The 246,024-nt window shown below is 33.1% G+C and overlaps 8 protein-coding genes and 1 long non-coding RNA gene across 10 annotated transcripts; 6 read left to right on the top strand and 3 right to left on the bottom strand.

Annotated features, from left to right (window-relative positions):
• Positions 1-2,863: 2,863 nt before the first annotated feature.
• Positions 2,864-20,552, top strand: ppk13 (pickpocket 13). Its single transcript, XM_088232513.1, has 9 exons — positions 2,864-2,964; positions 8,159-8,353; positions 10,278-10,562; positions 12,521-12,611; positions 13,759-13,844; positions 16,003-16,202; positions 17,636-17,801; positions 18,295-18,392; positions 18,478-20,552. The coding sequence occupies exons 1-9, from the start codon at positions 2,864-2,866 to the stop codon at positions 18,711-18,713; spliced, it is 1,458 nt and encodes a 485-aa protein (XP_088088639.1). The 3' UTR covers positions 18,714-20,552.
• On the bottom strand, positions 18,879-20,096 carry LOC148277715 (uncharacterized). The gene has a single exon (XM_088232541.1). The coding sequence runs from the start codon at positions 20,094-20,096 to the stop codon at positions 18,879-18,881; it is 1,218 nt and encodes a 405-aa protein (XP_088088667.1).
• On the top strand, positions 20,467-23,162 carry LOC148277713 (uncharacterized). Its single transcript, XM_088232539.1, has 2 exons — positions 20,467-20,941; positions 22,078-23,162. Exons 1-2 carry the CDS (start codon positions 20,611-20,613, stop codon positions 23,007-23,009), a joined length of 1,263 nt encoding a protein of 420 aa, XP_088088665.1. The 5' UTR covers positions 20,467-20,610; the 3' UTR covers positions 23,010-23,162.
• Positions 23,163-23,390: 228 nt separating this feature from the next.
• Positions 23,391-26,921, top strand: LOC148277712 (uncharacterized). The gene is made up of 2 exons (XM_088232540.1): positions 23,391-23,855; positions 23,937-26,921. Exons 1-2 carry the CDS (start codon positions 23,528-23,530, stop codon positions 24,863-24,865), a joined length of 1,257 nt encoding a protein of 418 aa, XP_088088666.1. The 5' UTR covers positions 23,391-23,527; the 3' UTR covers positions 24,866-26,921.
• l(2)05287 (WD repeat-containing protein l(2)05287) lies at positions 25,489-76,996 on the bottom strand. Its single transcript, XM_088232538.1, has 13 exons — positions 76,725-76,996; positions 75,852-76,059; positions 74,731-75,020; positions 72,932-73,119; positions 71,524-71,670; positions 69,083-69,303; positions 67,193-67,258; positions 66,255-66,504; positions 63,441-63,664; positions 61,970-62,111; positions 60,899-61,047; positions 60,391-60,582; positions 25,489-27,990 (listed from the first exon to the last, which is right to left on the bottom strand). Exons 1-13 carry the CDS (start codon positions 76,850-76,852, stop codon positions 27,730-27,732), a joined length of 2,466 nt encoding a protein of 821 aa, XP_088088664.1. The 5' UTR covers positions 76,853-76,996; the 3' UTR covers positions 25,489-27,729.
• LOC148277711 (uncharacterized) lies at positions 42,972-49,504 on the top strand. The gene is made up of 2 exons (XM_088232517.1): positions 42,972-43,160; positions 48,455-49,504. Exons 1-2 carry the CDS (start codon positions 43,080-43,082, stop codon positions 48,560-48,562), a joined length of 189 nt encoding a protein of 62 aa, XP_088088643.1. The 5' UTR covers positions 42,972-43,079; the 3' UTR covers positions 48,563-49,504.
• Positions 76,997-77,231: 235 nt separating the features above from the next.
• LOC148277709 (ribosome biogenesis protein WDR12 homolog) lies at positions 77,232-88,615 on the top strand. The gene is made up of 8 exons (XM_088232537.1): positions 77,232-77,416; positions 79,543-79,842; positions 80,605-80,745; positions 83,862-84,037; positions 85,077-85,138; positions 85,869-86,118; positions 87,187-87,316; positions 88,331-88,615. Exons 1-8 carry the CDS (start codon positions 77,358-77,360, stop codon positions 88,467-88,469), a joined length of 1,257 nt encoding a protein of 418 aa, XP_088088663.1. The 5' UTR covers positions 77,232-77,357; the 3' UTR covers positions 88,470-88,615.
• An 824-nt stretch (positions 88,616-89,439) lies between these two features.
• Positions 89,440-211,825, bottom strand: shep (RNA binding motif single stranded interacting protein alan shepard). The gene is made up of 12 exons (XM_088232511.1): positions 211,810-211,825; positions 210,762-211,117; positions 119,554-119,697; positions 119,214-119,410; positions 114,003-114,061; positions 110,471-110,595; positions 104,326-104,520; positions 101,627-101,770; positions 99,723-99,896; positions 97,078-97,209; positions 94,082-94,194; positions 89,440-92,648 (listed from the first exon to the last, which is right to left on the bottom strand). The coding sequence occupies exons 1-12, from the start codon at positions 211,823-211,825 to the stop codon at positions 92,510-92,512; spliced, it is 1,794 nt and encodes a 597-aa protein (XP_088088637.1). The 3' UTR covers positions 89,440-92,509.
• On the top strand, positions 168,162-173,401 carry LOC148277708 (uncharacterized). Of its 2 annotated transcripts, none has more exons than XR_015823384.1 (2): positions 168,162-168,332; positions 173,025-173,401. It is a non-coding gene; the product is annotated as an uncharacterized LOC148277708 (long non-coding RNA). The 2 variants fall into 2 exon arrangements; XR_015823385.1 differs by lacking the exon at positions 168,162-168,332 and adding an exon at positions 170,692-171,182.
• Positions 211,826-246,024: the final 34,199 nt, after the last annotated feature.

Genomic DNA, 246,024 nt, shown 5'->3' with positions numbered 1-246,024 from the left:
TAAGACATTTAATTGCAGAAAAATCCACTTTTTGAAATATAAACCTTGTATAGTATAAGCAAGGTAAATAATAAAGCAACTCCCATATGAGAAAAGAAAAAAAAAAACACGTGATTATATGACCACGCGTTGTGTCCCGGTCCCGCGTTTTCACGTGATTTACCAGCTGTTTAAAAAAGTGCATTTTATTGACATCTAGTGACTTTTATTAGTGCTTTTTCGCTGCTGGTAAACTACGTGAAAACACGGGACCGGGACACAACGCGTGGTTATTATAATCACGTGTTTACACGGCTCCGGGATACAAAGCACAAAAAAAGGAGTGAGGCCCTGTATATGTGCGAACATTCCAATGTAGTTCTCCATAAAGTCCAATGTTGTCAAAACTATCATACAAAAATGACTTACTAAAATTGTTTCAAATAAATGTGCGAAGTTAAAATTGATTTAACCCAGTATTTTCATAATGAGGAAGTTCAGTGGTTTCAATTTTTTTATTTGTTAAAAGACTGTTAAACTAAGTCAAAAATTATTTTTTTAAATTTTTATATATCGTATTATCGGCGCTACGATTTTTCAAAGTTTTGTATTTCTGAAATAACTCCGCGTGTAACGTCAGAGGTTCATTTCCGCTTATTCTCATTCAGTTCTTCCCATTGGTCCAGAAGCGACAAGCAGACCGGAAATCTTCCATAGCTCTCAGATCATAGGCTGATTCACATAAACCAGTGACGTCATTTAAAGTAGTGCGTTTTTATCAAAATATTTTTTATTATTTTTTCTCTACATTTTCAAGAAACTTTGCAGTACAATTTAATGCTCTAATTTTTACCCCGCGTAAGAAAACATTTTTTGTATCAAATTTCCCGTAGGGCTGAAGTTCCTCATTATGAAATGTTTTAGAAACCCTTGTGAAGGGTGCATAAAGCATGAAATTTTACAAAAATGGGCCGGGCACAGGATAAATTCTATGTGTATTCGGCCGGTGCTCAAATTATTTTTAATCGATTTGAAAAAGTACCTTGTTATTTTTTGTTACAAAATATAGTCTTATTCAAAGTTGGCGTGAAGTACAAGTCAAGTACAAAGTATGGCTATGCATCGATAATGAGTGTCTCTTGTTACGTGTATCAGGTTCAGGTTATGCTCCACGCAATAATTAAATGGCTCTGTACTAATGACGTAATATATCAAATATTTATGAATTATGCAATGTAGACGTGACGTATTTGTCTGTAACCACAGATTACGCTTTAGATGACACTACACTAATAAAATATTGTGAAATGAAATAAATTAAATAACTATGTGTTCTTATTTGTCACCTGTATTGTTATATCGTTCTTGGTGGTGCAAAGACGTTAGTTAAATCTACCAAATATCTCTTTTTACATCATCATTCCATGTCCGCTCTCTAGTCGGAGCATATGGGATCCACAAAGAAATTTCCGTGCATCTTTGCGTCCCCAAGTCAGGTTTTTGTCCCGAAGTTCTGACATAAACTGCCGACGAACAGTCAGCAGTGAACGTCGAGAACCTGGGCCCCGATTACATGGGAAGTTAATATTTATCTTTAATTTTGTCCATAAAGTTAAATTAAGTTTTCTGAATGAAAAGCAGAATATGCATGCATTTTTTTCTTTTAAACATGTTCAATAATAGGTTACCGGCGAAGATATTTTAAATGTTCATGCAAATATACTCATTTTCACACAAAAATAACGAGTTTCTTTATAGGCAGTCGAAGATAACTCAGTTAACTTCCCATTGTAATCGGGGCCCTGATGCCTTGTAAAGTAGGCATGCGTGGGTATGGCTCTCAGTATCGTTATTACTCCCTGGCGTTTATGTTTATTTTTTATTTTAATAGTTAAATTTATCATGAATATAAGATTATGTTTGTCAATATTTTGATTATTTTGTTGTAATTTTTCTAGTTATTAAGTTCTATCTTCCTTCTAATATTTTACTGTAAGTTTCTCTTTTCTGTTAAATAGGCGCTATCAGGTTTTGGTGGGTTTTTCTGTGTGTGCCTATTTCAATTTATGTTGAAATTTTGTTAGTTTACTTATATGTTTATTATTACAGTTAATATTTTGATGTTATTCTTGTACTTATATTTTTGTTGTCTGTTGTTTGTATCTATATTGTTATTCATTTCTGTTTGTGTTGTTCTTGTGTTTATTGTAAATTGTTGTAACTTGTTTTTGGCCGATGTTATCATGTTTTCGTAGAAGGCCCTAATAAAGAAAAAAAACAGTTCTCTTTTCCTCTTTCTTTATTCTGTTTTCCCATTGAAAATCAATGTGGACGTTTAATTTATATAAACGTGTTCCATGTTGTAATTTTTTTTTTACGTATGTTGGAAGAAATTGCCATTAAAATAAATCAAATAAGCAATTAGGTCAGTTGCATTTCTCTGATCATGAATTTAGTTAAATTCAATTAAGTTTAATAAGAGAAGTAAGTTATCATAATTTATTTTATACCTAGGGTGCCATATTTTATGCAAAAATATGTAAACATGAACACAGAAGCAGAATTACCCGATGACGTTTAGTTAAATAAACACGTAATAGATCGCATTTCAATTCGTAGGAAGCTACCTTCCTTTCATCTCTTTCTCACGTAGATATCTTCTTATGTACTGTGATTTGCTATTTTTTTTTCTCAAATTATTGAGGGCAAAGCAATATTTTTAAAACTGAGATGCATTTATTGCGGAAATAACATATCACTGTGCATGCGTCTATGGTGTCACCCTAGTAAAATAAACATACCTAGATTGCCAATGTGCAATGCGCATAAAATATTATAATTTATGACTCTTTGGCGTCAAATAAGACACACTGTCATTTTCACAATGCGGCTAGGTCCTAAAACTGTCTTCAAAGACTATTTGCTCAATTCTTCATTTCATGGACTGCGGTTTATAGCGGACGATAAATTGCATTGGACAGAGAGGTTAGTACAGACAATAACAATAGAGATGGCTTAGTTAATTTATTTTAATCATCATCATTCTCTTGATCACATTCGGTGGTGCATATGGCACTACATTGGTACTCCATTTGTAGCGTGTCCGCGATCGGTTGTAAAAAACGTTAGGGTAAAATAATCAGTCGTACGCATCAGGGGACTATAATATCGTCGCCGTTCAGGCACAAATCACTAACCCTAAAAATGATTGTGACCAACTGAAGTTTCGGTTTCGATTTCAGCCAGTTTCTGGCAGTAAAATTCGTTTTGGCAGCGGTTTTAGTTTCGGCCGAAACTTCAGGTCAGCCTGCGGTCGAGATATGTCGGGTTCCGTTCAGCTGTACTCGGGTGTAATTAGAGATACTGGCTTGTTGTACATTGAAATAATAAGTTATCGTATGCACAGTCATTGTCTTGAGTAAAAAATAAAAACTAGACTGATTTTGTGATTTGTCGACTTTAATTAGAAGTTACAAGATTTTTCATTTTTATTGTTTTGTAATTCTTTTATCATCATTCCCTTTCCGCACCTAATGGTGATAGGGCACTGCATTGGTTCACCAATCGCAGCGTATCGCGATCACATATATGTTTTATGACCTGCAGGTAAGATGGCCAGTCTTACGCTTCATGTACCGGTCCTGGGACTATGAAATGTTCTAGTGTAAAAACCCCTTTTAAAGTAAATATTTTACGTCAACCATGTTTAGTGTCTCCACCGTACGCTGCTTTTATTTCCTCGATTGAAAATGCTGACTTTCGTCTACAAGTAGACAAGTAGTATGTAGTAGTAAGAAGTATGTATGTATAGTACAAGTAATATGTCAAGACATTATTTTTCAAAAGCTTGTGATCAAATAAATAATATTTGTTACGTAAAAGCAAACACTAGCAAAGTGAATTTTACTATAACCTTTCCCTATTTTATTGTGTATGCAGACAATTGGTAGAATTCCATATTTAATTTGGTAATGTATCCAAAATAAAACAAGTTTATTAGATTGTAATTCTACTTTATTTTTTATAAAATATACAAAGGGTATATTGTGACGCGTTTCGTCTTGTTAGGACATTTTCAAACAAACTAACTTAAATATTTACAAAGTTTCTTTATATACTAAAAATAATTGCTATTTTATGTTTGTGGATTTCTATACAAACCAAAATAAGTAGAGTAATTAAAATTCAATTAGGGTATACTGAGTATATTAGAGGAATATTTTGGTTATATTGGGGAAAAACCTTCCATTATTTAAAAACCTCTGTAAGGGTATGACTTTAAAATTAATGTAATAATTATAAAAATATTGATTTCATTTATACAGGTTTATTTTGAAAATTATTGTTAAAATTCTACATTGGTGTTTTACACAGGTTTCATTCATGTTTAAAGTTAGTTTGTTTGAAAATGTCCTAACAAGACGAAACGCGTCACAATATACCCTTTGTATATTTTATAAAAAATAGAGTAGAATTACAATCCAATAAACTTGTTTTATTTTGGATACATTACCAAAATAAAATAACCTTTCCCATTAATTTGTTTACTTTTGGTGCTCATTTTTTAATTTGTGAAAAAATGGCCATGTGGGGTCATAGTCCATAATCGATGACACACAGATGCTTCACCTGAAATAGTGCGATGACTGAAGAAAGCAATGTCATCATTTTTTTATTTGATGTATTTTTTCCAATACAACATATATGCAACTCTTGCACATAAATCGGGAGCATCGTTCTGCAGAACATTCACATCGTCCCTACCATGAAGAAATGAATTACAAAGGAACGCGGCCTATAAAGAGATCTCAGGGCGTGGTAACACCCAGCAGTTGAGTTCAGTCGACCAGTCAACGTCTTTTTTTCCAAAAAATTTGGGCGTGTTTTTACGATTCTAATGATATAACTATTAATATATAAAAACATATAATGTATTAAGTGAAAATAATGGGATGATGACGATTTTAAATTTATACATGAATATAAAAGAAATATTGGAATTTCCTAAAAATGTATTTCGTAAGTTGAAAATAATTTGATAAGGAGTAAAAGTTCATAAAAAGTATTCATAAATAATTTACTAAGAACTTACAATAAACTTTCTGACCAGGGCCCAGAACCCCGATTGCAATGGAAATTTAACAGTTATATCAAATTGTCTAGAAAGTAAAATCGATTTTTCTATTCGAGAATGTGTGTTTATTAGTTTTTGTTTAAAACGTGTTCTATTAAATAGATGTTACTGACGAAGGAACTTCAAATTTTTAAACAAATATTCTCATTTTTTATTAAAAATATCGATTACACTTTACACAATATTGAATATAACAAACTAGGTTGACTTCTCATTATAGGGATCCCAGGAGCTCAATCACAAATGTTTATTTATTTCACAACATTATTTTTGGTACGTGTACTTGTACAAATCTGGATTTTCTCCCAAGGGGGAGTAGGTATATATTTTTATTTATATCCCTACAGAGATGAATGTTACCGGTGTGGATATTCGCTAATAAGCGGAATGGGGAATGTTGTAGTACTTAAAGTGGCCACTTAACCCAGCCAATGACAGGTCATAAGCCCTGTAAACGCTCGAATATCCATAATCCTGAATTTGAGAAAAATTCTACCTCATCTCTGTAGGGATATAAATAAAAAAAGTTTATTTATTTATTTATTTTTATTTTTATTTTTATTTATTTACGATTTAATAAAAAGTTTTACAAAGTTTAAAAAAAAAACAATAATAACAAAGGTAGGCAAAAAAAAACCGTAAGCATATAAACAAAAAATGCAAATATATAAGCTTATGAAATTAATTATGTAAAGCAAACACAGTAAATAAAGTGTTACGGTAAGCAAGAAAGACAAATTTAAGTTAAATCAATAAACAAGCAAGCATATATTATCGCGAAAAAAGAAGAAATAAAAATATGTATATATGAAATGCGTATTTGCCAATACTACAATGCAATTTGATATAATAGTAAAAAATAAAAAACAAGTATAAGGTAATAAAAATAAACAAGTAAGTATTTTTTTAATTTATGGAGTTGAATTGTCAATAATAGTTTGACGAGCAGCTACAAATAAACTTGATATTGTGGACTTATAAGATAGTAAAGAACTGGACAGAATGTCTGCAGCCGTTCCATAAGTGTTACCTAATCCATGCAACAGTAAGTGTTACCTAACCTATGCGACGTCGATCAAAAGTCCTTATCAACTTGACCGATCACAGTGGATCTGGACAACGATAATAAACTCGTGCAAGCGCGTTGGAAAGATTGGTTTATCGTGGTCATGTAGCCATATATTAAAAAAAGGAATCGCTAAAATGATAAACAATCGTGGCGTGAAATATTTATCGCGTCAATTATTATTACCGACAATAGCGCCGGTTCGATCCGATTACAATGAGATAAAAGTCTATGAAATTAAACCGATTTTTCTTTACGAAAATTTGTATAAAAGTTTGCTTCCTCAGTAACCCGGTACCTAATATAGTTCCTCTCGGCAACTTTAGTTAAAAATAAAAAAATATGATTTTAATTGTTAACATTGAGTAACATTGAGTTAAGTCGCTAAGGTGGAAGTGTGGACATGCTATAAACAAAGAGTGAGAAGAAAGATAATTCATTTAAAGCATTGTTTTATACACGTTATTATATTCAACGCTTTGTTCTAACCAAAATATATTTAAACGCTACAAACTCGTGATTTTATAACTGTGCTTCTGTTAAAACTGTTTAAAAATGTGTTTATTTGTGAAGATCAAGTGCCGAAATTTAACAATTTATTATTAAACCATTTCTGTATAATATAGTGCTACCTATCTACGTTGATTAAAAAATACAAATGACACCTTTTTTTCCTGTATCACGTAAAATTACTCAAATATCAAAAGTAATACACAAGTTTATTTGACATTTTAATCAGAGTAAAATAATCATTTTAAATAATGGAAGGTTTTTCCCCAATATAACCAAAATATTCCTCTAATATACTCAGTATACCCTAATTGAATTTTAATTACTCTACTTATTTTGGCTTGTATAGAAATCCACAAACATAAAATAGCAATTATTTTTAGTATATAAAGAAACTTTGTAAATATTTAAGTTAGTTTGTTTGAAAATGTCCTAACAAGACGAAACGCGTCACAATATACACTTTGTATATTTTATACAAAATAAAGTAGAATTATAATCCAATAAACTTGTTTTATTTTGGATACATTACAAAATTAAAATAATAATAATCAGAAAATTTTAACGGGAAACATGCGTCTAATAATAACAAACAAAATTGACAAGAAGCAGATAGATCCCTTGGTACCTACACTCCGCACCTATTATCATCTACGAGAGAACAGCTAAATGTGAACCAAATGTTTTTACAGTTATTTACTAGGAAAAGGACAATAGATCCTGTAAACTGCATACCAAAATAAAACAAGGACCCTCGAGTTCGAGTATCGTCTATCATCTTGTTAACCTTAATAATAAGTTGAGGAATGCTATCTTTGTTAAGTTTTTTATATTTTACTTTTTTTGCTGTTACAATATTGCCATACTTACTAGTTCTTTGCTCGATGTATTATTATTCTGTTTTTTTATATTTTTTTTATTGTTAACTTTTTAAAATCATTCTTATGTTGTTGAAATTCCACTCGTCGATGTGTTTTGTAGCTGCAAGACTTTTTGTGATGCTAGCTATCATATTATATTTATCATATTATGTAAATGTAATCAACTCTAAAATTTCTAAATTTAGTAAATGGGGTCTAAAATTTCATCCGTCCATTCGCTCAGTAACTGCAAGACTTGTTGTTATCTAACTTCTATTTTTATAAATTTGCTTTTTATTTCGTTTTTTTTAATATAATTTAAACTCTAAACTTCATTATCAAATAAAAAAAGTAATATAATAATTGAATAGGGGCTAGATTTCTTACTGTCCATGCGCTCTGTAGCTGCAAGACGTGCTGTAATCTAGCTCCTATATATCATAATTGGAGATGAGGAACTAAAATCCCAACCGTCCATATGACCTGTAGCTGCAAGGCGTGCTGGGATATTTATTTATTGTACAGCGCCCTTTGAGGTAATTTTTACAAAAATGGCGCTGTATAAATTATCCAAACATAAATAAATAAATGAATATTTTGTAACTTTAGGTTGTTCTGGTTAGTATGTGTGCTACTGTCGTGGTACAGCTCCATCATGTTGATAGCCGCTTCGTGGGATGCCTTTCAGAACAACGCCATCTCCTTTGTAATGGAAACAGCCTACAAGGATTGGGACACAAACTTCCCCGCCATCGCCATATGTGAGAATGATAATCTCGACAGAGTGTACAATGCCTCCGACACGTAAGTCTGTAACTCTAAAGTCATTTATGTATTACTTCACAAAACCCTACGATTTATAAAGGCATACTAAAATTCAAACATCACATATATCATATAACTTGTAAGTCACCTCAGTTACTAATATTCCTTAAAAGAGTAACCAAACCTCTGAAAAAACCGTACACTCATATTATGGCTGTGTACTCTACTAACAAACTTGAATAAATATGAGTTTGGTTCGTACTAATCTTGAGCATGCCTCGTGCCATCACGCGTATGGAGTCCACGATATAAACCACAAAAACTCTATAGAACCGTTCAAAAAAGTTTTTAAAGTACCTTGCATTAAGTCCCAAATTTCTTACCCGCATTCAAATTACGAGCGACTTCTAATTTTTATTCATTTTAATTTCCCGACAAAACGCTGCAGTGTTGTTTCATTGAGTACAACAGCAGGCTTATTCTGTTACAATTTCGTTTCGTAAGTTCGTTCGTTCGTCTCTCTCGAAAGGAATCTCATACGATACGAATGAATTTACGAAACGAATTAGTTACAGAAGAAGGCCATAGGGTCTCCGTTGAGTAGGATAACTACTATTATAAAAATGCACACCTCAATACGGCATACGCGTTTGGGGCCCCACTTTCCAAACTCATCTGATTAAAATAGCATTATCCGTAAGGCAAAACAGATGGGCGAAAATTCTTATTTAAAATAAGACGTTCGCCTACCACGCTTAAGGTTCAAGGTTCTATTCCTGTCCGGATGCTAGTGAAATATTGTTTTTAAAGTTGGTTCCAGGAGCGTAACACTGATCACCTTACCTATATGTAACAGGTGATTTAGATACTCTGCATTTGATGTATAGGGAAATTGTGATGATGATGACACAAAGAGGAAGTTCAGTGCTATATTTTATATTTTATTTGTTAATTTATTATTAAACAGAGCCAAAAAATTTTAATTTATATTTTTATTTACCGTATTATCATCGCTATGACCTTTTGAAGTTTAGTAATTTTGGAATTACTCCACCCGTGATGTCACTAGTTGTTGTTGGTGAATTGTCCCGACTGGTGAGTTGGCTTCCAGGAAACCGGATAGTACAACACATAACAGCGCTGTAGTTGATTGGTTGATTGGCAAGAACTCGTGACAATAATGTTAATCAAAGTAGTCCGTTTTCATTAGTCATTTTTATAAAACTTTTCATACATTTCTGAGAAATGAAACCTAAAATATAAGAATCCCCTGGAAACGGAAGCTGTTTATAAACTAAATTGCCAAGGATGTGAAAAAGTATACATAGGACAAACAGGGCGCACAGCAAAGAAAAGGATTGACGAACACAAAATAACGTGTAAACTTGGGCACCCTGACAAATCTGCAATAGCGAAACTATTTTAAGACACCGGACATTTTTTCGCTTTCGAGCCAAAATTTTAACATAAATCCAGTCATTACAGTGCACGAATAATAACAGAGGCAATTGAAATACACAGCCACCCAAATAACATAAACAAAGACGATAGGCTTAAATTAAACTCAACATGGTTCCCAGCACTAGATACAAAGACAAATAGAAATGTGCCTACTGCCGACTGCGACACGGGACAAAAATTACTATTACATAAACACATACTTTTTTCGACAAAACACATAGTTTACCCTGAAGATGGCTCCTGCAATGGTAGCCGAAACGTCGGAACAAATCCAATGCACACGGTATCACCCAAAAAAAATCATATTAATCAAAGTGATCGTGAAAACCTTCGCATTTATTTCTGAAAAACTTGGCAATACAATTAAATGCCGCATGTAAGAAAACATTTTTGTATCCAATTTCCCGTAGCACTGAACTTCCTCATAACATCTCAGATTATTACGTTTTGCAGGACAAAATGTAAGTGAAAAAGCATTGTAATATCCAAAAATATTTTCTAGGATTTGGACCCCAGATCATGCCGTCGATCTTGAAGAAGTGTTGAAAGAATTGGCTTACTTCAAGGGTCTGTCCTACTATACCCTGCAGTTCTGCAACCGGGACAATGTTGATCCTCTCTGCCCTATGGCCAACTTTACTTTCTACTCTGATGCTGTCAGGAGTAACTGCAAACAGTCCATCATGAACTGCGAGTACAACGGAAGGCCTTTCGACTGTTGCAAACATTTTGAGCCGATAGAAACAGACATAGGTGGCTGCTTTATAATCAATTCTATACAATCAAAGTGAGTTCATATCCTCTCTAATTATGATCAAAATTTGACAAAATGTATGGCCCATTTCATGCGATGATAAAAATCCACACGGAACAACAAAATTACATAGGGTAAATTGATATCTTTTGTATTTTAAGGATTTTTACCGTAGCGTAGCTGGTTGCGAATTATGTGGGTATGCATTGGTCAAGTATTGTCACAACTCTTACATCTATTGTACCCACAATCACTGTTCACTTCCTACACCAGTAACTTTTGACCATATGCCACATTAAGACCCCATGTCGTACAGCATGCATTTATTTTGTTGAACGTGTGCTGCATCTTAAACTTTGTTTCCACCAACCACCAGTGTTGAGCTCCAGATTGGTGCCTTCCTTCGTGTTCGTGCCGCTCGCAAGTGACCAGTCAGACCACAGCAATTCCATCAAGGACGATGATAAGGTTAGTGGCCTCCATTCCTAATTCATCTCATTTGTTGGGGTTGTGACCGATTGACACTGCATACCGCATATCGATAATAATTCATTAAAATTAAATACAGTCCACTCCGCTAAATATCGTAGAAGCCTTAGGGCTTCACCCCCCCGCTATTTCTCGCCCGCGTGCGCGTGGGAATTCGTTTTCCCTAGCCCTAGTACCCACTAAATAAATGAAAATAACATTAAAGCATTTTGAGTGTTTCCAAATTTCAGTAGACAGAGCTGGATTTCAGTCCTTAGGGAATAATTAAGATTGAAATTCATTGCAGCAGAGAGAAAAAACTTTTCAGAAGTGAATATGGAAATCTAGGTATTTACTGGGCTCGTGACCTGTCTTTGGCTGGAAAACATAGCAGAATGGTAAATATTATACAGTGTCTAATGTGGCCGCAAAATCCAGCATTGTCTCTAAATATTTGGACATACTCAAACTATTGTTGATTAAACTAACATAATTAATATTAGTCTAAAAATTGAACAGCATTTTCAGGTGTACAAAAAGTATTATTTTTAATAAACAAGTTATTACATAATTTCAAATAAATAACAGAAATTTAATATTTTTTAGGTTATGATTTTTTTTAATTATGCTCAAAGGACTTCCAGTTTTCTGAAACTTGATTTTTAAAAATGATTTCTAAAAAAAAACAAATTCTGATGTCATTTTGATTTGCAAGTACAGATAGCAGTTCTGTGAATGTGTGCCAGCGGAGAGTGGTGGGTGAAGTTTGTCTTATTGTACTCGCACTGGAGCATGTGTTGGAGTCTGGTGGTCCTTGTGGGTACACAAAAGTTTATCAGGGACAGTTATTTTGGGAAATCTATTAGGGTGCATATCATTTTGTGCATTAGAGTGAGGTCAGCAATTGTCTTTCTTGGTGGAGAGCAATCAATGGTAACCTCAACTCCGACATCAAAGTTCAGTAGCAAATTTCATCTACAGGTTTACACTTTTTGAAATGTATGTAGTGTAAAAACGTCCACTGAACTCTTTCTAAGTTAAAAGAGTTGCAGTTGTATAAAAGGCTCCAGACTGACAATGCATATTCCAGTTGTGATCGGACCTGAGCGCAATACAGAGATTGTATTAAAAGCCCAGCATCGACATTGCCTTATTAGCAATTGTCATTCTATGGTGTGTAAAGGTTAGCTTATCATCAAAAGTTACCTCGAGATCTCTGCTTTGTGGATAGAGTGTTGTGAATAGAGTATGATGATGGAATGAAATTTTGTGAACGTGAACGACAAAAAGACATGTGAAAACATTTGTTCACATATAATGATGCGACAATGCTCATTTTTAGAACGTAATTTGAACCTATCGCTCTATGAAACATCATCTCTATTGAATTATACCTCAGCGCTGGTGAGAGGGTTTTGTAACATTTTAAGCAAAGTCCTGTAGACTCGTATAATGGATTGTTTTTTTTCCATTTAAATGAATATGTACATAGCTTTTCCACCGATGCTTTGTATTTTTTCCAGGAAGAACAAAAGAAAAGAACAACTGCCAATGATACTTAATAGGAGAAATGGTCTAGGATTGTTATCGATTCATGTTTTGATTCCAGCTACGGTAAGTAATGTATTTTGTCTGTACCGTACTCGGTTGTACCCTAATGGGTTGCCAGTTACTTTAGCTTCTTTTTGCTTATTTTACAAGGCTTGTGAAGATTATTTTCAGCAATGGATAAATTTATTGGAGTTATCAAATGTTTGAGTGGATGACTGTGCTAAAAGGAAACAAAAACCCAAAAATATGTCGACTTAGTTCCGTGTATTGAGTCCTCGAGCGTCAGAGGAAAAGAGATTGACTATGTAAAACTACATGATCAATTTTGTAACTTGATTTAATTTCTTAAATTGAAATCAGATTGTAATCCTGATGACAAATATTATGATTCGAAGTTACTTCGAAACTGAACGAGTTTTCTCGCTAATTAATAGAAATAGAGCAAAAAAAGGAAAAGACTTAGTGTGGAGTCAGGAAAGTGTTGATTCTTACACAATATCATTTTAAAAACATGTCATCTGAAGACTTTCATAATTATTTATTTAAAAACACCAAGAACTACCTGCAAAAAGTGGTAGTTTGAGTTTTTCAAAGAAAATCTTGCTTTTTAAACCCATCGCCCCTCTGTTTTCAAATTATCACCTGGCAACCCATGTCCAGGGCAAACTGGTCAAATAAAGAATACAGTTCTGTGTGCGAAATACAACCTGAATCCTGGACAGGTGTTTTCCACTCGATGGTTACTCTCAGATAAAAATCCTGAGAGGGGAAATTGAGTGAAGATGTCCATCTTTTGTATTGTAGTGGTTGATGTGTTTTCATACTAAGCTTGAAGTCCCGAGTTTGATTCCTAATAATGCAAAGAAAATCTAGTTAAAAAGTCATAGTAAAAATAACTGAAAAATTTAAAATAAACAAATTCACTTTTTACTTATGTACAGTTCTCTGCAAACCCTACAAATTCTAATTGTTACATATTTTTTTGATTAAAGTGTATTTTTTGCACATTCAGCCAAGAAGCCTTATCACAGTTGTGAAACACAGTAAAAATACTCTGGCTTGAGAAAAATAATATTTAAATAATGCAATCTCACGAGGAAATGAACTCGGAACCCACTGCTATGACGCATGATTGCTTTTATACTACTGGGGCCACCATTTTTTATTATAATACCGTATTTGTGAACAAATAAATCATAATTATTTACAGATTTACACTTTGGCAGAAGAAGAAGTTCCTACGTTAACAACATTACAGTCAGAATATTTTGCTGTTGGCGAAGGCGTTGGTTATCGGTAGGAGATATTATTATTTATTATTCTGCTAATCAATTTCTTAAAATTATCCATTAGCCGAAATATAAATATATGACCAATGTACCTGCGTATATTTATCAAGTATTTTTGATGCAAGTAGACTATAAAATACAAGGCAGATTTGCTAACATTTGAGATAAATTTGAAAACTAAAATATTTACCTATAAACTAATTACTGAACTCCCATCACAAAAATTGGTCATATAAATAAAAATAAAAATAATTTTGAATTAAACATTATGGGTAACATTTTAATGTACCTATTATATATCTCTGTGTCCATAATGATGATGAATAGAGTGGCCTCATAGAGTTAGGGATATGTTATTTTTTTGTAATATCCATCTTAATTCATATGAATAAATAAATAATGAAATACAGTTTGTGTGCGAAATAAAACCAGAACCCTAGATGCGTGTTTTTGACTCAATGGCTGTTGTCAGTTAAAAATCCCAAATAAGGAAATCGAGTGGAGACAAGTCCGCCTCGTGATTGGTGCGTTCGCCTATCATTCTTGAGGTCCTGAGTTCGATTCCTGGCAGGGTACATGTGAAATATTGGTTGTTTAAACTCCAATATTTTATTGTTCCTGAACTGGCACATAAAGTGTAGGACATAAAGGTATCATGAACATAAAGCAAAAAGTGGCCAATCCGAATTTGGTGATTTTTTTACCAAGGTTTAATGCTGGATAGTATTTTTTACTGAATAAAAAACAGGTTCACTAAAAGGTATCTAAAATATTTGCACAAAATTGATAATTGTATATTGATAGTCAGTCTATGAACACATCAGCTACAGGAAATATTGACAAAATCAAAACACTTTCAAACTAACAAAATAACTAGCTAACGCATTTTACTATGTAAAGAAACTTAAAACCTAAAGCATACTAAATAGCAAAGCTACGAGTGTTCGTATCTATGCAAAAACTATAATCTTGATTTGCCAACAAACAAGAGTTCTGATTGGCCAGTTTTCATTGTATGCAAATGATATGCATCCTTTTAACTTGTATTTGGCAATAGGGTTTCATATATTTCAATTCAATTCATTTATTTAAAATAATACATATATTACAAACTAAAATTAAGACGTACATATTATAAAAAGACAAAAAATACATTAAGAGACTCTTTTCAAAATGGTAGTAGAATCCTGCTCCGGTAAACTTCTTTAGATTCATGGAACAGATCAACATCCAGAGCAATCTTGTTCAGCATAGCGGTAGCCCTTCCAACGGGCATAACCATCGGCAGGTTGATCCTGTATATCGGAATTTGAAACAATCTATGCTGACGCTGTCTTAGGTAATTATCAGGATCACACAAACCAAAGCTCATTATAATCTCAGAATTATCGATCATAGCGCGCAACAATCCATAATAGTGTGTAGTCAAATACACATTCCTTCTAGTCTCTAAACTGTTGTAGCCAAGCATACCGTGGAGAAACTCGGTCGGGTAGGGCCAAGGATAATTTATTTATCTAATAAATGCCCAGAGGGCTCTTAAAATATACAGTCAAAAGTAGATTAAGTATTATAGAAAATTACAATAATATAAGTAATTTATTCTAAAAAAAGAAAAAGGGAAAAAATAAAGTGCAGATGAATAGAAAAAAAGGGAGAATTGAGGAGATGGCCATTTGATGGATACCATAGCTAATTTGATAGCAGCAGGAGTGGTGTGGAGCAAGTCCAACAGCTCAGCATAATTATTAGCTGTTCTGTGGATGCTCACTAGGGGAGGGGAGAATGGTGGGTAAAGTTTGACCTATTGTACTCACACTGGAACATGTGTCGAAGTCTGGTGGTCCTTGTGGGTACACGAAAGTTTATCAGGGACAGTAATTTTGGGCAATCTATTATGGTGCACATCACGTTGTGCATTAGAGTGAGGTCAGCAAGTGTCCTTCTGGTGGAGAGCAGTTTTAACCTCAACATTAAAGTTTGGTAGCAAATTTCATTTAGAGGTTTATATAATAATATTAATATAATATAATAATACGATTTTAGTATCTCATTTCAATTCAAGCAAACTTTCGGTAAATATTACATTGTCCACCCGAGAATAACAGCTATAAAATAAATGACTTTTACTTACATTTCACTTACAATTGATTGCAATTGTTTAGGCGTCACATATCCATCAGGAACATCGAGAATGACCCAAACGCTCGAGAGACTACGCCGGCCCAGCGCAACTGTCGCTACGTGGATGAGAACTGGCTGAAGGTGTACCCCTTCTACTCCCGCAGCGCGTGCACCGTACAGTGCAGAAAACAAGCAGAAATAAGCCTTTGCAATTGTACCGATCACTTCATGCCCAACACCAGTAAGTCCATTTAGAATTCTAATCTAGTGGTTAACCCATGTGTGGCTATGATGCCACGTGAGTTTACATAGAATACAAGACTTATATATCTTTTTTTTTTAACAATGAAGTCATATTTTGCTTTAATAGGCCTAAATTAAATTATTATATTTATAAATGGTGAAAAATAGATTATTGAGCAAAACATCGTCATTGCGCCGGTAATATCCATTAGGTAACATTATAAAAATTGTTCAGATTAATATAACAATGCACCGTTTGGTGATGTATTTTTTTTAATATATTTTTTATTGATAATAAAAATAAATAAAAACTTAATATTATTTTGAAATAATATTTAAGTTCAGTCGAACTTGGTTATTACAAGGAAGACGGAACCTACTGAAATTGATCGTTATAATCATTACTTGTTATACCAGATAAAGGTTTTTTAAATCCAAACGCCATTGCATATTGTCACTATTGAAAATTATAATAAATGCTTACAAACATACCACTTTCTAAATTTCAAGTTCAGATAAATAAACATTCGTATTTTTTCACTAAGTGTTTAGTCGTTTGATATTTAATCATCAGTGAGGCCATATATGAAGCAAAGTGTAGTCGCATGGAAAAAATAAAAATCCACAATTTCTTCTTCATTTCCTTCCCACGCGTTATGGTGCACAGGGCACTGCATTGCTACACCAATCGCAGCATAACTTGATTTTAAATAAATATTTCCCATCAAACATGCCGGGAAGCGAACTCGAGACCTCTTGCATGGCAGGCAAACGCGCTGACCGCTACGCCACGAGGCCGATAGAATTAATCACTCTCTACCCTCGCAAGAAGATTCAGAATGGCACCCCAGATGGATTTTTTAGCAGTCTTTCAAATGTTAAAAAAAATGGTATGCTGTTCCTGAACATGGACAACAGCAGAAGTGACGTAACACACAAAAAAGATAAAATCGGACTTAAACCATTAGATGAAAAATTAGATGTGGTTGAATTCACATTTTACCATTTATTAATAGAATTTTCAATTTGAATTCAATTTATTTGAATTCGATTTATTTCAAATTATTTATTTTATAAACGTTTATGTACATTACAAAATATTTCAATGCATACATAAAACGAAAAAATTAATACTAAAATTTAAATATACAAAAATGGTAAAATAAAAATACCCAGCGATTATAGAGAAAGAATGCTATCCTCTCTGAACTTTTTTTCACTAATATGAAAGATGTCACTATCCGAAGAGATACTGTTGAGTAGACATTGCTCTTCCTGCTGGCATTACTATTACAATGAGGGCAGTGCTCACACCATTACCAGTTTAAACATCCTATAGCTAAAGTGTTACATCTCAGTAAACATTAATAGTTTAAGGTTTTTATTTTTAAACTTTACATTATGGGTTTACCATTCCGGTTGAAATTCCAGGAGAGCACGAGAAATGTAATATGGAAGGTTTGGTCTGTCTCAACAAGCACTACAGTGAGCTATCTGTCCTCAGGCCCGCTTGGGCAAAGCGAAGAGGCCTGGTGTGTGACTGTCCACCATCTTGTACAGAATCAGAAATAAGCGTAATCACAGATTATAAAACAATGTAAATGTGTTTTAATTTACTTTTCTCAAATATTTAATACAAAATTATTTAACAGTATTTTGAGTATGTCAAAAGCTTTGTATTAGCTTTACCTTCAAAGGAATTTTAACAGAGATGCACAGATTTACTGGACGTGTGACTTATACTTACAAAAATCCAATATATACATGACAGTAGAAACTCAAAGCTTTTTATCAAACCTATCTAGGCAGAATGGTGTACGATTTAGGTAAAACTATAAATAAAATTACCAATAAAACTTCGTTTAGTTGGTCAAAATCAAATAAAAGTAAAACTAAACCAAGAAATTTTATCAAGAAATGTCTACAAAAAACATCAATAGAATGATGTATGTATGACAGTGTGTAAAATGATTACTTATATAGCCAATGACAGTTCGTAAGACTCTAAAGTTAATAATATCTCTCGACCAAACAAAATTATTTTGTTGATAAGTTTTTTTGTCCGTTAAATAAAATTATTGTTTTTATAGAAGACAAGACATGATTTCACTTGTAGAAGTCCAAGTAGAATATTTACCATCGGAGAGATTCAAACGGAACGTTGTCAGAAGTCGAATGGACTTAGTCGGCAAGTATAAATTTATGGTCAGCATTTTAATAGTTAAATTATTTCTCAGTGTTTACATATAAGTGTTTATTTGTTACCATTTCAGTATCTACTGGAGGAACTACAGGTCTCTTCGTAGGAGCAAGCCTTCTCAGTTTTATTGAACTTATTTATTATTTAACTATAAGGTATTATGGAACCGTTTATACTCAAAGACAAAAGAAGATTAATAAAACGGAGCCAAAGAAGAATCAGCAAGTACAAATGTTTCCTGAAAACAACAAATTTGCAATTGTCAACATTAAAAGAACACGGAAAGATTTTTATGATGTGAAAATATGATGCCACAAAAACACACACAAAATAAATAAATGAGTAGGTAACTAAGGTGCACAAACATATTTATATAATTAGCTGACAAAACAAAATAAGAAACAAATTGTAGTATTCTAGATTAATTTTAAGCCCAAATGTTTGTTTGCAATTGTGGATCTGTTCCACATATCATTAAGTAGATAACTGTAGAAGTTCTTCAATAAGGTCTGTCATTTGATTCCTAAAAAAGTCATCCTCTTCGTAAGAGCGTTTCAAAAGAGATGTACGATCACCAATAGCAATCTCCATACACCTTGCGGGGTCACTAACAATCTCAGCGGCTAATTTCCCAGGTACCCAAATTATAGTACCATAGCAGCACGCTTCTACTAAAGCCAATTGTTTGTATTTAGCGCATCCTTTTTCAAAATCTAATAAAGGCAAAATTTCTTCGCAATTCAATCCCGCTCGTTTTAAAACATCACGCAGTCTCGCGTAGTAGACATTCCTTATTAAATCTGGCAAGTGACTCTCTCTCATCTTCCTGGAGGATATGAGGTGAAGGCAACACATTACATCAAGAGCGCACGGTGCATATCTGGCAAGTTGATAGTCCACAATAACGCAATGTTGGATATTATTATGCTCATCGTATTTGAACATAAAGTTATTCCCCCACAAATCTCCGTGCGAAAGAACATTACACCACTCGACGGATGGTCCAATATTTGAAATGGAGTTTAGAAATATACCGGGAAGTAAATGACTTTTCTCTGCATGTCCGATTTTACTGCACAAGTACACACAACCAGCGGTGACAGATTTTAACCACTTATTTCGCACATGTCCTTCTTCCAGTATATAACACACTTCTTTTACAGCTTCTGGAAACATTTGATCGATTTTGTTTGCACGCTTATGTTCGTAAATAATAGAAGCCGCATGAAAATCTGCTAAAGTACGAAGAACTGCGACGCAATGTTCAAGGTCAAATAATCCAGTTTGTATCGCCAGTTGGTAGTTTTGTTCAGACAAGTCATCGAAAAGCAGAAGGTTATCTTTAGCAATATGACACAATGGAGCCCAAGCATGTTCGAGGAAGGCTGTTTCCTTCAAAAGTTCTGGGATAACGGAGTCAAATAGAATAACTTCTTTTTTGAAAGCTCCTATGCTTTCGACATATTCTGCATTAAGATCTATTTGTGGTGTGGTCTTCACGAAGAACCTTTTGGTTCTGATTTCTTTATCACCATCTTCAAATTCTAAATTAAGCAGCAAATGATTTCCTAGAAAACCAATTGGGACGTCTCCGAGAGGGCTTATTGAATAAGAAACTACATTGGTATTTTTACCTTTGGAGTTTCTTAATAACAAAGAAATGTCTACATCAGAGAGGGAGATTTCGGCCATTTTCACACTTCACACACGAGATTATTGTGCAAAACTAGTGTCAGAAATTTTAAAATAAAAGATAATGTAATAATAAGATTTCAGAGATAACGTTTATTTTAAGGAAATAAATATTCCTTTTCACATTCTTATCTGTACTCTCCGTGACATATTTGAATAGAAATAAATTTCCACAGTTCGAAAGATAAATAATTTACCTGTGGATAAAGAGCTTCTGTTTTTATTGTTTCAAGCTCTCTGATACACATAATTGTTAAAGAATTATTTTAGAAATTAAAATACAAATAATTGAAAACTACTACGAAATAAAATACAAGGAATGGAAAACTACTGGAAATAGATTTGACACTGTACTCCAATATAAAGGCAATAATATTTTGTATAAGGCTGCACATTAAAACATCATGTTTTCATAAAATGACTTGTATATAAATAAAGCAAATCATTGTAAAACTATACCACTCTTCAGTGAGTTTTAATTCCGTAAGTTTTAAATCAGTAAGTTTAGTTTACAATGATGGATGTGTCCGATGACTTCGGTGCAGAAATCATAAGCTTAGATACCATTAATTTGACATTAAAAAAAGCTCTATTGAGAAATGATTTTGTGGTGAAAACTTGTAACATCCAAAAGGCTGGAGATGGTCTGCTTAGATTTCTCGGAGATCACTTCAAAATAATAATTACCTACATTCTGGATGGAAGAGAATGTAACACACAGATGTTCCTCAAAACATTACCAAGGAAAAATGCAAAAAGAGCTGAGTTCAATAAGGAATTTGGACTCTTTGAGAAAGAATTGTTTATTTATAATGAAATCTTTAGTCAATTTGAAACTGGAGGAGGTATGTTGTATTTGTATATATTTAATTAACTAGTCAATAATAGGGAAATATCACTTTTTTTAACAATTTTAAAGTAATAAGGGTCTATGAAATACTGTTGAGTAAAAAAAATACATTTTTGCTACTTATTACTAGCATAAAAAATATTTTTAATTTTATAATTTTGAATTCCCGTGGAAACGGTCATTGCATTGGTCACGACCCTATAGTCCTTAAAATATAGCTTGATTAGAATGACAGCTGTCAAACTAATTTTATTAGTGATGGGAAATTACTGATCACTGATCAAATCTATTTTATCAGTTATTTCATGCAATCATGAAACTCTGTTTCCGAAAATTGATATAAAAAACCCAAAAACAAGCCTATTATAGTGTGTTTAACACAATTATTCACCAAAAAATGAGACATTTATACTTTTTTCATGAACAACATCAAATGAATTATTTTTTTATTCGATCAATTTACATTGATCAATTTGTCCCATCTCTTAACGTTTTTGCAAAATAATGTAACCTTGTAAGAACCTCGTTAATAATTAGGTTTATTTTAGTTTTAAAGCTGATTTTATAAATTAATGTTGATTAATGTTTCAAGCATTGCATTAAAAAAATAAATTATCACGCCAGATGCAAACGATTTTTCGTGTGTCAATATAAATAACTCCTTTGACGTTACCACAAAGTTATGTCGTCACTTTTTCTGACAACTGTCATTCTAATCATGTTACATTTTAAGGACTATAATACGTCACAATTCATGTTTACTTTGAACTTTGTTTGAAACCATTAAAATTTCTATAGAACAGCGTCACAATTATCAATGCCAAACATGTCGCGTTTTTCTAGGCGTACAATCTTTTTATAGTTATGTATGAAAACATTTCTCTACAATATCCATATTGATTTTGAAAATACAATTAATTTTTCTAAGTCCATTTAATGTATTTTTATCAGTATTCTTAGTATGTGATATTTACCTTCTATGGTTAATTTGATTTTTTCATCAACAGAATATATTATTATTTTATTATTAAATTTTTAGAACATTGACAAAGAAACAGATTTGGTTTTTTTAAATCTTTAATTATTTTAGTAGGTAGATATTCAAGTTTAAGCTTTTCTTAAAACTTTCAGCTTGGCATCCTAAATGTTATTTCGCACAAGGAAATGATTTGATTTTCGAGGATTTGCATTTAAAGGGTTTTAAAATGCACGAATTAAGAAAGCCCAAAGATAGAGCTCATACCTTGGTTAGTTTAAGAACATTGGCTAAATTACACTCTGCATCATTACTTCTGGTCGACAGAAAATCCAAAATACACGGCGTTAAATTTGTTCTAGAGAAGAAATTCGCCAAAGAGCTGGAGGTGGCCTATTTTTCTGATAATTCATTTTACAATAGTCGTCCAAGGAAATCACTTCAGATTGTTGGATTTTCCGAACGTTATGGCAAAGATACTATTTATTACAATAAAATAAAATCTCAGTGGGATCAGTTATATGTACGAGGGAGGAAACAGCTTCTACCGTCTAAAGAATATTGCAATGTCGTATCACATTTGGACCTGTGGAACAATAACTTCCTTTACAAATATGATGAGTTTGGGAATCCACAAGAATGTGTATTAGTAGATTTTCAAGCATATCAAGTTTGTCCTCCAGCAGCCGATGTGGTTTCATTTCTTTATCTAAATCTCGATAAAACGTTTCGAGACGATTGTTTCGACGAATTAGTGAGGATTTATTATGAAGAAGTTGTAGCAATTCTACGTCAAAAGGATGTCGATGCTGAACAAGTTATTTCGTGGAAATCATTCAGAAATTCTTGCGAAGATTACAGACTGTGGGCCCTAATAGAGAGCTCAATAATATTTCCAAACATCTTGATGGATATAAGCGATATAGCAGACACAATGGAAAGTACTGAAAAGTTTGAAAAGTTGATTCTCGGAGACAAGGTTGTTGAAATTAACGAAAACATGATAAACGATGAATATTATCGAACAATTAATTTACAGTGCACAGAAGAAATTGTAGAGCGATACATATTAAACACTAATTCATAATTTAAATCAAATAAATAGGTAATGCGTCATTAACGAGCATAGATTTAAGTCTTAACAGAGTATCAATTTAGCAACAGCATACATGTATAACTATTATCAAGACGCTTGACTCACGCACGGAAGGTTTCGGGTTCGATTCCCGGTGAGAACACAAAAATTAAAATGTGATTTTTCTCAAGCCTGGGTGCTCTGTGATGTAATTCACCACTGTAATTAGGCCTCCTGGCCTGTTGTGGTGCAAAAAAAAAAAAAAAATGTAAAATGTAAAAAAAATTATGTACATAATTTGATAATATAGTGCAGGCAGTAAATATATCAAAATGGATGCCACGGGACAAACATTGATAGAGCATTGGGTACAAACAAGAAGCATGTGATGCTATTAATGTGGAATGAAGATAAGAAAATATTCCATTTACTAATTGTTACATAAAACTAACTGTGTACATAATGTGCTGATAGAGTTTGTAGATGGCTTATATTAGTTTCTAAAGGACTGCCATCCTGATCATTTTAAAATGGGTTCAAATAACGGAGAATGCAAAAAACAGCTAACCTTTGATGCAGTGAAAAAAATTATATCTGCGTTTATTGATAAAAATCAATGTTATGAAGTGAAATCTTATAGTATTCAAAATGCTGGTGGAAGTGTTGTTGGTTTCCAAGGGGATTACTACGATATGACTGTCGATGCAAGTATTGGAGGAAAAACGAGAAGAATACACTGTTTCCTGAAGTCTTTGCCAAGCGATGAGGAGAAGGCCAGAAAATTACGAGAAGCGGGATACTTCGACCGAGAGTTGAGTGTTTACACGAAGATATTAAGTGAATTCGATAAAATTCAGAGTAGGTTCATTTTTTTTTAATGAACAACTTTTGTACGTATGTATATTTATTTATTCTAAATCATATTGTAATCTTTTTTAGAATCAACGGGGTATCACGCCAGATGTTCATTTTCCTCAGAATCAGATATCATTCTAGAAAACTTACGAGAACATGGCTACAGAATAACTGACTCCAGGACATCATTCGATGTTGACCATTGTTTAACCGCATTATGGAGTTTAGCAAAGTTCCATGCGGCATCTTGGATTCTAGAAGAAAGCAAGACCAAACTATTAAATACAAAATATCGTATAGAACACGAGTTTGGTGACGTTTTGAACGAGTGCGGATATAAGTACGAAGGCTGGTACATAGCGGGAATGGAGGCTGCACTCGCAGTAGCTAGCAAATCTACAAAGTATGGCGATGAAACACGCCATTTTGAAACCGTTAAAGCAAAATGGAATGAATTATATCGACAAGCCTTAGATCTATGTTGCCCGTCCAAAACTGAGCGTAACGTGATGGCGCATAGAGATTTATGGGCGAACAATTTGATGTTTAAATATGATAAAGATCAAAAGCCAATAAACTGCATATTGGTAGATTACCAAGCATGTCGATGCATGCCTCCCATGGGCGACGTTGTAAGTTTGCTATATCTCAACATGACTAGTAAACAGAGGCAGAACACCTTTGAAGATTTAGTAAAAAATTACTATGAAATGTTAAGCTCAGAGCTTAAAAAGCACGATATTGAAATTGCGGAGATAATAAAATGGGGCGAATTTTGGACGGAGTGTCAAGTTTACAAGTTGTGGGCATTAGTCCAGTGCACCATTCTGCAGCAGTTGGCATTACTAAAGCGGGATGATGTGGACAGTGTATTGGCAGAAGCGGATTACGACAGACTGTTGAATAATACACGGAATGATTTCGTATTGGAGATTATGAATAAGGATTCCATCTATAAATCGAGGATATTAGATTCGACTGACGAATTGATTGAAACATTCATTTTAGTATAAACCGAGTAGTAATTTTGTATAATAAATCGTCAGCTTGATGTAGAACTATTTTACTAAAATTTTCGGGAGAGCAATATTAAATACTAAAAAATTAAATACATTTTTTAACTCAAATACTTCTGCAGAAATATAAATTACTGATAAAATATTACTAATACAATTATAAAAACATCTGCAGAGTGTAAATACCATGTTGGCGGACTTACATACATAAAAAAAAAATCTTAAAAATACGACTTATCCATCCAACGAACTAAATATAACCATGAGCTTTTTTGTGTAACTAGCTATAATGATTATTGTCTACTAGCTACTACTACCATCATAATAACAATACTCCGTAGGGGTACGTGGCAGAGGGGATGGAATGCCACACACATCTATTCTGACATACATTCTTAGCTTCCTTTTGCATTCATATAAAAGTATCTTGTTATACATCGCCTTTTTAAATTATTTTGATAAAGATCAAATTGCATTAATAATATGTTATACCTGTAAAATTATCAAAATATTTCAATTGGATGTGGCCGTGTAACAATAATACAGACCTGAAACCAACTCTATTTTTTATGGAATATTTTTCTGATAAGTAAAAAAACGATGAAAGAAAAACAGAAAAATTAAAATATCAATTTATCTTTAATAACGTCAAAAAACATTTTATTAACACAGTGTGAAAATCTTAGATCTATAAAAAAAGATAAGAATAAACTCCTCAAAATATCCCTCTCATTTAGTTTTCTTTTTTCCATATGAAAAAACATTATCAAAATGATTCATTTTTGCCATGACATTTTTAATCACTTGTATAAAAAGCTGAATAAAAACTTATTAAAACAAAACAATATAATAAAAAGGGGAAACACTCGAGTAAAGAATATTGAATTCCATCAATGATAATTTGGAAGCCTCATCTTGGTACAATACGCGATGTCTTACTATAGATAAATTTATGTAAATAATATCTCTAGGATGCAAACATTTCCAACTATAATAAATAACTAAGACATTGTAAGAGTTAAAAAGCTATCTATATAATATTATATACTAAGAGCCGGTTTTATAAACAATTTATCAAATTTCTATCAGCTTTACGAACCGTTTACTGCTTTTAATAAACATTTATTAGTGATTTCTATATATTTTTTGTCAACTGTCTATAATATTACTTTTAATATATCGAGCGCAAACAGTAGTGTTCTGGATTTAAATATATTTTATAAATTATTTTATAACACTTGGCAGTAATTAAATGACCATGAATAAACATTAATTACAAAACCATTTTTCAACAATTTGAAATTAAAAAAATCACAGAAAAAGAAGGTCATATTCCAAGTTACAATTATATTAAGAAAGAAAATATTATACAAGAAGATAACATATAATAATGCATTTAACCGGCCAAAATTAGGTAGTTCCCATTTAACCATTATTTTAATGACCACTTTGAACATTTATAAAACATTATAATCTGCCATAATATAAAATATCACAATAGTTAAAAATGGTATCGAGCTTACCAATGGATGCTTAAAAAACCGACCCTAACACAGGTAAATGATACTTTACAAAAATATTTAACATTTGCCAAGTCCAATAAAACTTCACTTCAAACTTATTTTCTTTCCTTTATTGGTCACTATATATTAGAGAAGACAGCATTTTGAGTTCCTATTTTTCCCTAAAACTATATTGGCTACTGTAAGTGCTTGGCCATAGTAGCGAAGCGTTTGCTGTTCACACTATGGCCAAAAGGCCGGGTTGTCCGATCAGCAGTGAGAGTTAAAGATTTGGAAAAGTATTTTTCTGTTTTAAAATTGTCACTATTACTTTCAATTTTTAACTATTACTAATGATCATACAACTGAGTCTTGAGAACATAACTGCATACCCACAAATCCTGGCAGGGTATCCACAATAGTCTGCACAATAGTCATAGAGTAAACAGCTAGTCACGCTTTATAATAAACAACTATACTAAATTCGGTGTGTTCGCTTCATAGTAAAAAGCAATTGCAAGGCATTCACAATGAGGAAGTTCAGTGGTTTTATTTAAATTTTTTTATTTGTTAATAGACTGTTAAACTAAGTCAAAATTTTTTTTTTTTAATTTTTATATATCGTATTATCGGCGCTACGATTTTTCAAAGTTTTGTATTTCTGAAATAACTCCGCGTGTAACGTCAGAGGTTCATTTCCGCTTATTCTCATTCAGTTCTTCCTATTGATCCAAAAGCGACAAGCAGACCGGAAATCTTCCATAGCTCTCAGATCATAGGTTGATTCACATGAACCAGTGACGTCATTTAAAGTAGTGCGTTTTTATCAAAATATTTTTTCTGTTCTTTTTTTAAGAAACTTTGTTGTACAATTTAATGCTCTAATTTTAACCCGCCTAAGAAAACATTTTTTGTATCCAATTTCCCGTAGGGCTGAAGTTCCTCATTGGCAATGAGGATGGGACGCAAGAGTAATTCACAGCTACATGATAAGGATTTAATGTTGGTCCAAAAACTTCACTAATCGATGTATCACTGCTTTTCGCTGATTACTTAAACCGGTTGATGACAGACATCATTAGCTCTGTAAATGCTAGGACTTAGATATTCTCTTTCTTATCAGAGGTCCTCCATATTTGCTCAAATCTTCAGCTTTGTCTGTTAAATCTAAAATGATAGATTTATTTACACTTTATTGAGTTATCAAGCTTTCCATGGAATGTTTTTTAGATTTTTTTTATACAACCCATGTTTTGACACATTAAAACATCAAAATGAAATGCTAAAACATGATATTATATATTAATAACATTTATACAATATTTTTCATACATTACACAGAAATACTTTTAAAACTTATCACGTTTCCGTTTCATCAGAGCGTAGTAATTCAGCCGCCCAGTCCATAGACTCTTCCTCTAACTTCCTCAGCATGTTGTACTGGCGTTTGATTATTTTCCTGTCTTCGTCAAGAACTTCCTGCTTGATCTCAGTCTTGATGTCCTCTAGACTAGTCAGGGAAGGCCAGAGGGTCGACTGGGAGCCGACTATAGTCCTTAGGAGGGGGCCGCATATACTTTTGAGACTCGGTTGAGCGTGAGCCGGTGTAGATAGTAACAGCTAGAACAAAGGAAAATTATAATCAGATAAGTGTTTTTGTGTTTATGGAAAAAAATCACAAATTAAGCAACACAAAGAACTATGGAAAGGAGAATGGTGGGTATTTCGTTGAGAAACTGAAGAACCAACACATGGATAAGAGTGAGATTAAAGGTCACCAATGTAGTCCACAGAGTTGCCGACCAGAAATAAAGCTAGGCTGGTCAAAATTGAATTATTTTTCCTTCTGTCAGATTGTAAAAGAAAACAAAATGGACGTTTTTTACGCTACTTTGCTCATCTAATGAGAGAACTAATGGAAATTGGACCTCTGGGATTAAACAATGCCGTGGTGGACATTTAACCAGCATTATTTTTAAAACATCAAATGTTATTTAACATGACATAAAAATATCCGTTTCATGTAAAATATTTTATTTTTATGAAATTACTCTAAATTAAATGACCCTTTACTTCAACAATGTTTGAGTATGTCCAAATGCTTGCATTATCTACTCTGTTGTGTCAATCAATGTTTCCGCGTGTACAATAAAATTTTAGTGAAATTAACTAATTGGTTTTCAAAAAAAAAAAAATTATCTTGTGTTATGATTATATTTTTCGCGATTTGGCAACATTACGCGGCGACTTCATGCATGCGCGCGGCATAATTCTACGCTCCTTCTGGACTATTCCTAACTATATGATTCTATCATAGAATTAAGAATAATCCAGAAGGAGCGTAGAATCATATTTGAATACATTGGACTGTGTCCAAAAATGCCCCTACTATGCCCCACTTTCGCCGCGCGCATTCGTGATATCACCGCGTAATGTTGCAAGATGGGAAAAAATATAATCATAACAAAAATGTAGGGTAAAAAAAAAGCAATCTGTTAATTTCTCTAAAATTTTAAAGTGCGCGCGGAAATATTGATTGACACAACAGAGTAGATAAGTAAAGGGTCATTTAATAAGAGCTATTCAATAAATGAACTTTGAACTTAAAATATAAAACAAATTTTATTTTACATAAAGCGGATATTTTTTTATCATGTTAAATAATATTTGATGTTTTCAAGATAATGTCGGTCAAATGTCCACCACAGAGTGGTTTAATCCGAGGTCCAATTTTCATTACTTCTCTCATTAGATGAGCAAAGTAGGGTAAAAAAAATTACTACCCTGGCAATACTAACGAAATGTCCATTTTGATTTCCTCGACAATTTGACAGATGGAAAAATAATTCAATTTTTAAGTAATGCATTTGTTACATACACATTTATTTGCTAATTACACATGAAATGGGATCCCATCCTGTTTCTTTAAGATCCAAGCACTATTTCTATACTTTAAAACGACACAACACGGCATAGTTGAATTCAAATCAGGAGTTGCGTACTGAGCGACGTCTACCAAACTAATGGGTCAAAACGTAAACCTACTCATTTAAGAGTAGTTTAGTCGCCTTCTGTTTGATGTGCGTATGCGGTTTCTGGACTATTCTTAATTCTATGATTCTATGTTTTTTTTACTTTACTTGGAAAATGCACGAAACAACTAAACGCAACCCATTCGTTATTCAAAGCGGCGTTCCTTTTTTGAACACTTTCTACAGTGACCACAGAAAATGATCATTAACTTAAACACAAATGTACCTATAGTCCTTAAAATATAGCTTGATTAGAATGACGGCTGTCAAACTAATTTCATTAGTGATGGGAAATTACTGATCACTGATCAAATCGATTTTTTCAGTTATTTCATGCAATCATGAAACTCTGTTTCCAAAAATTGATATAAAAAACGCAAAAACACAATTATTCACCAAAAAATGAGACATTTATACTTTTTTCATGAACAACATCGAATGAATGAATGGTGGCCTCCGTGGTGTAGTGGTCAAGACGCTTGACTCGCGCACAGAAGGTTCCGGGTTCGATACCCGGTGAGAACACAAAAATTAAAATGTGATTTTCCTCAAGCCTGGGTGTTCTGTGATGTGATTCACCACTGTAATTGGGCTCCTGGCCTGTTGTGGTGCCAAATAAAATATTAAAAAAATAATGAATATTTTTTTAATTCGATCAACTTACATTGATCAATTTGTCCGAACTCTTAACGTTTTTGCAAAATGATGTAACCTTGTAAGAACGTCGTTAATAATTAGGTTTATTTTAGTTTTAAAGCTGATTTAATATATTAATGTTGATTAATGTTTCAAGCATTGCATTAAAAAAAAAAAATTACACGCCAGATACAAATGATTTTTCGTGTGTCAATATATATATAACTCCTTTGACGTTACTACAAAGTTCTATTGTCACTTTTTCTGACAACTGTCATTCTAATCATGTTACATTTTACCTTATTGTTCAGCATGGTAAACACGTTGATTGCATTTTTTAAATCAACTCAACTATAAATTGAATGCGGGGTAGTATTTACATTTTAATGAAAAATACATAATACAAGTATATCAATGTGTCAGTGGGTTGTAATGACAGTTAGGGGAAAAAGCGAACTAAAAATAAACATAAATACAATTGGATAATAGTAGCAAGTGCTTGCGATGCGTAGGAATCTTTATTGAAATGTAAAACAAAACAGCGGGACGTCGGCAGTCGGTACTAATCAGATTGCACAATAGAAAATTGCACTATTAGGGCCACAGTATACCAGGGGCGAACCGTGTATAGAAGCGAATATGCGCAGCCTACCATTATATTTGACTAACCATAATAGTGTTTACTGTAACTTTATTTACAGAAAAACAATTAAATAATTACCATTTATTTTAAATCATTTCCACCGTTTGTATTTTTATCCTAATATAAATATTAATATTAATAAAGCGCGCCCAGCGCCTGCGGTGAGCCAAAAAACTAGCCGATTATTCCAGCTTATTTTTTCATACAAATAAGTATACGATATTTTGAATGTCTTAACCCCAGTGCAGGTTTTTTCTCCTAGATTAAACTTGCAGATTACACAAAATATTTGAAGATTCTGATTTGGAAAACAGTATTTTAAACATCATTTCTTAAGAACTATTTTTCTTTGAGATGGTACTTTTGACATAAGACCATAATTACTTTCATGCGTCATATTGCAGGACATATGGCGCTCGACGCGGCCGTTTTTAGCACTATTAATTTCTAGAACAATTCGGCTAGTTGACATTTCAATTGAATACCTAATACCGACTGAATTCATAGCGTTATTTTTTATTAATTTTTAAATGAGTTATTTATTAAAATAATGTATAATATATCTATATAATATAATATATTAAATAGTTTCGACGTTTGAGTTGATTACATGGATGAGAGTTGTTGTATCCCACCGAACCACCGAAAAATATCAATTTATAGTATATATTACTTATTGTAATATTATTATTATTTTTTTTTTTTTTTTTTTTTAAATTCAAAACAATTTTTTTTTTTAAATTCCCGCCAAACTGCAGAGGCAGTTTTTTTGCAGGGATTTCTCTCTTTAAACATTTTTGTAACATAATATAACAAATGTTTACATAAAATATTTTTTTTAAAAAATCTTAAAAATATCAATAAAATAAAAGTTTAAAAAAAATTAAATACAAGTCTTTTTTGAAAACGAAATATATAAAAAATAATAAACAAACACTTTTTTTGACACTGTTTTAAATTGTTTGGTTTCCCCATTTTTTTTTTTTTATATGTCTGATTCATATAGTGCAATTTTTGTGAAAAATCACTTCAAGGACGCTTTAGAATTGTATACGTAAACTTCCAATCTAACTAAGCTAAAGTTACATATTTTGGAAGTTTGTCGGCCTCGCGGTGTAATGGTCAGAGCATTTGCCTACCATGCAAGAGGTCTCGGGTTCGATTCCCGACAACCCCGTCGACCCTATTGACCCCAATATAAAATATTTATTGAAAAGGGTGTTTTCACACTAAAATATTTCATAGTCCCCGGACTGATAACTGAAGCGTAAGACTGATCATCTTACCTTCATGTAACAAAAATGATCAAGATACGTTGCGTTTGGTGTACAAATGCAGTGCCCTATGCACCATTAGGTGCGGATAGGGAATGATGATGATGATGAAAGAAGTGAGATTTGAATTCGATTCAATTTTCAACTCAATTCAATTTATTTATTCATATATATGTACATTACAAAATGGAATATCTTAATTCATACATATAGAAATAATTAAAATAATTAGGAAATAATTCAAATAATTAGGTAAAATTAGGTATGTATAAAAAAAACACATAAGTATACAAAATATCTAGAGAATAATGGGTTAAAAAAGTAAGAGAATCTTGTAACGAAAAACTCCCTCAGAGACGTGAAAAATGTCAATGTCCAAAGTAATATTGTTCAACATAGAGATAGCCCTTCCAACAGGCATAACTGTCTGGGACTGTCGATGATTCGTAAGTTTGAAGGCAATGAGGAAGTTCGGTGTTTTTTTTATATCGTAGTATCAGCGCTATGATTTTTTTAAAGTTTTGTATTTCTGAAATAACTCCGCGTGGACGTCAGCGGCTCTTCTCTGTCAGTTCTCCCGATCGGTTCGTTTACGGTAAGCAAACCGAATATCCTTCACAGCTCTCACATCATCAGTTGGTTCATATGAACCAGTGACGTCGTTCAAAGTAATGCATTTTTATTAAAATACGTTTTATTATTTTTTTCGTACATTTTCAAGAAATTTTGCTTTACAGTTTGATGCTCTATTTTTTACCGCGTGCAAGAAAACTATTTTGTATCCAATTTCCCGTAGGGCAGAAGTTCCTCATTGGTTCGGCAACGGAAAATGCGCGATCTCCGAATCTAGATTTTGGGGAGCCCCGGATTTCGACAAGTTTTCCTCTGCCTGAATCAAATGCTGATCTAAGAGTAGCTTTTCTTTGAAATGTACTTTCCCTAATATAAAGGTTCGATCATAGAATAAAGACTAGTCCAGAAACCGCACACGCACATCAAACAGAAGGCGACTTAACTACTCATAAATGAGTAGGTTTACGTTTTGACCCATTAGTCTCTTTGTAGACGTCGCTCAGTACGCAACTCCTGATTTGAATTCAACTATGCCGTGTTGTGTCTTTTTAAAGTGTAGAAATACTGCTAGGATCTTAAAGACACAGGATGCAATCACATTTATGTGTAATTAGCAAACGAATGTTTAAGTAGCAAATGCATTACTTAAAAATAGAATTATTTTTTCATCTGTCAGATTGTCGAAGAAACAAGATGGAAATTTCGTTAGTGTTGCTAGGGTAGTTGCTATTTTTTTAGCCTACTTTGCTCATCTAATAAAAGAACTTATAAAAATTAGACCTCGGATTAAACGATGCCGTGGGGGACATTTGACCGACATTATCTTCAAAACATCAAATGTTATTTAACATGATATAAAAATAACCGTTTTATGTCAAATAAAATTTGTTTTATACTTAAAGTTTAAAGTTCATTAATTCAATTACTCTTATTAAATGACCACTTATCTTCTCTGTTGTGTCAATCAATGTTTCCGCGTGCACAATAAAATTTTAGAGAAATTAACAGATTGCTTTTTTTTAACCTTACATTTGTGTTATGATTATTTTTTTGCCTATCAAGCAACATTACGCGGCGACATCACGAATGCGCGCGGCGAAAGTGAAGCATAGTGGGGGCATTTTTGGACACAGTCCAATGTATTTAAATAGGATTCTACGCTCCTTCTAAATTATTCATTATTCTATGGGTTCGATAGGTATCTTGGAGCCATTTCATGAAGGGATTCGAATACTGTCTAGCAAAGCTTGTATTTTATTCTCTCTGGGGTTTTAACCAGTGCCAATTTCGAAGATGTTGCGAGATGTGAGAATATTTTTTACTCCCGTAATAAACCTCGTTGCTGCATTGAAAACAGATTGAAGTTAATCATTCTGGTATTTTGGGAGATTTGCGTATATTCCATTACAGTAATCTAGACGCGAAACAATATAAGCATTCACAAGCGCTTTAGTTGCGTCTATAGGAACATTTCCCCGTACGGATTTGATCTGTCGGAGATGGAAGAAACCAGCACTTACCGTTTTATTGACCTGAGAATGAAGAGAAAGATCTGAATCTAAATGAACACCCAGTAGATCTACATTTATTCTAGGAGTAAGATACCTCTGAAATTTGAGATCGGTCTAAAAGGTGCTGTCGCTTTTTTGTCGCTGTCGATAGCTCAGTTTTAGATGGATTGAGTTTGAGTCTGTTTGATGACATCTAGTTATTGACGGTTTGGATGCATCGAAGCACGCGATTTTTTTACAGTTTATATCTTGAGGAGAGCAGTAAAAAAAGGCTGTATAAACGAAGAAATGTAGGGTGCAAACATTAAGAGATTGGTAAATATTACGCAGCGTGCAAAGTCTTAAAGCAACCATTGACAGGTCACAATCCTCGATAATATCTACACTTTTTTAATGTTACTCCCAAAATCCTACATCGTAAAACGATTACTTTGAAATTATTTAGGTAAATCTGTTTGCATTGAAATGTTTTCAGGGATGGTATTCTGGATCTTCTCTTCCCCCTAGAGAATGATTTCGTTTTATTTATATATATTTGGACCCCTGTATTTAGTAGGCTTACGTGTCATGTACAAGGCTAAGGTACTCGGAAAAAAACTTTTTTGTTTGTCTTGGAATTCGGATGTTCGATCACAGATTTTGGTTTATTACCTTTATGAGTCCAATCACCATTGTTGCAAAGTTCAAGAACAATGGCGCGAGATAACTACTTTTAACTACAGTGTGGATATCTGTTAAGGATATTCCATCTTTCCTGCATTCTGCTTCAAAAATATGGCGTTGTTAACTGAAAAATTGACACTGAAATAACATATGTTCGATACTGTGAAGAAATATCATCGTAGGAAAAAATAAATATCCCCAAATTAACCACTCTCTAGGGAAAAGAAAAGATTCATAATTGCACCCCAGGCGTCGCCTAGTGGGTGAAATAATTTAGTCAGATGAATCTCACCTACAACAATAAAGGTTAAGCTCTTTAACTTACCAAAAATCAACAGACGGAAGAGTTAAAGAAATATGGATGTTAAAAACACAGGCAAAATTTTGAATGTTACTGTAATGAACCTGCTGAGTAATAATTTATTTATTTATACTTTTACAATTTTGTATTATTATTTTTATACAGAATAATGTGTGTAACACTAAGGTGTCCTGTGTCGAGGGAAACATTTTACAATAAGTATAATGAAACGTGCCTTAAATTAGTTATTTAACAAAGTTGACATAATAAGCAAAATAAACTAAAATAATCATGAAAAACATAATAAATTCATATAAATTGCAGACAAAATTTCATAATCATGAAACTATTTTGTAAAAGAAATAACCCCCCCATTTTTAACCCCTTCCGCCGCCATAGGTTAGTTCGTTGAAAAAATTTTTTTCGTTTAAAGGGATCATTTTGAATCAGTCGGTTCGTGGACAGGCTTTTCGTCGGGATTTTTCAGTTTTGCGTGTGGTAACCCCACTCGCGTGGGGCGCGCAGGACAGAAAGCGAGACCGAAATCAGCACACTCTTCCCGGTAAACAGCGAATCTAAAGAGGCCATCTTAACTGCAAGCGATTAGTCCAAAATGCACTCTGCTAATGGGGCGTAGGACGCGAGAATTCACCGCGGGCGCGGGAAAGACGTGCGCAACTCGCAGGCTGGTGAAAAATATGAAAATCATTTATCAATGTCACAATTTAAATGACCCTTTTTTGTGTGATTTTTCTTATATCTTTTAACGAAAGCTGGCTTTGTTTTGCCTTGTTTATTATATTATTACTACAATGTGTCCGTGGGCCAAGTGACCGGCCTTTGTCCTATGAAAAATGATCGCCAAAAAATATTAGGGCCGCCGACGCTATAGTTAGATTCCCGACCAGAGTCGTCTGGTTCAAATGGTTAATTCGGTAGTCAGATGGCAGAAGGGACCATTTGTAATTTTCAAAAATGTTCAGGAGAGCTGAAATATTTTAGTGTTGCTTTTCAATAATGAATGAACATTCTATTGTATGGTGTTTATTTTTTCTTTTCTAAATGTATTTACTGAAATATTGATTAAAACTTTTGAAAACTATAAAACAGAAAAAAATACAGATGGTCCCTTCTGCCATCTGACTACCAAATGCCCTTTTAAGCCTGAAGAATATAGTCAAGCCATATAATTGTTTACTTTTGTGAAATCGAAAAACAGTTTTGAAAAATTATTTTCATAATATTTTTAGTGAAATGTTTACATCTAACTTAAAAAGGTAGCTAACGGCGTATTTTGTTACCTTAATTTTTTTTAAATGATTTAGATAAAATTATGAATAAATATTTTTGATTACATTCATGAGCACACACTTTTTTTATATATGTTTTAATTTTTCCTTACATTTTAAATATATTCAAGTAAATTGCTATTCTTTAATTTTAATTGTATTATTTTACTCTATATTCTTACTTAAAAAAAAAATCTTTAAACTATTTTTTATGTTTATTATTTTATACGTATACAGTATTATGTCTGTACTCTTTTTATTTGATTATTAATTGAAACTAATGTCTGAGCACCCGATGACAAACTATCATTGAATAGTTTATCGAAACAAAATCTATTTTAATACTTTGTATTCTTTATAATGTATTAATATTGTAATAATGTGTATATTTTATTGAATAAAGACTCTATGAATAAAAAAACCTTCATGGTTCAGTTTCACTTTTGTTTAATTTTGACCAACGAGAGCTTTCGTCTAGGAAGGACTGGAAGTCTGGACTAAGAAGTCTTCTGGACTGGTAAATTTTTTACAACATTTTGAACTTTTATAATATTTGTTACAAGGTTTGGGTAAAAGAAGATCACAGAAGTATTTTATTGAGGGACAGACAACATAAATATTATTACAACTGGTTTGCAAAAACTGTTCATTTTTCGGAAAGTTTTATACCGACATTGGGATTAAGTCCTAGAAATTTTTATAATTCTTATTATTTAAAGGTAAAGAAAGAACATACGGAAGAAGTAACAGAGTTGAAAATACACTTTTCAGCAGAATAACTAAGCACAATACCTTGATTTTATGATAGAGATTTTTTTAAGGAACACACATAATCATTATATTTTTGTTTTCGAACTGAAAAAAATACTATTTTAATAATAAGATTTATTTTTTGATAAAACGTTGGTTTATTCATGTAATAAAGTATGTAGGTTTCAAGTCAAAGTCATATCTCCGTAAAACCCCGATTTACGGGATTTCTTAAATCACCGATTAATTTTTTATCGAATTCCAGGAAGGACTGTAATAAGTAAAGGGTAGCCAGCCGCCAGATTTGGTGAATCTGAGAATAGGTATTTTATGTACTTACCCCGCCTTATATTTTTCAAAAATTTTACAATGCAAACTGTGGTGCGTCTAGCTCAAAGCATTTCTCCGAACTAAAAAAATAATTAATATGCTGATATAATTATTTCGGCCGGCCGTGTGTCTAAACTTAAAGTTCTATGGAAACAGGCAATTCCACGTTTCGAAATATCCTCAAAGTTTAATTAAACAATAGTGAAAATTTAATTACTGGTTTTAATGCATTCAGAATATTATTAACAATACAGAAGTTTTCTGCGTCCGTTCTCTTATTAATTCATTCCGCGCAAAGTCAAACCATCGCACACCCAAGATTCTTCTGAGACACCTATCCTCAAAATTCAGTATTTTGGTGTTTTGGGGCCTAGAGAGGTGCCAAGATTCGCATCTGTAGAGGAGAATAGGTCTTATGCGGGTGTTATACAGGGTGTTTTTTAAACCCTGTCACATCCAAAACCACGATGATCAGTATGGGCAAGAAGACATATTAACATATTTTTTAAAAATATTTAGAACGCAGAAATTAAAAAAATAAAATTTAAAAAAAACAAATGGTTGCTTACTTCTGCAGGGGAGAAGCGAGGAGGCGTGGTCATATGGTTGACGGTGTATCAGACTCTCCCCTCCCCTCTCCTCGCTTCTCCTTTGCAGAAATAAGCAACCATTTGTTTTTTAAAATATTTTTTATAATTTTATCCGTTCTAAAAAAATATTTTAATGTGCCAATATGTCTTCTTGCTCATACTGATCATCGTGGTTTCGGGTGTGACAGGGTTTAAAGAACACCCTGTATAGGCGGAATTTGGTTTTCACAAAGTATAATTCGTTTTCCAGATAGCCTTCATACTTTTGAATATGGCGCCTGCTACTCCTAGCCGCACTGCTGGTTGTCTCTGCCATTTTCTGTGACATATCCTCCCAGGGCTGGTATTCCGAACGCGTTTACAGCGCGCTATAATGCGTATTTAGTACGTAAAAACGCGCTATATCGCGCTATAATTTCGTTTAGAATACCAGCCCAGGTATTTGAAACTCTCGACTCTTTCGATGATTTGGTTTGACAGAGTCGGGGATTTTGAGAATCAAGGCAAAATAGTAAATAGGCTACTTGTAAATGCAAAAAGGTACGAATAACTACAGTAAATGCTCGTGTTCTGGAGAGTTCAGTACTTAATCATAGTACTGAGAAGGAAAGTGTAATGAATGAGTCATATCATCTACATCATGCACGCTTGTACACAGCGAGATGATTATTATTATTGGGGCTTCCGGTAACACGCGTCGCGCGGTCAGGGAGACTTTACTAAATACTATCAGCACGACACGAGGACTGCACAATACAATACGAGTATTACTACAGCCAACATAAACATATCAGTCGCAGTACACTCGTCGCCATCACGGCAAGACGCTGGTAAAGTTACCCTTTATCGCGTCTGAAATATTTGGGATTGGAGCGTTATTTGCATCAGTTGGATGGGGAGGCGCAAGACGGACTCAACACGATTATAATGAATTGCTTAACATTTTTTTATTTTTAAACTTTTTGTACATAATGTTATTTGTACATTGGCGGGCTTATTGCCAAATGGCAATTTCTTCCAACCAACCAATAAAATAAAAGTTTTATTTTTATAATTTAAGTTACAGAACATATTCAATAGAAAAAAAAAGAATAAAAAGCTAAAGATATATAAAAATAGAAATAAACGTATTTGTTTATAAATTACCTTAAATCAAAACTATTACTCAATGGGAAAAAGGAAAAAAGATGAAAGAGGAAAAGGAAAGGAGGAGAGATTAAGGAAGAGAAAGGAGACGTTTCTTCAGACGTGATTTAAACAGAGATTATGTAGTAACATCTTTGATGGTGGATGGGAGATGATTCCACAGTCGATCCTTATGGACACTATATGAGTTAGAGAAGAAAGAGGAATTGTGGATGGGTATTAAAAGAGTGCCTTGAGAATTAGAACGAAGAGGTAAATGTGATATTAATGTACGTAATTTCTTATTTTCAACGATCGCTCGTAAATGGAGCATATTGACATCACCAGACGCTGCCCAGTGGCCCTGGAGGAGCAAATAGGCCAAAGGGGAAATTTCCAATTAGCCTAATTAAACAAATAACTGGTTACTCGGAAAAGATTTCAGAAATAGTGTTTTTATCTTTTTCCGAGTTTTTCTGGGTATTAGGAGCTGCTACCCACTTGAGCAGTAGACGGCGAGGACGCGAGGTTAAGTATGCCATTGCACCGGTCAAATTTACGACAGTTGTATGAACGATATTATTATACCTATTATGCGTTATTGTAGTCTACCCGGCCGTTGCTTGTGGCTTATGGCGCAAAGTGTATCAATGCCATGTTGACATTTTTTAAGCCCAGTGTCATTTGGATGATAACATTATTAATTTATTAAGAATGTTTTCAAGGGTAAAAGAATCGATAGTATACAAGAATATTTACATTGTTGACCGAATCAGCTGAAGTGTTTTATTTTTATTTTTTTATTTATTTATTTTGTTTTTTTAAAATATACATAAGTGGTAAAACAGAGTATTAAAAAATAAAGGATAATTATATAGCCATAAAATACATATTAATAGTAAAAAGGGTAACAAAAAATCCCACAAAGGCATGGCCTGTTCGTGGGTATACAAGAAAATGTTAATGAATTTTTGCTCCTATAATAAATAGACAGTTATAATATCAGTAATTATCATAAGAAAGAGAAAATAAAATACTCTGTAAAAGATTATATGGTATTTTTTATTGTAGTATTTAAAAAATGAAATAAAAAATATTTTTATGTTTTTTTTTATTTGAATTTTCGGAAAGTGCTGATCGAATTATTGAAAAATATTTTGGGTGATTTGGTTCAGCCGGATGTTTATTTTATTTATTATAATTGTTCTTTATGTTCTCCCGTTATTTTAGAAACATTTTTTTTGTCCGACGCGAGATTTCCTAAAAAAAATAAAAATATTTCTACTTTAAAAAAAAAGTTTTTCAAAATGAAGACCTGAAATCTTCCTAAAGGGCAACAAAATATATCATAGATAAAAAGAGTTAATAGTTGTGATAATCCTCAGAACTGTCAAGTACATATAAACGTTAAGGCTGTAGTCTGATAAAATGCAAGGACTTCATTCGATTTCACCACATTAAAATGAAATGAAACAATTATTTTTTCGAGCTCCAACACCATTCTTGCTAATTGTTATATGAAATGCCTTCCTGAATCCGAACATAGCCTCCATTATTCCCCAACACTCACTGTTTTCGGTGGATTCCCCCCTCCACCACTGACTTTGAATCACAGCCTGAACCATCGAATGGCACGTCCACCGATGATGAAGAGTGTTCAGCTGATTCAGCTCATCGACAACCTCTCCTCTATGAGTTTACAGCCAAAATAATCCTTTTCACCTCCCCAAATCGAATTCATGGCCGTAAAATTATTATCAAAAAGTGATAAAAATAAGAGGGGTTCGCCTGAAAACGACGGGTGATGCGGGATAACGGGGGCTATGTTCGGATTCAGGAAGTCATTTTTTAATTTATTTTTTTTATTAATAAATTTCATAAAAGGTACATGTTTTTAAAAAATTATATACAGATCTACTTTTATACATCTAGTAAATGTTATCACTGTTACACCACAAAAAAGAGACCAACTCTGGTGTTTGGAGAGTGACTTACACTGTTGTAATTGTTTATTTATAAGAGTTTATATAATTTTGAATATACGAGTACATGAGAAAAAATAAACAAAAACACAGAATACATAAAGAAAAAAAAAACATAAAATAATAATACATTCATACTAATAAACACTTAATGCAGTTTTTACGTGTTAAAAAACTTTCTTTAGATTTACTTAAAATTTATTTATTGATATATTATTTTTCATTGTTTTTAGTTCACTAGGGAGATTATTAGTTTATATAACAGTCGGCAAGAATGGTGTCAGGGCTCGAAAAAAAAATTGCAGACCAATGTTATCAATTGAGTATGATGTAATATGGTGACCATATAACCGTTTCTATTGAATAAGCAAATGCATAATAATAATATAATCCTGAAGTTGCCTTTACTTTTTTTTCGTTCCATACCTACTTGTGTAAATCCAAATTATATTTAACACTTTCCCGACATGCACCTAAAAAGCGGTCCGTTTTTCAATTTGTAATGAAAGTCAAAGTATTGAACAGAATTCATCATTAATAAAGAATTCATACTAATACTAATTGTTTTATCATTAGGACATACATAATATGCTACCCATTGTAACAATTTTTTTAAAAATCCAGCATAAATTTCTCCGGATTATAAATGTTAAACTGCATTTATCGCGAAAAAATAACAAACTATAGTCTTCTCTTATACGAGGTCTGTTCAGAAAATAACGGGAATTTTGAAATTTCGCGGGTTTGGAGAGTCCAATTGTAAAAATTTAAAAATTAATACAACTGGAAATTTTATCATGCTTCAGGGCATGTATACCAACATAATAAAAAAAAAAAGACAACCAAACTCTCCAAACCCGCGAAATTTAAAAATTTCTGTTATTTTTTGAACAGACCTAGTATAAATTGAATTTACTTAAACTTAGTGATAGAAGAATAATATCTGATGTGATTTTTTTTGGATAAAGTTGTAAATAATATTTTTGATGTTCCCGATTTGGTCAAATGCATATATTTCAATGTGCCTAGTAGCCAATGAAGCATCATATTTATTTAAGATATATTAATATACCTAAGTCAAATTCGCACATTGATAACCAAAAAATATATTTATATATTATAACTTTCTAACGCTTAATTATTCTCATTTAAAAAAAATAATTGTGTAATTAGTATTTCATTTGTTTTATATATTTTTAAAAACTTTTTAAAATGTATTTTTATAATGAGGTACATCAGCCCTACGGGAAATTGGATACAATAAATGTTTTTTTGCGCGCGATCAAAATTTGAGCATTAAATTGTACGGCAAAGTTTCCTGAAAATGTACGAAAAAAATAATAAAAAACATTTTAATAAAAACGGACTACTTTGAATGACGTCACTAGTTCATATGAATCAACCTATGATATGAGAGTTATGGAAGACTTCCGGTTTGCTAGCCGTGGATGGACCAATGGGAAGAACTGATCGAGAATAACTGGAAAAGAATATCTGTCGTCACGCGCGGATTTATTTCATAAATACAAAAGTTTAAAAAATCGTAGCGCTGATACTACGATATATATTTTTTTGTATTAATAAATGTGAATTTAAACAAATGTTTTTTTTTAACTTAGTTTAATAGTATATTTACAAATAAATAATTAAAAAAAACACTGAACTTCTTGATTGTAGATTGTTTATAACCCCCGTGAATACGGGGGTTATAAACAATCATATATGTGAAAGCCCTTTGTAATATAAACAAATAAATAAATACGTAGGAAACCACAAGGGTATATAAACCCGGCGTCCTGCAATCGGCAGTCATTTGGCATTTGCTCCTAACCCTGTACTCTCGATCTCGACGCATTCGTTGCCTGGTCAGATAATACCAAAAGAGTAACATCATAACAATTCAACACAAGTGTTCCGAAGTTCGACGAAGCACCGGTTGCCTGAAAGTCGTGAAAAATTGCGTTTCCTGAAAATAATTCAGTGTGTACCAAGTATCAAAATTAAATCATAATGAAGTGTTGGTGGATTGTGATTTTAGGGGTGATTATAATGGCTTTGTGTGTTCAATGCAAACCTTTTCCGCCGCTTTCAGTAAGTATTTCATAAATAAATCATTTAAAACATTCAAATTTGCTGGTGGAAATTCTTATAATAATTTTCACCTCCTGCGATAAACATTTGTATGCCAAAGTAGATTTCAGTGCTCCATTTACCCTGTTCCCGGCACTCACCCTCCTTTCAATTTCTTTCTCAGTCTTTCCATCCCTAGTTAACATACTTCCCAAGACACATTCTTCTACTTGATTCAGAATATCTCCGTTCACACTGATCTCACATATTATATTTATATTTTCATCCTTTTCAAAAACCATCACTTTCGATTTATCAACATTCATTAGCAAGTCGCCTTTCTTGCATACATCGTAGACTTTTGTTACCAAGAATTGCGGGTCTCCTTTGCTGCTAGCAAGAAGCGCGACATCATCCGCATACAGAAGACAGTTAACAGTTATACCACTCATTTTTGCCCCCATTCTTAAATCTTTCATACAGTTATCGATGTATATGTTGAACAACCATGGTGACATTACACATCCCTGTTTGGCTCCTTTAGGAATGTTTCGATAAACTTTCTCAGATAAGTGATAGTTACAAGGTTTCATACAGGGGTAGCGATTGGAATTGCATCCACTACCCTACAACCTGTAAACTCTGTTTCAAGAAATAATATTTCTTGTGCTATAATATATTAGACCACAACAGGCTGAGAAGAGAAAAAATAGAAGCAAGTAAAATTTAAATGAAAAAAACCTAATTATCCAAACATTGAAGGATTGTTTTTCAACGGGCGCATATATCTTCCTTGCTTTGTAAACAAAAAAGTAATAATATTATTGATGAATAAAGGATGAAGAACACATAACTCTCGTGCAGGAACCTGTAGCTCAATCACAAATAACTATCAACGAGCTAATAAGCGACGTGTTAAAAATTTCTTACCATGGTTGTTTATCGTATTCGCGATCACAATGGAACATCCGTAAACACCTAATATTAAATGACAAAATATTTACGTTTCGCGACGTATAATCCTGCTGCGCAATCACATATTTGAATTTCACCGGTGTAAATATGGAAAATATTCCAAAATTGCTATTTTTATTTATTTATTTATCATGCTATTTATTGCATTTAGCCAGCAGTTGGCAAGTCAAGAAAAGCAGTCGCCATAGTAATTGTAATTAAATTTTCACTTTTTTGTATTAGATACTCCTTACTATTTTGCAAATGCAATATATTTAATTTTTTTTATTTGGGAAAAAAATAACAGTTTTTACATATATTGCATACAGAAAATAAGAATATATATGAACGAAAATTGTGAAAACAGTCAATAAAAAATTTCCATTGGTGTAAGCTATTGATTAAGTACATTGTCGGTATCAAAATAAAGGCAATTAACTATTGTTAGGCACTTAGAAATTGCAAATAAAATATATATATATATACTTATATAAAGTTATAAAAAAGTTAATGGAAACAAGATAAATTTAAATTTAAAGAATAAGAAAAGAAAAAAGTTATATAAAAATAATGTAAAGGTACAAAAATATAATAATGAACATACGAATACATAAATAATTACTGACATCGTAAAACTAAACGGTTGTACTGTCTATAAGGAATTTATATCGTATTCTTTTTATGGTAAACGCCGATTTTTCGCCAGTGAACTGTATTTATTTACGAGGAAAACAAAAAACTAACCAACACGAGCGTTGACTTAGAGATTACACACGCGTTGACTTATGACTGCGATAATTTAAGCATGTTCATTATTGTTCATTGTGATCGCTCAGATGTTTAGCATGTTTTTAAGCCCGTCGATAGTTATTTGTGATTGAGCTACTAGATCAGTTTATTTTGGCCATGTTTCTCCTTCAGAAAGCACCCAGTAAAAATCATAAGGTGAATTTGTTACCGTTGCAATTTTGCCTATCCTGAGAATTTTCACTATCAACGATAACCAATAACGACTTAAAATAAAATATTTTTTGCCACAGAATCACACAACCACGTTCTTTCAATTTCTTCGGGATTAATAAGAGCATTTTCCACTCCTAAATTAAACATTAAAAGCGATAATTATCATGGTTCGATTGACAGGCATGATACAGACCTTGTTTTGATAGAACTTCCGCTTTTGTGAGCCATAACGTCAGAAATGTTAGTGCAACATATAAACCAGGACAATGAAAGGAGGGTCAGAAGGGTTGAGACTCTTTGAAGCTTCCCTGTCACACACAATCATTGGAAAGTTGCGATGTCTCGGGGGAAAAATGCGAGAAGTTTTTATTTGCGCCTGACAAAATACGAAAAAAATTATGCCGACGTTTAATTCTAAGAAAGATTTTAAATGAAGTTTGTTTGCTTATTTTTTTTGCGTGTACCTTTTCATACGAATAAAATCTTTATATTTTATTTTACTATCGATTAAGTCTAATAATAATCGATTAAAGTCTAATAACTGCCTTAAAAAGCATGTAAAATTTCGTATGTTTGTGTTCAATATATTTGTATTTTCGACACTTGACACTTGTGCAATATTTACACACATGTCCACCCTCATTCCAATATAACACCCACTCACCCACCCTCTCACTCACTTACACTCACACAAACACACTAGTATGTATTGTACGTGTATTTAATTTAGTTCTGTGGATATCTGTCATTGGTTTTATTCTCTGTATATTTTATTTGTTGTATTTTTGTTACATGTATTACTGTTGATATCCCCAATAAATAAAAAAAATAAAAAATGAAAAAATGCTATTTTTTGTGTTCGTCTAATCTGTAATAAATTTACTTCCATTTTTGAATGCACCAATCAATCATTAATTTTTTATGGTTTGATAAAAAAAGTTTAAAACTTTTCGTTTTTATCTTATATATTTTTTCTTTCAGAGTAATAATTGTCTTATTTTTCGAATTTTCAATTCATTTTAGCGAGCCAAAGATGATTTTTTTAGGAGTTTTTTTTTGCTTTTCTTAATGCCATATGCCTAATACAACTTTTGAGACCTATTACACATTAAGAAAAAATAGTTTTTTGTATGGAGCGTGACATTGAACTAGGATGGGCCGATATTTTTATTTCGAATTTCGATATGAAAGGGGTCTAAAAAGTTGCCTTTTCGATTACTCGGAATGCAAAAAATAGTTGACACTACTTTTGGCACTCAACCAGAGCTTCGAATTTTCGAAAAAGTAAATTTTTTGCGCTAAACCGACTGTCATTTCGTATTTAAGTAAGAAAATTAGTCTAATTCAATTTTATAATGTGCATTAAACCTTATTAAATAAGCATCTAAGGGCGTGAGTTGCACTTTGTTTTGTAATAAATGGGTAGCGTTGTTTTAATGAGCCATTGTTTTCGTCAACATTAGCCAGGCGCTCAACGGAATCAGTTCCGGGGAATGTAAACTTTTTCCATTTCGGTAGTTTCAAAACATGTTCGAATTTGTAATGGGATTAAGTTATATCTTTACTAACAAAAAATAATTTTATCAACATAGATAATTAACAAAATATTCAGACAGTTATAAACTTTAAACCTCGGTTTTTTTTAAATAATTGGAAATAATTTTTACGTTCAATGTGATCAGAAATGCAACTTTTTAGACCCCTTTCAATTTGATGACAAAAAAAATGAAAAACTTCATACATCATCAGCCAACTCTATTGAATACGTTTAGAAAAAAAATTATAAACATATTATACTTTTCATACAGAAAATTTAATTTTACTTTGTAGATACAATTTAAGATTAATTGAACGTAGTTATGCAGACGGCAGCCAGCCCACAATTTTGAAAAAAATAAGAAATTGATGTTATCGGATGCAGTAAGGTCAATTCTATGTTCTGCTAAAAACAGCCAGACTGTTTTCATATAAAAACAACTTTATTAATCACCTTTTAAAAATAACGTCGATCACAAAAACGGCATTTTTCAATTTGTAGAAAACACCCACACCACTAGAAAAATCTTAGGGTACTTTAAAAATCATTAAAATTGGTCAAATACATAATGAGATTCTTGTTTGTAATATACAAAAAAAACTAATGCGGACCGGAGCATCTTCTAGGAATTCAGCAAAAACATGTGTTTGCACATGTGCGATACTGCGACAGTGACTAGTGACTACAAAAGCTACCCTTCGGATATTTTTATCTGTAATGTTATCCACAGTGTTGAAGTGCTTTATCTGTTTAGTTTTTTATTGTTTACTTTTTAGCACGAACACTTGGCAAATTTACTATTATGCTCAATGTTTGTTTTTGTAAATTTATTGATAATTTTAAGTTGCCAGAATTTCACTCGTCCATGCACTTTGTAGCTGCAAGACGATTAGTAATCTAGCTTCAATAGGTAAATGTTATCAACTATCAAATCTCCAAATTTAGTAAGTGAGGTCTAGAATTCCAACCGTCCATGCGCTCAGTAGCTGCAAGACTTGTTGTTATCTAGCTTCTATTTTTATAAATTTGTTTTTTATTATTTTTTTTTAAATATCACGAAGTCTCTAAACTTTATTGTCAAATAAAAAATGTAAATAGGGGCTAGATTTCTTATTGTATATGCGCTCTGTAGCTGCAAGACGTGCTGTAATCTAGCTCCTGTATATCATAATTGGAGACGAGGAACAAGAATCCCAACCGTCCATGCGCTCTGTAGCTGCAAGACGTGGTGGGATATTTATTTATTGTACAGCGCCCTTGAGGTGATTTTCACAAAAACGGCGCTATAAAAATTATCCATTTACATATATTATCACCTGTTAAAGTCAAAAACATTCCAACTGTTTTGTAGATTTGATTGTTTTATTTAGAGTCTTTTCACAAAAGTGCTATTATTTCAGTTTCACTTTTCTATGGCTGGCTGCTTTCTGCATAACTGCATTCAATTTTAACTTCCCATTAAGCTAGGGTTTCCTAGGACAGCGGTGCCCGTATTTTAACGGCCGTAGTGAACGGTGATGCGGTGGACAGCCGTCGTAACGGTGACAAGAGAATGGTTTCTTATGAAAAGGGTGTTAAATGGTGTTAATAACGCCGTTTTCTTATGAAACCAGTCTCTAGTCACCGTTACGACAGCTGTCAACCGCATCACCGTTCAGTACGGCCGTTAAGATACGGGCACCGCTGTTCTAGGAAACCCTAGCTTTAGGATACGGGACCCTGGGGGTCTTCAGATTTCTTTTACTTGTAAAGGGGTCCAAAAGGGATGAAAAACACCGGTAAAAATGGTTTGATTTTTCATACCAGTTATTTTTCAGCACTATTTTGATGGACTTTTAACAATATCAACCCTTGTTTTCAGAACCAGGCAGCTCGTGCGATGAACCTTGTCCCACAGTCACACTGCTTGCGGTACCGCAAGTTTGAATTAAAGAGATGCAGAAAAAACCGCATCGGACGCAGACATTGAGCGCATTGAATTATTTCGTATAGAAACGACAATAGGGAATTATCACGATTCAAAAAAAAAGAATTTTAAGTTAATAGGGGTCTTTGAAATACCGACGAACAAAAAAAATATTTTTACATTTATAATTTTTAATTCCCGATGAAAACGGTTTATTGCATTGGCCACGCCCCTAATACTTCACGATTCGGTTAAATTTTGAACTCTGTTTGTGACCGTTCAAATTGAAATTTAATTTAAAGTCTTGACCTTGGCCAAACATGTCGCGTTTTTTTATATTTTTTTATATAGAGTCATTATTCTTACAATATTAATACATTATACAAAGTATTTAAAAAAAAAACATTTAAGTTTGTAAGCGAAAATTCTTGATGGAAGTTCATTGTAATTTATTATATAAATAAAACACGAGTGATACTTTAGTTAACCCATTTCATTAGTTAACCCAAAGAAAATTTGTTGATAATGATCCTTAAGATAAAAATAACTTTATTTAATTTACTTACATATAACTTTGAATTATGTATCCTTACCTTTGTTCTGTATAAATACATTTAACTTTTTAATAAAGATACCAGTCTCGAAGATGTCGCGAAAGCGATGAAACCGATCACTGGATATTCCAAATTTGTGGATTAAAGTATCACTCGTGTTTTATTTATATAACAAAGTATGTAAACATATTTTGTCCCTATAAACCATTAAATAATAGTTTGTCATCGGGTGCTCAGACATTAGTTTTAATTAAGAATCAAATGAAAGAGTACAGATATAATACTGTATACATTAAAAATTATAAACATATATTATTTTGTTTTTGATGCTTTGAATAATTAAAAATATTATTAAAAAGATAGAGAAGAAAACTCAACAAAATCATAAAATGGTATAATTTATTTTTTTAAGTAGGAAAATAGAGATAAATAATACAATTGAAATTAAAGAAAAGCCATTTACTATATATTTTAAACATAGGAAAAAATATAAATACATATTTTTTTGTAATTTATTTTTTAATTTATTATTTTTCTCTAACTCAATTTTACATATTTTTACTGGTATTCGTAGTATGTGATATTTCCCCAATATAGTAAAAATACACTTCTGGGTTTCTCGTCCAATAAAAGGTATAACGAAGCTCCGGGAATAATTTAACTTTTTTTTGTAGATGGCGTATTTTTTAAAACAATATTTTACTGATGACAGTCTTTCTATTGTATCGTAAAAGTGCATAAATATGTTGTAAAAGATAAGGATTATAAAGCTAAGAAAATAATTTTCAACACAAGAACTTTTTGAAAATTTTAATGATGTATCAATTGAATAATCCATAAAAAATAGTAAGTTCGACAATAAGACAATATAAAAAAATATTTGCATTCATCTTTTTACTTCGATACAAAAATAATATTTAAATGCCAAATTAAACACTCAACATTTTGAAAATAGTTAGATATTATAAAATGCAATCGAGTTTTTAACGATTTGCCTCACGAAATAAAAATTATAAAGGCCACACTAAATTCGAGCTAAAGTTAAAATTATTTAATCAAATAAATAAAACAACACAACACAATTTTTTTTTCCACCGACCGGTTTCAAAGCAAACAAGCTTCTTTGTCAAGGTTTACGTAACTAATGAATTATTTCCTATTTCATTGTATCCATGTTTACTAAATACTACACGTGGACCTAATAAATCAAGTCTTTTTTTTCCCTAAATTACCACCCGGTAATTTGAGATAAATACTTTCGAAACTAGACAGGAGTGGACTAAAAAAAGTATTGTTTATTTGGTTACTAATATTTTTCTTCTTATTGTAGAAATAAGAAGCTCGTTTGCTTTGAAACCGGTCGGTGGAAAAAAAATAGTGCTTAAAAACCGAGTTGTTTTATTTATTTTATTATAATGAATAACCACAAAGTTAGTGCTTCAAATATAACATTTATATATTTTTTTTTTATTTATAAACCACCTTAGCTTGTTCTTTTTTAGAATTTAATTAAATACTTAATTTATTTTTTTAAATATTTTTGACTACAATTATTTATTTGAATTTATCTATATTCTATTAGTCAGCGACTCGAAGCTTTCTTTCATTTTACTATTCAGTTGTATAACCATGTTATATTGTGCATATATGTATTTATAAAGGTTGTATTATTTAACCTTTAATTATTCAATAACATTTCGGCTGTGTTTTAGCTCACACCAAAGAAAAAAGGTTGTTTCTTTTTCGGTGTGGAACATTTTCATTTTTTCCCATTTGCACTTTTCGCCTTTTACGTACTGCTTTTATTTAAAAAAATGTATCTATTTATAAAGCATTTTTTATAAACAAATAAGATAAACATGTGAGCATATTATACAATACGTGAAAAAAATAGAACATTTCAGTTCACATCAGAACAGAATTTCTTAGAGTGGATCAATCTGAAATCGAATTTGTTTTGAACGATTTGGAATTTAAAATTGTGAAAACCACAAATCGACTGTTAAAAATTGCTACAAGGTTATCTTCACGCCATTTCGTCGTATCGGGGAAACAAGGTTCTATGTACATTCATATTTATTTTGAGGCATGAAAGTTTAAAATGAAGACATCATTTCTGTACTTACAGACAGACACAGACGGATGCAAATCCTAACCTCAAATGTTCAACAAAATCCTAAAGAATCTATTTTCTCTAAGTGATTTCTAATAATTAATAAGATAAATTTGTATTTTCAATATCTTAATACATTGGTTCTTTCATTACAAGACTTACATTTCTTCAAAATCAATGGACATGATAATAAATTGGATGCGAAAATCTAATCGTCATTTCATAAAATTCTGGATTGGCATCCGTCTGCCTCTGAGGTACAGATTTTGTCGAATGTTTTTTTATTAATATTATTGTAAACGTTATAATAATTGAGGATTTATTACGTTTTTCTTTAAAATTCTGATGCAGATAGAACCGATATTTATATACAAATATAATAAAAGTTCAATGTAAAAAAAAAACACATTTTGCTAGATAGAATCTGGTTTCCCGAACGCAACGATTTGTTAAAACATTATCATTTAAATTTAGACGCAAATAATTATCTTACAAATAGTACACTGGTTTAGATATACACATTTTATTTTTGTATATTTGTTTGATAGTAGGTTTTCATATAAGTTCATTCATTTCAGTTATTCATTCAATGAAGGTACACTATCTCAAAATGTTCATTAGACATAAAGGCAAGATTACTTAAAGACAATTTTAATGCCAAAAATACTGATCTAAATAGATTGAAAAATAATTAGTTCAAATATACATCGATTATGTAACTACAAAAGGATAGTTAAATTATATTAATATATTAGGCGGCCTCCGTGGTGAGGTGTTTAAGATGCTTGACTCACGCACGGAAGGTTCCGGGTTCGATTTCCGATGGAAACACAAAAATTTTAATGTGTTTTTTCTCAAGCCTGGGTGTTCTGTGCTGTAATTCACCACTATAATTGGGCCTCCTGGCTTGTCGTGTCTTTGATTCGTGTCTTTCAAAGCTTTGTTTTATTTTAATTGGCAATTTAGATGACACGTGAAAATTTGTAATGTGATGAAGTTAGTATTGACAATTTAATTTTTATTATTTTAAAAATAATTGTCATATTTTACATAATTATTGACCCATTGTAACATAATAATGTGTCTGACTCATATTGTGCAACCCATCCAAATGTATGATCTACGAGTCACCCTCGTAGCAACTCTATATTTGTTAAAATAAAATTAATATCAATTTTATTCTAAGTATTTGGGTAATCTGTTTTAAAATTATGTAATTTTAATTATGTTTCAAATGTAAAAAAAAAGTATATTGTTAAGTTAGCGTCATCGGCACGGGTTAAATTATATATTATGTAGATTAGTTTCGAGTCGACTGAACCAAATAAATAAAGCAAAAAAAATACAAATATTTTTATAATATCAAAGCTGGAAAGCAAAAGTTACCAAGCAACATGCAGCAACCTTCCATTAATTTTTTTTTTATTAAAAAAGAATCTGGTCTATAAAATTTTTATTTGAATTATTTAGTAACCACATCAAAATAAAAAAAAAGCATGAGATTTTTTTATTAATTAAAAAAAAACATTAATGGGCACTTCTTTAAAGTTGCTACATATCGCTCGGTAACTTTTTCCTTTCAAGCTTACGTATTATTCTGTTAATTTGAAACCGAAAGCATTTAAGTAATTTACTTATGTATGGAATGTGGGCACCATACTGTATACATATTTCAAAGGAAGGCATCCTTTAAATGCATAAGATTATAAGAGATTATTATTCATATTATTTTATATACACGTAATAAAAGTAAAACATTACGATATATTGCGTAATACGTTAGGTGAACAGGGTTTTAAATACTCATTTATAAAACAACATAGTGTAAAATAATATTTGTATTTATTTAGGTTTACAGTTATGATTAATGTATTTTTTAATTTTGAAATAAAAAAAATATGGTAATATCTATTGAAGAATTTTTCTTTGTTATTATTTATTCCACCGTTTCTACATAAAAAATATGATCAACATGAAATATTTATTTCAAAAGAAATTCTTTGCAATATTTCACTGTCCCCAGACTGGCACCTCAAGCGTAAAACGGGTCACCTTACCTTCATTCAACAGATGATCGTATTTGGTGTACCTATGAGTTCCCCTTTGCACCACTGGGCGTAGAATTGGGATAAATGATGATGATGTATAAAATACATGATAAAAATATACCATCATGATTTCCCTATTCGCACCAAGTGGCGCATAGGGCACCAGATAAGTGGGGGAGACCGAAGAGGGTTGAAACAATTTTTATATTACCTAGTGTATCTCAGCCTAAAATAGGCCTACCTCAATGGACTTTATATTTTAACGTAGCCAATTTTATACACTATATTATCTTAATAAAATGACAGGAAAAAATAATCGGGGTCAATGAGAAAATCGGCTAAAACTGAAGACTTCCTGCGTTACAACTCTCCTAGTACCGAGGTAAGTTGAAATAGAGGTCAAGGTAAGTAGTAACAGTTTGGTATTTAGGGATTATAATTATTGTTTAAAATAAAAACAATACTATTTTTAAAAATAAGAAAAATGCGCGTGAAACAAATGTAACTGCTGTAGTCAACCGTTGGTATATTCATCAATAAAAATATATTGGTTAGGATTTATCGTTTAGTTATTATAAATTATAAAAAAGAGTTTTTTGTATATGTTGATTGGGCATTCTGAAACAAGAATAATTAACAATTCGTTGTCCGAATTCACACCACAAAACATTATAGTAATAAAATAAATAAAAGAGGAAAGTTGAAACGAGCTGTTTCAACTCTCCTAGGCCCAAAAAATCGCGCCTTGTTCAGAATAATGGCTTTTAACCTCAAAACTAGAGGCGAGCTATAAAAAACAGTATCACGCTTTGAAACTTGAATGGGCAGTGCATATTGGAAATAATATCGCTTTAGCGTTCACGTAATATGTATCGAATAACAGGCTATCAAAATTCTGGACAAAAACTTGGTTTTGGTATTTTTCCCCATCCGGATGGCGTATTCACACAACCACTCCCTGTAGACTGCTGTTGACGACTCCATCAAGTGGCACGTCAAAAAAAACAATAAATGCGCGATGTTGCCAGTTCGCCATCGATCATAGATTTCTCGATATCGCCATTGTTTCAACTATCCTCTGTTACAGCTCTCCTCGGTCTCCCCTACTCAGATTGCAGCGCATCTAGATAATTTTGTTTTACTTAGAAGGTTACGTAATCAGTCTTACGCTTCAGGCGTCAGTCCAGAAACAATGAAATATTGCGGTGCAGAACCACATTTACAGCCAATATTTCACTCCCACCCTGCCAGAAATGAAAAGCAGGATCCTAAAGCGTTAGTAGTTATGACAGTGATTTCCTAAATGAGAGACACGATTTTAACCGCCAGTCCAAAAGACATCGGTAAAAGACGACTACAGCCTACACGAAACTGAAGTAATTATATCGCACATTAAGGACGAAAACGACTTAACTCAAAAAAGGTTCAAATGAGTTAGATCACTATCTATCTTTCTGCATTTTAAAAAACGCAACATTCGGATGGGAATAGGACAAAACCGTTAAATCGGTCTCTTTTACTCAGAGAATTTAGATTCCGTGTCAGTGCGGAAGTGACTGTATTAGTGTTGTGTTTACATTGCTGTGTGAAGGACGCAACGCAGACAAACATATAGTGACCGAAAGCCGGTTGAGTCGATTTTATTCCGATACAAGGTATCGGAATAAGTTTACTTTATATGGTAAGTTTACTTTATTTTTTTAAAAAAACACTAATTTAGCTTCGTGATTATTTCGTTTCGACTTACTGACTTATTTACGTTTATGTCATTTCGTGAATAAATAAAATCATGTGTTTGGTGAACTGATCCGACCTAATAAAAATTATGTCATCTTATTTATCAAAGTGCTTTTGTTTGGTTTTTTTTTTCAATCTAATAATGACTCATCAAATAAATCTCTAGTTTAAACTTATAATAATTTATTTTCATTACGCTTTTTTTCATAGATTCATAGCTGAATGCCTTCGGTATAATTTTTAACTCAAAATTTGGTGCTTACTTCGAAAAATACGAAACAATCGATGAAAGAATACGAAGATGTCACAATTTACATTTTTCTTTTGCAATTTCCCAAAAAGTTGATTTTCTAGTTGAGTCGTTTTCGTTCTTAAAGTGCGATATGGTAGGAGGAGATATTGTGTCCTTATAAAAATCAGTCAGTAACAAGTGTATTCCAGTATGTGAGTCAAATAAGATTGACTTCAAACCATTGACTACGGTCCGATCGGAAGCAAAATATTTAAAAAAAAAAAAATGTTAATAGAATACTGGCATAAATTAAAAAAGCCCATATATTATTCGGTTCAGTTATAAAAATCTAGTGAGGATGGCTTAACACACTTGATTAAGTTTATAGTATCCTCTATTTTATTTATGTTAATCGGAACTTATCCCAGTGGACATGCTTTTGTCATTGGCATTAAAAGCGGAATCTTCACAGTTCTATAATAAAACGTGTGTTAAATTGGTCCTCCTATAATTGGGCGAGTGATCCCTGCTCGCGGAGAAAGTTGGCAATACTCAAACTCCATACTCGAACTAACAAAAAAATTAACTTTCTGTTCTTGTGGAGTGGCTCGGCTCATAGTCTGAATGTAATCCAAAATTAAAGAGCAAACCTCGTTGGCTTCCTTCTCAGCAATACCCTCGTGATAATCATAAAACATAGAACCATTGTTGGTCTTTTTTTATTTATTATTTACATACAATATTACATCTTAGTTATTTTTAAAACATTTTTAAAACATTTTTAAAATTATTTTTTTTTTTTTTTTACAGGACTCACCAAGCCAATGAATATGGCTTGTCGGTAAAGATCCTTTACAATTAATCATATGATAGTCCTACATCGTTGTATAATAATAATTACTACTAACTTAAATATAAGGAGCAAAAAAAAGTACATATAATTTATGCTTTCAAAAAAATATTTAGAAAGATGTAAAAAAAAGCAAAAAATAAGTGAATGATAACGCAATTTTAAGATAAAAAATAAATAAATACAGAACCGGAGTACCAAAATTTAAAACAGAAGTGTGTGCATATTTAATAGGCACAAAGCATTTTATTAAAAACTTGTTCAAATTGTGAATTTCAAATACGTTAACCCATAACTACCGAAGACAGAAAATATCCTGTAGCGTATGTAGTGTGTCGAGTAGATTCTGCATATAGTCGAAGACTGTACCAAAATATAAATTATCATGTTTGCACAATTCTTCAGTTTTTTTAAAACGTGTGTTGAATTATAGTAAGTCGTAGATAAAAAAAAAATGTTTTTAAAACAACTTATGTCCAGGACAAAAGTTGTTTTACAAGTCATTATGTTTTATCTACCTACTATTCAAATTAAATAAATGTATAAAGGATTTGGTTTTTAAATCAAACCATAGATTTTAGGTTTCTTTTTGAAATAAAGCCATTAAAACGGAAACTGTAAAAGATGGACAAAAGTGTTTTTTAATAATCATTGATTCAAATGTCGGAAGAGTTAGAAAAAATGGAAAACACATAATAAGGTTTGATATTATTGATCTTACATTCAAAAACTAGTTGGATTCGATGGAACAGTGGTTTGTGTGCCAGTAACATTTTAATAAGCTTTCACATTTTTGCAAATTAAGGTGGAACTACAATTGGGCTCAGAAACTTCACGGGAGAAATAGGAAATTTTTTAGATAATTAGAAGCTGCCTATAGTTTTTTTTCACCTCAATAGAATGCAAGCTACCTGAAGTCACTAATAAAAAAGACTTAAGCAGTTATCAGCTTTACTTAATGGACATTGTAAAGCTATCAACTTTCGGCATTGCAATTAAGGTGATTCTAAACGAAAATAATTAACGAAAATAATTAACGATTAGTACTTAGGTACTGATAAGGTCGGGTGGAAGGGGCAAGGCAATGTGTGGTGGAGGGGGTGGGGTTTTCCTAATTATGGGGAATATTGATGGCAGGGGTGAAGTTTGGAATATAATATTATTAATGAAAGTTTTCTGTTATTTTTTTTTGCATTTAAATAATTTTAAAGTTTTATTAATATTCAAAGCATTAACTTTGTGGTCCAACATTTTAATATTATGTTAATAAAATTTGTATAAAACCACTCACCGACTTATCTGTCTACCGGTTTCGAGACGTAACCCGTCTCTTCGTCAGGACAACAACACTACACCAACATGCAAATACCACTACACACCTTCACCATAGTAGATTTGCAAAAATATGGTGAAGGTGTGTAGTGGTATTTGCATGTTGGTGTAGTGTTGTTGTCCTGACGAAGAGACGGGTTACGTCTCGAAACCGGTAGACAGATAAGTCGGTGAGTGGTTTTATACAAGTTTTATTAACATAATATTAATTTTAAAGTTATTCATTATAATACCTTTATTTGTGATATATAGTACAAATTATTATTATTTTTTAAAAAATTAATTAAATTAAATTTTAATTCATGCAAACTGGTTAAAATATTTTTAAAACTTAATTAATTTTACATAATTTTAATTCATTCAAATGAATTAAAATTAATATTAAATTTAATTTTTAATTTTTAAAATTATTAAAAATTACATAGTGTTAAATTTTAATTAAATTCAAAATGTTTTTCCACAAAGTAAATGTTGAAACAATAAATACTACCATGAAAATGCTAAAAAACCTGAACTTAAACAGTCTCGCGGCAAATATTACTGTAACAATGTATTTTTTTGATTATTTTTCACTTAATCTGTATAGGGCCGTTTTGAATTTAAAAAAAATAAGAAATCGAACCACCTTAACTCACACACACATATGCAAAGTCAGTTAGATTTGATAGTAATCATTTATAGTGGATTGAATCAGGGTGTTTACCAAAATAGTCCGTGACCCATTTTGTGAGTAGGCTAAGTGTGTCTCAATCAATCTACCACACACCGCAATATCATGTACAGCGCAATGAATACTAGACTTGTAACTTCGGCAGTGTCGACATGCTGGAGGTGATTAGTTGTAACGATCCGTGATGTTTATTTACTAGGGAGAGATTCCATACAAAGTAGAAGCAATTTATGTACGCGGTGCACTTCAATTTCACGTAGGTAAATGATCGTTGATTGGTAGTTACATGCAATAGAAGAGATTTGCATAATGCAAATTCCGAGAAAATGGCCGCGAACGTGTCATTGAGTACAAATACAGTGTTCATTTTCCAAGTGCTAAGATTAATTTTGATTTTTTTGTTGCTAGCTTTTACCCACAGCTTCTCTCACGGGGTATTAGGGAGAAATGATTTGGATAATTAATTAATTGAGTAATTTATCAATAGGAATTTTCCCGATGAAATGCTATATTTTATCGGGATTGAAAGTAGTTTGGTCTTCCAACTATCGTTATGAAAGAAATACGATCATCCGTTAGTCTATGGTGACGCAGCATCGTTATTCTGTTTGCCAATCCAAAATCCTTTGACAAAACCAAAACGAAAAGCAAACCAAACCAACCATAGATAAAGCAGCAAGTCAATTATAGAAATTTTAAATTGTTTTTTTTTGACATACCACCTTACCGCCTACTCGTTTTCAAATAATGTTGCTCATTGTTGATATGTACATTTAAAAAAATATTATTACACTTTTTTTTCATTTAGGATGAAAAATAATGATCCTATTTTACTCCTCACCTCTCCGGCTATCCCTATGCAAAAAAACATGTCAATCGTTTGCTCCGTTGAGACGTGAAGGAAACACAAACAAACAAACACACTTTCGCATGAATAATATTTATCATCATCATCATTCCCTCCCCGCATCTAATGGTGCATAGGGCACTGCATTGGTACTCCAATCGCAGTGTATCTTAAAAACAGACTTTTGGTCCACTTTTTTTTTACATGAAGGTGTCTTACGCTTCAGGTACCAGTTCAGGAAATATGAAATATTCTAGTGTGAAAACACCCTTTTGAATAAATATTTCATATCAACCATGTCGGGAATCGAACCCGAGACCTCTTGCATGGTAGGCAAATGCGCTGACCATTAGACTACGAGGCCGACATTTAGAATTAGTTTAGTAGTTTTTTAGTATGTTGGTATCGTCTTTGCGCTGAAAATATCTGTTAAGTAACTTTGTAAAAATTGTTAGGGAGATTAATAAAAGAATGTACCATATTCAGACTCGCTAATGTGAAATCCTTAACCCAGTCCCTTATTTCTTAGATTAGAATTTAATTGCAGCAGGAGTGATGTGTAATTATTTGCAGTTTTTGCATGCTCGTCAGGGGGGAGGGAAAGAATGGTGAGCGAAGTTTACGCTCTTGTACTTTCACTGCAACACGTGTCGTAGTCTAGTGGTCCTTGTGGGTACACGGAACTTTATCAGGGACGGTAATTTTGGGCAATGTGTTAGAGTGCAGACCACCTTGTGCATTCAAGTGAGGTCAACAATTGTCCTTCTAGTGGAGAGCAACACTACCCTCAATTCAGATGTCAAATTTTATGTACGTAGTTAAAAAAAAACTTCAGTTTGCCACTTGTATTTCGTTTTTGACTGCGTAAAAAATAACTCTGATTTTTAACACAGTCAAAAACGAAATACACAAAAAAAAAACCTCTGATTTTTTTGTGGGTTTTCTCTTTAATTTATAAAAAATAAAAATGGAATCAGTTAATTTGCGGAATACATACTACAGTGGAATTGCAGCCTATAAAATGTATTATTATTTAAATAAACGATTTTGACTTTGTTGTATATATACAAATGTTCCATCTTTTCTTGCTGATTCCACACGTACACTTAACTAATTTTTGAGAAAAATTGTAGTTACAGCCTTACTCTATATAATGGCAATGTGCCAGGACCGCGATTATGAACGGCTATCTACATCGGTATATACTGGGACGGTATAAACTAATATCGATATTTATGTACGGAAGTGTGTATATTTGTATGAAAATTCAAAGTATCTTCGTCGGTAACCGGTAATTCAACATGTTTAGAAAATAAAATTGTAAACATATTCTAATTTTCACACAGAAAACTTAATTTAAAATTGAAGACAAATTTTATCTTCCCATCATAATCAAGGCCCAGGGCTTACACAGGTTACACTGTTTTAAATTCTCCACAATAGTACATATTTTATGAATTCTTGCAGCACTCTCTGGTAAATATGATATGAAAATATGTATTTCCTACCTCTGTGATGGCTGCTTTGGTGTTGACAGTGGCAGTAATGGCGGTCTCCGACTTAGCCTTGATGGCGTTAGTCTTCTGTTCAGCCATCATGGCGCTGTAGGCCGATGCAGCGGGCTTGTGTCCCTTCGGCAATCTCTCCAGAGCTGGTGTTTTATCCAAATCTGCTTCGGCTTTTTCCAACACAAATATTTCCTGCAAGAGAAAATTCGGATAAAAAAATTGGGACGGGTTGTGATAATAACTGAGTCGTATGAAAAATAAACAATGAAAACTGCCATTACTACTTAATGAGATAAAAACCAAATCACAATCGAGACAAATTTGTTATACGGAATATAGGACAATATTCGCCAAGCAATAACCAGCATACCCATCGTTATACTGGAAAAGGTGACCGACACTTCAGGATTCGGGTAAATCAGTGTATCGCCAATGGGGTGCGCCACTTTGGGGTCCAATTTTAGAGATGAAAATTGAGATTATGTGAGTATCTTACGAATCAAGTTACCTGGTGTTCTCTGAGAAGATAGAGCCGGAAATCAGTGGGGCCCTCTTGGCTGGGAGCGAAGGCTGCGGATGTTATGGCGCCTCTCTCGGGTGGCAGAGCCCCCAAAATTCTCATCATCGGGCGAGACTGACTCATGCGGAATATAAACACTGGAAATTCAAAAGAAAATTACTAACCCAACAAAAAAAAACAAAAATTAAAATTAATATAGACGGTACAGTAGAACCCCGTTAAATGGAGGGGATATGTTTGTCAACCCCCATATTCTAATGTCACATTTTGATGTCAATTTTTGTCCCCCATATTAATTAGTGTTTCCTGTATTCGTTTTCTTGTAGATGCCTAGACTTCTATATTATCTTATCTTAAATGTTGTTCATCTTTGTAGTAATATGTTAGTATAAACAGCTCCCCAAGGAGTTGAATCCAGTCCTTGTCTACAAAAATTTGGACAAACTCAAAATATTGTCGATAAATCCACCTGGTCCATGAAGAAGTATAGAAATTTAAAAAATAAGATTTTCAGGCGTTGCCTAGTATGTAGGTGAAATAATTCAATTAGATGAATCTCACCCGCATAAATAAAGGTTTCAGCTCTTTAACTTCACAAACATCAACAGATAAAAGAATTGAAGGAATATAGATGTTCGAATATGGGCAGAATGGTGAATGTTACAGTGTGTAAAGTGGCCACATAAACCAGCCATTGACAGGTCATAAGCCCTGTAGATGCCTATATTATCTCATAGACTTCTATATTATCATATCTTAAATGTTGTTCATCTTTGTTGTAATATGTTAATGTAAGTATACTGTGGATACCATTGACGGCATACACAAAGAACATTTTCTCATATGAACCGTAAAATGAACAAAAATGCAGTAATACTCTTATGTCCACCCTTTCCTTACATCCTGCGAATTTTCAGACCTCCCCTCGTATAATTACCCATTATTTTATTGTGATTAATTTACGTAAAAAACGAAAATATTGAGGCAAAAAATGTTATCAAGATGAAGAAATGTGTTGTATTGGAATACGTGGCGAGATTATGTGTTAATTTTGTTTACCATCATTTTGCTTGGTGATTGCCGCAACTCGATCTGAGAACGGATCCGCTATGAGGTATGATGTGTCCAGTTTGACAACCCATATCAGTCGAAGTGACAGTGTATTCCATACTCCTAATGTCGTGTCCGTGGTGCATGCAACCTACAAAAAAAAACATTATTTATTTGATACTTTATACAGACAAAAGAATATTCTGTGAGAAATAGATCCAGAACCCTTGGCTGGTATGTTTTTAGCTCGATTGCTACTCTCGGGTAAAAGTCCTAGAAAGGAAATCGACTGGAGATAAGTACGCCTCGTAGTGTGGTGATTAGTGCGTTTGCCTACCATGCTTGAGGTTTTAGGTTCGATTCCTGGTAAGGTCGACCTAAAATATTTAATAAAATGAAGGTTTGACACTGAAATATCTGTGGCTCGGATATAAAACGGCGAATGTCGTAAATCGCAATATTACAAGAGAATATGCCAAATGCTATATAAATACAGGAGAGTAAATCACTTTTACTCAACTTTTAATACCCTGTCATCGCTCTAATTTTATTGCCTCCTCTTTCACAGTAGTAGCTGCTCGATTGTGGAATAATCTACTCACTAATGTAAGAGACACCCCTTCTTTATTTACATTTAAGTCAAGATTAAAATGTCACTATCTAAATATTTAAATTGTTCCTTTATCATGATAATTAACACAATATTCACAGTTATAAAAAATAGTTATATATGTACATCTAGATTATTTATATTACAAAACACACAATGAAAATACCAAAACCCTAATATAAGCGATAAACTTGTGGAGCGGTTGATTCAATATTAGTGTGAGCGAATGAGACAATCCATTTTACTTCTACCTAGCTCCACTATACATTTTTTATAGCCTTTTTAAACATTTTCGCATTACTAATTGTTTTAATATGAACCAGTGACGTCATTCACAGTAGTTCGTTTTTATTAACATACATATTTTTTTTTTGAACATTTTCAGGAAACTTTGCCATACATTTTAATGCTTAAATTTTTACCGCGCGCAAGAAAAGATTTATTGTATCCAATTTCCTGTAGGGCTAAAGTTTCTCATTGTCAAATAAATAAATATTGCCGGCGCAACAATATAAAACAGTTGTTTTTTTATTTTTTTAATCAGCATTAAACCCACTAGAAAATCTTGACAAAAAAAAAAGATATCTGACATCAGCCCTTTTATTTTATTTGAATTTAAATTCATCAAAAATCTATTTTGTACACATTATTTTATAAGACATCCCTTACTGGGTGTCTCGTGCCAAGGGAAATATTTTACATCAAACTATTTTAGATCCGAGCCAAAGATTTTAACTGTCTCTGACTGGCAAGACTGATCACCTTACATTCATGTAACATAGATACACTACATTTGGTGTAAGATATTTTAAAATACTTTATTTATTTTTTTAAACCTAAAAAGGGGAAAAAACTTAGTGTCTAACTTACCAAGTGCATGTGATGATCTCTCCCAAACTGGACGTGTCTCCCCTGGGGGTTCAGGGCGGGGTGCGCGAGGCTGGTGCGTTGGCGCCCCCGCCGGGGATCCCACAGGCAGAGGCGGGCGCCCGCCCAGGCCGCGCACACCGACCCGTCCCCGCTCAGGGCTGCACCCCCCGCCTGGCCCCCGCTCGCCACGCCCCGCGCTACTGTACACCATGCGGACTTGCCCTCTGTGGGAAACGTGAGGTATTGATATATACATGATACATAATATAATTTATTAACTTACTTACATGGTAAGAATAGATCAATGAGGTTGGGAAAAAGTTTTACCGTACCCTCCATTCACTGAAAATACTTTTTTATATTACATAATAAAAATTATTCTCCAGCCAATCTATTCTTTTGTCTTCTCTGTACAATGCTAATATGCAGCACAGCTTCTATAAGTTCCAAATTGGAAATCGGGTGCCGATGACAGGAGTTGGAGGCAAAAGTTGAAGGGTGTGAAGGCTCAATTTGGGCTGTAGCGCCATCGAGGAAGAACTGCTATGCTAATATATATTTATCTTGATATCAATACCAAACTCATTCATCCTCTGAAGCGTTTTCACAACCAAAGGGTAAGCTTTATTTTAAATCTCAAAAAACATGACCATTGACTATGTATCATTAAAATGAAATATATTAATTTTATACGCTTTCATAGGATTGTTTTTATTGGAACTTAAATTAAAACGCAGAACTGCAAATTTACAATGGGAAAATAATTGTTTAAATATTTTTATGTAAGAGTTTACATAAACAAACTGCAAAGTTTATTGCACCTAAAAATACTATTTTTATTTAATTCAGAAAAAAAGGTAATCGGGAATACATAATATCGAGGGTATACTGGCAAAAAGCTTTAACTCTCAAATTCCTGTTTTGAGAAATCAAGCATTTAAGTTTTATTCCAATTTTACTATTTTATATCTTATTTAAATATACATAGCTGGATGTTAAGACTTCATTTAAGAACATTTTCCGTTTCTCAATTTTATATTAAGTAAATATTAAGTTATTTAAAGCTTTTAGCCTGAATAAAATACCGGGTATACGACTTAACCTTAAATTTATTTTTAAAACTACAGGTATATAAAATTTAATATGACTTAGTGTATTTTGCCAGTTTGTAAATCGTTAAAAACTGCATCATTAAGTCAAATCTGTATATTTTCAAGTTAACGTTTTTTAAACTTATAATTAGAAATCAAACACTGATTTGAGTCTACTGAATACTTTATTTTATTTTTACAAATATAAACATATAAATTCGTTTGAAAATGCCCTAATAAGGCGAAACAATTGTCACGAAGTTTTATTTTTATATGTTTATATTTGTAAAAATAAAATAAAGTATTCAGTAGACTCAAATCAGTGTTTGATTTCTAATTATAAGTTTAAATATGGAGTTCTACAAAATAAACACCAAATCAATCAACAATTAACGTTTTTTGCCAGTATACCCACGATATTGTCTTGGGGTTTCTGGAACAAGTTGGTAAGTACACATATTTGATAAGTAAGATCTCTTCATAACCGTATTAATATCTATTTTAATTTTTATAAATAAATTTTGTGTAAAAATAAGGTATGCTTTTAGTTCTTAATAATTTTTATATTACTTTAAAAAATTTATATAATAAGAAACCTGCTGACAAGCCGGTTTAGTGGGTTTCATTATTTTTCCTTTTATATTTTCTGTTCATGTTTTTACCTTCTTTAATAAAAATATTTAAAAAAATAAATAAAAAAATGATCTTTGAAGAATATTTTGAGTTTGTCCAAATTTTTATAGACAAGGACTGGATTCAACTCCCCGGGGAGCTGATAATATTAACATATTACAACATAGATGAAGAACATTTTAGAGATATTAAATTTGGACAAACTCAAAATTTTGTCGATGAATCCATCTGGTTCATGAAGAAGTATAGAAATTGAAAAAAATACAATTTACAGGCATTGCCTAGTATGTAGGTGAAATAATTCAATTAGATGAATCTCTTTTTATTTATATCACTACAGAGATGAGTAGAATTTTTGTTTCAAGATTATGGATATTCGAGCGTTTACAGGGCTTATGACCTGTCATAGGTTGGGTTCAAGTGGCCACTTTTATGTAGATACTACAACATTCCCCATTCCGCTTATTAGCGAATATCCCCGTATAAATAAAGGAAATAAAGGAGATGAATCTCACCCGTATAAATAAAGGTTTCAACTCTTTAACTTCACAAACATCAACAGATGAAAGAATTGAAGAAACATAGATGTTCAAATATGGGCAGAATGATGAATGTTACACAGTGTGTAAAGTGGCCACCATAACCAGCCAACAACAGGTCATAAGCCCTGTAGATGCCTAGACTTCTATATTACCTTCTCTAAAATGTTCTTCATCTCTGTTGTAATATGTTAAATAATCTTTATTTAAAAAGTAGGTAAATATAAACATTTATAAATACAAAAAATAATGTATTATAATATTCTACTTGTGGTTTTATTTGAATTGTTGATTTGGGATGAGCTTTTAACATTAAAAGTGCAATATATATCTCACAACTAGTGATATGTTAGTTACCAACTTGAGCCAGAAACCTGACGTTATGTCGACGGAGTGAGGAAAGAGAAAACTGACTGAACTGGACACGATCAATTTACCGAAACATTTAAAAAACCTTTAGTGGTGATGAAATTATTTTTGGAAGCCACGAGATATGCATATCCGACAGATAGATGGCAGTAAACTATATTAAATGGTAGAGTATCAGTCACCATATCCCGGTACGGAGTCCACGAGCGCCCAGAACATCAGACGGTTGTCCCCGTCGTGGGACACGGCCAGGGCTGCGTCGGCCGCCAGGCCCAGGGCGGCCGGGGGCGCTGGGCGGTGGGGGCGCGCCGCCACGCTGTGGAGCGCCCAGCCGCGCGAGCCACCACGCCACCAGCGCAGGCGCTCCTGCTCGCCGCGCCCTTCCCACGTGCACAGCCACTGCCCGCGGCAGCCCACCGACATCTCCGTCACCTGGAGGCAACAAAAGAAAAGCCTGAAGACGGGCTGGGTGACTTCCTCCAATGACGTACAATTAAATAGACACGTTACAAGCGTGAAGAAAATGGCATTTCATTTTACGTGATACCACTATTTTTTTCTCTTTTTCCATCCTACCCCAGGAAGAACTTCCTGATAAACCGAGTTGTGACCATTCGATCAAATTAAATTTATAATTATAATTTTTTTTTTTTTTAAATATACATATGAGGTAAAAGAGAGAATTAAAAAAAATAAAATAACATGGCAATGAAATACATATTAATAGTAAGAATAGTAAACAAAAAAATCTTACAAAGGCATAGCCTGTTCATGGGTATACAAGAAATGTTTATAAATTTTTAGTCCTATAGTAAATAGATAGGTATATTATTTTTGTACAATACAATAAGGAGAAAAGAAAATATTCTGTAAAAGATCAGGAGATACATTTAATGATTTCAAAAACAGCCTGGACGTACGCATCAATTTATGTTTTCTTTTCATATTTTCTATTTTAAAACACAGTGCATTAGATGTCCATGCATCAGCTCAATAGCTTCTAGTGTATAAAATATTAACATGTACTTTATTTCTTACATCTGGTGGGAATCAAACTTCAAGAATCAAATCAAAAGTTTTAACACATATTTAGTAAATTGTAAATGTATAAAAATACTACCTCTATTTGCTCTGGTTCAAGGTTGTCTCTCTCCGGAGGAACTATATTTGTGTTCGTTACATCCAACTGAAAAAAAAAACAAAATTTTTAAAGGAAATAAATTTTGAGAGGAAGGAACATTTATAAAATTAAACTTATTTTACTAGCTTTCTTGCACTCTTTATGAAGAGAGTGGTATCTCCAAAAAATGAAACGTTGGCAAGAACACATAAAATTCATCCTTGAAATACATTTAAAAAAAAAAAAATTGTGCTGCATTTTACTACTTGTGAACAAGGGATATACCGTAGTAATTGGTTTTTGTAACTTTAAAGTGATCACGTTAGGCTAAAATTTGGGGATACCGATTTAAAATAAAAATATTATCGTTCCTCGAAAACCACAGCAACATGAAACTTTATTAATATGTTTAGTGCTATATATTGTCTTTGGATGAAAAAATATAAAGGTAACAGGCGCGTGCGGTGACTATATCAGTAGGGATGCTGACAAAAAATAATCACGTTCTTACTCTTAGTAGGTATGATAGTAGATATCTACCTATATCATAAAATTTATAGTTTTTATCAGTAACGTATTTGTACATTTACGCTGTTATGAAATTGTCATTTCAATAAAGCTTGGGCATTTGATGTGAAAATAATTTGTTTATCTGAACAGTTTTACTCAAATTTTAAGTCAAATTAAAATTAAAGTTGCATAGAATCCCTTTTGTAAGCGCGCTTTAGGTATTATATTACGAAAATGGTGCTATATAAGTTTTCCATAATAATAATAATTACTATTTTATTTATTTATTTGACACTTTGTATACATATACAATAAATATACATATAAGGGCGGGCATATTGCCTTAAAGCAATTTCTTCCTACCTACCCAAACCGTTCACTTTGAGAAAATTATAAATACATGGACATATTGAATCTTACAATTTTATACAAAAATTAAAAGCAAAGATTAACAAAAATGAATATAAATATTAAAAAAATTAACACTATACTATGAAGAGAGGAGAGGGGATGGGAAGGAAAGAAGAAGGATAAAGGAACAATTTAAATATTTAGATAGTGACATTTCAATCTTGACTTAAATGTAAATAAAGAAAGGGCGTCTCTAACATTAGTGGGTAGATTATTCCACAATCGAGCGGCTACTACTGTGAAAGAGGAGGCAAAAAAAAGAGTTGGTTGTCTATAAATAAATGGAGCACAGCAGCAGGTGCGGCTAGTAACGAAGCTGTAAACATTAGGACAATACCTAAAACTCGAGATGTTCTTAAATTTTGGCCAAATTTTCATAATACGCTATTTAAAACTTTATGCTATACATTATAGAGGTAGTTTTTTCTTTGCATTCCACAAGTTGGATGCTCTTATCTCTACGAATCTCGCAGAACAATACAACAAAGTTATGAACATTGCGTGCGCGTGCGCGGAAACTCGAACATTTGTAATTGGACAGGACTCAAAATGAAGAGTAGTATCCAGATTCCAGCGTATCTAAGGAATAATATCAAAGCCAAAGTACCTTGATATTTAGTACGTTAATGTAGGAAATACGCATACGTATGTCGGTATGTTTACAAAAAATATTGCTTGAATTTGTAAATTGCGAATTTTTGTAATTTTCAATGAAGAAAATACATTTGATTATTTTAAAATATTCAAGGGATGCGGCGCATCCAGAGTATGAATGGACGGAACGCGCCTGATAGGTAACTCATTTTATGTAAAATTGGGGATGCCACTTTCCTCAAAAGAATGGCAGAATTGATACGCAGGTGTTATAAAGGTGGAGTTTGGTTTTTACTGAGTAAATTAAAGAAATTAAACTTAAACATATTCAATCACCTCTCCTAAAAAGATTTAGTATTAATATAGAATACTTACTGTGTACATGAGTGTATCTGAAACTGTAGAATACATGTGTAAATGGCCCGGCCCGGCAGGCAGCAGTAGGGCAGTGGAAGGGTGCGTGTACTGCAGCGTGGGGCCCCCCTGTTCCTCCTCCCCCCGCACCGCCTTGCGCATGCGTCTCGCCGCCCCCAGCCCGCCCGCCTCCCGGATGCAGCCCACTATGTACAGAGAACTGGAGTCTACTATCTGGATACCTAGAGAATAGAAAGATTTCATTTTGTTGATGAGATTTCTGGTATACATTGTAACACATATTATGTTCCTATGCAAGTACCTGGTTGCTGAGTTTACTCGCTGGCAACACTGACAGCTGTTTATCTGTGGTCAGACTTAATTGCGGTTTAATGAATTATAATATTTCCATGGTTTGTTAACCAGAGCAGACTGACATTTTCCACACATTCCGAGATGTAATCGTTTCATATATCGGTGAGTACCTTCGCAAGTGAGTTTTAGAACCCTATCAATTTATTGAACACCAACATAGTAATATCACGCTAATTATTTTGTGTTTCGATTTCACATATCTTTTCCCTACTTTTTTTATATTCCTATCGACTATTTTTTGCAACTGTATTCATCTTCCTTAAAAAAAACTTCGCTACCATTCGCTACTGAAGTAAACACTGTTTTTATTCGCTACTGAAGTAAACACTGTTTTTATTCGCTCCAGAACAAAAGGTGAAAAACTATAGCAAAAATATTTGAGCAAATTGACTCAAATTTTACATTAATGAATGATGTGTTTTTAAACGATTTTCGAGAAAATAAAAAACAAAGGCGAATAAAATAATCATTACAATGATCAGCCTTGAAAATGCATACTATGTTGTAGTTTACCAAAATAAAGTGTGGATACAACGTTCATAGATTGATGATACACATACGCGCCTAATGATTTTGCCAAATCAAGAGTGTCGACCAAAGAAGCAACTTGGCATTTTCTGTTAACACAATACATTAGACCGACATTAGTGCAAGACCATTGTTAAACACAGGACGTTAACTCAATAACGAAATCAGATAACAAATCCAGAGCAACATTCTTGAGTATATTGACTTCATCCCGCCATAGAGACATGAAGAACAAAAGAACATGACCTATAAAGAGACCACAGGGTGAGGTAACATCGCGCAGACAGTTAAATCCAATTATCACCGTTACTCTCACACTTCGTAACCAGGTTCTTTATTAAAATAAATTCAACATGTAATGAATCCATATTTAAACCTCAACATAGTTTCTCTGTCAACACTCCAACTGGTGTAGGAGCTCCACCCTCAACAATCAACGAAAAATCCTACAAAACCATGTGTTAGGTTAGGTTAGGTTAGGCAGTGTTCAAAATATGCACGTACCCAAGACATTTTCATTCATTATACTCGTAAAATCTTTCAAGAGAGAGAAAGAGAACGTCTTTAAGAATGGAAGTCATTCCATTTACAGGGTTTATGAGCTTTTTCATTTATTTATTACATAGTCAATATTCAATGAAAAACACTAACTGATTTTCCTAAACTCATTGAGATGTGATTACACTTTGACATAGGAACAGAATGTGTTTCGAAACTGTTTATCAAACAGAATTGTAGTTACTCTCGCAGTTAAATTAGATCAATTTATGAAAACAATTATTGAGTTTATTTGTTAAAAAAACAATTATTTATTATGATTTCTTTTTTGCATTTTACAATAGGTATACATTAGTTACAAATACAAAAAAAACTATTACATTAACACAAAAAAAAATCCCACAAAGGGATGGCCTGTGTGTGGGTATACATTTAATTTTTAATTTAAATAAAGGCTACTGGAAGAATACAATAAAAATCAATAAGTTAAAAACTGAGTGCTGATATTAGAACACAATTTTTTTGTCACTAAAAATAAGAAAATTATAGTAAAAGTATATTCTATTCATTAAAAAAAGAAGGTATTAAAATCCATTGTTTTAATTCATAATTTCAACAAAAATTTAAATCAAAATATTATATTCAAATAATTAATATCTATCATACTGTCCATATGAAATGCATTAAACAGTTTTGGAGCTATGAAAAATAAGTGTTTTTGTCCGAGTCTGGATTTACAATAAGGGATTTCAAGTAAGGTATTCAATCTTTGACTAGATCTATTAAATTTTTTAGGAAATAAATGTTGGCGCATAAAAACATATTTAAGACATTGCCGGAATTAGATTTTTCGTAGCTTCAAAAATTCAGCTTCCTGAAATGATTGGTTGGAGGGAAAAGTTGAATTTTTGTGAAGTATAATTATAATAATTAGTTTTTGTACGGTTTCTAAAGGCTAAATATGATTATTATAGGATCCTCCCCATCCAATTATTCCATAAGAAAGAGAAGACTGTACAAGAGCATGATAAACCATTTTAGTAAAGCAAAGATGTAGTTACCATTATCAGCTGTAGAAACGACAAAATGTGACCGGCTAGACGCAATGTGAAGTATCTCTGCTGGCATACGAGGAATAAATCTCTTGGAGTCACCATAACCCCAAGCCACCAACACACGCTCAGCACCGCCGGTTAGTAATACTCCACCTGGAAATGAATCAGACAAATTGTTCGATCAAAGCTGAGAAAGAAACCGCTATTTTCTTTTCTTACTTAAGACAACCCCAATAGGCCCAGAGTCCTACTGTGGGTTGCCCAAATGTGCTCCTAGTAATGAACTCAGAGCAGAGCATAATGCTCTAGCAAAAAGCACGTGGTCAACAGGTTTGCTTTTGACCTAATAAAACTTAGTTGAAATCAAGTGAGGATTATCACTAAAGCCCTTACAGGGCGTTGCAGATTGAATTGCTAGAATGAACCATTCTGAAACTTTTTGCTGAAGGTTCTATAAACATTATAAACGTGATGCTTTATATCGCAAAAGAAGCCGCTTGATGTGAAAGCACTCTCCCTCTACAAAATATCCTGTTACTTTAGGGACTTAGGCTCGGAGGGAGAGATTCAGCAATACGGGGATCCGTCACAATAGATCTACTCAGGTCGCCGAGCCATCAGGAGATTATTTAACACTGATCCCCATATACAAGAATAATAATAATGCTTGAGACAAGACGAGAATCAAGAAACATTTCTAAGCTAATCCTTAAACATGTACTTATTCATTTCATCCTTTTCGTTTCATTATTCCTTCCTATTGAACACACTAATATGAAGAGATTTCATCGATTACACAACACAAATTAGATTTTTTTCAGTAACCTTCATTTGTTTGTTTGACCAATTAAAACTTTGTTTTTGTTTTTTTATGTTTTTGGATGAATATATTTTGAATGCGGTTTCTATTTTGGACTTTGTTCAAAAGAAAATTGGCTTGGACAATCTTGTTGAAGAATATGAAGTTGTAATATATACATATATATAAGAAAGGAATAGTTGTATTTTGAAACTGATGGATTTTCCGTTATTCATTAGTGATTTTAAAAAAAGTGATTATACTTAAACTGATATTTAAATAAAAAAACATGTGGTTTTTGTAAGTGTTGAGAGCCATGACAAAAATGTAATATTCAGGATAAATTTGATAAAAAAATGTTTTATGCAAAATAAAATTACTTTTCGACAGTTTGAAAAATCGCCTGTTTTATCAGTTTTCAAACGCCCTGTCGGTTAAGAAATGCCACACATTTCTTGTTTGGGAATGTATGATGTATTTGGAATTTGAAATCAAAAAGAAAAATTACAGTATAAGCCCGAATGATTTTTCCTCAAAATATATAGGTGGTGTTATATTTGAGGCCACGTTATATTCAGACTAATACTGTAATAATATTTAAGTGAGCATACTGACCAATGGTGGAATATGCAACAGCAGCGAGGGGAAGGTGATGCCAGTGACGAACTTCTCTAACAGGCCGTGTTTGTGTAAGAGGCGCCCTCCACATACTGACACGACCCAATGTATCACCGACTGCCAGGATGTCTTGTGAGGGGTGCCACGCGATATGTGTTGAAAATATTTCGTGGGATATAACGTGACTGAAAAATGCAATAATATTTAGGAAATATCTCATAGATTTTTATTTGTAATTTTAATGTAAATAATATGTAATGTTTGGATTTTAGGCAAGCAGCATTTGTTGGTATACGATTTTCTTGATATTATAAAAATGTGTAAAATCAGGTTCAAAAACCAATAGTAGATCGCTCTCATGCACTGCTTTACGCACCCAGAAGTCCTACGAATGCAAGTCAGAATTAACTATTTATTAATAGGGCAATTTGTTTGCTGAATACAGATTCTGCACATAATACATTTGAATATATAATTGTAAAGCTCCCTTGAGGTGCTTTTTTACAAAAATGGCACTATATAAATCAGCCAAATATTATTATTATACATATTAGCACAGCTATTTGCTTTCTAATTTTTCATCCGTAATGTAATTCTACCTGATATTCACAGTCAACTTCAAATAATGGGTTAAATAAGCTGTAAAGTAATAGTAGGTTCTCTGGTTTGATTGACCGTACTGAATTAATATCCAAGCTCTCTATTTATGTTCCTCCAAAAGTTCTTAGAAATAATTCTCTTTTTCAAACTCCTCTTGTTTCATCCATTAGGTGTACAACTTTGCTTCCGTCGTTTTCAGGTAGAGAGATAACTTTAGCAATATCAACATAACCTCATAGTCGATTTGTGTCTGCATCATAAAGTTATTCTTGATTTAAAATGTCAGTTTACAGCAAAATTCTCATAATTTGCGGGAAGTTTTAATTTTCTACTTTAATATAGAGAAATTTGTGTCTGAGACTCATCGAATGGTCTAAAATACTTATGATGAGGCCGCTAATAGTGAAATAACATATCGTGAGTGGTTTTAACGCTTCAAGAATGGTGATTTTCACATCGAAGACTGCTATAGTGGTGGAAGAGAAAGCGAGGGAAAACTCGTGTCTAAGTCAAGACAAATTGGCGTGATCATTGGGAGTGACTCAACAAGCAATTTTAAAACGCCTCAAAGCCATGGGAATAATTCAGAAGCAAGGAAATTGGGGCCGCACGAGTTGAAACTGAGAGATGTTGAACGGCGTTTGTTTGCTTGTGAACAGTTGCTTGACTCCATGTTGCTAAAGTGGACAAGACATACTTGGAAACGTTGAAATGGGAAGTCCTACCCCACTCGCCGTATTCTCCAGACGTTGCTCCCTTTGTTTATCACCTGTTTTGATAAATGGCACACGGCCTGGCTGACCATCACTTCCGGTCTTATGGAGAAGTGAAAAATTGTATCAATTTGTGAATCGCTTCAAAAGATGACCAGTTTTGTAAATGCGGGAAAGATGGGAAAAAGTAGTTGTCAGCAATATTTTAATCATAAATGTGTCAACAGTTTTTTACAGTAATGCTTCGAATTTTTGAAAAAATAAAAACAGCGGAAGCAAAGTTGTACACCTAATAATTGAAGGCAAAATTCATATTTATGGCGAACATACACACATAATTAAAATGCAATTATGAAATCGTTAAACATAGATTTATTTGAGTTGTTGAATTGTTATAAAAATAGTAACCAGCGTATAAGTGCGTAATGTGGAATTCGCCCCTGTTGGGTGCGGATAGGAAAATGATTTATGATGATAACTCACCACATGCATTTTGAAGGATCATCTGCGCTGAAGACATTGATATAGGAAGATCCTTCCGAGACTGCAACAGCCACACTCTCACCGCACCATCCAGTCGCGACATGCCATCGTGGGCCGACTCGCGTGTTCATGCGGCGCAGTGCAGCCCTCGTTAGCTCCCCCCTCTCGCCCAGGGCCACGACCCCGGCGGCCCCCTTGGACTTGTGTCCGTGTACGTAACCAATCACAGCTCGGTCGCCCGATATCAGGTCAAACGAGAGAATGCGAGATTTCTGTGGAACGTTCAGGGTCTGGAAAATAGAATGATGCTGTTAGAAAAAAAACAGTAAATTTATGTTTTCATTGTCTGCCTCAATGTCAAATGGTCAGCGTGTTTGTCCACCTCGCAAGAGGTTTCAGATTCGATTCCGGACATGATCGACATTAACTTTTTATTTAAAAAAGTGTTTTTACTTTTTATATCATTAATATAATATTCTTTTAAGAGGGTAGTATTTATGATAGTTTAATTTGAACACTTCCGTGTATTATTATTATGGATAACTTATATAGCGCCCTTTTTGTAATTTGTAATTATGTAACTTATATAGCACCGCATAGTGGTTCTATAGATAAGTAAATTTAATTGAAGCTTTTAAATTTGTAAATTACTTTGTCATCACATGCCACGGATTCATTCAAATGATTTAGAGAACAAGTGGGTTATAAGTTTTTTCCGAAACATCACTTCACTTTCACAGCCTCGCATCTTTGCTCTGCTCCAGGAGAGCATTCCATGCCATAGGACCTGCGACCGCAAATGCGCATTCACCGAACCTAGTGCGCTGTTTGCGTAGAGGTATAATAACTTTTCCTCTCGCCATAGACGTAGTTGATCTAAGCGTAAGATGCCCGTCAGCTAGTTCATCTGAAATGCATTGTTCCCTTAGATATTTCGGAGCAGAGTTGTGCAGTGACTTACATAATATTATACATAAGCCAACAGAGTTTGTATTCCACCCTCTGTGGAAAACGTAGCCAATGTAATTCCCGAAGTAGTGGAGTGTAACAAATACATTAATATTTTTTAAAGATTCATTTAATTGTTACTTATTTCTGTGATTTACATTCATCAACATTACCGATTTAGAGCTCTGCACAGCAGCATGCCACTTCCAGTACACAATATTTCCTTCTTCGGTACAAGTGACGAGGGTCCTGTCATCATTGGGAGGGAAGGCCATCCCCACAATGGGAGAGGAATTTTCCTTGTCCTTGAGAGATCTGACAAACTCCCCCGTCCCGACATCATAAATCTGTACACCTCTTCCTGAGATGACAAATAAACACCTGAAATTCATAAATATCATTTTAGTCTCAAATTTTATTTATTTATACTTTCACAATGTTTATATTATTTTTTTTATACATAATAATGTTCCCTCACTGGGGTGTTCTGTGCCAAGGGAAACATTTTACAATAAGTATAGTGAAACATGCCTAACATTAGTTATTTAACATAGTTAACATAATAAGAAAATAAAAACATAATTAATATAATTTACCTAATTATCATCTTAAACATAATAAGCAATATAAACTAAAATAGTCATAAAAAACATAACAAATTCATATAGTCACAAATTTCATAAACAAGATACAAATTTTTACCCATTTAGCTTGATCTACTCATCGATCCGTGTGCAACCCAGCTCCCCTATCCATTTCTTAATAGCAATTTTATACTGTAAGTACTTACTAATTGTCCTTATGGACAATGGAAGTAGATTGTACACTTTAACCGAATAGTAGGCCAATCCTCTTTGACCGAAGGTTGTATTAATAATTCATTGTTTTTACAGCATCAGGGTGGAGTATCTAGTAACTCTTGTATTTGTGAAATATCAATTATTTCCAAAGGTATAATAAATCTGATACAATTTGATAAATAAAACACGATAGTCATAAATGATGAGAAAATAGCGCGAGTATTAAAATATTTATGTACAACTTACGATTCATCAGGAGAAAACTTAGGTGGCTTGTCGATAAGACTCCTACCACCTTTTCTCTTGACTACATAATCATTGTTTTCGAATATTTCTTCAACTTCTTCATCCATTTCTGCTGGAAGACACACCATATTTCGACAGACTGAATGAAACACGAAGCGAAAACTTTAAATAAAGCGTATTTGTTTTAGTAATATAATCTGTGGTTTTAGTTAGGTTATGTTAACTGATGTTAACCATGTCTTTCGCATGCTGCTTTGCTGTTTTGAACTGTCAAAATAATGCTGCCAGTTAAATAAATTGATGCAATAAAAATTAAGAGTCCTTTTTCAAAATCAAGATTTTATCACAAAAAACTCTTAAGTTAAAAGATTTAAAAAAAATCATAAATCTTTTAAATTAAAAGAGTTTGTGATTTTGATGGTAAATGATAAATCGGTGAATAAATAAATAAACACTTTTTCATTTAATGTTTAGAGGTGTTGCCATAACATCAAAACAAATTATTTTGACATTCAATCGCACGTGGTACGCAGTTTTGGTGTTTGAATTTCGAAGTAACTAAGTAAAAGTAACATTTAGGTTAAAAACAACTAAATTTTTTCGTGTAATTCCTCAAAAGAAACTAATCTTATTATGGCAGATGAAACTCAAGTCACACAATTACAAATTCGGTTTCTAACTAAACAGCTACAGTAAGTTTGACTCGTGTTATTGTACAATAATATGTTAAAATATTAATTTTATTATGACCTGTCAAGAGGCATTGCATGTTTTTTTCTGGTTTTAAGATATTAAAAAAATATTTATTATCAATTGTAATATGTGCGCGAATGTCATTATTAAAAACCGTTCTGTTCTTTCTGTAAATTGAATATCTTTTCCGACCTTAAAACGAATTATTTTTTGAATAACACACCTATTACTTACAAATCATTTGATTTCAAATATACATACAATATTTCAAAGAGATACAAACTGTCTAATAACAGTATTTAATGAAATAATAGAAATATCGACTCTAGTATGCATGATTTGATATTTTCAATTATGTATTAGATTCAAAGTGAGCATTCAATTCGACCATTTGGCTACAATCTTATTCTTAGTCGTTTGCTCTCGGCAGAGCAGTCGTGGTCACGTTAGCAGGAGGGGAGCATGTCGTTACGATCTGCCTCCACCCGCTTCTATCTTCAGCGCTTTTGAAGGCCTTCTGAAGAGGGACGCCAGTCGCTTCTGTTACTAAGACTGTCCATCTGGTAGGACTTCTTCCGCAAGACCGAGTTCCTTTTACTCGTCCTTGTACAACTTATCCTTCCATATTGTCTCTTCGTCTCGTAACACCTAAGTACCTGAGACCACGAATTTGTAAAGTGGCTACAACCATCGACCTATTAACATATGCCCAAATACTCAGTGATGCCCGATGCATATTTGGTCATTCTTTAACCTTTAGCTCGACGTTCAGGGAAACCAAAATGCCTACTTGTGTAAGCTTGTAAAAAGCGTTTGGATAAACATCCCCAAAAGGATGGTGTATGTTTTCATTGGAAAGTATTTGTTTGTAAGTTATAAACACGGCTTAAAATAATTAAAATTCAAATATGAGTCTTCTTCCTAAATTTTAAAGTATGTGGTACGCCACAAGAGCGAAGGTCTTCTTACTAACAAGGCCACACCTGTAGGAGTATGTATTTAAGTAATAATAAAATGTAAAATACAATTAAATCAACCTTGGCAAATAAATGTTTGCCCCCTGAGGCAAAATTAGCAGTTCACAATGGAGTCCTGGTCCCGACCCTGATGTATGGGAGCAAAGTATGGACTGAAAAAACAGGGATGATAGTAGGCGGAATGCTGTCGAAATGCGATCTCTCAGGCGAATGTGTGGTAAAACTATGTACAATTGATGCGCAAATGTTGAGTTCCGTGCATTATGTAAGACTGAGATAAGCATTATTGACAAAATCAAGAAAGGAGCTCTGCGTTGGTTTGGACATACATATAGAGCGAATGGACAGCGAAAGAATGGCTAAAAATATTTACAATGCGAATGTTGATGTATGCAGAAAAAACTAAAAGACATGGTTTGACCAAATCCAACAAAATCCAGGCAGGCACCCATGAAAAGCTGTATGAATGTAGAGAAAACAAGATCTGTATGCAAAGATAGAGTGATGTGGCGTTCTATCATCTCTGCCTACCCTTACGGAGAAATGGTGTGATGGTTTGTTTGTTTTGTTTTGTATACAATGTTAGTTAGTATTATTTTAGCATCCCCATCACTGACATATTAATACATAGACCTGGCCTAACCTAACCTGAGTAAAATATCAAAAAAAGCAGTGATACAAAAACGTACCGATAGTTAATAAGTTTGTTTTATACCAGGGATGCATTCAATCATCATGTTTAGGGACATCCCAGTGAAGGAGGGAACATTATCATTAATGTAAAAAAAGTTAAACATAAATACTACTTTATATTATAATATGTTACTTTACTTGATGTTATTTCTCGTTAAGCTCGTTCCTATACTTGCCGGCACAAGCGCTCGGTCGAAAGCCCTTTGATTGGTTGGCCCAAGGTAAACATAAACAAACTGGTAACTATGGGAGCATTTTCATATCACTCCTCTTTTTAATATTTTACTCTATTGGGCATGTATATGTGTATTAATAGGTCAATGGCCACAGCCACTTTAATTTAATGTCCTTGTGATATTTTGATATCTGATGTATTGGACTCAAGATTAATGATTTTAAAATATCAGCGAACATGATTATAGATATTCAGTGTTGGTAAATATTTTGTTTTTCAGATATGCCATACCAGATGTGCCATACGCTATAGACGCACAAGTAAACACAAGCGGTCTCAACTCTTTAGTAAAAGCTGTCCTTAAAGAAAATTCAAATGTGGAGCTTAAAAAATTAGAATTTGATTTTCTTGTATGCGGTGAACTTCTGCGACTACCTTTAGTAGAACATTTAAAGGCAAAAGGTGGCAACACTGAAAGCACTATTGATGTGGAATATTTGGAAAGGGTACCTGCTCCTAAGCCTTTAGATTGTTTGACACATGATGATTGGGTAGCTTCTGTTAGCTGCAAGTCTTCTTGGTAAGTTAAATACACTTAACAAATATTTAGAGTCGAGGCAAAATAGTTATAGTATTATATAATATTTATTCTGAAGTTGTAAAAATCGTAAGTGAATTTGTAATATTGAGAAAATATTGCTTCAAAGTTTCACAAAACCATAAACTTAATCAGCTAAAATCTGGTAACAACTGGCCTTGTTGACGTTTTTTTGTTTATTTAATATACTTTACTTTTGTTTTTAAATTGACTTAAATTTATTTTCTTATTTAAAGATTCTTTAAAGATTTGTCTCATCGTTTCTTTGAATCCCTTAAAATATGTATGTGTATATTTATGTTTTTCCTTTTAAAAAAAATGGTTTTACTATTTTATTTTATTTTTACATCTGAGCATGTTTTTCATTCTTTACTTTAATTCTTAAATTTTTTTTGATTCTCAAATTTGCTTTATTTTTTTACTTTAATTTTAATTTTTAAACAACCTCTATTTATGTTTTTTTTCCATCTCTTTTTTGTACTTTAATTAATAACCTTACATATAATTACTTTATAATATGGAAACTTCACTAATCCATTAGAGTTAAGTCTAACTGTGAAAAATATAAAACTATGTAACTGTACTGTATGTTTCCTTAATAAAAGAAAAATAAAATTAAAATACTTTGAGCCACTTACTTTTTATTACACCACTATGATTCTCAACAGGCGATATATCTGAACACACACCGCAGTATTGATTTAAAGTAATATTTATTTGAAATTATTTATTTATTTCTTGTAGGATAGTGACAGGATGTTACGACAACAGTGTCCACTTGTGGACAACCAAAGGTGTCCACAAACTGGCCATACCCGGACACACATCACCGGTCAAGGCGGTTTCATGGGCCAGCCTCACAGATACAACGGGCGTTTTTGTTAGGTAATATATTACATTAAAGTATCGTTTACACGTGGACAATTCTTATATCATTCATTGTGGAAAATGTGTATTGGATTTTTTCAACAATTTAGGTTTCTATTACTCTCATATTTTGTCTGCATTTTATGTCACAGTTGTTGTTTTCCAAAATAAATCAAAAATAAAAGAGTTTCAAAAATTGGAAAAAAAAAAATATATTATTAATATTTAAAACATTGCAAAAAACACCACTTTCTTACTTTAGAAGATCGCCGTCTACTGTTGGACATGGGGGTGCTTCATGACATACTTAGTGGACGCTTTGATAGTCCGGCTCTTTTGTCGGAGTTATCATTAAATGTCCCCGGCTACCGCACCCGTCACACGCCGAGCTCTCTATTTCATGTGCCAGCAGTTCGCACGAACTATGTCCAGAACTCTCCACTTATACGTTTTGCTAGTGAATATAATTTGAACTTTCCCCTTACTGATCCATTTGATTGTAAAAAAATAACATTTAAAATGCGCGTCTTAAAACATACTTTTTTGTCTTATACTTAGTTTCAATAATAAAGTCTTATTTTATTATATTTTATCTCTAATTCTTAATATTTTATACATATTTATATTTTCGACACTTGTGCAATATTTACACACATGTCCACCCTCATTCCAATATAACACCCACTCACCCACCCTCTCACTCACTTACACTCACACAAACACACTAGTATGTATTGTATGTGTATTTAATGTATTTCTGTGGATATCTGTCATTGGTTTTATTCTCTGTATATTTTTTTTGTTATATTTTTGTTACATGTATCTGTTTATATCCCCAATAAATAAAATTAAAAAAAAAAAAACTTTGTGGTCAAACATTTACTAAATATTATTGAATATTTGTATAGAACCACTTACCGACTTCTCTGACTACCGGTTTCGAGACGTCCTTCTTCTTATCAGGCCGTTTCTCTCCACTGCTGGATATAGGCCTCTTCCAAATTTTTCCATATTTTTCTGTCCTGGGCACTCTGTTTCCATCCATGGCCCACGAGTTTGACGACGTCGTCAGTCCATCTCCTCTGTGGTCTCCCTACTTTCCTTTTACTTTCGTAGGGTCTCCAGTTTAGTGTTCTGGGGGTCCACCTATCGATTTCTTGTCGACACATGACCCGCCCACTGCCATTTTTGTCTTCCCACTCTTTCTGCGATGTCAGTCACCTTTGTACGGCGTCTTATCTCCTCATTCCTTATTCGGTCTCTTAAGGAGACGCCCAACATTTGTATTTCCATAGACCGCTGAGAGCACTTAATTTTGTGAACACTTCTAGCAGTGAGTGACAAGACCGTATGTTGCCACCGGCAGAACACAAGAGTTGTAGACTTTGGCCTTCAGATTATTTGGGATTTCCTTATTTCTGAAAAGATGTTTCAGATTTCCAAACACTGCCCAACTTAACCCGAATCATCTAATCAGTTCCGCAGTTTGATTGAATTTTCTCAATTTGATATGTAAAGGTTATCATCCATAAAATACATAAATTTTGTAAACGGGGTCTAGAATTTCCACAGTCCATGCGCTCAATAGCTGCAAGACTTGTTATAATCTAACGCCTATTTTTAAAAAGTTTTTTTAAATTTTTAATTCAATATCATCCAAATTCATTGTAAAATTAAAACATAAAATAAATGGGGACTTGATTACTTACCGTCCATGTGCTCTGTAGCTGCAAGACATGCTGTAATCTAGCTCCTCTCTGTTATAATTGAAATATATCATGATTGGAGTTGAGGAACTAGAATCCCAATCGTCCATGCGCTTTGTAGCTACAAGACGTGCTGGGATATTTATTTACTGTACAGCGCCCTTGAGGTGATTATTACAAAAATGGCGCTTTATCAATTATCCAATTATAATAATAATAATAACCTTCACGTGCACTGATTAGGTTATTAATTTTGTTGAGGTTTTGCACGGTGGTTTAATCGGCATCCTGACCGGTAAACATAGAAAAGACAGTAAATGGTTGTATACAAATATTGAATTAATTAAATGGTTGATGGAAAAAAATGTTTGTATTGACGGTTTATCAAACTGATAAAATATGTCAAATGTAATATTGAAATGTAGGTTAAGTTTCTAATTTTAAAAGTTCTATAAGAACCTGCTGAAGAATTGCATGCTTGCAAAGCAGGACTTCAATTTGAATATTATATTGGTAAATATTTTTAAAAATTCAGAAAAATAACATTTTACAAAATTAGAATTAAATAATTGATCAATGTTTGAGTATGTCCAAATGCTTGCAGACTGGCTGAATTTCCTCCCTAGGGAGTCATTTATATTTAAGTTAATTTCAACAGAGAGGGAAAACATTTTTGAGAAGGGAATATGGAAGTCTAGGCATTTACAGGGCTTATGACCTGTCATTGGCTGGTTTAAGTGGCCACTTTACTCAATATTTTATTTATTCAATATTTATTTATTTTTTGCACCACAACAGGCCAGGAGGCCCAATTACACTGGTGAATTACATCACAGAACACCCAGGCTTGAGAAAAATCACATTTTATTTTTGTGTTCTCACCGGGATCGAACCCGGAACCTTTCGTGTGTGAGTCAAGCGTCTTGACCACTACACCACGGAGGCCGCATTACACACTGTGTAACAAAACATAAGCAGAATGGTGAATGCTACAAATAAATTTAAATATGAATAACTCCCTAGGGAGGAAATCCAGCCAGTCTGCAAGCATTTGGACATACTCAAACATTGTTGAATTACTACCTGGTAAAAGAAGTATAAAAATTGGAAAATTGCTTTCAGGCATTGCCTAGTAGGTGATTTGGTTCAGCCGGATGAATCTCACCCACGTGATAAAGGTTTCAGCTCTTTTACTTCACAAAAGTCAACAGATGGAATAGTTGAGAAAACGTGGATGTTCAAACATGGGCAGAATGGTGAATGTTACACAGTGTGTAAAGTGGCCACTTAAACCAGCCAACGGCAGGTCATAAGCCCTGTGAATGCCTAGACTTCCATATTCCCTTCTCAAAAATGTTTTCCCTCTCTGTTGAAATAGATTTAAATATAAACAATTGATCATCGTATTATATTTTGAATGTATTTCAGTGGTTCTCACGACCAAACGGCCATGGTATGGGAATGGGACATACTGTCCAACTCAGTGGAGTGCGTTGTGGCTTGCCGCGGCCACGACAAGAGTGTGGAGTGCGTAGCCATAGCCCCCGATGCGAGTATCTTCGCCACGGGCAGCTGGGACAATACCATCAAGATCTGGAGTGCGAGTAAGGATGCATTCATTATTTACCAATAAAATAGTTTTTTTGGTCCCTGTGCTGGAACCATATTAACAATGGTATTGTAGCATAGTCTTTTTGTAACTAAATGCAGAACTTACCATGCATTTTCGACACCCTTCTGTTTGCGTTCATCCGAAGGAATAAAGCTGCCAAAGCTGCTCACGATTTTTCGCGGAGATATGAATTATTGACTAGTTTGTTGCAATTTTTTTGTTATTGTGTTCTAATTTTTTCTTCATTTGGCAAAAAATGGAACACAACTTATGTTAACAACCAATAGTTTAAAAAATAGCTTTTATTCATTAAATAGTTGAAAATTATTATTAAAATCAAAGAATAATAACAGTCCAGAAACCGCGAATGCACATCAAACTAAAACCGACAAAACTACTCATAAATGAGTAGTTTTACGTTTTGGACATCAGTTACTCTGTAGACGTTGCTTAGTACACAACTGTCTATTTCAATTAAATTACGCTGTTTTATGTTGTTTTTAAGTGTCAAAATACTGCTGGGATTAAAAGGGAATAGGGTGGGATCACATTTTATGTGTAAGTATCAAATTCACAAATAATATTTAAGAATTCGATTATTTTACCGCCTGTCATATTTGTTAAATATAACAAGGCTGACATATTGTTAGTCAAATTTTGTACCCGGCTTTTTATAAATAAGCCTTAGCATAATATTAAACTGTATTAATTTTACTAAAATACTAAATGATTATTTAATGTTTTTTTTTGTGTTTGCCTAGTAAAAGTAAGTACCTATTTTTTTTTTCTGTCCAGTCAGTAAAATATTTTTTGTGGTATAACATCGCGTAACATAACACAAAATTATCTTATATTGGTTGCTGTTTGGCAACATTACGTGGCCACTTCACGCATGCGCGCGGGCGGGATGTCGTGCAGGGGGGGGGCATGTGGCAGTTTTTGGACACAGTGTGATGTACGCAAACTTAATTCTGCGCGCCTTCTGGTATATTATAATTCTAAGATTACAATTTACCTCATTGATATTTCAGAACTACACGGTGAAGATGAAAGTTCGAGCAAAAAAGCAAAAACTGAACAGGGAAAACCAAGGGTATGTTAATTTAATTGTGAATAAAATATAATGTATTAATATATATATATAAATATAAATAATATTTAAAAAATATATATCATCCCATCTCAACACAGGACTTTTAGTCCCATGGAGTTGGGACTTATGTCTCAAATAATGTGCAATAAATTAATGTTTATAAATAAATAAATAATGCCTTGATGGTTTCTTTGTTTGTAATGAATCAAGTTATGTCAACAATACTTTGAGTTTGTCCAAATTTTTGTAGACAAGGACTGGATTCAAGTCCCTGGGAGCTGTTAATATTACCATATATTACAAAAGAGATGAAAAACATTTAACAACAAAAAAATTCAGGCATTGCCTAGTATGTAGGTGAAATAATTCAATTAGATGAATCTCACCCGCATAAATAAAGATTTTAGCTCTTTCACTTCAAAAACATCAACAGATGAAAGAATTAAAGGAATATAGATGCTCAAATATGGGCAGAATGGTGAATGTTAAACAGTGTGTAAAGTGGCCACTGAAACCAGCCAATGACAGGCTATATTAACTTCTATAAAATGTTCTTCATCTCCATTGTAATATGTCAAGTTATGTCGAGTAGTATTTTGTGTTTGTGAATGTATGGAGTGAGGAGTGAAGGTGGGTAAACTTCATTTTCAATTGTCCTGAAATTAGTTAGGAGTGGACAATACGAAATATCGTTTATTTAACTATTCATTCAAGATGTGTAATTTCCCAGTCGGCTTCGTGCACATTCAGCGGGCACCGCGAGGCCGTGAGCGGGCTGCGCTGGCTGGGCGGTTCTGCCGTGCTGGCCTCCTGCTCCTGGGACCACACCGCCCGGCTGTGGGACGCGGAGCTGCAGGCGCCCACTAGGACCATCGCGGCCAGCAAGCCCTTCTTCTCCCTGGACTGGTCGCCCGGCAACGGGTTGCTAGTGACCGGCTCGGCGGACCGCGTCGTCAGGGTGTACGACCACAGACTGAATGGTGAGCCGACACTTCTCATTGCCAATCAATTATTTTATTTTTGATTAAAAATTTATATGTACCACTGCCAATTACAATGTACATATGAATATACAAATAAACATGTAAAAAAGCACACAATAGAACATTTAGAGGTACAATATGTGGTCTTTAAAAACTATAGTAAAAGAAGACAAGTAAATGACTAATACACATTATGATACATAGTTAGAGAGGGCGAGTCTAAAACTGGTAATCCCAGCATGGAAAAGATTCACCTCACTTGATAGGCTGTCCAACAGACCAATCATCCTTCCCACAGGCATCGTCATGAGTTGGTTGACCTTTGACTGAGTTTTTGCAAACTAAACCGTATCTGGAGAGTTAATTTTTCTTGTAGTTTTTTTCGCCTCTTTGAGAGCATTAATATTATAGATTTTTTTCATTTTTTACTATATTGTGAAAAAAAAAAACAATGATTATGTTTTGTATGGGTCAAGCCCTTATTAAAAACCATATATCGAGATAATGCCATTAAAACTTCCTTGTGTCACACTTACACGTTCTTCTGGATCATCTTCTTTCAGCACAGAGATGCCAAGGCTATCAGATTACAGAGAGCTTCTTCGGGCAGCTTTTCTCATTTAGCAAGGAGCAATTTTTCTTTGTATGTTGGCACCGCCAATGAAATTTAAGTTCTCAAGTGCGGGGTGCGGTGGGCAAGCTGTCACACTTGTACGCCTTTTAACTGGCAACCCTTTTCATATATTATGGTCTACCAAACAGAAAACCCATAAAGGTTGTCAATGGATTTTACCTGCCAAATCATTTGTTTGTTTTTCCTTTATTTTCCTTTTACATTTACGAGTGTAGCCTCGCACTCGTTAGCTTCGGGAAGATGTGCGAAAGAAAAAAAGGTATTAAATTTTTTTAAGTGGCAGAGTACCAAAATATTATGTTGGTATTATTTACATTCAGTAAATTTTACAAATTTCATTTGTGTGTTATATAAAAAGTTATTTCATGCATTTGTTTCGTCTTATTTATTGACAATTTTAAATTAAAAACTCAAAATGTTTTTTATTTTAGTGGATGCTCCTACCGTGACTACTCGGGGGCACTCGGGCTGGGTATCCGCAGTGCGCTGGGCACCTAACCAGGAACACCTCTTCCTTTCTGCAGGACACGATATGCTCGTCAAAATGTGGGACATAAGGAGGTCTGTACATATATATATATTGCTCTTGGCTTTAGTATAAACTCATAAATTTTTATGTAATTTTTTATTAAATAAACACATGCGGATTAAAAGCGAGGTGTCAGACCAATCATGACGTTTGCAGTAGTGACGAGGGCAGATACGGTGAGAACAAAAAATCTGCTCAAAACGTCAGAGATGAAAGTACTAAGAAAAACCCCTAAGGGACAGACTCTGGAATTAATTAGACGGACTTGCGATACCGAGACAGTACAGTGGAGCGGAACAAGGAGAACATTCCGGAGAGATCACGCCGAGAGAGTGGACAGCTCCAGAATCCCCTATACCATGGCCCATGAAATCTCAGCTGGTCGCCGCCTGGCTGGAAGAGCATCGAACAGATGGAAGGACAGCTGGAACTCAATGTCTCAGTAATCATCCTCTAGCGGTTAGAGTCAGCTAGAGTCTAGCCGATAACAAATCGACCGATCTAAACAGAGAAAAAAAAGAAGATTTTAACTGACCAAAAATACCGTCGGTGTATCAGAAAGACTATTTGCAGTAAAAATAACAATAATTTCAAACTAACGGCTCTTAGTCCTTTAAAGTAAATTTAGTTAAGCAAAACTTTTTTGTTAAATATAAAGTTTACTGGGCATTGCAGTTTCACCGACGATATATGTATTTATTTTTTGTGTACGTGTAATTTATAATTTCTCTTCACATGTCATTTAATAAGACACTAATTCTTTTATGCTTTTTATTTATATAATCTTTCATAATTAGTAAATTTAGTTATTTTTTAAATTTCATAACATATATTTTTTTCGATTTACATTTTTAAATCTTCATCCTTGTGAAATCTGTGAAATCCATTTGTATTAAATAAATTAAAATGTGTTTTTATGTAACTTGTTTTTCATACTTTTTAGAGAATTGCCGTTATTTCAAAGAAAACAAATTGAAAATACAACTTCAAGTGACACTAAACTTCCCAATTACCCGGTTTTTAAAATTCCTTTGTTTTTGTTTTAGTCCCAATGCTGCCCTCTATGAGCTGTCTGGCCACACTGACAAGGCTCTGTGCTGTGATTGGTCGGGAAAACTTCTTCTTTCCGGTGGGGCTGACAACACCCTCCGAATTTACAAATCCAAAGTGCCTTTATCTGCATAATCAGTATTTCAATATTATTTTATTGAACCGCACAACGAAGAATCTATGCTATTTGTATTTATTTTGTTAATGCCCCTTAAAAATAGCCTTAAAATCTATTAATTTCCTTGGGAAAAGGGGATTTTGTAAATAAATATTTGAAACAATTATACTTCAAATTATTTTAGTACGTATTTATTAGATCGTTTTTAAGATTTTTTGCTCTATAATTTTATAGATATTGTAATGCAATGGTTAGATGGTGCTGTCGCTGCTGTTTTAACTGTCAGACTTTACTCCGCTCTCAATGTCAAATAAAAATCAACTTGTTTTTCTTTTGTATCTTAAATGGGCTTCTGTGATAAAAAGTAGCCACCTCAAAACAATTAAAAATCACAATTAAAGCAAAAAGTGCTCGCTTGAACATGATTTTTGTCACTTTCAGTGCGTAGATATGTGTACCCTGAGGTACGTGTACCCTGGTAGCTATCAATGTACTTGCCTCAAAACTCGAAGACACGAGTCAACATTGCATCTTCGTAAATCGCACGGGGGATTTATCTTCAACTGTACTGTCATTGTGAAAGTTTACCTTATCTTCCTACTGTAATTGCCCCCAGACAAGTTTTAATAAATTTTATACTTACGATTTACAATTGAAATCAACCAGTTTGTGTGTTTATTTATGCTGGTGTTAACAAAGGAATATTTTGCTGTTAATTAAAAGCTGCGGGTACATTACTCCTCTATTTCAAGAACTGTCCTGGCTCTAATTTCTCTTAAGGATGGACAGTTTTCTTATGTGTACATCAGTGTATGACACTGCTTCGGCGTTTTAAAATATAGCTTTACCTGCAAAATTAGTTAAAAAATGCTTTGTTCGGCTACAGACATAGGCAAAACCATTTTACCCGCTGAATAAAAATACACGCAATAAAACATTCAAACATAGATATTAGTCAATTATTTATAAAGTAAATAAAACAAAGTATTCATTCTGCTCTTTTATTTAATTTAAAAAATTGCTTTTTACAATGAATGTTGCAAAGGAACATTAATACTTATTAAAGTTTTGTTTTCCTTCTACCAGTTCTTGTGTTAAGCGTAATATCAACACAGATAAGAGCATCGCAAATACTGTATAACAAAATAGATACATTTTATTCCACGGGAAGCACCTTGGCCCCCTCGTATTAAACCGTAGTTTTGCCAAACCGATTTGTAACACAATGAAGCGACATTCTCTATAAAATATTCTCCTCCTAATTCAAAATTTGTTTTTTTTTTACTTTTTGTTTTAATATTTCATGGCCTCTGGGGACCCTTTTCATTAATTATATCTAATTCCTAGCTACCCTACCTAACCTAACCTCCCCTACCTAGGGCTTCTAGACTAGGCTGCCTGGTAGAACACCGCACTAAATCATACAGTTGGACAAATACATATCTAATTAATCAATTTTGACACAGAAATTGTAAACAGGGAAGTTACATACAAAATGAAATGGAACAGAAATGAAGGTGGATAAAGGAATATTGAGTGTTCCGAGCGTAATGAACCCCGCCTGCTAATCTAACTATTCTACAAACAGTTACCCTAACAACTGCTACTGTGAAATAACTTAAGTTACTCATCTTACGATCTAGAGTAAATTTTCGATTAGTCCAGGAAACATCCCATTGGCACATTCCTGAACACAACATCTAATGTTAGAATTCACTTAACCTAACCTCCAGTTCTAATCTTAGAGCTAACTATCGTAAAGTTACGACTAAACCTTTCTTTTTGGTTTCAATCGGGAGCGGAGTGACCCGCCCTTTCTCTACACTTCTGGAATCCTTATCACCTTGTGTCCTTATCCTAACTTAGATGAGAAATAAATCTATCCATCTCTAAAACCACGCCTCGACGCCTTCAGCTGCAAATAACATTCCCATATTTATCTCTCGGAGAGATCCAACAATTTTTTTTTGCAACATTCGACAATCACAAAGGAAAGAGAAGTATCCTCGCATCGAGCGATTAGTCAATTATTACCAGCACCCCTGTACATCTTAATCTAAGCCTAATTAAAGTCTGTAATAGTTATCACGCCGTTTATCAAAAAAAGTCAACGTGAAAATAAATTAATAAATTATATCGGTATCCTCCGGAGATACGGAGATACCTCGCAGTTTCTATTATACAGTAAAATTTTAACACTCGCATAAGATTCTCTCCCAACATTGCACCAGATCTCTCGTACGGCCGATAACCGTGACGACTTGACACATTTGGATATATTTATGTGGAAAAGGCACGAGTCTAAAAACAATCGAGCCACTCTTCAGTGAGAAAAATGAGCCTCCTTAACAACCCTCGCTTACCTTCTAAACGCATCTTTTCACAGTGACTTCATTGCCTAGTCGGCGTTCCTGCTATAATCATCGTATTAGCTAACCACGTGCATAACGTAGCAGCTGACTATCCTAGATAATGTCCAACTGTACCGAATCTTCTATCACTCCGTGTTCCGGAACACATTCTCTCTTGGCGAGTAATGAAACTCAGTTGTCCGCAAAAAGCAAATCCTGATATTAATCGGCGCAAAATGAACATTTAACCTTAATTCAGTTCAAAAAATAATTCTGTACACTATTGTAAATATTTTTGTCATTTGTATATATTTCACATTTGTAAAAATAAAACCTCTTTCGAAGACAGCCAAAAATGACTCGCGTCACATTCAAAAAGTGAATGTCACAAAAATAGGGAGGGGGTTTGACATCTAAAAGGAAGACAATCTACGCACAACAGAATAAGGAAGACTGCCCTAAGTCCTAACTAACTTATTGCTGACAGCCATCGGTTGGAAGCTATCTACTGCGGTGTAGAACACCCCTTGCATCGGGGATCTCTGGAGCTTCGCGAGTGTTGCTCCTAGCCGTATTTTGGGAATTTTCAGATTTACAGAAAAAACAGTCTTTGACTCAAAAAATACACTTGACATATCCTTGGTTATTGATCCAATTTACATCAGTTTACATTGGTTATTCATTCAGTGGGTGTTTGTTACGCTAATCTAAGGCGGCTATTCGCCGCTCATGACCAAAAATGTATTTAAATCTTCTAGAGGTACAAAAAACAAGTCCAAAAATGCCAGTCTTAAACAAGGCATATGGTATTATATATACCGACACTACAAAGTTGCCCGGTTAATCCGAGTGGCCAACAAAATGTTTTGTAAAATTGAAACGCAACTCACGAGTTCCTAATCTATTCAAAAGAATGATTCTCCAATATTGTGAGTGCTTTTCAGCCGATTCATTTATACTCAATATTTTGTAACAAAAATATAACATTTACAATACATTACAATTTCATATGTGAGAACTACAAATGTGCAATAAATATTTTGTTTAAGAATTGGTGTCCGGTAATGGGCACATTCAGAATATCTTCTACTTATTAAATGTCCAATAGAATGCTTAAAAAGTTTTAAAAAACTACTTGGAATAGATCATAAAGTGTTATAATTATTTTGGATAGTTGTCAAATAATGAATATGAAAAGAGAAGTACGTAAAAGCAAGTATAAATATGTAGTTGGTATAATTATAGTTTTGTTGACCCTGCCATAAATTTTAAAGTAGCCCGTTTGTTCGGTACAATCTAATGAACATTACTGAGCCAATATTATTTGTCGGCAAACAGAACTGACTGGTCAAAATAAGGAGTTTATCAAAAAGGATCTAAGGTAATTTACAATTCACGAATACAAAAAATTACATTAATTTACAGATCGCAATTAGGTTCTAAATCACTTTAGTCATTTATTTGGCGGATCATTTTAAAACTGAGCAATTATTGAGAGATTTTATACAAGACTTTTTGTTGACAATCACACCGTATAATTTACTTGGAAGATATTAATTTGTGATTTATTTATTAATATAGATTCTATTGTGTTTGTATACATATGTGTAAGTATTACCTATAGACTAGGTTATGCGAGAAGAAAAAAAGAAAGACTACAATGTAAGTGCCTAGAGTTGATCGAAAGCTGAGGAATCGAGGAAAAGTTAGCGCCATGAAGGGAGTAAGAGATATTTTCCTTCTAGTAGTCCGTTGTTATTGGTCAATTGTGTATATTGATAATTTTGGAAAACACGTCTTCTTTCTTTGTCCGGGAAATGTGTGTTCATGTTGGGTGGTGGACATCTGAAACAGGAAATATACACCAGTTAGTTCACAAAATACGCATATCGCCAATGCTACCGTAATATGTCGTAAGACCAGTCGTCTTGCAAAATTTAACTAAGGAAAAACATTTTATTGTTATTTTTCCCATCAACTTGTTTGCCTTAGATTTTAATGAAGCCGAATGTCATAAGCCACAAAATTATTGCACGTACGTCTTAAATGAAATATTATGTTTCACTCTATTATTATTCTTGGAATTTGTGACTTATTACAGTTGCATGGACGATATTATATATTAACCGTTCATATCCTAGTAGCACACTGGAAAGTTATTTATTTAATAAAAACGTAAGCAAATGTTAGATTTTCTTTACTGTTATTGTTGATTGCCAACAATTTTCCTATGAAAAATATTAGATTATATATTATTATTGGAAACATAAAAATATTACAGAAAAAATGAGATCATGACATAATATTATTATGTCATTTTGACCTCATTTTTTCATATTTCATCATAGTTCATAATAAACTTTGATTTTAATTTAATGTTAGAGATTCTAAAGCCTTTTCAACTAGAGATGAAAGTTTCGGTTGTTTAAAAGAAGTAGCTGTAATAGTTATGGTTTTACAAATTAATATGTTTTATGAAACTGTGAATAACAGTTTAGACAAGCGCTGGCAAAAAATCTAGTACAGGTAAATACTGGAACAGTTTCACAAAAAATAGTTAATCCGCTATTTAAGAAGTAGTTTCACACTTTTGGCCATTTTGCCCATGCACTTTTAAACTGTTATTTTTAAAAACAGTTTCATTTAATGTCGTGACTTTTTTTTCTATACATTGACAGTTTGGTTTTCTTATGAGGCTGTTACAGCGGTTTCCAAAAAATAACTCTTTCTGGTTAACTGTTTTTTTATCAAGAAAACGTTAAATTTTTGTGAAACTGTTTCTGATGTGGTGGAAGAATAATTGTTTTAAAATAACGGTTTGGTTTTTGATTTTTTTACCACTTCTATTTTCAACCATCAAATCACTCTGCCAAAATAAGGATAAATCTATCAAAAAATAGTTAGGGTTGCTGTGCTGAATTTGGTTGTCAGAGAGAACTACACACAATATTTTAAAATTAAAATTTTTACAACTTTTCTCTTCGATTCGAACATACTCGCTTTACCGGTAATGCTCCTCTGTTGGCTATAGCATTAAACATCATGTTAATTAATTTCATAGATTTTCTCTGCAGTTCAGATGCAAATTGAGTTTTTCTATTGTGCATGTGTCGTTCACACTCTGCCTGAGGGCTAACGAACCCAGAAAACCCAATTTGCCGCGTGTTTTTAGAATACAAAGTTATTTGAAGCAAAGAGCATTTAGTATATAGAGTCAGTCAAGAAAAAGTATGAGGTTAGTTGCGTTAATTGACAAACTCACCGTGAGTCTCCCTTACTTGGTTGGGTAGGGTTGATAGGCATCATCAGGAGAGGCTGCGGTGGAGTGATCAGCATCCATAGGCATCAGCACCTGCGGCCCAGCATAGCCGTACCCCGCGTGGGATATATACTAGAACAATATATTATCTGTTACATTATATATATTACTAAATGGATGAAAGCCGAGTGAACGCGGTTGAAATGCGATCTCTTAGACGAATGTGTGGGAAATCAATATATGACAGGGTTACGAGTGTAAGTCTGAGTCAAGTTGATATTGATAAGATTAAGAAAGAGTCTCCGAGATGGTTTGGTCACGTAGAACAAATGGATGACGAAAGAATGGTAAAACAAGTATATATGGCAAAAATGAACGGTAACGTGAGACAAGGACGACCGAGGAAGACGTGGCATGATCAGATAAACCAAAATCTTAAGTCTGGTCATGTCAGAAGCAGACAGAACCGAAGGGCATGTATGACAAGATGTATGAATGTGGAAGAAGCTAGGAATGTATGCCACGATAGACGTGTGTGGCAGTCCATTCTCTCTGCCTACCCCTGCGAGGAAATGGCGTGATGGTAGTAGTCGTTACTGTAGTGCAAAAAACTAACCCACAACAGTCTTTAGCTGGTAACCAAAGTAAATTTTGGGTAACTTTTAAAAAAAAAATTCTTTTTCCGCATCCGCTCCTAAGTCGAGGATGTGGACATCACGGACGCCTCCGGGAGACTATCGCGCGCGTTTCTTAGTCCCGCCGAATAAACCTGAAATATCATCATCAATGGTCTTCCAGGATGGCGGGAGCCTATAGGTGTGAAGAGGCGGCTGGAGTTAAGGCTCTCCCGAGACATCCGCAGCACGTAACCGAGCCACATCCACCGAAGCCCCCTCGAAACGCTCGTTTTTGTACCACCTTATGCCAAATATTCTCTTCAAGCACTTTTGTACCTCACTTTTTCAAAAAAAAATTGATTTAGGTAATTTTTTTTCTATATACATTTGTTTTTATTATTGTTTTCTTTTTTTGATTGAGCGGTTACAGTAACTACTGCCCCTTATTTCGACTGTAATTGTTTATGTAAAGATATTTATTTTTTAAGTAGGATTAATATTCATATAGGTAAACTTCACCAACAAGCCACAAAAAGTGGTTAGGTGAGGTTTTTGTATTTATTAGGTTAATTTATTTTTTATGTGTCAAATAAATAAATAAAGTAAAACAAAAATTTATACCTTATTTCTGTAATCTTTCTTTCATACTGAAATACTGAAAATTCTTGATAGAATTCCATTGTAATTATTATTATATATTATTATAGGTAACACTTATGGAACGGCTGCAGACATTCTGTCCAATTCTTTATTATCTTATAAGTCCACAATATCAAGTTTATTTGTAGCTGCTCATCAAACTATTATTGACAATTCAATTCCATAAATTTAAAAAATACTTACTTGTTTATTTTTATTACCTTATACTTGTTTTTTATTTTTTACTATTATATCAAATTGCATTGTAGTATTGGCAAATACGCATTTCATATATACATATTTTTATTTCTTCTTTTTTCGCGATAATATATGCTTACTTGTTTATTAATTTAACTTAAATTTGTCTTTCTTGCTTACCGTAACACTTTTTAATTTATTTCATAAGCTTTTGTTTTTTGCATCTTTGCATTTTTTGTTTATTTGCTCACTGTTTTTTCTTGCATACCTTTGTTATTATATATATTTTTTTTTACTTTGTAAAACTTTTTACTATATCCTTTCTAACTAATTTCACATATTTTTTCTGTATATTCTGTATTATTTAGTATGTTAGCATGTATTTTATTTTTTGTAAATGCCTGTTGGGCGTTAATGAACAAAATAAATAAATAAATCATAATGTTTCAGGGTTGTTGTGTTTGCGTTATCTAAAACATTTAAGTTTGTAAGTGAAAATTCTTGATGGAAGTTCATTGTAATTTATTATATAAATAAAACACGAGTGATACTTTCCACAAATTTGGAATATCCAGTGACCGGTTTCATCGCTTTCGCGACATCTTCGAGACTGGTATCTTTATTAAAAAGTTAAATGTATTTATACAGAACAGAGGTAAGGATACATAATTCAAAGTTATATGTAAGTAAATTAAATAAAGTTATTTTTATCTTAACCGTTAGAATGCTACGCGGCGCAAAAGCGCTGCGATCGTTTGTATCGAAAATTGCGGCGCAGCGCAAAAGCGCTGCGAGTTTCAGTGTGTTTTCGGTGCTCCGCGGGAGTGCACGTACGCTAACCTCGCACTTTATGTTTAATAAACATTAATAAACAATAAACATTTTATCTTTATAATGCAAAAATAATTAATAAAATTGATTGATATTTGTCTAAGTTAGAGTGTTTTATTTGACACTATTATTTTTTCCTCTAAATTAATCAATATGTGTATAGCAATTTTCATTTATTTTTGCCAAAATTGCTTAGCACTAAAACGGTTAAGGGCCATTATCAACAAATTTTCTATGGGTTAACTAATGAATTGATATAATGCTATTTTAATGAGTTTAAGTATTTTATTTTATTTTTGGTGTCTCATCCTATGGGTTAACTAATGAATTGATATAATGGTATTTTAATGAGTGTAAGTATTTTATTTTATTTTTGGGGTCTCATCCTTGTCACTGGATATTCCAAATTTGTGGATTAAAGTATCACTCGTGTTTTATTTATATAATAAATTAAAATAATAATGGTTAATATCATCATAATCATGTCCATATGGTCCATAGGGCACTGCATTGGTTCTGCAATTGCAGCACATCCCGATCATTTTTGTAACATAAAGGTCAGGTGATCAGTCTTAACTCTTTTGGTGCCAGTCCAAGTTTATATACTTTTGTAAATAATTAAATTATTATTGTTTTTTTTCTCTCAATATTTTCATACATAAAAATGACCGGCCTGCAGGCGTCCCCCCGGAAAATATGTCTCACACTGAAAAGGTTAAAAGGTGGTTACCTGAGGAGGAGCCAGTTGTAGGGCGTGTTGCATCAGCTGCGGGGGGTATTGTTGTTCTGGCATCACTAGACCCACCCCCACGCCGCCCACACCCCTCTCTCCGCTCCGTCCTACCGGCACTACGTACTGCTCCTGCAAGTGGGGAGCAAATATACATTAATATATATAATAGTGCTAGTGGCTAGTTTATTTCAATAAAACGAGTTTCGGCCGCGGTTTCCAGAAATCGGCCAAAACCTACGGTCGAGAATAATTTTTATTTATTTTATAAGCATCCAGATAAGCAAACGGAGTTTTAGTCCCAACACTTATGCATGGAAGTGAAACATGGAACTGGCAGAGGAAGGATGAAAGCCGAGTGAACGCGGTTGAAATGCGATCTCTTAGACGAATGTGTGGGAAATCAATGTATGACAGGGTTACGAATGATGAAATCAGGCGAGAGTGTAAATGTGAGACAAGTATAATTGATAAGATTAAGAAAGGGTCTCTGAGATGGTTTGGTCACGTATAACGAATGGACGACGAAAGAATGGTAAAACAAATATATATGGCGAAAATGAATGGCAACGTGAGACGAGGACGACCGAGGAAGACGTGGCATGATCAGATAAACCAAAATCCTAAGTCTGGTCATGTCAAAAGCAGACAGAACCGAAGGGCATGTATGACAAGATGTATGAATGTGGAAGAAGCTAGGAATGTATGCCAGGATAGACGTGTGTGGCGGTCCATTCTCTCTGCCTACCCCTATGGGAAATGGCGTAATGGTAGTAGTAGCGTTTTTTTAAGGAAAAGTGTTCCTTGTTGCCCCCTGCACAAGTGTTATAAACATCATAGCTCTATAAAATTCACCTGCCACATTTAAGGATATTTATTTTTAATTATTAAATTAAAACAAAAAAAAATACAACATTTACAAATAAACCAAAATTATAGGCCAATTATAGTTTCCTATTCCTCATCATTCTTAAAAAAAAAAAAAAAATATGTTGACATATTATTTTTAATCTAAGCAAAATAACGTAACTGACGACAATGTAGGCGGTTACTCTAGCTCGCACCACTGTCAGAGTTATAGGCAAAACAGCGTTACCGCCACTATCTTAAAAGCGGAAGGTATTTAAACAATTTGGCTGCCATTTCAGTATTGGCAGTAACCAAGCATTATAAATCCCATTTGCCAAATTATTATAAAAAAATTGAAAAAAACCTTCTCCTGCACAATTCACTATTTGTCGCTTACGTTGCTCTGCCGATTATGGCTCGATATCTCCATCACATTTTTAAATATTTTTTTTTATATTCTTTGTTCGGATAACGAACAGCTGTATTTATATTATGTATAAAACAAAACAAATGACAAATTAGCCAATTTACTGGTTTTCACAAGTAGCATCACAGTAAGTTAAAAAATATTCTCAAACATAAAATGGACAGTAATCTAATGTAGATCCAATCGAAATGAAGAAACACTAAGAATTATTTCGAAAGCAAATGCTGCATGTTATTATGATTATTTGTAAATAAATCTATGCTTAACGATTTCGTTATTACATTGAAATTATTAAAAGTTCGCCATAAATATGAATTTTGCCTATAATTAGATTTCAAGATTACATTTCAATGTACCTGCGAGAGTGACAAGGCAAATTTTGGCATATAGTTGACTGTACAACTGCAACAATGAGGAAGTTCAGTGCTACAGGAAATTCATCATCAATCCCTTTAAGGCACTGCATTGGTACACCGATCGCAGCGTATCTTGATCATATTTTTTTGTTACGTGAAGGCAAGATGATCAGTCTTACGCTTCAGGTACCAGTCCAGGAACTATTTTTATTACATTACGTTTTTTTTTGCACCACAACAGCCAGGAGGCCCAATTACAGTGGTGAATTACAACACAGAACACCTTGGCTTGAGAAAAATCTAATTTATTTTTTGTGTTTTCGCCAGGGATTCGAACCCAGATCCTTCGGTGCTTAAGGCAAGTGTCTTAACCACTACACCACAGAGGCAACCACAGAAAATAAGATTTTTTTTTCTTACAAGTGTAAAAATTGTAGCATTTAATTATACGTTGGAGAGTCTCGAAAATGTATGAAAAAATTAATAAAAATGAACAACATGTGATAGATTACCGGTTTAAAGTAGACATTTTTTTCAACATTTAGTGTATTTTTACACTACAGGGCTCTACTTTTAAATGTCAGCAGAACCCACCGACGAAAACTTGTGACCTCATAAACGGAGTAATTTTAAAATTACAATATTTAAAAAAATCAAATCCATGATATTAACAATATACAAAAATATATATATTTTATTGCATTAGTTTGATGGTCTATTAACAAATAACAAAAGTATGAAAATAACATTGAACTTATTTTTATTTTTAAAGGTAGGGTTTAGTGCTATATTATAAGCTCCTGATGTCACTGTTACCTTTGAAGATCTATTGTGAGGGTCCCCGGGAATAGTTCTCGCCCTCCAAGCCATGGCTATTACGTGGAGTCTTCCTACATGAATTAGTTTTGTACCAAATGGTATTTTTTATTCCTTTACTTTGCATCTTTTTCTCTACACAAAAAGTTGGAAATGGTGGATCGAATAAACAATTATTAGTCAGTGAAATCACTCACGGGGTCCATGGGATGTCCCTGCAGATGTGGGTGCTGCAGAGGCACGTAGGGCCCGGGCAGCCAGTGGGCGGCGCCCATTGGGTACCCTCCCACGTACATGCCCCCCCCGCGGTACACCCCGCCCAGCTCCGCCGACGGCGCGCAGCCGTACATCGCCGCGCCGCCTCCGACCCCCTGAAATATAGCGCACATGTATGTAGATATCGTCGAGTGCTGATGGTGGAAATGAATACTTCATTTACTACTACCATCGTCAGAGAGGATGGAATGCCACACGCTTCTATCCTGACACACATTTTTTTATTTATTAAACTTAAGGCAAAATAAAAATTTTGTACACCTGATAAAACAGTCATAACTAAAAAATGGAGAATTTCCAGGAAAGCCTAAATTCTAACACGTTACTCTATAACCATGTATTTTTAATATATTTTTTTTCATTTTTTTCATTTAAAGCAATCTTGATGTGTCATATACACAGTTTTTTAGGGTCAGACCGCGAAACTTCAGAGGAACATTCCTCACGGTAAACTTTTTAAAAAATCCTAATAATTTTTTTCCAAAATGTCATTTAAAAAAAAAAAAAGTTTTTTTTCATGATCTCAAAATGGAGTAAATCTTTAATTTATCGAACAAGCATCCCTTTCGCAAACCCCTACCCTTCCCCTACAAAAAAAAATGAGATTGAAACAACATTTTGAAAACGAAGCGATTACGCACCAGACGCGGACAAGGGAGGCGGCTGGGTAGGAGAAGAGTAGGGGCTTGTGGAAGGACGGCTTGTCCGAGAAATGAAGGATTTACTACATTTTGAGATTATAAAAAAAAAAAAATTTTGAAAAAATTACTTATTGGAAAAAATTCGTAAGGATTTTTTAAAAAGTTTACCGCGAGGAATGTTCCTCTGAAGTTTCGCAGTCTGGCCCTGAAAAACCGTGTATAATAAAGTTTGTTTTTAGAAATTCTATATTTATTTTTTTTTAAACTTGATTGTCATAAAAATGATGATATGATATAAATGATATGACACTGAGAATGGTGGTGCTAGTTCAAGTATGTTAAGCAGGTAAATTGTAAAGTTAGAATTATGGAAATATAAGTTTTCCTTCATTCATTTTCTATCACTCCTCGTCACTTTCCTTATTTTCCCAACCCACTATCTCCCTCCTCTGTTGCCATTTCTTTAATTTTAATTTCATATTGTTTGAATCATCACTTTATTTTATTAAAATAAGAGAAAACAATAAGTCATTTAATTGGATGGCAGGCTCTACTACGTATTTTCTTTATTATTCTTGACCTGTGAAGATCTATTGTGAATTGAATGGCATTTGAACAAAGAAAAAAATTAACGCTGTACAGTCCTTTGAATGGTTACCCTAGTGAGGACTCTTAAATCAATTTTTATATTGAAAAAAAATTCACGTAGTATTAGAATTTAACATAAGCTTTGTTGATTTTTTCCAAATTTAAAAATGAGTACCAATAGTAAAACAAAATTGTTAAGGTTATACATCATTCAAAATAAAATTTTCTGCTCTCCAAGACATTGTGTTTGTTTGTATATTATTTTATTTTATTACAAGATTGCAAAATGGAATGTCAAGTAAGCAAAAATGATCATTTTCAATACTGCTTCTGTTCCCATTCAATCGAGGGAATAAAGCCGCCAAAGCTCCTCGCCATATTAGTGCAGTGTACGGTGCAGATGCTATGAATTATCGACTAATTTGTTCTAAAATAATGAAGAAGAATACATTATTGACAAATTTATTGTATTTTTTTTGTCGTGTCTTCTCGTTCTCTTCATTTGGAAGACAACAGGCAATACTTGCGTTTATCATCTAATATATATTATGTAGCAATATATGTTTTTTTTAAATAGAGCAATTTGGGTATATTACACATATCAGTTGGTGCGTGGGATCCGTTGGTTCACGCCAAACCCTATCCGGAGTTTTGTATTGGGATTTCTTCTTATTGCCTCCATCAGCAAACTTGACTAAGAGTGGTTCCTTTGCACCGGGAAGTATATTGCCATTAAAGATCTAGAAGCACAAACAAAGATTAATTGGACAACCATTCGATAATAACACTGAAGTAAGACATCACATTAAACATTAAAATATGTATGTGCTATGATGAAGAAATTCCGGGGGGCGAAGCACCCACCTGAACTTTTCCATCCACCGACCAGATGAGCCGAGCAAAGCATGAGACCATTAAAATTCACCATCCTACCTGCCCTATGCACCACACGAATCCTCGAATAAAACGCATTTTCCAACTCAAAAAAAATGTGACAAAGTACCTGTGTGGATTTATTCGTCACGGTGCCTATGTTTGCCTCTGTGTCCAGGCGGATAAAGAATATAGTTCTGTACATGAGGTAGAACCAGATCTCTGATTGAGTTCATTCGACTCGATGACTACTCTTAGGTAAAAATTCTATAGAAGGAAATCGAGTGGCCACACCATGCTGAGGTCAAAGGTTGGACTCCTAAGCCTAAAACTAAGCTGACATGCAATGATGATGATTGCCTCATGAACGGAGAGTTTAGGTTCGATTTGGTGAGATTACAATAATTAAGTGTGATTTCCTTAAGCTTTTGTGTTCTGTGCTGCAATTCTCCATTTCAATTTGCCACCATTCTTCACCTGTTGTTGTGCGGAAGACTAATATAAATGAGGTGTGTTAAAACCATCGGTCTGAAATGAGTTAAATATGGTGATAAATTGGAGAAACAAAAATACTATAGCAGTATCCAATACATTTTTGACACAATGTATTTGAGTTCAGCAAAAGCAACGGCAGTCTCTTTTACTCTACACAAAACAAAAAACAAACCAAAACCATCAATCAAATGAACCCTTTCCTGCCTGAGGAGACTTGTAAGTGACGTTAAGTTATTAGGCTGTACCTAAATAGTACTTGTAATAATGTCTTATCAAAATTATTAGCCCTTTAATGTTCATATTTTAAAAATAGCGGCATTTATAACAATACTGGTGAAATTTCAAAACATTTGGTGTTTTGCAGGTTTTATAGTAGGTAAGTGCTTTAAAGTTACCTTTATTTGTTGTTTACTGTGTTTATTTATTTATTTTGTTCATTAACGCCCAAAAGGCATTTACAAAAAATAAAAATGAAATACATGCTAACATACTAAATAATAAACAGAAAAAATTTGTGAAATTAGTTAAAAAGGATATGATAAAAAGTTTTACAAAGTAAAAAAAAAAAAAACAATAATAATAAAGGTATGCAAGAAAAAACTATAAGCATATAAACAAAAAATGAAAAGATATAAGATTATGAAATAAATCCTGTAAAGCAAACAATAAATAAAGTGTTACGGTAAGCAAGAAAGACAATTTTTAAGTTAAATTAATAAACAAGCAAGCATATATTATCACGAAAAAATAAGAAATAAAAATATGTATCTATGAAATGCGTATTTGCCAATACTACAGTGCAATTTGATATAATAGTAAAAAATAAAAAACAAGTATAAGGTAATAAAAATAAACAAGTATTTTTTTTAAATTCATGAAATTGAATTGTCAATAATAGTTTGACGAGCAGCTACAAATAAACTTGATATTGTGGACTTATAAGATGGTAAAGAATTGGACAGAATGTCTGCAGCCGTTCCATAAGTGTTACCTAACCTATGCAGTCTCGGTATCAATGAATTGTTTTGTTGGTTGGAAGAAGTACTGGAGCAATGAAACAATAAAGTACTCCTAGTGTTGACAGCAGGTACTCTAAAATTAATCAATTCAAGTATTTTTGGTGCGTCAAAAAGAGAGTTTACAATTTTATACAGTACAATGAGATCATTAATAGTTCTTCTTTCAGTTTATGATACATTTACTATAATATTTATCGGTAAATTTTATATTTGAATTTATATGTGTTAGAAACATGTTGAGCCATCGCCAAAAGAATGATGTCCTACAAAATTCAGGCTCAAAAGCGCAAGTCATTACCTCCACGAAGTCAGATCTAAACAGTGATCCTATTAGTAGGAGAATCCTTCTCTTAAGAGAAGAAAGACAAATAATGTGTCCGTTCTTAATGATGTTCGCCTAGGAAGTAAAGAAGTTCATTGGCCTATATTTGGGAAGAAAGAGGCCGAAGTAAAATGTGAAGTTTGAATAAAATAGAGTCGAGGCCGTACTCTTCGTGCTCACATTGTAAAGTGTATTTATACTGCAATGATAAGAATAATTGTACAAATGAATATTGTAATATTGCTTAATGTTTATTTTTCAATATGTGCTTACTGCCTGAAGGGATCCATATGTCCCATTGTTATGAAGTCGGAATAAAATAATAGTAAAAATAATTCAAAATAAATTTTGTGTATTCAACTCCTAAAGAAACTCAAATAGTTTTTGATACCTTGGGCACAAAAGGGTTGAAATGCGTCAATAATTCACCGATTAATCGCAATAAAATATACACAGAGAGTAACTTCTGCCAACTATTATTAACTAAAATAATAAATCATACTTGCAGTCTGGGTTCTAAAAAAACATTCATTACATGTTATTAAATTATTGTTTAAACACGCCTCGAATAAAAAAAGTGTCTTACTTGTATAATTTGTTCGCATTTTTCCTTGGAGTCCATCCTCGCGAAGCCGACTCCTTTGCTGAGGCCGAAGGCGTCCCGGAGTATCCGGGTGCTCACCACCGGGCCGTACCTGGCCAGCAGACTATCCACATCGTTCTCCTTGAAGTTCAGCGGAAGATTGGCCATGTACAAGTTGGTAGGGTCTTGTTCCTGTTGCTGCAGAGTAGCAGAAGCAAAAAGGTCACACCATTGGAAACAACATCTCATGAATGCACACCTAACATCATCCATTTGCAAAAGTTCACCAAGCCCAAGTACTTAAATTACTTTAGTAAATTTACTGAATTAGCAGTCTCACATGAAAGAATCAATAATTTCGTAGTTTTTTCAATAATGAGGAAGTTCAGTGGTTTTTTTTGAATTTTTTATTTGTTAATAGACTGTTAAACTAAGTCAAAAAAGTTTTTTTTTAATTTTTATATATCGTATTATCGGCGCTACGATTTTTCAAAGTTTTGTATTTCTGAAAAAACTCCGCGTATGACATCAGAGGTTCATTTCCGCTTATTCTCATTCAGTTCTTCCTATTGGTCCAGAAGCGACAAGCAGACCGGAAATCTTCCATAGCTCTCAGATCATAGGCTGATTCACATGAACCAGTGACGTCATTTAAAGTAGTGCGTTTTTATCAAAATATTTTTTATTATTTTTTCTGTACATTTTCAAGAAACTTTGCTGTACAATTTAATGCTCTAAATTTTACCCCGCGTAAGAAAACATTTTTTGTATCCAATTTCCCGTAGGGCTGAAGTTCCTCATTGAAGGGTACGCGGCTAAAACGGGCGCATTGCATTTTTTTGATTTTCCAAGTATTAATGTAATTTTTTCTCTCTCAAAACAGTTCAACAAAATAAAATATTCAAAACCAACAAAATGTGGCTTCGTGCTTTATAAATTGTAGGAAATTAATATGGGGTTACAGCTGATAAAAAATAATCAAAATGCAATGAGTTCATTTTTGTCAGTTAATGAAAGGACTTAAATATATAGTAGGCATTTTAGTTTCTTTTTTTATTTTATCGTTTATAAAAATATTCAGAAAATCTATTTTATTAAATACACGAACCCAGCAACCCACAAATATGGTAATTATTAGTTATTTTTCTCTCCTGTAAAATTTGTTGTTTGTTAATGAGACCATTCTCGCTGTGTACCCTTCAGTTATAATCAACCAAACCGTCTACTAAAAGTATGTACGGAGCATGGATTCAGTTAAAATTTGACCACTTTTGACATTATTTTCCTTCCTCAAGATGCTGGCACATCTTGCCTTTCAGAAAACATATGAAAAAGTCAAACATAAATAATCTCAAGTGTTCTACAGAAATCATCTGCAGAAAAGAGAAGTCTCGGCCTTACAATGCTCATGATCTGTGATTCACTGGTTCGAGTGATGATACTTTGTGTATTATTAACTATTCTGCCTTTAATATTTTTTCATAACCCTTAAGTTTGTTTACTATTTATAATAATTTTAATATGTATTATATCAGGGTCAGCACTTCATAAGCTTCTGGCATCCCAAGTCTATTTTTACTTATCCCTATTTTCCAGATCTCATCCTCCAAGACTAAGTCTTCTAAGAACTGGGCTTCTAAGTGAGGAGCCAGTACTGTAACATATCAACCATGTTCAGGTCAAAGGCTTCAAATCACAATTCTGGAAAAAGCAGTCTCATTATTTCAGATGTGTTTTAAACCATTTACACAGGTCTTACACACGTTCCCGCAAAAGGATTTAAGTCGATAGACATTTGCAGTTAAAGTTGCTTTTGCCAGAATGTGTATAGGACCTACGCAATGAAGAACTTCAGCCCTATGGGAAATTGGATACAAAACATGTTTTCTTATATGCGGTAAAAATTAGAGCATTAAATTGTACAGCAAAGTTTCCTGAAAATGTACAAAAAAATATCGAATTTAAAAAAAATAAAAACGAACTACTTTGAATGATGTCACTGGTTCATGTGAATCAACCAATGACAGGAGAGTAGTGGAAGATTTCCGGCTTGACTGTTAAAGGACCAATCGGCAGAACTGACTGAGAAGAAGCGGAAGAGAACTTGAGACGCCACATGCGGAGTAATTTCAGAAATACAAAACTTTAAAAAATCATGGCGCTGATAATACGATACATAATTCTTTTTTTTTAAATTTGGCTTAGTTTAACTGTCTATTAAGAAATAAAAAAGTTTAAAAAACCACTGAACTTCCTCATTGGTTTAAAACACATTTGAAATAATAAAACTGCTTTTTCCAGAATTGTGGTTTGAAGCCTTCATCCTGAACTAGGTTGGTATTATTCTAGGTATCCCCTTCCCAGCCTAGGCTTTAAAGAGCTGGGTTGTTAAGTGGAAGGCAAGACCGTCACTTTCACACATAATGTATATAGACATTTTGCTACATACTTTCAGCAAATTGACTTTTTTTTATAAAAGATGAAATTGAAGCAAGAATAGTAAATACAGCTATATTTTCCATCAAAAGATATTGATTTTCAATCTTCCGACCACTGACGTATAATAAAAAGACACGTTATTCCCTTACAGGTGTATCTCCGATTCAACAAATAGAAGAAAGCAAATACGATACACATGCAAATATTGAGAGATGTATCATGTGTCTACGAATCCAATAAATTAGATTGTATTTACAAATGAATTGACATATTTATATATAAATATATATACATATATATGTTCTGTTTTCCACAGTTGCATTATAATCAAATCATTTTCTTATCACATATGACGATGCCATTTTTCTGGGTAACATCACGTCTGATTATGACAAAGGTCCGATAGAAAACGCAGACCATGAATTGAAATGTCTTTGTTTGTAACGTGCCTATTTAATTATACGTCATTGCTATCATTTAGTATTTTTAAAAGAAGTACTTGAATCCATAATAAATCCAATAAAATTTCTAAGAATCTTTCACACGTAAAGAACATGTTATTAGAATTAGAGCTTGGTGACAATTTTGCAGAAAGGCAAACGTATATCTAGTACCTGACAGTCCATTTTTAATCAGCCTTTAATAACAGTTCTATGCTAATAATTATCAATTCGCTAACATTAACTTGTATTTCTATTCTATTAGTTTCATCTCGTGAAATTATTTTAAATAATATAATATATTTGTAGAAAATACCTACCTACTTTTATTTGGGGATTTGAAATATTTACATGAACAAAAAGAGTGATCAGGAATTGTCATACATTAAATTCTAACTACAAACTATTATTCACACTGGGTCCATCTAACTTGTGTTTATTAATAAAGGAAGACAATACAGATTTTATAGGCTGAGGTGGGTTTAGTTGACTAATTTATCAAGATGTTAGTTCAGTTCTACAGTCGTTCTAATCATGAAAGAGATAGAGATACCTACCCTATTTTTGGCTAGAAAAATACTTAAATGCATGGTATTACCTAATGAGAATAAAATCTGATGAAACTTCTCCAAACTCCGGGAAACTTGGTGCCAAGCATAGCATTACAGGGTATCATATTTTTAAAACAATTTAAATTCTGTAAAGTACTTTTAAAAGCTTACAGCACCTCCCACAAAGCAACTGACAAGCGTAATCATCGTTAAGCAAGGCGATAGAAGGCTCATATTCCTTTATGAAAAATTACAGCTTGTATTTTCATATCTCTGTGTATGCCAAGCGCTTAGTTTTACTTCACCTCCAATGTGGCGATACTTTCTTCATTTAGTAATGTATCTACAAGCATGCTTTGCGTTTTCAACGGTTGCTCTCGGGTCACAGACAATGTACAACAGACAACACCACAATAAAGGTTTCACTGACAGAGGAAGGTCATTTGGTAAGAGACAAAGCAGATCACTAGTTTAGAAGAAGACAAAAAGACGGTAGAAAGAAAGCGAGAAGTCCACAGATAAAGCGACAAACAAAAGTAGTTATTCTAGTTCGCAAACGTTCGAAAGAAATAGAGACATCAAATAGAGAGGGATGTATTTATTTGCTGCACTGTAGCAAAAAATAAGAGTTTGTTGTTTTGTAAATGTCTGTCTGATAATATGTATTTATTAAAAATAATTACACTTTCGAAAGTCTAATGTGTGTATTGTATTTTCTTGGATCTCATAAATCTAATGAGAAAACCATCAAAGTCTGAATGTAGAATTCCTCGCAGAACCTTTGTGTCTATCAGAAAGCTAAATACTTTATTGGGTTCTGCTAATGGATATTGAGTTGAGGGAGTAAATAATTATTTTAGACCCTACTAAGTAATTAAAAGATAAATATTGTGATATCTCTGTCATGCGACGTCTGTACGTTAGATAACTTTACAAGTGAAATAAAGATTACAACTGAAATTAAAGCCAATTTGGAAAGATCTTACAGCACTGTAATCCCAACTCTGCACTTGCTAGTTCTCTTAATGTTATTCTTGAATTTTCAACTACCAAGATCCAACGGCGTTACTAAGGGTCGGGTTAGTAAGAATACTTAAAAGAAATAATGAAAATGTGTAGTAAGTTTGTGTGTGGCAAATTTGCGCCTCGATAGAGGATGAAACTTTGTGATTTTCTGCATTATTAATATTATGCCGGATACAATTATTTTGGAAATGCATGCGATGTTTACCAACTTGTACCAAACGTCAGTTAAATGTTCAGAATTCTGAATAGTTCGTTCCTTGGGAAGTCTGGTCCACGGTCCTTGTGGTAATATATTACATAGAAATATTTTTATTAATAATTATTAAAAATAACATTCTCACTTGAATAAAATTACTCAAACATTTGCCACTGTAAAATATTTTAAAATTTTGATCGGTAGGTGCAGATTTTGTAAAGTAAGAGTTATTTTAGGAATTAATCAGTCACCATACTGTCAAAATAGAACTTAAATCAAGGCATTTTATTTATGCAATAAAATCATTCATTTGATTTATTTTAATACCCGCATACCAAATGCACATATTGTGTTATGGTGGATATATGTATTTCGATAATATACCTATATCAATTAATATTCTACAGTTTGTAAAATTTAACAAAATTATAATACCTTTGCGATAAACAGATTTGATGTATTTTTATAGACCAATTTTGTCCGCAGTGGATATAAATTTATTTATAATTATACTTATGAATAAGTACTCGTAGAATCAACAAGGAATATCTAAATTAGGCGTGTACTAATATTATTTTACTCCTTTAATATATTTATGTAGAATCCTATTTTTAAGCATTTTAGTCATCATTTTATTTATAATTTAGTGTCGTTACATTGGTTAACATTGTAATATTCAATTAATTTCTCTTAATTTAAATTTCACAACTGACTTCTCACACCATCATTTGAGTAAGTTATTTTATAGACACATCTTCTTTTTGATAACGTAGACTTTTTTTATTGATAAAAGCTAGTTTAAACTGGGTAATCCCTGGCTATCTTATACATTGTACCATATTTCATGGTATTTTTCTCATACATTCACTTAACTTGACCAAAACATCGCAAATATATATATAGTGTTCTCTTAGGCGTATTCGCCGAGGTTTTTCTTTGTCTCAAATACTTTTCCAAGAGTTACTAATAACACGGAATCACAACACAACAAAACTCGATCAATTACAAAATGGCTGTGAAAAATAAACAAGTAATATCATTCGATAAATGATGTATCACACAAATGTTCGTTCTCATAGAATAATTATTGTAAACCTTATCATCAATAGTTTTTATCAAAACATGTCACATTTTAAACTATTCCTAACAGTTTAATTCAAACATGAGTTTTATATAATGTACTCCAATGTTATCCATTATGTTATCCATTATGATAAAAGTAGTGAAAAAAATCATTAAAATTATGTTTCAAAGTGCCTTTGCTTTCAAAATTTTAATTTAATAGGTTGTAATTGTTCATTGGTAATGATTACTTTATTTTTTACTTTACAAATTTCAGAAATTGATCGAATAAAAAAAGTTGACTTTATTATTTGGAAAATAATTGATCTAGTTTAAGAATTAATCGTTAGGAAGCAGAAAGTGTGTGGATGTGATGTGATGCGTGTGCGTGTGTGGTGTGTGTTTAGTAAATATTACTTGCATGCACAACGTACACTGTTGGGTTTACGCTGCAACCAGATACCCACTTTAGCCATCTGCGCCTGGATCGCTTGGCTCTGTAGGCCTTTCACGGCGGCTTCGGCTGATGCGACGGTGTCGAAATCCACGAACCCGTAACCTGCCGACAACAGAACAAACTCCCGAGTTACACTACATGGAAATACACACAAAGCTATATCAATAAAAAAACAATTACCGTTATTGTACCAATGTTTTTCGTTAGGTGCCAATTTTGTTTGTTTATAATAACTATTAAATAATGTTAACATATCTTCGCGTTAAGGAAACAATGTTCTCTGTGGATTCACAATTTTTTTGAGACATAAAAAGTTTGAAATGATGACATTATTTTATCCAATATTTTTTATCAAAATTGTCTTAATAAAGTTATTGATAATTAAGGAATAATTTTGTTTTTTTTTTAAATTTTGATGCAGATAACACCCCATTGGTAAAAAAACATATTTTTTTTTAGATATAACCTTTTTTCCCCAACGCTACGATATTACAACAGACATGAAGAATATTTTACAGAAGGGAATATTGAAGTCCAGGCATGCACAGGGCTTATGAACTGCCATTGGCTGGTTAGTACCTACAATAAAATATTTTTACTCGACAGTATTTCAGAAGTCCTTTTTAATTATTTTTTTTTTTTTAATAAATGTGATATTTCCCTATTACGTCGTCAAATGTATTAAAATAAAATGTGTATCCATAAACTGTCACCAATTAAAAACCCTAAGGCATAGAATTAATTATAAGTCCAATTCCTCATATCAATAAAATAATCAGTTTTTTCGTCGTCCTGTAACAAAAATGACTTATGCGGTGTTGTTAGCAAAGCGACGATATTTGAAGCAAAGCCAAAGATTATTATTTGTGTATTCCACTTTTGAAACAAAGTCTTTATTTTGAAGTTTTCGGTGTGATAGTTTGAACAGCTGTTTTGAAGGTGCTATCTTTTTTAGAACCAATATTAATTATTGTAATTTTTTTTATGCAGGTACATATATCAAAACCTTTTCTATTATTTTTGGTTTTACATTGAATATAAAAAAAAAGGTACCTACTACTTAATAATCTAATTTAGCTCTCGTTAAGCTTTAAAGCCTACGTTTATTTAATTAGTTATTTCATAGTTAGAAGGTATGGTTAAAAAAATACTGTATTCAAACTAAACTCAAATTAGTGAAAGATCTAGATTTCTTGTGCAGTTCATTTTTACACTTAAATAAAAAATAATTAAATCACAAGTTACGTAAACATAACTTATAAGATTTAATTTAATTCTAATTAAGTAAACGACTTACGTACCACGGTAACTTTTAACATAGTAAGTTATAAGACAGTTTTTTCAGAGAGAGTTTTTACGGGTGAAAGTATTTCCAGAATCAATGAGGAAGTTCGGTGTGTTTTTTTATTTGTTAATACAACTAAGCCAAAATTAAAAAAAAAATATTATCAGCGCTATGATTTTTTAAAGTTTTGTATTTTTGAAATTACTCCGCGTGTGACGTCTCAAGTTCTCTTCCGCTTGGTCCGCTGACGGCAAGAAAATGGAAATCTTTCACAACTCTCTTATTATTCCTTGATTCATATGAACTAATGGCGTCTTTCAAAGTAGTTCGTTTTTACGTATATTTACAAGAAATTTATTTTACCACTGAATGCTCTAATCTCTAATTTTTACTGCGCGTAAGAAAACATTTTTTGAATCCTGAAGGGCTGAAATTCCTCATTGAACAAGTTTTTAAAAGTTGGAAAATATCCTATTTTTAAATCATTTTTAGATCTTTCACTCTCTGAGTATAGTTGAATTCGTGATAATAGATAAGAAATATCGAATGAGTAGAATTTTTTCAGGTTTTCGTGTTTTTGTCAGATGTTATTCTTAAAAACAAAATGGTTGCCATAAACACGACAACCTGAAAATCTATCCTCGATTTTTAGTACCCATTCAGGCTAGTTCAGCCTCTAGATACTCAGGAAGTGTAGCAAAATAACCCAGAAATATTTTAAATGTGCACCTAACTGCTCCTCATTAATTAAAGCAGACATTGGACATACGTTCAATATATCTCCGCTACAGTTCGTTTTTCTCCAACAGGCCAAAACACAAATCTGCAGATACAGGACTCTGAAGTTTTTTTTAACGAAATAAGCATAAATAATGACCACAACTTGAGACAAAATCCGTTAAAAAACAAATTAAACAATTTAAAAAAAATATTTTTTATTTTAATTTTATTAATAAAGGCTTTCTCAGAACTCATGTACACTTACCCAATTTCATTTAAAATGGTCTGTTAGATAAAATTTAACTAAAATGACGATATGTAAATGGAATAGAAAAGGTTAATTCCAAAAATTTTGTTCTTGCTAAAACGCCAGAAACGGTGACGACATGCGTATGACGTCACAGTAACCAATGTAAGTAAGGTAAATTTAATCATGTGTTTGCGAAAAACGGCGAGTGGTAATTTAAAAAAAATATGGAATTTTTGTAAGACGAATATTATTAAAAAAAAAACACTTCAACCTTTTGCACTTCGTTTGCGACAATACGTCGCTATAGTATGGTAATTGAAATATTTAATTGTCGGGAAAAAAAAAACATCTTTCTAAATGTTATTAAATAATTGTATATAACCACTTACCGACTTTTCTAGGTTTACCGGTTTCGAAACGTACCCATCTCTTCGTCAGGACACCGATTAAACTAACATCGGTAAGTGATTATATGCAAGTATTAAATAACATTTAGTAAAAATTTTGACCACAAAGTTAATGCTTTAAACAGTAATAATAATAAAAACGTGTTTGTCCAAATTTTTGTAGACAAGGTCTGGATTCAACTCCTTGGGGAGCTGTTAACATTAACATATTACAACAGAGATGAAGAAAATTGAAGAGAAGGTAATATAGAAGTCTAGGCATCTACAGGGCTTATGACCTGTCATCAAAATAATTTTTTTAGGCGTTGCCTAGTATGTAGGTGAAATAATTCAATTAGATTAATCTCAGCTCTTAAACTTCACAAACATCAACAGATGAAAGAGTTGAAGGAATATAGATGTTCAAATATGGGCAGAATGGTGAATGTTACACAGTGTGTAAAGTGGCCACTTAAACCAGCCAATGACAGGTCATAAGCCTTGTAGATGCCTAGACTTCTATATTACCTTCTCTTAAATGTTCTTCGTCTCGGTTGTAATATTTTAATATTAAATTTAAAATAATTAATATTATAAATACACTAACATTTTTGTTTGACTTTGCATAAGTGATCTGGAGTTGCTAATATGTCATACCAAAAATAGTTTGAAGGGCAGAGGGTTAAATTAATTAATGAAGAGCGTACTATTTAATTACCAATATTCGTCACTTGTAATAAAACCCTATTGGTGTTATGGGTATTAGTAGGTACACAGAGATGTGATGGCGGGGCGGTGTGTTAAAAAATAATTAATTTTCTGAGTTATTTCAACATTCCTTCGCTCTCGCGTTAATAAATATGTTTACCTTTACATTTATTTGTATTCTTGTCGAGTATGGCTTTAGTAGAAATGATGATCCCATATCTGTAAACACACAAAAAACATATTAATTTCAAAGCAGATAATGAAGACAAATTCTAAAAGAACAATGGGAGAGTTATGACTTAAGAAAGTAAGTACAAAAACACCTTTACTGCACCATGCATTTCGTCAAAGGCTTAAGTTAAATGGGTCCTTAGAGTAATAACACGCTACTATCTTACAGGGGCGAACCGTGTATAGAAGTGATTATGCGCAGCTTACCATTATACTTGACTAACCATAATAATGTTTTATTGTAACTTTATTTACAGAAAAACAAATAAATAATTACCATTTATTTTAAATCATTTCCACCGTTTGTATTTTTATCCTAATATGAATATAAATATTGATAAAGCGCGCTCAACGGGTGCCCGAGCGCCTGCGGTGAGCCAAGAAACTAGCCGATTCCAGCTTATTTTTTCATACAAATAAGTAAACTGTATTTTGAATGTCTTAATCCCAGTAAGGGTTTTTTCTCCTAGATTAAACTTGCAGATTACAAAATTATTTGAAGATTCTGATTTGGAAAACAGTATTTAAAACATTGTTTCTTAAGGGCTATTTTTCTTTGAGATGGTACTTTTGACATAAGACCATAATTACTTTCATGCATCATATTGCAGGACATATAGCGCTCGACGCGGCCTTTTTTAGCACTTTTAATTTTTAGAACAATTCGGCCAGTTGATATTTTAATTGAATACCTAATATCGACTGAATTCATAGTGGTATTTTTTATTTATTTTTTAATGAGTTATGTATTAAGATAATGGATAATATATCTATATAATATAATATATCACGAAGTTACATAGTTTGAGTTGATTTCATGGATGAGAGTTGTTGTATCACACAGAACCACAGAAAAATATCAATTTATAGTATATATTACTCACATTATATTATGTACCTTCTATGTAGGTACAAATATAAGATTTTTTTATAGCTTACCTGTAAATAAAATCACCATTCGCCACTGCTACGTTATTAGATAGACATTAGACACTCTATTGAGTCACCCATATCAAAACACATTCTCAATATGTAACAAAAAAAAATTAAAAAAATGTTCATTTATCTGAAGATTGCGAAATGTAATAGATGGAAAGAGTAGTGTTCTTATATATAAAACAATAATATGTCTACACATAAATTACTGTTCTTCTATTCTTGTTTTATGTAATGAAGGATAAATTAAAAATATACAAATTCTTCAAAATAAGGCGAAGACGATTATACTCATAAGAAATATCTATTCTAATGTAGAAATAATGCACAAAGAAACTGGCTTGCTCAAATTAATTTGCAGCAAATTAAAGTAGCAATTTTTATACATACAATAATTAAGGGGATGAATAAAATAAAAACAATAATAAAATTTAACCAATGCCATACATATGAAACAAGCGATAAAAAAAGATAATATTACCAATGAGGAGAAAAACAGAATTTCAAAACTCATTGTACAGGGGATTGAAGCTGTACAATGAGTTACCAGAAGAAATAGAAAAGATCGAAATATTTAAAATTAATTTGAAAAAAAATGTTACTGAGAAATTTTGATAAAAAATTGTAATGAGAAAAACCATTTTATGATTATTATTTTTCTGCGAGGCGTCACGTCTGATTTCGACGAAAGTCCGTTAGAGAATGAATGCAAGAGAGACAATTACCCACGAATTGACATGCTATCAACTACGTAATAACTTGTCTAGTTAATTATACGTCATTCTTAAATAACAAAACAAAATTCACATTGTACACTTTTTTTAAATATTTTTTTTTTTTAAAACATATTCATCATCACCATTACCTTTTCCACACCCAGTGGTGAATAGGGCACTGAATTTGTAAACCAAATACAACGTATTTCATCCTACGCTTCAGCTGACAGTCCAGAAACAATGAAATATTGTAGTTTAAACAACCTTACTAATAATAATTTCAGATTCATGAATTTTAAATTAAACATTCTAATTGACTAGCTAAACTATAAAGAGGGAATTTTCCGATTTAGTGCTGCTTTTTAAGTTATTAAATAATGTTCTTGACAGTCCAAAACTTGTGTGAATTTTTATGTGAGACAGCGTGGGACGAGACAAAATACTTTTTTGCTGTTGATTTGCATAGTTCAAACTATGCTAAATACTCACCTATTTTACGGCTCAACATGTTAGCGAACAAACATGGAAACATAGATTTATTTCATTTATCTTTATACAAATTAAAATCGTTACTTTTTAATCACTTCTTTTCTAAATCATAAAAATGTACGTGTTATACTAGATTTACTGTTTATACTATGATACATCGCCTCTGTTACTTCAATAATTTTTATATTTAAACTCTTTATTTATTGTTAATTTGCTGCATACCTATGTTATAAATTCTTATTTAATTTTCCTTTCTTATTTATTTATTTTATGTATTTGTATTTCCTAAATTTATGTATAGGAGTTTTGTTTCATTATAATTGTTTTTCAATATTATTTTATACTTTGTCAAAGGCGTAAGCCGTCAAAATAAATAAATAATATAGGTAAAGTTTTATCTAACTTTCAGTGTTACGGGAAATTGGATGCAAAAAAGTTTTCTTACACGCGGTGAACATTAGATCATTTAATTGTAAGGCAAAATTTCTCGAAAACATACGAAAACAATAACAAAAAGGATTTTAATAAAAACTTACTACTTTGAACTACGTCACGAGTTATTGTGAATCAACCAACGAAATCGTTGTGATAAATTTCTGGTTTACGGGAAGCCAATTCACTTATCAACAGAACTCACCGTAGAGAACTTGTAACGTCACACGCGGAGTAATTTCAAAAAATCATAGCGCTGATAATACGATCCATAAAAATGTATACTCTTTTAAATTGTCATAGTTTGATAGTGTATCATAGTATGTCATAGTTTTATATACGTCAATGGTGACAAATTTAAAAACTCCTCTTTAATAATACTCCTCTTTGATAATTTGAATAATTTGAGAGTTCATTTAAATAATAAACAAAATGGTTTAATTTGCCCTAATTTCTATTTTATCAACAAAAAGTGTTTTTATTACAAGTCGGTAATTTTGAAAAACGATTGCGGAAATCTGGGCATCAAGAGGGCTCATGATCTGTCATCAGCTGTTTTAGCGATTACTTAATAAATTCATTTTTTTTTTTTTAAATTCAGTACAGTTCGTTCGAATGTTAAAAGATACTATTTTAACGTGTTAGTTAGTGTCGGTGAATCAAGTAAGCATACATGTTTACTTTTGTAAGCACGCACATTTGAATGATAATTAAGAAAACTCATTGTTACGCACACATAAGTATTTTTTTTAAAAGACTACAGAGAAAACGAATATTTTACTGTTTTTTTTTTCTATTTCTTGTACTAAAACAACAAAAGTTGAGTAAAATCACAATTTAAAGGGGTCTTTTCAAGTTTTTTCAAAATTATTTTTATTTTTAAATACGCAAAAAATTACGATGATAACAGTAGTAATATTTTTTCGTGTGACGTCGGATAAATTTTCCAGGAAGGTTTTAAATACGCGTATTTTGAATCATTCGAAAACGAGACGTTTCGCGCCCTGTAGGACAAACGACACGTATAACGTTTTGGGGCCAAACTTGTACGCAATGTTTATTAGAAGCGCAGTCAGCGGTCATAACGCGTGACGTCAAAATGACGTGTGCCAACTGCGGGCCGTTTTGTATGTGCCCATTTTTAAAACTGAAAATTATAATTGAAAACTTGTTCGAATCGTAAAAACCCGGTCAAAATATATATTATATTTTAAACGCTATTTCCGGCTTGTAAAAATACCCTATTGTTGTCGTCTCACCAGGAATCGAAGCCGAAAACGCCATAAGTGGGGCAAGCTTTTTGCCCACTGCACCGCGGCACGGGGCGGCCATTTTGTTGTCGTTTCTTTTTAGTGGGTAGATGTTATTTGCTTTCATTGGAATTATTCCAAAATGAGGTCCAGAGTAACGAGTTAAAAGGTAAAGTTATCTGACCTTATAACACGATCCTGGCAGAACTCCAAAAGGAATTTCAAAGCTAGTCACGTTTAATTGTTTTAATTCGGATCCCTTAAGGCCATGCTTACCTAACATGGAGTCAGAAATATAATTTTCTCAAAATAACTTCATCAAAGTTTGCCCACCACCTTTTTTAAAGGGGTAGGCAAGGATTCTTTTATGTAACAAATTATAAAAACTTTTTTTTCCATCACAAGAGGCCCAGGAGGCCCAATAGTAAAGTATACACATACTACGAATACCGACAAAAATATATGAAATGGATTTAGAAAAAATAATTATCGATTAATTAAAAAATTAAGTCGGCCTCGTGGTGTAATGTTCAGCGCGTTTGCCTACCATGCGAGAGGTCTCGAGTTCGATTTCCGACATAGTTGATATAAAATATTTATTTAAAAGGGTGTTGTCACACCAGAATATTTCATAGTCCCTGGACTGGTACCTGAAGCGTAAGATTGATCATCTTGCCTTCATGCAACAAAAATGATCAAGGTACGCTGCGATTGGTGTACCAATGCGGTGCCCTATGCACCATTGGACGCGGAAAGGGAATGATGATGATGATGAATTATATTTTCAAAATCAATATGGATATTGTGGAAAAATATTTTCATACAAAACTTTAAAAAATAAATTTTATAAAAATATGTGACAGGTCCTCGTGAATAGTTTTCGCCTTCCAAGCCTAGGTCTATAAAGAGCTTGGCTACTGTCTGGAAGGCGAGAGTTTGCATTTTGCTAAATCTCCCTCTCCAAGCCCAGATCCGTAAAGTATCCGGCTATTAGGTAGAGGGCGAGCTCTTTGACATTCTCGGGTTTAACCAGTGGTCCCCCGAGGATGAGGCTCCTTTAATGATGTAAAGGATCACATTCACATAGAATGCGTATAGGTGTTTCCTCATCTGCACTGCAGAACCTCCATCTAGAAGTTTCGGATAGGTTCATTCTAGCAAGGTGTTGGTTCAATCTGCAGTTCCTGCGAAGGCTCTAGATATAACTCTCACTGGATTTCGGCTGAGCTTTGTTAGGCCAAAAGCGAATGATAGTGACGCGTCGGGTATTGACGAATACGCGTGCGGGACAGCAGCGGGTGCCGGGACAATACTCACTGCTGGCACATGGTGACGAGGTCTCGGTCGGTGGTGGTCTGCGTGAGGCCGCGGATGTAGAGGTTGGTGCGGGACAGCAGCGCGCCCGGCGGGTTGCTGAGCGACGTGCTCTGCGTGCCGGTCTGGGAGCCCGTCCCGGAGGAGGAGGACGAGGTGGTGTTGCTGGGGGAGGCCGTCGGTACGCGCCCGCTGTTAAACTGGAGAAGAAAAACACGATTGCCACAAGCATATTCCGATAAATTTATGAAATTGACATTCTCCATGCTTTAATCAAAGCAGATTTTATGCTTAAAAATTGTGGAGATTTGGCAGGTGAAATGAGGTGTCCGGATGCCCTCACCTGGGGGTGGTGCGTGTGCGGGAACTGCGGCGGCGGGGGCGGGTAGCGTGCGGGCGGGCCGGGCCCCCAGGGCGCGTGGTAAGCGCTGGCCGCCATGGCTGATGGGGGCGCGCGCGCTCGCGGGGGGGCGCCACCTACAATGCCCTGCAACGAAATAAACATACATTTGTTATAATTTTGAGTAACAAAGATGTTGAGTGGCGTAGAAAAAATATTTGGTGCCATAATAAAAATGTTTGGTGTCGCAACAAAGATGTTAGGTGCCGCAAGAAAAATGTTTAGTGCCGTATTGAATAAATAGTTTAGACTTTACTTCCTATTATTTTTCACAATAATGACACATTTCTTTTAAATAACGGGAAACGTTATGTAAAAGAAATGTGTCAATGTGTGTATATTCACATGTAAAATAGCTTTTTGCGGTAATTTCTGCATTTTTAACTTCAAAACGGGAAAAAATGGCCTCCCGTGTTTTATCCTCGTAAGATACTATAAATACATTTCATAAAGTTCAATCAGAGGCTTCGTCTTAATATTGGTAACATAAATAAAGTGCCGTTGCCCATTGATAAAATAATTTAGTCTAATGAATTTTACCCATTTCAACAAAGGTTTCAGCTCTTTAATTTCATATTAATCAACAGATGAAGAATTGAAGCACGGATTTGGAAACAGGCAGAATAGTGAATGTTACGCAGTGCATCAAGCTGGCACTTAAACCAGATACCATTTTTATAAAGATTTCGTTTGTGCCCGGGCGGATGAATAAAACAGTTTTGTGTGTTTAGTAAAACCAGAACCCTGTAGCTCAATCACAAATAACTATCGACGTGCTAATAAGCGACGTGATAACAATTTCTCACCATGGTTGTTTATCGTATTCGCGATCACAATAGAACATCCGTGAACACCTAATATTAAATGTCAAAATATTTATGATTTGCGACGCATAATCCGCATATTTGAATTTCACCGATGTAAATATGGAAAATATTCCAAAACTGATATTTGTATTTATTTATTTATTATTTATCATGCTATTTATTGCATTTAGCCTGCGGTTGGCAAGCTAAATATCAAGAAAAGCAGTCGCCATAATAGCTGTAATTCAATTTTCACTTTTTTGTATTAGATACTTCTTACTATTTTTCAAATGCAATAAATTGTATTATTTTTTATAGTAAACGCCGGTTTTTCTCCGACGAACTATATTTATTTATGAGGAAAACAAAAAACAAACAGACACGAGCGTTGACTTAGAAATTACACACGCGTTGACTTATGGCTGCAATAACTTAAGCATGTTCATAATTGTTCACTGTAATCGCTCAAATATTTAGCATGTTTTTAAGCTAGTCGACAGTTGTTTGTGATTGAGCTACTGGACGAGTGTTTTTGCCTCGACGGCTGCTCTCAGATAAAAATCCTTGTAAAAGAAATCGAGTAAAGAAACTTCCGCCCCGTAGTCTAGTAGCTGGCGCATTTGCCTTCCATACTTGAGGTCCCGCGTTCGATTCCCGAGAGGGTTAATATAAAATATTTATTTTTAAAGGTGATTTTCAACTGAATTATTTCGTTGTCCCTTAACTCACACCTGAAGTGTAAGACTGATCGCCTTACCTTCCTGTAATAGATAATCCAGATATAGTGCATTTGATTTAACAATGCAATGCCCTATGCACCACTAGGCTCAGATAAGGGTTCGATGACGATGATGATGTCGATAAACATGTTTAACCTGTGTAGACTTCGTATAAATATAAAATATACCGGGTTTTACGAACAATAAGACGCATCAGACTATAAGACGCACCCTTATTTTTGGTTGAATTTTCCGAGTAAAAAAAAAATAGTCTAATGGTCTGAAAAATATGGCTATATTAAGTAATAAAGATATGTTTTACAACTTTCAAAGTTTACAGTTCACATATAAAATATACCGGGTTTTGCGGACGATAAGACGCGTCGGACCATAAGACCGTAATATTAATTAATAAAGATATTTTTATACACTTTCAAAGTTCGCATTTTTTGTGTAAAAACTCATTAAACGATATAAAAACTTGCATTTAAAAGTAAGTTTTAAGTTTAAAATACTTAGTACACTTCAACTTATTTATTTGACCAATAAGCGCTTTCAACCTCTAATGGGCACCTTCCCTTACAATAGAATTCCATCAAGAATTGTCAATAAATATCTTACGTCAAACCATTTCAAACTTTAAAAAAATCAGTATCTTAATCATTTAAAAAGCACGTTGGATTTGAATTCTAAAATCACTTAAACATTGCAATAAACATAAATTATCCGCACAGTTTCGCTTCAAAATACTTTAATAAACAGACACAAAATTGAAGAGTGATTTTTCAAACAGTCCTTAGTCAAACTTTATGAATTTAAGCAAGAATGGCGTTAAAATCCCGATTATAAGCTACACAACCAGCGATTTTTTTTTCACTAAGTGTCACTAAAATCCGATACTAAATTCACATTATTCCTCAAAGCGTCTGGAAATTTCATATTTTAATGCGCATTTTAATAATGGCAAGTTTCCAAAATGTAATTTAATTGACCCGATTGCACGACTCGAGTCAAAAACCACTTTGACATGTCACTTGATCTGATGAAAACGCACAAAACACAAATACCCAAATCGGGTTGTGTACCCGTGGCTAGTGTTGCGGACTCACGGATCAGAGATCCGAGGTTCGAACCCCACTTTACCCCAACTTGATTTCCATTTTCTAGTGAGTTATTTACAATGGCCACCAAAATTGAAATGTTTGGGTAAATCAAAAGAACGCTAATATTTCTTCTTAAAAAAAAAAAAACTGTTTTTCTCTTAACGATCTTCTTGACTTGGGCCACTACGAAAAATTACTCTTCAATTATTATAAACTGAAAAACTATTAAACGTTTTTTTACACTTATACATTTATAAACATGATAATAAAAAAAATACCGATGAGGTCATAGTGATCCAATGAGTTGCAAACTACGAATAAAACTATGGAATAAAGAATTTACGTTTATATATTATGTATATATGTATGTATATATACATATCATATCTGTGACGTATTCTCTGAGTAAACGTTATCTTTTTATGATAAGATAGGTTTGCATTTGCAATATAAGAACGTTATTTGTAATAATTTATAATTCCATTGAATTGTTATCTATTTTGGAAGGCTCATTTTTGTTTTTTTCTTTTTAAGCAATAACCGCATACTATGTATAGACTAGACAGGGTCTATGTTCAAGGCGCACGGAAGGAATGCGGTAATATGTTTTGATACTGACCGGTTGAGCTTTGATAAAAATTGGTGCTTCGGCATTCAAGAATATAATGTGTATATGTAAGTGAATATTGACCGGCTAATTCTTATCTGAACTCAACCGGACAGCGTTACAACTGAACGAAGGTATGCAGAAAGCAGCCAGCCATAGAAAAGTGCAACTGACATCATAGCACTTTTGTGAAAAGGGTGAATAATCGAATCTACACAACAGTTGGAATGTTTTTTACTTTGACAAAAAATAAATAGTGCATGTTAAAAATTTATATTTTATTTATACTTTTAGATTGTTTGTATTCTTTTATTATACAGAATAATGTTCCCTCACTGGGGTGTCCCGTGCCGAGGAAAACATTTTACAAAATGTGAAACATGCCTAAGATTAGCTATTTAACAAAGTTAACATAATAATAACAATAAAAAAACATAATTAATCCAATTAACCTAATTATAATTAACATAATAAACAATAAAAAACAAAAATATTCATAAAAAACATAACCAATTTATATAGACCAATTAAAATTTTTTTCATAAACAGTGCATAGTGCAGTTTTACTTATTTGACTTGATCCACTCATCGATCCGTGCGCAACCCACCTCCACTATCCATTTCTAAATAGCAATTTTATATTTTGAGAACTTACTAATTGTCCTTAGGGATAATGAAAGTAGTTTGTACACTTTAACCGAGTAGTAGGTCAATCCTCTTTGACCGAAGGTTGTATTTATTTTTTTGCAGCATCAAGGTGGAGTATCTAGTAACTCTTGTATTTGTAACGGAAGGTAGAGAATAATGTTTACATGCGTATAGTAACAAAGTTTTTACATAAAGTTGTTTTAAAGATTTTACATTAAGATTTTAAAATATACCGAGGGAGCTAGTTCTTATTGGGACTCTTAAGATAATTTTTATTAAAGCTTTTTGTTCAATTATTATTTGCTTGATCAGTGTCATTTGCACATCCCCATCCAATTATCCCATATTCCAAAACTGATTGAGTTATTGCGTAATATATTTTTACAAGTTCTTTTAGGCTAATTTACATTTTTAAAACTATAAGAAATAGTTCTTATAGTTCTCTAGGTTAGTAAATTTTATAGTTTTTAAAAAGTAAATTTGCTTTTTCAATTTATTTTTAATATGATCAATTTGATTAGTCCATCTTAAATTCCCATCTATATAAATTCCCAAATATTTCATTGAATCTACTCTGTTCAACGATTTACAAATACATTCAATATTCGGAATTTGGTTACTATAATTACTTAAATAAAAAGGTTTAATGATTTTTAAAGTTTAACTTACCATACAACCCCAGATGTACATTTTATAGAAAACAGCCAGCCCTAGTAAAACTCTGATGTGTGTTATGTCATTATGTATTGATCACATTATCTATTTATTCTATTACAACAGAGAGGGAAAACATTTTTGAGAAGGGAATATGGAAGACTAGGCATTTACAGGACTTATGACCTGTCATTGGCTGTTTTATGTAACCACTTGACACACTGTGTAACTTTCACCATTCTGCCTATATTTAAACATCCTTATTTCCTCAACTCTTCCATCTGTTGACTTTTGTGAAGTAAAGGAGCTAAAACCTTTATCATGCGGCTGAACCAAATCACCTACTAGGCAACGCATGAAAACAATTTTCCAATTTTTATACTTCTTCTTTTACCAGGTAGTTAATTCAACAATGTTTGAGTATGTCCAAATGCTTGCAGACTGGCTGGATTTCCTCCCTAGGGAGTCATTCATATTTAAATTTATTGCAACAGTGTTTTTTTTTGGTTTAGGCCTCCGTGGTGTAGTGGTCAAGACGCTTGACTCACGCACGGGAGGTTCCAGGTTCGATTCCCGGTGAGAACACAAAAATTAAAACGTGATTTTTCTCAAGCCTGGGTGCTCTGTGATGTAATTCACCACTGTAATTAGGCCTCCTGGCCTGTTGTGGTGCAAAAATAAATAAATAAACTAAATTGGTTGCAACAGAGAGGGAAAACATTTTTGAGAAGAGAATATGGAAGCTTAGACATTTACAGGGCTTATGACCTGTCATTGTCTGGTTTAAGTGACCACTGTTAACATTGTGTAACATTCTGCTTATGTTTAAACACCCGCATTTCCTCACCTATTCGATCTGTTGACTTTTGTGAAGTAAAGAAGCGTCCACAAGGAGAGACGTTATCGACCAATTTCAGAAAGACAATCCATTCATGAATATCCGCTTTTGTCGAACATGGTCTATTTTCATATTTTATTTATTGATGCGACCTTATAAGTTTCAAGGGGCTATTATTTTCTCCGTGCCCAGGCGGATTAAGAATGCCGTTCCCTTAGTAAGCCAAATTTAAAAAAATATATATATGTATCGTATTATCAGCGCTACAATTTTTTAAAGTTACAATTACAATTTTTTGAAATTACTTCGCGTGTGACGTCTCAAATTCTCATCCCCTTATTTCCGATCAGTTATGCTGATTCTTCAGTTGACGTACCGTAAACCGGAAGCCACTCACAACTCTCTTACCATTGGTTGATACGGAAGAACTAGTGACGTCATGTGAAGTAGTTCTTTTTTTTCATAGATTTTCAAAAAACTTTGCCGTACAACTTAACGCTCAAATTTTACCGCGCGTAAGAATACACTTTTATATCTAATTTCCCGTAGGGCTTTTTATAGACTTTCTCATTATTATAGACACGTTACAAGCGTGTAAAATATGGCGTTTTAATTTGATAGTTGCTTTCTTGCATCGACGTAACATAGGGACGAGGTTGTCATTTTTTTTATGTTTGAGATTAGCAATTAGCAAAACTTGACGAATCTCTCAAAAATTGACAAAATTTCCTTCCATACTTTTACTTTTATTTTCTTTTTATGTATCTTGATGTATTTATGTTTTTTCATTATGTAGTTTTGTATTATTTAATTTAGTACTTACTATTGTTTTGCATATTATTTATTACTCCTATTTCTTCTATTTCTATAGGTATATTTTTTGAATCTCCTGGCAGTCACAATTATTATTACAATTCACCAATACCTAGACTACACCGGCTAGGTAATGAGTATGTATATTTTGAGTTGATATATTTCGTCTGTCTTTATATAAATATAGGTTAAGTATTCAAAAGGTTATAAATTAATTTGTATAAAATTTCTTAGTATTGTTCTTTATTTACTATTTTTTTTTCTCATGTATCTCTATAATAATGTATAAACTTATATGTATGTATATGTATGTGTGTATGTTTTCATATGTAAATTTATTAAATACTTTTCTATGTACCCTATACCTATGTTGGTACATTTCCTGATTTTTACTTATTATTGCATCTTTTCGCTTTTCTTATGTTATCTTTAATTTTAACTAAATTTACATACTTATATTTCACTGCTGCACTTGAATGTAATTTCTAATATATGTAAAAGCCCATAGGACGTGTAAATTAATAAATAAATAAATATTTTTGTAAAAGTGAGTTTCTAGAAACCATATCTCAAAAATCATTTCAATTCTGTTTTTATGTATATATTCTTTTTCTATTGATTCCAATGGTACTAATATTTTGTTTTTTTATTTCAATTCTAATATATTTTACTATTATTTTGTTGATTTTAATGCTACTATAATTTTATATATTTGATTGTGTATGAATCTAAATTTGTATAATTTGTATTTTAATATTTATATCTGATTATCTTTGTTGCATAGTATTCTTTTAATTTTATTATTTATTATATATGCCTTGTTTTTCTGGATCGTTATTCAATAGAATGCAATAGCATTACATGTCATTACAATTTAATCTAATTAATTTTACTATGTATTTTTTATTGTTAATTATTTTGGCTTGACACGGACATAGCCAAAAAAGCCTTAATAAATTCATTGATATTTAAACGAGTGTAATTTTGAATGAATAAATGAATCTCTTTCACGCGTAATTGACGAAGAATTAAAACTAAAAGAGACAAATATTGACGATGTATTGCACAAACAGAATAATCGCTAGAAAATAATTGCAATACATTTATTATTATTGATTATTTATTGTTATTGAAAAATGGTTGCGGCAGGACGGTAGGAGATAAGGATCTTGCGATAAAGAAAAGTTAGACGTGACAGAGATAAGGACATGACTCATGTTCAATAATGCAGAAATACGTCATATTTATCTCAACTATTAACGATAAAGACAAAGCTTGGTACATTTTACGTTCAACATTTTTTATTTATTTTGTTTTGTTATTAACTACAAAAAAATAATTACTGAACCGGTTTGTGGTTTCGTTTTAGTGTCGAGCTTTCACAGAACCCCCCTTTCCCAAATTTTAATTTCCATTTTCTGCTACCTACATTGATTTGCAATATGTCGAGGACGGTTCCGAAATTTTAATATTTAAAACCGTTTTTTTGTTATTTTTATGAATATTTCAAAACGTCCATAATGAAAAATTGTATTGCATCAACACATCCTAAAACCTTTCCTAGTCTTTGAAGTGGCAGGTTAAACGCAAGGGTGATCATCTTGCCTTCGTGTAACAAATTGGCGAAGAATCGACAATAAAACGGTGCTTTTTACGATATTGTTTGTGGCTAGGGGCAGGTTGCATAGAAAATGTGAATTGAAATTTGCATTTTTGTAAAAATGGACATGTTCCAGACGCGCTGTAAAAGTGAAGTCCTAGTTAGGGACCCCGGCACATGTTACCTAAGTGCTGGACCTTCAATAAAAAAATGGTTCACTTTCAAGTCTGACCTCAGTGATCCGGGGCAAAATGTAATGTAGTCAAACATATGAATCCCTAATTAAATTAAATAAAACCTATTATAATACATATATTATAACTGAAATTATTTTTAAAAAAACAAATTAAACATTTTTAGATAATTATTGAAATTGTAACGGGTTTCATTCTATTTTAAGTACAATTTGGCGTATATTTCAATTTTGTACATCTCAGGCATTTTTCGTATGACCGATGAGTATTCCTCTTTATATGTAGAATGCCGACGTGTCTCATCTCTGAAGCGTGGTGCCCTACCTCTGAGGCGTTAAGCCCCACCGGTGGGGCGTACGCCCCACCGTAGGAAACACTGTCCTAAAATAAGGACATCCTCACTCCGGGGCATCTGGAACACTCCCCCCGTACAGATGGTCTGCAACTAAGCTTCCTTGCTGGGGGGGCGCTGTTCTGCTTTCTCCATCAGGAAGAAGGGGTCAGAAGGAGACCACAGAAAACTCGCCAGGAGAAGGCGGATTGTTGCGTTCGTCAACAGACCCTCCGATCCACTTGAAGAAAATTTAGCAATAGGTGTCCTGCTATCATCGATACCTTTCATCTTCTCCTTCATAACTGGTCTGGTTTCGGTGTCGCTGGATGCTGCACTTCCACAGCTCGTACTTTTCCGCAGGTTCGGACCCACGACAATGCCAAATCCGCCATTTGAATTGGTATTAAAAAAGCGTCAACGCCCGGATAGATTTATCTAGAAACTGGATACCCGGGCGGGGGTGTGTGGGTGTGTTCTGGTTAAGGCTGTTATACCCTCCCCCTTCGCTTTACCCTTTAAGTAGACTGGTGGCGCCCGTCGAGGCTACAGTGTATGTGTTTATAGGCATTTATAATTTTATAGTGTGCGTACGTGAAACAGGGCCAAAATCGAAATGTTTTTAGTGCATTTTTATATTAACTTTATTACTGTACTTTTTAACTTGAACCGGGTTGTCGGAAAGAAATCGGGGAATTCGGATCACATGGATGTTCAAATATAAGTCATAAATCATAATTCCCGTGAACATCTAGATTGAAATATTCCCTTCGCATTCATTAAATATTTAAGGGGTTAAATCAAATGAAAAATAAAATAAAATTCAACAAGCAACGCCGTACATATCGTCGTGATCGTAAAACAACGACGGAAGTGCGAAAAATGAGACATTGATTTTCTTTTATATTTGATCGAGAAAAGGTTTTAGAATGATGGCTTTATATTCCAGGGTTGAAAAAATATACAACTTACAGTAGTATTAATTGTTATACCTTTGTACTTACCAGGTTGTGACATAAAATGTCAACAAAAAAAAACGTAAATCGAAGATAACCACATAAGTCATTGTACTACGATAACGATGATAAGAAATTTAAAAAAAAAAAAAAAAACAATTTAACAATGTTTTGAGTATGTCCAAGTGCTTGCAGACTGGCTGGATTTTCTCCCTAGGGAGTTTGTTCATATTTAAATTTGTTGCAACAGAGATGGATCTGATTGAATTATTTTACCTGCATACCAGGCAACGCCTGCAAATACTATTCAATTTTTATATTTTATTGTTAAATTTGATCGATATTTACTGTTTTACATTTATTTATTTAACGCCTGGCAAACGGAATAACCAGTACACCACGAGACCGACTAATCTCCATTTGATTTCTTTTTGCAAAAATTTTACCTGAGAGTACTCGCTAAATTTAAATAATGATTTTGATAAAATTATCAAGTTTTACTAAATTATTTGATTCGAGTTGTGGTCCCGTGGCTAGTTTTGCTGACTCCGGATCAGAGGTCCGAGGTTCGAACCCCACTCTATCCCAACTTGATCTCCATTTTTTAAATGTGAGTTATTTACAACTTGTTGAAAATGGTCACCAAAATTGAAATATTCGGGTAAATTATAAGAACGCCTATTTTTTTTGTTTAAATAATATATTAACCGAGGCGTTTTTATTGATATTTTTATTGAAGTCATCAACTATTGAGTTTTATAAAAAAATTAAAAACATAAATATTGCCATATTTAAATTGGTACTAACGAATCTAATAAATGTCATTACACTTTAATTTGACTGAGCCGTTTAGATTAAGATGATATGTATGAAATAGGATATTCTCCGTCGGGTATCACGCGGCTGGCTGGTTGGTTTATTTGGAAATTTTTGTGATAATGAACAGATTTTAAGTTGAAATATCATAGTGTTTTCTAATCCAAAAAAGGATCTGATGGCATTTCTTAACCAAAATCCGCCCCTACTCACACTACCGTGAAAAGTTGAGCGTAAATAAGCATGACATTTATCAAGTACTTAAACGGAAAGATCTTTTCAAAATACGAGAGGGCTTTCAGAATAAAAAGGAAACATTGAATGGAAGCAAATGGCTCACATTCTCAGATCATGGCTGATTGATAGCCCTAACTTCTCTATACGGAAGGACACGTCGCTTCGTTCATACGTATGCGCATTTACATAGAAAAGCAACGGATTTAACAGAAAATCGACAAATAATTCATTTACCAAAAACGAAAGTGTTTGAATTTTGCGAACGAAAATCTTTATTTAAGCTGCAAAAGCAAACAATAAGGAACTTCAGCCCTACGAAAAGTTTTTTAACCCTAAAAAAAATAGAGCGTTAAATTATACAGCAAGGTTTTTTGAAAATGTACGGAAAAAAATTAAAAATATTTTAATAATGAGTAACTTTGAATGACGTCATTAGTTGAATCAACGACGACGCGATGAGTGAATAAACAAATAATAAAGAGAGTTGCGGAAGATTTCCGGTTTACTCACCGTCAACGGGCCAATCGGCAGAGCTGGCCGAGAGGAAGCGGAAGAGAACTTGAGACGTCACACGCGAAGTAATTTCAGAAATTCAAAACATTGAAAAATCATACGATTATTATTTTTTCCTCGAATTTTCTTTCTTTCAATTCAAAAATTAAACTGCTTCGTGAAACTGTTTCAGCAGTTGTACCAGTTTTTTCTTACGCTGATTTCAACTGTTATTTAGAAACTGTTTCACGAATCAGTTTAATTTGTGAAACAGTAATTGTTAATACAACTCCTTCCAAATAACCGAAACGCTCATCTCTAATATCTTCATTCTGCATCTAATGGTGCAGTGTATTGGTACACCAATCGCAGCGTATCCTGATCATTTTTGTTGCATGCAGGTAAGATGATCAGTCTTACGCTTCGCGTGCCACTCTACGAACTATGAAGCATTATATTGTAATAACACCCCACCTTTTTTTTTCATGTCAACCATGTCAGGCAAACGCGCTGACTACTACACTACAAGGCCAACATCTCTAAAATCATTGAATCAAAAAATAAAATAAATAATAAATAAACACATTGCAACAGAGATAGGAAACATTTTAGAGAAGAAAATATGGAAGAAGGCATTTACAAGGCTTACGACCTGTCATTGGCTGGTTTGAGTGGCCACTTTACACGCCGTGTAACATTCAATATTCTGCTTAGGTTTTAAAATCCGTATTTTCTAAATTCTTCCATCTGTTGACTTTTTGAGAATTTAAAGAGCTAAAACATTTTTTGATAAGGGTGAGTATTATCTGATTGAATTATTTTACCTACATACTAGGCAAAGCCTGAAATTTTTAAAAAAAAAACTTTCTTTAGACCAATTGGTTAATTCACCCTGTAAATGCCCGGACATACATGTTCTCTTATCTAAAGTGAAATTTATATCTGTTTTAATTTGTTAATCTTAATAACTCCCTAGGGTATTAAATCCAGTCCTTGACTAGATAAATTTGGACAAACTCAAATCATTTTATTAGTAGGTGAAGATGAATCTCACCTACATAAATAAAGGTTTTAGCTTTTTAAGTCACAAAAATCAACAAATGGAAAAATTGAAAAAAATACGGTTTTTAAATATTTTTATTTTATTTTTTTACATGTTTGGACCCCTGTTTTTAGAAGCCTTACGTGTCATGTACAAGGCTAAGGTGCTCGGAAAAATTCGTTATAGTTTATCTTTGAAATGGGATGTTTGATCACTGATTTTGGTTTAGTACCTTTATGAGTCCAATCACCATTGTTGCAAAGTTCAAGAACAATGGCGCGTGATAACTACTTTTAACGACAGTGGATATTCCATCTTTCCTGCATTCTGCTTCAAGATTATGGCGTTGTGAACTGAAAAGTGGGCACTGAAAAAATAGATGTTCGATACTCTGTGAAGAAATATCATCGCATGGACAATAGTCATCATTCCTTAATTTAAACCTGTATATTTATTTATTTAACACTTTATATACATACAATATATATACATATAAGGGCGGGCATATTGCTTTAAGGCAATTTCTTCCTACGTACCCAACTATATTCGTAGGTAACTTCTCATAGCTGCGTGTTCGGTAGAGATTTGCGTCGTTTTGAAAGTGCTTTGATGATGACCACGGAAGTTTGCTGCATCAGCCAGTGTTGGGAAAAATATTTTAGTGAAGAAACCTAGAGACCTGGAGAAGAAGCGCGCTAATGATCCTCCCAACGAAGGAGTGATCCTCTTAACCCAAAAAATACGGATGTTTGAACAGACAAACTTTTGAATGCTACGCATTGCGCAAAGAGGCTACCTCAACTAGCTAATGACAGGTCACAAGCCCTGCAAATGCCTAGACTTCAATATTTTCTTCTATAAAAGGGTCTCCATCTCTGTTGTAATATGTTCATTAAAATATTTACTCTGGACTTTTTTGACTTAACGTATTTTGCGGACGATAAGGCGCATCGAATCATTAAACACACCTCAGAGTTTATATATCAATTTTTATTAAAAAAAAATTTTTGGGCAATAAGACGCATCGGTCCATAAGACGCACTTTTAACTCTGAAAATTCAACCATATTACCCTTTTTGGTACGACCGTGAACCGTCCAAAAAGTTATTTCTCAAATTGTTGGTTACTTTATTCGCCATCAAGAGACAATATTTCAAATGTACCTGCATCCTCGTATACATATATATTATATACATTGTACATATATATACATGTATATAGCAGGGGCGAACCGTGTATAGAAGCGATTAGGCGCAGGTTACCATTATATTTGACTAACCATAATAATGTTTTATTGAAACTTTATTTACAGAAAAACAAATAAATAATTACCATTTATTTTTAATCATTTCCACCGTTTGTATTTTTATCTTAATATAAATATAAATTTTAATAAAGCGCGCCCAGCGCCTGCCGTGAGCCAAGAAACTAGCCGATTATTCTAGCTTATTTTTACATACAAAAAAAAGTTTACTATATTTTGAATGTCTTAACTTCAGTGCGGGTTTTTTCTCCTATAGTAAACTTGCAGATTACACAAATTATTTGAAGATTCTTGATTTGGAAAACAGTATTTCAAACATTGTTTCTTAAGGACTATTTTTCTTTTGACATAAGACCATAATTACTTTCATGCGTCATATTGCAGGGCATATAGCGCTCCACGCGTCCGTTTTTAGCACTATTAATTACTAAAACAATGCGGCCAGTTGACATTTCAATTGAATACCTAATATCGACTGAGTTCGTAGTGCTATTTTTTATTTATTTTTTAATAAATTATCTATTAAAGTAATGAATAATATATCTATATAATATAATATATCACGAAGTTACATCGTTTGAGTTGGTTTTTTGGATGAGAGTTGTTGAATCACACAGAACCACTGAAAAATATCAATTTATAGTATGTATTACTTACGTTATATTATGTACCTCCTATGTAGGTGCAAATATATGATATTTTTTTATAGCTTACCTGTAAATAAAATCACCATTCGCCACTGGTATATAGAGAGAGAACGACGAAGGTCACAGATCGTCGTAAATTCCGATGACATGAATTTCAAATTTATTATTTTATAAATAAATTCGTGATCAGAAAGGTTAAAAGATGAGCAAATTCATGGGCCCGTATCATAATGGGAAGTTAACATTTATCTCCAATTTTATATATAAAATTAAGTTTTCTGTATAAAAATATAATCTGCGTGCATTTTTTATTTCAAACATGTTCAATTACAGGTTACCGATGAAGACGCTTGATTTTTTTTTACAAAAAAACATATTTCCGTACGTCAATTAATGTCGATTTTACTTCGAAGACAGTCGAAAATAACTGTGTTTACCATCGATTCTAGTTGCCCCCATGGTTGTCAAAACATCAATGACCAACCGAAGTTTCGGTTTCAGCCAACTCCGGACCGTAATTTCGGCTCAGCCGAAATCTGCAGTTGGGAGGTGTCGGATCACATTATTAGCATCCACACGCGTAGGACAGGCATTTTCGATCACTCCACTACCGATGTTTAATACTTTTATGCATTACTATTAGAGATGAATGCTAAAAAACAATTAGAGATGTTGGATTGTAGTCCATTTAAATAAATGGTTTCTGTATTGCCATTATCTAACATAAAAACTAGACTGGTTTTGTGATTTGTTGCCCATAGTTAATAATTCTGAGATCTTTCGTATTTATATTTTAAAAATTCCTTTATAGTTCATTAGTTAAAATTCCAATAGCGAACATTCAAAAACTGTTATATGTAAATTATATTTACTCGTATAACATAACAAAGAATCAAAAAGCACTAAAAATAAACTAATTTTCTCATTAAATTTATGCCTCATCTGGCTATATTTAAAAACTCTGTACCTTAAAGCTGAAAGGGTTGAAGTCACATTTTTCGCAAAACAGAGTTATGAATGTCATTTTGTTCATATATTCAGATTCTATCAACGCTAAAAACATTGGAGTCCTCCGGTTTACCACTAATGAAATAGTTTGTTCTAAAACACCAGTAGTGCAGTAATAATACTCTGCTTTCAACAAAATTCAACGGTTTGCTGGTATTAAAGCAGAGGATGCCGAATAAATTCCAGAATTTTTATAACAAACTACCTCTGACGCAGCGAGGGATTTTGCACAAGATTGAGTCTTATTGTCATAATCAACCATATTTAACCATTATGTCATTTGTTTTGCAGTTAATTTAATTATTTTACTTTGCTTTTTTTCGCATACTGTTTACTTTCAATTACTGTTTTATTGCTATTAATATCTAGTCATTAAATTTATATTTACCTGTTATTTTCATAAATAATTCATGTTTTAATTAATGGCGCGTAATTAAATGTTTTTGCCTAAAGAAAGTTTTATAAATACATTGTTTTTTAAAACATTTAAGTTTGTAAGTGAAAATTCTTGATGGAAGTTCATTGTAATTTATTATATAAATAAAACACGAGTGATACCACAATCCACAAATTTGGAATATCCTTATTTATATCCTTGTTTTTCAGAAATCATTATTTACAAAACCACACTCACGAAGGATGGGACACCAACAATAAAATAAAATACTTAAACTCATTAAAATAACATTATATCCATGCATTAGTTAACCCATAGAAAATTTGTCGATAATGATCCTTAAGATAAAAATAACTTTATTTAATTTACTTACATATAACTTTGAATTATGTATCCTTACCTCTGTTCTGTATAAATACATTTAACTTTTTAATAAAGATACCAGTCTCGAAGATGTCGCAAAAGCGATGAAACCGGTCACTGGATATTGGATATTGTGGATTAAAGTATCACTCGTGTTTTATTTATATAATAAAAAACATTGTTTTTTATTCAATATTCGACATTACTTTTTATACTAAAGTCCGATGAGGAATTAGGGCGCGGGCCGGGCGGTTAGAACAAAATAATTGAAGGCCCATAGTTATTTGATAGTCCATACTTTAAATGTGTTTTTCTTAAATATTCTTATCAAAATCCCATAAACCCAAAAAAACAGCAATAAATTTTGTTTTTACTTCGAAAGATACATTTGAAACAGTTTAACAACTTCAAACCGCTCTTCAGAACAATTTACCAAATGTGTGAAGGTACAGATATATTTATTGATTCAATTCATATATAGAAGAGAAACAATAATTTTGGTAACACGGGTTGACAAGCACTGCCTGTACAGAATGAGCGTTGGCGGAGTTATTGTTTCAAGACACGGGGTTGATTTATGGCTCCGGGTGGCCAAAACACGTGGTGCTTCGGACAGCCGATCTCTTCCAAGTAACTGATGTCTCGCACCGTATTCAAAAGTTGCGAAAGGGCCTAACAGCCAACATTCGTACTTAACTGAGTAGGTACTAGGGTTTAACTACTATGATCTGGGTTAGTCAAATGTCTGGCCAAAGTACCCGGTTGTACCAAATAGGGTAAGCGACTAGGTAAGCAGAGGCAGATAGTATAACATGGTCGTACGGGACGAGACATTTAGAGCTAGGAATCTGCCTTACAAATGCCAAAACTAAGGACAAATTTAGGGGAATCGCGGGGCTGGGGTAAGCGCGGATGGCTGTCAGAAGAGTATCGCCTTGGAATGCGATACAATATGCAAACCTACTGCACACACTAGAGTGGATAATAAGTAACTATATTTTAAGAATAGGATAGCAATATGCGAAGCAATGTATGGGTATTAAAGCGGTTGCTATAGCCTTTGATTTAATTGTGTATTTTATTTAACACTTACTTTAATGAACCCGTAAGCGTTAACCATAAAAAGGGCATTTTTTTTAGTTATAAAGTGACTTTTAACTTATTTATATATGTTTCGGTTTTGCCCGAAACTAGGACTTTGCTGAAATTCGGTTTCGGGTGAAAATCGGTCGGACACTAAAAACATACTTACTGCGGTATTCTATCGGTAATTTAGGGTGGCTTCTTCATTATGGCAGGAAGGTGTATCGTAAACAAATTCCGATGACTTACCTGTAAACAAAGAAAAAAAAATACGTTAAAAATATTATAAACATATATTTATTTTGTTTTTCTTTCTTCAAGATTTTCAGTTTTTGGAATACAGTATAATTGGATGGGGATGTGCTAATCACACATTGCCGTAGCAAATATCAATGGCGCAAAATAAATATTGACGTATTAAAGACATGCTGAAAACCCTAAAAAAATATTACACTCAACTCATGCCTAAACGCTCACTGATGCGAATTTGAAAAACTTGTTTTTTTAATGACTCATATGACATACCTTTTTCTCACAATAAATCGTTATAATCATAGCTTTATGATGAAATTTTTATCAACAACATTGCGATTTACTAGTCTACAAAAAATAACTTATCTTATTTTTTGTTTTGTACACAATTTTGTAAAAAGGACCGAAATTATATTGCTATGGTATATTTTACAATCAATATCGTGTAGTTTCCGCAAACCAAGTTTTGTAAAATTTTCATTGAAAATAAACATAAAGATGTCATTTTTCAATTAAAAAATGATAAAAGCGCCATCTGTGAATAATTAGTTTCATATTTTCTTTTAAAATTACCTTAAATCTAAAAAAAACTAAATGAAATACACAACGTGTGCGATTCGACTTATTTGCTGTATCAAAGTGAGTGATTCTGGCTCGTATTTGTGGGAAGTAAATAGCATCGAGAGTTGTAATTATAATTATCTCTCCCGAAGTAAAAGTAGAAAGACGCTCGCAGCTTCCAGGGCAAAGTTCCAATTAGTCCCGACTTGGGTGGAACAAACTGCCACGTACTGTAAAATACTGGATAATTCCTACCTCCAATTACAGCTGACATCTTCACGACACGAATATACGTATATAAAGATACTTACATTATTTTCATTTTATTTATAGAGAGCGACCGAAGTCTCGATTTCGGTTTCGGGCAGTTTCGCCCGATAAAAAGAGTTTCCGCCAAAAATCGTCCGAAACTTCGGCGGAGCCGAATCCTGCACTCGGGATATGTCGGATTACGTTCGGTTGGACTCGGGTGCATCTTATGACCAATGACTTTAAGTTCTCGTGAGTTCTAAGATCTTCATCATCATCATCATCATTAGCCGTCTCTTGTCCAATGATGAACATAGGTCTCACACTTTAGTCTCCATATCTCCCTATCCTGAGCCAACCGCATCCAACCACTTCCTGCAACTTTTGTCTTATGTCATCAGACAGCCTTGTTTGAGGCCTGCCGACACTTCTTCTACCCGTTCTGGGTCGCCATTCCAGGACTTTTTTGGTCCATCTAGATTCTGTGGTTCTGGTTATATGACCAGCCCAGCTCCATTTCCGATTGGCAGCTCTGTTGACCACATCGGTGACCTTTGTTCTCGCTCTAATCCATGTATTTGTTTTTCTGTCTCTCAACGAAATATCCAGCATTTTTTTTTTTTTATAAAAAGAAATATTTGAGTTCTTATGATTTACTCAAATATTTCATTTTCAACGAGTTGTAAATAACTCACTATTAGAAAATGGGAATCGAGTTGGGGTAGAGTGGGATTCGAACCACGGACCTTTGGTCCGTGAGTCCGAGATACTACCCACAGGACTTCAACCCGATTTTAAATTCTCCATTCATCGTGAAGACGAACGTTACACAGCCATATGTCAGTCAGGGAGAACACAATTATCGACAAGTCTCTTCTTTAAGTAATGTGAAAACATCGGAGATTTCAGATTATATGAGAGCTAACCAAAGGCAGCCCATGCTCTAGTGAGATCTATCTCACCTTCTTTCCATTTCTACCTCTTTATTATCTTTCCCGAGCTTCATTTCATGTCCTAGGTATATATAACCATTAACATTTTCAATGATTTGTCCATTTACCAAGATGTTACATGATTGGTTTGCATCACTCATTACCTTAGTTTTTGAAACATTCATTCTCAAGCCTATTTTCAGGGATGCTGTATTAACTTCGTTTATCATGTTTTCAAGTTCTTTTTCATCTTCGGCAAATAGGACTATATCATTTGCGAATCTAAGATTGCTAATGATTGTTAATACTCTTGTCGTTGCAGTTTTGAAGGCATCTTCCAGAGCTAGTGTAAATACTTTGGGGGATATTGTTTCACCCTGTCTTACTCCTCTTCTTATGCGGAATTTTTCGGATAAGATCTAAGATCTTACACATTTATATTTTTATAATTCCCTTATAGTTCCTATAGCGTACATTGAAGAACTGTTACATATAATTTATATGTATAACATTACAACAAACCAAAAAGCGTTAATAATAATAAACTTACTTATTTAATTTATGCCTTTTATTTCACTGTGTATTTTATTTAACACTTATTTTAATTAACTCGTAAGGTTTAACAACAAAAATGTCAAATTGTGGGCGCTTTGAAGAGACGTTTAACTTATTGAGATAAATTTTGGTTTCAGTTTCGGCCGAAACTAGAACAGAAGCCGAAATTCGGATTCGGCTGAAAATCTTGTATCAGTCGGTCACTATTTATTTATTAATAATTTAAACAATATAATAAAAGTAACGTATGCCTCATACTAAAAAACCGTTTTGATTTTTAGCATAAGTGTTTCTTAGGATCCAAAATGTATCCCGCCAAAGCCCCCAACCCTCCGTGTCCGCTCCCCCCTGCTCAACGTAACTAAAATGATTAGATACGCTGCGATTGGTGTACCAATGCAGTGCCCTATACACCGATAGGCGCGGAAAGGGAATGATGATATTTTCTTCAAAATACATATTTAAGGTTGAATGGTCAGCCAGACTTAAAAATATCACCGTAATTCCTTTGACATATAATTGAATTATTTTTAAAGTAATAATAACAAATTAATTAAGTGAGTCTTAACAATAAAGTACCCTCATTTAAATATAAAATAACATGTTCAATACATAATGACAAAACATAAATCAGAGTTTTGCTAGGGCTGGCTGTTTCCTGCAAAATGCATATTTTAGGTTGTGTGGTCAGCCAGACTTTAAAAATCATTAAAACTGTCAAATACATCATTTAATTATTTTTTGTGGTATAAAAAAAACGAATTATTTGTTAAAGTAAAAAAAAACATTGCAACTGTTACGTTAGATTTGATTATTCTATCTTTTCACAAATGTGCTATTATCTCAGTTTCGCTATTACATGACTGGCTGCTCTCCGCATAACTGCGATCAATTGGTCTGTCTCAAATGCAATAGTGGAATTATGCGCAGTAATAACACATTTGCCTCAAAACTCAAACATTCTTAAAAACCGTACTACAGTTATTTATTTTTCCACAAGGTATATTTTATATATGATGATTTATAGCTGTTTTCGAATAAATTTAATAATATGAATTCCTTGTTAATGCATGAGTAATCCTTGTAAACATTTCTGACTAATGAATAAAAACAAAGAAAAATACAGGTATGCGATTGCGATAAATTATTATTGTTAGTAGTTATGTATGTACACTGTATTCATATAATTAATTCAAGTCTACAATGTAAGCAGACAAACACAACTCAGTTCACGAGAGGTAAAGAATAGCAGGTAACTAAAAATGTTAGGGATGTAACGATTCCGATACCGATACTGATATATCGGCCGATATATCGGCATCGCCGATTACATACAGCCGATATTAAGAGTTTGAAAAGCTATGATACTTGTCTTATGAGATGTGGTTGCATCGCAGAATGCTTAAGATATCTTGGACAGACCTGATAACGAACAGAGAACTCTTAACCACCATAAAAGTTCGTAAAATCTACCGTAAAATCTATCGTAAAAGCTACCGCTATGCTGAATGACATCGCTCTGGATATTGATCTGTTCCATGTATCCGAAGGGGTTTTCCGGAGCAGGATTCTCCTACTACTTTGATATGAATCTCTTTCATGTATTTTTTTTCTTTTTTATAATATATACGTATTAAATGTATGTTTGTAATGTATATGCTATATTTAAATAAATGAATTGAATTAAAAAAATATATTTCATATCTGGGGCATATAATGCGTGGAGAAAAGTACCACTTGCTTCATTGAATTTCGAGAGGCGAGATTGAAGGTCACAGAAGGGCTGGAAGATGACAGATGTCCTGGCTGCGAAATATACGAGACTGGACTGGCTTCAGGCCTGTGGAGCAGATTTTCCGGGCAGCACAGGACAGGGAGATTTTTGCCAGAGTGATTGCCAACGTTGGGGATACCTGACAGGGCACTAAGAGAAAAAGAAAGACTTGTCTTATCAACTGAGCTCAGTGCCTCAGAGCGTCTGTTTTCAACTGCAGGTCTCATACAAAATGATTTGCGTAACAGATTGTCTGCTAATAATTTGAACAAACTTTGTTTTCTTAACAAAAATCTACTAAAACTTAACTTTCATTACTGACTTTATCTTTTGTATCTGTTAACTTTACCACTTTGTGTAATTGAATGATAATTACTTTCTTAATTAGCGCTTCGATTGCTTGATAATATTCTTGATTATTCCATACAAATAAATGTTTTCTTCGCATTTAAATTTAACATTTTGGTTTACAACCTTTTCAAGGTTCAGTCTAATAAATATAGGTAACTTTTATGCAGAATAAAGACAGTTATTAATTATTTATTTGTTTTATTTTTTCTATTTCTACTAAGCCACCAATATCGGTGTCGCCGATGATTTACTCTAATGATCGGTATCGGTATCGTATCAGTAAAATAATGTATCGTTACAACCCTAAAAAATTGTTAATATCGATTATAACATGTTTTTATTTTTGTACATAAAAATACACAATTTGTCCTTACAATGTGTGTGTACATTAGGGCTGGTCAAAAACAGCAATTGTTTTTAAGATTTGGTTTAAAACTAGCATATTGTACTATACACGGTGTCTCAGTGCCAGACCGCGAAACTTTATAGGACCATTCTTCATGGTAAACTTTTTTTTAAAATCCTAATAATTTTTTTCTAAAAACTTTTTTTTGTATGATTTAAAAAATAAATAAAACGGAGTAAATCCTTGATTTCTCGGACTAGCATCCCTTCCACAAACCCCTACCCCTCTAGTACCAAGCCGGTTCCCTTGTCCGCGGTCGGTGCGTATCGCTTCGTTGCGCCTTGGTCAAATACGTTTTTTATCACAATTGTTTTTTGTAAGGGAGGTGTAGGGGTTTGTAGAAGGGATGCTAGTTCGGAAAATTAAAAATTCACTATACTTTAAAATTATTAAAAAAATATTTAAAAAAAAATCGAATTTAAAAAAAAGTTTATCATGAGGGTTCCTCTGAAGTTTCGCGGTCTGGCCTAGAAACACCATAAATCAAAGATACTGACATGCTTACAAGTATTAAGGGAAAAAATAAAATTCGGCACTTTACACTGTAATTTTAATAGTATTTTCCGTACTCTTAAAATACTGTGGTAAAAAAATCCTTTGCGTGTGACTTTAAGCAAAAGACGGAATATTCTGAAGTACAGACATTTGAAAAAAAAACATTTAGACATACTGTTTAATACTCGTAATTCCTTTTCCATAATAAAAAAAATAAAAATATAATTTAGCCCTGTTATAGCGAAATAAATAAAAAATCATAAATACGCTGGTCATCTTATATGCGTGCACCCCCGCTCACTGCCAATAACTGACGGAATACACAATTACCGGCCACAAAACAGCGTACCTACCTTCTTTGTAATTAATTATATCTTCATGCTCTGTCTTTTACACATTTATTTATGTATTTGGCGTCACATTCATTCTTCGCATGGCAAGGATAAACATTTTTAAAATTAAAATCCTGCATATTTATACGTACGTGACTTTGAAAATCCGGTGTGAAAGTGTCACGGCGAGGTACAGTAAGGTTTATCGAGCAAGGATATCATGGTCATCTATACAGTTAGATATTAATTTGTGCAAGAATATCAAACCAGCCAAAATCCTTCTGAATTCTAAACTAAAGATATGAAAGTACTCTAGACGATCATAATAGTTTAGTTGGTGTCCTGGCGAAAAGACGGGTACGTCTCGAAACCGGTAGACAGAAAAGTCGGTAAGAGGTTATATACAAATATATGATAACATTTAGTAAAACTGTATCCTTTATCTGCCTGGACACAGAAAGACAAATTAAGCAAAGAATTTTCAAAATATTTCATTCGTTAAAAAAACGTCAACAATATTTTGCATACCTACGTCCAAATTAATCTTTGTTGACAAGTAGGTACAAAATTTTTATAGTAATGTTAGTAAAACCAATGACGTAATGTATAACTCTTCGTGCTTAAATACCCAACACACCCTGACTTTGGCAGGCCAAGTTTTCGAAAAGGTCGAGAGTTTTATATAACAGGGACGCAATTGAGCGTAGTTATGCAGAAAGCCGCCAGTCCAGAATTTTGAAAAAAATATATATATCGGTGTTATCGAGTGCAATAAAGTCAATTCTGTTCTGCTGAAAATGGCCAGGCCGCTTTCACACAAAAAAAACTGTAGAAAACACCTTCTCAAAATAGTATTAAATACGAAAACGGCATTTCTCAATTTGTAGAAATTGTCCACAGCACTAAGAAAATCTTACGGTATAGATGCTGATGGGAAAATTAATGGCTCCAGAAATCTAGTTCTCTTAAATAAATTTAAGTGGATAAATTCATAAGAATTTTAATTTGATTAACTCAATTATTAAAAATTACCTGTAACTAAACAACATGTATTAATAACAGAATGTCATCTCGTACATTTAAAGTTTTAATGAGGTTGTTGGGGCCAAAACTAAATTGAGCAATATTTCGTTTATTAAATAATTCTTTACAGAACGCAATTAAATTACTTACTTCGTTCCAAAGATTTGGCGGATTAAAATAACACTTAACAAATAACGCTTTATTGGTCAATTTTGTATACTGACTAGCAATTTCGGATGTTATTGTTCTGCTTTGCAACATGTTTATTTCAAAGGTGTCGTATATCGTGAATTATTGTTTTATGCCCTTTTAAATGTTGTCTACTGTAGTTGAGATATTTATTTGACTGTGGATACTTTGGACCCCTGTATTTTTTATGTAATATTTCAAAGAACCGGACATTTGTCCTGTGTTAAGATCCTAGTTTAGTTTATTGTTTCTTGTCCTAGGATGTCTGTTGTTTGAAAAGGTCTTAGATATATTTTGTTTGGCACTAAAATATCAGTATTTTTTGTAGAATGTAATCGAAATAGGTTTTGGAAAGCTTGTGAGAGAGGAACAAGTTTCAGTCTTCATCTTGAAGTCTGCAAGTGCGCTTGTAGAGTTGCTGACGGAAAGTCAGACCGTAGCAGGCGAGGAGTGTACGCATCCTCGAGTGTTACGTGTATTAGGTAAATGTGTACCTATGTAATCATTTAAAGAAACTGCGGTTATCTTTTATAACAGTTACAATAATGATTATTTCTGTGACATTCAATAGTGAGCCTCTAGAGACAATGACGGAAGGTCCTAAGTGACAGGCGAGGCTTGTACGCATCCTCGAGTGTTACGAGTTGCGAGTGTGAGGGTGTGATTGCCCTGTGGTTTTATTTGAGCTGATTTGTTTGTTTAATGAATATGTGCCCGCTCAACTTTTTCAGACTGTTTTCTATTGTAATTTATGTGACATTGCGGAATTTAGAAAATAAATCATATTTTGAAGAAACTGTGTGTCTCTTTCCTCGTTCGCATGTCACCCGAGATTGGCGAGACCGTCGAAGCGAGAACCCTGCACCAGCTGGCGTAAACAGAGGTATTATTCAATATTAGATCTTTCTGTTTTATGCAAAATGCATATCTTAGGTTGTGTGGTCAGCCAGACTTTAAGAATCGTTAAAACTGGTGAAATACTTATTTACTTTTTTTTTGTAATGCACAAAGTAATATATGCATTGTTCATCGTTTGCCAAAGTTAAAAGCATTTCAACTGTTGTGTATATTTGATTATTCACTCTTTTAACAACGGTGATATTATATCAGTTTCACTCTTCTATAATTGGCTGCCTTCTACATAACTTCATTCAATTATGAATTTCCTCTATCCCCCAAAGAGTGGTTAAATAGGGTATTTTTTGGGATGCGTATAATTCTTGCTTCATAGATGGCCACACTGATGATTAAACGCCCAAAAACATGAACGCGTGAAATCAAACATCATGATTTTCACTTAAAACATTAAAAAATATACCAAACCGTGTTGGTTTTTTTTTCGTTTTTTAAACAGTTTTTTTACATCATTTGACGTACAATCATAAGTGTGGCCATTAGATCAAGAAAAGTGTGGTCACATTTAAAAAATAAAAACACCCAAATTAACCGCTCTCAAAATGGTAGAGAAGATTTATATAGTAGTACCTAGTACCCAACGTATGCAATACGCATAACATTACCTTATTGAACATAAATTACAATCATGCAGTTGCGAATTCAGACACATCAAGATATCGGCAGTCGTGCATTACCGCCAAACTACTACTAAATCAACTTTTTCCAGGAGACAAACCTTAAACATTATTTACTCTGATCCGCGATACTGTTCTTCTTCAGAAAGCTCACTGTGTCCTTTAATAATAACTCACCCACGAACAGGACATGCCTTGGTGGGGTTTTTTGGTTGACTATTTTTAATGTATTTCATTCATATGTATACTTTGAATATTCTGTTTGACCTGTTATGTTTATTGTAAAAAAAACAACAACAAAAAAGCTCGCCTACTATAGAAAATATCATTTTTGCTTGATTGGATTGAATGCACGCCGACCGACGATATGTTTTCAAGTCTATTAAGAAGAAACGCGGTCTGACTTTTCTTTATACAAACGTATATCCATATTTTTTCTCCGGATTAAGGCACTAGAACAGTATTTTTTTACACACGGTAGATTCATTAATACCATTGGCGTATCTGCATTATTTTTCTTTTTTGATAAACTGTTAAATTGGACCATCCAAAAACCCATAAAACACAGCCTAAAAAGCTGTAATAAGTTCGTGAATTTGTAAACAAGTGTAATTTGAAATAATTAAATAAAATTTCAATAAATAAATCTCATTTCGTAATTGTAATTAGAGGCCAGTCTAAATTCATGTTTTTAATAGTATAAATATTTTTTTGTACAGTGCATGTATCATGTTTTGCAAATATACGACTCAAATTTAGAACCAAATCCAAAGTGCAAATATTGCTAAACAAATGGTCACAATAACTGCGCTTCTCATACACAGTCACAACAGATTACCACATTTGTGGCCTTATTCTGTAACTCATTCGTTTCGTAATTCGTTCGTATCGTATGAGAGTGAACGAGAGCGAAATACGATTTTGATTGCGTTAGACTAAGATGGATATACGACGAACGAACGAACTTACGAAACTAAATTGTGACAGAATAAGCCTTCTGCATACGAACACATTATCTTGGTAGTATGTGCCTAACCAACACATGGAGAGGTTTATCTTTGTAATATGTAGGTACATATTGTACATGTGTTGGTTAATCTAAAGGTCGAGGAATTGGTATGCATTCCGCAGTGCATTCGTGTACTAGCTCATAAATGGATGAAAACAAATACTGATATTACTGGACAGTTGAGTAGTTATGTCCGTGTCAGAGCGGATGAAGAATACAGCTATGTGTGTGTGAAAAAAAAAAACAGAACCCTGGTGGCATATTTGTAAATACCCGACAAGTTATCCTTCGAAATGCATCGGAAATACGTCTACCGTTCGGCATGTTTCGGAATCACTCGGGCGCTCGTTTTTAATTAAAACTGATAAACTTTATAACGCCATAAAGTCTCCTCTGAGTAGCGCCTGCTAACGTCACTCAACATAAACATTCCCGTTTTTATTGTGGTACCTCGGCTACGTTTTCGACTCTATGGCTAATTTCATACGATCCTGAAAATCCACACGGCATGATAAAATTTACAAGTGGAGAGATTTTTAGAGAATTATATATGTTTATTTTATTTATTTAATGACGAATCTCCACTCGATAAATAAAAGTGAAGAAATATTTTTTTATTTAAACCCTTAACATTGTTGGTAAATCCACATTGTCGAAGAAGAGGTACACAAATTGAAAAATATTTTCAGGCGGTGCCTAGTATGTAATGGTGAAATAATTTAATTAGATGAATGTCACCCACATCAATAAAGCTTTCAGCTCTTTAACTTCACAAGAATCAACAGACGGAAGAATTTATGGAATATGGATATTTAAATATAGGCAGAATTGTGAATGTTACACAGTGCATAAAGTGGCCACTTAAACTAGCCAGTGACAGGTCACGAGCCTTGTAGATGCCTAGAATTCTATATTTCCTTCTCAAAAGTGTTCATCATCTCTGTTGTAATATATAAATATTAACAATTCTCTAGAGGGTTGAATCTACACCGCAAGACAAAAAAAATTACGAGTTTACCTGCTACCGCGCCCCTTGACTTTACTGAACCCTTTTTCTAAGAAATCCTTTATCGATACCTCTTTCTTTTGTTTAATAAATTAAGGACACTATGTGTCACCTTTCTACAATATTTACATTTTAAAATGTCTCAACAGTCTTGTTTTACCCGCGTTTGAGTGAACATAACACAACAATCATGGAAAGTGCAAAGCAAATGTCGATTGCGATAAAATCCAAAATAATCACATTGTCGCAAGAAAACATATCTAATTGTGAAATATCTCGTCGAGTTGGGTATTCAGAAGGTGCAGTGAGGTTTTTATTTAAAAAAATCCAAGAAACTGGATCCATAGAACTGAAAAAAGGAAGCGGACGGGGGCGCGTGACATCTGCCCGAGATGATCGCTTAATAAAAAAAATTGTTATGCGCGATCGATTTTTAACGGCACCTGAAATACACGCAGAGGTGCAGTCTACCAGCACATCAACATTTTCAGTAAAAACAGTGTCCAGGCGGCTGTTGGAGCATGGTTTCCAAGCACGGAGTCCCGCAAAGAAACCATTACTCACGGACAAAATGAAGAAGGCTAGACTGGATTGGGCGAAAGAGCACCAGAATTGGACCTTGGAGGATTGGCAAAATGTTGTTTTCTCTGATGAATCAAAATTCAACCTTTTTGGTCCAGACGGCAGAAAGATAGTTCGACGAAAACGTGGGGAAAGATATCATCCGTCGTGCGTCACTCGAACCGTTAAACATTCACCCTACGTGATGATTTGGGGGTGCATGACAGCATACGGTTTAGGACCTCTAAATTTTGTACAGGGTACGATGAATGCCATTCAGTACAAAAAAGTGTTAAAAAAACATATTATTCCAACAATCGAGGACATTACGCAGTATACCGCGGACCCAATTTTTCAGGACGATTCTGCGCCGTGCCATAGAGCCCGCACTGTGAGTACAAATATATATATATATTTAAATGCATTTTGTGACCACATGATAAATAATTTATTGTTTTTTTATAGATCAATGAATTCAAGGAGAAAATTGGCTTAAAATCGTTGACGTGGCCCGGGAATAGCCCTGATTTGAACCCGATAGAAAATTTATGGGCGATTATGAAAAAAAAAGTCGGGAAAAAAAAATCAAAAAACATTGAGGAATTAAAAAAAAACTTAATTCAAGTTTGGGAAGAAGAAATAACATCAGAAATTTTAGATTCGCTTTACGCTTCTCTAAATAATAGAATTTTACATGTTATAAAAAATAAAGGTGAATTCACTAAGTACTAAATATTTTTAAATGTTATAAATATGTTTAAATGTAAAATACTTTAATTTAAAATAAAGCGATAAGAACCTACTTCTTAAATATGAATTAAAAAATAACATGTCTTTTATTATTCCATCACAAACACTCGACCATAAATGAACCGTTATGGGTCTCTAAGGTTCGGGTAATCTGATACCTGATATATAATGGCAATTTCTAAGTACAATTCATGAGTAAGATTTTTTATTTTAACCTTGAAATAACGAGTAGTCATCACATATGTCAAACAATATAAAAAAAACTAATTAAATATCAAGAATAATTCATTATATGTCAATTTTAGTTTTTTTTGAGAACTCGTAAATTTATTTGTCTTGCGGTGTAGTTCTTCTCTATAAAAGTTTCTAAAATCATTATTCTTTGAATCAAAAACATTCGTTCAGGATTCTGATTCAGTTTCATACATATAACTGCCCTCGTCAATAATATTTTGAGTTTGCACAAATGTTGGTCGACAAATACTGGATTTTACCCTCTGGGGAGTTATTAAGATTAGCATATTACAAGAGGAATGAAAAACATTTCAAAAACAATTAAATAAGTCTTGGAATTTACAGGGCTTATGACCTCTCAATGGCTGGTGTAAGAGGCTCGCACATGTTGTTTCACTTTCCGACCGATGAAATACAAGCTTCAGAAAATTGAAAAAAAAATGGCGTGCTAAAAAACAGTAAACAAAAGGAACTAAGTATTGACTTTTCCTAGAATTACAGTTTAGTCACGCCTTATTTACGTGTATATTATAGACTATGCCAGTGGTGGCCAACTACATAAGTCCCGAGGTCTAGTTTCTAGTATTTAGCCAGAAACTTTTCTGTCATATTTCGCAGAGCTCCTTACCATACATCCTCTTCCATTCATAAATCCCACACTCTATCTTTAGTCACTTTTCTTACTCTCCCAATCAGTATTCCGCCATATATCTTTTCAACAGCGCTCAAAAGGCTACCAATCATATATTGTTTTATCACAAATCCAACTGAGGGATCGCATTTCGACAGCATTTAACCCACTTTCATAATTATTTTTCATATTCCATACTTCGCTCCCATGAATAAGAGTTTATTAAATTTTTTAATATTTTCGAGAAGTTTCGCGGTACAATTAAATGCTCGAATTGTTACCGCGTGCAAGAAAATATTTTTTATATCCAATATCCCGTAGCACTGACCCTCGTCATTTGAATCTTACGAGTCTATTATTTCTACTCCTATTTCTAAGTCTTTATCTTTCTGTAACCTAGAAATAATTTTTCTTTACCTCGTCGCGATCGACAGCCCTAATAGCTATGCTCGACTGGTTGGCCACTGCTGCTCTATACTCAGTCACAAAACACAAATATTAATCATGTAAAAGTAATTTGCCGTCATTAACTCGCGAATAAAAAGTTCAGCACTCCGATTAATTAAAACAGTTTCCCACATTAGCGCAATTTTTCCGTTGATCTTATCAGTAAATTCCTGTATAACCTATTTATTATAGCTATATAATTACATAAAAATAATTATGTAAGTATTGAGTTCCGGGTAAGAAAATAACATTCCTATTCATGAGATTTTTTTGCGCAAATTGAGAGTGAAAATTCAAAATTGAGTAAACCCTTTAAGGCGCAAAATTTTAATATCAACTAGTGATTTAAAAAAAGATTTACATTTATCAACAACGTTTTGAGTTAGTCCAAATTTATGTAGACAAGGACTGGATTAAACTACATAGGGAGCTGTAAATATTTACATATTACAACAGAGATAAAGAACATTTTAGAGAACCATCAGCTCTTTAACTTCACAAACATCAACAGATAGAAGAATTGAAGGAATATAAATATTTAAATATGGGCAGAGTGGTGAATATTACAGTGTGTAAAGTGGCCACTTAAACCAGCCAATGATAGGTCATAAGCCCTGTAGATGTCTAGACTTCTAAATTACCTTCTCTAAAATGTTCTTCATCTCTGTTGTAATATGTTAATTTTACATTTATGTTTTATTTTGACAAATTATTAATGGTATACGATATCGTGTTTTCTAATTTATAATTGAATTTTTATTAGTACCAGTATATTTCCTAATATGATTATTATTATTAATTTGAATGTTTTAAGCAAAATTTTATGAAACAAAACACCAGGAATCGACCACAGAACCTCAAGAATAAGTCAACCACTACAGAACGAGGCCGAATAACCATCACTCGATTTCCTTATTCAAGGCTTTTAACCGAGAGCCGCCATCGAGTCAAAAACACTCGTCCAGGTTTCTGCACATCATACCGTGGGGTAATTACTACAACTAAAGTCTGTTCATTATTACAAGAATTTCCAAATAAAAAAACCAGCCGCGTGATACCCGACGGAGAATAGCCTATTTCACACATATCATCGTACATAATCTAAACAGCACAGTAAAATCATAGTGGATTGACAATTATTAGATTCGTTAGTACCAATTTAAATATGATAATATTTACTTTTTTTTTTATAAAACTCCATAGTTAATGACTTTAATAAAAATATAAATAAAAACACCTCGGTTTATATAGATACATATATTTTTTAAATAAATATTGGCGTTCTTAAAATTTGCCCAAATATTTCAATTTTAGTGACTATTTTCAACGAGTTTTAAATAACTCACTACAAGAAAATGGAAATCAAGTTGGGATAGAAGTGGAATTCGAAACTCGGACCTCTGATCCATGAGTCCGCAACGCCTAGCCAAGGGGCCACAACCTGAGTCAAATAATTTCAACAAAGTCAAACTTAGCAAAAGAGATTTTAATGATGATTTTATCAAAATCATTATTTCAAATTTAGCAAGTACTCTCAGGTAAAAATCCTACGAAAGGAAATCGACTGGACATTAATCGGTCTCATGGTGAACTGGTCATTGCGTATGCCAGGCATTAAATAAATAAATAATTGTAAAACAATAAATATGGATCCACTGCATTGTATTTTATCATACCGTGTAGATTTTTGCCGCGGTGTGAAATGGGCCAATCGTGCGATATCACGCTGTGGGCTCGGGGTTTGCACGTGTACAGCGGTCCAGTCTCCGTGAATGTACGCTAGGTAACTAAAAAAATCTGTATTTTTGAGTTACCCATTAAAAAAATATTTGTTTCTTTCTTCTTCCTCTATGAATGCTACGAATAGACAAGTAGTGATTTATTCCAATCATACTATGATGATTTTAATGCATGACTTATAAAAAAAAAAGTTTTTAGTGGGTATGAGGAACTTCCGCCCTAAGGGAAATTGGATACAATAAATATTTTCTTGCGCGCGGTAAAAATTGGAGCACAAAGTTTCCTGTAAATATACGAAAAAAATCAAAAAATATTTTGATAAAAACGAACTACACTGAACGACGTCTCTAGTTCATACGAATCAACCAATGATAAGAGAGTTATGGAAGATTTCCGGTTCACTTGCCGTCAATGGACCAATGGGCAGAACTGATCGAGAATAAGCGGAAGAAAATCTCTGACGTCACACGCGGAGTTATTTCAGAAATACAAAACATTAAAAAACCATAGCGCTGATAATGCGTTACATAAAATTTAAAAAAAAATTGCCTTAGTTTAAAAGTCTATTAACAATTTATTTTTTTTAAAAACAATAGAACTTCCTCTTTCATAGATGTTGTTTTTTTTTACCTAGTTGTAATAATTTAACTACCCCTAATCTCTTTTTTCCAATTGTTGAGGACAACGCAATATTTGCTATATTTTAGATGATAGTGTAGGAATAATGTGTCTATTTATAACGGAAAGGAAACATTAGCAAAATTACAAGATTCCTTTATCGAAATTGGGTTCAATTTTTGACGGCCATTTTCTATCACACAGTTTGACAATTGAACTTTTCGTCTTTCGTGTGCATCCGGTATACGTGTGTCCGTCGCTATGATATTATGTTTATACTTTACACTCACCTAATAGACGCCACTGACAGTTGACAGAGATAACCTATAGCGAAGTTCAACTATTTGAGAGCTATCAATAATATGATACTATAAATATAAATAGAATTACGTGACCTATCATAATATAATACATTAAATTAATCTTAGGGTATTAGATATGTTTCAAGTCTAGGCAATTACAGGGTTGATGATATGTCACGCAATGTCCTTTTTAGTATATTTTTTCAAAATCGTATTGATACAGAAAAAAATGGCAGCTTCCAAAAAGAGCAGGGAGGGGGGCTAGGAATAGCAGGCGCCGCATTCAACAGTATTAATTAATGTATTTAAACACTTTATATACATATACGGTTTACATATTGCCTTTATGTGATTCTAAACGAAAATATAAAACTAACTATTCATAAATGGCGCATTTATAATTTTTAATTGAAACATGCCATTTTTTCGTTTATTTTTAATGGAAATTTCACAAAAATTGGTTTTCGGAAACTTTACACTATATTGATTGTAACGAATACCATAACAATAAAATTTATGTCCTTTTCACAAAATGTTGTACAAAACAAAAAATAAGATAGGCGCCGCGATTCTAATAGCAGACACACTTTGACACGTTGTTTTATTATATTACCGTGTACGCTAGCAGCTTGTTGTATGCGTGAAATTGTTTATGAGTTAGTTTTCGTTTTGTTTTTAAGAAAAATAAAAGGTATGATTATGTTTTTTATTTTATTATTATTAAAATTGAAACAATATTCAAATATTTGTAGTTTGTGCTATGATTCTGCAAGAAAGGTAGCAACAATCAAAGCAAATGAAATTGAATCTTTTTTTAAAAAGCTGTGAGAATTAAATTTAATACCGACGAACTGGTGAGTTAGTATTTATAATTTATAAAAAACATTATTCATGTCAAGAGATTAATATTTGTTTTAAAAACGAATTTAAACTGTATTAAATTAATTTTTGATTTATATTGAATATATAAAGGATATGCATTAAATAAACATGTTAGATTGTTCTTAGAATTTTGACACGGAACTTGACCTTATACCTTGCATTATATTTGTGTTTATTTTACGCCGGTGTCTCTCGGAACGGAACCCCGGCGTAAAACGACGTTTACCTGTATTCTCCATCCCTGTTGTAATATGTTATTCATAATTTACTTTATTGTATACCGTCGTAATAGTTTCCCCAGGCGTCAGTTTGAAAATTATACCTATGTAATATTCTGACGTCATAAGTAAGAAGGACGCATCTAACATTTTATTTCGAAAATGAGTTAAATACATATTCGGAATCAGGAAAAAATACGCATCTACTGGTACTTGAATTATCTTGCTAAAATAACCACAGCCCTTTTATTTTCACTGGTAAATAAGACTTAACTGCAAAAAGTCTTGAAGACTTCTAGAAGATTACTAAATATAAATAAAAGACTGATTAAAATACTTATTTTTTCTTCTATTCCGTTTTTGAAAACATATGAAATGAATGTACCTGATTATATTTAATTAAATTTAAGATGGGCGCATCTGCTGGTAATTAAGAAGTTGATTGATTATTAGGTCGGTGTTACTAGTTTGAAAAGCAGTAAATATTAACACTCATAAAGAAAGACATTTACATTACTAAATAAAAAGGGCGTTTCTAGCCAGAAACATCTTTTCATTGCAGTATAACATATTTTTTTGTATTTTTTACTAAAATTAATATATATATTCCGTTAGGGCAAACCATAATACATACTGTCGCATAATTTATCTCACTATTTGTCGCACTATTGTTTCGCTACAAAATGAGTGACTAGAATCTGAAACGAATTTTGTGAGCACCCTGACATTTCATGAACACAGAGACAATTAGTGGTAATGCATTGAAGATGTTAGGATTTGTTCTGCGTACTGCCAGGGTTTTCGAAAATACCCGCGTACTGAGAACTCTTTACAACTCCTTGGTGCGAAGTAGACTCGAGAGTGGCTCGATGATTTGGGGGCCACATGAACTGAAGTACTCTCTTATGATAGAGAAAATCCAAAAGAAATTTCTGAGATATCTCTACATGAGAGATTGCGGGTATTATCCTCGGCTCTACCCGACCGAGTTTCTCCAGGGTATGCTTGGCTACAGCAGTTTAGAGACTAGAAGGAATGTGTATTTGACTACATATTTTTATCGATCGTTGCGCGGTATGATCGATAATTCTGAGATTATTATGAGCATTGGTTTGTATGTTCCTGATAATTACCTAAGACAGCGTCAGCATAGATTGTTTCATATTCCGATATTCAGGACCAACCTGCCTATGGGTATGCCTGTTGGAAGGGCTACCGCTATGCTGAACAACATCTCTCTGGATGTTGATTTGTTCCATGTATCCGAAGGGGTTTTCCGGAGCAGGATTCTCCTACTACTTTGACATGAGCCTCTTTCATGTATTTTTTTATTTTTTATAATATGTACGTATTGAATATATGTTTGTAATTCATTTGTTATATTTAAAAAAAAATGAATTGAATTGAATAATAATATACTTAATTTTTGTAGTATTTTTCACACAACCGTGTCACCAGAAGTCAAAATCTGCTAATTATAGAATCTTCTAAGAGCAACTTTGGTTTTTATAGCCCAATGTCCAGAATGTGTAGATTAGTCAATTCATCACACGACTTGGAATTTTTTGGGATAGATCTTCCGGCTTTTCGTAGATCTCTTCGCGACTAAACAGTGTGGGATGAAGTTGGATTGGCATGGTATAGCTCAAAGTCTTTGGTCTTTCGTTTTTTTAAATATATTGTATACTATTATTGTTTTGCCCTTGTTTGTCTTTGCTAAATAGTTTTATGTTCTTTTTGTTCAGTTTCTTGCATTTATGTTTTCATGTAACTGTTGTAATTGGCTTAGGTCATATATATATATAATAAATAAATAACGAATTTTTCAATTTCCGAGTTACAAAATGTTTATTTTCTCCGTTTTTTGTTTTATGTAGAAACGTCTTCTTTTATTATGACGGCAGTATTGATATTAATGTTTTTTTTATCAGTTTGGCGAACCTAAATAAATAAACAAATAACCGCCATTGTTCTGCTTTGTTGGCATGGGACCCATTATGCACGTACGGCACAAAATGACCTTTCCGAATGTCGGAGGGCGAGACGATGATTGAATTTCGCTGCGCGAATCGCGTCTATGGCGAAAACACACTTGCAGAATGCAATCCGAGACTCGAGAGGTGTACGTCCCGCAGAAGTTCAAGAACTCGTTGACTAATGCAGTGAACAGTAATGTCGGTCGACAGCACTGGCGACTGGCGAGTAGCGAGTAACGAGTAGCGAGCCGCGGCAGATAGTAACAAGTTACAAGTTGCGTTATATATTATACCCAGATAAGCAGAACAAAGTCGATGACACTTCGGCTGACTCGATGCGCCTGCGTCATGCCAATCGTTTACACGCAAATATTAAAAGCAAGAAACCTCTCAGCAATAACACACATTTTACAAACAAACTATCACGCCGTTTCCCCATAGGGGTAGCCAAAGAGGATACAACGCCACACCACTCTGTCTTTATTTATTTATTTTATTAATTTTTCACGCCCATAAGGCTTTTGCATACATGGAAGTTTTATAAAACATAAATATATAAACAACATAAAATACAATATAAAGTAATAAAAGATAGAACAGTGTTTAAAAGTCAAGTTGGTATAAAAAAAGAAGATGAGTATATAAACAACATTAAAAAAAAAACAATATAAAAAAATTAAAGATAGGATCAGTGTGAAGAAGTATAGTTGGTATAAAAATAAAAAGATGAGTGTATAAACAACATAAATTTTTAAAAAATACAATATAAAGAAATTAAATACAGAACTGTGTTTAGAAGTTTAGTTGGTTTAAAATAATAATAAAGTAGACTCTTTTAACCTACTCTCCAAAATTCATCTGAATGTCCCCTTTCGCGTGACAAGAAATGAGTATTTGTTTCATCTGCCAGTCAGTAGCACTAACTATGCACAACACTCTTTCCTCTATCGTTCTTGGCTCTAACTATAATGCTTTTTTTTCATCTATAGATATATTTTACATGCCCTTAATTTATTCAAAAATAAATTAAGACTCATTTCTGGCTGCGATCCGATCCCACTTACTATTTAATGATGCTCACACTTACACACACATGAACACTTACTCTTACACTAATACACATAAACACACATATACACTTAGTCTCATACAAATACACATAAACACACCCTTTTGTTGTAACACAATTTAATAATATGTATGATTCTTATTTAGAAACTTTGTTGGTCTGTATTTAAACTGTATTTTTTTATGTTACTATGTCATTGTCGACTGTTTGTTTCTTTAAAATAAATAAATAAAATAATAATAAAATAAATAATAAGCTAAAGAAATGCAGTTAAATGTTTAAAGCAGCTAGGAACATAATGTTATAAAATACAATATAACAGAATATTAAGTTCTATTTGATATGGAACATGTACATTGAATGGAAGAATCGAAGAAATATGGATGTTAAAATAGGCAAAACGGTGAATGTTACAGTGTGTAAGGTGGCCACTTAAACCAGCCAATGACAGGTCATTAGCCCTGTAAATGCCTTGACTTCAATATTCCCTTATTTAAGGTATTCTACATCCGTGTTGTAACTTGTTAACTATTTCAAAATTTAAAAACAAAAACATAAAAATGATTATTTCTATCAATTTCACGATAGCAGAAAATATACGGCAAATACCTTTAATAATACTCGAGTTATCGAATTAAAATCGGTCTATGGAGGATTCGAATCCTCTCCTTTGGTCCGGCAAGGTTAAACAATAATTAATGTTAATTGTTTCGGAGTTTTTGGCTAAAAAATTTACTAATGTCATCAGCGAAGCACCGTTTTCTCCAGACCAGGCCTCGTCTGACTTTTTCTTTTTCTAAGATTAAAATTGCTACGAAGAACGCGCTTTGAGACGATTGAAGCCATTGTAGAGAATTCGCCGCGAGAGCTAAAGGCCATACCTTTGCAGGCCTATGAAAAGTGCATGGACAATTGGATTATTGTCCTTCAGTTTACGTTGGAAGAACATCAAGAAATTTTGATATTCGTGTTAAAGAACACATGAGGTGTCTTCACAATAATAATTTCACAATAACAAATCACATAATCAATTTAAATCATGACTTTAATAAAAATACAGGAGTTAAAATCTTACATACATAAAATTAAAATGGTTAAAAGTTAATAATATGAAAATATTTCACGTTAGGAAAGCTTTAAAAAATAATGTTCCTTTGATCAATAATCAAACAAACTTCCTTTATACGATGTTTCACTGTAATGGTCACCCTATTAAACCTATTAGGCTTCCCCCTCCCTTCATGCCCTTTACTTTTTAAATTAAATTTTCATAATTTAATCATTGCATGTTTGTCCTAATCAGTGCGTGTGCTTATTAAAATGCATGTCGTGTTGGTTTTATATTTTTGTGCAACAACTATGGTGAAGTAGTATAGTGGGTTTTGCATGTTGGTTTGCATGTTGGTTTTATTGGTGTCCTGACGAAGAGACGGGTACGTCTCGAAACCGGTAGACATAGAAAAGTCGGTAAGTGGTTATGTACAAATATTTAATAACATTTATTAAACTTATTGGTAATGAAAATTTTGCGATTTTTTGACAAATTCCCTTTTATTTTTATTTTATTTGGGAAATCAACAGTTATACATACATATTTATAGTAAACAAACCGATATAGTGTATAAACTCAGAACTAATAACAGATTTACACAAAGTGTACAAAGTTAGTAAAGAAAAAAAAATACATATGAAATAAATACTTTATACGTTTATACATATAAAAATGTTATTTTCATTTACTCGTAAATATTTTTCAATAATCAAAGAATTTTATTTTTTTAAAAAACGGTAATTATTGTAAATTGGGCGAGATTAGGACAAGGATGCTTGAAGACAGGATAAGGAGGGGAAGGGAGATGTACATATTTATTATTATAATGTCTACTAAGTTACATAATGCATTTTTAGTGTAAATTTTAAATCTGACAGAGTGATGTTTGTGTAATCTATATCTTTAAATTTTGTATTGTACTCTGAAAAGTCCCACGAAAAAAAGCATTTTCAACATACGATGTTTTACTTATTGGTACATGAAACAGGTGGTACCGTCTACAAATCTTGGCTGGCACATGTATTGTTATTAAACTAAAGTAGTTCTGTACAGTCAACTATTCCTGTCAGAATTTTGTGAAGCATTAGTTGGTCCGCACACACTCTGCGGTATTGCAGAGAAGTGATTCCATGGTAGGTGGAGGCAGTGAGAGTTGATACATAAGAAATACCGGTTTTGTATTTTAGGTAATTTATACATTTGTTTTGAATTTTTTCTTTTCTTGTTATATATATGGCATACTGAGGATTCCATGTCTGATATGCGTATTCCAAATGGCTTCTGACAAACGTATAATATAAAAAAACTAGGGTATTTGGATTATCAAAGTGTTTACTCATTCGAATCATGAAACCTAACATGCTCAATGCTTTGGAGGTAATAGTAACGAGAAAATGTTTGAAAAGGCTATAAAAAAATGGATAGTGGAGCTAGGTAGAAGTAAAATGGATTGTCTCATTCGCCCATACCAATATTGAACCAACTGCTCCACAAGTGTGCTTATGTTAGGCTTTTGTTATTTTCAGTGTGTGTTTTGTAATTTAAATAATATAGATGTACATAAATACCTTGTTTTTAAAACTGTCTGAATATTTGTTAATTATGTTCGATTTTTTGAGTTAGTCTTCTTTGTTTATTCTTAAATGTAATTTTTTAAAAAGTATATAGTTAAGTTTCCTCGGCACGGGAAACCCCAGTGAGGTCACATTATTTTTATTATTAACTATAGTTTGTAAGCAAAAAATATGAATGAATAAATAACATTTTATTGATATTTATTTATTTTTCTATTTATTATATATATACGGCCTAAGCCAATTAAAACAGTTACATGAAGAAACAAAAATGCAAGAAACTGAACAAAAAGAACATAAAACTATTTGGCATATGACGCTATATGACGTTTCTACATAAAACAAAAAACGGAGAAAATAAATATTTTGTAACTCGGAAATTGAAAAATTCGTTATTTATTTATTATATATGTATATATACGGCCTAAGCCAATTACAACAGTTACATGAAAACATAAATGCAAGAAACTGAACAAAAAGAACATAAAACTATTTAGCAAAGACAAACAAGGGCAAAACAATAATTATATCCAATATATTCATAAAAACGAAAGACCAAAGACTTCGAGCTAAACCATGCCAATCCAACTTCATCCCACACTGTTTAGTCGTGAAGAGATCTACGAAAAGCCGGAAGATTTATCCCAAAGAATTTCAAGTCGTGTGAAAAATTGACTGATCTACACATTCTGGACATTGTGGCATAAAAACCAAAGTTGCTCTTAGAAGATTTTATACATAGCAGATTTTGAGTTCTGGTGACACGGTTGGGAACGTGAAAAGAAATTGATTGAAACAGAGATGGGACATCACTTAAAGCATTAAGTATTTAGAAAAGGCATATAAGGTCTATCACAGTTCTACGTCTCTCCAATGAAGACAGATTAAGAGATTGTTCTATTTCAAAATAGGAATATGCGATTCAAAAGGTAGTTTTGAGTCTAAGTTCGTCGAAGATCATCTAAGATCAAGATTAAGATCGTCTTGAATCATGAGGCAATCAATTTGATAATATAAATAAAATAATGCAAAAAAAACCTGTCTTAAAAAAAATGTGTCCCACCGAAAAGTAACAAATTGTAATATGTATTTTAAAAATATGAAATAAATGCTGCTCTGCAGAATTGAAACTGAATTGCATAAAAAACGAAAAACTTTTTCTTTGGTAACGAGAGGACATTAAATGAAGTGAATCGTCGTTAGTTAACTTTTGCTTTTCTCTCCGAACGTTGGTGTGGGGTTAAAAGTTGAAATTCCGCAATTAATCAAGTCAAACGATGTTTAGGGAACAAATTTCCGTTAAGTTACGAATTATTGTAGGCCCGTTACACGTAATTGGCTAGAAAAGTTCTGCCTCCATGCTTGAACAAGTTTCATCGTTCAGAACACGGAAAATAGTTATATCTAGTACCAGGGCGAATCGTGTATAGAAGCAATTATGCGCAGCTTACCATTATATTTGACTATCCGTAATATTTACAGAAAAACAAACAAATAATTATTATTTCTTAGAAATCATTTTTTTTTCATAGTCTTAATTCAATAAAATATAATATACACATTTTTACAATATTAATACATTATGAAGAAAACAAAGTATTAAAATATATTTTGTCCCGATCAACTATTCAATGCTAGTTTGTCATCGGGTGCTCAGACATTAGTTTTAATTTATAATCAAATAAAAATAGTACAGACAATACTGTATACGTATAAAATAATAAACATAAAATAAAATAATGAACAGGTAAAAATAGTTTAAGAAATAAAAAAAAATTAAAGTAAGAAAATAGAGTAAAATAATACAATTATTAAATATAAACAACGCGTATTTCTGGTGACATTTTTTTTATATTTTCTTTTTTAAGGTTATATATGAAAACATTTCTCAATAACATCCATATTGATTTTGAAAATACAATTAATTATTCTAAATCCAATTCATATAGTTCTATCAGTATTTGTTTTATGTGATATTTTCCGATTAGCTATAAAAGTGTATCCAACTCTTTTTTTTGCTACAACTAACAGGAACAAGTTTTAAGCCTATAAATGTTTAAAATTCTAGCTTAATTGCGGCTTTAAAAAAATATTGAATACTTTTATTTGTAAAAATGAACGCCACGTGCTTATTTTATTTTTTACATTATAATTTCATAAAAAAAATGCATGTTTTCATTCAAACTTCTTATACTCCAAAAACCAATTAAAACGCAGTAAAGCTTATGAAATACAGCATTTAAGGTTCTAAAATTTACTAAAAGTAGCTCTTTTTGCAGTATCAAGTTTTAGTACTGCATTTTAACTGGTTTTGGGCAACTTATCTCCGCATTAACTGATGCAAGAAAGTCTTTTTCTTTTTTTTATGGCTTGCACGACACGCATTTTTCTCACAATTACTCGTTTTATCATAGCCTTATGATGAAAATTTTTATTAATATCATTGCTATTTACTTGATGAAGTTTTTTGCGTTTTTCTCAAAAATAGATTTTTCGGGTTGCACGGCAGTATAGTTAAGTTTTAAAATATTTAAAATATATGTACGCTAAGGAAAAGAAGCAAAGTTAACTACGAACAAACGATTATTTCCATATGTAATACGCAAACACAGATAATCGTACCTAAATAAGGGCGAAAACGCTAAAATACCTTAGCTGTAGGAACAATAAAAAGTCTTACAAGTATGTTAGCTTCAAAACTTTTCTTTATTACTAAACCTAAAAATATGAAGAACATTAAAGTAAAGCCATTTTTTGTTTATTTGTTTCGTTTCATTTTCATTCACTGAAAGATGATTAATATTTATTAATTTTGCCTTAGGCGATTTACGTATAAATTTGTATGGAGTGAAGCGAGTGAAAAACTATGTATTTTCTAACACAAAATGAGTCCATACAAAAATAGTTTGAGATGAACATTGGATCCAGGCGGACGTCGCGTCTCTTGGGGTATTGTTGATACATCTTCCTAAGAAAAAGTGTTTTCCCTGTGTGATCGTCAGCCTATTTAGGTACTGCCTCTTCTTAAGGAAGTAGTAATATGGCGGTAAGTGTTATTAAAAAGCAGTTTTATCCATATTTAAAATACATGTGTTGATTCATGTGAAAAATGAGTTGTAAGTAAAAATACTTTAAATTATTTCACATTGTAAACGCCTGAAAACACATCTCAATTGAAAAGAATAACTAAAGAAATATGTATGTTTAACGTATGCAGAATGATAAGAGGGGTAAAACATTTTTAAATGTTCTAAATATAAATTTGTTTCGTTTTTAGAAAAAAAAAGTACTAGCCAGAGCCGCGATTACAAACGCTACCTTAATATCGGATAAATAAATAACAATGAAATTCACGTACGAAAATGTGTAAACTTGTAAGAAAATTCACAGTATCTTCGTCGGTAACCTATAATTTAACATGTTTATAAAAAAACATTGTAAATGTGTTATATTTTTCATACAGTGAACTTAAATTTACTATGTAGATAAAATTGAAGATAAATGTTAACTTCCTATTGTAATCGGGGCCCAGATAAAGTTTTTAATGCAAACGTGGAAGTTAAAAGTGTATTTAATATGTAAGTGTGGGCGTTTGTCGCTATAAAAATGTTATTATTTATTTTCCCACAGGTAAAGTGAATCCACCTCAAACGTTCATAACATATTTTAAATGAGTAAATTGTGTTTTTCTATTAATATGGCAGCGAAGGTAATAATGGCGGCGATACGAATTTAGTTTGACTTGTCACGCCATTTTGTAATTAGTTATTTGTATCTGCGTGTGTTTTTATGCGGCGTGGACCAGCTGACGTCATCCCGGACCAGAGGACTTCTATTGTTCCGTGGTAATGATGACTGTGGAGAAATCGTGATGAACAATGTTTCAAGTTTGTCCAATTTATTATAGAACTGGATTCAACCCCCTAGGGAGCTACAAAATATACAAAAATCTGGACAAACTCAAAACGCCGCCTCAAAAGAAGTTGAAAAATATTTTCAGGCGTTGCCTAGTATGTGAGTGAAGTAATTCAATCAGATGAATCTCAAACACATCAATAAAGGTTTCAGCTCTTTAACTTCACAAACGTCCTCAGATGGACGAATAGAAGGAATGTAAATGTCCAAATATAGGCAGAATGGTGAATGTTACACTGTGATTTAAAATGCTTGTATTTATTTTCAAAATCAAAAAATTAAGATTTTGGTTCGGCCACTTTCATGTTCAATTTATTATATTTAAATTATTACATAAAACTTTTAAGTACAATTTTTTTATGAAATGCCTTGAAAATTTTTTTGTTTTTTTTGTTTATGTTTTTTTTATATATTTTTTTTATTGCGCGATTCCACAATAATATTCGTTTTAAAATGGCAAAATCGTATGATTTCTTCATTTTGCGTGCGTTTTACCAGACTGCAGCCTTAAGGAGTTTATTCACCTTTCAAAAAGGGGTTTTATACACTAGAATATTAATTTCATAGTCCCTGGACTGGCACTTAAAGTGTAAGATAGTTCATCTAACATGTAACAATCAAGATATGATACGGTTGGTGTATTGACGTAGCGCCCCATGCATCATTAAGTGCGGAAAGGAAACTATGACGATGATTTTTGTACTAGTTTTGATCGCAAATAAATTTGAATCGGGTTGTGGTCCTGTGGCTAGTGTCTCGGACTCACGGACCAATGGTCCGTAGTTCGAATCCCACTCTACTCCAACTTTATTTCCTTTTTCTAATGATGAGTTATTTACAACTCGCCCTAAAAAAAAAAATATTTGGGTAAATCATAAGAACGCAAATATATTTTTTTAAATATGTCTAGAATTTCAATTGCTCATGCTGCTGTATTTTACCATTTTGTAGCTGCAAGACATGCTGTAATCTAACTCCTATTTCAAATGATTATTTATTTTAAATATATAGTGCATTATCAAAATAATGTAAATAAGGCTAGATTTCTTACTGTCCATGCGCTCTGTAGCTGCGAGATGTGGTGTAATTAGCTCCTATCTGATATTAAAATCTATCATAATTGGAAACGAGGATCTAGAAACCCAAACGTCCCCGCCCCCACTAACTGCAAGACGTGTAAGGATATTTTCACGAAAGGGGGGCTACATAAATTATTTCTAATAATAATAACAACGAGGAAACTCAGCGATTTTTTTAATATTTTTATTTGTTAATAGACCATCATACTAGGCAAAAAATTAATAAATTATGTATCGCTATGATTTTTTAAAGCTTCGTGATTTTAGAATTATTCCGCCTGTGACGTCACAAGTTATTTTCGGCGAGTTCTGTTATTTGTTAACTGGCTTCCCGTAAAGCGAAAATCTATCACAACACTCTAGCATTGGTTGATTCGAAAGAAATCGTGACGCCGTTCGAAGTAGTTCGTTTGCATTAAAATATTTTGAATTTTTTTTTTTATACATTTTCGAGAAACTTCCATCTACAATTAAATGAACAATGTTTAAGTATGTCCAAATGCTTGCAGACTGGCTAGATTTCCAACTGTTTCATGCTCAAACATTGTTGAATTAACTACCTGGTAAAAGAAGGAGAAAAAAATTGGAAAATGAAAAATTGTTTTTAGGCGTTGCCTAGTAGGTCATTTGGTTCAGCCGGATGAATCTCACCTACATAATAAAGGTTTCAGCTTCTTTACTTCACAAAAGTCAACAGATGGAAGAGTTGAGGAAATGTGGATGTTTAAACATGGGCAGAATGGTGAATGTTACACAGTGTGTAAAATGGCCACTTAAACCAGCCAATGACAGGTCATAGGCCTGTTAATGCCTAGACTTCCATATTCCCTTATCAACAATGTTTTCCCTCTCTGTTGAAATAAATTTAAATACAATTAAATGCTCTAATTTTTACGGCGCGTAAGAAAATATTTTTGACATAGAATTTTCCGTAACACTGAACTCACTCGTTCTCAGAGGGCACATTTTTTTTATAAATCAAGTTTTTTGAAAAAAAACAAGTGAAATGTGTAATCGTTTTCAAGCTGTAAATAAAATAACTTATTTAATTTTTTTAGAAAAATAAATATTATCGTTCTTATTATTTACCCAAATACTCCTATTTTAGTGGCCATTTTCAACGAGTTGTAAATAACACACTATTAGAAAATGGTAATCAAGTTGGGTAGAGTGAGGTTCGACCTCAGACTGCTGAGCCGCGAGTCCGCAACAATAGCCACGGGACAACCACCCGATTCTCATTCAAGAAGAAAACGTTAAAAAACTATAAAGTTACGCCAAGGCATAGTGGTAGAATACGGATGGAAATACCATCCTTATTACAGTGGTAGAAAAAGGAAAGTATGTCCATTCTATTCTACCACTATAACTAGGCGTAACTTTATATCAAGTGTATAAAGTAAGGCTTTATGTGTTTGCTAGTCAACTTACAGTTTACATTATAAGACGCAGCGAGAGATAAAAAATTCTCATGTTTAAACATTTCCTCAGCCGGATTGGAGGGAAATTTGTGATTTCAATGAATTTATTCTACATAAACAGAACAGGCCAACCAACCAATGGAGTGAAGGTAGAAACAAGTTCAATGGCAAGAGCAAAAAACATTCGCATAAACATAAACTACGCAAATAAATCTCAATCCAGACTGGAAAGGTCAAGCACCCGATTTTCGCCTCTCTGCCCTTCTCGCAACACCCACACATTACATTAAAGGAGGCAGGATTAGTATTGCTGCATTAAATACTGATATCCTTTGTCACGAATCACAGCTCAGGACTCGGGACTCGACTCTAACAGGGTCCCCTTTAAAAATAAATATTATCCAAACGTAAAAATAAGTTTAACTCTACTTAACCTAACCTAACCTTGTCACTTTTGTTATTTTCCATCCCACTGCCTCCTTATGCTGTCGGCATTTTTTTTCTTTTGTTATCAAGAATACTGTTTTAAAGACTTCATATTTTGTTTTTTACTATCTTTTACACGCGACTTCACTTGCGTGGTATTAGAGAGAAATTAGTTAATGAATGGTTAGTTCTGACGTTTCACAATAAAAAAATTCCGATTGAATCATATGTTTTCTGGGATAAAAAGTAGCCTATATACCCACCTTTAATTTATCACTTCTTTTACTATGTTTTTTGTATGGTTTTTCTTTTTAATACGTACGTACTATGTTTTTAATACATTTTTGGTACATTCTTACTATGTTTCTTTCTATGTATTGTCTTTTTACTATGTATTTTACTTTATTTTTAACTATGTTTTATTACATTTTTTTACTATGTTATGTTCGTATGTTTTTTTAAACTATGTATATTATTATGTTTTTCACTATGTCCAATACCATTAATTTATTTTTCTATTATGTATTGATTACTGTTTCTTATATATATATTTGACTGCCTTAGTACGGGGTAAATAACCCTAGTTAGATAGTCAAAGCAACGTTTTATAATGTTATGTATATAATATGATAATAAATAAATTAAATAAATAAAACTATCGAAATGCAAAAAATACGACTATTCTTATTCTATGTCAACGTCGCATCGTTATTCTGTTTTCATATTAATTCATTTTTCCTCTTAAAATTTTCCCGAGGGAGTGTTATTTTTTTTCGGGATAAAGAGTATATTTTGATACTTATTAGCCCTTCAGTTATCCCTCTGCAATTAAGTGAATCAGTAGCTCCGTTACGACGTGAAAGAAGAATTCATTTTTACGCTAGCAATTTTCCCGAGGGAGCGGTTATTTTTCGGGATGAAAAGTAGCCTATTTTACTTCTCACCTCTCCGACTATGCCTATGTAAAAAAAATACGTCAATCGGTCGCTCCGTTGTGACGTGAAGGAAGCTCAAAAAAACAAACGAACACAACTTCAAAAGCATTAACTTTGTGGTCAAACATTTTAACTAATGTTAGTTAATATTAGTGTATAACCACTTACCGACTTTTTATGTCTACCGGTTTCGAGACGTACCCGTCTCTTTGTCAGGACACTCACTACACCACCATGCAAATACTAAAATACACTTTCAGCTTTACCATCACCGTAGTATACATAGTATTAACGAATAAGTACATTGGCGGGCTTATTGCCAAATGGCAAATTTTCAAACCAACCAACCAATAAAATAAAAATTAAAATTTTATAATTCAAGTTACAAAACATATTCAATAGAAAATAAAAATAAAGAAGCTAAAGATATGCAGGACGTTCTTTATACCCTGTCACATCCGAAACCACGATGATCAGTATGGGCAAGAAGACATATGTATTAGCATATTTAAAAAAAATATTTAGAAAAAATATTTTCTTTTGATTTAAAATATTTAAAAAAAACAAATGGTTGCTTACTTCTGCAGGGGAGAAGTGAGAGGAGCGCGGCGCAGTATCAGACTCCCCCCTCCCCTCTCCTCGTTTCTCCCCTGCAGAAGTAAGCAACCATTTGCTTTTTTTGACATTTCATTTTTAATAAATTTTATTCGTTCTAAAAAAATATTTTAATGTTCCAATATGTCTTCTCGCTCATACTGATCATCGTGGTTTCGGATGTGACAGGGTTTAATGAACACCTGTATAAAAATAGAAAATAATATATTTGTGTATAAATTATCTTAAATCAATACCATTACTCAATGGAAAAAAGAGTAAACAGAAAATATACATATTCCCTTCTCTAAAATGTTCTCCATCTCTGTTGTAATATAATTGTTTTTTTTGCTCCCTTCACTTTTCCCCAATAAACGTTTTGTTCGAACGCCTTTTCACGCCACTGTATGTTCTATTTTCCGTGCTTTTTTATTTTTATAATTTCTAAGTAAAATATTTTTTTTAAAAGCAAAATTATTTGACGATGCCCATTCGTGAACTGTTTACGCGATGACGCAAAGAAATGCCGATCGCTCACCGTCAGTAGTCGTTTGTAGTAGTAACTGTCAGAACCGCAGAAGTCGGAGGTAGAGTTCAAGGAACTGAAGTTCGCTCAGTTCGCTGACAGAAACGCGGTCGTTAGACGTTTGTTATTATTGTTTCATGCGGCGCATTAGCGATATGTGGGACAGCCAGTTCAAGGTCAGCGGCACGCGGCATCCCATTGGCCGCCGGGCCGGCAGTGGGGGGAGGGAGAGAGCGGGATTGGATCGGAATGTGCTGTCAGCTGATATCTGTCAAAAGGAACATGGGAACGCCGCGCCAGTGTAAGAGAATCGTTCAAATATTCAAATGTGAATTTAGAACGGAATGGTCTTGAAATGCAATTTCATTTAGTGAATCCATACTAATATTATAAATTCGAAAGCGTTTTTGTGTGTTTGTCGTGTTTCCTTCACGTCTCAACAAAACGGCTGTTTGACACATTTTTTTTTCCATAGGGATAGCCAGAGAGGTGAGAAATAAAACAAGATACTTATTTTTCATTCCGAATGACAAATAATAAGATAAAACAAAATATCATTCCTTCTCCGCAATAATGGTGCATAGGGCACTGCATTGGCATACAAATCGCAGCGTATCTTGATCAGTCTTACGTCTCAGGTGCCAGTCCGGGGACTATGAAATATTCTAGTGTAAAAACACATGTTTAAATAAATATTTCATGTCAGCCACATCGGGAATCGAACCCGAGACCTCTTGCATGGTAAGCAAATGCGCTGACCACTACACTACGAGGCCGAAAAAAATATATACATCATGTTATTTGTTTGTTGAATTTGGTCATGACATGTCTTTTTCGGCTTTCCTTTATTTCTGCATCCATCAACAATAGCATCGTAAATCTTTTTAGCCGTTCATTCGCTGTCCATTCGCTCTACATGTCCAAACCAACGCAGAACTCCTTTTTGATTTTGTCAATAATGCTTATCTCAGCCTTACATAATGTCCGGATCTTGACATTTGTGCATCTACAGTACATAGTTTTATCAGGCATTCGCCTGAGAGATCGCATTTTGCCAGCATTCAGCCTACTTTTATCCCCGTTTTTCCAAACCCAGACTCGCCTCCATCATCATCATTCTCTTTCTGCACCTAATGGTGCATAGGGCACTGCATCGGTATACCGATCGCAGCGTATCTTGATTATTTTTGTTACGCGAAAGTAAGATAATCAGTCTTATGATTCGGGTACTACTCCAAGGACTATGAAATATTATAGTGTGAAAACACCCTTTTTTAAATAAATATTTCATATCAACCGAATATGTCAATCGAAGCTAAACTGGCAGTGCACAACGGAGTTTTAGTCCCAACGTTATGTATGAAAGTGAAACATGGAACTGGCAGTGGAAGGATGAAAGCCGAGTGAACGCGGTTGAAATGCGATCTCTTAGACGAATGTATGGGAAATCAATGTATGACAGGGTTACGAATGATGAAATCAGGCGAGAGTGTTTATCTGAGTCAAGTATAATTGATAAGATTTAGAAAGGGTCTCTGAGATGGTTCGGTCACGTATAACGAATAGACGACGAAAGAATGGTAAAAACAAGTATATATGGCGAAAATGAACGGTAACCTGAGACGAGGATGACCAAGAAAGACGTGGCATGATCAGATAAACCAAAATCTTAAGTCTGGTCATGTCAAAAGCAGACAGAACCGAAGGGGCATGTATGACAAGATGTATAAATGTGGAAGAAGCTAGAAATGTATTCCAGGATAGACGTGTGTGGCGGTCCATTCTCTCTGCCTACCCCTACGGGAAAATGGCGTGATGGTAGTAGTAACAATGTTGCGAATCGAACGCGAGACCTCTTGCATGACAGGCAAAACGCTCTGACCATTACACAAAATCTTAAGTCTGGTCATGTCAAAAGCAGACAGAACCGAAGGGCATGTATCACAAGATGTATGAATGTGGAAGAAGCTAGGAATGTGTGCCAGGATAGACGTGTGTGGCGGTCCATTCTCTCTGCCTACCCCTACGGGAAAATGGCGTGATAGTAATAGTAGCTACGAACACCTATTTATCAAAATTCTCCGTCCTCACAATTTATTTAAACCGAAACACAAAAATAATAATGTATGCGTACATAACTAATTTGGACTAAATACAATAATTGATGTCAAACTTTCGATGTGTTCATTAAATCTATTTAGCGATAGCAAAGCATTGCCGGTTTCAGCTCATATATATATTTATATATATATATATATATCACTCAAATTACATACATTAATATTATTATTATAAATTAAATTTCTCTTTTGAAATTTTGTATTACTACTAAAATCGCTTTAATGAAATTTTATCGACTTATCTTGGTTTAAAATCTTCTCCTTATATTGCTTTTTCAAAGTTTAAAGATTACTTCCTGTACTTGTTATTCCTTCTTTATTTTTTCTTTTTTCTCTGCTGCCATTGGCATGTTTTTTACTTTTAAACTACTTTTAATTACTTATATTATATATGTTAATAAAATCAATATATTGCTGCTCTTACTATAATGTGTCATTAATTTTGAAGATGTTTTTTAAATTGACCTAAATTTAAATTTACTGTCTTATATTTCACTCAAAGATTCTTCTCATCGTTTCTTTGAATCCCTTAAAATAAATATGTGTTTATGTTTTTCCTTTTTTAAAAAAATGTTATTACTATTTTATTTTATTTTTACATCTGAGCATGTTTTTCATTGTTTTTCATTCTTTATTTCCATTCTTAATTCTTAATTACTCTTACAAATTTTCTTCATTTTTAATATTATTTCCATTTGTAAATACTCACTACAAACTACAAACCTTAAAATATATTTTTTTCACTTAAATTTTAATTTTTAAACAACTTTCATTTATGTTTTCTTTTTCCTTCTCTTTTTTATACTTTCATAATTAACCTTACATTTAATTGCTTTTTAATATGGAAACTTCACTGGTCCATTAGAATTAAGTCCAATTGTGTAAAATATTAAACTTTGTAACTGTACTGTATGTTTCCTGAATAAAAGAAAATAAATAAAATATATATAAATGAATGTAAAACGAACTCCGTCTCTTAACACGAGTTTTCTTTCTATTAGAGATAGAAACGCTATTATTAATTACGTATGTACGAAACATTTGTAATTTTAAACTTATTTTGCAAACAATTATTTCAGTATTAAAAAAAAAATCAGTATTCACTTATTCACTATCGCCTATTGCAAAAACAGATGTGCCAACACTGCTGTGCCAGAACGAGTGATTAATAATAGGGGAAATCAGTTAAAGATGACATACCCGATAAGGTGACATGCCGGTAATATATATCAAACCATTAAAGTTAGAACTTCGAAATACTGACATGCACGGCGGAGAACGCGCGCAAATGAGTTGTGTTGGTTGGATATTTCGTCGCTTTAGTTCGTTTTTGTCTAACATTCGTTCGTAACACAGTTCGAAATTGAGTTAAGTGGACAAGAGTTCTAAGGAAGCCTTTATTATTATACAATACAATGACAAGAAGGATACAATTATTATTATTATTATTTAAATCTTAAAATAGGGCAAACATATCATACATATTGTTATGTGTGTTCTAATAATAACATTGCAAATATATTTAATTTATAAATTGTTTATCACATATGTCTTGACCATTATTTTAAATTTTGATATGTTTTTTTCTTCATAATTTTTATTTTCCATTTCGTAATACTTTTTAATTGCTTTAAATAAAATTGAATTTTGTGACTTTGCCTTTTTCCTAAATGGAAGTCTAATTTTGTTCTTTTCTCTAGTATTGTGATTGTGTTCATGCTAGTTCCGATCAATTTTTTTCCAAAATTCTGTTTTTTTATTAGAATTTATAATTTTATGAACAAATATCATTGTATTGTAAAATATTCTTTGTTTATATGTTAATAATTTCATTTCATTTACCATCGACTTTACCCTCGTATATCTGTTTTTTTTCAAAATGATTCTAAAGGCTTTATTTTGTAATACAGTTAGTTTATCTATGTTTTCTTTGTTTGATAAAAATAAAATGCTACTACAGTAGTTAACGTGTGGTTCAATAATTGCTTTGTAAATAGTTTTGCAGGAGTCCTTATCAAAAAATCTTCTGATCCTTCCCAAAATTGATATTTTTTTTGCAATCTTATTTATTACCATCTTAGCGTTTTGGTGAAATGTAAGTTTTGAATCCAACATTACACCTAAATATTTAATTTCAGTGACTTCATTAAGTTTTTCATTTTCTATTACAATTGATGGTGTAATTTCTATTCTTTTGTTTTCTATATTCATATATTTAGTTTTGTTAACATTTAATTTTAATTTATTAATTTTTAGCCACAGTGATACACTATACACTACAATTTATAAATATAATATTTATATGTATGTATGTAAACATATATGTTAGTCTGCCTTAGCACGGGTCTTCTCCTACTAAGCATTACTTTATAATATATATTTAAAAAAAAAAATTAAAAAAATGGTAAAGGGGTAAAGTAATGGTCATTATTTATGCATATTTCGTAAAAAAAATATTAAAGCTCTATTTCTGCAGGTTTGTATTTTGGTCTGTTGGACAAAACAAACTGAGCTGATTTGTCAAAATCGCTCAGAAAATAAAGGTTTTTTTTTTGTTGATAAAAATAATATTTTTTTTTGCGTTCTTATGATTAAATATCTCAATTTTTGGGAGCATTTTCAACGAGTCGTAAACAACTCAGTATTAGAAAATGGTACAAAAAGTAGAGTGGGTTTCGAACCTCTGATCCATGAGTCCGTAACACTAGCCACGGGACCACAACCCGATTTGAATGCAATTGATTGTTGCTTATAATTTTTGGATGAATACCGTTTAGCAGGTTTGTAGTTCCGTAAGTTCGATTATATAATTAACTTCAGTGGATCTTATTCTCGGAGTGTTGTGAAGAAATAAGGCTCGTGTTAAGATTTTTGGATGAAAATAACATACATTTTGTTTCAATACATTTTTAAGTAAAAAAACATAGAGTAAAACAGTCTAAGATGACATACGAAAAAGATAAGGAGAATAGAAAAAATATCAAATTAGTTCCCGCAAATAAACTGTTGCGAAAGTCGTAATTGAAGATCCCATAAATTCTTATTTTGCTTCTGTTTTCAGTACAAAGATGGCCCAAGATGATGATCCACCATGCAATGATTTGTATAGCAAATACAAAACAAGAAGAACATTGAGTTCTTCGTCAATTATGTGCAAGATGGTGCCACACATTGTGTGCTGACATTCTGAAACAAAATCTGCGAATTATGGAAAGAAGAGTGGTAAATTATCACAGATGGATTTATGTCATCTTAACAACTTTAAAATGCTTAGCTTTTTTTTAATCACTGTAATTTCACTAAAAAAGAATTAGGGCGCTATAGTAATTGGACACGCTTTATTGATTGGACACTCTAAATCTAATAGTCATAAGTAAACGTAAGAATTTATCTTCACCATTGAATAGACACCTTTGTTGTGTGTTAATTCCTAAAATGAGCGCATTACATTTATTTATTTTTGACCATTAGATTTGGAATGTCAAATAACTGTAGCGTGTCCAATTACTATAGCACCCACCCTATATATTTTTTTATAAAGCCAAATAAATATAACTTATTAATAAAAATAATTTAACATAAATATTTTTCTCCTTTCAAAAAAGTATGTCATCTTACGCGGAATTCCCCTATTCATATTTGATTACACAGAAACTCTTAAATTGATAAAGTTTGATGTACCACAATGACGTACAAGCCAACAATTGATAGTTCGTGTTTGAAATAGACTACGATTCGACCAATACCTTATTTTAAAATAAAAAAATATCCGAAATAGGGGTAACACTGAGACATCATCCCCATTGGAATGTTTTTCTACTACCTACCTAATTTCATAGAGAAGCTTACCACACTCGTATCGGCAAGTTTAGTGAACAAGAAACTGACAAGGGTTGAAACTAATCTATTACATCCAGAAAAAAACAGTGCGCGGTTATCAGATCATTTTTAGGCGCAATAATAAAAAAAAGTAGGATTACTTGCCCATTTTCCAATGCGATAGAATGGTACCTGACGTAGGACGAGAATGGTCAAGAAAGAATTGACATAAGCAGGGCCCCGATTACAATGGGAAGTTAACACTTATCTTTAATTTTATCTACAAAATAAAATTAAGTTTTCGGTATGAAAAGCAGAATATGCATTCATTTTTTTATTTTAAACATGTTCAATAATAGGTTACCGATAAAGATACTTTAAATTTTCATGCTGATAATTCATTTTCGATTTTTTCTTTATAGACAGTCGAATATAACTGTGTTAACTTCCAATTGTCCCTGATCATGTTGTTAGTCAGTCGTTAGGTTTGTATAAATATTTTTTCTTGTTAAATATTTTGCCTTAAGACAGACGCAGGCTAAGAAGCCATAAAAGGTTAGTGAATTAGTAAACAGATGTTATTTGAAATCAATAAATTAATTTAATTAAATTAAATGTATCTAAAACATACAATTATACGAGAGCAATGTACTCGTATTCATAAAAAAAAAAATATTTTAAATTTAGACAATACTTTGTATACTTATTAATTCTTAGCTGTATTATTTTTATTTGTATCTATTGGTTCGTCAAATATCATTTTGTATGCTGTTTTTTTTGTATAGTTTTGATGTTAAATATATTTTTTCAAATAGTTCTTAAGGGAATATACTAAAATCATTCCGCGCTGCTAGAATAGTCAAAACGCAATAATATTACAATTTACATCATTACGATAATATCATTTCTATCGTCTATGCGTTCTGCGGCTGGTAGCTGATAGCTACCGCCTTGCAGCTGAAACTTTTACTCGAAACATTAATATCATTCATCATCAATATAACCTCGGTATTCCTTTAAATAGTAAACTCGACTATATCCAACACGTCAGGCATATTACGGGTGATGCGTTTAAAATTTTAGGTTTTAGGTTTAGGTTTTGTCACTAGAGTCACTAAAATGTTTAAAGATATAAATACCCTAAAAAAAAATATAATACGCATTTGTAAGAAGTCGGCTTAAGCATGCAACTTTAACTCTTGTGAGGCTGTGATGTCACACTAGTCGACATAAGACACAAGACTTGATATATCTCTTTTATTTTTTTAAATAATGAATTCGTATTTTTTGCAATCTTCAAATGGACAGTTTCAAACCCGATTTGGAAAGTAAAATTTGTATAACTATGCTAAATGTTTATACAAAAAATATTTATCCTTGCTACGCGAAGAATGAATGTCCGCTAATTCAGCAACACATCTATACAGATACCTTATACAAGAGAGAGCACGAAGATATAAGTCATAACAAGGGAGATAGAGACGCTGTTCTTCGGCGGGTGTTGTCTAAAACAGATTCAGTCTTTAGTCGGTTGATGACAGTGATAAGGGACGCACGCGCGTAACATGAGTGGCATTTGTGATTTTAATTTATTTTGCTGTAAAAAGGCTAAATTATATGCTTATTCGCATAAATTATTGAAAAGGAGTTATTAAACATAATGTTTCATGTTATTTTTTTTTCAAATGTCTGAACTTTAGAATATTCCGTCTTTTACTAGTGGTAACACGATGTTACATCACCGCGCGCAAAGGGATTATTTACCACAGTCTTCTAAGAGTTAATCTGGTCCCCATACTATGAAAGTCAGAAATATAAAATAGAAAAAGTCCAAAATAAATTATTGAAATTTCTATCATAAGGAAACAATTTCCAATTCAATAATTATAACGAAGTGAGAGTACATTTTAAAATAAACTTTTTGGATAATAGATGACAGATTGCTGACTTGATGTTTCTATTAAAGCTTTTAAATGGCATTACTGACAGCCCCAATTTACTTAATTTAATTCATTTCCATGTGCTTTTTGAACGTACCCGTCACACCACACCGATGTAAACACTAATGCAGCAAAAAATTCATGCATACATAGAATTTACAACTTGTATAATAATATTATCGGAGCCAATGCGAGTGATATATTCAACTTGAATAATAATAAATTCAAAAGGGAAATCAGCGACAGCATACAGCATAAATATTTTATATAGATGCTAATAAATAAATTATGTTTCAATCAAGAATGTTGTTTTATAAAGCTTTTATCAAACTATTTGATGTCACGAATGAACGGAAAGCGCTAACAACTATCACCTCAATATCAAATACATAGATGGCGCTCCAAACGCGCTAGCGAAAGCTTTCCTTGTTTCATGACATATATACAAAAACCAAAAATGTCACCGATATGGATATTCGCTAATAAGCGGAATGGGGAATGTTGTAGAGTATCTACATAAAAGTGGCCACTTGAACCCAACCTATGACAGGTCATAAGCCCTGTAAACGCTCGAATATCCATAATCTTGAAACAAAAAAAATTCTACCCATCTTCTGTAGTGATATAAATAAAAACTATCACCGTTTTAGTATACAAGAAATGCTGAAGAAATTAATGGAGTGCGGTTAAATCAAATAGTTGATTTGTGTATATGTATGTGTATAGTAGAGCCGACATTATTCGGCGGAATAACGGCCCTTCACCGCCACCGATTGGAAATAAACCCGTATACAGCAGCGCCACTAATTTCAAATGATAATTCCATTCAAATCACGCAAACTCGACGTGAAGGCGACACCTTTCAGAGGAGGTGAGGCTTCTCAAGTATTCCGGGCGAGTACCGAAAACAGTTGTCACTGTCTTGATATAATATTACAACAGATGTGGAGAATATTTTTGAGAAGGGAGTACGGAAGTTGTATAGTTGTATAATAATTCCCCCACTATGCCTCACTTTCGCCGCGCGCATTCGTGACGTCGCCGCGTAATGTTGCACGATGGGAAAATATATAATCATAACACAAATGTAAGGTAAAAAAAAAAAAAGCAATGTGTTAATTTCTCTAAAATTTTATTGTGCACGGGGAAATAATGATTTACACAACAGAGTATCTACTCTTTTCCCCTTTTCATATCTATGAAAAGGGTCATTGAATAAGAGTTATTGAATTAACGAACTTTGAACTTAAAATATAAAACAAATTTCATTTTACATAAAACGGATATTTTTTTATCATGTTAAATAATATTTGATGTTTTAAAGATAATGTCGGTCTAATGTCCACGATAGAGTTGTTTAATCCGAGATCCAATTTTCATTAGTGCTCTCATTAGATGAGCAAAGTAGGGTAAAAAAAATACTACCCTGGCAACACCAGCGAAATGTTCATTTTGTTTCTTCGACAATCTGACAGATGGAAAAATAATTAAATTTTAAAGTTATGCATTTGTTACATACACATTCATTTGCTAATTACCGTGAAATGTGATTGCATCCAGTTTCTTTAAGATCCTAGCAGTATTTCCACACTTTAAAGTGTCAAATCAGGAGTTGCGTACTGAGCGACGTCTACAAAGAAACTAATGGGTCGAAAAGTTAACCTACTCATTTATAAGTAGTTCAGTCGCCTTATGTTTGATGTGCGTATGCGGTTTCTGAACTATTCCTTATTCTATGGTCACATAGTAAATAACAAATAATTGAGATTTACGCAACAATGATTGTTTATATTCTGCAAATATCATGGTTAAATTTTAGTATCAGATTGATTCTAGGCAGTGATGATGCACGCTTTTAAAAAAAATAAAACCAACAAATCACAGTTTGAGAGCGTGCGTCAGAAGGAATAATTGGTGCGAGCCCCGAAGAACGTGAAAGTATGCGGGTCCTACTCCACACTGATTCATGAACAAAAAGTCACAACCGCCAATTGAGTTATGTCACTAATAAATCGATTCCCCGGGCCGATTCTTACATATTTACATGTCGCGGGTATACTGCGGGAATTCGCCAAGTCAAAAACATCACATTTACTTACATACGTTATTTACATACGCATTACAGACCATGGCCCTTACAAAAAGAGTGATGGAAAGCTCAAATGCACACAGCGATACATTCTGGTATTTTACTGCGCCTTTTAGTAAAATTACGTAATTTTACATCCATTCCTATAACTTTTAACCAGTGTATATTATAATATAAAAATAATTTAATATTACATAATGCTACTTCAGGTTAGCCTACTTAACAAGGCATCAAGTTCTCGTCGTCTTAGACCTCCGCTGCCTATCTAGTTGGTAATTTATGTGACAACTAGGAGATGCGATCCTGGCTTGTGAGGATGCACAGGAGCTAGCAGCCGACCGAGATGCCTGGAGGATCTTTGTGAACACCATATGCGCCAACTAGGTAGCGGACATCGAATAATGATGATGACTGTTGGTAGGTCAACTATCAAATAATTAGTAAAAAGTTAGTGCAAATACCGCTTTTTTGCTATTTTGATAAAATGTATTTGATGTTCAAACGTGTATCTTGGATAGTATTGGTCCAACGAAAAAAAAAGTTATTACGATTTTTAAGTAAATTTTTATTTTCTTTAACTTTCGTATATTTTTTTTCTATAAAGTCTACAGGGACGTAATTATACACAAAAAGCTGATTTTAAGCACCATTTTTTTTAAATCGCGGCATGAGAGGTGATCGTTCAAGGTCACAAACTGAATGTTTCGCTCAGGACCCTATGTCCACTGATCCTGTTAAGTTTCCAAACATTACAACCTTTTTTATTTAAAAAAAGTGAAAAAAGTACATACCGAATGACCTTGAACGTCCCATACTTATAATGAATCTCGACAACCACCCGGTGGATTTATACCTGTTTTCGCAGTCATGTAAAGTGTCATAAAACAAAGCTACTCATATTTGTAATATCTTTGAAAAATAAAAATTAGTACGTCAAATTCGTTTCTTACCGAAAAATACCGTAAATTACGGTATTTTACCGCGCCTTTTGGTAAAATTACGTAATTTTACATCCATAAACAGGACTGAAGTGGCAATGGGCAGGAAATGTTGCGAGACAAGACCCCACAAGGTGGATCCCTGAAATTTTTAGATGGAGACCTCGGGAGAATAAGAGAGGCGTCGAAAGACCTCAAAAAAGATGGTCCGACGACATAGCCGCTGTGGGGGATAGAAATTGGCTGCATGCAGCAACCGACTGAAATAAATGGAAGGATACGGAAGAGACCTTTATCCAGCAGTGGAAGACAGAAGGCTGAAGAAGAATATGCTATTTACGGATTCAACGATACGCTCTTCTGCCAAATATCGACGATACCAATAACGATACGAAAAGTGAATTTGAGAGAAGGTATAGTAAACCGTATAAGGCAAAAAACTAATTTTTATTTTTATTATTTGATGTGAAAATTATACGTAAACAATTACCCAGTTTTTTGGTTATCGTGTAATACCCATTTTTATTTCAGAATACAAGAAAATTTTTAAAAAAATTAGATAATTGAGAAATGTCACATACTAAAAATAATGATAAAATTATATGAAGTGGATTCAGAATAACTAATTAAATTTAAATAATATGTTGTGGAGAAATGTTTTGATATATATCTTTAAAAAAGAAAATATATTAAAAATATGTCACCAGAAAAACGCGACATGTTTGGCCTTGATAATTGTGACCTCAAGATTCGTGACTATTAAAAATATTTTTTATGCTATCTACTAATAAGCAGTAAAAAAATGTTTTTTACTTGATAGTCATTCATAGACCATAATTAATTTAAAATAGTAAAGAAAAAATCGCGATATTTAAAATTTGGTATGGCATCCAAAAAAAAATTGGATTTAATTCGTCGTAATACGTCTTAATTCTAATTGATTTTTAATTACATGACTTTTTTGGTATACATAAAAATCCCCAATACTTGTTAAATACCCCCATAAACTATGTATAATCAAAGAGCAATTATTGTTACCTTATCAAATTGTAATATGAAATTCTACCAATTATCTGCATACACAATAAATCGCTATATTTTCCTATTGTGCATTTAATCACCATGGTACGACCATGAGAGATATTACGTTGTTCACAGAATTTGATAATTTAATTACACAATTTATTAAGTAGAATTAGTGTTCCTTTCTTTACAAAATAAAACATGTTAAATGAGTAATGATTTTAATTCATATTTCTAATGTATACATGCACACGCAATAAACTACATAAAAATATGGTCCAAATGAGAAGTTCAGTGGTGTTTAAAAAAACAATATTTGTTAATAGACTATTAAACTGAGCAAAATTTTATTTTTTTAATTTTTATATATCGTATTATCAGCGCTAGGATTTTTTAAAGTTTTGTATTTCTTAAATAACTCCGCTTATAACGTCAGAGGTTCATTTCCGCTTATTCTCATTCAGTTCTTCCCATTGGTCCAGAAGCGACAAGCGGACCGGAAATCTTCCATAGCTCTCAGATCATAGGTTGATTCACATGAACCAGTGACGTCATTCAAGTAGTGCGTTTTTGATAAAATATTTTTTATTATTTTTTCCGTACATTTTCAAGAAACTTTGTTTATAATTTAATGCTTTAATTTTTACTCCGCGCAAGAAAACATTTTTGTATCCAATTTCCCGTAGGGCTGAAGTTCCTCACTGACCCATGCATAGTGGCGACGTAATATTTTTTGACGACTGTAGTAATGGTTAAGAATGTGGGTCAAAGACCGTGATAAGTTATGGTTTAATTAACAAATGTAAATATTTTGGCTTCGTTACTAAATAACATAACTAATAATACCAGAAGTGTGGAGATGTTATAAATGACTCCAGCTAAAGAGGTTAATGACTGCTTTCCTTAATGAAATTGGTCGCGGAGAGTGAGAGGTTGATGATAGCTTATAAACGCCCAATAATTTATTTTCTACTTTGGAATTACTATTTTTGGTTAATCTGTATAAAAAGTTTTTTTTTATTGGCAAAATTTTTTTTTTCGTACATATCGTGTTTTTGTCCAGTAAAAAAATATTTTTTTTACCGTCAGAACAAATTTATCTACCCTAGTTAGACAGTCAAAGTAACTTAATTTAATATATTACAAAAGAGATGAAAAACGTTTTATAGTAGGGATTATAGAAGTCTAGGCATTTACAGGGCTTATGAAGTGTTATTCGCTGGTTTAGGTGCCCACTTTACACACCGTGTAACAATCTTAGAGTAATAACCTAATAGAGTCGCCTATATGGAGAAAAACCATTCTACGATTATTGACCATGCCGTTAGCTACAGATTACGGCAATACAACGAGCCGTACGTATTCGGGTAGAGAATTGCAAGCGCTAACCCAAACCGTCCATTACACGTGTGTTGTTAAACTTAAACCAAACCACAAATTTGGAACCCTTTTTTTATGCAATAGAGCTTAAGGACATCTCAAGAGAATTATTACTCTGAGGTAACTAACATTCATCATTCTATCCATGTTTGAACATCCATATTCCTACGATTCTTCTAACTGACGATCTTTGTAAAGTTAAAGAGCTGAAACCTTTATTGATACAGGTGACATTCTAACCGAAATATTTCACCTACATACTATGCATCTAGGCAACGCCCATTTTTCGGCAACGGCAATTTTTCGATTTTGCGTCAATAAAGGTTTCAACCTTTTATGTACAAAAATATCAACAGATAAAATAATATAAGAAATATGACAGACAGAATGGTAAATGTTACACCGTGTGTTAAATGGCCACTTAAGCCAGCCAATGACATGTCATAGGCCTTGTAAATATCTAGACTTCTGTAAAGTGTTCTTCATCTCCGATATAATATATTAATAAATATTCTAGTGCAAAAACGCTTTTTATAAATATTCCGAATCGATCCCAAGACCTCTCGCATAGTAGGCAAACGAACTAACCATTGGACCACGAGGCGAGCAAATGTTTTTCCTTTTTATTTTTCTATAGTATCTGCACAATTAAATCCAATGTCTCATATGGGCGAATGGACAGATTTACACAGAATCAGGGTGATTTAATCAATGCACCGCTTGAATTTCGAACGACGCTGACGGCACGCCCCTCTCATTGATGTGATTGGCGGGCAACATGCGGGCCCCGCTGACGTCACAGCTTGTCGGTCACGTGACTTTGACATTTCTGATAAGGTTTTACTGAGATAACGCGCATGCGTGCAACGTTTCCTGACAGCTGACAAAATCTCAACCAATATTCTTGTAAAAACAAAAACTTACTTAAAATAATATATGTTTATGTTTTCAACTACTAAACAAGTAAAAATACCTAATTAAAAGGCGTAAATATTATAATGTATTAACAATAAAGAATAATGAAATAAATAAAAACAAAGTAAAATTGGGTTTAAAAATCTTTTTCTTAAATTCTAAGTTTAGTGTGAAAAAAAAAATTTAAAAAAAATGGGGTAGCCAAACAATTTAAAACAGTGTCAAAAAAGTGTTTGTTTATTATTTTTTATATATTTCGGTATGAAAAGAGACTTGATTTACTTGAATTAAATAATTTTAAACTTTTATTTTATTGATATACTCGTATTTATGATTTATTTTTTATTTTTATGTAAATAGTATTATATTGTGTTACCAAAATGTTTAAAGAGAGAAATCCCTGCAAAAAAACTGCCTTTGCAGTTTGGCGGGAATTTAAAAATTGTTTAGAAGAACGCTTATGTGAAAAAAAATTCAATAAATAAAAAAAAAATGAGTTGTGTCCGCTTTTATATAAATTTAAAAATTAGCACCAAAAGTAAACAAATGATAAAATAAATGTGTCCGTTTTTTTCCAAATGAACAAAAGAACAAATTACAATAAATTAGTTAATAATGTATTTATCAACATATTACAACATACAACACAGACAAAGAACTTTATTCCTTTTTCCTTTTTCCCATTGAGTAATAGTTTTGATTTAAGGTTTTTTATAAACAAATACGTTTATTTCTATTTTATATATGTTTAGCTTTTTAATCTTTATTTTCTATTGAATATGTTATGTAACTTGAATTATAAAAATAAAACTATAATTTTATTGGTTGGTTGGAAGAAATTTCCATTTGGCAATAAGCCCGCCAATGTACAAATAACATTATGTACAAAAAGTTAAATAAATCTACTTCAATACTTTATTATTTTTTTAAAAAAACGTTTACTAATTTACTAACATATCTCCATGTTTACCTCAAAATCGAAATTTTCGATATAAAGGTTTATATCACCGTTGCTTTGGGGTAGCGATATGTCCATTGGACACTAAGCGCATAGACAGTAAAACGTTACTCTCTGGTCACCAGAGTATCATATATCATTAATGCCAATCTATTAGGGATTTTATAAACCTGAAGATTGGCTTATTAAGGCTGTACTCTAATAAAAAGTAAGGAAATCATATAATTTAACTATTTCACGATGGCGTTTTTTCAAAATCGTACCATTGAAACAATTAAATAAATATACATGAGATAAAAACAAAAAAAGAATCCTTCAGTTCTTTGGACACATTTCCAGGTGGAACTCTGATAGTTGGGAGAAAACTATCCTCCTGGGAAGTGTCGAAGGGACAAGGTCGCGTGGACGTCAACCGACAAGATGGAGCACGGCTATGTTACTAAATTATCAGAACTATCACTGATCTACAGAACAGCACGAGACCGTTCCAAATGGAGCCACAGATGCGCCATGCCTGGAGTCGGGCGTGATCACCATCTTTAGACGTGAGGTATGAATTCAAGAGAGAGAGATAAAAACAATGCTTTTTTAATTAAATAATAAGTATTTGTGATAAAAAATATACTTAAAAATTTCATGAAAGTAACTAAAATATTATTACTTTTTGACCTGCAGATGTCGCTTATTGATAGTTAGACTAAACTCAAAAACTTAACTCGTATTAAAGGGAAGTATTCAAGTATTTTTTTAATGACTCAATTTTGAAAAAAACGACGTTTTACAATAGCGAAATTACGATTTTCTAACTTTTTATGTGATGCGTGACATACATATGAATTGACAATACAAGTAGGTTTGAAGGAATGATGTTGAATGTTGTGTTCCGAGTCATTCGCTTCCCTCAGAACCTAATAAGATTAAAAGTCTTTTAGATTACGAACGTCATAAAGAGGAGGTTGTTATGTTAGCGTGAGAAATATCAATTTTAATAGAATAGAACCGTATATAATATACGACGCTATTCTAGACGTAAGTACGAAATAGTGCGTGTGAAACGTTTCCGATTTTTACCAGTTACATAGGAACATTCTTGGTAGCTGCTAACCGTTGCTACTACGCGCTTCAAAAATAATGACGATTCAAACTTGTACGAAAAAACACTGTACAAAATTCTAATTTAACCAATCCTAACATGCCTCCGAAACCTGGATTATGACAAAGAATATTAAGGGAACCATTACAGCTTTCGAAAGAAGAATTCTCAGAGTTATCTATAGCTCTGTGAGAGAAAACAACCATTGGCGTCGTCGCTACGATAGACTGCTATACGATATCTACCGAGCGTCCGATCTAATCAACTCCATTAAAGTGGGACGCTTGAGGTGGGCTAGCCATATAATTAGAATGGACGACGAAACCCCCATAAAACACCTAACTCCCTCTGTAACAAGGGACAACGAAGAACAGGGGGCCCAAAATGCGATGGATGGACTGCGTCAGCGCAGATATGACAATGTTGGAAGTGAGAAACGGAGAGGAAGGACAGCATACCGGCAAGAGTGAAGGAGACTCCTGGATTCAGCTAAGGCCCACCCAGGGCTGTCGAGCTTAAGATGATGATTCTTGATAACTATTTCCCGAACATAAGTTACCCACGCTTAAATATGTTTTTTAATGATCTGCGAGTAAAAATAACCAAAATTTAATTGGTAAATTGACTTTTCCAGCACAGGAAACAAAATCTAATGATAATGAATCAAATTTATGATTTTAAATATTGGTGAGACTCACTCGGAAATCAAAGCTCACTGCGCATGACTAACTGTCGTGTGAAGGACATTGAAGAAGGTGAATCATAAATTCGCCGTGCGTAAACAACACAATGACCAAAACATCTAATACACCATACGATTACCAAGCGAGGATGTCATATTAATGACAGTAAGGATGATAGAAAATGACCCCAACTCCCCACTCGGAAGTAATGAAAATACTATGGACAACAACAATTATACCTCGAATTCATTCATTAGACGTAGTAGAAATTATAACGGACTCAGTATTGATGACATTTTTAACTGCACGTTGCATTTGTACAGAAAATTTCTTCATGGGGTCGATTATTTGGGATAGTTGCTGAATGTACATCTTGAGTGGTTTATGCTATGTATATGTGCCGCATGTAATGTATATGTTTGTGTATGTTTTATATGTGCGTTCATGTGTGTGCGTGGATGGCTCGGAGTGTACATTCGGTATTTTTATTCATTTTAATTTATTACCTCCATGGAAAACGCAAATGTCAACAATTATCCTTTTCTCACTTAAAATTCTTATTTATTTTTTATTTTTTGTCACATTTAATGTTTATATCTTTTTAATTTATGAAAACTTAATTGGTCTTTTTATGTTAACAAATTGTTGTTTTTAGTACTTATTTTGTATGACTGTATGTTTTCTAAATAAAATAAATAAAAAAAAACTACTATAAAAGTGGTAGCACCCTCGGGGGCTTTAGGTACCATCAGTAGTAGATCAGTTCACCAGGTCGGACGGTTACATTACTGATTCTGTATTACGTTTTCAAGAAGGACTGATTCCGCTTATTTTCATCAAATTCAAAATCACGCAACTCGGCGTATCATGTTGGATATGAGATGTCTCGGTAAAATTGTTGACCTAATCGATAGCCCAGAAATTGTTAGAAGCATTTCATATCGAGTCCCTGGCCGTAGAACTCATCATTCTGTACTCTTCGATATTCTAAGCTCACAGACTAATTATACGAAGAATAGCACTCTTTGCAGAATACAGACTACCTATGATCACAGTTTTTTGTGACATCGACATATTACACTGTAAATACCTACTATAGTTTTATCAGATCTGTTAAAGACATTTAAAATTTATCTTCTGCTTAAATTTTAAATTTTACTATTATAAACATCTACTACCTGTATTTAATGAATTATTTATTTATTTATTTAGTTAGTTCTATGTAACATAGTCTAATATATATTTACAACACAATATTTACATCTATACTTATTCTAACATTATTTATCACTATTATACACATAGTATCCTAATTTATAATATTAACTGTTTCATATGTACATTTTCATTAATTATATTCACTATTTACACTATTTACTACCTAATATTTTTCACATATATACTTTTTACATTTAATTTTAAATATATTTACATTAATTTCATTTTTTATGCTTTCTGGCATTTCTTCAAATAGTTTTATTCCCTTGTACATAAGGCAGTTCTGGGACATTGCTTTTGATTTCTTTTCCAGTCTTATATTTTTAGATCCTCTTGTTGCATAGTTATGAAAGAACTCATTATTTTTTAGTTTATTTTGAAAATATCTCGGAACTATTCCTTCAATAATTTTGTTTATTTCATTGGCAACATTGAATTTGATTCTTTGATCAATTGTCATGATATCTAGAAGTTAAATCATTTTTTTTATTATTTGTTCGTCTCCCACATCTTAATATTATCCTCATCGCTTTGTTTTGTATTATTTGGAGTATTTTTAGATCTCCTTCATTACTTGAATATAAAATACTGGAGCAATAATCAATGTGGGGAACGATAATACTTTTAAATATATAAATATATATTGTTAGTTGTGAATTTTTTAGTGATAAATATAAATGTTCATGGAAGCAGAGAGAGAGAGAGAGAGAGAGAGAGAGAGAGGAGGAAGGAAGAATTGGAACCATACCATGTCTTCTCTCTTTTTGTGCTTTTTATTTAATTTACATAATATTTCTTTTTTGGGTTTAATTTTTTCCCCTCTCCTTTTATAAGTATTCATAATAAATTAATTTAAAATCTGTAATTAATCATACTTTTAAAAATTGTTTTCTTGTACCTTGAATATGTTAAAAAGACTATATGATATCCATAATTAATAAAAAAAAAAATACGCTATTCAAGATGCAATCAATACACATCAGAGCATAATGCCGTTTTCTTCTGTCATCTCCAACTGGCGTGGAAGCTTCTTGCATCAACAAGCATAAAAAAACACATATTTAATTGTTTAAATATGTAGGTTTTTATTTTATTCTAGCACCTATACGAATGTGTATTTGTAAACGTATTTAGATTTTTTTACAGAATTAATTAATTTGAATTGTTTAATGCTTGGCCATAGTGGCGATGCGTTTGCGGTGCGCCCGCGCGTACCATGGACACTGCACTTGTTTACCATATGTTTGAATCCATCGCGTCTTTTTTTCATACAAATATTTTTTTAACAAATTACAACAGGGAATGAGAATACCTTAAAGAAGGGAATATGAAAGTCTAGGCATTTACAGGGCTTTAAAAATTGGAAAATTGTTTCCAGGCGTTGCCTAGTATGTGAAATAATTTAGTCAAATGAATCTCTTCACACCAATAAAGGTTTCAGCTCTTTAACTTCACTAAAATCAACAAATTGAAGAATTGAAGAAATATGGATGTTCAAACATAGGCAAAAGGGTGAAAAAGTGAAGTAAAGTGGCCACTTAAATCAGCCATTGACAGGTTATAAGCCCTGTAAATGCCTAGACTTCCATATTCCCTTCTTTAAGGTATTTTCATTCTCTGTTGTAATTTGTGAATCTTAACGACTCCCGAGGGGGTGAAATCCAGTCTTTTGTCTCCAAACGTTTGGACAAACTCAAATATTGTAATATATTAGGAATTCTGCTAGCTAGCAATTATTTTTAATCCAATGTAAAATTGTAAGCTATGTATCTTGGAATGTCTGGATAGTTATGTAAAAGACATAATTTCATTATTAACATAACATTAATGTTACCCCTATCGATAATAATATCGATATATCACATCTTACAGTCTCTCCTTGTAATAGTTATTGAAGACCTCTCATCGTGCAAAAAAACGAGTAATGTATTGATGTATAGAGAAATAAAACTTTTTTTACAATTTTTAATTAAGTCTATGAAATACAGTAGTGTAAACTGCACTTGTAACTTGCACTCATTAGTAGCATAAAAAATATTTTTATATTTATAATTTTGAATTCCCGCGAAAACGGTTCATTGCATTGGCCACGCCCCTCACGCGTCACGATTCGCTTAAATTTAGATTTATTTTTTGACCGTTTGAATTTAAACAAAACATCGCCACGAATCTTGACGTCACAATTGTCCAGGCTAAACATGCCGCGTTTTTGTAAAGGCATATTTTTTAACAATTTTATACAAAAAATTATGTATGAAAACATTTCTCCATAATGATTTCGAAAATACAATGAATTTTTCTACATCCATTTCATTTCTAAAGAAAGTATCTACTGCTATACTTATTTAAAGCTTGGTGCCATTTACATATTAAAACAGCAACGTTGACGAACGATCTGCATACAGGAAAGACAAACGTGAAAGAATCGGCTAATTTTTCTGCATTGAATATTTTTTTTAAATCATTAAGTAATAGCCACATCGTAAAAGGTTCCGTTCTCACCGGTACTCGAGGACTCATGGGGTAGGGATATCTCCACACTTTAGTGCGACGTGTCGGATCAATCGCCGGGCAATGCCGATTATCCGTCGGTGTACGCGGATATGACGTCACGACCTGAAAAGGCGTTGAAGCAAGAGGGAGGGGAGAAGACTGTGATATATTAAATAGCTGAAAATTTTGTTTATCAATATCATCACCTTTCCACACCTCACAGTGCATAGGGCACTGAATTGGTACACCAATCACAGCGTATCTCGATCATTTTTGTTACATGAAGGCAAGATTATCAGTACGACAACTAAATATTCCAGTGAAAAAACTACAACTACTACCATCACGCCATTTCCCCGTAGGGGTAGGCAGAGGGAATGGGCCGCCACACACGTCTATCTAGGCATACATTCCTAGCTTCTTCCACATTCATAAATCTTGTCATTCATGCCCTTCGCTTTTGACATGACCAGACTTAAGATTTTGGTTTATCTGATCATGCCACGTCTTTCTTGGTCGTCCTCGTCTCACGTTGCCGTTCATTTTTGCCATATATACTTGTTTTACCATTCTTTCGTCGTCCATACGTTCTACGTGACCAAACCATCTCAGAGACCCTTTCTTAATCTTATCAATTATACTTGACTCAGATTTACACTCCCGCCTGATTTCGTCATTCGTAACCCTGTCATACATTGATTTCCCACACATTCGTCTAAAAGATCGCATTTCAACCGCTTTCACTCGGCTAAAACGACATTTAAAAAAAATATTTCATATCAACCATGTTGGGAATCGAAAGCGAGAGCTCTTGCATGGTAGGCAAACGCGCTGACCATTACACCACGAGGCTGACAACGACACGAGGCAGTGTTTATCAACATGAGTGTCTGGAAAATAAAAATAGGGAAATATCACATACTACAAATACCGAAAAAAATATCTGAAATGGATTTAGAATTAAATAATTGATTATGTTTCAAAATCAATTATTGTGGAGATATGTAGATTTTTCCATTATGATTTAAATGTCAACACTGATCACTGGTCGATTCCTTTTAAAACGAATAATTCCGAAAACGACCACTTCGAACGCCACATGTCTAATGTAATTCATGATATGTCAACGGTATCCTATCTTAGAAAAATAGTCCTTCCGAAATAATGTTCGAAGTACTAGTTTCCAAATAGAGAATCGTCAAAAAATATTTGTAATCTGCAAGCTTGTTTTAGTACTAAAAAACTTGACTGGGTTAAAGATGTAAAATATAGTGTACTTTTTTGTATGCAGGCATAAGCTGAGGTAATCGGCTAGTTTTATCGTTCACTGAGAACGGGTTGGGCGCTGGGCGCTGGGCGCTGGGCGCACTTCAAAGTTTTTTTTTGTTGGAAGATATAAACGGTGGTGGTGATTTATAATAAATTCCAAGTATTTTATTTATTTCACCATAAACATAGTTACCATAATTTGTAATGGTAAGCTGGACACAATCAAAATTGTTATCGTTTTGCAATTTTAGACGGTTGACTCAGAATACAGGTCCAGATGAATCTACAAATTTACCTAAACTCCAAACTCTCCAAACTCGAAGGAACATGGCTGACGCCATTTTTATGTATAAAACTTTGAATAACATGATAGATTGCCCTAAGATTCTATCACTTATTAATTTTAGAGTCCCAGTAACGCAGACCAGAAACCAATCTCTTTTTAAAATTTCTAAATGTTCCACTAAATCTTTTCAAAATTCATTTGTAAATAGAACCTGCAATATGTGTAATCAGAAATTAAATTGTGTTGATATTAATAACATATCTTTAACTTCCTTTAAACGTGAAATTTCCAAAAATAATTCAAGTTATAATGTTGCGCCTTGAATCCGCAGCCTATATTATGCAGGTTATGTGCAGTTCTGTATGCAGGCACATTATAAATGTACACTGTGTGGTCAACTATATTTGTATTATATATTATAATGTGCAACTGTGTGACCAATATTCAAAAGTAGATATATTTTGAATAATATGTATTACATTTACATTTCTAGTAATAATATAAGTTTTGTATGATTAGTTATTTTATGTTATGTATAATTTTTATGTGACAACATTTACAATAACAATATTATGTGGAAGCCTCTAATTGGACTTTATGATATTCATTTATAGTATAATTGTATCTTATAAATGTATAAATGTCTGTTGGCTTTCCAATGAAATAAAATAAAATAAAATAAAATAAAAATAAAATAATCGCTTATTTAAACAATTCGCCCTTGTCCCTTATGCTCCTTCGGGTCGCAGATATAGATATGTTGCAATAAACCCAACATTCGATGATATTTCTGCGTGTTTATAAAATACTGAATAAATTTCTTAGAAATGAATGTAACACTGAAAGAGGTATACAGACTGACGTCGACTGATGAATTTTAGCGATATTAAAAAAAAATCTGCATGTGAATAGGGGATGATTTGGGTTTTAATGTAAAAAAAAGATCGATCGGTTTTCTCAAGCGTTGTAATGGCCCAAAGTAACGACCCTGGGGAATAATTAATTACTATAATAATTTTGTTGCCATTAAAGATAAACAAGGGAGATTTAATACGCGGCTACACCGATGATTTTGTTTGCGTGAATTAATTAACATAAATTAATTTAAACGCAATATTAATGGTAATAAAAGTAATGAAAACTAATATTTACCAAGAACATTAGACCTAGAAAATGGTTTTTAAAATTATGGCTAAATTAATTATAAAATTAACAGCAAAGAAACGTATGTTAAAGCAACAAAAAAAACTAGTGATTTCTGGAAGTACGTAATATAATCTAAATATACTGAAAAATATCAGTTGGTACGTTCCCGATAACTATACTAGAGTGAGATCCCATAAACGTTATTATGCACCCAGAACCCGCACAAATGCATGACAAAATGCACCGATTAATTTTCATTTATCTATTGGTTCTTTTACAATTTATGCATTACTTTTTTTACATTAAAAATAATGTGAGAGAATTGTAACTAAACTAACTGCAATCTAACATGTTCAGTACTAGAAACAACAGATAAAATTAAATATTTTGGTGTATACATAGATGAAAATATAAAATGGAGAGCCCATATTAGTTAACTACATAGTTGAACGATTTAGAAAATGTATATTATACATAGATTAAGGAATATTTTAAGAACCAATAATATAAGAACTGCTTATTACGCAACTGTACCATCTTTATTAAAATCTGGTCTTGTTGGAGGGGGTGGTGAATATGCCAATATATTAAACCCTCTTAAAATAGTACAAAGATTAATTATCAAAGTAATTTTTAATAAACCTTCAAAATTCAACACGGAAAATCTATATAAATTATTTAAAGTTCATATAGTAGACACTATTTACTAATTCAATTCTATTACACAAATTTAAAAATAAGAAAAAATAAACGAATTTGCGATGAATACGTCACTCAGATACCAAAATAATATCAAAATTTCTAAATTCCACAGAAGTCATAGTAGAAATAGTTTTGTTTTCAAAAACTATTAAAACGAATATATCAGTAATTAAATTCAAAGTAAACTTTAAAAAATTGTTTGAAAATGCGTAAAAACAGCATTCTATTCAAAGATAATAGGGTGTCTTGTGCCGAGGGAGACATTTAAATTCATTTTTAAACATGTTTTATTAAACATAAATAAATCATCATCTCTTATATAGTATTTAAAATATAATTAAAACACATAAAACTCACAAACGAAAAAACTACAAATAAAAACATATTTCTACCTATTTGGCCTGATCCACTCATCCGTGCGTATCCCTCCTCCATTATCAATTTTAATAGCGATATTATAGTGACAGTATTTGCTAATTGTCCTTGCCTATTCGCTTGCTAAATCCAGATAATATGGACCTATTTTTTTGTACACATCAGCAGTTTAGCAGCTATCTGATTTCTATTAATTTACTTGTCATTCACACTGTTTTTCTACCTTATATTTCGGGGGCTTAGGGTCATAAGGGCGCAACTACAAAAAATGCTGTTTTGTGTTAAGTACTAATCTGATATCCAAACAAAATATCCTGTTAGTGACAAAAAGATGAAACTCATCCGATAAGTAGTTACCTAGATAAATTTGTGTGAAACTACAAATGAAGCGTTTTGTGTAAAGTCAGAATAATAAAACACCTTTTACATCATTTTGTTAATTTACTAATGTAAGCGCAAGTTAGGGTCATATAGACGAAAGCGTAGTTTCATATTTTTAACTCTAAAACATTTTATGCTCTATTAACTGTATTTTTTATTTTCTTTATTTGTTACCCTTAAAAGACAGTATTATTTTTTGAAAACTGTTTTATCATTTATCTCAAAACTGTTTTTGTAGTTTCGCCCTTATGACCCTTAACCCCCGATTTACAGTCTGCATTAAGTAATGCAATATCTTCCATTGTCTATGTTTTTATGAATGTATGTATGTGTATGCGCATGGGTGTATGTACGTGTGTGTGTATGTACATGTGTATATAGTATATATGTGTATATTTATATATACATGTGTGTATATATGTGTATGTCTGTATGTATATGAATCAAAATGTGTATCCGAATAAGTTTATATTTTGTTTGTCTGTGCTCTATATTAATTTGTTAACTATTATAATATATAAAAATGTAATTGCCTAGCTTGGAACGGGGTATGTACCCTTGTTAGCTGGGCAAAGTGAATATGGAATTGTATTTTGATAAAGAGTGTGAATAAATAAATAAATAAATAAATTGCAAGCTGCTGACGAAGATACTTAATTTTTTTATACAAATCGCTTCACCAGAATAACGTTCAAATCGGCCATTTTTGAGGGGAGCAAAAACAAACTCTTTGAAATTTATGAACGATCGTAACTTAATGTTTACTGATATTATAATGCCTAGTATATTTTTATGTAATTCGCTCATTTGACCCTTAAAATATGAGAACACTGTAGCCTCATAATTACAGCTGAATTCTTCTCAAAGTGTATTTATTCATTCATTAAAAATTACACCTTTTTATTTTATTTTATTTTTTAAATATTAATGAACGTATTGAGGCGTTTTAGGCTGTGCCTGTGTCAAGTCATACTAATTAACAATAAAAAATACAAATTAAAATCAATTTAATTCACTTATAATGATATGTGATGCAATAGAATAACAATCTAGAAAAACAGGGTACAAATAACAAATAAAAAAAAACTAATTGGATATAAATTATACAAATCTAGATTCATACATAATCAAAAAGTCAAAATAATAGTATCATTGAAATCAATAAAAAAAAAAGTTACAAAAACATAATTGAGATATGGTTTTGTAGAAACTTACTCTATACTATAGTTAGAAATGGGAATAATAAATAATATGCCAAATAACAGTGAGTACTAAATGAAATTATACAAAAATACTTAATGAAAAAACATACAACATACAAGTATCAAGATATATAAAAGAATGGAAGGAAAGCAGATTAGTCGATTTTCGCTAAACTCGAACTTTAAGAAGATTGACAACTTCGTCCCTATCGATATGCAGCACCCAATTGCAAACACTTTTCTTAAATACTTTGGAACTTGTTGAGTTCTTTATGGCTGCCGGAAGTTGATTAAAAAATTAAGGAGCCAGGATGGTAAAGTTTCTTTGAGTGAGTGGTAGGGCCAAGGTAATTAATCCTTCCCGCTAATCGCGTCGGTATATTTTGCTGCGTCCTGACTGTATCTACAGATTTTCAGAAGTTCACAAGTGACTCTCTAACAAATAGCTGCCGCACATCTAGAATTTTCCAATGTTCAAACACTCGACTGGTTTCAAAGAATAGTGAATTTTGTGGTACATCTAGCTCAAAAAAAATCGAGAGATTCTCCAAAGAAACAAAAAAATGTGGTTAAACTGCATTCGTATCTTAAAACAGACAAATTTAGACTTACAACAGTGTACTTTTAGGGGTGCAAAATGCTGCGGGAAATAGCATATGAAAAATGTTTTCTTACAAGCGGTAAAAATTAGAGCATTTAATTGTACTGGGAAGTATCTTGAAAATCAATGAAAAAAATATTCAAATGAACTAGTTCAACTACGTCACAAGTTCTTCCGAAAAAAACAATTATAGGGTATTGTGATAGATTTCCGGTTTCCGGGAAGCCAACTCACCAACCAGCAGAGCTCACCGACTAGAACTTATGACGCCACAGGCGGGGTGATTTCAAAATTTTGAAACGTTAAAAAATCATCAACAAACTTCAAAAAATTTGGCGAAGTTTGATAGTTTACTATCAAATAAAAAAATATTTTTTTAAATCTCTGAACTTCCGTATTCTGGTAACTGCCCATTGTACTCTGAGTCCAGGTCAGCAAAAAGAAATAAAGCGTTAAAAAGTAATGAGTAACTATGTAGAAATTTTAAAATATAATATTTTTTGTAATTTTTAAGAAACTATCCAGGAGTTCAACGGGTCATCACATAACAAACTTTTGTTAATAATTAAACAATGTTTTGAGTATGTCCAAATGTTTGCAGGCTGGCTGGATTTCTTCCCTAATGAGTTATTTATTTATATAAATGCCTTGTCGGCTTTTACATGTTTTACAAACATGCATACATATAAAGACAGACGTGTATTTTACACAAAAGTAGCAAAAAATAAAAATTATTTTAAGAAGAATTATAAAAATAAAAAATATGAAGAAAAATCTTCTTTACATATTAATATAAAATTTATGGGTAAACCCATACATATAATACCTACATACATATACTTTTTTCTTTCGAGAACTAATACGCTTCAAATAAAAATCTAGGAGAGGAATATTGTATTTTATACAGAATTCAATTGATGGGTGATTTGATCTCATGTGAATGTGATTTCACACGGACGAACCCTCTTCATTAATAAATGTACCTTCTAATAATAGTGAGTGATTCACCAAATCAATTGGTTTCCCATAGGGGTCCACATATTTCCAAATCCAGGGCAAAGAATTGATTTTGGGAATAAAATAAATGAGTAAATTTTCAATAATAGAATATTTTGGTGAGAGAACTCCTATCTGTACGCCTGCCAATAATGTCATAAAACAAATGTTTGATTATGGAGGCAGTATTTTCTTTTTGTTTTTACAGCTGGTGCAAAAATATTCTCAATTTTCAACAAAGATTATTTTCGCAACAATAATTTTTTTTACTTTGTTTCTTTTTTATAGTTAATTTCAACTTTGTAGATACAAATAGGATGTGATTAAGTGTTCATAGGACAAACAGGGCGCACAGCAATGAAAAGGATCGACGAACACAAAAGGGCGTGTAAATTTGGGCACCCTGATAAATCTGCAATAGCGGAAAACTTTAGACACCGGATATTTTTTCGCCTTCGAACCGAAAATTTTACATAAACCCAATAATTACAGCGCACGAATAATAAAACAGGCAATTAAAATACACAGACACCCAAATAACATAAACAAAGACGACGGGCTTAAATTAAACTTAACATGATTCCCAGTACTACATACAACAAAAACGAACAGAAATGTCCCTACTGCCGATTGCGACACGGTACGAATTACTAGTACTTAAACGCATATTTTTTCTTAAAAACACTCAACTTATTCTGTATATGGCTCCTGCAATGGTAGCCGAAACGTCGAAACAAATCCAACACACACGGTATCACTCAAAAAAGAAACATTGATGTGTGTAGATACATTTTGTTTTTTCTTATATTTTAACTTTTAATTTCATTTCTTTCACCCGATAAACAATAATAAATAATGTGACCTCATGGGGGTTACCCGTGCCAAAGACCCTTAATAATTTTGATATAATATTATATGTATTGATTTATTATATCGAGATTTTTTCTATGCTGTGATAATATCTTTTGTAATGTGGGTTTTAACCTAGACGCTCAATGCAAACGATTTGCTACATACCGATAATCGGTGTATAAAAGTGATTTCAAACAAGTTTATCTCTCGGCGACTAGTTTATCATATTGTATATATACTGGCCATTATAATTTATTTGAAAATTCGGCTCCAGGGTAAAACTTTTCGATAAAATTTGAAACAAAAAGTTAGTTGCACCTGTATATCAAAAGTGTAATTTAGCTAAAGTTTTGATTTAAAGTTATACTTGTTTCCGCAACTTTCATTATTAAAAAAAAAATGTTCATGAGAATCGTTAATTCTACTTTTTATATTCAAGAATTTTTTAATTTTTTAATGCCCGGTGTAGCATATTGTCCACATACCTAAAAAATGAAAATAAAACTGAACTGGCCATTCCGAATATAATAAAATGAGCTAAGACACGAAAAACGGAATAAAAAATCCAGATGTCTCGCAATTAAAAAATATTTCTTAAATCTTTATGATAGTGATAATTATTAATGAAGTTTATGTAAGATGGTGTTTTATGTTTCTTATACAATAATGTTTTCTTTTTATTTCGGATGTATTAATTTGTATGATATTATGTATTGTCAAAAAAACGCTTTTTCTTATGTACGGTCTCAAATGAGTTTCTAATAAATCCTGGGAGTATAATATGTAATTTTTGCATTATATGTTTTATTAATAATAAAAAATAAAATAAAAAAAGAACTGTTTTAGTTTAAGTTTAAAAATAAGCACCACAAATAAAACAATATGGTAAAGGTTATTCTTCATTCGAAAAAAAAATTGCTCTAAGAGATAGTGTGTTTTGTTTTACGTTACATTTGTTATTTTATCTTATTATAATCATACAAAATGGAATGTCAAGTACACAAAAGTGATCATTTTCGACACCTGGATCCGTTCGCGTTCAATCAAGGAAATAAAGGAGAAAACAAATGAGGAAAATATATTTTTGAATTTTTGTAAGTAACCAAAATTTTGGAGCTAGTTTGTTCTTTGCAATTGAGCTAAAGGGCTTCTCTATAAGTGGGAGCGAATTATTACTATGAGGTCTGAGGACTAAACACAAGAAAAACAATGTTTAAAAGAATCCATATAACGGTCTAAAATGCCGTACTCTAAATTAATCTTAATAACGTAATAACAAACCCACTTCAAAACGGCAGAAAACGGGATGTTTGAATAATCGTCCGAAATTTCTCGAACGTTCTGAAGCTTTCAACGAAGGGTTGATGTCGCTGTCCTAAAAAAGTAATACAGTGTTAAGAGTGCTATGTACGTGGCAACATTGTTCGGAAATGTACCGATCAATGTGAAAGCTACAGTGGTTGTTGGGTGGTGGCCAAATTTCGCGATTCAAGCAGCCGAAAGTCTAGGCCTGAGGCCCGACCCTGTCTGGAGTCTGGACATCGCGATCGCTTACTACTTAATAGAGCAGAGAAAATCTTTATTCAAATTTGATTAAATTGTTTATGGCATAAACTACTCTGAAATCAAATGCAAACGATCAACATATTTGTTGTTAAAATTATTATTGTTATTGTTCGTTAAAAATGAACATAAGTTTATTCGTGACTTTATATTTGTTTTTTATTATATACGATAATATATTATAATTGAGTGAATTTCTAGAAAACATAACTCAATTATCATTTCAATTATGCTTTTATATATATATATATATATATTCTTTTTCTGATGATTTAAATCATGCTCTTATTTTTTGTCATTTTTTTTTAATACTACTATATTTTAATATTGTTTTGTTGATTTTAATGATACCACTATTTTGTATATTTAATTATGTGTGATTCTTAATTTCTATGATTTATATTTTAAAAATTATTTCTGATTATCTTTTTTGCATTGTATTCTTTGGAATTTGATTATTTAATACATTTACATTTTTTTCTAGAATGTGATTCTATGTCATTATAATTTGATCTAATTAATTTTACTATGTATTTTTATTGCTATTTATTGTGGCTTGACACGGGCATAGCCTAAAAAGCTTTAATAAGTTCATAAATATTTAATTTTGTAATTTTGAATGAATAAATAAATGAAAATGAAATGAAATTATTTACGTTTAAGTAACATGTATTCTTGGCACATATATATACTTTATACTTGTATAATAACGATTTTTAATTTCTTACATTTGATAAGCTAGGCATTTATAATTAAGTAGTTTTAGTTTTTAGTGTAATTGTTTTATTAGTACAGAACTGCTTTTATATATGCTTTAAAATATATAAATTTTCCATCTCAGAACAGGCTGAGCCCTGTTTGATGGAGACTATCTAACACTGACTATATAACAGAGAACACTCTGTTTTCATTTTCTATTCACTAGTTTAATATAGATTCCCTGTTACTAAATATGTATACGTATTTTATGCAAAAATGTATAAAATTAAATAAATTACATAAAAAAATAATGTGTAATTTCGGTGATTATTTATTGTTTTTATTGTCGTTCGCGTGGTATTTGAGGCAAATTAGTATTGTTCAACAATAATAATTTTCTCGATAGAAAGATATTTATATATATATATATACCTTTATTTATATTTTGGGATAAAAAGTATCCTGATCGATTGCCGGTCCTTGAAACTTTCACTATGCAAAAAAAAACGACGGTCCGTTAATCAATGGCGACGAAGCATCGTTATTCTGTTTTAATATTTATTCATTTTTGCATTAAGAGTTTTCCAGAAAAAAAGACAATTTTTCGGGACGAACTTTCTTTCTATGTATTTGTAATTGAGGAAATTTTTTTAATTTAAGAAACTGGCAGTGCACAACGGAGTTTTAGTCCCAAAACTTATGAATGGAAGTGAAACATGGATCTGGCAGAGGAAGGATGAAAGCCGAGTGAACGCGGTTAAAATGCAATCTCTTAGACGAATTTGTGGGAAATCAATGTATGACAGGGTTACGAATGATGAAGTCAGACGAGAGTTTAAACCTGAGTCAACTATAATTGATAAGATTAAGAAAGGGTCTCTAAATGGTTTGGGCACGTAGAACGAATGGACGACGAAAGAATGGTAAAACAAGTATATATGGTGAAAATGAACGGTAACGTGAGACGAGGACGACCAAGGAAGACGTGGCATGATCAGATAAACCAAAATCTTAAATCTGGTCGTGTCAAAAGCAGACAGAACCGAAGGGCATGCATGACAAGATGTATGAATGTGGAAGAAGCTAGGAATGTATGCCAAGATAGACGTGTGTGGCGGTCCATTCTCTCTGCCTACCCCTACGGGGAAATGGCGTGATGGTAGTAGTAGTATAAATACGTTTTATTTATTATTGTTACAATCATTTGGTATTGACACTTCGAAAATGTTATTAACAAGTGTATCTTTATCAAGTGTACCTTTTTTTTTCTGTAAAACATTTCCGCTCAACCCGGGTTTTTACCTCAAGAGCTAAAATGAACTGAAAACTTGAATTAAAATATATTATATATTGAAATAAATCGATTTCCATTTGCTCGTTCAATTAAATGAAAAAAAAGTAATTAATCGTTGATTAAAGGTTTTTTTGCAATGTGCGAATCTGAAAAGATGCCACAAGACCTATAAAACTCATCCGGATAAGTGGGTGGGGCAGGGCTTTCAATGCTCATTCTAGTGATTCGTTTTATAGTCAGTATTTTTTTAGGAAAACCTAAAATAAAATACTTAGTTTCGTAATTTCCTTTAAAAATGAAATCCACAAAAAAAAACAAGTTATGATGTTACGCCTTGAATCCGCAGCCTATATTATGCAGGTTATGTGCAGTTCTGTATGTAAGCACATTATAAATGTACAGTGTATGGTCAACTCTAGTTGTAATATATATTAGAATGAGCAACTGTGTGACCAATATTCAAAAGTAGATACATTTTTACTAATATTATAAGTTGCGTCTGATTAGTTATTTTATGTTAAGTATACTTTTTATGCGACAACATTTACAATAACAATATTATTATGTGGAAGCCTCTAATTGGACTTTATGATATATATTTATAGTATAATTGTATCTTATAAATGTCTGTTGGCTATCCAATGAAATAAAATCAAATAAGTAGTATAAAAATTGAAAAAAAAGTTTTCAGGCGTTGTCTAGTAGGTGAATTGGTTCAGCCGGATAATTCTTACCTACATGATAAAGGTTTTAGATCGTTTACTTCTCAACACTTTGACGCTGGCCGAATACACATAGAGTTTACCCTGTGCCCGGCCCATTTTTGTGAAATTTAATGCTTTGTGAAGGGTTTCTTAAAAGTATCATAACTATGAAAATACTGGGTTTTATCAACTGAAACTTCTCAGATTTATTTAAAATAATTAAATAAGTAATTTTTGTATGATATTTTTGCCAACATTAGCCTTTATGAAGAGCCACATTGCGCATTGCAATTTTCGCACATATATAGGGCCTCACTCCTTTTTTTGTGCTTTGTATCCCGGAGCCGTGTACACACGTGATTACAATAACCACGCGTTGTGTCCCGGTCCCGTGTTTTCACGTGGTTTATCAGCAGCAAAAAAATAATAATAAAAGTAACAAGATGTTAGTAAAATGGACTTTTTTAGGCTGGTAAACCACGTGAAAACACAGGACCGGGACATAACGCATGGTTGTATAATCACGTGTTTTCACGGCTCCGGGATACACAGTGTTAAAACAGTTAAAGAAATGTTTATGTTTAAACATAGGCAGAATGGTGAGTGTAACACAGTGCGTAAAGTGGCCAATCAAACCAGCTAATGACAGGTCATACGCTCTGTAAATGTCCAGAGTTCCATATTCCCTTCTCAGAAATGTTTTCCCTCTCTGTTGCAACAATTTTAGACTTGAAAAACTCCCTAGGGAGAAAATCCAGCCTGTCAACAAACATTTGACATACCCAAAACGTTGTTTAGAGTCAGCTTGTTTACATGAATGTTGGGCGTTCGGATATTTAGTTTGGATCAAACAAAGAGTATTGCTGTGATATCACGACTCTATGTATAGGAGACAGGGGGTGACAGGTCACGTCAATTACGTGATTGAACCGCCGCGCCGCGCCGATCATGTGCCAGTCTCAATGTGTCACGTGGAATTTCAAATATGGTCTGTTTTCCGATCAATTCACCCGCGTTTACTGAACTCTGCCTGAATCTAATATGGGGAGATCAGGCCGGTTGGTATGCGTATAGACTAAAGCAGTCATTCCTAAAGTGGTCTATATCGACTCCTAGGAGTCTATCACGGCCTACAGGGGGTCCACGGCAGTAAAAAATATATATAAGGGGTCCATTAGATGTAAATGGAGGTCTACCAGTGGCCAGCGGTGATTATTTTTATAGGTAATCTACAAAAAGTGTTCATTAATTTGTACCTACATATAAGTAAATAATAAATCTATATAAATAATTATTCTGTACGTGTGATGTCACTGAACTCCTCCTAAACAGCTTAACCGATTTGCGTGTGGTTTTTAGCAAAATGTAGATCTTAACGCTGCGCGTGTTCGCAGATTAAAAATTTTCAATAGAATCTGTAAAAAAGGAGTTAGAAGCATAAATCTTTTTTTATCGACTAACCAGGGTTGCATTCGACGAGAATGCAAATACATACAAAAAATTAAAGGACGTTGTTTTTTGTTTTTGAATGTTTACGAACAACATTCGCTTTTTTGGATCCCAATCAGATTCTTTCCTTACATTTTTATAATTTCTTCCCATTTATTTATTTTTACTGGATTTTAGGTAAAACAAAAATAATATTAACTGACACTTAATACATTTTTGAAAATCGTATTCATAAAGTGCCCCCTGTTTGTGAGAAAAGCCGAGTTGGACATTTACAAAAAAAAAATTACTGACTTTTCTTGTTGGACCTGCATTTTGATTATAATAATAAAAATCCGAATTTTTAGTTTAATCCAAATTTTATTAATATTTTTTACCAGTGACCTGGTTTCCAGACTGGTCGTCAGTATTTTAATTTTTGTATAAATACTGTTGATTTAAATTCAGCATAACTGAAAAATGGCGATCTCGAAAAAATTGGTGTTTGATCTATCAATGAGTTTCATGCAGATTGAAAACAATCAATCGACCAGCTGTTTTTTCGCAAACAAATACAGTTTTCATACATATCGTACAATGAATAAAACAAACAAGTTTTTTGGGTAATATAACAAGCCTAGAATAAAAATTAAACAAAGAAAACATGTAAATACAGAATTGAAAATATTGTTACTTAAGAGGAAGCCCAAAAAAATAAGTATCGGGTTTAATTCCCGACATGAAATGAAATATTTATTTGAAAGGGTGTTTTACAGTCCCTGGACTGGTACCTGAAGCGTAAGACTCCCCAGTTGACCCGTACCTATGACGTTTCAAAGTGGTTAATTTTTCATCAAAAATGATTTTCATTAATTTTTTTCATAGGTATTCGAGAAACTTAGGCGTACAATTAAATGCTCTAAATTTTATCGCGTATAAGAAAACATTTTTTGTATCCAAATTCGCGGAGCACTCCATTTTATCAATGCATTATAATTATTATTTTATAATATAAAAGGGTTGTGAAAAAAGAGTTTGCCTACCAAGCAAGAGTCTCGAGTTCAATTTCTGACATGGTTCATTAGTCAAACATTTGTCCAGAGCTTACTTCTTCCATCCCTTGACTATGCAGATGTATGTTATCCAGATGCTAAGTCTGAATTACTTGATAAGTTGGAACGACTGCATAAAGTTTGTATACGTTATATCTTCGCAAATTCGACCACGTAACTGAATATCACACGCAAATACACTGGTTCAGTATCAGGCATAGAAAAAACATTCACATTCCATCACTTCTTCACAATATTTTAAATAATCCCACTTCGCCTGTTTATCTGAGAGAGCTCTTTCAACCTCTATCACAACACGGACTATTTCTTCGTTCTAGTAACGAGAGAACCCTTTTAATACCCTTAAATCGCGCTAATTTTCTTGCCTTCTGTTTCACAGTAGTAGCTGCTAGATTGTGAAATAATCTACCCACTAATGTTAGAGACGCCCCGTTAGAGACGCCCCGCCCCTTCTTTATTTACATTTAAGTCAAGATTGAAATGTTACTATCTAAATTTCATTATTATTAATATTCTCCATTCCTTCCCATCCCCTCTTCTCTCTTCAAAGTATGGTGTTAATTTTTTAAATTATTTTTTTTATTAGTTAATTTTTATTTTTAATTTTGTATAAAATCATAAGATTCAATATGTCCATGTACTCGTAATTTTCTCAAACAGAACGGTTTGGGAAATAGCCTTAAAGAAATATGCCCGCCCTTATATGTATATAAATTGTACATGTATATAAAGTGTTAAATAAATAAAATGGTTGATATGAAGTATTTATTGAAAGGGATGTTTTCACACCAGATATATTACATAGTCCCTGGACTGGACCTGAAGTGTAAGACGTATCATCTTATCTTCATGTAACAAAAAAATTGTCAAGATACGCTGCGATTGGTGTACCAATTCAGCGCTCCATGCACCAATAGGTGCGGAAATGGAATTATGGTGATGATGATATTATCTCGGAGTATAGTTGAGAAAGGTAGGAAGGCAGGACATTTAGAATAACCCACGGCAATAGAAAATAATGCGTGCTAAGCTAAGTTCTCGTTACTTCAGGCTGAAGGACTGACGGAACGGGTTTAGCGCCGATAAGGAGCGGAACGGGAGAGGAGAGAGGATCGGGAGACACGGGAATGGTGGAAGAACTCAATATTAATAGACATTCCTAATGCGAACATTCAATTCTCGCGAAGTTCAGTCAACCCAGAATTTTCTAATCAAGGTTTTAATTTTAATCGGGGATTTTATTAATCCGTGTAGGAAGCGTTTTTCCGCAGTCAGCAGTAGAGATACGTGGTTTCATAGCAGGTCTGTCAAACGTGATAAGAATTAATTAAAAATATTTTTTACTCTTGATGCTAAAATATATTTAATTTAAAAAATATTATAATCCAAACTACGAGAGAAGAGGAATTGAACGTAGTTATACAGAAAGCAACCAGCCATGGAAAAGTGAAACTGAGATAATAGCACATTTGTAAAAATAGTGAATAAACAAATCTACACAACAGTTGGAATGTTTTTGGCTTTGACAAATGATAAACAATGAATACATTAGTTTTTTATTTAATTTTGTAAACCAGAATCTAATAACGTATTTACCAGTTTCAATAACTTTTAATGTACCGTAAGATTTTTGTAGTGCTGTGGGTGTTTTTTGCAAATTGAGAAATGCCGTTTTTGTGATCAGCACTACTTTCAAAGGGTAATTATTACAGTTTTTTTGTATAAAAGCGGCCTGGATGTTTTAGCAGCACTTAGAATTGACCTTGCTGCACTCGATAACACCAATATATATTTTTTTCAAAATTGTTGACTGGCTGCTTTCTGCATAACTAAGTAAAATTGTTCTAGAAAATGAGAGTGTTTTTGTTTTTATGTCTCTACTTTTGTAGAAACAAATGTCTGAATACTAACTGGTGTCCAAAACGTTCTAAATGTTTATTTTTGCCCCACAGTTACAATAGTATCAAAACTCCTTACTTACAAAATTCGGTAAAATCGGGAATGGAGAAATTTGAAAAACATATCTTCTTCTCCGCGGTGAAGGTTGGATATCATCACAGCAATTTTATTTTTTACGCAGCCGCTCTGAACAAGGATTTGGAGCTACGATGGAACCAAGTTTGTCTTAGAAACACATCCGAGAATTCAATAATTTCACGAGTCAATGTTACTGAACCAATGTGGTTTTACGTAAATTTGAATTTAAACATTGTTATGAATTGTTGAAAGCTAAGACAAGCGTGATGTACGTTAAACCTTCTCGACTCTCTCTTATAGTCCTTAAAATGTAAGGTGATTAGAATGACAGCTGTCAAACTCAAATCAATAGTGATGAGAAATTACTGATCACTGATCATGTACCGATCAAATCGATTTTATCATTTTTTTCATGCAAACATAAAACTCTGTTTCCGAAAATTGACAAAAAAAACGTAAAAACAAGCCTATTATAGTGTGTTGAATACAATTATTCACCAAAAATAAGACATTTATACTTTTTTCGTGAACATTATCAAACGATTTTTTTTTTCAACAATGTTTGATTATGGCCAAATGCTTGCCTACTGGCTGGATTTCCTCCCTAGGGAGTTGTTCATATTTAAATTTATTTCAACAGATAAGGAAAAAAAAATTGAGAAGGGAATATGGAAGTCTAGGCATTTACAGGGCTTACGACCTGTCATTGGCTGGTTTAAGTGGCCACTTTACACACTGTGTAACATTCACCATTTTGCCCATGTTTGAACATCCACATTTCCTCAACTCTTCCATCTGTTGACTTTTGTGAAGCTCTTTTACTTCGATTTAAGATTATTTTTTTTCGATCAATTTACATTGATCAACTTGTCCCATCTCTAACGTTTTTGCAAAATGATATAACCTTGTAAGAACGTCGTTAATAATTAGGTTTATTTTAGTTTTAAATATGATTTTATATATTTATGTTGATTTATATGTCAATAATTGTATAAACAAAATAAATTGACTTACTAGATACGAATGATTTTTCGTGTGTCAATATAAATCACTCCTTAGACGTTACTACAAAGTTATGTCGTCAGTTTTTCTGACAACTGTCATTCTAATCATCTTACATTTTAAGGACTATAGGTCATAATACTCGTTATCCTGGGGATTGGTTTGCTTATTCCTGTTTTCAGTCAGTCTTGTCCTATTTGTGTAGCTACCTACAGCGTACGTCTCTGATCACTCGGTCCACGTAGACGTGTCTTGAGCAATCTCTGTAGTTTCTACCCTCAGTCATCCTCTCTGCGATAGTCATTGTTAAGAAATCCTTTAAAGGATTTCCCTCGTTTCACCGGCACTACACGAAACCTCGCTGTTCAGGACTTGATCCGTCAAATGGATTCCAAACATGCGTCCATAGAACCAAGTCTCAATAGCAGCTAGATGTCTCTCACTCATTCGGGTCAATGGTCCGTGTTTCGCAGCCGTGCAGCAGCACACTCCGGACAAAAGTTTTGATTAGATTCTCCTAGCCCCGACCTTCTGGCTACTAGAGAAATGATAGTGCGAACTGGGGTTTTTCACGTTATTGTGTAAAAAATTTCAAGAGTATTTTTTTCTGTGACTCGATTACTTGTGGTGAGCCACAGAATTCGATACTCGTTTTTCTGATCTTATATGGCCCGAGTTTGACATGCCCGTTGCAGGGGGTAGAATGGGTCACGACATACACTGGATAATTGTAGGGAATTATCTGCGCGATGTTTCTGCTGCAGAGTTCCTCGGTTTCGACATGGTAAAAAGTGCGGTTGATGCGCTCCGATGCGCCCACATAGACGAAATTAACGGAAAGAAAAGAAAAGAGACTGCACTTGCAGACTGACGTAGTAATTAATCAATCCTATAGTCACGGAAAGAAACGAGTTAGCTAGACCGTTGTATTCGGTTGAGCATATTGATTGCAATATGTTGAGTAAGTCTGAAACTAATCGTTTAAACCAGCCAATGTCAGATAATACGCCTTGTAAATGAACTTTTATATTCGCAATAAATCCTTTATTCTCAAAAGGGTTCTCTCTCTCTTTCTTGAAAGATATTTTAATAATTGATTTCAGTTGTGAAAACTCAAATTTCAAATTAATTTATTTTACCAAACTGACACTGAAAATATTTAAGCCGTTATATTTGGACAACATATCAAACCAGGAACCCTTGAGCGATGGTTCGACATCATTAACGTATGATACTCTCCAATACCAAGAGAGTATATCCTTCCTAAACATAGCTTCACTGGTGTGAAATATTTTGGCGGCCTCCGTGGTGTAGTGGCCAAGACGCTTGACTTACACACGGAAGGTTCCGGGTTCGATTCCCGGTGAGAACACAAAAAAAGTTCATTGTAATTTTTCTCAAGCCTGGGTTTTCTGCGATGTAATTCACCACTGTAATTGGGTCTCCTAGCCTGTTGTGGTGCAAAAATAATAATATAATAATAATAAATGTCGCTCTCCAAAGTGTTCATGTTCAGCTGCCTGACTAATCTTCAAACCGGCATAACCAGAGGTCTTTTGGTTCAGGAAGCCAGGAGGTAAAATAGTCTGTGCGGATACTGTCGGAGATAACTATCAGGAACATAAAAATGAATATTCTCTAAATTGGCTGCGTTCTCGATAAAACCTCTTATAACTCTGAAAAAATGGGTCAGTGTTAACCCATCCTTTCTAAGTTACAAACTGTTGATCCCAGCTCGCCCAAGAGGAACTGCAGTGGAATAGAGCCACGGATAATAACCCGTTCAATGATTGTGGTGACAAACTTTATTGCTCGTCGAAGAATTCAAAGATCTTCTAAATCGAGAACGGTAGTGGTTACGCACTTAAAGACGAATAAATACCCAACCGTTAACCACAAACATAACACGAGATACTCGAATAAACATCTGATATTAAGAGAAGAAGTCAGCCCTTTTTAGTGAGAAAAAGAGTTTATAACCTTTTACCAGAATTGTGATATAAAAAAATAGTCAAAACTGTATAAATAATAAATTTAAAAATAAATCTGCAACGCTCAACGTAAATAATGATCAAAACAAAATCAATAATATTTAAAGTGCGTCCAAATTTTTGTATACAGGCGTGAATTTCACTCCCTAGGGAGTAATAAAATCGAAATTAATTTGGCTCTTAAATCAGCCAATGACAGGTCACAAGCCCTGTAAATGTCTGGACTTCCATGTTGCCTTCTCAAAAATGTTTTCCCTCTGCTGCAATAATTTTTATTATTTGATACTTTATTTTGTAAAGTTTTTTTTAAACAAATGTATATTAAATTTGCCTAAAATATGTGCAGTGGCTTTGATATCGTAATCCTACAAAAAACCTAGCTGTAAGAATGTAAAATTGTGTCATAATTCACAAAGTTGTTTTACGGATTTGGAACGTCTGATATTATTTTTATAACGTTAAAATGTATAATAATCCTGTATTTTTTTTTTATCATTTGCAAATTTGCCCTCATCACTTTGACTATTTCCAAGGATTGGATAAAAATTGAATAGAATGCACAAAAAATAATATTTTAATAAAAACGAACTACATTGAACGACGTCACTAATTCTTCCGAATCAACCAATAATAGAGCGTTTTGATAGATTTCCAATTCGTGGAAAGCAACCAACCAATCAACAGATCTCACCGAAGAGAACTTGTGACGTGTTGTGACGTGACGCGAGTAATTTCAAAATGACAAAACTCCAAAATCATAGCGCTGATAATACTATAAACAATGATTAACAATAAAAATAATATGACCTCACTGGGGTTACCCATGCCGAGGACACTTAACAATATACTTTTTTTTTTTAATTTACATGTGAGAATATACAAATAAGACTTATTATACAGAGATAATGAACAAAATGTTAAGACACTTTTCAACACAGCGTGTTTATGTTTATATTTAACTATGTATACCTATATTTTTTTATATTATAAAACGCACAATAAAAGAACATATACTATACATTTGTGGAGCAGTTGATTCAATATTGGTTTGGGCGAATGAGACAATCCATTTTACTTCTACCTAGCTCCATTATCATTTTTTTATAGCCTTTTTGAACATTTTCTCGTTACTAATTGTTTTAATGGACAGCGGAAGTAGGTTACAGATTTTAATTGCATAATACTCAAAATACCTTAGTTTGAGAGTCAATTAACAGATATATTTTTGTTTTAAACCGGTTGATTTCCTCAATCGTCGTGTTTTTGTTGGGAGTGTAATGAACGCATGAGGTCATCGGGGAAATATCTGAACTTATGAAAGAAACAACTTTATGCGTTTATAAATGCCCCGAATAAACACTTCAACAGCGCACACAAGGAGGTACGACCGGCTATCCAAATGAATGGATAGAATTAAGTTTATTTGTGTTTTCCCACGAGTCCCTCTCATGGAACAAGTTCAAGTGGTAACTCATTTAAAACACCCACAGCACCCAGATTTCAATTATTATTAATCCCGCGATAGTTGAGCTGTGAATAAACTGATTATATATGCTAGGCGTAACCAGTTAGGTTTGCGTATGTGTAGTATTCAGTATACGAGTATACCGTACACTGTACACTACCGTACACCGTACACTACCTCACACCGATGACTACTTGGTATCTTTGAACATGTGTACGCATGTAAATAACAAGTATTCTATTTTAAGATTTCCCGATACTAATTTTTCAGTCATGAGAATAATTTTCTTCTGGTTGCAATACAGAGACTGTGGATTAAGGAACGTTATTACGAAAACGAAAATGATTATCACTTTTGAATGATATGTCGTCAAAACAATTTATGTTAAGTCATGCACTAACTCAAAAGACTGTGCTAAATAATCGTTGCAAACGTTGCTGTAATGTCGTTACATTAAGCAAAAAACGGGCGATGTGAAATACAGGTAAATATTTTTGAAAAACTCGATTTTTTATAATCTAAATTCTCAACTCACTCTTTGATGGGCCTGAACTACTGAACTCGATAAAATTAAATATCCCAACCAGAAACCTCAGACAAAACTTACTCTTTTATAGAACTAACTATGTTTTTCATTCCCCTATGCCCAGAATTCTTAGGTCTGCCAACAAACATACCAGCCTTGATTTCTTTGAAAACAAGTTGTCTTCTTTCATACGATCACGGAATCAAATTCAATAATAAACACCTCTCCTGCTTTCACTCCCACTGGTCTACTATGTACCAGTGTGTCTTTCTACTTTTCTTTAAAATAATTTTCATTGGGCGTATATGTAAATAAATAATTTGTAAAAATTAACATACAATTTAGGTCAGTTATAGCAAAACATGACTTTATGTTAAAAAATAAATAAATGTAATACATCAAGACTTGTATTTTTTATAGCCTCGTGTGACATGAAAGCTACAGAAGCAAATAAAAATTTATATGCGACTTAGGGAATTTATAGTTTTTTTTCAGCTGAAAGAGTAATGAAATCAACATGATTGGAAACTTTATATGCGCAATATTGGCATGTTGTCAGCTAGGCAATTGTACAGTTTACTGGAAATGTCAGAACGAACGACCGGATTCTGATAGGCATCCTCGTCCAGTTATCAAATATCCGGAAACGATCTATGAAACCCGACTCCAGAAGCCGGGTTTCGATACCATGTCATTACAGAGAAAACAAACACCTACACTCCAACGACGTTTCGATCGGCTGAGCCGCTCCCGTTGTCCGCCGGAGTAGCACTGAACTGGAACATTCACTTCTGCTAGCACTAGGACGATGCGAGATACGAGACGCGAGGCTTTCTCCTGCGCGAGGAGGTGGGCTGGTGACACGTCACTGGCGGGAGGGCGCGGCGGAGGTGTGCGGTCTCCGGCGTGTGCGGAGTGACTGTGGACGAGGAGTGCGGAGTCGCGGAGCGGACGAGGAGGGAGAGGGCTGGGGAGGAGACGGTGCACTCCGCGCCGCGCCGCGTCGCGTCGCGCCGCGCCGGGCGGGCGCGGGCCGCGTACAGTGGCACCGCGCGCCAAACCGTGGGGCGAGACTATATGGGAGCCAGCTGTACATTTTTATTTTAATGAGTGCAAATGGAATTGTGTCGATGAATATAAATATACAAATGACGAATTTCAAGCCTACGGCTAATTAGATACAAAAAATGGTTTCTTTCGAGCAGTAAAAATTAGATCATTAAATTATATGGCAAAGTTCCTTAAAAATGTACGAAAAATATATTTCAATAAACTACTTTGAACGACGTCACTAGTTCATATGAATCAACTAATGATAAGAGAGTTGTGGACGATTTCCAGTTTACTTACCGTCAACGGATTAATCGGCAGAACTGACCGCGAAGAAGCCGAAGAGAACTCGAAACGTCACACGCGGAGTAATTTTAGAAATACAAATATTTGAAAAATCATAGAGCTGATAATACGATGCACATTTTTAAAAATATTTTGACTCAGTTTAATAACAAATAAAAGAACCATTGAACTTTTTCATTGAATGCCGTTTTAAAAATTATAAATCATTATTGAATTACATATAAAATGAAATTAAATAAGTGAGCCTGGAAACTGCAATACTTTAATTATTTTTATACAGTTTTTATATTGGAATATGGGTTTGGGGTATTTTTAAAATTGCTGAAATAATTATATGTCCAGGCAGAATAAATAATAATATTTATGTAAATAATAATAGTTCTATGTGTGAAATACAACCAGAACAGACGTCTACTCTCAACCATGTTGGGAATTGAACTCGAGACCTCTTGCATGGTGCGCAAACGTGCTCACCATTAGACTGCGATGCGGACAAATAGTAGAATAAATAAAAAATCGGCGGCCTCCGTGGTGTAGTGGCAAGGTTCCGGGTTCGATTCCCTGCGAGAACACAAAAACTGAATGTGATTTTTCTCAAGCCCGGGTGTTCTGGGCTAATTGGGCCTAATTAAAGCAAAAAAAAAATATTTACTGCTATTGATTTTTTAATTTCGAATATTTTTTTTTTCTCTCTTTGTTTTCACGTAGTGATAATTATACTAATTGTTCACATGTAATTTTACTACTAAATATTGCTTTGTATTAATTATTTTTTACTATATTTTGAAATAATATATTATCTAGGTACGTACATATTATTTATTTATGGCATTCTGAAAATGTTATCATTAATAATTTTACTAGTGGTTGCGAATTATGTGGGTATGTATTGTTAAAATATTGTCCCACTTCAACATCCTTTGTACCCACAACATCTGTTCACTTCCCACCTCAGTATCCTTTGATCGCCCGCCACATTAAGACCTCGGGTAGTGAATCGCGCGTTTATTTCGCTGAACGTGTGCCGCATCATAGACTTTGTTTTCACCAACCACCAGTGTTCAGCTCCAGATCGGGGGCCTGTCCTAGTGTTAGTGCCGCTTGCAAATGACTAGTCGGACCGCTGCAATTTCATCAAGCACGAACCAGGTTAATGGCATCCATTCCTAATCCATTTCATATGTTGGGGTTGTGACTGATTGACACTGCATACCGCATAGAAGGATATTCATTTATTAATATTAAATTAACAATACAGTCTACTATATCGTAGAAGCCTTGGGGCTTCGCCCCCGCTATTTCTCGCCCCGCATTCGCGTGGGGATTCGTTTCCCACTAACTAGTGTGGTCATGGTTTAAGTAGTGGTCGGCGTATTAGCTTACCATGCAAGAGTTGACATGATATGTATATATTTTTTTTTCGGGTATTATTCTTGGAGCTTTTTTTGTAATATGATGAATTTGTTTAAAATGTTTTGATCTCTGAAATATTTCTAGTGATAGCTTTCAAGTGTACATATATTGTTGAGACATGTTAATAATTAGTATTTATTTTAATAATAATTAGATGTAAGTTAATATTAGGACGTTCGTGTATTATGTCTGTACTTTTTAAGACTAAATAAAAATATTAAAAATAGTGTTTTTACATTAGAATACTCCATAGTCCCCGGACTGGCACCCGAAGCGTAAGACTGATCACCTTACCTTCACGTAAAAAAAAAAAACATAAATAAAAAAAACAAGATATGTTGTGATCGGTGTACGAATGGTGATAGTGAAGTTATTGCTGAATAATGTACAATTTATTTCATTTACTGTGGAAAACCAAGTAGACTTTATTATAAATATGAGTTAACATTTTTTTTATTCCATGTTATATTGTTGTTATTTTCTGAAATTAATAAAAAATGTTACAAAAAAGGTAACAATGGTTCTACTTAAACAACAAAAAAATTAATGGACGAGGCTTTTATTTTGAATTTTGCAGAACGCACGCGCACCGCCCTTTGGGGATCCCCACGAGAATAGCAAAACCCGCGATGGAATTCCACGACCCGCGACCCACGACAGATCTCGCTGCAACTAATTCAAGATTATCCATTATCGAAGTCTGCTGGTGAGGACGGGCAGTCTCTGGTACTCCACCCCGGGCTAAAGACACGGCGCCGGTCTCGCTCCGGCAGCCGGCGGCCGGGTGGGGAGGGAGCGAGACGGCGGATGACCTTCGCCGACTCAAAAGGTAAACGATCCTCGCGCCGGTAGACTATATACTAAGGTTCATTGTTTCGTATTTGTGCAAAGGCAGCCTGATGCATCGCGACTGGCGTACTCCAAAACGCGGTACTGTACACTTTTAAAACAATTGACTTGAAATTTATTGCTAAAGAAAGGAAAATCAATTTTTAAACAAACAAACCATCACGCCGTAGGAGTAGACAGAGAAGATAGAACGCCACATCACTCTGTCATTTCAATCATACCTCGCTTCCTCTACATTCATAGATCTTCTCGTGAACGCACGCCGATTATTGCTACTCTTGACATGTCCATATACAAGTATTTGATAGACTTAATCGTGCTATGACTTTCTCGGTCTTCCTCGTTTTCGGCATCCATCAACATTCACATTAAATATCCTTTTAGCTGTTCTTTCTCTGTCCATTCGCTCTACATGTCCAAATCAACGCAACATCCCTTTCTTGATTCTGTCAAAAATGCATGTTTCAGCCTTACATAATTTATTTATTTATTTATTTATTTATTAGTTTATACATACAATGTTACAAAATGGCATAAAAAACACTCTGGCAAAATTCTGCTAGTACTAGGAGTAGGCTCAGTATATGAAGGGTCGGCAAGCCAGAAATATTAATACGCCTAATGCTGCAATCGGTTCCTATATGGGCAAATGCCTGTTCTAAGAAACCGATTTGCTGCGGCAAATATGGTTTACGAATATTTTTCCTATAAATAAAAAAACTATATTGAAGAAATAAAAAAAAAACCAGTTATAGCCCAAAAGAGAAGAAAAGAAAAAAAAATTAAGTTTACATTAAATGTAAAAATACAATTAAATACACAAATATAAAGCATACATACTTAGTACATACATATACACATACATACATATATACACACATATACATACATATACATATATATACACACATTCATACACGATATATATGCACATGCGAAAATACAATAAATTTATATATGATTCAATGGGATAGCATAATATTTAGATTACTATCTTCAATAAATTATCCGATTCCTTACTTCCAATGTCTGTCAACCAAATTTTTAAATTTCTTCTCAAAACTGATGGTTTATCAGATTTCCAAAAAGACGGTATCAGGTTGTATAGTTTAGGTCCGTTATATAGAAATGATTTTTGGAATACCGCTGTACGTGCTATTGGAATCACCAAATCGTTTCTTACTGTACTCCTGGTTGAGTGCGCATGACTCACAATCACCCGAGTGCTCCTATTTTTGTGGATGTCAAGTATTACTTTCCTCATGTAGATTTGCCTTAAGCCAAGGACGTCTAAGGATTTGAAAAGGCCTTCACTCGGATGATTGTACGGTTTTCGCAATATTATCCTCAATATTGATTTATGTACCTTAACCAAGGGATCAAGAATAGTCTTGGCAGCTCCTCCCCAACAAATACTATAATGTATGGATCTCAACATTTGTGCGTCTATCGTACATAGTTTTACCACACATTCGCCTCAGAGATATATAGAGTATTTCGACCAGCATTTAGCCTACTTTTGTTCCTGTTTTTTCATGTCCATACTTTGCTCCCATACATCAGAGTTGGGACTAGGACTCCATTGTGAACTACTAGTTTTGTCTCTTGTGACAAAATAATTAAACTAAAAAGTGAGATTCTAGACAATTTTTAATTTGTAAATCACTCGTATTTGACGAATGATAAACCATGATGTGAATGAACCATTTACTCTCACACATTGCTGTGCTGTCCTTGTACAGTGACGCAATAGCTCTTGTCAGGTTACCATTCACTCTATACTCTGATAAAACCTTTCACAATTTTTCTTTGTCAACTCTATCAAATAGTTTTTACAGATCGACAAATGCGCAGAAAAGCTCTTGGTGTTTAGCCAGAAATTTTTCCGTCATATTTCGCAGAGCAAATATTTGATCCATTCATGAAGCCATTTTTGATAAGGGAATGTTGAAGTTTAAGCATGTGCAGGGCTTATGAACTACCATTGGCTGGTTAAAGTGGCACTCCATATATTGTGTAACATTCACACTTCAGTTTGAAAAACAACACATTATTTTTGCGGCCTCATCGGGAATCGAACCTGGAATTCTCCGTACATAAGGCCATTAAAGCATGGGGGAATCTCGTCCTAACCGAACAAATAGAACATAAATACATGTAGCAAAGACAAAGAAGGGCAATGAAACAATGGTATACAGTATATGCAATAACACGAAACATATAAGACTTCGAGCTAAGCCATTCCAATCCTTCTTCATCCCATACAGAGTTAGTAGCGAAGAGATCTACGAAAAATGGGAATATCCATCTAAAAAAATGGAAGTTGGGTGACGAATCGACTAATCTACACATTCTGGGCATTGGGGCATAAAAACAAAAGTTGCTCTTAAAATATTTCATAAATAAAATATGGACATCTGATGACACGGTTGGGAACATCAAAAGAAATTTATTGCAGAATTGGGCATCGCTTAAGCTTATATAAATAAGGAAGGCAGTGGTCAATTTATTTATTAATATGTTTATATGTAATATGTACATTACAAAATAAAGTATCTTAATTCATACATGTAGAAACAATGAAAGTAAAAAGTCAATAAACTTAGGTATACATTAAAATAACACGGAGGTAAATATAATATCATGGGAATAATAAATATGAGAAGGTTAAGAAATATGTGTTAAATAAAATATACAAACATTGTTATTATAAGAGCATACATAAGAATATGTTTGTCTGAGAGAGCTCATCCAACCTCTTTCACAACACGGACTATCTCTTCGTTCTAGTAACGAGAGAACCCTTTTAATACCCTGTCATCGCTCTAATTTTCTTGCCTCCTCTTTCACAGTAGTAGCCGCTCGATTGTGGAATAATCTACCAACAAATGTTAAAGACGCCCCTTCTTTATTTACATTTAATTAAAGATTAAAATGTCACTATCTAAATATTTAAATTGTTCCTTTATCCTCCTTCTTTCCTTCCCATCCCCTCTCTACTCTTCATTATACAGTGTTAATTTTTAATTCTTTAATTAATCTTTGTTTTTAATTTTTGTATAAAATTATAAGATTCAATATGTCCATGTATTTATAATTTTCTGAAACTGAACGGTTTGGGTAGGTAGGAAGAAATTGCCTTAAGGCAATATACCCGCCCTTATATTTATATATATATATATTGTATATGTATTTAAAGTGTCAAATAAAATTAATAAAAAAATATGTTTATGTGTGCCCTTTTTCAAGATTCAAAATAATATAAAATAATATAAAAATAATATATAAAAAAGTAAGAGAATCTTGTAACGACCCTGTCCCTCATGGACGTGAAAAATATCAGTGTCCAAAGAAATATTGTTCAACATTGAGATAGCCCTTGCAACAGGCATAACCATTGGCAGATTGGTCTTGTATATTGGAATGTGGAACAGTCCACAGTAACGTTGTCTAAGGAAATTATCCGGAACATAAAACCTAATGCTCCGCATAATTTCAGGGTTGTCAATAATACCGCGCAGCAATCGAAAGAAATGCTTGGTTAAATACACATTCCTTCTCGTCTTCAAACTGTTGTAACCAAGCATCATTCCTTTTCCGCACCTAATGGTTTATGGGGCACTGCATTGGTACACCAATCGCAGCGTATCTCGTTTATTTTTGTTACATGAAGGTTAGATGGTCAGCCTTACGGTTCAGGTACCAGTCCAGGGACTATGAAATATTCTAGTGTGAAAATAAAAAATATTTGGAAAAAAAGGGTGACGGATAAAGCCACGGATAATATCCGCACTCCCTCGTGTAGAGAAACCGAAGAAATTTCTTCTGAACTCTCCACTATAAGATAGTACTTCAACTCACACGGTCTGCGGTACTTTAATGCCCATATGAAGTGAACGCCATTGCAATGAAATGTCTTTAGCACCATCAGGTACAAATACGCGTTTGACGTTCGCGTCAAAAATATTGATCAGTTCAACATCGATTTTTAAGAAAGATAGGCTGGAGGTTGGGCTTATCCAGAGACCAATATACGTACAATGAGTTAGAAACTACAACAATGTTTGAGTATGTCCAATTGCTTGCAGACTGGCTAGATCTCCTCCCTTGGGAGCTATTCACATTTAAATTTATTTCAACAGAGAGGGAAAACATTTTTGAGAAGGGATTATTCCCTTCACAAAGATGGTTTCCCTCGCTGTTGAAATAAATATAAGTTAGAAACTAGCTTAAATATATCTCTTCAAGACCGTCGAAATAAATCCGACCTTCTAGTCCTATTTAAAATTCTCAACTCACTCTTTGATGCGCCTGAACTATTGAGCTCAATAAAATTAAATATCCCAACTAGAAACCTCAGACCAAACTGACTTTTTCATACCGATAACTAAAAAACTAACTATGATTTTCATTCCCCTATGCCCAGAATTCATAGGTCTGCCAACAAACATACCAGTCTTGATTTCTTTGATAACAAGTTGTCTTCCTTCAAACGATCACTGAATCAAATTCAATTATAAACACCTCTCTCCCGCTTCCACTCCTACCAAGTCTACTATACACCATTGTGTCATTCTACTTTCCTTTCCTATAATAATTTTCTATGTATAAATATATCCTTAAAAATGCCCATTGGGCGTATATACAGGGTGTTCTTTAAGCCCTGTCACATCCGAAACCACGATGATCAGTATGAGCAAGAAGACATTTTGGCACATTAAAATAATTTTTTAGAAAGAAATAAACTTTTAAAAAATTACATATTAAAAAAACAAATGGTTGCTAACTTCTGCAGGAAAATAATGAGGAGGGGGGAGTCTGACACACCGTTAACCACGCGGCCGCGCCCCCCTAACTTCTCCCCTTCAGAAGAAATCAACCATTTGTTATTTTTAATATTTTATTTTTAGAAGTTTTCTTCGTTCTAAATATTTTTTAAATATGCCAATATGTCATCTTGCCCATACTGATCACCGTGGTTTCGGATGTGACAGGATTTAAAGAACACCCTGTATAAATAAATAACGATGATATTTGGAAAAAATGCGCATGGTTGGGTTTTGATTCAAAACAGAGATCGTTTTACGTGCCGATGCCGTGCGCCGCGCGTCGTGATTGTCGAACGTGGCAGAAGCGTTTCTAGACCAAGTGTAGCCAATACGGTTAGAGCAATTGCAGAAAATGGCCTGAAAAAGCCGGCCTAGCATCCGCGTCCGCCAAACGGAAAGAAGGTCAGACGACAAGCGGCGAACAGGTGCAGCGAATTCCCGGCCACTGACACAATCACGCCCGCACTGGGGGAGAGGAATGTCGGACCGATCGGAAATGCAGGTGAATCTGTCTCCCCGTGCTGGATTGAGTTGTCGTCCGGGCATGCCACCACTGTCACCAGTCACCAGACACCGGGACCCCACGTGAGCCCATTGGCAACTCTACGTAGTATGGACGACATTGAAAATCGTGGCGTGCGACATAACAGGGAAATATCGCATGCTACGAATACCGATAAAAATATGTGAAACGGATTCTCAAAAATTAATTGTATTTCAAAAATCAATATGGATATTGTGGAGAAATGTTTCATACATAACATTAAAAAAATATTATTAAAAAACATGTACTTACAAAAATGCGACGTGCCTTAATAATTGTAACGTCAAGATTCGTGACGATTTTCTATTTAAATTTAAACGGTTAAAAACAAAGTTTAAAATTAAACCAAATCGTGAGTATTAGGGGCGTGGCGTTGCCTAGTAGGTGAATTTGTTCCGCAGGATGAATCTCGCGTACATGATTTAAGCTCTATCACTTCACAAAAGTCAACAGATGGAAGAGTTGAGGAAATGTGCATGTTTAACCATAGGCAGAATATTGAATGTTACACAGTGCGTAAAGTGGCCACTCAAACCAGTATATTTAAGAAAGAAGTAAAAAAATACATCTATAATTCTTCTCTATGTAACACTGATTGAAAACATCGTTAACATCTTTTTTGTAATTTATATATGTTATTTTAAAAATATTATTGATTAAAATAAAATAATATATTGTAAGACGTCCACTCCCCATTATGTAAACAAAAAGTGTTTATGTCTTTTACGTAATGGGAAACTTTAATGTAAATATGGAAAGTGAATATGGAATTGTATTTTGATAAAGAGTGTGAATAAATAAATAAATAAATATATGTATTTGATTATTGTAAAAAAATGTATTTAGTTGTAATATTGTATTTTAATTTGTTATAAATAATTTATTTTTTTAAAAATTTAAAAAACCAGCCAATGACAGGTCAGGTTTTCCCTCTATGTTACAAATCTATGACATTTAATATTAGTATATCGCAACCCGCCTAGGAATTGCTGGAGCAACTTTTAACATGATGCGTGTTGCCTGGAACTCTAGTCTATACTCGGTCAAAACGAAATACCGATTATTAAACTCTTGTATGATGCCATTACTCCTATAGGGTGCGAATCTTGGCACCTTACCAAAGCTCAGAACATCAAACTTCTGAGTTTTGAGAGTAAGTGCTTAAGGAGAATATCAGGTTTAAGATGGTGCGATTTTATAACTAACATTGAAGTCCGAGAACGGACACAGCAGCCTCCTATAACGAGCGTCTTGAGGATGCAGCAGTGGACCTAGCTTGGAAAACCTAAACACAAGATGTCTGTATAAACCTGCGGGCTCGCGCCGTCCTGGAAGGCCGTCGATGATAATCTTTCGACTATATTAGGCGGAACTAAGGGGCGCTAGATTGACGTGGGAGGAGGCGAGAGTGCTGGCTGGCGATAGGGTCTCCTGGAGGCAACTGGTGATGTCCACAAGTTCCACTTAGAAGCGGACGTGGAAAAGAGAAGAAGAATATTAGTGGTGCCACGCATGAGGTTGAAGTATGGCAATATTAAAAACTGTCATTATCCCCGATCGATAAATTTTAGTCGATACTCCATTGGAATCGCTAGTGCAATGTTTATCGCACTAGCGATTCTGATTGCGTCGCGTCGGTTATGACAAGTGCGTTATTGACTGCTGATTAGTTATTTATGCGCATGGCTTAAAAAATAAAAGTACTTACTGCGGTATTTTACCGATAATAATTTATTGGGGCTCCTTTATTATGGTACAGCGGTGTTCAGGAAAGAAATTGTGACTTACCTGTAAACAAAGAAAAAAAACAGGTTAAAATATTTATAAAAACATTTATTTATTTATTTTACATAAACGGCATAAATTGCCTTTAACATATATTGAACATAAATATGAAAAAAAAAACATTTATAAAAATATAACAAAAAATTATAAAATTGCATAACTATAACAATAGTAACAAGTAGGTAAATACACATAAGCAACCAAAAATATTAACGATATAAATACATAAATATTAAAAAACTAAAAGAGGAAAAACATTTTTAAATATAAAGAAAAGTTTAAGAATAATATTGCGAGAGAAAAAAAGAAATCAGACTCGTTTTATAACTATTAAGTCCAGAACCAAATATATCAGCCTTCTTCTCATACTGATTGCCATATCTATGGAGCCTAGGGATAGGCGAGTGCATGTGATAGTTGGTCTAGAACTTGCAGAACAAAAAGAAGATCTGTGGCGGGTATGTCGACCAGGTACACGGAAACACACCAACTCCAGCAAATTTGGACAGTCAATTAATGAATTGATCACCTTAAAAAGTAATATTAGGTCAGTTCGGATTCTTCTATCAGAAAGCCTTAAAAGATTTGCTGAAGACAACAATTGATTATAATTAAATAAAGCAGCTGGAATATGAAGTTTAAAATTAATATATTTTAGAAATTTCTTCTGGACGCGCTCGAGTGAATCAGAATGTACACGATAATGGGGCGACCAGCGACCAGACTGGAGAAATATATTCTAAACGACTTCTAACCAGGGAGCAAAAAAGTGACTTGATTGGTGCGATACTTTCAAATTTATTAGTAACCCTACAAATAAATCCCAACATACTTAGCGCCTCATTTGAAATCTTGTCAATATGTTTGATAAATGTAGGTTTATCATCAAACATTATGCCAAGATCCCTAATGAAATCAACTCTTTCAATTGTTGCGTGGTTCAACAAATAGTTAAAAATTAAAGGTTTCTTACTTTTAGGAAAGGAAATAACCTGGCATTTATCTATATTGAGAAAAAGATTATTTTTATTGCACCACTCGTGAATTCTGTTGAGATTCATCTCCAGGGTATTGCAATCATCAGTATTATTTACAATTCTATAAAGTTTAAGGTCGTCAGAAAAAAGTAAATATTTATTTATATACGTAATTAAGCTAACATAGAGAGGTAAAGGGATCTACCCCCGACGGTTTATAGATGTGTGCCGCGATTATAAACGCTTTTTTTATCTATACATATCGAGACGGTATACTGAACTTCTGTACTATCTCTATCTACCTCGGTATGTTCTACCGACTAGTCATCTCGATGTCATATGATCGAATCCAACCAATGAATGACCCCAAAAATTAGTCCGCGTTCCTAACTTCATTAAAATTTAAAATAGTTCTTATTTATATTTTAAATAGGCTTCTGTGATAAAAAATGCCCACTTCAAAGCAACTCTAAACTTCAAAAAATCTCAATTTAAGCAAAAATGCTCACTTATACATGATGTTTTATACGACTTTTGACAATTACCAAGACGGTATGCTTAACAATCGTTTGTATTTATCTACCGAGTGATTACAAAGCCGGTTCTTTAATTGTCTTGATACGTACACTCAGGAAAATAGTAAAACAGTTGGAAAAAATATAAAAACTAATAATTATTTTTATAGTGGCAACATTTTACGCCTAGATGGTCTTATTTGTTAATAGGACAGAATCTAGCCTTTTCTGTACATCTAGGCGTTTGTAATCAAAACGGACAGTTATGTCAGAATAAAATTCATATTTTTAATAGGCTTTTCAAAAAAAAAGTGCCAACCTCTATGAACGTTTAAAAATGTAAATAAATTGTAAAATTGCTGGTTGGAATTTTTTTTTGTCAATTTTTATGCGCGGATATGCGTATCGATGGGTACTAGACCCGTCGGTACAAACCGATGTACTTACATCAAAACTTGAAGGTGAGGGGATCGGTGGTGAACCTTCGTAATCGTTGGGGAGAATTTATCTTCAACTATGACGTCATAATGAAGCTTTATCACTTAAATGCGTAGATATGTGTACCGTGACGTACGCTTTCCTTTGTTACATATCGATGTACCTGCCCAAAACTTGAAGGGGCAGGGGGGGGGGGGTGGTAGTGTAATTTCGATTTCGTAATCGCTCGAGAGAATTTATCTTCAACTATACAGTCATGGTGAAGGAATGACGTCTTTAGCTTCTCATCATAATCGCGGCCCTAGTCTTAGCGGAAGACGTCTGTCAGTTAGTTCATTGGGGGTGCTATTTTGAATCTTCTCTACCCGCTAGAGAGTGATTAATTTAAGGATTTTTATTATTTGCATGCAGTAACGTTAATGTTCTTCTTCTTTCCTTCCCATCCCCTCTCCTCTCTTCATAGTACAGTGTTATTTTTTTATGTATTTTATTTTCTTAATCTTTGTTTTTAATTTTTGTATAAAATTGTAAGATTCAATATGTCCATGTACTTGTAATTTTCTCAAACTGAACGGTTTGGGTAGGTAGGAAGAAATTGCCTAAAGGCAATATGCCCGCCCTTATATATATATATATAAATTGTATGTGCATATAAAGTGTTAAATGAATAAATAAATAAATGTTAAAATTTTATTTTAAATTTCTATACTTCTTCATAAATTTCTTCATGGACCAGTCGGATATATCAACAATATTTTAAGTTCTATAGAACTCAAAATATAGTTGATAAATCCACCTGGTCCACGAAGAAGAATAGAAATTTAAAAAAATAAAAGGTTCAGGCGTTGCCTAATATGCAGGTGAAATAATTTAATAATATTTTTCTCACCCGCGTAATTCAAGGTTTCAGCTCTTTAACTTCACAAACATCAACAGATGAAAGAATCGAAGGAATATAAATGTTAAAATATGGGCAGTATGGTGAATGTTACACATTGTGTTAAGCGGCCGCTTAAACCAGCACATGACAGGTCGTAAACCCTGTAGATGCCTAGACTTCTATATTACCTTCTCTAAAATGTTTTTCATATCTGTTGTAATATGTTAATATTAACAGCTCCCCCGGGGAGTTGAATCCAGTCCTTGGCTACAAGAATTTGGACAAACTCAAAATATTGTCGAAGTTTTATACCTACGTCGATCATGTTTATGAATGTATTTTATATTATTATTTTATTGCCGCTGTTTGTCTTTGATACGTGGTTTTATATTATTTTTGTTTAGTTTCTTGTACATATGTCTCTTCAGATAAATATTGTAATTGGCTGGTAATGATAAATAAATAAATAAGCCAACAGAGGTTGAATTCCACCCTCTGTTGAAAAGGCAACCAGTGTAATTAATAATAATTGCCAAACGAGAACTCTGTAAACCGTAATTTATTTTATTGTGACGTGTATTTAAAGTATGCTTTTAGTGTTGTTATTGACATTATTTTTAAATGACATATGCTGAGCAAATAACAGTGAATAAAATGATGATTCATGAACCGAATTTGATAGAGAACAAAGAAATAATGTATGACAAAATGTCAACTGTGGTGTTCGAGATAGTTAAGAACTGATTATTTGAAATTAATATCATAAAATGTTATGAAGTAACCACCCACGCCGATGACTTTATAAATAATAAGCAGTTAACGACTAAAATAATTGCAACTTAATCACAATTTTAATATCCCATGCACCGATGAATGATTTTTTTCCTGAAAAGACCCCTGTAAAAATTATCTATTCTTAGATAGATGTATTGTGACGAATCGCCGTAGATCAATATGGAAAATTCAATCTTTAATCTTCTTAACAAATCCTGTGGTCTTGTCCCTTTCCCCCTCTCTACGATTACTGAATGGAGCTTTTCGCTACTATCCATGGCCCTGTTATAGGTCCTGTCAGATGTACAGATCTGGTGGCTTCCAAAAAGAATTTCAAGGCTTCAAAATTTTTTTATAAACGTTACGGCGTATTATGTCCGAACAATTCAATGCACAGTGAAGAATTCACTACCCTCTTTTCCACAATGCAGTAAAGTGCATATTACGTACTTCTGAATAACCTTATTTCAGCACAAAGATGCTAAGGCTACCAGATTTCAGAAAGCTCCCGTAAGGAGACTTATCTCCTCAGTAGCTCAATCACAAATAACTATCGACGTGCTTAAAAACATGCTAAGCATTTGAGCGATCACAATGAACAATAATAAACATGCTTAAGTTATTGCAGTCATAACTCAACGCGTGTGTAATCTCTAAGTCAACGCTCGAGTCAGTTTGCTTTTTGTTTTCCTCGTAAATAAATACAGTTCACTGGCGAAAAATCGGCGTTTACGATAAAAAAATATACAATACATTGCATTTGCATAATAGTAAGGAGTATCTTATACAAAAAAGTGAAAATTAAATTACAATTAGTATAACGACTACTTTTCTTGACATTTAGCTTGCCAACCGCCGGCTAAATGCAATCAATAGTATGATAAATAATAAATAAAAATCGGAATATTTTCTATATTTACACCGGTGAAATTCAAATATGTGATTGCGCAGCAGGATTATACGTTGCGAAACGTAAATATTTTGACATTTAATATTAGGTGTTCACGGATGTTTCATTGCGGTCGCGAATACGATAAACAACCATGGTGATAATTTTTTTTCTTTTTTTTTGCACCACAACAGTTCAGGAGGCCCAATTACAGTAGTGAATTACATCACGGTATACCCAGGCTTGAGAAAAATTACATTTGTAATTTTTGTGTTCTCACCGGGAAACGAATCCGGAACCTTCCGAGTGTGAGTCAAGCGTCTTGACTACTACACCACGGAGGCCGCCAACTGTTATCACGTCGCTCATTAGCACGTCGACAGTTATTTGTGATTGAGCAACAGATACAGTGTGTGGTGTAAGGTGGGCAAGCGGCTACGGAACATTGGATATTTAAAATGATTTTCTTACACGCGGAAAAAATTAGAGCATTTTGTTGTACGGCGAAGTTTGAAATTTTGTTGCTTGAAAAGTTGTGAAGTTTCTCTGATAATTTTAATTAGATTAGTTTTCGTTATCTCTTTTGGTAGTCATGTTTAGCACTTGTATGTTCTCGTCGTATTGAACTCGTCAAGTGCTCCACTGCTCGCTGCATCTGATGGTGATTCACTCCACGATGACCACGCTTCACGTACACGGAACCGCATAGCCAGTGCAGTGTACAATGTATGCGCGGGAGTGGCGAACACAGCATAGCTTCAGACTTCTAAAAATGCATCATCATTTCGGCACTGCATTGATGCACCCGTAGAATTAAGAATAGTCGAGAAACCGCATACGAGCATCAAACAGAAGGCGACTAAACTCGTCATAAATGAGTAGTTTTACGTTTTGACCCATTTTTTATTTATTTACTTATACTTTTACATTGTTTGTATTATTTTTTTTATACAGAATAATGGGCATCTTCAGACTGGTGTATATTATACAGTGTATGGATAATTTATATAAAACTAAATATTATCTTAAGTGTAGGTACATTTAAAAATAAGTTGAAAAAGATACAATACGCAATGAGAGGGTGAAAGCGCTAATTGGTCAAAATAAATAAGTGGAAGTGTACCAAGTATTTTATAAATTAATAACTTATAAGTAAATATAAGTTATTACATCATTACATTCAATTGGTTTTTAGTTAACTTTACTTCATTTTAGCTGCTATGTTTTTGAAATATTTTAATACTTTACAATGTGGCAATAGTGACGCCCACAGTAAAACTTGTTTGCCTATTACGCACACTTAAATAAGTATACGATAACAAATTGATTATAACATTACCACTGTTTATAAAGTATGTTTTAAAATGAGTAGTATTCATGTTTCGATTACCTTGTTTACACAATAAGATAATTTTTTATTTTATTTATCGACGGTTTTGGGTAGACATATTCAGTCCAAATAACTCAGTGATGCTAATGAGAATGTTTTGATACTGGAAATATGATATAAAAACGTTTTCTCACACGTGGTAAAAATGAGAGCTTTTTTAAGTTTCTCGAAAATGTATGTCAAAACTAATAAAAATGATATGTACGCGACGCAGGGTTGCCAACATTACAGATTTTTCTAATCTTCCATTCTATCAAATTGAAATTATACAGATCATTAAACATTTAACATCTTCTCATACTTGTATAGTAAAATTACGTTAAAGAAATGGTTTTATCAACGAAATTTTGTTTTTTTTTTACAGCTGTTTATTTTAGTTTAGTAAAGGTTATATATTGGCTATTATGAATCTAAAGGTCGGTACTTTAGAGGAACATTTTGCACAGTATTTATTTTTTATCAAGATAATTTTTTGGCAATTTTTTTTTTTTTGAGTTTAAAAGAGGAGTAAATTTTTAATTTCCCATTGAAGAAATGAGACAAAAAACGTAAATAACCAATGATGCAATACGCACTAGACGCAGACTAGGAAATCGGAAGGGTAGGAGGGGGGTAGGGGTTTGTGGAAGGGATGCAAGAAATTAAAGATTTTCTCTTAGAGTAATAACCTAATAGAGTCGCCCATGCGGAGAAAAACAATTGTATGATTAACAAATTACAACAGGGATGGAGAATACATTTAATTAGGTAATATGGAAGTCTACGCATTAGAGCTTAAGGGCTTCTCTAGAAAATTATTACAATGAAATTTTACTCCATTTTGAATGTATGAAAAAAAAAAAATTTTCACAGAAAAAAATTCGTTTTCGAATAAAATTGTCTACCACAAGAAATGTTATTTTAAAGTTTTTTGGTCTGGCTCTGAAACACGTGTATAATATTAAAATCCAGAATGTGGCTCTCGTTGGCCTCATGTATGTACATGTTATAATATGTCCACTGTCTACCCCTGATATAGTGTATCGCAGACGGCGCCACGTGCCATTTATGTTGCATATTATGATATTACCTCGGCTAAGTACTGTATTATATTAAATTATCATAATAATTATTAAGTAAACTATCGAGTACCAACCGAGAGCTACTTCAAACAGGCGTAGTTCTACTAAAGCGCTCAAATCAACGCACGATGACCGATAATGAAAACCGTCACAAAAGCAAAAATCGAAAATTCCTAACGATTAATACACTACAACAGAGATGGAAACCATTTTAGAGAAGGAAATACGGAAGTCTAGGCATGTACAGTGTTTGTGACCAGTTTATGGCTGCTTTAAGTAGCCACCTTACTATTTTATCTCTGTAAAAATATCCGTACTTCTTCAATTCTTCCACTCGTTGACTTTGGCGGCGAAGAACGAATATTTAAATACAGCTTTTCTGACAAAAAAGATAACTGCACGTCAGACTGATAAACCCTAACTTAAATCTACAAAATCGAGGTCTCGTATTCCCATTTCCCCGCACCCCAAAACTGAACCGATCTTGAGTTTTTTTTTTAAATATCAGAAAGAAATTTTCTCTGCCGGCTCGTTTTACTCAATATTAATTAATTTATTTTAATTTTTCAAAAATAGTTATAGACAGTTAAAAAAATGTACTTTTAAGCGTTTTTGGATGATCCTAGGTCCTATATAAGACTGCGCTACGCGTATCGAAGTTGTAAATATCACGACCAAATGTGTATTTTAAATTTGTGTGAGCAGGAAAGTTCATAATATTCAAAATAGTATTGGTTATGTCATGCAGTGGCATCACCTTGGAAGGAAGTATGTTTGTCTGTCGGTAGATATCCTTGACATGGGAATCCCATTTCAGTCCAAGAATGTTTCTCAGAGCTCTGTTCTGAAGAACTTGTATCTCCGAAATATGTTTTTTGCTGGCGAAACCCCATATACATGATATATAGAATAAGTGGGAATGTATCACGGCGTAGTAGATGGCAAACAAAACGGGACGAGGAAGCAAGCCACGAAGTCTATGTAATACGCCAGTTACGGGTGCTTTTTTTTATTTTACATATTCACATTGGTAGCTCTATGAAGGTTTGGAGTCAATAAATAGACCCAAGTATTTTCTTCACCTTTTATTTATTTACCACCTTATTATTTCATATATTTAAAATTGTTATTTTTGGAACTTTTTTTATTATTGTATTTTTTTAAACTTGTTTTTGGTTAGACTGTAATAAATTGCAAGTGGCAATAAGTCCATCATTTAGCCGTCTAAACCTTTGTTTTATATATTTTTTATGTATTTATCATATTCTATATACTTATAATAGTAAATAAAGATTTATTGTCATTATTGGATAATAACTAGCAGGCAACAGCCGGCCGCGGAGTTGCTGTATCTCGGAGTCGCGGACTCCGGATCAGGAGGAATAAATATGGTCATAAAATTGAAATATTTCGTTAAATCATAAGAAAGCATTTATCGAGAAAAAAAAATACTCACAACGAAATAGCATATTTTTCCTATTAGAATTAAAATCCCGTTACACCAAGAAATGTCAGTAAAGAAAATCAGTATTAAAAAAACATATAATAATCCCATTCCGGCAAAGGCCTTAACACGACAATATTTATGCAAAGGTTAGCGTGGTTTACTGTCACGACATGTTACGTCAGGAAATCAGATCAGTACCGATTCAGCACAAATTGACATTGACCGTGAAACGAAATCCAAAGTAAAACAGCTAAGCTAATGTAAAGAGACACGCACACAGGCACAGGACAAATAACAACAATTTAAAATGCTCTAAAAGAAAGACTTATTGGGTATTGACATAAGTTGTACTCGTTTTTTTTTCAAATTCAGAAAAAAACAAATTAGTCGATAATGTATCCTCCTTCATTATTTTAGAAAAAAATAGTTAATCTTTTTCTTCAGCCTTATTCTCTCCACTGCTGCATAAAGGTCTCTCCCATACGTCTCCATTCCTTCATATCACCCGCTTTCATCATCCATTGTTTTCCGGTAATAGAGGCGATGTCATCGACCCATCTTTTCTGTAGCTTTCCAACACTTCTTTTGTTTTCCCATGGTCTCCAAATTATTATTTTGGGTGTCCACCTGCCATCATTTTGCCTCGCCAAGTGTCCTGCCCACTGCCATTTAAATTTTGCCGCACGATCCATGATATCCACGACTACCGTTCGGCGCCTTATTTCTTAATATTTTTTTTCTGTCTCTTTAACATACACCGAGCATCTGTTATTCTATGGATTGTTGCGTGCATTTTTATTTCCGGCTACTTTTTTGTGTTACAGACATGGTTTCTAGTCCGCATGTTGTCACCGGCAATATGCACGATTCATAAACTTGTCTTTTTAAGCATATAGGGACTTATTTATTTTCAAAAATATATTTTAGTTTGCCAAAAGCAGCCCAACTTAGCCCTATTCTTCTTGGTAACTCCGCTGTCTGGTTATCTTGACCAAGTTTGACTTTGTGTCCTAGATATATGTATTCATCAACCACTTCGATTTCATTATTGTTAATGAAAAATAATAGGAAAAGTCAATAATTCATAGTATCTTTAACGTATACTCACTGCGCAAATATCGCGAGAAGCTTTATTACCAAAATTGAACGCGAACAGAAGGAAGCGAGGTATAGAAAATGCTCACATACGTCTAATTTACATTAAATTTTATTCATTCATTTATTTAACTCACATAAACGCCCGGAGGGCTTTTACAAGTATGGTGCATAGATAAAATATATAAAGTAAAAAATGAAACATAGCGTTCGGAACATTCAAGTAAATATTTCTACATATAACTAGTAAGAATATAAAAATGACATGATCTACATAAATATCTTAAAACATTAAAATTAAACTTTTTTTTAAGATACGCTAATAAAAAAAAATCGGCCTTGTGGTGTAATGGTCAGCGCGTTAGCCTGCCATGCAAGAGGTCTCGGGTTCGATTCCCGACATGGTTGATTTAAAATATTTATTTAAAAGGGTGTTTTCACACTAGAATATTTCATAGTCCCTGGACTGGTACCTAAAGCGTAAGACTGATCATCTTGCCTTCATGTAACAAAAAAATATCAAGATACGCTGCGATTGGTTTACCAATACAGTGCCCTATGCACCATTAGTTGCGGAAAGGGAACGATGATGATGAAAAAAAAAATGTTTTGCTTAATTTTAAAGGCTTGTAAACAAATAAATTCATACATGTGACGTTAAACCTTTTTCCGTTTGAGTAAAAGTATTGATTTAACGCAATTTATATACAAATATAGTTGATTCTATTCATTTTCTATTGAATGTGTTTTGTAACTATAATTATGTTAACAAAACTTTTATTTTATTGGTTGGTGGGAAGAAATTGCCATTTGGCAATAAGCCCGCCAACGTACAATCACCATTATGTTCAAAAAGTTAAATAAATAAAAAATAACAAAATGAAGATAGTAAAAAAAGTACGAATAATAATTATTACATGTCGCGACTGTGACTCGCAATCCGCATCCGCTAAAAGTCCGCAAAACATTGTTGCGGATTCGGACACGGACGTCTGCAGCATCCCTGGCGCGTACCAAACCTCAAGCTCAGAACCCGACCTAGGGCAAGCGGTTTTTAGCTTAAGGTGAACACCGGACACCGGTCAGCAATACAGATACAGATAGTATACGAGTACATAGACCAGCGATTCGTAACCTTTTTGAGGCTATACCACTAAACGGGTTAGATAAAAGCAAATACTAAAATAAATAAAAACAACTTTGTTTTTAACCACTAATTTTTATTTTCCACCGACCGGTTTCAAAGCAAACAAGCTTCTTCGTCAAGATTTACGTAACTAATGAATTGATTAAGACAAAGTCCATAAATATAATAAATCTGGGATATACCAATCAAATTGTAATAATTGCGATTTTATCTACATTGGAAAAACTAAAAGAAACTTTAATATTAGAGTAAAAGAACACATAAAATGCTTAAATAATGATAATTTTTTCTGAATTTGCAAATCATCTGATAGAAAATAATCATAGCTTCAATAAAGACACTGGATTAAAAGTACTTCGTGTTGAAAATAAAATATTAAAATTAGACAACTTAGAAATCGTAGAAATAAAAAAAGCGATTTATAATAAGAAAACTATAATTAATAACCAAAAAAACAATATTTATTTTAGTCCTCTCCTCTAACTTCGAAAATAATGATATCAAATTACCACCCGTGTAAGGAAAAAACGACTTGATTTATTGGGTGAACATGATAAAAATAAAAAAATGAATCAATTTATTAGTTACGTAAACCTTGACGAAGAAGCTTGTTTGCTTTGAAACCGGTTGGTGGAAAATAAAAATTAGTGGTTAAAAACAAAGTTGTTTTATTTATTTTATTACAATGAATAACCACAAAGTTAGTGCTTCAAATATATATATGATTTATTTTGATTTAATAGCATAATTATACATTTTTACAATTCAAAAAAAAAATCACTTGTTATATTTTTACTAAAACTAAAATCCCACCAAGCCACTTTTTGTAGCTTGTTGGTGAAACTGTTGCTTGCTGTTTGCTTTTATAAACTTTATAAAAGCAAACAGCACTAAAAAAGTTCAGTTTAACCAACAATTTGGCCATTTTATATTTATTTACAGAAAATACTAAATGGAAAACCTGTTTTTTTATCAGTTTTCAAATCAAGAAGTCGGTGAGACGGTTGATTTATTTATTTATTTATTAATGAAATCATACAGTCTTTATATAAAACAAGGTACAAAAGAACAATTAAAAAAAGTAAGACCAATTACAGATTTCACACTAATTTATTATGAATGCAGGAGGAGAGGGGAAAAATAATTGAATTCTAAAAAAGTAAAAATATTACATAAAAAGGAAAAGACATTGTATAGCTATTCTAGTTTCCTCCCTTTCTCTCTGCTTCCATGAACATTTAAATTTATTTGTAAAAAAATCACAACCAATAATAAATTATTAGATGCAGGTAGTAGATGTAAGTAAGTTTAAATTAAGAGTTGAAATCAAAAGTTAAAATTAAAATGAAAAGTTTAAATTAAAATGAAGTTAAAAGTTTAAATTAAAAGTTAAAAGTTCAGCTTAGTTCATACAATTTGATTAATGTTTGGTGCAGTTTAAGCCAATGCAAATCGTAGGCCGTGCTCTAAGTTCAACCGGTTTTATGCTTTTGTTTTCATTGCCACTATTGCCATTGTTGAAAATCCACTTTCACACCTTACCTTACCAGTAAGTTGTGGCGAATGAGATCAGTATTTTCAAAGCGTTTCGCGACAATAACGGATACTCGTCATGTGTGTTTTCGGAATCTATTTTCCATGTGCTGTCTTCGCGAAGCACAAAGGATTTTGATTTGCCTTCAATTTCAGAATCTGGAAACATTCCTTTATGCACTGAGTGCTTTCAACATACAAAATCAACAACGGAGCTGTGCCAGCGTCTACCTAAGCCGCCATCTCCATACAAGCTGTGCCAGCGTCGCTAGGCGGCTAGCTTCTCCTCCAGATTCCAGCACCACGTCACACCTCAACATAAGCAGGTTAGTGGAGTTGCGCAATCTTCCTACCCCAACAACACAGCCCACTTTCTAAATTATCTTCCTCGGAACGAGGTGATTCTTCATACCTCGTTCACTCCTCAATATAGAGTCACAGGTATATAATAATAAAAATAATAATAGTATATCAACAAAATTACAATAACAAATTAAAACAGGGATGGAGAAAACCTTAAAGAAGGGAATTTGGATTATGGAAGTCTGGGCATTTACAGGCTTATGACCTATCATTGATTGGTTTAAGTGGCCACATTACAACTGTGTGACATTCACCATTAATTTGTTCATCTTAATGACTCCCGAGTTGGTAAAATTCAGTTTTTTAGTAAAAACATTTGGACAAACCCAAATATTTTAATAAAATTACAATATATTTATCAACTTCATGTTTTAAGGTACAAAATATCTTTAGATTTTGCGCGGTCTGCCTTGCTAGGTACAACCTGTTTAAGTGTGTGTTCTGTGTAGCGCTAAATAAACAAAACATGACTACCTATTAGTGAATTTAGTATAAAATTTTTGAGTATTAAACGTCCCTTTTCACTTTTTTTAATTATTTTTTTTTAACAAATGTTCCGACTTCTCTCTATACAAACCCAGTAACCATTTTTTCGTAAATGTATTAAATTTGATCCGGGTCATGATTTTACAATGATCGGGCAACACATGGTATATTTTTTTAAAATTCGTATTTAAACATTTTAGGTGATAAATAAATAAATGCTTAATAGGTAGTTAGATAGATTTGATAAATATGATAACAATTTTGTTTTGTGACTCAACGGGACTTTTCGCACCTTATGGGGTAATTACCCCCAAGTTGCGAGCCACTGACATGGACCGACATGCCCTGTTGACAAACAGCTAACCGCGCAAGGTTTTTTGGACGAATTCCTGCCAAGATTACGAAGACTCGACGAAATATTCTGAGCGGCGAAAAAACTCGCATTCCAAAGGCGAACAGTACACAAATAGCCTTGTTTGTTTCGCTAATTTAAAGCCGTTTGAATTTCAAAGAGATTTTATTAAATAAAATAATGATAATGGGGATAGTTTCTTCTTTTTATGGGTGCCACTGCACGTTGGAGACATAATGTTTACTACTACTACTACCACCATACCACTTCTTCCACATTCATACATCTTGTCATACATGCCTTTCGGTTCTGTCTGCTTTTGACAAGACCAGACTTAAGATTTTGGTTTATCTGATCATGCCACGTCTTCCTTGGTCGTCCTCGTCTAACGTTGCCGTTCATTTTCGCCACATATACTTGTTTTACCATTCTTTCGTCGTCCATTCGTTCTACGTGACCAAACCATCTCAGAGACCCTTTCTTAATCTTATCAATTATACTTGACTCAGATTTACACTCTCGCCTGATTTCATCATTCGTAACCCTGTCATACATTGATTTTTCCACACATCCGTCTAAGAGATCGCATTTCAACCGCGTTCACTTTCATCCTTCCTCTGCCAGTTCCATGTTTCACTTCTACACAAAGGTGTTGGGACTAAAACTCCGTTGTGCACTGCCAGTTTAGCTTCAATTGACATATTCTTATTGGCAATTACTGTGCTTAGTTCTCCGTTTATTTTGCTGCCCGCATTCACTCTCCTTTCATCATCTTTTTCTACTCTTCCATCTCTTGAAAACGTGCTTCCCAGATACACAAATTCTTCTACTTGTTCGAGACATTCGTTGTTTATAATGGTAATTTTGTTAATTTTTATTATAATTTTTATTTTGTCCTCAGCCGCTCTGATTGAAGATTTAGAGTTACAGTAGAGCCACTCTCTTAGGCAGAAGATACGTCGGGGTGTCTAAGGAAGGTAATATGGAGAAATAAGCATATGCGTATCGATAGCAAGCTCTGAATATACAAGACATGTGTAAGACCCATCGTGACGTATGCTGTGGAAGCGCGGGCTGACACTGTTCGTACCAAAGGGCTACACAGAACTGCTGAAAACGCTTCTAGACTGAATCTGTAATCTTGTTATTAGAGACATTTGTAAAATAGAGGATATTTAGCGATGGAGCAGATCCAGACGAAGATACTGGAGGTGTGCGGTGACAGACTTGATGTATGCTGCAGCCAATGAAATCTCAGATGGACAATGCTCACACCGAAGACACCCAAAAGATGAAGGGACAGTTGGATCTCATCGTCTCAGGAGAATTATAATTATTTTTCTGCAGCAGATCTCAGGATCTTTTTTGATATTTGTAGCACTGACTTTGTTATATTTTGGTGAGATTAATAAAATAGCTTTGTTCTATGTACCACTTTATTTATTGACACAATCGACTAGTTTCGGCAACAACACGTTGTCAGTGGTTATAAAACAAAGTTATTTGATTTATCTCTCAAAAAAAGATATTTGGATATATTAAAATATGAAGAAAGAAAGATACTTTTTAATTATTTTTTTTAATATTAGCGTTCTTATAATTTACCCAAATATTTCAATTTTGGTGGCCATTTTCAACTAGTTGTAAATAACTCACTTTTAGAAAATGGAAATCAAGTTATGGTAGAGAGGTGTTTGAACCTCGGACCTCTGGCCCGTGAGTCCGCAACACTAGCCACAGGACCATTACCAGATTTTTCTTCTTCTTACACAGCGTTTTGATTAAACTTTTTCTTGTCATGTGATTTTCTATGCGTACTTCTCTCCCCGCATAAAAAAATATCACCCATAGAAAATTTTGCCACAATATTCTCCTATCTTTTATGGTGTATGGGGCACTGCATTAGTACTTCAATCGCAGCGCATCGGCGATAATATTTCATCGTGAAAGCGAGGTGATTAGTCTTACGTTTCAGGCGTCAGTACAGGGATCATGTAATATTGCAATAAAAACCACTTGTTTAATAAATATTTCACATCTAGCCAATCAATGACAGGTCATAAGTACCGTAAATGCTTAGATTTCCATATTTCCTTTTTTTATTATTATATTTAATTAACATTTATAGCAAATTGCCTTCAACAAAACATATAATTTAAAAATATTTGGTTTAATTTTATTTTTTTTAAACATACATCAGTAAGATTAAACCTAAAAATTAAATAACACATTTAGTAGAAGTTTAAAACAATTTTTGAAAATGTAAAAATCAAATAAAAGAATAAAATATTTTTAAGGGTAAATTAATATAACAGGAAAATCATAAAGCACTGTTTCATTTAACAGTAATTCTAAAGGCTTAATTACCAGTCACCATCTTTAAAAAAGTTCAATAAGTTTGATATACGAGTATAAGAACAATATCCTACATCAAATAAATATATCCGATACGTGGGAATAACTATTGCCGAGTTCCTGGAGTCTATTTAATACAGCAATACAAGTATACACTGTCGGTGAATTTTTGCTATAAAACGTTGGTACCTGTCTGGCAATTCTTCCAAGTCCCCTGAAGTGAAATTTCTTAAATGTTCTCCATTTCTATTGTGATATGTTGAACAGAAATTTATTTATTATAATACGCATAACTTTTCCGGCTCTCACTTGAGATTTATCCATCTAAAATGGAGCAAATTGATATAATCCTTTCAATTCGCAATGCTGGAGTCATGTTTTATTTCGGTACGTAGCTAATGAACGCGTGGGCAGCAAATTGCAGATGACAGGAGACTAAAGTATGCGAACTGTAACCACGAACAGTGGATATAATAAAAGAAAATATTCCGGTTTAATCCACCGCCTGTAATTAAATTAAAAATGACACTTGAACAATCGTAAAAGAAGGGACTTGACTTGATACATTCGCAAAACAACTTTTTTCATTATGGCACGCGACAACCTTCCGACTTATTTTGATTTCGCGTTGAAAATAAGACCTCGAAATGTACAAAAATTAATACTTAGAAAGATGCTTCAACGTTCCCCTACTCTGTTCCAATTCATGAAGGTACTGGACGTGGACATAAGACAATTTTTTTAAAAGAGTCATTGACACATTTCTGGTCATGCGGTTACAATCCCAGATCCCAGCAGAATGCTCGTACGAAGTTTTCCTGAAATTTGAATTATTGAATTCCAAAAACACCAACGATGTTTGCTCAGAGAAATTTCTTGTCCTTGAAACAATGTCCCGTGTGAACATATTAAGTTATTCAAAACGAAAGCCATTTTCAGACAGAATGTACAAGTCTGGATTTTGTCCAAGGGAAGAGACCATTGCAGGAGACCGCTGCGAGAAACTGCCTAGATTTATATACTATTACGCGCGTTGTCCAGATTTTTGTTGAAATATATGTATGATTATGTAATTTATTTATTTTTTGCTAGTATTTAATTATGGACCTACATGTTTCCACTTTCCATTATGTTGAAAACGTCGCGAAATAGCTGATATAACTTATTTATTGAAAATTGCCTTTGGTTTAATAAATTGACTGTCCTGAATTACTATCCAAGATCTATATTACTGTTCCTCCAAAAGTTCTTAGGAATAACCTTCTTTTTCATACTCCTCTTGTTTTACCTAACTATGAGAAAAAAACATATTTACGGAGAATTAAATAAAAAATTAATGTCATAACAAAAATATTAAACATTGATTTATTTGCGAATAATCCTAATAACATACGGCGTTGGCTTTCCAAATAATTTGCGTTTTTTAAATTTATTTAATTTACTGTTTATTTTATGTTTAAGAATATTATATTCAATTTTACTGTGGTGCTAATTGTGAAAACCTGGCTTGGCTTATTTATTTTATATAAATAGTAATTGTAGCTGTTGGTAATCCAAATAAATAACTTTTTTTTTTTTAAATAACAAGATTTTTTATGGAATTTCGGGATTCCATTAGCCTGTATCGATTGCTGGCCCTCCAACAATCACTTTGCGTTAGTCTATTACAACGTAGTATCGTTATTATGTTTTAATATTAATTTCCGAACAACAATTTCTAATTGGAATTTATTTTCCACTACGAAATTTCCGGAAACCATAATGCTTTTTAGGAATAAAATGTAGCTTATGATACTTGTCAGCTCTTCACCTACCCCAATACAAACGATCACGTCGGTCGCTCTGTTACGACGTGAAAGACAAACAAGGTTTTCAATCGATTTCTGTAGTTGCAACTTCAGTCATAGTGAAATAAATAAATTGTTATAGTTATTAAAAAAGTACTAATTAATTATCTGTAATATTCTAGCATACGTTACAATTTACAATACGTACCACGTTAGAGCAATGCTTTTACTCAGCCGTATTTCTTCGGACATAGATAGACATCTTATTTTATTTTCTCTTTTTTATGTTACACAAAAATATAATAATTGTCTTTTTATTATAGGAGCAAAAATTCATAAACATTTTCTTGTATACACACGAACAGGCCATGCCTTTGTGGGATTTTTTGTTTACTATTTTTACTATTAATATGTATTTCATTGCTATGTAACTATCCTTTATTTTTGAATACTCTGTTTTTCCTCTATTGTATATTGTAAAAAACAAAAAAAACAAAAAAAAGTTTTAAAAAAATAAAAATCTTTAATGTTGCTGAAAGAAAGTTTAGAGAGAATAGCTTCTTTTTACTCTTATTACTGAGTATTTTTATTATACCATATTTTGCATTTAAGTTTTTTGTTAATTTTTCTCGTGTTTTGCATAACTTGAAATATTTGTTTAGTCTAAAATCAATTGAAATTATGGAACAATAAAATAAAAGCGAATATTAAAACACTGAAAATATTTTTTTTTTTTTTTATCAATATTCCTACAGAGATGAGGTAGAATTTTTTCAAATTCAGGATTATCGATATTCGAGCGTTTACAGGGCTTATGACCTGTCATTGGCTGGGTTGAGTGGCCACTTTACGTTTTTTACAACATTCCCCATTCCGCTTATTAGCGAATATCGACACTGGTACCATTTTGATTCTTGTATATATCTTATTAAATGAGAAAGCATTCACTAGCGTGTTGGAGCACCATCTATGTATTGATATTGAAGTTAAGTATTTTTAATAAGCAAATTACTTTATTTTTATGTATTTAAGACTCTTCCGAGTTAAATTAAGTACTAGTAATCGCCTGCAGATGATTCTGCAATTTATTTATACTTATATTTTGACCAGATCTTATTACAATATTGATAAAAAAATATATATACCTACTCCCCCTCGGGAGAAATCCAGATTTGTGTATGTACAAAAATACACATACCAAAAAATAATACTGAAAATATTTATCATATTATTGAATAGGTGATCTTCTGTGGCCCTGTTACCAATGCTAATTTTATATCTATTTAGACTACTACGTCATAATTTTTATATTTATTAAAATTATTATTTCCCATACGTTTTTATGCTATTATAATTTGTTATTGTTATTTGATATTAGTTTGTTTTAACAACGCGTGATTATGTGTTACGTTTTGTTTCCGGGTGTTCAGAATAAGTCCCCAGAGAGGAATGTGAAAAAAAATGGTCACACGTGTGAGAGCGGGATGCTTTTGTGAAATTTTATATGATAAATGCGTTTATTGGCTGCGTGTAGAATTATTTACTGGACAGTCAAAAATCAAATTAAAACTAAGTTTTCTGTATGACAAATAAATTATGCATATGAATGTTTTTTTCTAAACATGTTCAATTATAGATTACCGACTAAGAAACTTTTTAAAAATTCATAAAGCGAGTCAATTATTTAAATTTAAAGAATTAATTTTAAATTGTGATATCCCACCTTACCGCTTACTCATTTTCACATAATATTGATCATTGTTGATATATTTTTTTTCTTGTAATATTTTAAATTCGGGATGAAAAATAAGTATCCCATTTTATTTTATTTATTACAAGGAAACTAGGCTAGGCTAAACTATTATGTAAGGCTGAGACAAGCATTATCGACAAAATCAAGAAAGGAGCTCTGCGCTGGTTTGGACATGTAGAACGAATGGACAGCGAGAGAACGGCTAAGAATATTTACAATGCGAATGTTGATGGATGCAGAAATAGAGGAAGACCGAGAAAGATATGGCATGACTAAATTCAACAAATACTTAAAGATGGACATGTCAAAAGTCGGAATAATCGGCGCGCGTGCATGAGAAGATGTATGAATGTAGAGTAAGCTAGATCTGTATGCAAAGATAGAGTGTTGTGGCGTTCTATCCTCTCTGCCTACCCTTACGGGGAAACGGCGCGATGGTTTGTTTGTTTCTTTTGTTTGAAACTAGGCATTCGTTTGACATTTGCAAAAGAAATTCTATATTTGAAAATGAATTGTTTCATGTTTTGTAATTCAACCATAAACAAGTACCTTTGTACCTACTTAAATTCAATATTTGAATATCAATAATTTTTAGTTTTGGAATTCAATCATAAACGAGTACCTAGGTACCTGATTATCAATGAAAAGTATTTTTCCAAGGTAATAGCAGGCAAGGTAACGTTCGGGCAGGACAACATCTGTCGGGTCCGCTAGTATATTACAACTAGAAATCAGCAGTTGTGAGTTACCCACCAAAACCACATTTTTTTATCTTACTCCATAAATGCTACAAATGAACAAGTCTTGATTCATTAAGATCATATTATGATGATTTTAATAATGCATGAATTGTCTCGTCGTAGCATTCAAAGAGGAGAAAAAATCTATTTTTACTGGGTAAACAACAAATGCTGAACATTGAAGTTACCTAGTTGTAGTAATTAACCCGCGATATTATCACCATCGTCATTCCGTGTCTCTCTGGTTGGAGCATATGGCATCCACGAAAATTTCCCAAGTCAGGTTCCCGTCTCGCAGTTCTGACACGAACTGCCGACGGACAGTCAGCAGTGGACGCCCAGGACGTCGAGAACCTAAAGCCTTGTAAAGCAGGCAAGCGTGGTTAAGGCTCTCGGGAGGCATCCGCAGGACATGGCTAAGCCAACCGTATCGCCTCCGCTCGAGACAGTTGTCACCGGAGTTTGTTCCGTCCGTTCTCTTATTACTTCATTCATTACAAAGTCAAACCACCGCTCACCCAAGATTCTTCCTAAACATCAATTCTCGAATCTCAGAATTTTGCTGTTTTGGGGCCTAGTGAGGTGCTACGATTCGCATCCGTAGAGAATAGGTGATATTTAGGCGTTATATAGACGGTATTTGGTTTTCACTGCGATATTACAGATGTTATTATAATCTTCGTTAGGTTTTTAAAAAGTATTTTGATGCCTTTCGTAAAAAAAAGGCTACAACAAATAGTAAAGAATTTAATCTTTTTAAATCCTCAATTAATTTTATACGAGGAAACCTATCCAGCAGTGTCCTGCTTTTAGTATTTATACTTTTTCAGCGTATGTCTCGTGGTGTAATGGTCAGCGCGATAGCCTACCATGCAAGAGGTCTCGGGTTCGATTCCCGAGATGGTTGATATGAAATATAGAAGACTGATCATCTTACATTCATGAAACAAAAATTATCAAGATACGCTGCGATTGGTGTACAAATGCAGTACCATATGCACCATAGGATACGGAACCCATTCCCTAATGATGACTTTTTCAACGCGTTTTTTTTACACGGTACTGTGTGAAATGTATCCCCTGTGTAAAAATAAGGTTCCAGTCATAGAATTAAGAATAGTCCAGAAACCGCATACGAGCATCAAACAGAAAGCGACTAAGCTACTCATAAATGAGTAGTTTTAGGTTTCGCCCCATTAGTTTCTTTGTAGATGTCGCTCAGTACACAACTCCTGATTTGAATTCAACTATGCCGTGTTGTGTCCGTTTAAAGTGTAGAAATACTGCTAGGATCTTAAAGAAACAGGATGGTATCATATATCATGTGTAATTAGCAAACGAATGTTTGAGTAGCAAATGCATTACTTAAAAATTGAATTATTTTTCCATCTGTCAGATTGTCGAAGAAAACAAAATGAACATTTACCCTACTTTGCTCATCTAATGTGAAACCTAATGAAAATTAGACCTTGGGTTAAACAACTCTGTGTTGGACATTTGACTGACATTATCTTCAAAACATCAAATATTATTTAACATGATATAAAAATATCCGTTTTATGTAAAATGAAATTTGTTTTATATTTTAAGTCCAAAGTTCATTAATTCAATTACTCTTATTAAATGACCCTTTACTTATCTACGCTGTTGTGTCAATCAATATTTCCGCGTGCACAATAAAATTTTAGAGAAATTAACAGATGGTTTTTTTTTACCTTACATTTGTGTTATGATTATTTTTTTCCCATCGTGCAACATTACGCGGCGACATCACGAATGCGCGCGGCAAAAGTGGGGAATAGTGGGGGAATTTTCGGTCATCGTCCGATGTATTCAAATATGAATCTACGCTCCTTCTGGACTATTCTTAATTCTATGGTTCCAGTGTATTTTTTTCCGCTGAGAAATATTCACTTATCATTAAATAAGAGTATTACATAATGAAGATTATTATTTTTTATCAAAGGAATATTAGAGTTTCACAAATGAAATAAATCTATCCTTCTATCCTATTTTATCCGAGTAGGCAAAGATATCAAAAGAGAATTCCTTTCCATTATACCGAGAAGCCATATTGCATTCTTCTATACTTGCTAAATTCGTATTAAATTCCAAACCAAGCCAGTGGTGTATTTTTTGTTTATTAAAATAATACAGAACTCAATATCGCGAGTCGAGTGAATTGAATATTTTCACCAGAAATTCCGCGGAATTCAACGAAGTGAGTTTATTGAACAAGGAAATACGCGGAATACTAATAACACTAAATATTTTCTTTTGAGTTATAAACTCAATACTTGCTTATTTTTACTATTTTACTTAAGACATGTCAGTGCCTCTGTTAAACTTTTTTTTTTTAAAGAAATTTAAATTTTAAAAAAAATTAAAGAAAAATAAAAGCGTTCTTATAATTTACCCTAATTTAATTAAATTTTGGTGGCCACTTTCAACGAATTGTAAATACCTCATTATTAGAAAATGGAAATCAAGATCGGGTAGAGTGGAGTTTGAACCTAGGACCTCCGTCCCGTGAGTCCGCAACACTAGCCACGGGATCACAACCCGATTATTCGCCCTTAAAAGACTGTGGTAAATAATTCATTATTTATGCGCGCGCGCGGTGATTCAATTCAATTATTTAAATATAACATACATTAAAAACATACATTCAATACGTATATATTACAGAAAAAAAAAAAAAAATGAAAGAGATTCATGTCAAAGTAGTAGAAGAATCCTGCTCCGGAAAACCCTTTCGGATACATGGAACAGATGAACATCCAGAGCAATGTTGTTCAGCATAGCGGTGGCTCTTCCAACAGGCATAACCATAGGCAGATTGGTCCTGTTTATCAGAATATGAAACAATCTATGCAGACGCTGTCTTAGGTAATTATCAGGAACATACAAACCAATGCTCATCATGGATTATCGACAATACCGCGCGACAATCGATAAAAATGTGTAGTCAAATACACATTCCTTCTAGTCTCTGAACTATTGTAGTCAAGCATACCCTGGAGAAAGTCGGTCGGGTAGAGCCAAGGATAATATCCGCACTCTCTCATGTAGACATCTCAGAAACTTCTTTTAGATTTTCTCTATGTAAAAAGATACAAAAGATAGAAAACTCTTAAGTTCAGACATTTAATTCTTTAATAATTCCTTACCCATAATTTATGTAAAAAAAAACATGATTTAACCCTGTTATAGCAACAAAAAAAAACATAAGTCCGCTGTGTTCTTTACATGCGTGCACCCCCTATCACTGCAAATAACCGACTGAATCTGTTTTACACAAACACCGGCCACAGAACAGCGTCTCTGTCTTCCTTGTTATGAGTTATATCTTCGTTCTCTCTCTTAAACAGATGTATTGCCGTATTGGCGCCTCATTCATTCTTTGCATAGCGAGGATAAATATTTTTGGTACATCCTAAACTACAATGATCAGTATGGACAAAAAGACATATTAGCGTATTAAAAAAAATATTTAGAACCGAAAAAATTGAAAAAAAAAAAAAAAAAAAAAAACCAAATGGTTGCTTACTTCTGCATGGGGAGAAGTGAGAGGAGCGCGGCGCAGTATCAAACTCTTCCCTCCCCCCTCCTCGTTTCTCCCCTGTAGAAGTAAGCAACCATTTGCTTTCTTTGATATTTAATTTATTGAAAATTTTATTCGTTCTAAAAAAATAATTTGATATGCCAATATGTCTTCTTGCTCATACTGATCATCGTGGTTTCGGATGTGACAGGGTTTAATGAACAACCTGTATATGTATTCTGTGCGCCCGAAGACCGCAGATAGAACTGGTGTTTTTGCGGGTGTCTGGATGGTTCTAGTTCCCATAATAAACAACTTATCATAAAAACAAAACTATTCAGACACGCCAATGCAAAATATTTACAGTACGTATCACTGCTCTAGTGCCATTATCCAGGGTAAAAATACGTTTGTATGAAGAAAAGTCAGACCGCGTTTCTTCTTAAGATTAAACATTATTAAGTACACGTACGACTCTTAACTTTACAATGATTTTACGTAACCATAGAAATAGATTAGGGTTTTCTTGAATATACCCATTGACCTATTAATACTTATAATGCATCTTGAGCCTTCTAAAATTTTGACACTTGACTCATGCCCAAACAATCAGCCATGCCCAACGCTTATTTAGTCGTTCTTTAACTGCCAGCCATGTTTTGACGTGAGCTTGACATTTACTTTGAAACCTGATTGTGTCCTGAAAGCGTGTAAAAACCATTCGGACAAACGTAAAATATATGGTGTACCTTTTTAATTAATAAGCAGGTACTAGTTTATGATTGAATTGAAGGAAAAAATTTGATCGGGATCCATAAAAAACTAATTTTATTTCTAAACATTCAAAATAAAACTTTTTTTACACAAAGAAATTACATCCTCCCAATTTTTTAATATGTGTATTCTCGCCAAATTCAGCCCAGTAGGTCGATGAATAAAACATATACGCACCGAACTTTTTCTCTACAGATTAGATTGAAGATTTGGGTAGGTAGGAAGAAATTACCTTAAGGCAATATGCTCGCTCTTATATATATTTATATAATGTTAAATAAATAAGATTTTAAGAGCTATAAAAGTTCCCTGGCAAAGCTCATCATTTTGCGAAAAACCGCACTTAAATCGGTAGAGTAGTTATTAAATATATCGAGGACACAAATACGAACATTGCCTTTTATATAAGTATATGGATTATTCTATATTATTAATATTTAAAGAATTAACTTCGTGGTGAAACATTTTAGTAAATGTTATCAAATATTTTTATATAACCACTTACCGACTTTTTTTTAGGTATAACAGTTTCGATGCGTACCCGTCTCTTCGTCGGGACACCAATAAAATAACACGCAAATCCTACGATAGCTGTTACACAAAAATATAATATCAAACTGCTGATTTTTAAAAAAAAAAATTTAAAATATATTTGGACCTCTGTATTTAGTAGCCTTACGTGTCATGTACAAGGCTAAGGTACTCGGAAAAAAAAGTTTTTGTTTGTCTTGGAAATGGGATGTTCGATCACTGATTTTGGTTTATTACCTTTATGAGTCCAATCACCATTGTTGCAAAGTTCAAGAACAATGGCGCGTGATAACTACTTTTTTCTACAGTGTGGGATATCTGTTAAGGATTTGAAACCACGTGAAAAGTCGGTAAGTTGTTATATGCACATATT

The sequence above is a fragment of the Micrasema longulum genome, unplaced genomic scaffold (assembly GCF_059751315.1).
Source record: "Micrasema longulum isolate JH-2025_06_02 unplaced genomic scaffold, ASM5975131v1 h1tg000993l, whole genome shotgun sequence".
Taxonomy (NCBI): domain Eukaryota; kingdom Metazoa; phylum Arthropoda; class Insecta; order Trichoptera; family Brachycentridae; genus Micrasema; species Micrasema longulum.
Note: the sequence above shows the minus strand (reverse complement) of the source record. Positions and strands in the feature narration are given on the sequence as shown.

Excerpts from the sequence above, each read along its gene's own strand:
- ppk13 (XM_088232513.1), top strand. The coding sequence starts at position 2,864 with ATGCGGCTAGGTCCTAAAACTGTCTTCAAAGACTATTTGCTCAATTCT. Across the intron at positions 2,965-8,158 it reads AAATTGCATTGGACAGAGAG|GTTGTTCTGGTTAGTATGTG; the intron begins GTTAGTACAGAC and ends TTGTAACTTTAG. Across the intron at positions 12,612-13,758 it reads ATGTTTTGATTCCAGCTACG|ATTTACACTTTGGCAGAAGA; the intron begins GTAAGTAATGTA and ends AATTATTTACAG.
- LOC148277715 (XM_088232541.1), bottom strand. The coding sequence starts at position 20,096 with ATGGCCGAAATCTCCCTCTCTGATGTAGACATTTCTTTGTTATTAAGA.
- LOC148277713 (XM_088232539.1), top strand. The coding sequence starts at position 20,611 with ATGATGGATGTGTCCGATGACTTCGGTGCAGAAATCATAAGCTTAGAT. Across the intron at positions 20,942-22,077 it reads TCAATTTGAAACTGGAGGAG|CTTGGCATCCTAAATGTTAT; the intron begins GTATGTTGTATT and ends TAAAACTTTCAG.
- LOC148277712 (XM_088232540.1), top strand. The coding sequence starts at position 23,528 with ATGGGTTCAAATAACGGAGAATGCAAAAAACAGCTAACCTTTGATGCA. Across the intron at positions 23,856-23,936 it reads TGAATTCGATAAAATTCAGA|AATCAACGGGGTATCACGCC; the intron begins GTAGGTTCATTT and ends AATCTTTTTTAG.
- LOC148277711 (XM_088232517.1), top strand. The coding sequence starts at position 43,080 with ATGAAGTGTTGGTGGATTGTGATTTTAGGGGTGATTATAATGGCTTTG. Across the intron at positions 43,161-48,454 it reads AACCTTTTCCGCCGCTTTCA|AACCAGGCAGCTCGTGCGAT; the intron begins GTAAGTATTTCA and ends CCTTGTTTTCAG.
- LOC148277709 (XM_088232537.1), top strand. The coding sequence starts at position 77,358 with ATGGCAGATGAAACTCAAGTCACACAATTACAAATTCGGTTTCTAACT. Across the intron at positions 85,139-85,868 it reads CTGAACAGGGAAAACCAAGG|TCGGCTTCGTGCACATTCAG; the intron begins GTATGTTAATTT and ends GTAATTTCCCAG. Across the intron at positions 87,317-88,330 it reads AAAATGTGGGACATAAGGAG|TCCCAATGCTGCCCTCTATG; the intron begins GTCTGTACATAT and ends TTTTTGTTTTAG.
- shep (XM_088232511.1), bottom strand. Across the intron at positions 110,596-114,002 it reads GAATACAAATAAATGTAAAG|GTTACGGGTTCGTGGATTTC; the intron begins GTAAACATATTT and ends TGTTGTCGGCAG. Across the intron at positions 104,521-110,470 it reads TGCAGCGTAAACCCAACAGT|CAACAGGAACAAGACCCTAC; the intron begins GTACGTTGTGCA and ends GCTACTCTGCAG.